Source organism: Cyprinodon tularosa, unplaced genomic scaffold, assembly GCF_016077235.1.
Source record: "Cyprinodon tularosa strain WSP-4 unplaced genomic scaffold, ASM1607723v1 ctg236, whole genome shotgun sequence".
Taxonomy (NCBI): domain Eukaryota; kingdom Metazoa; phylum Chordata; class Actinopteri; order Cyprinodontiformes; family Cyprinodontidae; genus Cyprinodon; species Cyprinodon tularosa.
This window is the reverse complement of record NW_024038883.1, coordinates 642,794-927,500: the sequence shown is the minus strand read 5'-3', so window position 1 is coordinate 927,500 and position 284,707 is coordinate 642,794. Positions and strand designations below refer to the sequence as shown.

Below are 284,707 nucleotides of genomic sequence, written 5' to 3'. Positions count from 1 at the left end.
GGATGGATGGATATGATGGATGGATTTATATATGGTGAAAGGATAGGATATGGATGGAGGATAAAATAAATATATATAAATTTTTATGGAAATATATGGATAATATAAATTTATTTATAATATAAAATGGTTTGGTTGGGTGGTGGTGGATGGTGTGGTGGTTTGGGGGGGATGGTTAAAATGGTGTGGGGGGGGGTGGAGGATGGATGGATGGATGGATGGTGGATGAAAGGAGGGATGGATGGATGGATGTGGAGGATGGAAGGATGGATGGTGGGATGAATGGGGGATGGATGGATGGATGAATGGATGGATGGAGGGGATGAATGGTGAATGGAGGAGGTGGATGGATGGTGGTGAATGGAGGTGGATGGGGTGGATTTTGGGTGGGATGGAGAAGGTTGGAGGTGGTGGTGGAGGAATGGGTGGAAGGATGGATGGATGGATGAATGGAGGATGGATGGTGATGGATGGTGGGTGAAAGGGGGATGGATGGTGATGTGGTGGGTGGATGGATGAATGGGGTGGATGGTGGTGGATGGATGGAGATGGATGGGTGGATGAATGGATGGATGGATGGTGGTTTTAAAAGGATGGAAGGGGGATGGTGGTGGTAATGGATGGAGGATGGTTGGATGGGGGGGATGGATGGGATGGTGATGGATGGATGGGGGTGGAGGATGAATGGATGGAAGGATGGATGGAGGATGTTGGTGGATGGTTGGGTGAATGGATGGAAGGGTGGTGGTGGTGAATGGTGGAGGTTGGGGTGGATGGATGGGTGGTTGGGTGGATGGGAAGGATGGTGGATGGTGGAAGGAGGAAGGATGGAGGATGAAGGTGGAAAGGTGGATGGATGGAGGAGGTGGTGTGGATGGAGGTTTGGGTGGATTTGAATGGATGGAGGATGGATGGATGGTTTAAAGGATGGAGGTGGGTTTGGGATGATGGGTGGGGAGGAGGTGATGGATGAAGGATGGATGGTGGAGGATGGATGGTGGAGGGGTGGGGGGAGGATGGTGGTGGAAAAGGTGGTGGGGATGGATGAATGGGGATGGATGGATGGATGGAAAGGATGGTGGATGAAAGGAGGGGTGGATGGTGGTGGATGGGTGGATGTGGATGGAAGGGTGGATGGATGTGGATGGAAGGTGGTTGGGATGGAGGATGGGGAAATGGTGGAAGGATGGGTGGATGGATGAATGGATGGGGGTGGATGGGGATGGGGGGGGATGGATGATGGATGGATGGATGAATGGATGGGAAAGGATGGGTGGATGGATGGATGAATGGATGGAAGGGATGGATGGATGGATGGATGAATGGGTGGAAGGATGGATGGATGGATGGATGAATTGATGGAAGGATGGATGGATAGATGGAGAAGGTGGGAAAGGTGGATGGTGAAGGATGGAAAGGGTTTGGGTGGAGAATGGATGGTGGATGGATGGATGGATGGATGGATGGATGGATGGGGTGGAGGTGGATGGATGGATGGATAAAAAGGTGGATGGATGGATGGGAAAGGGTGGATGGATGGGATGAAAGGAGGATGGATGGATGGAGGATGGATGGATGGATGGATGGTTGGGGTGGGTGGTGGAAGGATGGATGGATGGATGGTGGATGGATGGAGGGAAGGGGTGGTGGGATGGATGGTGGTGATGGAGGAGGATGGGTGGATGGATGAATGGAGGATGGGTGGGTGGATGAAAGGATGGATGGATGGATGGATGGAGGATGGATGGGGTGGAGGATGGAGGAAGGGGATGGATGTGGATGGATGGTGGAAGGGATGGATGGATGGTGGATGGGGATGGATGATGGATGGATGGATGATGGATGGAGGAAGGATGGATGGATGGATGGGGGAGGGGTGGATGGATGATGGATGGATGGATGGATGGAAATATATGGGTGGATGGATGGGTGGTTTGGATGATGGTGGAATTAATTTATGATGGGGATGGAAATATGGAAGATGGGGTGGGGGGATTTAAATGGCGGTATAAATAATAAGATATTGGTGGTGGGGGTGGTGGGTATGGTAAAAGTGGATATGGTGGATATGGAATGGTGGAATGGATAATGGTTGGTGGATGGGTGGAAATAATGGGATGGGTGGTTTTGGGGGTATATATGGGTATAAATATGGTTTTTTTGGATGGTGGGAAATGGATGGATATGTGGAGGGGTTTTGGTGAAATGGATGAATATGGATGGATGGATAAGGGTGGTGGATGATGGATAATATGGTTTTATATTAAAAGGGGATTAATGGGGTTTGGGGGGTTTTTATGGGTGGGGGGAAGGATGGATGGTGGTGATATATATATTTTAGGTGGATGGGGATATGGATGGAAGGATATAAAATGGGGTTTGGGGAAATTTTTGTGGTTTTGGTGGATGGGTGGATAAATGGGGGGAAAAAGGTGGTGGAGGATATATATGGATGAGGGTGGTGGAAATTTTTATTGGAAGGTGGTTTGATGGTATGGATGGGGGAGGTGGTGGTGGTTTATTAAGGTGGTGGGGTATGGAAAGGAGGTGGTGATGTGGATATGGATATATGGGGTGGATTGGATGGATAAAGGATGGATTTTTTTTTTGGGGTGGTTTTTGGATTGGTATGGTGTATTAATGAATTATTGGAATTTCCAGAAAGGTTTTTTTTTTAAAAAAAATTTAAATTTTTTTTTTATTCCCATTTTAATAAATATTATTTTTTTATTATGTTTTCATTTAACCGGGGTTTATGGGTTAAAATTTCTTCCTAAGGGAAAAAGGGTTTTCTTTAAAAAAATTTTTAAAAATTTATTATAAAAATAAAAACCTAAATGGAATAAAATGAATAAAAAAAGGTTGTGAATTTAAATTTGTTGGGAAAAAAAATTAATTTATTTTTGGCCCATGGTTGAAAAAAAAAAAAGTGTTTTCTATATTAAATTTTTGGAAAATTTTATATTTTTTTTTTATTATTTGAATCTTTTTTATTTGGTTTGTGTTTGGGTTTTTTTTTAAAGTAAAAGAAAAATAAAAAAAAAAGAACTTTTTTTAACTCTTTTTGTGGTTGGGGGTTGTTTAGTTAAATGAAAATTGTGGAAACCCCCCGTGCCCGGGACCCTTTGGGGGATTAGGGGGGTTAAAGGGGGGAATGAAAGGGGAACCCCCGGGCTTTGTGTGGGAAAATTGGGAAAAAAGGAAAAGGTTTGGGGAGTTTTAGGCCCCGTTTTTTTTTTCTTTTATATGGGAGAGAAGAGGGGGGGAGGGGAGGGGCAGCTTCACCTCCTCCCTCCCTCCCTCCCTCTCTCTCTCTCCCTCTCTCTCTACTTTGCATATTCCGCGTGCCTCGCGCGGCCATATGGGAAAATGCAACTGAAGGAATTAGCCGCGCGCAGGAAGGAGCACGCGACGGAGCGCTGAGAGTTTGAGACCAAAACAAACCCCGAAAAGTTTGATTAAAAAAAAAAATAACGAGGAGCGACGAGAGGAGGACACGAGGCCGGGAGGGGGGGAGAGAGAGACGGCTGCGGAGACCCGAAGCGACCCGGGAGAAATATTAGACCCGGTCCGAGGAGCGGAGAGGAGCCATGTACTGCGCCTACACCATCCCAGGGATGACCGGCAGCTCCCTGATGTACTACTATAACGACAAGGCGGTAAGGAGGAGAGGAGCAGCAGGAGGAGAGGAAAGGAGGAGAGGAGGTTCCTCCTTTGATTTTTAGTTAAATTAACGGAAACAGAAAAAATGTTATTAATTTATCTCAGTTCCTCTGTCTAAACTTTATTCCGCCGTTCATTAAAAAAATATGTTTTAAAATATATTTAAGATATGTTTGAAATATATTTAAAGAGCATAAATGCAGAAAAATAATAGCTTTTATCTCAGCTAAAATGTCTTCTTCTGTTTTTTATTTATTAATGAGGAAATGTTTTATCTTTAGCGTCACAACATTTTATAATTATAATTACAGTCATTTATGTTTAAATAAAATAAAAACACAAATAAAATAACCTAAATAAAATACATTTTTTAATAAGTTTAAATTTGAAAGCTAAATAAGGAATAAGAGCAGCTTTTACTGCAGTTTGTTTACATATTGGTGTGTGTGTGTGGGGGGGGGGGGGGGGGGGGGGCTAATTTAAATCCTAATTTTAAGCCCAGATTTTACTGATAATACTGAATAATTTCTATTAATTTAAAACTAAACCTGTTTTAGGAAAATCTGCTTTTCTTTGGTTTGCTTTTTGTTTTTCTGCTGAGGGAATTATTTTTATTTTGTCCAACCGGCTCTCCGTAGAAACACAGGTGAGAAAATCTCCCTGCAGGTCCGAGGTGCAGGCTGACCTCTCGTGACCCCGTCTGTCTCCCAGTGACCCGCACTTGTAAAACCAGTAACAGGGGGGCCCGCTGCCTTCAGGTCCCAGCAGCAGACGCTGGGATTTCCTACAGATTCACCTGTCAGCGAAGCGGCGTGGATTCCTCCTGGATGCAAATATTTAATTCCATAAAAATATTTTGTTTGAAAATTTTACCTTGAAATTTTAATCTGAATTAAAAGAAATATTTTATTTTTGGTTCCTGATTTTTAAAAGCATTTTATTGATTTTTATTGTGATAATTCCAGATGGAAATGGATCCTTAAAGGAGGATTTTCTCTCCGTCTTTGTTTCCGGGCGTCTCGGATCGGCCGGTGCCACGGGGCCCCGGCGTGGCACCGGCGCTTTGTTCGGCTGCTGGATGGCACATTGTGCCGCCGGTTTTGATCTGGTGCCAACCTGCCCCCCGGCCTATTTGTGCCCGCTGTTTGCTGGCAGACGGACAGAACCCCACGGAACACCAGAACCGCCCCGTTTGGGCGTTCCAGAGGTTCCTGGGAGCCTCCTGGATGAGACGCGGCTCTGGTAAGCTGCGGGGCCGAGGAGGGACACCGGAGCAGAGGCGTCTGGGTTCATTTCTGCAGCGAGGAGCGGCGAGCCTCGGCATGCAGGCTGAGCCGGGAGAGAGGAGCAGAGGGTTGGAGGCAGAGGAGGAGGAGGGAAGCCGAGGCCGCGGCTCCGAGCGGCGGCTGTCGGCTCACTGACTTAAGCTGCGGCGGCTTAATGAGGCAGCAGAGAGCAGGGCTAAAAACAAAAGGCCTCATTTGGACGGACAGCCGGCTTTTCTTATGCTAACGCTGCGTCTGAATATTCAGCCGCTTTTAATGAGGAGAAGCTCGGCTGCCAAAGTCCTGCAACTTATTTACAGCGCAGGAAAAAAACACCCTGAAGAGGGAGAAACCGGCCCAATAAATCTGATAATAGGATTAATTCCTCTGTTTTTATTACAATTCTTTTAAATTCTTATTTTTTAAGGGGAAAAAAAAGGAAATATTTTGCTTTAATTTTCTTCCTTTTAATTAGATTATTTATATTTCACCCAAACGACTTTCAATAAAACACATTTTTATCAGATTCATTTAAAACTAATTTTTTTTTTATAAACCAGTAAACAGATAATTATATAAATGTTATAAAAAATATAGATAATGTGGTTGGAAATCGTCTTTCCGCGCCTTCAGGCTGCGTCCGGCTCATGTGGTTCTGATCCAGGTCGCCTGCAGACGTGTTTACGTGTTAATTTGACGCCCTGCTGTAGGGAGGCGGCGTCTGAATGGCGAGGACTCGCCGGACGGCTGAGTGCGGCGTGAGCGGAAACATCCTGGGCGCTGCGTAAACCCAGGCTCCGTTCTCTGAACGCCGTTTCTAAGCTGGATTTCTCTGCTTCTTTAATCTGATATTTCCTGACATGCTTTTATTTTGAAGGGCTGAACAGCGGCCTGTTGGCGGCGAGAACAGATTCGCTCATGAGAATCTGAGCGTCCGGGTCAGCCGGGTCTTCTGGGGCTGTGTGTGTGTGTGTGGTCGTATATGTTACGTATTTAGGATGTTTCTGGTGTGTTTACTGACCTTCTGAGGACCAACAGGCCTTATGGGGACCAAAGGCGGCTCCTGATGCAGCAGATCCTCGTTTTATTAGGAATATAGAGACAATAGTCAGGATTTAATGCAGTCACTAAAATGAATGGAAGTCTCAGTGTGGATAGAAATACAAACTGTGTGTGTGTGAGTGTGTGTGTGGTCCATCTGGTCCAGTTAAAGCCTGACGCATCATTCAGGCTTAAACTTAATCCCGCTGCATCAGATTATGTGACAGTGATGCTGCTGATGCACTCAGGGCCATCAGCTGCAGGTATCGGCCTTCTAACATGGGCTGCTGATGGAAGCAGGAAGGTTCCAGAATAAAAGCAGGACGCTGGTTCCTCTGAGGAGCTTCAGCTTCAGGGATTAAACCAGCCTGACATCACAGCTTAGATCCAGAATCATCGGACGATGGTGAAAACCGTCCTCTGGGACTCTGCTGCTGTGAAGCCATGAAGGTTTTTCCTTTCAAGGAAACTAGAAGTGTGACTGAAGAGCTAAAGGCCGGCCTGACCTTTGACCCCACATCTGCAGGCTGTGGATGGTGGCGGCTGACGGCCAGAAACTGATGATCCTGCTCTGGATTTCCACCATTGTTGTTTTGGAACGCATTTTCTAGGCCTTCAACTAACGATTATTAATGAATCGATTAATCTGTAGATTATTAACGGATCGATTAATCTGTAGATTATTAATGAACCGATTAATCTGTAGATTATTAACGAATCAATTAATCTGTAGATTATTAATGAACCGATTAATCTGACGATCATTAACCAATTGATTAATCTGTAGATTATTAACGATTCAATTAATCTAGATTATTAACAAATCGATTAATCTAGATTATTAACGAATCGATTAATCTGTAGATTATTAACGATTCAATTCATCTAGATTATTAACAAATCGATTAATCTAGATTATTAACAAATCGATTAATCTGTAGATTATTAACAAATCGATTAATCTGTAGATTATTAACGAATCAATTAATCTGTAGATTATTAATGAATCGATTAATCTGACGATCATTAACCAATTGATTAATCTGTAGATTATTAACGATTCAATTAATCTAGATTATTAACAAATCGATTAATCTAGATTATTAACGAATCGATTAATCTGTAGATTATTAACCAATTGATTAATCTGTAGATTATTAACGAATCGATTAATCTAGATTATTAACGAATCAATTAATCTGTAGATTATTAACGAATCGATTAATCTGTAGATTATTAACGAATCGATTAATCTGACGATCATTAACCAATTGATTAATCTGTAGATTATTAACGATTCAATTAATCTAGATTATTAACAAATCGATTAATCTAGATTATTAACAAATCGATTAATCTGTAGATTATTAACAAATTGATTAATCTAGATTATTAACAAATCGATTAATCTAGATTATTAACGAATCAATTTGTAGATTATTAACGAATCGATTAATCTGTAGATTATTAACGATTCAATTAATCTAGATTATTAACAAATCGATTAATCTAGATTATTAACAAATCGATTAATCTAGATTATTAACAAATCGATTAATCTGTAGATTATTTGATCAAATAGCCAAAGTTTCTTTAAAGAATAACTTTATGAAATTAATCAGGTGAAACTAAAACTTTTCGACTGAAGGAGTTCTGGATTATAGAGCAGATTTTTTTAATCTTAAATGTTTGTATATTTTTTATAATCTTGGTCTAATTCCTGGTGTCAGCTAAAGGAACGTTTTACCGTCTCTATACTGTAGTTAATTATTAACCAATTACTGAATTAGTTAACGATTATTTCAGTAATCGATTAATTGGATGAATTGTTTCAGCTCTGATATTTTCCCTCTAAAGCTCAGCCTCCATCAGAGATCTAGAAAGAAATTTCTATTTGCTTTATTGAATAAATAGAAAAAGATTTTTATTCTGTCTATTAAGGATTTATGAGACTCCGTTTTACTGTAAATGTATTTTCTCTTGTTTTAGGAACGTAAAAGAATTTACTGATATAAAAAGATGATTTATGTTTAAAATAATAAACAGTTTGTTCATTTTAGACGCAGAAGTTCTAATGATTTTATTTTAAGGGCAGAAATCTTCAATCCTTTAATAGATCATCTTATTTAAGGCCTTTTTACTTCATACTTTTTAAATCAGGTTTGCAGATTAAGGAGAATTTTCAATCACAAATATAAAATTCTTCATCTTGGAAATTAAAATCTTTTCAGATTTGATGAAAATCTATTTTCTTTTTTTAGGGTATTTCTATTTATTTTGTTGCGTTTATCGTCCTTATTTCTACCGAGTTAAACCATCGTTCTAAGGGTTCTATACCTGCTGGTCTGCTCTGTTCCACAGGTGAGTCTATGTGTCATAGCTCTAGGATGAGCAGGAAGTGGCTGAGGGCCAAAAGGCGGCGCGTCTGTGAACTTCTCTAGTTTGGAGAACAGACCTTTAGACGATTGAATCGTTGGCTGGGACTGATCTACATATCTAGATCTACCATAGAGAAAGTCATCTCTATAGAATCTAAATAATCTGCTGAATCTTTACAAACATTTTCCTGGTGAAGGCGGTGATTGGCTCGATCTGTTGCCTTGGACACGTAGATGTAGAATAGGTAGAATGTGAATCTGAAGGTCATGGAGACGAACCTGTGAGCAGTTTGAACTTTAGATCCACAGGAAGTTAAAGATCAAAGGTTGGTGAACCTCCAGGAAAATATTCTGTTTATTTTATTTCTATGTCTCCAACTCATCAGAGGACGTTTTGTTCTAGAGTTAAGCAGAACGTCCGACAGACGCGTTCAAACCCGCTGCTGGCGTCCATGTCTGACTGGTCTTAATCTGAGCTGGACTGAGACCAATAATCCTGATTAATCCAAAACCGGTAATTAAATCCTCATCATCTCAGCCTCTTACCCAAAAATAACACAATATTTTACTTATTATAATGAATAAATATCAGATGAGAGGAAGTAATCATTTTATTAAAAATATATTCTTGAAAATTACAAAGAATAAATTTATTTCATTAATAAATTTCAATATATTTAATTTTCAAAAAGGTTCATTTTGAAACTTATTCTAATAATAATTATTCGTATTCAATATTAGAGAAAAAGAGAAACAATAAATGAATTTATTTTATGGGATGTTTCTGTATTTATCATCTATTGTGGCCCTCAGGGGTCACAGCTATAGGAACGTTAAACCATCCTGGGACCCCCCCTCCTGGGGCCCCCCCACTTTAGGAACCCCTGACCTAGAGCTATGCTGCACAGACTGTAAAACGAGTCGTTTGCTGTAATTTTGACAAACTGTAAAAATATAAACCAGTCTGAATATATTTTGATAAAAAGCTGAATCTATGAGGCTAACATGATGCTAACATGATGCTAACACGATGCTAACGTTCACTGAACCAGGATCAGCTTTCGATTCGCCTCCCAGAGAGCAGGAAGGAAATAACAGCTGCATTTGAAAATCAGTGATTTTTATTTACTTATTAAATTTTTTTGATTATTGTGAAACCTTTAGAATGACCTTCATCATCATCATCTTCGTCATTAAATGTCTGATCTTCATCATCTCCTGGAAATGAAACTTTTTCATGTTTAAATGTTTGCGTCGCTTTTCGGCTTCAAAGAAAAAAACCTGCTGGCAAAAAGCAGCTTGTTTTTAATCTGGAGGAAACGACCGGAACCAGACTTTGGTCATCAGTGGAAGGATGCTAACACTAGCGCTCATTGTTATTACCATGCTAACATTAGCCCACCCGGCTATCTGCATGCTAACATTAGCTCATCTTGCTACCTCCATGCTAACATTAGTCCACTTTGCTATCTTCATGCTAACATTAGCTCATCTCGCTACCTCCATGCTAACATTAGCCCACCCGGCTATCTTCATGCTAGCATTAGCTCATCTCGCTACCTCCATGCTAAAATTAGCCCACCCAGCTATCTTCATGCTAACATTAGCTCATTTCGCTACCTCCATGCTAACGTTAGCTCATCTTGCTACCTCCATGCTAACATTAGCCCACTTTGCTATCTTCATGCTAAAATTAGCTCATCTTGCTACCTCCATGCTAACATTAGTCCACTTTGCTATCTTCATGCTAACATTAGCTCATCTCGCTACCTCCATGCTAACATTAGCCCACCCGGCTATCTTCATGCTAGCATTAGCTCATCTCGCTACCTCCATGCTAAAATTAGCCCACTTTGCTATCTTCATGCTAACATTAGCTTAGCTCGCTACCTCCATGCTAACATTAGCCCACCCAGCTATCTTCATGCTAACATTAGCTCATCTCTCTACCTCCATGCTAACATTAGCTCACCCAGCTATCTTCATGCTAACATTAGCTCATTTCGCTACCTCCATGCTAACATTAACTCATCTTGCTACCTCCATGCTAACATTAGCCCACCCAGCTATCTTCATGCTAACATTAGCTCATCTCTCTACCTCCATGCTAACATTAGCCCACCCAGCTATCTTCATGCTAACATTAGCTCATTTCGCTACCTCCATGCTAACATTAGCTCATCTCTCTACCTCCATGCTAATATTAGCCCACCCAGCTATCTTCATGCTAACATTAGCTCATTTCGCTACCTCCATGCTAACATTAACTCATCTTGCTACCTCCATGCTAACATTAGCCCACCCAGCTATCTTCATATTAACATTAGCTCACCTTGCTATCACCAATCAGGTCATCATTAGTGTTGTTGCTTGGTAACAGTGGTAAACCATGGAAACAATGGTATATATATATATATATATATATATATATATATATATATATATATAGCAAAAATATAAATGTTTAAAAACTTGATTTAAACATTTATATGTTTGCTTTTTTCAGTTCATATAAAACCTATGCAGAATATTAGTATAATGGATTTTATTCCTGTAAAGTGCAGCCATTTGTTTGTATAGAAATGAAAGGAGGTGATTTAGCCTGATGGCTGCAGTCTGGATTTGCTCCATGTTTCCAGCATAGACTCAGGTTAAATAGAGCGGCTCTCTGGTGGGATCCAGGTTTGGAACGGACGTCTCCTCCTGGTTGAAGCTTCAGCCTCTCAGAGCGCTCCGTGTTTCAGCCCAGCATTCCTCACATTTCTGGGAATTTCCATCCCAGGTCGCAGGTTTGATTCTGGGTTTGAACATCAGAACCCAGAAACAGCAGCTCTGGCTGGCAGCCATGTTGGAAATGTGTGGCCTCTGACCTGCCGTCGTCTCCCTGAAGAAAGGCTCACAGCTTTGGGTTCTGATTCTGAGAGAAAAGTCTCACAATTTATGGCAGAAATATTTCCTGAAAGCTTCAGTTTTTCACTAAATTCTGATTAAAATGCTGATAATTTTCCCAGCAGCTGGGATTATCGTCGCTGGTTTGGGTTTGGGACTCGCTGGGCTTCACTGCAGAAACACGAGCTTAAGGTTTTTGGCTGCAGATGAAAGCGGCGTGCCGCGCGTCTCTGTGTGACACGCCGGTCCGCTGCGCCATGCGGGCCCAGAACCGCTGGTTCTGATCCGGCTCCTGCTTCATTTTCATCATAGTTGGTTTAAATTTCAACATGTGGAGAAAAATTTCCCCGTTAGACTGAATTTAAAGGTTTAGATCTAGATGACTCAGAAGTCGTTACCACGACGACGGCACGCCGACTGTAAAACACTCACAGCAGTAACACATTTATAAACGTGGAATAGATGTTTATTTTTATCCATTAAAGATCAAACAGTTTCGCTTTTATATGGTTAAATGTTTTAACATTTTGCATTTCATTTCAAATTTGCAATTAAAATGTTTCTATTATAAATGTTTGCTTATTTAGAAATTTTATTTTATTACAAATATTTCCTTTTAGATTAATTAAAGAAATGATGGATTGATTCATGGAAGGTGCAGATTTATATTTAGATAAACGGAAAAGTTCAGCAGAGGGAAAAATATGGAAGTTCCACCAAAAACATCAACATTTTAACAGATTTATAAAAAAAAAAAGAGAAAAGTTTTCCCTGATGCAAAAAGGAAGAAAATACAAAGAAAACTGATAAATTTCCTTAATTAAAGGCTTAAATAGAAAGAGAATAAAAGAATGAAGACTGTGATGTTGTGAAAGCGGGAAGCACGGCTTGGAATGACGCTCTTCCAGAAACAGGAGTTTATGATCCATAGAAATAGAAATCATTTCCTAGTGTCAGTTTTATTCATAAACTTTCCATTCAGAGCGACCGAACCCAACCCAGTATGACGGTATGCAACTGGGTGACCTTTGACCCCACATCTTAGCATGAAAGTTACTCTGAATTAAAAACACTTATTGAACAGTATGTAATAATTTCATATTTAAAATACTTTAAGAAGTTTGAATTCTGAATATGAGCGGACTTTCCTTTTTAAAAATCTAAGAACTTTGAGAGGAAATCCTCCATTTCTTCTTCTCCTGTGATCAACGATGATCATCGTCTGATGTTCTGTCAAACGTTTTGTTGGCGACTGCAGTCTGTTTAGTTAAGCCCCGCCCTCTTCTGCCGCTAATGCCTGCTGATGCATATTTCACACAAACTGCAGGAGCTCTGCTGCCATCTGGTCATCTAATATTCAACATTTTTCAGACTTAATTAAATTGAATCGGTTCTTTGCACTGCTTTAAACTGAATAGTTTAACTTCCTCTCGTCTTTGCATATTATGATAGAACTTTATTGATCTCACACTGGAGAAATTCCCTCTCTGCATTTAACCCCTCCCCTTGGGGAGCAGTGGGCTGCCATTGTGCGGTTCCAGTGGGGTTAAGGGTCTTCCTCAGGGACCCAGAGTGTCAGTCTGTGGGGATCGAACCGGGTACTGGCTCCCCTCTCAGAGCACAGAGCGCTGCTCTAACCACTAGACCAGTTCTCCTCAAAGCTTAGCGCCCATCATGGAGCACAAACCCGCGACCCTGAGATTCAGAGTGTCACGTTCTACCGACTGATCTAAAGCTGGGGAAGCAGCTCACAGCAATAATTCATTTGTTAAAGTCGTAGGGAAGTCGTATTTAAATGTCATTCTGGTTTAAACATGTATATAAATGTCTTTATCAGAACAGATTGTCCCAAAAGTTAGTTAAAAAAATCCTGTCTTAAAATCTTTTTTTTCTCATCTTCTGCAGGCCAGGTAGTTCTACGTCAGCCTGAACACCTAAATTGAACCAATCATATATCAACGGTCATCTGTCAATCAAATGTTTTCGGTCATAGCATCTTGATTCATATGTCGCAGCTAATATACGCAACGGTTGAAACCAGAATCCTTTCCTTTCCCATTGAGTTGCGTCCCAGTGTTCACGGGGATGGACGTCTGTGTCTTCGGCAGGCGTAGAGCTAACAGAACTGGCAGCGTTGCGAGGCAAGGGCTCAAACATGTACGGCTGGAAGCCTTCTACACCAAACCAAGCTTCTGCCGCCCTGGCGTCCTCTTCCACAACATCTTCGTCCCCGCTTTCCTCCTCTAAATAAAAAATGGATGACGGAGGAGACTCATCCACGACCTCCGACACTAAACTCTCCTCCTCTTGCATGTTTCCGCTGTCCATAGCGTTCCTTGACAGCGTCGTTTCTAAGTCACCAATTTAGTGCTACTTGGTCCCAATGGAATTTCCCATTGGGAACCTGCTAGCACTAAGTTGCTAACTGGTTAGCAAGATGCTTCCAACAAACCGGCCACAACCAAACTTGCTTGCGAACCTTTAGTCACAACAATCCCGCCCCCTTGATAATCGACCAATCACATTCATTTTATTCACTAGTGTAAAGTCGGGCACCACTGGGAGAATTCGGAAATGCTACGGTTGGAACGGCCGCTTCCCTACGACTTTAACTAATAGGATTTAGTATAAATCACCAAACCGCTAAGCGGATCATGCATAATCAGAACCATCCATATCGGCCCATAGTTAGGGGAATCAGGATTCTGGTTCTATCAAACTGGGTCAGAATCAGACCGTCTTTGCCTCTCTTCCCGTCTAATGAAACCAAAGCGAGCGGCTGAGCAGGAAGCCTGGGCGTCCTGCAGCGCTGCATTGATGTTCTGCTGATGGATGGCTCCATATGGTCCACGTTAGAGCGGCACCTGATCGCAGAGGCGCAGCAGCGGCTGCAGAATCAAAGACAACAAAGAGAAAAGAAGAGAGCAACCAGAGGAGGATCCTGCAGAGCTCTTTGATCGGCCTCCTTTATTGTTCCGCCGCGGCCAAATAATGGCGTCCTGATTGGATCGCTGGCAGCCAGCGGGCCACCATATGTCAGCCATTAGAGGCTCCCTCCGCTTCTCCTGCGACGCCTCGTTTGGTCACAAACATTCAGGCTCCTTTCTCTGCAGTTTATTGGAAACAAGGAGTCGTTTAAAGGTTCCGAGCCGCCAAGCAAATCTGGAGTCCTGATTGGTTACCATGATGGTCAGGCTCTGGGTGAAAGGAAGCACATCCCAGTAAAACCAGTTACTCCCCACCGATTTTTGACAGAACTACTGCCTGATCAGAATGGTTTAATGTTCAGACCAGAAACTCTGTGTAGAACCTCCCAGTAAAGGATCCATTCATGAATGAATCAGTCAGCATCAGGATCTGGGACTGTGGCGCGCCATGACCTCTGACCTTTTGAAGCTGTTCGATCGCCCCCTGGTTCTCTGTCTCCTCTCCATCAGGGTTCTGCCTGTGGTCCAACAGCAGAACCATCAGATTTACAGAAGGTTCTAGGTCCTCCTGGATGTGATGATCCGGTCAGAATAAAACGGCTTATTCTGGAAAAACACCTAAGAAGCCTCCAGAGTTGATAGAAGAGCATCAGATGGTGATGATGATGGTGATGGTGATGATGATGATGACGATGATGGTGATGATGATGATGATGATGATGATGATGATGATGATGATGATGATGGTAATGATGATGGTGGTGTTGATGGTGATGATGATGATGGTGGTGATGGTGATGATGGTGAGGATGATGATTATGGTGATGATGATAACGATGATGGTGATGATGATGGTGATGGTGATGATGATGATGATGATGATGGTAATGATGATGGTAATGATGATGGTGGTGTTGATGGTGATGATGATGATGGTGGTGATGGTGATGATGGTGAGGATGATGATTATGGTGATGATGATAACGATGATGGTGATGATGATGGTGATGGTGATGATGATGATGATGATGATGGTAATGATGATGGTGATGATGATGGTGATGATGGTGATGATGATGGTGATGATGACGATGATGGTGATGATGATGGTGATGGTGATAGTGATGGTGGTGATGGTGATGATGGTGAGGATGATGATTATGGTGATGATGATAACGATGATGGTGATGATGATGGTGATGGTGATGATGGTGATGATGATGGTGATGATGACGATGATGGTGATGATGATGGTGATGGTGATAGTGATGATGGTGATGATGATGGTGATGATGACGATGATGGTGATGATGATGATGATGATGATGATGATGGTGATGATGGTGATGATGATGGTGATGATGATGATGATGAAGGTGATGATGGTGATAATGATGATGGTGAAGGTGATGATGGTGATGATGATGATGATGGTGAAGGTGATGATGGTGATGGTGATGATGAAGGTGATGATGGTGATGGTGATGATGAAGGTGATGATGGTGATGGTGAAGGTGATGATGATTATGATGATGATGATGATGATGAAGGTGATGATGGTGATGATGGTGATGATGTTGATGGTGATGATGAAGGTGATGATGGTGATGATGTTGATGGTGATGATGAAGGTGATGATGGTGATGATGGTGATGATGTTGATGGTGATGATGAAGGTGATGGTGATGATGGTGATGATGATGAAGGTGATGATGGTGATGGTGATGATGTTGAAGGTGATGGTGAAGGTGATGATGGTGATGATGATGATGATGGTGATGGTGATGATGAAGGTGGTGATGGTGAAGGTGATGATGATGGTGAAGGTGATGATGATGATGATGATGATGATGATGATGATGATGATGATGATGATGATGAAGGAAGCTGGTTTTCAGTGTTTTTATCACTGAGGAACCGTGGGCCGAATGCCCTCAGTGTCAGAAACCTGCTGTTGCCATGGTGATATTTAGCGGATCAGAGGCAGAGCTCAGTAAGGCCGGTCCAACATGTAGGGTTCTGTGATACAGAGCATCCCTAATCCCAGAGATTACTAATCTGAGATGATCTGGGAGGAGGACGTTCAGAGAAGGAGGGTCTGATTCAGGAGGGATTAGTGTAAAAGAATGCCACACTTTTCAGATTCTCCCTTCTATTGTGCTGAACTGTGAGTCATTAAAATCCATATATATTTTAATCTGACAGGAGGGTCATTTAATCTGATCAATAATCTGATTAAACTCGTTTGATCGTTAAAGTTGGGTCGTTTCCTCTGATGCTCATCAGACGGACCTTTGACCTGCAGCACAGCTCGCTCTGCGAGTCGTCCTCCGGCGGCGGCCATCTTAGCGCTCGGATCGGAGTTGAGTGATCCGACTCTTCCCGCCCGTCTGCAGCGGGCTTCAATAATTAACATGCAGCAGCAGCCATCTTAGCTTTTTTGGCATGGTTCTGGTGCCAGCTGGTGCGTTGCCTCAGCAACAGAGTCCCAGCGACCCGCGGCGGCTCTTGGCGACACGTTGTAGCGTGCCCAAACTTTGTGAGATCTGAATGTGAAGCAGCCATCTTAGAGGAGGAGGAGGAGCGATGAAGGCTGAATTTAAATATTTCTGTGGGCTGTTATCTGCAGTCGGTCGTTTCCCTGGAAGTCGTTCCTGTTTCCAGGGCGATGCACATGTGCAGGGCGTATGGCGTCCAGAGGAGCGAACGTGTCGCTGGTTATTTATTTACGCTGATTGTTTATTAATGAGGCTTTATTTTGGGTCCTTGGAAGGAGAGCCAACAGCAAACTGCTGCCGCTCTCAGAGCTGTTCTCTTGTCATGGGTTGATGGGAGTTCTCAGACGGCGCGTTCTGATTGGCTGGTGGGGTTGTAACGGACGTTTTGATTGGCCGCATGTTTGCCTTTCTTCTATCTTCCCCCTTTTTTCTTCCTCTGTTCTTTCATCCAGATGTAGGAGATGTTTGGATCTGAGCAGCAGCCTGTTGGCTGGAAGGACAGACAGGATCAGAGCTGAACTACCTGATAAAACAGGTTTGATGTTTGAACTTAGGAAAATAAACCCGACTGAAACTGATTTAACCCGACTGATTTAAAAATGGTGGAGGAGAAAAGGCCTGAGGAGGAATCAGAAGGATTTCTGTTCAAAACCACAGATGAAGATTTTTAGATCAAACAGGAATCTGTGATGTCAGCAGCTGATGGATGGATGGATGATGGATAGATGGATGGATGGATGGATGGATGGATGATGGATGGATGGATGGATGGATGGATGGATGATGGATAGATGGATGGATGGATGGATGGATGGATGATGGATGAGGATAGATGGATGATGGATGGATGGATGATGGATGGATGGATGATGGATGATGGATGGATGATGGATGGATGATGGATGATGGATGGATGGATGGATGATGGATGGATGGATGGATGGATGATGGATGGATGGATGGATGGATGGATGGATGATGGATGGATGGATGGATGGATGATGGATGGATGGATGATGGATGGATGGATGGATGGATGGATGGATGGATGGATGGATGGATGGATGATGGATGGATGGATGGATGGATGATGGATGGATGGATGGATGATGGATGGATGGATGATGGATGATGGATGGATGGATGGATGATGGATGGATGGATGGATGGATGGATGGATGGATGGATGGATGGATGGATGATGGATGGATGGATGGATGGATGGATGGATGATGGATGGATGATGGTTGATGGATGATGGTAGGTGGATGGGATATTGTTGATATGGATATGGATGGATATGGATATGGATGATGAGGGATAGATGATGTTGATGGATGGATGATGGATGGATGATGATGATATGGGATGATGATGTTGATGATATGGATGGATGATTTGATGGATGTATGATGGATGGATGGATGGTTGTGGATGATGATGATGATGGATGATGATGGAGATAGGAAATGGTTGATGGATATGGGATGTGTATGGTTGTTGGTTGGGATATAGGATGGATGGATGATGGATGGATTGATGGAGGAGGATGAGGAGGTTGGAGGAGATGTTGATGAGGGATTTGTGGATGTTGTTGTTGTTGGTTATGGATGAATGATGATGATGGTTGATTGGTTGAGGATGTGGATGGATGGAGGTTGATGTGGGTTTGGATGTGTGAGGGGTTGGATGATAGTTGGTGTGGAGATGGATGGTTGGTTGATGTTGTGGGAGAGTGGTGGTAGGGTTGGAGTTTTGATGAGGGTGGATTTGGTGTGAGGTGGTTGATGGTTGAGTGATGGATGGTGGATGAGGGTGGTTGTGTGGATGGATTTTGTTGGGGTGTGGGTTGATGTGATTTGGTTGATGGTTGGATGGATGATGATGGTTGCATTGTTGTATGTTGTTGGTGGATGGTTGGTGGTTGGTTGATCGGATGTTGGTTGATGAGGGTGTTTGGTGTGGGTTGTTGGTTGGAGGCTGGTTGAGATGGGTTGGATGTTGTTTTTGGGTTGTTGGTGGTTGGTTTTGGGTGGGATTGGTGGGTTGGGTTTGGGTAGATGGATGGATGGATGGTTGGTTGGTGTTGAGGGATGAGGTTGGGTGGGTTTGATGGTTGGTTGGATGATGTGTTGTGTGGATGGTGTTGTGTTGTGGTTTTTGTTTGGTGATGTTGGTGTGTATGGTTGTTTTGGGATGTTGGTTGGTTGGAGGTTTTGTTGTTTTAATTGTGTTGATGTGGTTGAGGTGGTGTTTGTTGATTATGGATGGTTGTTTGGATGAATGGTTGATGGATGTTGAACTTGTGGATGGGTGGTGGATTGGGTTGGATTTGATGGATTGTGATTATGATGGAGTTGAGGAGGATGAGGGATTTGGATATGATGGAGATAATGTGGGAGGATTGATGTTGTTGGAGGTATGGATGAGGGATGGAGGATGTTGGATATGGATGATGTTGTTGGAATGATGATGTTGTTGGTGTATGATGATGATGGTTGATGGTTGGTTGATATGGTATGATGGTTGATGTTGCTATGTATGATGGATGATGGTGGTTGGAGTAGAAGTTGGTGATTTGATGGAGGTTGATGGATGGAATGATGATGATGGATGGTTGGATAGATGATGTTATGATGGATGATGGATGGATGGATGGATATGGTTGGTGATGGATGGTTGAGATGTCTTTGGATGATGATGGATGGTTGGATGGAGGATGGATATGTTATGTTGGTGGATGAGGATGGATGAAGAATGGTTGGGAAGGATTGTGGATATGATGATGGCATGGAGGATGGATGGATGATGGATGGATGGATGGATGATGGATGGATGGATCTCCAGCAGCTCTGAGAACCCTTCAATGGTTCCACATCCAAACTGGGAACCAGTTTAAACCGGTTTAAACCAGCTTCCTGTGGAACACCAGCTGTGAGAAACTTTCAGCTTCTTGTTAATTAGTTCGTCATTGATTATTTATAAACAGCCTGATGTCTCCATGGCAACAAGCTGTCATCTACAGCCTGGAAGCTAGGAGACCATGGACACTCCTTCCTTCCTCTGCAGCTTCCTTCCTTCCTTCCTTTCTTCCTTTGCAACGTCCTACCTTCTTTCCTCCCTTCCTACCTTCCTTCCTTCCTTCCTCTGCAGCGTCAGTCATTCCTTCCTTCCTTCTTTCCTTCCTTCCTACCTTCCTACCTCCCTCCCTCTGCAGCGTCCTTCCTTCCTTCCTTCCTTCCTTCCTTCCTTCCTTCCTTCCTCTGCAGCGTCATTCCTTCCTTCCTTCCTTTGCAACGTCCTACCTTCCTTCCTACCTTCCTCCCTTCCTACCTACCTTCCTCCCTCCCTCCCTCTGCAGCATCATTCCTTCCTACCTTCCTTCCTACCTCCCTCCCTCCCTCTGCAGCGTCCTCCCTTCCTTCCTTCCTCCCTTCCGACATTCCTTCCTTCCGTCCTTCCTTCCTCCCTCCCTCCCTCCCTCCCTCCCTCTGCAGCGTCCTCCCTTCCTTCCTTCCTTCCTTCCTTCCTACCTTCCTTATTTTCCTCCTTCCTTCCTTCCTTCCTTCCTACCTTCCTTATTTTCCTCCTTCCTTCCTTCCTTCCTTCCTTCCTTCCTTCCTTCCTTCCTTCCTTCCTTCCTTCCTTCCTTCCTTCCTTCCTCTGCAGCGTCATTCCTTCCTTGCTTCCTTTGCAACGTCCTTCCTTCCTACCTTCCTCCCTTCCTACCTTCCTCCCTCCCTCCCTCTGCAGCGTCATTCCTTCCTACCTTCCTTCCTACCTCCCTCCCTCCCTCTGCAGCGTCCTTCCTTCCTTCCTTCCTTCCTTCCTTCCTTCCTTCCTTCCTTCCTCCCTCCCTCTGCAGCGTCCTTCCTTCCTCCCTTCCTCCCTCCCTCCCTCTGCAGCGTCCTTCCTTCCTCCCTCCCTCCCTCTGCAGCGTCCTTCCTTCCTACCTCCCTCCCTCCCTCTGCAGCGTCCGTCCTTCCTTCCTTCCTTCCTTCCTTCCTTCCTTCCTTCCGACATTCATTCCTTCCTTCCTTCCTTCCGTCCTTCCTCCCTCCCTTCCTCCCTCCCTTCCTCCCTCTGCAGTGTCCTTCCTTCCGTCCTCCCTCCCTCCCTTCCTCCCTCTGCAGTGTCCTTCCTTCCGTCCTCCCTTCCTCCCTCCCTCCCTCTGCAGCGTCCTTCCTTCCTCCCTTCCTCCCTCCCTCCCTCTGCAGCGTCCTTCCTAACTCCCTCCCTCCCTCTGCAGCGTCCTTCCTTCCTACCTCCCTCCCTCCCTCTGCAGCGTCCGTCCTTCCTTCCTTCCTTCCTTCCGACATTCATTCCTTCCTTCCTTCCTTCCTTCCGTCCTTCCTCCCTCCCTTCCTCCCTCCCTTCCTCCCTCTGCAGTGTCCTTCCTTCCGTCCTCCCTCCCTCCCTTCCTCCCTCTGCAGTGTCCTTCCTTCCGTCCTCCCTTCCTCCCTCCCTCCCTCTGCAGCGTCCGTCCTTCCTTCCTTCCTTCCTTCCTTCCGACATTCATTCCTTCCTTCCTTCCTTCCGTCCTTCCTCCCTCCCTTCCTCCCTCTGCAGTGTCCTTCCTTCCGTCCTCCCTTCCTCCCTCCCTCCCTCTGCAGCGTCCGTCCTTCCTTCCTTCCGTCCTTCCTTCCTTCCTTCCTTCCTTCCTTCCGACATTCATTCCTTCCTTCCTTCCTTCCGTCCTTCCTCCCTCCCTCCCTCCCTCCCTTCCTCCCTCTGCAGTGTCCTTCCTTCCGTCCTTCCTTCCTTCCTCCCTTCCTTCCTTCCTTCCGTCCTTCCTCCCTCCCTTCCTCCCTCTGCAGCGTCCGTCCTTCCTTCCTTCCTTCCTTCCTTCCGACATTCATTCCTTCCTTCCTTCCTTCCTTCCTTCCGTCCTTCCTCCCTCCCTTCCTCCCTCTGCAGTGTCCTTCCTTCCGTCCTCCCTTCCTCCCTCCCTCCCTCTGCAGCGTCCGTCCTTCCTTCCTTCCTTCCTTCCGACATTCATTCCTTCCTTCCTTCCTTCCGTCCTTCCTCCCTCCCTTCCTCCCTCTGCAGTGTCCTTCCTTCCGTCCTCCCTTCCTCCCTCCCTCCCTCTGCAGCGTCCGTCCTTCCGTCCTTCCGTCCTTCCTTCCTTCCTTCCGACATTCATTCCTTCCTTCCTTCCGTCCTTCCTCCCTCCCTCCCTCCCTCCCTTCCTCCCTCTGCAGTGTCCTTCCTTCCGTCCTTCCTTCCTTCCTTCCTTCCTTCCTTCCGTCCTTCCTCCCTCCCTTCCTCCCTCTGCAGCGTCCGTCCTTCCTTCCTTCCGTCCTTCCTTCCTTCCTTCCTTCCTTCCGACATTCATTCCTTCCTTCCTTCCTTCCGTCCTTCCTCCCTCCCTCCCTCCCTCCCTTCCTCCCTCTGCAGTGTCCTTCCTTCCGTCCTTCCTTCCTTCCTTCCTTCCTTCCTTCCTCCCTCCCTTCCTCCCTCCCTTCCTCCCTCTGCAGTGTCCTTCCTTCCGTCCTCCCTTCCTCCCTCCCTCCCTCTGCAGCGTCCGTCCTTCCTTCCTTCCTTCCTTCCTTCCTTCCTTCCTTCCGACATTCATTCCTTCCTTCCTTCCTTCCTTCCTTCCGTCCTTCCTCCCTCCCTTCCTCCCTCCCTTCCTCCCTCTGCAGTGTCCTTCCTTCCGTCCTCCCTTCCTCCCTCCCTCCCTCTGCAGCGTCCTTCCTGTCTCGTCTCTCTCTGCGTTGGTGGAGGCCGTCCTCTCGCTAACCATGCCTGGCAGTGTGCGTCATGTGGCAGTAATTGAATCAAAGGAAGCGGCTGAAAGAGGGGCGGTGGGGAGAAGAAGAAGAAGAAACGCGTGGTTGGAGGCTTTGCCAGAAAAAAAAACACAAATCTTGGCAGCTGAAAGAATAATGGCCGTCTAATAAAAACCAAGGTGGAGGAGACTCATAAAGAGCCGTCACCTGTGGAGAAATGTTTTTGTTCTCCGCCGTGGAAAACGTGCGTGTTCACAGAAACGCTGGCAGAGCTTCGCCGCCGCAGGTGCTGGAAACCAGTAGAAATGCTGCAACTGTCGGAATGGGATGGAGGTAGAATTCTATTGGGGGGGGACACACGGGGGGGGGGGGGGGCGGTGGGGGTTTAGTTGGGGGTTTTTTTATTATGTTTGTAAGATAAGGGGGTGTTTTTGTGGTGGTCGACGACTGGAATACGGCGTTCTCAGAACGCTGGCAGAGCATCGCAGCCCGCAGGTGCTGGAAACCATAGAAAAGCTACTGATAGTCAGTATCTTTGGCATGTGCTTGCTAGTGCCATTCGTATATTTGTTAATAATAATAATCATACCAACAAAAAGCATAGAGGGCGTAATACATGCATCGAATCGTAGCTGCTGGGAATAACTGTCTCCGGTTTACCAGCGTACTAACGCGCGGAAGAGCAACGCTCCATGACGTTTTACAAAGCAATGACAAAGTCCATGACACAGACCGAGCGCAGTTGCAATATCACAATTCGGTCATACTCTGCATCTACCAAAGCTTCATTGAGTGTCAGCTAAAACTTGTCTTTCTCAGACAATCGCTCTAACCTCTTCAGAACATTGTAACAGAATAGCAGTGCATCATACGATCTGATATCTTACCAGAAGGTAGAAATAGGCGAGACAAGATAGGTTTATGAAGGACCGCTTTTGATTGATCTGATAATATTCCGTCGTGACCTGGAGCTAAGTGACATGTGTGCGGGCGGGCCCGCGAATTAAATCTGCGTCATCCTCGTCTCTCTCGCCCCGCGATCTATCGAAGAGGTGAATATGGACACCAACGCGAGTCTCTCGAGTCTCTATAGAGAGAGCACGGCAGGGCGCTCTGCAGGCGATGGCATGTCTGTGTACCATCTCGTAGCGTGGATTTCTAGTCGTGAGAGAGACAACACACCGTGAGAGTAATCGATGGCGTTCACCGCATACAGCCGAATCGCGCTAAGGACCACGTCTAGCACGCCTATGCGGTGCTGGAACAGTGAACTTGGGTTTGTCTCTACTGGTCGTCATCCAGCCAGTCAGGACAGAGAAACCTTTAACTTTGGCCATTCAGACCTAACAGATAGCCATCCCTACTCATCAAATATGCGACACGCTTATCACCTGTCTCTATAATGAAGCAATCCCCTCCGTCTTCGCTTCTGCACAATGCACATGACCATAAAGCTTTTATGATTACAAGACGGGATGCGTTTTATACTTCTGTGGCACCTACTAAGAGCGCGATCTCACTAACTACATCTGACACATTCAATGCTGCTTCTGTGTTAGATTAACTGAGTGAACAGCAGTACTCTTGAGCAGGTGGCTTCAATAAACTGATGCGAGATGAGATCTTCATATGCAGGATAGAGTATGGTCATGCACTCGAGGGATTATCGACTGAGCGAGATAATTCTGATTGAGTGCTGATCCTCCAGCGGTCCCTAGCTATCGGCTGTGCTCTATGAGTAGGTGTCTCAGACTGATGCGCGAGTAGACTACAGAGATCACCGAGAGGGTTTTTAGTATTTGTTTGTGTTAGATGTTTTGTGGCTTATTATGTGAGTGTGAGGTTGGCAAAATTCTCATTTTATAATCTTATACGTGTTTCCTACTATTTCTTTTTTTTTTTGGGGGGGGGGGGGGTGGGGGGGATATTTGGAGATTAGGATGTCTCTTACATCCTTGGAGGAGATGATGAGATCTTTTGGAGTGGCTTGTACGTCATATAGAAGGGGGCGCGTCAGGGGGTGTGTGTAAGCGTTGATCTGTAAGGTGGAAGTGGGAATATGGGATGCGAGAATAGGGCAATTTAAAAGGTGAAGAATTTAAGAAAATTAAATCTCTAGAAAAAATAAAAATAATGTGGGGGGGGGGTACGAAGTATGAGTGAGAATATAAAAGGTTGAAAAATTAAATCTCTAAGAAAATTAAAATTAAAAAGTTTGAAAAATATAATTTGAAGAAATTAAATCTGTAAAAAAAAATTTAAATAAAAAAGTTTGAAAAATATAATTTGAAGAAATTAAATCTGTAAAAGAAATTAAAATAAAAAAGTTTGAAAAACATAATTTGAAGAAATTAAATCTCTAAAAAAATAAAAAGTGTGAAAAAAATATAGAATTTGAAGAAATTAAATCTCTAAGAAAATTAAAATCAAAAAGTAAAAAATAAATATAAGTTCCTCTCAAAACCTTTTTTGATTAGAAAGTTTTAAAAATGTTTTATATCTTTAATTTTTTGTGTCTGAAATGTTTTGTTAGTAAATCGGTGGATTTTATTTTCTATCCACATGGGTTTAAGCTGATCTGGTAGCTCTAGTTCTATTCAGACTCTTACTGCGGTGCTTCAGCTCAGACTAATTAGTGGTCAATTAAATGGTTGTGACATCACTGGCTGTCTGATGCTTTGATCTCGTGGCTCCTGGCAGGAGCAGACGCCATCTTGAATTCATTTAAAGGCGAGTGATCTTCTCTTCGTTGTTTCTGGACTTTCCTTCTCCTGTTTTGTTCCTGATCTTCTAACGTCTTTAATCCGTTTTCTCCTGGAGCGTCTTCCATCAAGCTGTTCTACTGGCCCTTTCCCAGTTTGGACCATAATGGGAAGCTTTAGTTCCCGGTTTAAGAAAATCTACATGCAGTCTAATGTGACCTTTGACCTATATCTACCAGCAGAAGGTTCGTTGTTCATTGCAGTGGTTTCCATTGGACCGGATCTCCTAATATTTAATTTATCAGGAATTGAACCAGAAGCTATGATGCAACATTTTCTATGATTAAATAAGAACAGGCGAGTTTATTTCTTTAGCACTATTCAGCACAGTAGTAAAATATATAATAATAATATAATAGTAGACTTTCCAAAATGTCTCCACTTTCCCTGGTTGGTCCCCTTCACTTCCTTTTTAAACATCTAAAATATTCTTTCTGTCATGATTTGTGGACATTAAGATCTAAAGAGAAGCGCCATCTGCTGGTCAGACCCTGTAATTCAGTCAATATGTTGGGTTGATGGAGGGGATTCTGCTGGGAGTTGCAGGGAAGGTGGCTGCCATTGTTCTGCTGTCTGACTGGGAAGCGCGATTTTAATGGCTGCTGCTGTACGTGGACGATTCAAAGGGCTTTTCATGGTTAATAATACGATTAAAGAAAAATAAAAGAATAAAAGCAAGTAAAAAAATACATGATAAAGAAATTAAATCAGTTAAACCACAAACTTAAACTAACAATCCCTCAGTTACCAGTTTACCTCCATCAGTCTAAACGGGATTTTAACTTCAAAGATCTCAGGCTTTCAGTCTGCTGGGAGTTTGTTCCAGATCCGTGGAGCATAGATGCTGCTTCTCCATGTTTGGTTCTAGTTCTGGGTGGAACTAGAAGACCTGAGTGGTCTGGGAAGTAGATCCACTGACAGCAGATCTGTTATGGATTGATGTGCTGATCTATTCAGTCATTTCTAGACTAACAGAAGGATTTTAAAGTCTGAGCTACAGGGAGCCAGAGGAAGGACTTCAGAACCAGGATGATGTGCTCTACTTTCTATAGTTCTAGTGAGGACGCAGGCAGCAGCGTCTGGATCAGCTGTCTGATCTACTTTCTATAGTTCTAGTGAGGACGCAGGCAGCAGCATCTGGATCAGCTGTCTGATCTACTTTCTATAGTTCTAGTGAGGACGCAGGCAGCAGCATCTGGATCAGCTGTCTGATCTACTTTCTATAGTTCTAGTGAGGACGCAGGCAGCAGCGTCTGGATCAGCTGTCTGATCTACTTTCTATAGTTCTAGTGAGGACGCAGGCAGCAGCGTCTGGATCAGCTGTCTGATCTACTTTCTATAGTTCTAGTGAGGACGCAGGCAGCAGCGTCTGGATCAGCTGTCTGATCTACTTTCTATAGTTCTAGTGAGGACGCAGGCAGCAGCGTCTGGATCAGCTGTCTGATCTACTTTCTATAGTTCTAGTGAGGACGCAGGCAGCAGCGTCTGGATCAGCTGTCTGATCTACTTTCTATAGTTCTAGTGAGGACGCAGGCAGCAGCGTCTGGATCAGCTGTCTGATCTACTTTCTATAGTTCTAGTGAGGACGCAGGCAGCAGCGTCTGGATCAGCTGTCTGATCTACTTTCTATAGTTCTAGTGAGGACGCAGGCAGCAGCGTCTGGATCAGCTGTCTGATCTACTTTCTATAGTTCTAGTGAGGACGCAGGCAGCAGCGTCTGGATCAGCTGTCTGATCTACTTTCTATAGTTCTAGTGAGGACGCAGGCAGCAGCGTCTGGATCAGCTGTCTGATCTACTTTCTATAGTTCTAGTGAGGACGCAGGCAGCAGCGTCTGGATCAGCTGTCTGATCTACTTTCTATAGTTCTAGTGAGGACGCAGGCAGCAGCGTCTGGATCAGCTGTCTGATCTACTTTCTATAGTTCTAGTGAGGACGCAGGCAGCAGCGTCTGGATCAGCTGTCTGATCTACTTTCTATAGTTCTAGTGAGGACGCAGGCAGCAGCGTCTGGATCAGCTGTCTGATCTACTTTCTATAGTTCTAGTGAGGACGCAGGCAGCAGCGTCTGGATCAGCTGTCTGATCTACTTTCTATAGTTCTAGTGAGGACGCAGGCAGCAGCGTCTGGATCAGCTGTCTGATCTACTTTCTATAGTTCTAGTGAGGACGCAGGCAGCAGCGTCTGGATCAGCTGTCTGATCTACTTTCTATAGTTCTAGTGAGGACGCAGGCAGCAGCATCTGGATCAGCTGTCTGATCTACTTTCTATAGTTCTAGTGAGGACGCAGGCAGCAGCGTCTGGATCAGCTGTCTGATCTACTTTCTATAGTTCTAGTGAGGACGCAGGCAGCAGCATCTGGATCAGCTGTCTGATCTACTTTCTATAGTTCTAGTGAGGACGCAGGCAGCAGCGTCTGGATCAGCTGTCTGATCTACTTTCTATAGTTCTAGTGAGGACGCAGGCAGCAGCGTCTGGATCAGCTGTCTGATCTACTTTCTATAGTTCTAGTGAGGACGCAGGCAGCAGCATCTGGATCAGCTGTCTGATCTACTTTCTATAGTTCTAGTGAGGACGCAGGCAGCAGCGTCTGGATCAGCTGTCTGATCTACTTTCTATAGTTCTAGTGAGGACGCAGGCAGCAGCGTCTGGATCAGCTGTCTGATCTACTTTCTATAGTTCTAGTGAGGACGCAGGCAGCAGCGTCTGGATCAGCTGTCTGATCTACTTTCTATAGTTCTAGTGAGGACGCAGGCAGCAGCGTCTGGATCAGCTGTCTGATCTACTTTCTATAGTTCTAGTGAGGACGCAGGCAGCAGCGTCTGGATCAGCTGTCTGATCTACTTTCTATAGTTCTAGTGAGGACGCAGGCAGCAGCATCTGGATCAGCTGTCTGATCTACTTTCTATAGTTCTAGTGAGGACGCAGGCAGCAGCGTCTGGATCAGCTGTCTGATCTACTTTCTATAGTTCTAGTGAGGACGCAGGCAGCAGCATCTGGATCAGCTGTCTGATCTACTTTCTATAGTTCTAGTGAGGACGCAGGCAGCAGCGTCTGGATCAGCTGTCTGATCTACTTTCTATAGTTCTAGTGAGGACGCAGGCAGCAGCGTCTGGATCAGCTGTCTGATCTACTTTCTATAGTTCTAGTGAGGACGCAGGCAGCAGCGTCTGGATCAGCTGTCTGATCTACTTTCTATAGTTCTAGTGAGGACGCAGGCAGCAGCGTCTGGATCAGCTGTCTGATCTACTTTCTATAGTTCTAGTGAGGACGCAGGCAGCAGCGTCTGGATCAGCTGTCTGATCTACTTTCTATAGTTCTAGTGAGGACGCAGGCAGCAGCGTCTGGATCAGCTGTCTGATCTACTTTCTATAGTTCTAGTGAGGACGCAGGCAGCAGCATCTGGATCAGCTGTCTGATCTACTTTCTATAGTTCTAGTGAGGACGCAGGCAGCAGCATCTGGATCAGCTGTCTGATCTACTTTCTATAGTTCTAGTGAGGACGCAGGCAGCAGCGTCTGGATCAGCTGTCTGATCTACTTTCTAGTTGCTGCTGAGGCGCCTCATGGGCCTCCATCCTGCGCTGTGAGCGCTGCGTCTGTTAGGGGAAGCATAGTCTCCCTCCTGGTCAACCGAACCAGGTCATGGGGTCCATCTATTGGTCCCTGCTTGCTCTGGTTCTTGAATCCAGACTCCTGCTCTCACCGTGTCACCCCCCTGTCTGAGCCCCCCCCCACAGTCACAGGTGCACACACACGCTGAGTCCACTTGTCTTCACGTGGGGGGCTCTAATCAAGCGTCAGGAAGCCGTCGCTCCGCGGGGAGCAGAGAGAGAGAGAGAGCTGAGGAATGCGTCGGTCCATGAAGCTGCTGCATGTTTTCAATTACAGACGAGTATTTCTGCAGATGTGAGTTTCTGCTCCTCGTCTGTCTGCCTTTTTCATCTTTCCGCTCTCTCCTTCTCACTCTGCTCCTTCTTTCATTCTCTAGTTAGATTTCTCTCTCCTGCAGCTTTACGCTGTGGAGCAGCTCGGCTTCTTAGAAGGTCGGAGGTTTTTATGGAGGTTAAATTCAGTTATTGATAAAAGGAAAACGTTCTGAGCAAAGATGAGGGTCTAAGGTTTGAAACAAGCCTTCAGCCTGTCCTCATCTTCATCAACATGCTGGCTGTTTGTTGAGAAATGCTTCCCTGATCCCAAAGGGAAATGCAACATCCCTGCCTTCGCTGTAGTCGCTGCCTTCGCTGTATTCGCTGCCTTCGCTGTATTCGCTGCCTTCGCTGTAGTCGCTGCCTTCGCTGCCTTCACTGCCTTCGCTGTATTCGCTGCCTTCGCTGTATTCGCTGCCTTCGCTGTATTTGCTGCCTTCACTGTATTCGCTGTATTCACTGCCTTCGCTGTAGTCGCTGCCTTCGCTGTAGTCGCTGCCTTCGCTGTAGTCGCTACCTTCGCTGTATTCGCTGCCTTCACTGTATTCGCTGCCTTCGCTGTAGTCCCTGCCTTCGCTGTATTCGCTGCCTTCGCTGTAGTCGCTGCCTTTGTTGCCTTCGCTGTATTCGCTGCCTTTGTTGCCTTCGCTGTATTTGCTGCCTTCGCCGTAGTTGCTGCCTTCGCTGTATTTGCTGCCTTCGCCGTAGTTGCTGCCTTCGCTGTATTCGCTGCCTTCGCTGTATTCGCTGCCTTCGCTGTAGTCGCTGCCTTCGCTGCCTTCACTGCCTTCGCTGTATTCGCTGCCTTCGCTGTATTCGCTGCCTTCGCTGTATTCGCTGCCTTCACTGTATTCGCTGTATTCACTGCCTTCGCTGTAGTCGCTGCCTTCGCTGTAGTCGCTGCCTTCGCTGTAGTCGCTACCTTCGCTGTATTCGCTGCCTTCACTGTATTCGCTGCCTTCGCTGTAGTCCCTGCCTTCGCTGTATTCGCTGCCTTCGCTGTAGTCGCTGCCTTTGTTGCCTTCGCTGTATTCGCTGCCTTTGTTGCCTTCGCTGTATTTGCTGCCTTCGCCGTAGTTGCTGCCTTCGCTGTATTCGCTGTAGTCGCTGCCTTTGTTGCCTTCGCTGTAGTTGCTGTATTCGCTGCCTTTGCTGTAGTCGCTGCCTTTGTTGCCTTCGCTGTAGTCGCTGTATTCGCTGCCTTCGCTGTATTTGCTGTATTTGCTGCCTTTGCTGTAGTCGCTGCCTTCGCTGTATTCGCTGCCTTTGCTGTAGTCGCTGCCTTTGTTGCCTTCGCTGTAGTCGCTGTATTCGCTGCCTTTGCTGTAGTCGCTGCCTTCGCTGTAGTCGCTGCCTTCGCTGTAGTCGCTACCTTCGCTGTATTCGCTGCCTTCACTGTATTCGCTGCCTTCGCTGTAGTCCCTGCCTTCGCTGTATTCGCTGCCTTCGCTGTAGTCGCTGCCTTTGTTGCCTTCGCTGTATTCGCTGCCTTTGTTGCCTTCGCTGTATTTGCTGCCTTCGCCGTAGTTGCTGCCTTCGCTGTATTCGCTGTAGTCGCTGCCTTTGTTGCCTTCGCTGTAGTTGCTGTATTCGCTGCCTTTGCTGTAGTCGCTGCCTTTGTTGCCTTCGCTGTAGTCGCTGTATTCGCTGCCTTCGCTGTATTTGCTGTATTTGCTGCCTTTGCTGTAGTCGCTGCCTTCGCTGTATTCGCTGCCTTTGCTGTAGTCGCTGCCTTTGTTGCCTTCGCTGTAGTCGCTGTATTCGCTGCCTTTGCTGTAGTCGCTGCCTTTCTTGCCTTCGCTGTAGTCGCTGTATTCGCTGCCTTTGCTGTAGTCGCTGCCTTCGCTGTATTTGCTGCCTTTGTTGCCTTCGCTGTATTCGCTGTAGTCGCTGCCTCACTGTATTCGCTGCCTTTGCTGTAGTCGCTGCCTTTGTTGCCTTCGCTGTAGTCGCTGTATTCGCTGCCTTTGCTGTAGTCGCTGCCTTTCTTGCCTTCGCTGTAGTCGCTGCCTTCGCTGTATTTTCTGCCTTTGTTGCCTTCGCTGTATTTGCTGCCTTCGCTGTATTCGCTGCCTTCGCTGTAGTCGCTGCCTTCGCTGTAGTCGCTGCCTTCGCTGTATTCGCTGCCTTTGCTGTATTTGCTGTATTCGCTGCCTTCGCTGTATTCGCTGCCTTCGCTGTATTCGCTGCCTTTGCTGTATTCGCTGCCTTCACTGTATTTGCTGCCTTCGCTGTAGTCGCTGCCTTTGTTGCCTTCGCTGTATTTGCTGCCTTCGCTGTATTTGCTGTATTCGCTGCCTTCGCTGCCTTCGCTGTAGTCGCTGCCTCTGAGACAGACGGATGTTTTCGCCATACAAACCTAATTTCTGCCATTATTCAGCTGTTATTACGCCGTATTTCTGCAGCAGATTTTACTGATTATTAATCTTTCAGATAATTAGTTTTCTTTCTTCTGTTTTTTTATCAGAATTGATTTTATTTGTTTTTTTCTTTAGTTTTCCTCTCTTGTCCAAACTCTGTTATCCCTGAACTTTATTACTATGCTAACCTTTAGCTCGCTGCAGCTGCTTTTTCCTTCCTCTAACCCAGTTTAAGCAGACTACCGCCACCTAAAGGCCTGGAGTGAGAATGTCTTAAATCAACTCTGATTTGGAAATTATTCTTTAAATTGTATTTTTATTGGAAACACAGTCAGTTGTTCTGCTGCAATAATAACTATTACTAAAATGTAATAAAATGTCCAATAAGTAAAGTAGATTCTTTATAAATGTTTTTTTTATATTTATGCAGATTTCCCATCCCTTTATTCAGCTCCTAGCTGTCAGATAAACCATCCATGGACGTTTTAGAGCTGCTGATGGTCCAGAAACCATGGAGCTAAAACGGTTCTACCAACCAGAATCACCTCAATAAACTCTGTTTCCAGTTAGAGAACAAAAAGTCAAATATAACAAAGTCAGTTTTCCTTGAGCGGGTCAGAACGACACGATTTATGTCCAAAATAAGAAAAATAAATCTCCATCTGCTTATCTCCAGCTCATAACATCTCATTTCTTTCTTAAAATAAGTGCATTTTTTCTTAAATTCAGGGGAAAAATGCATTGTCTTATTTTAAGTGCATTTTATCTAATTTTCTTATTTTAAGGGTAAAACTGCTCATCATCTTATTTCCCTGCTCAAATTAAGGCTAAATACACTTAAAGGTTTTTTATTGATTTTCAGAATGTTTTGCAGTGTATTTACCTGCTCCTGCAGGTGAGGTTCACATCTACTCAGTTCCAGCTCAGTTAGAAGCCTGTTTCCCAGCTGGACAGCAGTGTGCAGCAGCAGGCTCTCTTCAGAGGCAGGGAAGTTTCTGCGGTTTAAAAACGCGGATGGCCGACGCTGCGGCCAAAAGAAAACCTTCAGGTTTCTCTCAGTGTGGGAGAAAAGGTGACTTTATTTCTGAGGGTCGATTAGATGCATCAGAGAAATGATGAATTCTGTTGAAGGAAATAAAACTTTAGCTTTAGCCTCTTTGTTAGAAATAACGGCCCATTTCTCACCTTTAAATAGTTGTAATGTAATAAATGATGATGAGGAGGATTTGTGTTTTGGTTGTTTTTCTGATCAGCTGATCAGGTTTGGTTCTGAGACGCTGCAGATTAATGGAGGAACGTTGGTTCTTCTCCCGTTGAGCAGAGCCTTTCTTTAGTCTCGGCCTTTTGCTTTTTCTCTGTGTTTCTGTGTTCGCTCATATGGACTCAATCAGGCGTCGGCGCTCGGCGCTCTCTGCACATCTGGGTCGCATTACAGCGATTGCAGGTTGGTAGAATAAAGGGTTCTGCTCGGAGGTGGTGGGTGGGATTTCCTTCCGCTTCTACTCGCACACACACCTCCATGTGTTTTGAATCAGGAACATAATTAACCTTCAGAGGATTGGGAGGCCGCGGCTCAGATGTCCGCCATAAACCCCCCCCCAGCCGTCTGCGGCTCGTTTCAGCCGTTTTCCCACATTGGGTTCCGGTCCGACTCAGCGAGGGATTAAGATGGGAGGATTTCCATTTAACAGGATGGTTTCAGGTCCAGAACATCAGTGGTTGTGAGGTCATTCTAACCGGGTCTGGTTCTGACTTCATGGATCCACCAGCGCCGCCGCCTTCACCTCACAACGCCGCATTCACTTCCTCACAACGCTGCATTCACCTCACAACGCCGCATTCACTTCCTCACATCACTGAAGAACGTTTAGAAACACTTTCTACACAAGCAGGAAGATCTGTTTGACCCGGTTCTACCAGAAGGACCGGTGCTCTATCAGACCAGCATACCCGTCAGACCAGCATACCCGTTTATCCCTTTAGTTTTCTACTAAAGGAAACTTTAAACTACCTCATCGGGCGTTTATCCCTTTGGTCATGAACAAAAAAACTATTTTATTACTTCCTTGTTGGTGTTCTTTTTCAGCGTATGGAAATCTGATATTAAATATATATATATATATTTTTTTTTTTTTGTAAATGACTAAAGGGATAAATGCAAACGACTTGTTAATTTGATCCAATATGGCTCCCTGAGCAGTTTAGGTTCAACCCCTGATATAGATCTAATGATGGAGTCCATGATGTGAACCACCACTCGGTCCTGGTGTTCGCTCAGACCAGCATACCTAGAGTCAATACGCATAGATTTCAGTTCTATTCAGTTTATTTCTATAGCTCCAATTCACATCATGTCATCTCAGGTCACTTTCCAGTTCACCAGATCATCCAGTCAGATTGATTCAAAGGAAAACCAGCTGATTGCATCGACTCATTGACTCTTCAGCAATCCCTCACACTAAGCATGCTTGTAGCGACAGTGGAGAGGAAAAACTCAGCAGAACCAGGCTCAGTGTGAGCGGCCATCTGCTGAGGCCCGGTCAGCCTCATGAGCACGATGTGCATGATTAATGTTGACGGCATAGATGTAGAAATCTTGTGTAGATTTGCAGGTATTCCAGGCTCTCTGTAGTGTATAGATATTTGATTTGATCAGCTGAGGAACAGCTTTGTTGGTTTCATTGATGTTCCTTTTCTCCTCCCTCGGTTCGCTGAGTTTTCAGTTCCTAGATGATGAATCAGGTCTGGGCTGTTCTACATCTACTTCATAGATTTCTACATTATAATGGGATCAAATGGATCTTTGGTTCTTCCTTTTAAAGCAGCTTCTACTGATTATTTGGCTTTTAGCACAAAGTGCTTCTACAAACCAGGTTAGCGTGTTTGCTCTGTGGTGAATTAAGACCAGATGAAAGTGAAACCAGGCTGCTGGAAATAGGAAACATAGGAGGAGGAGGAGGAGAGGAGGAGGTGGAGTAGGGAGGGGGGGGAGGGGAGGGAGAGGGGGAGGGGAGAGGAGGCACAGGTGCAGCCCAGTGTTTGTCTGAGCAGAGCTTTCGTGACTGCTCCTTTGAGTGTTCACATTCCACCACATCTGCTTGGGAGGAGGCACCGTAAGGGAGGAGGCGCCGTGAGGGAGGAGGTGCTGTAAGGGAGGAGGTGCTGTAAGGGAGGAAGAGGAGGAGAAAAACTTCAGGGTTTCTATTTTCTGCAGTTTTCTCCTCAATAGAGACGCAGAAACGAGGAGGTTGATGCTTTATTGCTCCTCAAACATTCAATCCTAACGAGGTTTTTTAGCAGGTTACAGACAGTGATAAGGTTGGCTACTTATTTTACTTTTAATTTCATTTGAATTAGCTTAAGCAGCGTTTATATTTTCTTTATAAATAAATTAACTTGCAAATTATGAGGGCAAGGCTTTTAAAGCTTAAATCTTCTGGCAAAGATAAAGTAAAGAAGATCCTGCAATTTATGGAAGTAAAGCAGAATAAAATCCAGCAAGATCAGTAATATGTCAATTAATTATCTGCCACATTCCCATGTAAATATCTGTCTTTGGAGGATGTGTTTTTTAGCACCCCTAGTTCTCTCATTTTTATTCCAAATACAATTTATAATTTGAATCACAGGCTATTTTTATCTCTATGGTTCAGTATTTTCTCAAGTAGCAACTTTAACTGCTATACTTTCCTGTCTTAAAAGGCAGAACTCTTCTAGTCTAAAAAAACTCATTTGTTGAAATGGGGGGGCCTATTGTTGAACCCCTTAGGGGCTTTAAAAACAAAAATGTCTTTTTTTGCGCTTTATGAAACAAAGTAGCCTATATGTTGTGGATGTACAGCTACATTTCTCATGTAAGTTTGCGTAGTTTTAACACAAACATTTATTTTTCATATTGCACCAGTACAGTTAATGAGCAACCTGTACTGGTGTGCTTGTTTGTTCTGTCTAAAATGTTTATTTTGGAATAAAGAGGTTAATATAAAAAATATTTTTTGTCCGATTCATCGATTAATCGAAAAAATAATCGGCCGATTCATCGATTTTTAAAATAATCGTTAGTTGCAGCCCTACTTTAAACAGAATTTAACACTGAAATAAAATGAGGTGTTTATGCTTCCATGTTATACATTGAATTATTTTATTAAAAATAATAATAATAATTTTTTGCTAAACGGGATTTGATCCTTAAGAAACGGGAGCAATACAGTTTGTCCGAGTGGAGTTGCCATATGATGATGTCATAAGAAGGGGCGGGGTTCCGGGCAGGTCTGGTAGCTACAGCGGCTGGGATCCATGGATTCAGAGAAATCGGTTTCCTGGTTGGTTTAACCCTTTAAACCCTGATTGGTGACAGAATGGTGGAAACGTTTGTTTTTGATTGGAAGTTTCTCATCAATCCAAACATTCTTCTTCTTCTGGTGTCGTCGTTTATACGCTGGGCTTTCATGGTTTCTCACATTCTCCCAATCATATTTCATCTCCAATAAGATCTCAGAAGCCATGATTTTTCCTTCCATAGAGGGGGGGGGCTGGAACCGGCTCTATTTAGGTTTATTTTAATCAGAGATAACGAGGGTCTGATGCAGGAGGAGGCCTTCTCCTGCTGGGAGGAGGTGCAGACAGGGAGGAGGAACAGATTCTCCTCACAGTCACAGACAGCAGGTTGCATTAGTTTCTCCTGGTTTGTTTCTGTTTATGTCCGTCCAGCTCGCGGCGTCGGGTTCTGTTGTTGGTTACAGACCCGGAGCGTCAGCAGCCCCCCCATGTTCATCAGGGCTTTCATGGGTTCTGATGTCGGAGCTGTGGGATCCATGAGGAACTGGTTTGAGCAGGAATGCTGCGGCGTTTCTTTGCCCCGGGGAGGAAGTTAGTGCCCAGCTTTGATGATGTTTTCCTCCCCGGGATCCTGCAGCCCCCCCAGCTCTACGTCAGCGACCTGATCTCTACACATCGGAGCCAGAACCAGAGCCCATATTCAGGATGCTTTGCTTTAGGCTGATCCTCCTTTTTAGGTTAAAATTTAGTGAAATGTTTGTGAAACAATAGATGAAAATAAAAAGCTTCTCTGATCAGATCCCAGTGCTTCATTACAGCAGAACCAGATGTTAGATTCTGGTGGAGTAGGACTGGTTCTGCCTTTTCTCTCTGGTCCAGTAGAACTCTGCTTTGGATTGATGGATCGTAGCATCAGACTCACCTCACTGTTAATTGAGCTTCATTTTGAAGTTTGTTTGTACAGTTTTAGGTCTTTAAATGTCATCTTTAGGCGCCGCTCCCCTCCCTCCGGTCAGCTGATCGGCAGGAACAGACAGAATGTTGCTTTATATAGATAAAGTTGTGCTGGATTGGGTTTAAGGTTCTGTTCTGTTCTTCCTGCCTCCAGCTGCCGTCTCCAGCGCTGGTTTAGTTTCACAGCCAGGGTGTTGCTGCTCTCTGATGATGTTCTGTCTGCTTGTTAAGGTAGAAGTTTGCTCTGCTGGGTTTAGGGGACTTATTGGACGACATGGAGCGATCTGCTGCTTTATTAACTCTCTGAAAACAGAACTAGTGCATAGCTGTAAAGCACGAGGCTGGAAGTGTGATGATGCGGCTTGCTGAGCAGCTTTAGGCCAGAGGGGATGGTTTGTGTTGTGGAATGAGCCGCCATGTCTGTCCTTCCCCGGGAGCCTCAGCCCGGCTGTATTCAGGGGTTGGTTTGGGATAAATACGTTTTCTCTGAATCCTTTCTGCCGTTTTAGTAAAAGTCTTCAGGTGTTCATGCAGTAGAGAGTCGTGGTTCTGGCCTTAAAAACGCATAAAGAAGCAGCAGATGTAGCGGTTTTCCTCACATGGTCCTTTCTCTCTGCAAACAAAGTGGGATTGGCTCAGAGGATGACGATCTGCGGCCGACTGTGGGAATGTCTGGGGGCAGGAAGTCAGGTTGTTATTGTGTCTACCTGCATTCCTTCAGCTCTCACACACTCTGCACCTGTTCATGTCTGTCTGCAGCGCGCACACTCACAGTGCACGACGGCGCAAATCACAGCCTTCCCTCTGCTCTCTGACAACACGTTCAGTGGGAAAGTATGTCCGCACAGTTGGGACGCAGCTCTAAATCCTTTCTGCAGGACGGGCCGCGCCGCCCGGCTTGTTTCTGTGTGTGTTTGTGTTCCTCCGCGGGCTGCGGGTCAGTCAATGTGGTTTTATGATCAGAGTTTGGTTCTCCGGGGAGGGGGAGGGGGAGGAGCAGGGAGCTAAAGTTCATCCTTAATGAAATCTGCAGACCCTGCCTGCGTGCATGTGTGTGGAAACGGAGGGATTTGGACATGAACACTCCTGCAAGGTGCATTTCAGGACGGAAGCAGCTTCTCCCAGCTGGTCTCAGCAAACATCTGTGGGTTTGATGTCTGAGCAGAGTGAGAACCAGAAACTGACCCTCTGAGCAAGTTTCCATTTCTGCCAGGATGTTTCTACCAGGAACCAGGAACACATGTTTGAATCACATTTGATTATCTGGTCATAATTATACATATAAACACACATTTAGTGAAACTCCCAGTGTGCATCACTGAAGGATTCGTTCAAATGAACCAAACTGTTGGTGTGAATGAATTAAACTATCGTTAAATTAAGTAAATACTAGCCCATTTAGATGGAACCGCTACGCTCCATGACTCACACAATGGCAACCGTTGCTCAAAGCTAATGGCTAAAGCTAGCCTGGAATAACTCCAAGCTAATGGCTAAAGTTAGCCTGGAATAACTCCATGCTAATGGCTAAAGCTAGCCTGGAATAACTCCATGCTATTGGCTAAAGCTAGCCTGGAATAATTCCAAGCTAATGGCTAAAGCTAGCTTGGAATAACCCCATGCTATTGGCTGAAGCTAGCCTGGAACAACTCCATGCTATTGGCTAAAGCTAGCCTGGAATAACGTCAAGCTAATGGCTAAAGCTAGCCTGGAATAACTCCATGCTATTGGCTAAAGCTAGCCTGGAATAACTCCAAGCTAATGGCTAAAGCTAGCTTGGAATAACTCCAGGCTTATGGCTAAAGCTAGTGTGGAATAACTCCAAGCTTATGGCTAAAGCTAGTGTGGAATAACGCCATGCTATTGGCTAAAGCTAGCCTGGAATAACTCCATGTTATTCCCTAAAGCTAGCCTGGAATAACTCCATGCTATTGGCTAAAGCTAGCCTGGAATAACTCCAAGCTAATGGCTAAAGCTAGCTTGGAATAACTCCAGGCTTATGGCTAAAGCTAGTGTGGAATAACTCCAAGCTTATGGCTAAAGCTAGTGTGGAATAACTCCAAGCTTATGGCTAAAGCTAGTGTGGAATAACGCCATGCTATTGGCTAAAGCTAGCCTGGAATAACTCCATGTTATTCCCTAAAGCTAGCCTGGAATAACTCCATGCTATTGGCTAAAGCTAGCCTGGAATAACTCCAAGCTAATGGCTAAAGCTAGCTTGGAATAACTCCAGGCTTATGGCTAAAGCTAGTGTGGAATAACTCCAAGCTTATGGCTAAAGCTAGTGTGGAATAACGCCATGCTATTGGCTAAAGCTAGCCTGGAATAACTCCATGTTATTCGCTAAAGCTAGCCTGGAATAACTCCATGCTATTGGCTAAAGCTAGCCTGGAATAACTCCATGCTATTGGCTAAAGCTAGCCTGGAATAACTCCATGTTATTGGCTAAAGCTAGCCTGGAATAACTTCATGCTATTGGCTAAAGCTAGCCTGGAATAACTCCATGCTATTGGCTAAAGCTAGCCTGGAATAACTCCAAGCTAATGGCTAAAGCTAGCTTGGAATAACTCCAGGCTTATGGCTAAAGCTAGTGTGGAATAACTCCAAGCTTATGGCTAAAGCTAGTGTGGAATAACGCCATGCTATTGGCTAAAGCTAGCCTGGAATAACTCCATGTTATTCGCTAAAGCTAGCCTGGAATAACTCCATGCTATTGGCTAAAGCTAGCCTGGAATAACTCCATGCTATTGGCTAAAGCTAGCCTGGAATAACTCCATGTTATTGGCTAAAGCTAGCCTGGAATAACTCCATGCTATTGGCTAAAGCTAGCCTGGAATAACTCCATGCTATTGCCTAAAGCTAGCCTGGAATAACTCCAAGCTAATGGCTAAAGCTAGCTTGGAATAACTCCAGGCTTATGGCTAAAGCTAGTGTGGAATAACTCCAAGCTTATGGCTAAAGCTAGTGTGGAATAACGCCATGCTATTGGCTAAAGCTAGCCTGGAATAACTCCATGTTATTCGCTAAAGCTAGCCTGGAATAACTCCATGCTATTGGCTAAAGCTAGCCTGGAATAACTCCATGCTATTGGCTAAAGCTAGCCTGGAATAACTCCATGTTATTGGCTAAAGCTAGCCTGGAATAACTCCATGCTATTGGCTAAAGCTAGCCTGGAATAACTCCCTGCTAATTGCTAAAGTTAGCCTGGAATAACTCCCTGCTAATAGCTAAAGTTAGGTAGTCTGGAATAACTCCCTGCTAATTGCTAAAGTTAGCCTGGAATAACTCCAGGCTAAAAGCTAAAGTTAGCCTGCTAAACAGAGGAATGCTGCAGAGGAAAGCAGTGGTTCTGGTTCTCCTCACTGGTTCCAGTCAGTGGTGTTCAGTAGCGGGCCGGGATCCTCCTCTGATCCCCCCCCCTCTCCCAGTGAACAGATGAGGAGCTGATTGGTTGATAGTACCTGCATCATACCGAAGGTGGCGCTGTTTTAGTCGTATAGGGACATCTTTGCAGAGCTTCAGCTGCATGTTCTGCAGGCTACAGCCTATAAGCTGCAGGCTTTGATTCTGATGCTCATCCTGAACAGAAAGTTGCATGAAGTCAATTATTATGTGACCAAAAGTTTAGAAGGAATCATTTTAATGCATGATTCTAGTGATTCAGTTCACCTAAAAGAACTGTTCCCATCCATAGCAGTGGATCAGCAGTGGTCCATCCCAGTGAGGGTAGAACATGCCGACTGCATGCAGATCTGCAACAGGGAGGTCGTCTTCAGGACGGATCCCAGGAGGACGCTGCTGCTGCTCTAAGTTACTGCAAACCTTTTTCTTTTCTTCTGTTGTTGTTTAAGATGAACTAAAAAAGCAGCCATGAGGTTTTAGTTTGACCAAAATGACTCCAAAGATGTTTTCTGCTTTTAATACTTCCTCCCGGTGACAGTGGGAAGGACGTGTTGTTTCATCTCTGTCCTCCACTCTGAACACATCTGTCTTCCATTCAGGGAAAGATTTTTAAAAAAGCAGCAGATTATTTCTTTAGTGGAAAAGAGGGAGGATCAGTGGGAGCTTTCTTCATCTCAACAGGAAGTAGGAGTGAGGAGAGCTCTTTCAGCAGCTGTTTCAGGGTTTACGTCATGGAGGCCGAGCCGGCGTCCCGGCTCAGCGTTCGCACGCTATGCACCGGCACACAGAGGGCGGGGCTGCGGGGACCCCCTGCAGGAAGCGTGACCGAGCTCAGGCTGCGTTCAGCAGAGGGGAATCGTCACCTCGTCTGAGTGACAGCGAGCTGCTGGGTGGGCTTTTAGTCACGCATGCTGCTGCATGACTCCACGTCTGAGAGGAGCTGATGGTTCAGAGGGGCTCTGCTGCATCCTCTGCTCCAGCTGCTTTAAGGGACCAGAGAAGTTCAGCTAGAAAGGCTCCTGATCTCCCAATCAGGTCTTTAAAGGAACTGTGCCTGGTCTGATTGTTGGGCTGTTTGTTGTTTAACTTTGCAGAGGAATTTTAACAGAAGACAGTTGTTTTTAATCCAGCTGGCAGGTTACTGTCCCAATGAATCTGTAAATCTTGCATTGTTGCTCTCTGGAAACGATGCTTTCATCACAGACACCCACAGAGGAATCACTTCAAAATAAAAGGTTGTTTTAACAAAACCTAAAGGTTCTTTTTCTGATCTTACATTTAACTTTACAATGAAATCTACCGTTAGTCAATCTGTGGGTGATGCTCATTTACTCCTGCTTTAAGAAAGCTCCACGCTTCTTATTATGAGAACGTTTCCTTCCTCGGAGCCTAAATGATGCTTCCTTAAACTCACAGATTTCACCCTAAACTTAAAAACCTTGTTCTATGTCAGGCTTTTAGGTAGGAATATCCACACCTGGAGGTAAAATGCAGCTAACTTTGTGTCTTTGTTCCTACCCTACTGTTGTCCTGATTATGGGAACTATGTGTCCTTGACTAGAGGTGGAAATTTCATCAGGAGGACATGAGATCATTTCTAGCTACAATATTTTTCATAGGTCAATTTAAAAAACAGAAAGTTTTGACTTAAATTTACTGCTAAAGGTTAAACTTGATTATTACATTTACAACAAGTTGAACAATGACTGAAGAACAGTCTATAAAAACTGAAACACCATCTGTAAACCACCAGAGGAGAAGGCGGAGCCAGGACTGCTTGGATTTCCATCAACTCTGTCAAGAATCCAGCTGACACTGAAACCAATCTGAATCCTGATGGTCATAGAAACTAATCTGAAATCTGATGGTCATAGAAACCGGTCTGAATCCTGATGGTCATAGAAACTAATCTGAAACCTGATGGTCATAGAAACCAGTCTGAAACCTGATGGTCATAGAAACCAGTCTGAAACCTGATGGTTATAGAAACCGATCTGAAACCTGATGGTCATAGAAACCAGTCTGAAACCTGATGGTCATAGAAACCGATCTGAAACCTGATGGTCATAGAAACCGGTCTGAATCCTGATGGTCATAGAAACCAGTCTGAAACCTGATGGTTATAGAAACCGATCTGAAACCTGATGGTCATAGAAACCAGTCTGAAACCTGATGGTTATAGAAACCGATCTGAAACCTGATGGTTATAGAAACCGATCTGAAACCTGATGGTCATAGAAACCGATCTGAAACCTGATGGTTATAGAAACCGATCTGAAACCTGATGGTCATAGAAACCGGTCTGAATCCTGATGGTCATAGAAACCAGTCTGAAACCTGATGGTTATAGAAACCGATCTGAAACCTGATGGTCATAGAAACCAGTCTGAAACCTGATGGTCATAGAAACCGGTCTGAATCCTGATGGTCATAGAAACCAGTCTGAAACCTGATGGTTATAGAAACCGATCTGAAACCTGATGGTCATAGAAACCAGTCTGAAACCTGATGGTCATAGAAACCAGTCTGAAACCTGATGGTTATAGAAACCGATCTGAAACCTGATGGTCATAGAAACCAGTCTGAAACCTGATGGTCATAGAAACCGATCTGAAACCTGATGGTCATAGAAACCGGTCTGAATCCTGATGGTCATAGAAACTAGTCTAAAACCTGATGGTCATAGAAACTAATCTGAAACCTGATGGTCATAGAAACCAGTCTGAAACCTGATGGTCATAGAAACCGATCTGAAACCTGATGGTCATAGAAACTAGTCTAAAACCTGATGGTCATAGAAACTGATCTGAAACCTAATGGTCATAGAAACCAATCTGAAACCTGATGGTCATAGAAACTAATCTGAAACCTGATGGTCATAGAAACCAATCTGAAACCTGATGGTCATAGAAACTAATCTGAAACCTGATGGTCATAGAAACCGATCTGAAACCTGATGGTCATAGAAACTAATCTGAAACCTGATGGTCATAGAAACCAATCTGAAACCTGATGGTCATAGAAACTAATCTGAAACCTGATGGTCATAGAAACCAATCTGAAACCTGATGGTCATAGAAACTAATCTGAAACCTGATGGTCATAGAAACCAATCTGAAACCTGATGGTCATAGAAACTAATCTGAAACCTGATGGTCATAGAAACCAGTCTAAAACCTGATGGTCATAGAAACTGATCTGAAACCTAATGGTCATAGAAACCAATCTGAAACCTGATGGTCATAGAAACTAATCTGAAACCTGATGGTCATAGAAACCAATCTGAAACCTGATGGTCATAGAAACTAATCTGAAACCTGATGGTCATAGAAACCAATCTGAAACCTGATGGTCATAGAAACTAATCTGAAACCTGATGGTCATAGAAACCAGTCTAAAACCTGATGGTCATAGAAACTGATCTGAAACCTAATGGTCATAGAAACCAGTCTGAAACCTGATGGTCATAGAAACCAGTCTGAAACCTGATGGTCATAGAAACCGGTCTGAATCCTGATGGTCATAGAAACTAGTCTAAAACCTGATGGTCATAGAAACTAATCTGAAACCTGATGGTCATAGAAACCAGTCTGAAACCTGATGGTCATAGAAACCGATCTGAAACCTGATGGTCATAGAAACCAGTCTGAAACCTGATGGTCATAGAAACTAGTCTAAAACCTGATGGTCATAGAAACTAATCTGAAACCTGATGGTCATAGAAACTAATCTGAAACCTGATGGTCATAGAAACTAGTCTAAAACCTGATGGTCATAGAAACTAATCTGAAACCTGATGGTCATAGAAACTAGTCTAAAACCTGATGGTCATAGAAACTAATCTGAAACCTGATGGTCATAGAAACTAATCTGAAACCTGATGGTCATAGAAACCAGTCTGAAACCTGATGGTCATAGAAACCAGTCTGAAACCTGATGGTTATAGAAACCGATCTGAAACCTGATGGTCATAGAAACCAGTCTGAAACCTGATGGTCATAGAAACCGATCTGAAACCTGATGGTCATAGAAACCGGTCTGAATCCTGATGGTCATAGAAACTAGTCTAAAACCTGATGGTCATAGAAACTAATCTGAAACCTGATGGTCATAGAAACCAGTCTGAAACCTGATGGTCATAGAAACCGATCTGAAACCTGATGGTCATAGAAACCGATCTGAAACCTGATGGTCATAGAAACCAGTCTGAAACCTGATGGTCATAGAAACTAGTCTAAAACCTGATGGTCATAGAAACTAATCTGAAACCTGATGGTCATAGAAACCAATCTGAAACCTGATGGTCATAGAAACTAATCTGAAACCTGATGGTCATAGAAACTAGTCTAAAACCTGATGGTCATAGAAACTGATCTGAAACCTAATGGTCATAGAAACCAATCTGAAACCTGATGGTCATAGAAACTAATCTGAAACCTGATGGTCATAGAAACCAATCTGAAACCTGATGGTCATAGAAACTAATCTGAAACCTGATGGTCATAGAAACCGATCTGAAACCTGATGGTCATAGAAACTAATCTGAAACCTGATGGTCATAGAAACCAATCTGAAACCTGATGGTCATAGAAACTAATCTGAAACCTGATGGTCATAGAAACCAATCTGAAACCTGATGGTCATAGAAACTAATCTGAAACCTGATGGTCATAGAAACCAGTCTAAAACCTGATGGTCATAGAAACTGATCTGAAACCTAATGGTCATAGAAACCAATCTGAAACCTGATGGTCATAGAAACTAATCTGAAACCTGATGGTCATAGAAACCAATCTGAAACCTGATGGTCATAGAAACTAATCTGAAACCTGATGGTCATAGAAACCAATCTGAAACCTGATGGTCATAGAAACTAATCTGAAACCTGATGGTCATAGAAACTAATCTGAAACCTGATGGTCATAGAAACCAGTCTAAAACCTGATGGTCATAGAAACTGATCTGAAACCTAATGGTCATAGAAACCAGTCTGAAACCTGATGGTCATAGAAACCAGTCTGAAACCTGATGGTCATAGAAACCGGTCTGAATCCTGATGGTCATAGAAACTAGTCTAAAACCTGATGGTCATAGAAACCGATCTGAAACCTGATGGTCATAGAAACCAGTCTGAAACCTGATGGTCATAGAAACCGATCTGAAACCTGATGGTCATAGAAACCGATCTGAAACCTGATGGTCATAGAAACCAGTCTGAAACCTGATGGTCATAGAAACTAGTCTAAAACCTGATGGTCATAGAAACTAATCTGAAACCTGATGGTCATAGAAACTAATCTGAAACCTGATGGTCATAGAAACTAGTCTAAAACCTGATGGTCATAGAAACTAATCTGAAACCTGATGGTCATAGAAACTAGTCTAAAACCTGATGGTCATAGAAACTAATCTGAAACCTGATGGTCATAGAAACCAGTCTAAAACCTGATGGTCATAGAAACTGATCTGAAACCTAATGGTCATAGAAACCAGTCTGAAACCTGATGGTCATAGAAACTAGTCTAAAACCTGATGGTCATAGAAACTGATCTGAAACCTAATGGTCATAGAAACTAGTCTAAAACCTGATGGTCATAGAAACTAATCTGAAACCTGATGGTCATAGAAACTAGTCTAAAACCTGATGGTCATAGAAACTAATCTGAAACCTGATGGTCATAGAAACCAATCTGAAACCTGATGGTCATAGAAACTAATCTGAAACCTGATGGTCATAGAAACCAATCTGAAACCTGATGGTCATAGAAACTAATCTGAAACCTGATGGTCATAGAAACCAATCTGAAACCTGATGGTCATAGAAACTAATCTGAAACCTGATGGTCATAGAAACCAGTCTGAAACCTGATGGTCATAGAAACTGATCTGAAACCTGATGGTCATATTTTCATGTATCTCAGTACATTTACTAAATGTAAGCTGATTAGGTTTTCTGAGGTTTTCTTTTCTGGGTGGATTATGGCTCAAAGGTTGTTTTAGTTTAAGCTTTATTATTTTCTGGGGTGTAAAATGTGAAGTGTTTTCTCTGTTTCTGTTATAAAGTGAGCTGGTGTTTAAAACCTGATGGAAGGAGGTGTTGCTGAAAGCTGATGCTGGTCATATTCATGTTTTCCTGACGGGGTGTTTCTGTGTCGTAGGTCTACGCTCCGTCTGCCAGCACAGCCGACTACAACAGGGACTCGCCCGGCTATCCCTCCTCCAAACCTCCCAGCGCGGGCTTTCCCAGCTCCTTCTTCATGCCAGGTAAGAGCTGGATCCACCCACCAGGTGGGCTGATATACCTGAAGCTGGGAACTGTTCTGGAGATGAGAAATACCTTTATATTTCCCCCTTTCATGCCTCTGCCGTGTTTCAACTGAAAATAGAATTCTATTCAGTTTATTTCTATAGCTCCAATTCACATCATGTCATCTCAGGTCACTTTCCAGTTCACCAGATCATCCAGTCAGATTGATTCAAAGTTTTCTATCTAAGGAAAACCAGCTGATTGCATCGACTCATTGACTCTTCAGCAATCCCTCACACTAAGCATGCTTGTAGCGACAGTGGAGAGGAAAAACTCCCTTTGAACAGGAAGAAACCTCCAGCAGAACCAGGCTCAGTGTGAGCGGCCATCTGCTGAGGCCATCTACCATCACACACCATGAAACTGCTCTAGATTCACTCCTTTCTATTTGAACTTTAAATATTGCATTTTTCTTTTTCTGCTCGTAAATCTTTAGTTACCAGGTTCAAACTACTACAACTGGTGACCCTGAAGACAACTAGGAAGGTTAACCTTAACCTTTTTTGAAGTCAGCAAGGCAGCTGACCGGGTTAAGCTAGCGGCTATTAGCTAGTCAGCTAAACCAAAAATGGCTAATTAATCTTTGCTTATAGGAGCCTACATTTTGTCCAACCGTTCAACACTAAACTAAAGAAGTCATAGTTTAATATTTTACTGTCAACTGACCAGACTAATGGTTACTGAGTTCACATTTTGTAATACTAGTTTGAGTTTAGCTATCTATTAGCATGCTATCTAGCTACCAATTAGCCCAGTAGGAAGGTTATCTCTGACCTCTAACCTGCTGGAAGTTAGAAATAACAACAAAAGCCAATATAATTATTTATGACTGTTGTTTATTAGGCTAACAGAGTAATTAGCACTTCCACCAGCTTTAGCTTAGTTGGCTAAGTTAGCTACCTAAAATCTGTGCTAGGTAGGCTAGCACCTGCTTCTTTGCCTTGTAGTATTTAGGGGTTGAGGCAAAGCGAGTGCAGGTGACCAGAGATGCTATAGATAACTGTAAAATAAGCTAATTTCACCACTAGCTTCCCTTCTGGTTCTGATGAATGTCAGCGTTCAGGTTAATCGGGTTTATAACGTTTATTGTTGTTCTGGGTAGAAATCCAGAAATCCTAAAGTCAGAACAGAGTCAATCTGTGAACGTAGACGTTTGTCATCAACCATAAATCCTTATTTTAGCATCATTTAGGAGAATCACCTGGTAAACATGAAATTACAGCTGATTAAATCTTCAGGTGGCTTCATTTCTAGAGGAGTGGCGGCCTAGTGGTCAGGGCACAGAGGTTCTGAGCCCCACTACCACTGACTGCCTCTCTGGGTCCCTGAGCCAGACCCTTAACCCCACACTGCACCCCGGGCGCCACCCAATGGCAGCCCACTGCTCCCCCAGGGGAGGGGTTAAATGCAGAAAGAGAATTTCTCCAATGTGAGATGAATAAAGTTCAGTTATTATTATTATTAGTCAAAGTTATTGTGGTCGTTCAGCTGGATGATGTCACCTACAGGTTTTATAAACCGCCATGTCTTCCTCTCTGTGCCTCCAGCAGATGGTCACCACAGCGGAGACCCCTGGAGCAGCAGCGGCAGCACTATGAGCCAGCAGGGTTACCACAGCAGCATGCTGGGGGGCGGGAACTCAGCACACGGCCCCGCCCAAGGCTCCTCCTACTGTGGGATCCATCCTCATGACAGACTGGTGAGCTGGGGGGGTCACTACTGTGGTTCAGGAGAAAAGAACCAGGCTCTGCAGCGAGGCTAACCTTTTCCTTTCTGCAGAGCTACCCTTCACACTCATCAGCAGACCTCAGTTCCAGCCTCCCCCCCATGTCCAGCTTCCATAGAGGGGGGGGCGGCGGAGGCGGAGCCAATCACTACAGCACTGCCTCCTGTACCGCCGCGACCAACGGCACAGACAGCGTCATGGGTAAGAAATGGACGGGATCGTCCCCGGCAACCTGCCTAGCAACAGATGTGGATTTGTAGAGATATAAGCAAGTGATGGAGCTCCATCCATCACCTCTGACCGCATTAAAAGTTAAACTACTATCATTAATAATTATGGATTTTATTTAAGGCAACGTATCAGAGACTGAATATAAAGGCATAGAAAACCTACGAGACTTTAATGGTTAAAAACATCTAGGGCTGAAAACATTTGGAGAAATTCTATTCAGTGTATTTCTATAGCTCCAATTCACATCATGTCATCTCAGGTCACTTTCCAGTTCACCAGATCATCCAGTCAGATTGATTCAAAGTTTTCTATCTAAGGAAAACCAGCTGATTGCATCGACTCATTGACTCTTCAGCAATCCCTCACACTAAGCATGCTTGTAGCGACAGTGGAGAGGAAAAACTCCCTTTGAACAGGAAGAACCAGGCTCAGTGTGAGCGGCCATCTGCTGAGGCCCACTGGGGTTCAAGGAGACAGAAGCAGACATAGAAAAAGAAGCGTAGATACAAAAGGCAACTGTCAACCAGCTCCACAGGCGGCCCCGTCCAGGAAACACACAGCCAGGCAGACGAGCTCCGAGCCAGCTCCCATGTCAGAGGATGAAGAGAACACATAGAGATAGAATGAAGCAGAATGATGAAATGGGGGTCCCTATGTCCTCCAGCAGTCTAAGCCTATAGCAGCAGAACTATAGAGATAGATCAGGATAACCTGAGCCACTCTAACTATAAGCTTTATCAAAAAGGAAAGTTTTAAGCCTAGCCTTAAAAGTAGACAGGGTGTCTGCCTCACGGACTAAAACTGGTAGTTGGTTCCACAGGAGAGGAGCCTGATAACTAAAAGATCTGCCTCCCATTCTACTTTTAGAAATTCTAGGAACCACTAGTAAACCTGCAGATTGAGAGCGAAGTGCTCTGTTAGGAACATAAGGAACAATCAGATCTCTGATATCAGATGGAGCTTGGCCATTTAAGGCTTTATATGTGAGAAGGAGGATTTTAAATTCTATTCTATTTAAATTCATTTTTCACATCAGCTGAATAGTCAGAAAGGCACCAAAAGGAGGAACAGGTTGATATATGCATATTTGACAGGATTATTGCACAAGTTATTGTTATTTTAGCTTCATTTGGTTCAAACTCTGGAAGTTAATCTCTTATTGAGCAGTTTTTGCTGCCTGATTTAAATTAAACTGAAAAAAATCTAGACATAAGTAAAATTTAGCCTTAATTTAAGCAGGTAAATAAAACGATCTGCCAATAGAGTGAGTATTTTTACTCTTAAAATAAGGTAATTGGATTCTATGTACTTGAAATAAGAGAATTGTTCTTTTTATTTTTAAACGTGAATTGTTCTTTTGGCAAAGTGTTTCACTTACCTCCTCAGTTCAAGAAATAATGACTAAATTAGATTTAATTTTTTGCAGTGTGATTATTCAACATAATCCCTGCCAGATTAATGGATTATTAAAATAGTCATCAGCTGCAGCTCAGCTTCCCCACCTTCTTCCAGTGGCTGCAAACTGAGAGCGGCTGCAGAGAAAACTTTGCTTCCTGGTTGGACATCCAGAGCGAGGCTGATTTCCTCTGCTAATCAACATGTTTTCGCAGCTCCGATCGGACCAGCTGAATAATTAAACATGTAGTCGACAACATCCTTATTTACCAGAAGGCTTCCCGCCCCGCGCTCCCCTGAGTGTTTGTGTCTCTGTGTGTCACAGCTAACCGAGCGCAGAGCGGCGCCGCCAGCAGCTCCCAAACAGGAGACGCCTTAGGGAAAGCACTCGCCTCGGTGAGTAGCGCGCTCACGCTTTCTGCAGCGGCAGCTCCGTTCTGCTGCGTCCTGGAAGGAATAATCTGGGTATAATCTGGGTCTTTGCTCCATGTTCTCCGCTCAGATCTACTCTCCAGATCACACCAACAACAGCTTCTCCTCCAACCCCTCCACCCCCGTGGGATCACCGCCCTCGCTCACAGGTAAACGCTCACATTTACACCAACCAACCAGAGGGGAGTCAGAACCTGGATGGACCTGAGGACAGTCTGCCTGCATGTCCAGGTTCTCAGTCATTCAGAAACCACGAGTCAGGCTGTGCTCTCGGCCAACTGGACGTTAGAATAATGGAGCCAGGCGCCAGCTGGCTGCAATTTAAACTGGTTTTCTGGGAGAATTTCTGTCATTAAATACCTTAGAAATAAATGTTTTTAAATGATTTATAGACGCAGCATAGATGGGCTTCAAAGATGTTGGATTTATCCCAGTTTATCCGGTCCACTCCTCCAACATGTCTGACCCATGTTCAGAGTCAGAATCAAGGTTATTGCCGAATAAGTTTGCACTTACAAGGATTTTGACTTGGTGTTGATGGTGCAGACTGCTTATAAATAAATATATATATATATATATATACAGGATACAGGACCTATAGCTATATAAAATATAAAACATACTATATACTATATGCTGGTGAAGGTTCTCAGAGTCATTCCAAAAACGTTTCTCTTCCCATCCAGGGACGGAAGGTTTGGCTTCTTTTGTTAGCCTGTTATACAGAAAGCTGTCTATGTCTCTGAAAGGGGGGTCGTAAGGGGGGGTTGTTGGCTTGGCTGAAGATGGAGTAGATTCCTTCCCACCATCATCGCCACCCTCGCCCCTTACAGGCGAACAAAACGCCTCTCCTATTCCATAAGCGCTGGTCCGTTTCCTGATGTCTCTGGCCCGGTCCAGATGAAGCTGTGTTTCAGGCGGCGGCCATGAAGGATGGGTTAGAGCGGCCGCCACGAAGGACGGGTTAGAGCGGCCGCCACGAAGGACGGGTTAGAGCGGCCGCCACGAAGGACGGGTTAGAGCGGCCGCCACGAAGGACGGGTTAGAGCGGCCGCCACGAAGGATGGGTTAGAGCGGCCGCCACGAAGGACGGGTTAGAGCGGCCGCCACGAAGGATGGGTTAGAGCGGCCGCCACGAAGGACGGGTTAGAGCGGCCGCCATGAAGGATGGGTTAGAGCGGCCGCCACGAAGGACGGGTTAGAGCGGCCGCCACGAAGGACGGGTTAGAGCGGCCGCCACGAAGGATGGGTTAGAGCGGCCGCCACGAAGGACGGGTTAGAGCGGCCGCCATGAAGGATGGGTTAGAGCGGCCGCCACGAAGGACGGGTTAGAGCGGCCGCCACGAAGGACGGGTTAGAGCGGCCGCCACGAAGGATGGGTTAGAGCGGCCGCCACGAAGGATGGGTTAGAGCGGCCGCCACGAAGGATGGGTTAGAGCGGCCGCCACGAAGGACGGGTTAGAGCGGCCGCCATGAAGGACGGGTTAGAGCGGCCGCCACGAAGGACGGGTTAGAGCGGCCGCCACGAAGGATGGGTTAGAGCGGCCGCAACGAAGGACGGGTTAGAGCGGCCGCCACGAAGGACGGGTTAGAGCGGCCGCCACGAAGGACGGGTTAGAGCGGCCGCCACGAAGGACGGGTTAGAGCGGCCGCCAGGAAGGATGGGTTAGAGCGGCCGCCACGAAGGACGGGTTAGAGCGGCCGCCAGGAAGGATGGGTTAGAGCGGCCGCCACGAAGGACGGGTTAGAGCGGCCGCCACGAAGGACGGGTTAGAGCGGCCGCCACGAAGGACGGGTTAGAGCGGCCGCCACGAAGGACGGGTTAGAGCGGCCGCCACGAAGGACGGGTTAGAGCGGCCGCCACGAAGGACGGGTTAGAGCGGCCGCCACGAAGGACGGGTTAGAGCGGCCGCCACGAAGGACGGGTTAGAGCGGCCGCCACGAAGGACGGGTTAGAGCGGCCGCCACGAAGGACGGGTTAGAGCGGCCGCCACGAAGGACGGGTTAGAGCGGCCGCCACGAAGGACGGGTTAGAGCGGCCGCCACGAAGGACGGGTTAGAGCGGCCGCCACGAAGGACGGGTTAGAGCGGCCGCCACGAAGGACGGGTTAGAGCGGCCGCCACGAAGGACGGGTTAGAGGGGCCGCCACGAAGGACGGGTTAGAGCGGCCGCCACGAAGGACGGGTTAGAGCGGCCGCCAGGAAGGATGGGTTAGAGCGGCCTCCACGAAGGATGGGTTAGAGCGGCCGCCAGGAAGGATGGGTTAGAGCGGCCGCCACGAAGGACGGGTTAGAGCGGCCGCCACGAAGGACGGGTTAGAGCGGCCGCCAGGAAGGATGGGTTAGAGCGGCCGCCACGAAGGACGGGTTAGAGCGGCCGCCACGAAGGACGGGTTAGAGCGGCCTCCACGAAGGATGGGTTAGAGCGGCCGCCAGGAAGGATGGGTTAGAGCGGCCGCCACGAAGGACGGGTTAGAGCGGCCGCCACGAAGGACGGGTTAGAGCGGCCTCCACGAAGGATGGGTTAGAGCGGCCGCCACGAAGGACGGGTTAGAGCGGCCGCCACGAAGGACGGGTTAGAGCAACCGCCACGAAGGACGGGTTAGAGCGGCCGCCACGAAGGACGGGTTAGAGCGGCCTCCACGAAGGATGGGTTAGAGCGGCCGCCAGGAAGGATGGGTTAGAGCGGCCGCCACGAAGGACGGGTTAGAGCGGCCGCCAGGAAGGACGGGTTAGAGCGGCCGCCACGAAGGACGGGTTAGAGCGGCCGCCACGAAGGATGGGTTAGAGCGGCCGCCACGAAGGACGGGTTAGAGCGGCCGCCACGAAGGATGGGTTAGAGCGGCCGCCACGAAGGACGGGTTAGAGCGGCCGCCACGAAGGACGGGTTAGAGCGGCCGCCACGAAGGACGGGTTAGAGCGGCCGCCACGAAGGACGGGTTAGAGCGGCCGCCACGAAGGACGGGTTAGAGCAACCGCCACGAAGGACGGGTTAGAGCGGCCGCCACGAAGGACGGGTTAGAGCGGCCGCCATGAAGGATGGGTTAGAGCGGCCGCCACGAAGGATGGGTTAGAGCGGCCGCCACGAAGGACGGGTTAGAGCGGCCGCCACGAAGGACGGGTTAGAGCGGCCGCCACGAAGGATGGGTTAGAGCGGCCGCCACGAAGGATGGGTTAGAGCGGCCGCCACGAAGGATGGGTTAGAGCGGCCGCCACGAAGGACGGGTTAGAGCGGCCGCCATGAAGGACGGGTTAGAGCGGCCGCCACGAAGGACGGGTTAGAGCGGCCGCCACGAAGGATGGGTTAGAGCGGCCGCAACGAAGGACGGGTTAGAGCGGCCGCCACGAAGGACGGGTTAGAGCGGCCGCCACGAAGGACGGGTTAGAGCGGCCGCCACGAAGGACGGGTTAGAGCGGCCGCCACGAAGGACGGGTTAGAGCGGCCGCCACGAAGGATGGGTTAGAGCGGCCGCCACGAAGGATGGGTTAGAGCGGCCGCCACGAAGGACGGGTTAGAGCGGCCGCCACGAAGGACGGGTTAGAGCGGCCGCCACGAAGGACGGGTTAGAGCGGCCGCCACGAAGGACGGGTTAGAGCGGCCGCCACGAAGGACGGGTTAGAGCGGCCGCCACGAAGGACGGGTTAGAGCGGCCGCCACGAAGGACGGGTTAGAGCGGCCGCCACGAAGGACGGGTTAGAGCGGCCGCCACGAAGGACGGGTTAGAGCGGCCGCCACGAAGGACGGGTTAGAGCGGCCGCCACGAAGGACGGGTTAGAGGGGCCGCCACGAAGGACGGGTTAGAGCGGCCGCCACGAAGGACGGGTTAGAGCGGCCGCCAGGAAGGATGGGTTAGAGCGGCCTCCACGAAGGATGGGTTAGAGCGGCCGCCAGGAAGGATGGGTTAGAGCGGCCGCCACGAAGGACGGGTTAGAGCGGCCGCCACGAAGGACGGGTTAGAGCGGCCGCCAGGAAGGATGGGTTAGAGCGGCCGCCACGAAGGACGGGTTAGAGCGGCCGCCACGAAGGACGGGTTAGAGCGGCCTCCACGAAGGATGGGTTAGAGCGGCCGCCAGGAAGGATGGGTTAGAGCGGCCGCCACGAAGGACGGGTTAGAGCGGCCGCCACGAAGGACGGGTTAGAGCGGCCTCCACGAAGGATGGGTTAGAGCGGCCGCCAGGAAGGATGGGTTAGAGCGGCCGCCACGAAGGACGGGTTAGAGCGGCCGCCACGAAGGATGGGTTAGAGCGGCCTCCACGAAGGATGGGTTAGAGCGGCCGCCACGAAGGACGGGTTAGAGCGGCCGCCAGGAAGGATGGGTTAGAGCGGCCGCCACGAAGGATGGGTTGGAGCGGCCGCCACGAAGGATGGGTTAGAGCGGCCGCCACGAAGGACGGGTTAGAGCGGCCGCCACGAAGGACGGGTTAGAGCGGCCGCCACGAAGGACGGGTTAGAGCGGCCGCCAGGAAGGATGGGTTAGAGCGGCCGCCACGAAGGACGGGTTAGAGCGGCCGCCACGAAGGATGGGTTAGAGCGGCCGCCACGAAGGACGGGTTAGAGCGGCCGCCACGAAGGACGGGTTAGAGCGGCCGCCATGAAGGATGGGTTAGAGCGGCCGCCACGAAGGACGGGTTAGAGCGGCCGCCACGAAGGATGGGTTAGAGCGGCCGCCACGAAGGACGGGTTAGAGCGGCCGCCAGGAAGGATGGGTTAGAGCGGCCGCCACGAAGGACGGGTTAGAGCGGCCGCCACGAAGGACGGGTTAGAGCGGCCGCCACGAAGGACGGGTTAGAGCGGCCGCCACGAAGGACGGGTTAGAGCGGCCGCCACGAAGGACGGGTTAGAGCGGCCGCCACGAAGGACGGGTTAGAGCGGCCGCCACGAAGGACGGGTTAGAGCGGCCGCCACGAAGGACGGGTTAGAGCGGCCTCCACGAAGGATGGGTTAGAGCGGCCGCCAGGAAGGATGGGTTAGAGCGGCCGCCACGAAGGACGGGTTAGAGCGGCCGCCAGGAAGGACGGGTTAGAGCGGCCGCCACGAAGGACGGGTTAGAGCGGCCGCCACGAAGGATGGGTTAGAGCGGCCGCCACGAAGGACGGGTTAGAGCGGCCGCCACGAAGGATGGGTTAGAGCGGCCGCCACGAAGGACGGGTTAGAGCGGCCGCCACGAAGGACGGGTTAGAGCGGCCGCCACGAAGGACGGGTTAGAGCGGCCGCCACGAAGGACGGGTTAGAGCGGCCGCCACGAAGGACGGGTTAGAGCAACCGCCACGAAGGACGGGTTAGAGCGGCCGCCACGAAGGACGGGTTAGAGCGGCCGCCATGAAGGATGGGTTAGAGCGGCCGCCACGAAGGACGGGTTAGAGCGGCCGCCATGAAGGATGGGTTAGAGCGGCCGCCACGAAGGACGGGTTAGAGCGGCCGCCACGAAGGGGCCGCCATGAAGGATGGGTTAGAGCGGCCGCCATGAAGGATGGGTTAGAGCGGCCGCCACGAAGGACGGGTTAGAGCGGCCGCCACGAAGGACGGGTTAGAGCGGCCGCCACGAAGGACGGGTTAAAGCGGCCGCCACGAAGGACGGGTTAGAGCGGCCGCCACGAAGGACGGGTTAGAGCGGCCGCCACGAAGGATGGGTTAGAGCGGCCGCCACGAAGGACGGGTTAGAGCGGCCGCCACGAAGGACGGGTTAGAGCGGCCGCCACGAAGGACGGGTTAGAGCGGCCGCCATGAAGGATGGGTTAGAGCGGCCGCCACGAAGGACGGGTTAGAGCGGCCGCCATGAAGGATGGGTTAGAGCGGCCGCCACGAAGGACGGGTTAGAGCGGCCGCCACGAAGGACGGGTTAGAGCGTGAAATCAGCAACATGGATGGACTTTGCTTCCAGGTTTGAAGATGTTTCTCTTCCATCCAGGAAGATTTTTCAATTCAAAATGTCAGAAATAGCGTTTAGTTCCAGGTTTTATCCAGCAGCCCAACAAAGCCTGGTTTTAGTTTAGAAAACATGCAAATAGAAACGGATGAACGGGTCCCCCCCTTTGGAATGGGGGTCGTTTGGCTTCTCTGTTAGCCTGCAATGCCCCATACCTGTCTATGTCTCTGAAAGGGGGGTCGTTTGGCTTCTTAAATTGAAATGAAGATGGTTCCTGTAATTCAGAGTGGAACAAAGACGACTCTAGAACTCAGGCAGAACTTTAGAATCACACAGCATCTGAGGAGAACAGCTGGAACGTGAGAACCTTAAAACAGCGACAAAATATCGGACATACACACGCTTTGATCTGAGCTTTTTTAAAGTTGCTGCAGAATCGGTCCGTTTAGAGAACCAGAGAAAAAGCAAAACGTTAGAGATTGAACGAACAGATTCTGCAGAGTGGGAGAATAGAGATAGAATGAAGCAGAATGATGAAAAAGGGGTCCCTATGTCCTCCAGCAGTCTAAGCCTATAGCAGCAGAACTATAGAGATAGATCAGGATAACCTGAGCCACTCTAACTAGAGATCTCAGCATAGAAATGTGAATGCCTCTTAGACCTGACCCTAACCTAACCCTAGCTTAGCCAGGATATAGCTTTGAAGGTGTTTGCTGTGCGATGAGGCGTCATCAGGATCCAGTGGTCGGCACCTCCTGCCTGGAACTAGACTCACTCTCAGAATCCTTCCTCCTGTTCATTTCTTAAACTTTGACCTTTCACCTGTAAAATGTGTTAAATTATCGCCTGTTAGTTTGGGGATACTTCTGCCTGGTTGATGTTTTTAGATTGTTTTGCTCTGATAAATGGAAGTCCTTCCTGTGTCCGCTCCAGACGCCCCCCCTCCACCTTCCCTCCTCCCTCCCCTCTCCAGATGCCATAAACCAGAGCCGCCCCTTAAAGTGAAAAATTACTTTTCTAATAATAATTGTGTCAAATTTGTCTGTAATTGTCGGCGCTGCACACGCCGTTTGCTGTTCCTCCGCCTCGCCGTGTGACTGATAGCTTTAATTACGAGCACCACTTCCACAAAACGTTCACAAACCTGCCGGCTCTGCAAACACCAGCCCTCTCCCCTCTTCCTCCTCCTCGTCATCATCATCATTATAGCTGACTAGGATATTGCCTGTGAAACCATAATTGGTGTTTATCATTGTGTCAGACTTACTCCACTTTTAACAAATTAGAAATGAAGCCTATTAGAGCAAAATACATGCAAATTGATAACCGAGGCGAACGCCGCGAGGGCGTTTTACGCCGTCGGACCCGGAATAATTTAGCCGCCGTTTAATACATATATTTGTATTTGCACATGAATGTACCCAGGTGATTATACATTAATTAGCATATGTAAATGAGAGTGTAATATGAATAAAGGAGAGGAGAGAAAAACCAGGACCAAGGAGAGAAACACGAGCTAACGAGAAGGAATCAGGGATACAGGGTGGAGCTGACAGGTCCGTCAGGTCCTGGTCCGTCAGGTCCTAATCCTTCAGGTCCTGGTCCGTCAGGTCCTGGCCCGTCAGGTCCTGGTCCGTCAGGTCCTAATCCTTCAGGTCCTGGTCCGTCAGGTCCTGGTCCGTCAGGTCCTGGCCCGTCAGGTCCTGGTCCGTCAGGTCCTAATCCTTCAGGTCCTGGTCCGTCAGGTCCTGGCCCGTCAGGTCCTGGTCCGTCAGGTCCTAATCCTTCAGGTCCTGGTCCGTCAGGTCCTGGTCCGTCAGGTCCTGGCCCGTCAGGTCCTGGTCCGTCAGGTCCTAATCCTTCAGGTCCTGGTCCGTCAGGTCCTGGTCCGTCAGGTCCTGGTCCGTCAGGTCCTGGCCCGTCAGGTCCTGGTCCGTCAGGTCCTAATCCTTCAGGTCCTGGTCCGACAGGTCCTGGTCCGTCAGGTCCTGGCCCGTCAGGTCCTGGTCCGTCAGGTCCTGGTCCGTCAGGTCCTGGCCCGTCAGGTCCTGGTCCGTCAGGTCCTAATCCTTCAGGTCCTGGTCCGTCAGGTCCTGGTCCGTCAGGTCCTGGCCCGTCAGGTCCTGGTCCGTCAGGTCCTGGTCCGTCAGGTCCTGGCCCGTCAGGTCCTGGTCCGTCAGGTCCTAATCCTTCAGGTCCTGGTCCGTCAGGTCCTGGCCCGTCAGGTCCTGGTCCGTCAGGTCCTAATCCTTCAGGTCCTGGTCCGTCAGGTCCTGGCCCGTCAGGTCCTGGTCCGTCAGGTCCTAATCCTTCAGGTCCTGGTCCGTCAGGTCCTGGTCCGTCAGGTCCTGGTCCGTCAGGTCCTGGCCCGTCAGGTCCTGGTCCGTCAGGTCCTAATCCTTCAGGTCCTGGTCCGACAGGTCCTGGTCCGTCAGGTCCTGGCCCGTCAGGTCCTGGTCAGTCAGGTCCTGGTCCGTCAGGTCCTGGCCCGTCAGGTCCTGGTCCGTCAGGTCCTAATCCTTCAGGTCCTGGTCCGTCAGGTCCTGGTCCGTCAGGTCCTGGCCCGTCAGGTCCTGGTCCGTCAGGTCCTGGTCCGTCAGGTCCTGGCCCGTCAGGTCCTGGTCCGTCAGGTCCTAATCCTTCAGGTCCTGGTCCGTCAGGTCCTGGTCCGTCAGGTCCTGGTCCGTCAGGTCCTGGCCCGTCAGGTCCTGGTCCGTCAGGTCCTAATCCTTCAGGTCCTGGTCCGTCAGGTCCTGGCCCGTCAGGTCCTGGTCCGTCAGGTCCTGGTCCGTCAGGTCCTGGCCCGTCAGGTCCTGGTCCGTCAGGTCCTAATCCTTCAGGTCCTGGTCCGTCAGGTCCTAATCCTTCAGGTCCTGGTCCGTCAGGTCCTGGCCCGTCAGGTCCTGGTCCGTCAGGTCCTAATCCTTCAGGTCCTGGTCCGTCAGGTCCTGGTCCGTCAGGTCCTGGCCCGTCAGGTCCTGGTCCGTCAGGTCCTAATCCTTCAGGTCCTGGTCCGTCAGGTCCTAATCCTTCAGGTCCTGGTCCGTCAGGTCCTGGCCCGTCAGGTCCTGGTCCGTCAGGTCCTAATCCTTCAGGTCCTGGTCCGTCAGGTCCTGGTCCGTCAGGTCCTGGCCCGTCAGGTCCTGGTCCGTCAGGTCCTAATCCGTCAGGTCCTGGTCCGTCAGGTCCTAATCCTTCAGGTCCTGGTCCGTCAGGTCCTGGTCCGTCAGGTCCTGGTCCGTCAGGTCCTGGTCCGTCAGGTCCTAATCCTTCAGGTCCTGGTCCGTCAGGTCCTGGTCCGTCAGGTCCTGGCCCGTCAGGTCCTGGTCCGTCAGGTCCTAATCCTTCAGGTCCTGGTCCGTCAGGTCCTGGCCCGTCAGGTCCTGGTCCGTCAGGTCCTAATCCTTCAGGTCCTGGTCCGTCAGGTCCTAGTCAATCAGGTCCTGATCTGTCAGGTCCTGGTCCGTCAGGTCCTGGTCCGTCAGGTCCTGATCCGTCAGGTCCTAATCCTTCAGGTCCTGGTCCGTCAGGTCCTAGTCAATCAGGTCCTGATCTGTCAGGTCCTGGTCCGTCAGGTCCTGATCTGTCAGGTCCTAATCCTTCAGGTCCTGGTCCGTCAGGTCCCAGTCAATCAGGTCCTGGTCTTTAGGGTCTCATCAGGTTTCGGTACATTTCTTTAAGTTGAAGAAAGAAATGTCACCAACAGTAAAAAAAACTAAAGATAAAAAAATCTTAAATCTTTTTAAAATTCTAAAACGACCATCTTCAACTTCAGCGCCCACGCCCCCTCTAGGGGCCACGCCCCCCCTAGCACCCACGCCCCCCCTAGCACCCACGCCCCCCCTAGCACCCACGCCCCCTCTAGGGGCCACGCCCCCTCTAGGGGCCACGCCCCCTCGTTGGGAACCTCTAGGTGAGGCTGATGTTGAAACAGTTGAAATCAGCCTAGAAAACGGTTCATCTCCTCCTGCTTGTGCTTTGAGCTCTCCTTGTTCTCCACTTCCTGTCCTGATGATGTCATTTCCTGTGCTCTCCTTCCAGCTGCCAGTTCAGCCGTCTGGTCGAGGAACGGAGGACAGGGAGCATCATCGCCAAACTATGAGGCTCCTCTGCATTCGCTGGTGAGCAGAAACACGGCAGGCCTTCCTCAGCGGTTAGATGTTCCTCAGCGGTTCTTTAGATCCAGTCAGAGGAACCTTCCAGAAGGACCGTCTCCATGTCCCTTCCCTCCATCCTGAGCTCTGCTGATTGGTCGATCAGGTCTTCTGTCCAGGGAGACGTCAGCAGAGCATCAGGAGCCAAACGACAGCTTCCTGTCTGTAGCCATCATGGCCGCTCTCTGTAACCTCAGGGTCTATGTCCTCTACTTCCTGTTTCAGCAAAGTCGCATTGAGGACCGCCTGGAGCGTCTGGACGATGCCATCCACGTGCTGCGGAGCCACGCCGTAGGGCCGTCCACGGGGATGACGGGCGGTCACGGCGACATGCACGGTCTGATCGGAGCCGCACACACGCACAACGGCGCCATGGGTGGACTGGCGAGCGGCTACGGGACGGGACTGCTGTCCAACAGACACTCACTGATGGTAGGCGCTGTATGATGATGTCACTGCTGGGTCAGAAGGACCGGTTCAGCTCCGGTTCCTCTGCTGATGGCATTTTATTAAGATAGTTTCATCTGATGTTTTTAACCAACATTTTATCAAACTGGTTTCCTATAATAAAACACGACTTCAGCTCCAGAGAAGCTAAATAAACATTATTTCAGTTCTTCTTTAGTTTCAGGTAGACATGAATTAATTTATCTGGTATGAAGTGAAACGTTTTGAGGCGCTGGAGCTCAGCAGTGAATATTTTCCACATTCAGGCCATAGAACAATAAACAGCTGCAGGCTGTGAGGAGACATGGAGGCAGGCTGGACAGCGGGCATGTCGGCACGCCTCAGGGCGCCGCTCCGCTTCAGCTTAGAGGGTTTGACCTTTTAGAGAAGTGCTGAAAGATTTAAGGAACTGCAGAACAAGTCCATCATCATCATCGTGTCATTGATGGCTGCACCAGAAACCAGACTGGTTTAAACTGGATTAATCTCAGGATGTGTCAGGGCGGCAGGGAGGCAGAGGTGAGTTTCTTGATGATTTAATGAACTGTTAACAGACAGCTGAGGCAGGAATCCAAAAATCAAATGTGAAAAAAAGGCAAACAAACCAGAAACCATGGAGACATCAGAGGAAAAACAATCACGACGAGGCAGACTCAGCGAGACGGAGATGGAGGAAGATAGACGAGGAACCAGCACTGAGGAACGGCACAGAGAGAGTATTTATGGGAGACTGAAACAAAGACAGGACTAACGAGCAGATTGGGAGCAGGTGTGAACAGAGCACACAGGAAAGGAAGCTAGGGAAAAAGGAGAACACAAGAGGGCAGCAGAGGGCAACAAATAAAAACCTGAAAACTGAAAAATAACCAGAAAACACGACAAAATAAGAATGAAACCACTAAAACTAGAAAACATGGAGCAAAGGAAAACTGAAAACTCAAAAGAAAACAGAACCAGAACTGTGACAGGATGCGAAGCAGAAAGCGGATCAGAGGATGGACAGTGAGGATATGATGACATCACTGTGATCGCAATATATCGATGATGATGATAATGATTGTAACCCACCCAGGTTTTCCTCACAGCTCTCTTATCCTCGTTTCTGGAACTATGGAACTGAAAAAGACCTGGATAATAAATCCATGAATCATTTTGGTCTGAACCGAACAGAACCGTCCAGCAGAGGCTGACCCAGGGTTTCCACAGGTCTTTAAAAGTCAACCAACGAGTCATTTTTAAATTAGATTAAGTATTAATTGGTATTAAAATTAATTAAATGTGAAGATTGTGTCATTTAAAATGCTTTATTTAAAAAAAAAATGTTAATAAAAAACATTTCAGTGAGATATAATATATCGCAATATATTTGCGAGGAACTGCTTCTATCATATGGAGGATAAAAAGTGCCAAAATTAAATAAATAAATACAGCATTAAATAAATAATTAAATGGGGAATTAAATAAATAAATGTGTCATTCATTAATTAAAACCACGTTGCTAATATAAAGTGCCAAAATTAAATCAATAAATACAGCGATAAACAATTAATTAAATGTGTAATTCATTAAATAAATAAGGAATTAAATATGTAAATGTGTCATTAATTTAATAAAATACATCATCATTTTATTAAAAAAAATATATATAATTAGTTCAGTGTGCATTTAATTATTTCATGGTCCTGTGTCGCAGTGCATCGAAACCATTCAAAGAATCTGTCAAACTCACTCATCAAAGTTAGGGGGCGGTTACCTAACACCTGATTGGTCACCCTGAACATTAAGGCGAAGCAAATCGATTACAGAGACTCAATTTGCGTTAACCCCGCCCCCTAACTTTGATGACCAAGGTTTTTGCCGTGTTTTATATATATATATATATATATATATATATATATATATATACTTTCAGAGCTCTGCAGTCCTCAGTTAAGGTCAGAGGTCATGATTGAATGAGACCGGGCAGAGGTCGAAGGTCAGAACCACTGCTGACCCAGAAGAACTCTGAGGTCTGTCAGACAGCCAGGCACGGTGGTGGTAGTATGATGGTGTGGGGCTGGATGAGCGGCTGGATCAGAGCCCTGAATGCTGGTAAAGAGTGAAGGTGACCCTGACCTGATGGCGAATCGGAGCGGAGGCGTCTGACGGGGAACACCTCACTGCTGAGGAGGTCGTGTATATTTTCAGCGTAAACAGGAAGTGTGGGAGGAGGACGGATGTTTAAAAAAAGTGACGCCATTGTGTTTTTTGTTTTCCCCTTTTCCTCTTGCTGGTGTTTTGATCTGGTTTTTAACTCTTTTCCTGCCTGCTGTTTTACAGGCTTTCACTTTTCCCTCCACACGTTTACATCTGATTCCTGTTTTGATCTTCCTTCTCCATCGGCTTTTAGATTTAGACAAACTTTTATTGTCGTTTTGTACACAGCGTAAACAAAAGGAAACTTTGTTTACTAACAGCTTTCATGACATTTCCATTCCATAACGTGATCAGATGTAAAACACTGGGAGAAAAAGGCATTGATATGGGAGTTCAGAGCGTTAGATTTTCACACACACACACGGCCGTCTGCAGTTTGGCAGCGTTCGGGCCGAGACGCTTGCAGGCTGAGATCATAACTCTGGGAAAACAGGTGGTGGGCCGATGTGGGGCTGCGTTCACAACTCTGAGTGCATCACAAACACAGAAGCAGATGCATGTGTCTGAACAATCAGCGGCGTTTCAGTTCGAGGTTCCTGCTGGACCCTGAGAGCTAAGAGGATGTGGTGACCTAACATGTTTGGATCCAGGTCTGTTTTCTGCTTCACTCGAGTCTTAAAATCTTCATGAAAACCCAGAGATCCAAACTAGAAAATGTAATTAACCCCTAAGATTTAGACAGAGTTCACCAACTTCCTGTTTCTCCTGTTTCTCAATTCACTAGAACACGAGTACGGACTCGTGTTTTCACCAAGTCTGTTCTTGACTAGAACCCAGGAAAGTCTGGACTCGGGGAGAACAGGAGCAGAATAAATCTGGGTCAAATGGAACTGAAGCGTACTGATGACATCACCACATTCAAAGCTAGTCTGGAGCCGCATTTCACCTCCTGTTATTAATAGTCTCTAGATTATAATAAATTATGACTTTTTTCATTTAGTGGAGGAATAATAATGAAAGTTTTAAATAAATATAACAATCAAACCTCCATCAGAGCCAGCGGTCCTTCACACGCAGCTACGCAGAGAGAGGGCCGCCGCAGATGGGCTAACGCTAGCCTTGGCCGCCGCAGATGGGCTAACGCTAGCCTTGGCCGCCGCAGACGGGCTAACGCTAGCCTTGGCCGCCGCAGATGGGCTAACGCTAGCCTTGGCCGCCGCAGACGGGCTAACGTTAGCCTTGGCCGCTGCAGACGGGTTAACGTTAGCCCTGGATGCGGTTAGCCTCTGAGCTCCGCTGGTTGCCACGGTCCTCTCAACATCAGAACTTTTTTTAAATTCCGCACTTAATCAGTAAATGTTCTATATAGTTAAGCTTAAAGTATATTTTTCTCGCCTCAGATTATCTTAAAACTTACTTTTATTGAACAACGCCAACAGAAAAGAGAACTTTTAACTTAATCCTCTGAGCTCTGTGAGCGCTAACCTGGAAGCTGCTGCTGCCGCAGTGCATGCTAGGTAAAGAGGGAGGGGCCAGAACGACATCCGGGGACAGTACGTTTTCTCGGCAGTCGTCTATAAGGAGGTCAGGATGTTTTAGCATCATAGCATCATCTGTTATAACCCAATGAGTCGTTGCTAATTGCAGAGTAGTTCTGCCATCCATAGCAGTTAGCATGCTACGTTAGCTTTACAGCACAGTAACTTTGCTAGAATAAACGGCTGATCTTCAGAGATTCAGCTGATGTTTTTAGGAAGAGTGGATTTCAAACGATGCTAAAACAAAATGCATGTTTCTGAGGCAGCAGATTTTTCTGGGTTTTTTAATCACTAACCAAATAATAGCAAAGATGAACCCACTTCATGGCGTGCAGTAGAATGTGTTTTTTATCAAGTGGGAAGCGTGTGACCGTTGGAGGCCATGGCGGCTTTAAACCAGGTCAGAATGGCTGTTTGGGCCTAAAGTCCTGCTGCTTGCTTTACTGTTTAAAAGGAAACTCTGAGAAAGGTTAAATGAAGGCTCTCTTTCCACTAAGCTGTGTCACAGTAACAGAGATGCCTCATAATCTGCATTAACCCCCCCTTTACTAAATGCATCCTATAAGCTGATAAAAGTTGGATTTACTCCAGTGTCTGTGGTTGGACTGGTGAACGATACACAGACATGTCAGGTTGGAACTAATCCCGGATGAGTAACATCTTATGGAAGCTTCCAGAGAGGGGGGGGGGGGGGGCTCTGAACGCTCCCGCGTTACGATGGGAGCGTCTGAACGTCCAACAGTTAAAGGAAACAGTCTGGGAGGTTTTCTGTTTTCCTCATGTTTTAATTTAGATTTCCGACTAAATTAGTTTGATTCTCAGAAGGATTTAATCCAGGAATATTTCATAGGGTGTCCATCTTGGTTTGTCACATCTTTGTGAGGCGTAGGGGGGGTCTGGGGGAAATGGAAAAGGTTGAAATTTAGACTCTGAAATGCTATTTCCTGCGGAAGCAGCCGCTTTAGACGCAAAAAGCTTCTGGTTGATCACAGCTAATATAGCAAAGCTGCTTTCTGGCATCGAACTCATGAGCAGCAGAAGCATCAGCTGGACTCACTTTACTGGACGGCTGACCTAAATGAGGATCAGTGCTAGCGGTCTGAACGTAGCATTATTCATTAAAGTAAACCAATCCATTAGCTGCCATTGTTCCAGGCAAAGACAGGATAGAGTAGCTCCGCCCACCGCGCATCAGAACCACTTTATCACCGCGCAGCTGGAGCAGCAGAGATGCTGCAGCCGCTTCAGAACTAAACTGGTACAATGGCAGAAAACTGTACAAGTTAATAAAGTGTTTCAGAGGAGTGATCATAGCGCTCTGCATCAGCAGCGCTACGTCTGACTCCCTGCCAGCTCCCAGATCAGCTTCTCTCATTGGTTGATGCGGCGCGTCCAGCGGCTGCTGCTTCTAAAGCGCGTCACGCGCCTCTGATGCGCAGGTCATGAGGCGCTGCGGCAGCCGCTGTGGACGACGCAGGACCGTCTGATGCGGCTTGATGGGCGCCGACCATCGACTTTGCATGGAAACCTGCTGCTTCTGCAGCGTGCCGTCTGAACCTAGCTTAAGACTTTTATTAGTTTTATAACTAATGGTAACAGTGTTGAATTTAACTTTGTTTAATCTTAAAAAACTATTTAATTTGGTATGTGATGAGCAACAAGTTGGGGCAGCACCGAGACCAAACACAAAAAGAATAATTGTCTGGATGAAACTTAATTTTTTTTTTTTAAATACCAACAGGCCATCATGAAAATTAGCTTACATGAAACAAAACTAACGAGTTTATTTTTAAAATGTAAGAAGTAGAAGGAAAAAGTTGAAATGTTTTTTATTCAGGTGAGAAATGTTAATTCTTTAACAGATCCCCTTTTTGTTGATTAAAATGATCTGATTAATTAAAACATGTATCTGTAATATTATATATAATTTATTTTAATAGAAGTAGGTCTGGGAAGTTTATTAAGCGTATTACCGCCCCTTTAGGGGGCGGTAATACGCTTAAAGAGGGAAAGAGAGAGATGCAGCTAACTCAGAGATTCACGCCTGCAGATAGAAGTTAGCGCTTTGAACAAAGGTTACGTTAAAGTCCTGCAAAAATCTGGAAATGCTTCCGAGATCCGGAAAAATCCTGAATCCTCTAAAACATTTATAGGATTTTATTTTTCCTGCGTTTTATCGTCATTCCACTGCAACAAGTACGGAGCAACGAAATGCGCTCTGCACTTAACCCATCCCATCGGGTAGCAGTTAAGGGTCTGGCTCAGGGACCCAGAGGAGTGGCAGGCTGTGGGAGTGGGAATCGAACTCAGAACCGCTCTAACCACTAACCCCCCCATATGATTGTGGTTAATTAAATAATATTAATATTAATATACAATCAGATATTGTTTTAAAACAATCACCATTTTAGTTTTTAACCCTAAATGTTAATATTTAACTCCAGATGTTTCCAGATGTTTCTAACTTCCACCTTTATTTCCCGTCTATGTGGAATAAATCAAACTGCTGTGAATTTAAAGACCGTAGAATCTTTGTCGGCGCCGGCAGGTTCTGGTTCCACCGGCTGCTGGAAGCTTCCTCATGAACACCGTCATTTTCCATGTTGCTCCTTTTTCCTCCTCCTCCTCCTCCTTTAGCAGAAATTAAATGTTTGATGAGGAGCAGCAGTCTGTCTGTCCTCTCAGAGCGGCGCAGTGGAAAATGTTGCGGCGTTTTTCCTCCAGTGGGCGTCCCGCCTCGGTCTGCTGTGTTTTAACAGGTGCTTTCTGTCAGAGGTTCAGCACAGAGGAGCGGCTTTATGGCCGTGTTTGGATACAGGCAGGCTGCTGCTGACCGCCTTATTTATACGCTCAGCCTCTCATGTGTGTCTCTGCTCAGAGGATGCATGAAAAACTGAATTCTGCTTCATCTGCTCTGCATTTTTCACACTAAGACGTTTCAGCTTCAACTCAATTTTAAAGGAAAAGTTTGGTGATCAAGGAATAACCAATAGATCATTATTTATACCTAAAACTAAAACGTTTGCTGTGATTTAATAAATATAGTGTTAATCAGTCTGGGAGCGGCCATTTTTGCCCAAATCTAGTAGCCCCTCCCTCCTGCCATCTCTGGTGACGTCACGGTGCGGTAAGCCTAGCGCCATTCTCCCCACTTTCCAAGCTAAATCAATGGGAACTACTAGACACATCTGCAATCAACAACAATTATTGAAGATTTCCAGAGGACTTCACCCAGCCCACCAGCAAAGTCGATCGATGCAGAGAAAAACTTGTTTAAATTTAGTCTGACATCACATAAAAAACATTTATTCAATAGAAAAACATTACATAATAGTAACGATTTATTAACTGCCTTTTTCTGCCTCTGTCTTTATTTACAGAGTTATTAAGAATAAAATAAAAGACTTTTACTTTAAAACCAGCACCACTCGGGAGAATTCGGAAATGCAACCGTTGGAACAGCCGCTTTCCTACGACTTTAGCATAGATGCTTCCTTCCTCTCAAACCACCTGTCTTCTTTGTCCTAAAAATGAACATTCTGCTCCTCCAAAGAATGTCCTTTGTCCATCAGGTGTAGATGTAGCGCAGAGTCTTGTCCAGAGGAGGGCGCTCTTCTGTGCTGGGCCATGCGTCTGTGGAGAGGTTGTTTGGTTTCTCCAATATAAAGATCAGATCATTGACCTGCAGACACTCTGCTCAGATTAGGTCTTTAGGAGGAACTAGTCTCTGTTTCCTGGTCTGTTTGGTTTGAAATGTTCTGGGATTTAGAGTTTGGAGAAAATCCTCTGGAGTTTTTCAGAGCCTCCAGCATCATCTGGGATGGAGATGTTTTAGCGTTTAATCTTCTCACCGTTATTTTCTGCTGCTCATCTTTTGGATTTGCTGATTTGACAAACTGATTCTTATGGAAAGTAAGCTTGTATGCCCATTTCTCCTGGTGCACGCTCTCTCGCACGCGTTTGATAGGCGTTCCCTGGAGCGGCTACAGGGTTGGGCGTGTTCATCTTTTAAAGCATGTTTTAAAAAAAATACGCAAAAATCCTCCATTATATCTTTAATGTTTGTGGTAAAAACTGCAAGAACCAGAATATAAAATCCAATATCTTTCATCTGCAGGTTTTCTAGTTAATTTGCGTTTTTATAAACTGTTCCTCCATAGTTCATAAAATGTTTTAGTGCAGCGATCAGAGCTGCTCTCTGTTCCTTCTACATAATGATCCTGCTGGATCAGCTTTTCTGATTGGTTGACGCTCCGGCGTCCAGCGGGAAAAGTTACGTTTGCTAAAGTTCGGCGATGGCGTCTCTGAAGGCGGCGCTGGACGCGTGATGGCGTCCCTTATAGAATCTGCCTGTAGACCAGAACCATGGCGCCCAGAAGGCGGCCGGTGTGAAAGCAGCATGGTGGTGTCACAGAATAAAACGTCCCCCAGAAACGATTGCTGGTCTTGTTTCTCTGCTTTGGGTTATTTTAGGTCAGCAGCCTCCCGTTCCTTTGGTTGACCTCTGACCTTTAGATGTCCTGACTGGGCTCCTGGGTGATTCTGGTAGATCTGCTGCTGGGGGAAGGTCGGCCTACTTCGTGCTGTCAGACGTCTCCTATTTTGGGCCCTTATAGTGAAACCTGTGTATAATCGCTGGCAGCTCTTCTTTCCTAATAAACTCCTGGATGTCAGAGACGGCGTTCCCAGATGGGAAGGATGGGATTTAGGGAATTCTCAGGGTTTAGGATTGATTCCCTTTGGAACTCAGACTGGTATTAAGACCTTTTCTAGGCCGTTATTGGAGTTAAAGACGGAACAGTTAAAACTGGTTTCATGGTGGCGATAATGAAACAAAAAGGCTTTTCTTTAGGAATCCTTCGGATTCATGGATCCATTCAGATATTTTTAAATGTAGCTTTAGATCAACGATTCTCTGTTTTCTCCTCCGTCGGTTCGACTCATGGCTGAAAGAAACATCGGGAAAAGCCTGGTTGGTGTTTGAGGTTGGCGAGCGACGCTCAGCGCGACTTTCCCAGCTTGATCCGACGGATGGGAGCTGCTGAGGAAGCAGGAAGAGTTAATAACCTTCGTTTACCTCGGATCGCCTCGCCTCTGCTCTGCTGCTCTCTCCTTCTGTTTGTTCATGAAGATAATCAGAAGCGACCGTCGGCGATATGCGGCTAATATGAGCTGAAATATTCCATCTACAGAGTTGGCGGAAGGTTGGCGTTCTGAGCGGCGTCCCGCAGCAGACGTGTCCGTTACCGTTTACAGCCGCCTGATGAATCTGTCTGAGGAGGCGGGTCGTCCCCCGACTCTCCTTCGTCTTCCTCCGTTCTCCTTCCTCTCAGACACGTGCCCCTCCCACCCATCAGCAGGATCACACATGACAGCCGCCGCCGCCGCCGCTCCCCCATATTTATCATCATCAGTTCCTCCTGCAGATAAACTTCATTAGATCAGAAAAAACTGTAAAAAACAGAAAAATCTAACATTTAATAAGAGATTATTGATTGAGAGGGAATATAATCACAGATGCTGACCAGGTGTTTATCAGAATAACCTGCTAATTTCACCTTTAACAGATTAATGAGAGAAAATAGATTCAAGATTATGAAAGCTTTATTGAAACAGGAAAGAAGTCACCACTGAGATTAAATAATCTAACCCCCCCCCCACTTTAATTATTTCACAGTGAACCTTTTTCAGTCGATCCGTTTCCAGGAGCTCTGATGATTTTCCCTGAGGTGTAAAACTTGATACCAAACAGTTTAGGAGCTGATTAATTAATTATTATTGATATTCAGACTGAGATTATTCTTCAACTATAAGTTCTTTAAACTTTACCTTCTAAATGTTCAAAAATAATCTCAGAAAAAAGAAAAAGCTCAATTAAATTTCTCTTTCTGCTCATCGGAGGATTTTCACTGATTCAGGCTTCAGTTTGAAGCAGAAATGAAGCAAAGCGACTCGATTCTATTAGCAGCAGAAAAAAGGTCGATTTATGAAGAGAAAATTAGATTAATTGGGTGATGATGATGATGATGTCCAGTGGATGTAGGCTCTGTTTATGTTGGTTCTTTCACAGCAGGAGGATCTAAAAGTCAGGATTTTCTTTTTAAATCTGTTAGATCCGGTCAGGGCTGAAATATTTTGACATAAATAAAAATTGCGATTATTTTCAACCAAAATTGTGATTTTATTGCGATTTTCTTTTGCATGAGGAACAATCATGAGGATGTTCTACTCCAGGTTTTTAGTTTTTCCATAACTTTGAAAGCCTGTTTGTCCAGAACGCAGCGCTGCAGGACTTTACTGTAACGTGAAAAAGTTTTTATTCCACTATAAAGCATAGATCTATGTCCTAGCTCTGTGCCCACTTTAATCCCATTACTGCCACCTAAGGGCGAAATTTAGTGTCTAACTGTCGCTAAATGTATTGGAACTAGAAATGGAGCCTCTGAATCCGTGTACGGTTCCTTCTTTGGTTTTTTCGTTTCAAAACAAAAACGAAAAAACAAAACAAGCATGTGGATTTTTGTTTTTGCGTTTTTAAAACGAAATTAGAAAAACGGCATTTGCAAAAATGAAAAAAGGGAACGTTTTGGGATTTTTTTAACTGCAATGGTTAAACCAAAGACAAACTTTTATTTTGTTGTTAATTCAACGGACCTTATGGCAGAACCAGGAATGAAGACCTGAACTCCCAACACAGAACTTTTTTAATTACCAGTAGGTGGCGGTAATGTACGCCTTCAATTTCTTGCTAACCGCCATTACAATCCACAAGAAGAAGAACTTTTTCAGTTAGAACTACCAAAATGGAAACATTTGGCTCTGTTCGAAAACCTAGACTGGATCCTCCAAGGACGCGGTCTATGTACCTGGACTGGATCCTTGGAAGTCCTTGAAAATAAGGAGACCGGAAGAGTTCTGGCTGTAAACTCGAACAGGTCCACCCTTCGGCGGGTTTTACCGCCGTATGCTCTGTTGCTTAGCAACCATGAAAGTTGACACACAAAGCAGGAAAAGTATGAATACCGAAGTTTTCAAAAATTTTCATTTAGGTGGCAAAACAAAACTCAAACGCTGTTGTTTTTCTATTTATTCGATTTTTCATTTTTTCGATTTAGGTTTTAAAAACGGAAAAACAGAAAAACCACATGCTTGTTTTTTTTTTTCGCTTTGTTTTGAAACGAAAAAAACAAAGAACGAACCATAGACGGATTCCGAACAGATTTTTCTAAATTGCAATTACCGTATTTTCCGGACTATAAGCCACTATTTTTTTTGCCACGCTTTGAACCATGCAGCTTTTCTGTGGATTTTTCCTAACAGCCAGAGGTCAAAGTTGGAAATAAAAAAATAAGATGCTAATTTTAATTTAGCACAACAACATGCTAGCAGCAGGTTAGATATAGAACAATTTACATGTTTTGACATTTAATTGCTGCATTAAAGCTGCTGAAACAATGAAGAGACTGAGCTGAACTCCTGCAGAGCTGAAATAAAGAGCTGATGAAGCTCCATCTTTCATTAGAAGCTCTTACTGCTGCGAGCTAACAAGCTAACAGTAGCTAGCATTTTTCTTCCTCACTACTCCAGGGGCTATATGTAGAGCTCCCCCTACAGGTTGGTGGAAGACATTTCAGTAGATATCAGCAACTTATAGCCCGGTGTGGCTTTTATATATATATATATATATATGTGTTTCCTTTTTTTTTAATGTAGTGGGCGTGGCTTAAAGTGAGGCTCACTCTATAGTCCAGAAAATACGGTATGTTGCAAATGCAATGAATCGCCCAGCCCGTTTCTAGAATAGAAAATTATTTTAATGCTCAATAAGTTGGAAATATTGGGATTAACAACAGCAGCAAAATGATTTAAATTATTAAACGTTAGATGATTTGCACAAAAATGCAATTTTAAAGCATATAAAAACAATAATAAAATACTGCAGATTAAGGTTTTAACATAAAAAATGTGCAGTTATTAAAAATGTACCAAATGTTCTGCTGGTGAAGACTAAATAAAAAAAAAAAAAATTTCACGATAAGTGAGGAAAAAAGGTTTTAATAATAACAAAGTCTTCATAAGTCTTGAATTCATTTTAGATTTTTATTCGTTAATTTTCAGACGACAGATTCAAAAAGGCTTCAGGAATCTGTTAATTAAATCGCACATTAAAGCGATAAAAACTGAAGACGAGAGAAAAGGTTTAAAGATCGGATCTGTTTCCCATCGGTTTATTAATCATTTATAAATCATTTATTTATAATTTTACTTTTAGTTAGTTTGATAAACAGATGATACAGAATCAGTTTTAGTTTTTGCTTTTTAATTACAGTTTTTATTTGTTTCATTGAACAAAATATTTTTTCTGTCCGTTTTTTTGGGACCTATAATAACTTTAATATTCCTTAATTCTTTATTATCGTCACTTTTAATGATCTTAAATCTGTTTATCGTTCCTTCATTTAAAGAAACCCTCGATTAAAAAACAAGAAGAAACTTTTTCTTCCTGGAAAACAGGAAAAAATCTTATTTCTTTGACTGTGAAGAAAACCTTTTTATGAACATGACGACATTTAATTTGTTAAATAATTAGAACTGTGTGTAAATTCAGTTATTAATGAATGAGAATGATTAGAATGATTAGCGGCGTTCCTGGCGCTCCGTAAAACATCTTTTCCTGGTTGAACTTAACGGCTTGTTCATAACAGCAGAGCGCCCTGTCTGTCCGCCTGCTGCCATTTTGCATTTTGGAATCCGGGCGGCGATGAAAGGCCGAGGATGGGAGGAGGAGGAGACGAACCGGCCGCTTTAAAGCTGCGCCGACATTCAGTGATATTTGCAGGAAGCGAGACGAGAGTTTGGCATCAGCCGGCGGGATTAACCGGCAGGCTGGGATTCCTGCCTGGAATCACTTTGTTTTCTCTATGGCGCGTCTAACACCCAGGTGGGCGGAGCATCTGAAAACAGAACCAAACTGATATCAGCTCATATGAAGATTAGTCATTTATACATTTTTAACCAATTTAATTCAAATAAAAACTCAGCAGGAGACATAGAGACAATTCTATTAATTTTACTGTTTTAAATTAAGTTAAATTCCATATTGTTAAATATGTCAAAGTACATCGACTCTGTTAGAGTTATTATAACAACAACTGGATCTAGATAAACACTATGTAGAGAGTTAATTCAGATTGAGACCAAATGCACTCAGATTGGTGTTAAATTTAACTCTTAAAGTGTTAAAATTAACTGGGTAGAATTTAAATTAGATTTCTTTTATTTCTCTGTGTCTGAAATCTAATTAAAACTTCTTCTCATGAATTTCAGTAAAATCGGATTAAAATCTGGAGTTTTGATTTAATGGAAACCAGTGAAGCTGAATCGGACTCAGAGGTTTAGGAAGGAGAGTCCGAGTCCAAACAGAACCTCAGACGTTCAGAGACCTGAAGGTCCAAACCGCCTCGGATCCGTTTGTTTCACCTCAACTGCAAAATAATCCAGATTAAATCTAAAGTTCAATAAAAATGGTTTAATCCCAATCAAAGAAAAGGTGAAAAATTAGAAAAGCAGTTTAGAAGTTTTATCCACTGAAGGTAAATAAACCTCTAAACCCAACCATGTGGAAAAGTAATCACACCCTCGTTAAAACACTAAAGACTAACTGAGATCAACCAGACTGGATTACAGGATAATCCATAGTATCATTAAATCAGCTGCACAGAACCCGTCTGGCAGCAGGAAGTAAGCTGAGAAACCTGAAACAATCAGTGAGAGAAAAGCAAAGACGGTGGAGCAGAGATGGTCCAGATCTGAGCAGCAGTTCAAGGTTAGGAAGCGGCCTAGTCCAAGTCTGGACTCCTTCAACAGGCTCCTCTTGATGCTCCCTGCTGCGTCCTCGTCTCTCCGGGCTCAGATCCGTCAGCCCAGCCGCTCATATTAGAACAAAGCCCAGGGAAACCAGGGAGCGGCCATTTTGAAGCGCTTCCCAATCACATCCTGTGCCAAAACAGCGAGTCCCCGCTGGAAGCTGCTCCGAGCTTTGGGAATTAGAAATCCCACAATTAAACATATGGGCATTCAGATAATTGTCAGTTGTGCTGCGGCGTGTTTGTGTGTGGCAGACAGATGGACGGGATCCAGCAAACTACGCTCACCCAGGAAACGGCAAAACAAAAGATGGTCAGACCTCCAGAGCTGAAGGAAAAGCTCATCTCTGACGTCTGGATTTACATTCGGACTAAAAGTGACAGACGCTGACGGACGTGAGGAAGAGGAGGAGGAGGAGGAAGGAGAGTCCAGGGGAGCCGCAAACTCTCATCAGAAACTTCTTTCATTAGGAGGAGGGACGGTGCCCTCTGCTGGCTAAAGATGGAACCGCAGCAGCTCTGCAGGCAGAAAACCTAGAAACAGAATAAAAAGAATTTTCATACAGATTATTAATATTTACACAACTACAGAGAATTATACTTTTATTTCAATGAAAAACACTTTTAAAAATGGAGATTAAAAATAAAGATAACATAAAAATGATTGAATGTGAATTTATTCAGAATAAAGTGAAGCATCTGCCAATAAAGCAGATGGTTGTCCGACTTTCAGGATTATTTTCATTCGCATCGGCTTTGTTTCCTCCTGTTTAAACACCGGGATTCATTTGAAACTGAAGGCCAATTTAATCCCGTTTAATCCAGGATTTCTTCCCTTGATAAATCTAAATGAATCTGAATTGGATCCATTCGGTTCTAATTAAATACAGTCCAAAATATTAGATTTTATCCACTGTAGCCCAACTTTATTTAATTATTGTGAAGAAATATTCACAATAATTTACAGAACAATAAAGTTCTTTATGTACGATAATTCTACTATAATCTAATCCAACCAATCCCAGTTTTACTGCAAAGAGCTGCTGATCAGCTCAATCAAAGATATTTATAAATGAGATTTAATTTATTTACCATTAAACTCTCAGGTTAGATAGGATTATAATCCTGCATCTCAGTTTAATCTGGATCGTTAGTTTCTCTCTAATTTAAATTAATCCCAATATAATCCAGATTATTCCAAATTAAATCCAGCTACATTTTTTGCTCACTCTTTAATTTCATTTAGTTAAATTTAATTGGAATCAACAAATCTATAAAAAAAATGAAAACAAACTAATTGTGACCAAATGCAGCCACTTTAATCCCAGTTAGTATTACTCACCAGATTAGATTATTAATAATCACATTTGATAATTGTTAATTTAGCAAATGACTGTTAGATATTCAATTAAACGTTCAAACATTCATTTTTTCTCTAGATATAAAGTCCAATTATTAACCAAATATTTTCTCTGTATCCATTAGAAAAAAATGAATTCTTTATAAATCCAATTATCGGCGTAATTTAATCTGACTTGTTCTCAATAAACTGGTTTCAAACTGTGGTTTATATAAGATTAGGTCGCAGTTTAATTTGAATCCTGATTTAAGCCTGATCAGTTTCTAGGGAGCTGCAGGTCATCTTAAGCTCAGCTTAAATCTGATTTTAGGTTCATTAAGTTTAAAGATGAATTTTTCTGTTAATTTTCCGTAATTTAATCCCAGCAGTTAGTGGATGTGGGCTAAATGGAGGCGTCATGGATCAGTTCTGGGCTCAGAAATCTTATTTTTTCACTTGGATGCTGCCGGCAGGTTTCACCACAGCGCCCCCTGCTGACAGCTCTGATGGTTGGGTCTCCTTTGTTTTCCAGGTGGGCTCCCACAGAGAAGATGGCGGCAGTTTGCGAGGAGGTCACTCCATGGCGGGTCAGGTGTCGGTGCCTCAGCTGCCGGTTCAGTCGGCCACCTCGCCGGACCTCAGCCAGCCCGACCCCTACCGCGGTAAGATCTGTCACCCACACCCCACCCCCCACCCCCCAACATGAGATCCTCACCCAGCATCAGTCAGTGCTGACCCGTCAGAATAAAATAGGACATCGATCTGGATTCTCCACCAGGGGGCATGAAACATTCACCTCATTACTTTAAAACATCTGTTGGTTCAAATCATCAATAACCTCAACTTTTAATTTGGAAGGCTTTCATGTTTAACCATTGGTCAACTTTATTTTGAAGGTCCAACACATTCTTTTTGTTAGGTGAGAACACTTTGAAACACGCTGGTTATGAGAAGCTAAAAGTAAGACTTTGATTCTAAGCTTTATTTTGAAAGTCCGGCGTGTTTTTCCATCAGTGGTTTAAGTCTTCATGGCGCCGCTTTGCAGTAACCAGGTTGTGGGTTTGACTCCTTTACTTTCAGTTTGTGCTCTAACCTCTCTGGATGATCCTGTTTCCTCCCAAAGACCAAAAACTTTCTAAGCTACCCTGAGGTGTGCCAGTCGTCTTGATTAAAATATGATATGATAACCGCTCCAATTAGCTTCTCCCATTTAAAATCAGCATCTGGTTTAGAACGCTTGATTTAGAATATGGTATCAGGGGTCCTTGGTCTATAGCAGTGGAGTCATGAGGTCCAAACACTCTGACCTCAGTTTACTTCTTGTTAAAATGTAAAAAGTTCAGGACCCTCCAGGCTTTAATGTCTAAACAGTTCAATAAAGACCGTCTCCCTGTTTTAGGGCCAAATAGAATTTGGTCATCAGCATAAAAATGGAAATCAATCCCACGTCTTCTCAGTATGGAACCCAGAGGCAGGGGCCCTAAAACTGAGCCCTGTGGGACGCCGTAGGATAAGGAAGCACCAGGCAAAAGTGAAATATTGAGGCTTTTACTTTAAAAATCTAACTTAGGCCTCCTTTTAAAACTGATTTAGGACATAAGCCTGAGAACGAATTAGTTTTACTGTGAAAGTCCAAAATAATCCCTTTTAGACTTTTGGTTCTATACCATCAGGAGATTAGATGCAATAATCCAGCATCTAGAAAATCTAGTCTCTTATTTTGAAAACATAATGAAATTCCATTTTTTTTTCTTTCTTCAGCTTAATCTTTTCAGTGGGTTTTACTTTGAAAGTCCAGTCTAATCCTTTTCCTGTCGGGCCCTGAGCATCCACCCGCCCCCGTCGCCATGGTGAACGCCGCTTTCTATTACGCTGGGTTTGGTTTTTAGTCGTATGATGTCCGTTCAGGCATCCTGTCAGATAGACGTTTTGTTTGTTTTTAGGCTGTCGCCATGGTAACCCCAAACATAAACAAAAGGGGGATCCTGCTGGCGAGCCGCATCGATGGAGGGATAGAGAGTAAAAATGAACTGAACTCTGTGCTGGAAAGCAGTCAGAATAAATAATAAAAACCGTTTGGTGAATAAATTAGTGGAACTTTGAGCATTAAGACCTAAAGGAGAAGGTCTGGACTGAGGAAGAGGAGGAAGAGGAGGAAGAGCGTCAGCGTGCAGCAAATGATCGCAGAGCTGATTTGCTATTATATTATGATGATGTCATGTGTCGTCGTCCCTGACCTCCTTTTCTTCATCCAGCTTATTCCTCAGTAATCCTGTGGAACCTTCCGGATCTTCCTGGTTTTCCTGGTAAAGGTCAGATGATGTCTAACCGCTGGTGTCCTCTGTCCTCCTGCAGCTCTGTCTGGCGGTCTTCAGGGCCAGAGCGCGTCCTCAGTCAGCTCAGAGATCAAGTCTGAGGACGAGGGAGACGAGAACCTCCTGCAGGACAGCAAACCCCTGGACTCCAAGAAGGAGGACTTGGACAAGGAGCTCAAGGCTATAGAGAGGTCAAGATCTAGGTAACCCGTCCACCTCCCAGACGTTCGCTTCCATCAAAACCCTCAGCTGGACGTCTTCCCCACACCCCCCCAGGCTGCGTCCTGCGCGTCCCTTTGGACGCCGAGCGGGACGGTGAGCTGGGAGCGTTTGAGGAACCAGCCTCTGAACTTTGATGAAGTGATCAGTGTGATGAGAAGCAGCTGAATACTTCAGACTTCTGGCCTCCACCAGGCGCCTCCTTCTCTTTCCTAGCCCCGCCCCTTCTGGAGGACCTCTTGGAGCCAGGGCGGCGGGGCTGAGGAAGGGTGGAGGCTGCAGGTGGAGCAGCTCCTGGTTGCTCCTGCGTGTCTCTCCAGGTCTTGAGCCTGGATTCAGCTGCTTCTCACGCAGCAGAGTAGAGCCCTCCGTCAATATGGTCAACGAAGCTCCACCTCACTGCGCCCAGGGTGGGAAACCAGCAGCAGTACGATCCCAACCTGTTTCTGCAGCGGCTCGGCTTCCTCAGTCCTTCATCATGATGATGATGATGATGATGATGGAAACCTTCTTCCCACCCTGGATGCCGTCGGAACGGCTTCCCTCCTCCTCTGTTTCCCAGGAGGATAATCTGGAACATTCGGATCCTGAACCCCACAGTTTGGCCTTGTTGGTGGCGGCCATGTTTACCATGACGATGATGATGATGATGTTTTAATGGTGAAAAATGTCTCTTCTAAGCTTTTTTTCCCCCCAGAGTTTAGAAAAAGGGTGAACACTGATGATTTTGTATTTTAAGATATATTTATTTATTCATAGATTTAATTATCATTTATTTTAGCTTATTGCCAGATATACATATTTATTTTATAGTAAAATGGTTCAGAGTCAGAGGCTACAGGAGCCACCGATAATTAGCATTAGCTAAAATGCTACATTAGGCTAAGGAACAAGATTTGGTTTCCCAGAATGTTTACTCTTGCTCTGGAAAAGTATCGATACTCTGAAAAGTATTGATACTTTGCATAGTATCGCTACTTTTCCAGAGTATCAATACTTTTCCAGAGCACCGATACTTTCCAGAGTATCGATACTTTCCCAGAGTATTGCTACTTTTCCAGAGCACCGATACTTTCCAGAGTATCGATACTTTCTCAGAGTATTGCTACTTTTCCAGAGTATCGATACTTTTCCAGAGTATCGATACTTTTCAGAGTATCGCTACTTTTCCAGAGTATCGATACTTTTCAGAGTATCGCTACTTTTCCAGAGTACCGATACTTTTGCAGAGTATCAATACTTTTCCAGAGTACCGATACTTTTCCAGAGTGCCGATACATTTCCAGAGTATCGATACTTTTCCAGAGTATCGATACTTTTCAAGAGTATCGATACTTTCCTGGAGTATCGATACTTTTCAGAGTATCAATACGTTTCCAGAGTACCGATACTTTTCCAGAGTACCGATACATTTCCAGAGTATCGATGCTTTTCCAGAGTATCGATACTTTTCAAGAGTATCGATACTTTCCTGGAGTATCGATACTTTTCCAGAGTATCGATACTTTTCGAGAGTATTGAACTGAGTATCGCTTTCGATAACTGCCCTTATAAGCAGGCAGAAGGCAGCAGTTCAAAAATAACTCCATAACATCCTGGATTGCTAATCTACACCAATTTAATCCAGGCCAATCAGATTAGGACTTGTTCTCTCTTTCATTTGGCTTCATGGAAACGGCTGTTAGCGGCTGTTAGAAACTAAACGTTTTGCAGAGGAGGAAAAGATGTCGTCTTCATCACCATGTAGAATCTATGCTCAGATTCTATAATCTGGGATTAAGATCTGATGGATGGAAAGGTTGATGAATCTTTTCAGCGTCTGGCTCTCCAATGCGCTGATGTGTTAGCTCCCTGTGTGACCTCAGCGCTGCAGTGAATGCTGGGAGGTGTAGTTTGATCTCAGCGACAAACGGTCCTTTTTTATTTCCTTTAGTTTGCATAAAATGTTAACTTAACTCCTAAACCTCTGTGTGATAAACTAAACCCTCTTCCTTTGAAACGTCTTGGCTCCTCCCATCATCCTCATCTTCCTCCTGGCTTATCACCTCAGCAACAACGACGACGAGGACCTGAGCCCCGAGCAGAAGATGGAGAGGGAGCGAGAGCGGCGGATGGCCAACAACGCTCGGGAGCGGCTGCGCGTCCGCGACATCAACGAGGCGTTCAAGGAACTGGGCAGGATGGTGCAGCTGCATCTGAAGAGCGACAAGCCGCAGACCAAGTTACTGATCCTGCACCAGGCGGTCGCCGTCATCCTCAGCCTGGAGCAGCAAGTCCGAGGTCAGCCTCCAGTCAGCCTGTTCACCGTCTGGTAGTCCTGTTGAGTCATCATGATTTTACATCCATAGACTCTGGATAGATGAGTTAGAAAGGCCTGAATGTCAGCAGCAAAAACAGCATAAAACTTCAGCTAAAAATATATAAAAAAACTTTAAATTGATAAAATATTTTCTTTGATGTTTTTGTCAAACTGGACTCTGGTTGAGCTCCAGCAGGGGGCAGCAGATCTCCTCTTGATTGTTCTGCTTTCTTTCTTTGCAGAGAGGAACCTGAACCCCAAGGCAGCCTGCCTGAAGCGCCGCGAAGAGGAGAAGGTCACATCAGATGGGACCCCCCTCTCGCTGGCTGCCGCCCACCACGCCGCCGCCATGGGCGATGGACCAAACCCCATGGGACAAATGTAAACCGCAGCAAACTCTCCTCCCCCCTGAATGGTCAGAAGATTTCACTTCTGCACTAACCTGCTGCTGTCGTACGTTTGACTCAGATCAGGCCGACAACCAATCAGCTTCCAGAAACCATCCTCTGTGTTCGGGATGGAAGGAAGGTCACATGACCAAAAATAACCACGTTCCTTTAATTTAGGAGATTTAGTGTTAATTACGGCTTTCCTTTAAAATCCAATTTTACAGATTTCACCGTCTATATTAGCATTTCTATGATTCCCATACAGAAAGCAGACGGTGAAATCTGCAAAGGAAAGAAATTCATAAAATTATCTCCCAAAGTAAAAAAAAATAAATAGCTAAATAAAATCTAAAAAAGAATGAAACTAAAAGTGGAACACATAATCATTTACTCTTGAATTCTTGAAACATTTTCTTTTCTTCCAGTAATATTAGAACCAGTTTCTAAATGTGGAAATTTTAACTTTTTTAAACGAGTAATTATTAAATCCACACGTAAACCTAGAGGCCAAAAGCTGAAGATGCCGTTAATTTATTTTATTTCCAGCTAAACACATAACCCTGTTTTCCTTTGATAGAAAAACTTTGGACCAATTTGAAATGTTAAATTGAACCTGAATTAAATTTAAGATTATTTTATCAGTAAAAATGTTTTAACAAAACTAAACTGGGATGAAAAATGTATTATCTTTGTAATTAACCTTTGTATGGTTCAGAAATGTTGAAGAAAGTGTTTCTGTTTGTGATGATGATGGTGATGATGATGATGAGGATGATGAAGATGATGATAACAGCAGGACCGTGGAGCGTCGCCACAGCCGTGGAAATGTTGCTTCACTGGATTTAGAACCGTTCTACGATACGGCAAACCCTTTGCTCATTTTATTGCTGCGCCGTAACGCTGCTGTTTACGTCTTATTGCCCCGCTGACCCAGCAGTCACGAGCCGAAGGCTTAATGGCCGCTCTGACCCGGTTTCCATCTGTTCTCCAGGTCCAAGGTGCCGGAGTTCATCAGGATGATGAGTGACCAGTTCCTCTGACGGCGTTTTCCACCCAAACCCGCCAATCAATCACAGTCGCTGTCACTCCAGCCCGACCAAGTAGTTCCTGTGGAAGTCAGAACCGCCGTCGCCTCCGACTCTCCTCATCGCCATCGTCGTCCTCTTCCTCTCCTCCTTCGGTCCAGAAAACGTGGAACTCAGAGTCGCATTTTGTGGCTTTTTGGTGTCTTTTTATCTTCAGCTGAAGCGAACTGGATGTTTCTGATGGGAGACGTTGGACCGGCTGCTGCAGACTGCAGCGGACTCGCTTCTCTGGAAACGCTTCATGTTTTATCAGCATTCCCAACACAAAAGGTTCTATATGGATAAATATAGTAAATTTACATATATATTATATGTGTTTAAGAAAAGAAAAAATGTATAAAAAGTTGGATTTGACGCAGGCAGCGAGGACGGTTGGGGTTAAGGAGGTCAGAACGGAGCAAAACATATCACACGCTGCGTTTAAATGCAGCGACCGAACGCAGAGATCGAATGCCTTCAAACGCCGTCTTTGAACGCAGCGACTGAACGCAGAGTTTGAACGCAGCATTTGATCGCAGCGAGCAAACACAGCGACTGAATGCAATGTTTAAACGCAGTGATCAAAAGCAGCGGTTGAACGCAGAGCTAGTTCGCAGCTTTTAAACGCAGCGATTGAACGCGGTGTTTGATTGCAGTTTTATCACAGCAGTCGAAACCAACAATCGAACGCAGCGTTTAAACACAGAGCTAGTTCGTAGCTTTTAAAAGGAGCGAATGAAGGCTGCGATCGAACGCAGTCTTTGAACGCAGCGGTTGATTGCAGCGTTTAAACCCAGCAATCAAATGCAGCTTTTGAGCACAGCGACTAAACGCAGAGTTTGAACGCAGCGTTTGATCGCAGCGAGCAAACACAGCGACTGAATGCAATGTTTAAACGCAGTGATCAAAAGCAGCGGTTGAACGCAGAGCTAGTTCGCAGCTTTTAAACGCAGCGATTGAACGCGGTGTTTGATTGCAGTTTGATCACAGCGGTCGAAACCAACAATCGAACGCAGCGTTTAAACACAGAGCTAGTTCGTAGCTTTTAAAAGGAGCGAATGAAGGCTGCGATCGAACGCAGTCTTTGAACGCAGCGTTTGATCGCAGCGAGCAAACACAGCGACTAAACGCAGCGTTTGATCGCAGCGGTTGAACACAGTTTTATCGCAGCGATCGAAAGCAGCGGTTGAACACAGCTAGTTCGCAGCTTTTAAATGCAGCGATTAAACGCGGCCTTTGAACGCAGAGTTTGTTTGCAGCTTTAAAAAGCAGCGAATGAACGCAATGTTTGATCGCAGCGACTGAAAGCAATGTTTGATCACAGCGGTTGATCGCAGTGACTGAACGCAATGTTTTATCGCAGCGATCGAAAGCAGCGGATGATCGCAGCGACTGAACGCAATGTTTTATCGCAGTGATCGAAAGCAGCGGTTGATCGCAGCGACTGAACGCAATGTTTGATCGCAGTGACTGAACGCAATGTTTTATCACAGTGATCGAAAGCAGTGGATGATCGCAGCGACTGAACGCAATGTTTTATCGCAGCGATCGAAAGCAGCGTTTGAACGCAGAGCTAGTTTGCAGCTTTTAAATGCAGCGATCGAACGCGGCCTTTGAACGCAGTGATTGATCGCAGCTTATCACCCCACTGTGGACAAAGTGGTGCCTGAACTCTGGGATTAACGCACACTGAGGGGATTTGGAGAAACAAAACCTCCTGCTGAGGGAAGAAGCGACCAGCTGCAGCCGACGGAGCGTTTGCTTTTTATCGTTGCTTCAGCTGGAATCCACGCAGATTCAATCACCCTGAAAACTGATGTCTTTGTTGATGAAACCTGGAAATTAGCGACCAAACGGCCCGACAGGATAGTGACGGTCAGAGAGGAACTGAACCAGAACCAACTCTGACATGGAGGTGAAACCAGAACCAGAGAAGCAGCTAGGAAAGGGGGCGGAGCTTATGACGACGCATCGCTGACAGACGAGCGATTCATCGACGGTCGGAGCCGGACTGAACCACAACAGGAACCACATTCCTTGAGCCGCTACTTGAATCAAGTGCTTGAACGTCTGGTCGGCCCAGAACCGCACCGGGCCGCAGAACCACGGAGACGATGGAGAACCCTTCGCCATGGCGGCACTGCAGAGGAAGCGAGGGAACAATCATCGGGGCGAGGGGTCTGCCATCACTCCGAGGGGCAAACATTCCCGTGTCACGCTGCTGTGATCCCCCCCCCTCCCGGTTCTGATCCGAATCCGCCCACCCGCCGAAGGAAGGAGGCTTCCAGACGGGGAGTTCCAGAACAGAGTGAGAACTTCTCAGCGGCGGGCTAATATGACCTGTCGTCCCGACACGAGTTAAACCGATTGAAGGAAGGGTGAGGGTCCGCCCCCTACAGGGGCCCACCTGCTTCCTGCAGTAGAGCTGCTGCTCCTCCACATGGAGGGGGTCACAGAGCCTGGTTAGCATTGCTGAGCTGAGCCTCCTGAGGCGGATACGTCCGTCTGGATCTCAGCTTCTCGCTCCAGGAGCGGCGATCCGAGGATCGCAGCCTGAGACGGTCGAACTGGAGCCACGGCCGCCGCTTCCTGGGCCCAGTAGAACTAACCTGATGGTTCTGTGTTTCACCGTATGAGAACCGTTTGGTTCTTTCACTCTTTGGTCCGTAATACACCCAGCAGGTCGCCGTCTGACCCGGTCGTTAGGAACCAATCTGTGTTTGGAGAAGCAGAGATCCCAGTCTGGAAGCCTCCTTTCAGCCCAGTTGGACCGACCCGTCCCAGTTTGGACTGATACCAGAACCCCCCCCATCCCTCCCTCCCTCCCACAGATGCAATCTGAACATTCTCGATTCTACCGACGTGCCTTTCTTAGAGTCCATATCACAGAGGAGGACTTTGATCCGGTCTTTTCATAGGATGCAAGCTTGGAGGTTCGGTTCTATGCAGTCAGGTTTTTTACCAGACCTGGGAATTTAAAAAAAGAGAAAAAAAAGGACAAAAAAGTATTTTTTGGATAAAAAAGTATCCTGTATTTAATGTACTGTACGCTAACATGTAATTAGACGGTGTGTTCTGGGATAGACGCCCCCCCCCCTAACCCCAACCCCCCCGGTTCCCGTTCTGGTCCCTCCTCTCTGTCCAAGATGGACGACGCGTCTCTTCTTGTATTATAGCTTTTATCAATATTTGATCGGCTTGTCTGTGAGCCAATGTAGTCTTCAGTACAGTGTGTGGTTGTATGTCGTAAAACTTTGTTTTTCCTCCCCACTTTCGCCCTTTCCTTTTTTTAAACATTTTGTTTCTGATGCTTTTTGTTTCGGTTTCCATGTCTGATAGAAAAACTGTAAAAAAAAAAAATGTAAAAAAAAGTAAAACTAAAGAACAGAAATCGCCATGGAAGCAGCGGCGTTCTCCGTCGGCGGATCGACGTCGACCAATCGAATCCCTGCGACTGGAAACTGGAAAAGAATCTATTTGAATAAATCAGTCTATATAGAAATGTACAAAAGTATATAGGATATATAAGGAGGGCGCCGTTCCTGGTTTCTATTGATATTATCAGTGTTTGATTCAGCGGAGGAGTTTTTGTTTTTTTAACTGGCAGAGACGGGCGACGCCCCTCAGTGTTAGAAATGTTCGTATTGTTTGTTGTTGAAGCGACAGCAGCTACGGCTCCCTGCACAGGACAAAAACACGGGACCTCCATCCACATGCCCAAGGCCACAACTGACTTTTGTAAATTGTATGCAAGAAAAATTGCAAACTTTACCATTATTTTGAAACTGTGTATGTAAAAGTTATATTTTTACATGTAGACGGTCTTTTATTTTGTGTTTTAGAAATATGTTGTATGGTTTTGTTCCTTTTTTTTGTTAAAAGATGAAAAAGTACAATTCAGTGTGTGTTAAAAATGTGTCACATTGAAAATGTTCTGAGATCAAAAATAGAAAATCATTTGGATTTTTAATGTTTCTAATCTTTGAGGAGTCAGAGCTCCAAACATTCATCCTTCTTTATGTCTAGTTGAATCATGCGTGTAAATATTCATCGCCGGTTTCTGGGGGTAGGAGGTCAGCTGTGAGACGCCACCATCATTGAGCTCAGACTCCTCGCCAGGCGCCAACGTTGAGTTTTGGTCCCCGCGGTGTTTTTGGTTCCGGATCAAACCGTCGTCTTTGAGCTCGACGAGCTTCTCTTCAATCAGGCCTCTAGATTCTCGCCAGAAAATCGTATCTGAATATTTTTCAAATTGTCAGATCTTTCCTGAATGCGTAAAGGTTGGTAGCCAAAGAGTGTAAATCTGCTTGGCGCCCCCTGGTGGCTGCCAGTCGACCATGGATCGCTATTTTTTGGAAGAAGGCGCATAAATGTGGAATGAATGGAAAACCGTCGGCACCTAATTGGAGATGAATATATGATGGCAAAGATCGGAGCGTTGCTAAGATAAACCAGCAGCTCATCTGCGAACAATCGAATCAGCTACTTCCCCAAAAACTGATCTGATCGCGTGCACAGCACTTTTAGTCGCAGTTTTTCAGTGTTTGCTGCCCTGACTCGGAGCTCCTCTGACTCAGGGCTGCTCTGACTCGGAGCTGCTCTGACTCTTAGCTGCTTTGACTCGGAGCTGCTGTGACTCCGAGCTGCTCTGATTCGAGCTGCTTTGACTCGGAGCTCCTCTGACTCTTAGCTGCTTTGACTCTTAGCTGCTCTGACTCTTAGCTGCTCTGACTCTCAGCTGCTCTGACTCAGCTGCTTTGACTCTCAGCTGCTCTCACTCGGAGCTGCTCTGACTCGAGCTGCTTTGACTCTCAGCTGCTCTGACTCGGAGCTGCTCTGACTCGGAGCTGCTCTGACTTGGAGCTGCTCTGACTCTCAGCTGCTCTGACTCTTAGCTGCTCTGACTCGGAGCTGCTCTGACTTGGAGCTGCTCTTACTCTCAGCTGCTCTGACTCTTAGCTGCTCTGACTCAGCTGCTCTGACTCAGCTCCTCTGACTCTTAGCTGCTGTGACTCGGAGCTCCTCTGACTCTGAGCTGCTCTGACTCGGAGCTCCTCTGACTCGGAGCTCCTCTGACTCTGAGCTGCTCTGACTCTTAGCTGCTCTGACTTGGACCTACAGGTCAAAGACCAGGATTGACTCTGTGCTACATGTGCTTTTATTAATGTTCATTTTGAAATCCTTTGGTTTTGTATTTTCTTTGTAAACTCGTCTCCTAAATAATAGTATCCTCATTTTTACGCCCCCCCCCTCCTATTGGCTGTTGAATTATTTTCTTCTTGTACATAAACGCCTCATTTCTCTTTTTCAGTGACTGTGCCATGAGCTTTGTAATCTGTTACTCTGTACCAGTTTAACTGCAATAATGAGTTGAATTTGAAAATGTGTTTTTCTGTCCTTATTTCATTCAGATTATTTTAAAATGTTTTAAATACGATAAAACTGTTTCATTGATAAGTTTTAATTTATTTGATCTGGTTCCTGTGATGAACGGCAGGAAAACGAAGCTAATTTTTAGGATCATTAAACCTGAAAACATTCTTATCACTAAAATGTTTGTTAAATTCTGATCTTTATGGTTTAACTAACTATGATCATCCTCTTAGGGCCGAAACTTTTTCAACATTTACAGACTGGAAAAGATCCAAATCTTCATAAGTCATTTTTTCTTAAAATAATTTGTTCTTGGATTCAGGAGATAAAAGACATTTTGCCGATGAAACGAGACAATTTACACTTAAAATAAGAAAACACATTTGCATTGTCTTATTTCAGGTGAATATTATCCAATTATCTTATTTTAAGAGTAAAAATCCTCGTTCCATCGGCAAACTATCTCATTTACTGCTCAGATTAAGAATAAATACGCTTCATTTAAGACATTTTTACTTACTTCTAGATTGTTTTTCCAGTTCAGTTTTCCTGTTTGGATTTAATAGAGCTGCTGTATGTCACACCATTAGCCCCGCCTCCTCCGTCACTGTTAAAACCAATCAGCCAACAGGTGAAGTTCTAGGATTGGCTGAGCGTTCCACAAACTGGGACCGGTGGATTTCTGCCCACTGGGAGGATCCAGAGGAGCCGGATTATCCTTCATAGATCATGTGACTCATATTCAGATTAAAGATGGAAAAACTGTAGCTTCAGACCCATGAATGGTCCCAGAGTCAAAACATTTCTACCAAAACTATGAGCTGCAGGTGGATCAAGATAACGGACAGTATCAGCAGAGTTCAATTCTATTCAGTTTATCTCTATAGCTTCAATGTCACTTTATAGATCCAGATCAGTCAGATTGGTTCAAAGTTTTCTATCTAAGGAAAACCAGCTGATTGCATCGACTCATTGACTCTTCAGCAATCCCTCACACTAAGCATGCTTGTAGCGACAGTGGAGAGGAAAAACTCCCTTTGAACAGGAAGAAACCTCCAGCAGAACCAGGCTCAGTGTGAGCGGCCATCTGCTGAGGCAAAGCAAGAAACATGAATTAATTTGAGAGCAGAACAAACTGGTTTGGTGTAAAATCATTAAATTAAAAGTGAAACATCTTTAAATCTGCTGTAGGAAGGAAAGATTTTACCTTATATCTGCAGCGATCCACCAACCTCAACATGGAAAACCTCCAATCATTATACTATCTGATCCATCTATATGTAATATCTATGTTTGATGATGTCACCTATTTAAAGTAAACACCGGAGGCAGCCAGGATGGGATTTGAACCGAGGACCTTCTTGCTAAAAGGCTACGGAACTGTTCAGTTCAATGAAAGAATAAATAAATTTATATAATTACTGATTTAAAAGAAACTTGTGAATCAAATCTGGTTTTTCTGTCATTACTGACTTACATGACATCACCTGTTTTTAGAAGGAAAACTCAACAGATCCAAAATAAAATGACACAAGTAGAGAATTCAGCCTAAAGTAACATCCAGTGAGATCCACGGAAAGATAAAGACGCATTTAGCAGTTAGACGACTGAACAAGGCGAACAGAAATTAAATAGTCTCTACTGTCACTGCCCGATTCATTCCGGAACCACGATCCGTACGGATTCTAAAAGTACTTATTTTTATCCTTAACTCACTAAAAAAAAACATTTTTAATGACTTTTCTGAGACAATTTTGATGTTTTTTCCATTTTCTTCGTCAAATGGCTTCTCTGACATCATCATGGGTCATGATGACATAAAGGACATAGAACAGTAAATCTGATTAAAGCATGTTTATCTGCATTTTAGTTGTTTCTTTCTTTATATCATGCACTATATAGCATAATTTTAACATGAAAGGAAAACATTAAACTCATAAAAGACTAGATTTATGTTTAAATCCAAAGCTCATAAAGTTAGCTCCAGGAAGTAGCGTAGCATCCCATTTCCTGTGCAGATCAGGAACAAAACAGATAAAATAGATTCAAATGTATTTATATTCTCAGGAAATACATTATTAACCTTTAACAATAATAGTTTAGTACGCTGACTGTTTTTAGGGAGGGAAAAACATCATTTAGGACTTTTTTTACAGAAAAAAGCGACCTGGGTGGATATGTGGATGATGAGCTGATGGGACGGATCGGGTCGTGACTGGAGATGAATTTGGGGGAAATTTATGCCTAAATCTTTGTTCCCTCCAGTTTCAGAGTCGACAGCAGGAAGCGGAGCAGCGATGGATGTAAAACCAGTCCAGGGTGGCTCTGCTCCCACTGCACCAACTGGAAAACCAACCAACCAAACATCCTAATAATTCACTGAAACAGTCTGGATTTTATTGAACCCTTTACTAATAAAAATAAACACGTTTATTGATCGACGCTGTATAAAGGAATCAGTCAATAATCAGTTACACTACGTTTTCATTCACACATTGAAGGAGTCCAGTTTTGGTTCTTCTCTGATTCCATAGAGACGCCATGATGGCTGCAGTCATAACTTTACCGTTTCCCATAAAATGTAAAAATGTTCTGAAGAAAAAAAACATTTAATTAGCTTTTTTTCCTATTTAACATTAGAATATTAACGGGAATAATTAATCAATTCCTGCGACTTTGTTGCTGGTTTTAGTTAAAGGTTCAGTGGAGGATGTTGTGATGCTGAGTGGATCATCTCAATCAGTGGTCCTCCTAACTGTCAATCATTCTGGTCATATGTTAGCCCATCTGCAGCGGCCAGGGCTAACGTTAGCCCGTCTGCAGCGGCCAGGGCTAATGTTAGCCCGTCTGCAGCGGCCAGGGCTAACGTTAGCCCGTCTGCAGCGGCCAGGGCTAACGTTAGCCCGTCTGCAGCGGCCAGGGCTAACGTTAGCTCGTCTGCAGCGGCCAGGGCTAACGTTAGCCCGTCTGCAGCGGCCAGGGCTAACGTTAGCCCGTCTGCAGCGGCCAGGGCTAACGTTAGCCCGTCTGCAGCGGCCAGGGCTAATGTTAGCCCGTCTGCAGCGGCCAGGGCTAATGTTAGCCCGTCTGCAGCGGCCAGGACTAATGTTAGCCCGTCTGCAGCGGCCAGGGCTAACGTTAGCCCGTCTGCAGCGGCCAGGGCTAATGTTAGCCCGTCTGCAGCAGCCAGGGCTAACGTTAGCCCGTCTGCAGCGGCCAGGGCTAACGTTAGCCCGTCTGCAGCGGCCAGGGCTAATGTTAGCTCGTCTGCAGCGGCCAGGGCTAACGTTAGCCCGTCTGCAGCGGCCAGGGCTAACGTTAGCTCGTCTGCAGCTTCCAGGGCTAACGTTAGCCCGTCTGCAGCGGCCAGGGCTAATGTTAGCCCGTCTGCAGCGGCCAGGGCTAATGTTAGCCCGTCTGCAGCGGCCAGGGCTAATGTTAGCCCGTCTGCAGTGGCCAGGGCTAATGTTAGCTCATCTGCAGCTTCCAGGGCTAATGTTAGCCCGTCTCCAGCAGCCAGGGCTAACGTTAGCTCATCTGCAGCTTCCAGGGCTAATGTTAGCCCGTCTCCAGCAGCCAGGGCTAACGTTAGCTCATCTGCAGCTTCCAGGGCTAATGTTAGCCCGTCTGCAGCGGCCAGGGCTAATGTTAGCCCGTCTGCAGCGGCCAGGGCTAATGTTAGCTCATCTGCAGCTTCCAGGGCTAATGTTAGCCCGTCTCCAGCAGCCAGGGCTAACGTTAGCTCATCTGCAGCTTCCAGGGCTAATATTAGCCCGTCTGCAGCGGCCAGGGCTAACGTTAGCTCATCTGCAGCTTCCAGGGCTAACATTAGCTCGTCTGCAGCAGCCTTTGATTCCAGCTCGACTCCACCAGAAAAAGCTGGAGGAACAAACATAAAGAAATGTTTCTGCTGGAACGTCCCACTGGGTCTAAGTTTCTTCAGAACACCGGTACCATCGGTGGTACAAGACCCCACAGCATGGTGCTGCCACCGCCTTACCATAAAAGGTTACTCCGTCAGACATGTGGGGTCGTTCAAGCCCAGAAGTTCTTGTTCTGTTCCAGCTTGAAGGTGCGGCCTGAGGAGCAGGAAGATCTCAGCCCGCGGCCCCAGGACGCCCAGCCGGATGAGGACAGTACCACCTGATGGTTCCTGGGTTTGTTTCTGCAGCGTCTGGTTGATTTTGAACTTAACTGCCTGCACTTGTTTTCAAGGATTCTCTTGATCCAAGGATCTCCATCTAAGATCTCAAACCTGCGTCTGTCTGAAGTCTAACAGATCTGGTTCTGCTTATTAGCAACCCTCAGATCTAAAAGACCTTCAGTGGCTGAATGCTGAGGTCCGGGTCGGTCTGTAGAACTTGGACCGTGGGGATGAACTCATCCATCCGGTTGTTGATTCAAACCTGGTCACTGAGGTCCAGTGGTTCCATCTGGAGAAAGAAATGAAACATTTTAGGATGAGTTGCTGTAAACTTCAGAACCACAGGTTGAATCTGATCTGCTGGTTCTGTTCGCGCCGCCAGAAGCTCATTTCTTTCTGCTGGTTGAACCCGACCCGGTTCAGGGCAGAACCTCAAGAGCTGCGTCAGTCTCTGCCCTCACTGACCCGCCAGCATCACTAAAACATGAACTCTGGAAGCTTCTGCTCAGTTTTCACTCCCAGAGCTTGATGATGATGATGATGATGATGATGATGATGGCCGTCCATCTTCATCTCCACTGGTCCTGTTTGGACTGATTTTATCTGCATGAAGCCTTCATCCTGCTAATCATCAGTGTCTCTGAAGACGTGGACCCATCAATAACTGTCTGGGTTCAGCAGACAGAAGAACCATCAGTGTCCCGAGTTCGACCCGTCTGCCGGTTCATCAGTTCATTCCTGATGACGAAAACGCTGGAGGTCATCAGAGTCGTTAGTCCGTGAGGCAGACACCCTGTCTACTTTTAAGGCTAGGCTTAAAACTTTCCTTTTTGATAAAGCTTATAGTTAGGGTGGCTCAGGTTATCCTGATCTATCTCTATAGTTCTGCTGCTATAGGCTTAGACTGCTGGAGGACATAGGGACCCCTTTTTCATCATTCTGCTTCATTCTATCTCTATTCTCCCACTCTGCAGAATCTGTTAGTTCAATCTCTAACGTTCTGCTCTCTCTGCTTTTTCTCATAGTAGCTTCATCTGGTCTGTTCCTGTTTGGCTGTGACTCCATCCTGGAGAGAAATATCAGCTGTGCTGCTGCCATCAACACCTTTGTTTCTAGATGTTTCTAGTTGGTAGCTGGAGTTAGTTGGTAGCTGGAGTTAGCTGGTACCTGGAGTTAGATGCTAGATGGAGTTAGCTGCTAGCTGGAGTTAGTTGGTAGCTGTGGTTAGCTGGTAGCTAGAGTTAGTTGGTAGCTGGAGTTAGTTGGTAGCTGGAGTTAGTTGGTAGCTGGGGTTAGTTGGTGGCTGGAGTTAGTTGGTAGCTGGGGTTAGTTGGTGGCTGGAGTTAGTTGGTGGCTGGAGTTAGTTGGTAGCTGGAGTTAGTTGGTAGCTGGGGTTAGTTGGTGGCTGGAGTTAGTTGGTAGCTGGGGTTAGTTGGTGGCTGGAGTTAGCTGGTAGCTGGAGTTAGATGCTAGATGGAGTTAGTTGGTAGCTGGAGTTAGTTGGTAGCTGGGGTTAGTTGGTGGCTGGAGTTAGCTGCTAGCTGGAATTATTTGGTAGCTGGAGTAAGTTGGTAGCTGGAGCTAGCTGGTAGCTGGAGTTAGTTGGTGGCTGGAGTTAGTTGGTGGCTGGAATTATTTGGTAGCTGGAGTAAGTTGGTAGCTGGAGCTAGCTGGTAGCTGGAGTTAGTTGGTGGCTGGAGTTAGTTGGTGGCTGGAATTATTTGGTGGCTGGAGTTAGTTGGTAGCTGGAGCTAGCTGGTAGCTGGGGTTAGTTGGTGGCTGGAGTTAGTTGGTGGCTGGAGTTAGTTGGTGGCTGGAGTTAGTTGGTAGCTGTGGTTAGCTGGTAGCTAGAGTTAGTTGGTAGCTGGAGTTAGTTGGTAGCTGGAGTTAGTTGGTAGCTGGGGTTAGTTGGTGGCTGGAGTTAGCTGCTAGCTGGAATTATTTGGTAGCTGGAGTTAGTTGGTAGCTGGAGTTAGCTGGTAGCTGGAGTTAGTTGGTAGCTGGAGTTAGTTGGTAGCTGGAGTTAGTTGGTAGCTGGAGTTAGATGCTAGCTGGAGCTAGCTGGTAGCTGGAGTTAGTTGGTGGCTGGAGTTAGTTGGTGGCTGGAATTATTTGGTAGCTGGAGTTAGTTGGTAGCTGGAGCTAGCTGGTAGCTGGAGTTAGTTGGTGGCTGGAGTTAGTTGGTAGCTGGGGTTAGTTGGTGGCTGGAGTTAGCTGCTAGCTGGAATTATTTGGTAGCTGGAGTAAGCTGGTAGCTGGAGCTAGCTGGTAGCTGGAGTTAGTTGGTGGCTGGAGTTAGTTGGTGGCTGGAATTATTTGGTGGCTGGAGTTAGTTGGTAGCTGGAGCTAGCTGGTAGCTGGGGTTAGTTGGTGGCTGGAGTTAGTTGGTGGCTGGAGTTAGTTGGTGGCTGGAGTTAGTTGGTAGCTGGGGTTAGTTGGTGGCTGGAGTTAGCTGCTAGCTGGAGTTAGTTGGTAGCTGGAGTTAGATGCTAGATGGAGTTAGCTGCTAGCTGGAGTTAGTTGGTAGCTGGAGTTGGTTGGTAGCTGGAGTTAGTTGGTAGCTGGAGTTGGTTGGTAGCTGGAGTTGGTTGGTAGCTGGAGTTAGTTGGTAGCTGGAGTTAGCTGCTAGATGGAGTTAGCTGCTAGCTGGAGTTAGTTGGTAGCTGGAGTTAGATGCTAGATGGAGTTAGCTGCTAGCTGGAGTTAGTTGGTAGCTGGAGTTAGATGCTAGATGGAGTTAGCTGCTAGCTGGAGTTAGTTGGTAGCTGGAGTTGGTTGGTAGCTGGAGTTAGTTGGTAGCTGGAGTTGGTTGGTAGCTGGAGTTGGTTGGTAGCTGGAGTTAGTTGGTAGCTGGAGTTGGTTGGTAGCTGGAGTTAGTTGGTAGCTGGAGTTAGTTGGTAGCTGGAGTTAGATGCTAGATGGAGTTAGCTGCTAGCTGGAGTTAGTTGGTAGCTGGGGTTAGATGCTAGATGGAGTTAGTTGGTAGCTGGAGTTAGCTGGTAGCTGGAGTTAGCTGCTAGCTGGAGTTAGTTGGTAGCTGGGGTTAGTTGGTAGCTGGAGTTAGCTGCTAGCTGGAGTTAGCCACTAGCTGGAGTTAGTTGGTAGCTGGGGTTAGTTGGTAGCTGGAGTTAGCTGGTAGCTGGAGTTAGTTGGTAGCTGGAGTTAGTTGGTAGCTGGAGTTAGCTGCTAGCTGGAGTTAGTTGGTAGCTGGGGTTAGTTGGTAGCTGGAGTTAGCTGCTAGCTGGAGTTAGTTGGTAGCTGGAGTTAGCTGGTAGCTGGAGTTAGTTGGTGGCTGGAGTTAGCTGGTAGCTGGAGTTAGTTGGTAGCTGGAGTTAGTTGGTGGCTGGAATTATTTGGTAGCTGGAGTAAGTTGGTAGCTGGAGCTAGCTGGTAGCTGGGGTTAGTTGGTGGCTGGAGTTAGTTGGTGGCTGGAATTATTTGGTAGCTGGAGTAAGTTGGTAGCTGGAGCTAGCTGGTAGCTGGAGTTAGTTGGTGGCTGGAGTTAGTTGGTGGCTGGAGTTAGTTGGTGGCTGGAGTTAGTTGGTAGCTGGAGTTAGCTGGTAGCTGGGGTTAGTTGGTGGCTGGAGTTAGTTGGTAGCTGGAGTTAGTTGGTGGCTGGAGTTAGCTGGTAGCTGGAGTTAGTTGGTAGCTGGAGCTAGATGCTAGATGGAGTTAGTTGGTAGCTGGAGTTAGCTGGTAGCTGGAGTTAGCTGGTAGCTGGAGTTAGTTGGTAGCTGGAGTTAGCTGGTAGCTGGAGTTAGTTGGTAGCTGGAGTTAGCTGGTAGCTGGGGTTAGTTGGTAGCTGGAGTTAGCTGGTAGCTGGAGTTAGTTGGTGGCTGGAGTTAGTTGGTGGCTGGAGTTAGTTGGTAGCTGGGGTTAGTTGGTGGCTGGAGTTAGCTGCTAGCTGGAGTTAGTTGGTAGCTGGAGTTAGCTGCTAGCTGGAGTTAGCTGGTAGCTGGAGTTAGATGCTAGATGGAGTTAGCTGCTAGCTGGAGTTAGTTGGTAGCTGGAGTTGGTTGGTAGCTGGAGTTAGTTGGTAGCTGGAGTTAGTTGGTAGCTGGAGTTAGCTGGTAGCTGGAGTTAGCTGCTAGCTGGAGTTAGCTGGTAGCTGGAGTTAGCTGCTAGCTGGAGTTAGCTGCTAGCTGGAGTTAGCTGCTAGCTGGAGTTAGCTGCTAGCTGGAGTTAGCTGGTAGCTGGAGTTAGCTGGTAGCTGGAGTTAGCTGGTAGCTGGAGTTAGTTGGTAGCTGGAGTTGGTTGGTAGCTGGAGTTAGTTGGTAGCTGGAGTTGGTTGGTAGCTGGAGTTAGTTGGTAGCTGGAGTTAGTTGGTAGCTGGAGTTAGCTGCTAGCTGGAGTTAGTTGGTAGCTGGAGTTAGTTGGTAGCTGGAGTTAGATGCTAGATGGAGTTAGCTGGTAGCTGGAGTTAGTTGGTAGCTGGAGTTAGTTGGTGGCTGGAATTATTTGGTAGCTGGAGTAAGTTGGTAGCTGGAGCTAGCTGGTAGCTGGAGTTATTTGGTGGCTGGAGTTAGTTGGTGGCTGGAATTATTTGGTAGCTGGAGTTAGTTGGTAGCTGGAGCTAGCTGGTAGCTGGAGTTAGTTGGTAGCTGGAGTTAGTTGGTAGCTGGAGTTAGTTGGTAGCTGGAGTTAGTTGGTAGCTGGGGTTAGCTGGTAGCTGGAGTTAGCTGGTAGCTGGAGTTAGTTGGTAGCTGGAGTTAGCTGGTAGCTGGAGTTAGTTGGTGGCTGGAGTTAGCTGGTAGCTGGAGTTAGTTGGTAGCTGGAGTTAGTTGGTAGCTGGAGTTAGCTGGTAGCTGGAGTTAGTTGGTAGCTGGAGTTAGATGGTAGCTGGAGTTAGTTGGTAGCTGGAGTTAGCTGGTAGCTGGAGTTAGTTGGTAGCTGGAGTTAGTTGCTAGATGGAGTTAGCTGGTAGCTGGAGTTAGCTGGTAGCTGGAGTTAGTTGGTGGCTGGAGTTAGTTGGTAGCTGGGGTTAGTTGGTAGCTGGAGTTAGCTGCTAGCTGGAGTTAGCCACTAGCTGGAGTTAGTTGGTAGCTGGAGTTAGCTGGTAGCTGGAGTTAGTTGGTGGCTGGAGTTAGTTGGTAGCTGGGGTTAGTTGGTAGCTGGAGTTAGCTGCTAGCTGGAGTTAGTTGGTAGCTGGAGTTAGTTGGTAGCTGGAGTTAGCTGGTAGCTGGAGTTAGCTGGTGGCTGGAGTTAGCCGGTAGCTGGGGTTAGCTGGTAGCTGGAGTTAGCTGCTAGCTGGAGTTAGCCGGTAGCTGGAGTTAGCTGGTAGCTGGAGTTAGCTGGTAGCTGGAGTTAGCTGGTAGCTGGAGTTAGTTGGTAGCTGGAGTTAGCTGGTAGCTGGAGTTAGCTGGTAGCTGGAGTTAGTTGGTAGCTGGAGTTAGTTGGTAGCTGGAGTTAGCTGCTAGATGGAGTTAGCTGCTAGCTGGAGTTAGCTGGTAGCTGGAGTTAGATGCTAGATGGAGTTAGCTGCTAGCTGGAGTTAGCTGGTAGCTGGAGTTAGCTGGTAGCTGGAGTTAGCTGGTAGCTGGAGTTAGTTGGTAGCTGGAGTTGGTTGGTAGCTGGAGTTAGTTGGTAGCTCGTATTAGCTTCCTGACCTGTTCTCAAACCAGAGAATCAGAAAGCAGAACAAGTTAATTCCAGAAATTTCAGAAACAACCCTGGTGAACTTTGAATGTATTGCTGGGTGTCGTCAGCATCGCTATGGTAACCGATGTTGTTGTTTATTCAGATGTGAGTCAGGGGGAGCATGGAGATACTGAATAGGAGGCGCCCTAAGATGGAGCCTTGGGGAACGCCACAGGGGATCCCTGTGGTTCTGATGGAAAGTTACCTGCTGACTCTAAACAGTCTCTGTTCTTCAGGAGGATTTAAACCAGTCCAGTTCTGGACCAGAAGACCGACCAGGTTCAGAAATTAGAAATATTGTCCCAGAGTGAAAATAACAGGAATAAAACCAGAAAAGTTATAAAAGCCTGAAGAGAGTGAAAGCTTAACAGAACCTGTGAAACAGACCAAATGAAAGAGCGTAGAACTACAGCTGACAGATTGGCTGCAGGCATGCAGTGTGTAGCTCTGCTGTTATGTAAGTTCCTGCAGCGGAGTGAAGGTTGCTCCACCTGGACTCTCCCTCTGCAGCTCGTTTCTGCTTTTATTAGCGTCACACCCTGACCGTCCAGGTGAAACATCACAAAGTTCTCTGCTGCGTAAGCGACACGCTCACTACGCCGCGTTTCTCCTCAGGCTGTTCTAAGGTCAGCAGGGAGGGACTGACACATCTAAACCGGGAAGAAAGTGGAACCGACTGATTTATCTTCTGTGAAACAAACAATTAAAGCTTTGAGGTGTTTCTTTGTTTGATCATTTCAGACCACGAGAGAAACTTCAGAAAGTTTTCAGGAGCCTTTCTGGCAGCTGAAGGCTCTGAATGAAGCATTGCTGATGGGTGGGTGCTTCCAGCTCCTGATCACAGGAGGCGTGACAGGAACACGTTTCGGCGCCATGGCAACCAGCGGCTGTTTGAGCAACAGTCGCCCCCCCCCCCTCTGGCTCCACGCCGGGGGCCTGATGTGCAGGAGTGACGGTTTGGTCCTCTGCAGAGCCAGAGAACCTGGACTAGATGAGCGAGTAGGTCTCCATGTTGGACCTGAAGAACTGTTTGCCATTCGCTTTACTGCTTGCCACTGTAACCAAGGCAACAAGTTTTCTAAACATTGCTCAAGCAGCTCGTCCAGTCAGGATGCTGATTGGTGGTGGGTAAAGATGCTGGCTTCACCTGCCCAGGATGATGCTGGCTCCTCAGACAGCAGCTGAATGAGGATTCAGTCTGGGTCCAAACTGATGGAGATCTTCTAGCTAAAATCAGTTCCTCCATTTTTAGAATCTATTTCCACACTGGCATCAAATAATAATTGCAAATTATACTTTGCACAAGTTATTGGTGTTGCAGTGTCTAGTATGAGGAAAAGCAGAGAGAGCAGAACGTTAGAGATTGAACTAACAGATTCTGCAGAGTGGGAGAATAGAGATAGAATGAAGCAGAATGATGAAAAAGGGGTCCCTATGTCCTCCAGCAGTCTAAGCCTATAGCAGCAGAACTATAGAGATAGCTCAGGATAACCTGAGCCACTCTAACTAGAAGCTTTATCAAAAAGGAAAGTTTTAAGCCTAGCCTTAAAAGTAGACAGGGTGTCTGCCTCACGGACTAAAACTGGTAGTTGGTTCCACAGGAGAGGAGCCTGAGAACTAAAAGATCTGCCTCCCATTCTACTTTTAGAAATTCTAGGAACCACTAGTAAACCTGCAGATTGAGAGCGAAGTGCTCTGTTAGGAACATAAGGAACAATCAGATCTCTGATATCAGATGGAGCTTGGCCATTTAAGGCTTTATATGTGAGAAGGAGGATTTTAAATTCTATTCTGGATTTAACAGGAAGCCAATGAAGAGAAGCCAGGATAGGAGAGATATGATCTCTCTTTTTCATTTTCATCAGAACTCTGGCTGCAGCATTTTGGATCAGCTGAAGGCTTTTAACTACAGTTTGTGGACTTCCTGATAGTAAAGAATTACAATAGTCCAGCCTTGAAGTAACAAATGCATGGACTAGTTTCTCAGCATCACCCCTGGACAGGAGATTGCTCATTTCTGCAATATTCCTCAGATGAAAGAAGGAAATTCTAGAAACCTCTTTGATCTGGGATTTAAATGACAGGTCCTGATCAAAAATAACACCAAGATTTTTTACTTTATTATCTGAAATCAGTTTAATCCCATCCAAATGAAGTGACTGACTAATCAGTTTCTTTTTCAGAGACTCTGGTCCAAAGACTATAACTTCTGTTTTGTCTGCATTCAGAAGCAGAAAGTTAAGAGTCATCCAGGTTTTTCTGTCTTCAGACATGCCTGTAATCTATGTAATGGGTTAGCTTCATCTGGATTATAGACAGATATAGCTGGGTATCATCAGCGTAACAGTGGAAATTAATCCCATGCTGTCTAATAATTCTACCAATTGGGAGCATGTATAAAGTAAAGAGAATTGGTCCAATATCCTCAGATATGATCTTAAATGGCTAAAGCTGTATTTACTGACTGTGATGAAAATCTGCCTTTCTAAATAATCAAAGAGAGAAAAGAGAACTGGTCCTAGTGCTGATCCCTGTGGTACTCCACGGTAACCCAGAAACAAAACCTTCCAACATGGAGCTGATTTCAGCCGTTAATGTAGGGAAAGCCTCAGGCTGGGCAGAGAAATGTCTGAAGGAGATTCAGACATAAAACTTAAGCAGAATCTTTACATCAATTATTTATTATCTGAAGAATAATATTTTATTTGAAGATTTGGACAAACGAGTAACAATTAATGAATGGTAAAGACATAAAGGGACAGCCAGGGAGAAAGGCTTAGCCTGCACTGGTTGATGTAATGTCCTCTGATGTCCTTTAATTTCCTCTGATGTCCACTAATGTCCTCTGATGTCCTATAATGTCCTCTGGTGTCCATGAACCTGATCAACTGTCTCAGGCCATCATGTCTCGTCGGGTTCAGTTTAATGAATCTTCCTTCTTTCCTTCATGAGGCAGATTTCTAGTGAGATAATCCAACTTTTGACTGAACACAAATATTCCAGATTAACAGGATTATAGAGATTTTGGATGAGATTATATTTAACAGTGTGATTGTGGGAAAAATGAGGTCTTTAGAAAAGGTTGAATCCTGGAGAAAATACAGAAATAAGAGATTATTAATAATATGACATAAATAATATAACATAGAAAAGTTCTGGCAGCACCAAAAGCAAATCTGTTTTTTTTTATTTATTTTTTTATTGTTATTCCTAATTTTCTGTGAGCATAAAAACATGGCAGAGAGAGTCTCAGAAATCCTGGATAGATTTTTTTATTTTCTATTAAAGGTTTTCTTTCTCCTCTGGATCCAAACCAAACTGGAAGCTGCAGGTTTCATTCCTCCCTACCAGTAGGTGGCGCACTCTGCTGTCAGTAACCAGGACTGCTGGTTACCAACCACTAACTGACCTTTCTAGAAGCAAAGCAGAGACTGTGGTCCTTCTGTCTCCTTCTGTCTCTAAAGTCAGACCGAATTTTTGTTTCTTTGTTGTTTTATTTGTTTTAATCTGATGAACGGAAATCAGAGAAGAAGACATTTCATCTCCTTCAAACAGCTGTTTTTATTGGAGCAGAATCCTGTCCTGTCCATGTTGCCATGGTAACCAGAAGTAACTATTTATATAATGTCGACCAATAAAAATCTAAAGAAATATATATTTTTTAATTACTACTTTTTCACTAAACTAAAACCTCTCATACATTCTGTGAATCTGTGACTTTAAAAACAAGAAATTTTCAGATTAAAAAAAAAAGTTGTAGATCTCAGACTTTTAGTCCCTCCCCTCTCCTCGCTCCCTCCCTCCCTCCAGGTGTGCGTCAGTAGGTGCAGGTGAGTTGGACCCGCCCCCCCAGCCCCTCCTGTCCGCCTGGCAGTGCAGCCTGTCAGTCAGCAGCAGAGCAGCTGAGAGGCCAGAGCAGCAGCAGGTAAGTGGCTGATGTTCCACCTGGGGGGTGGTGGTGGGGGGCTGCTGGAGTGGCTTAGAAGGACAGCAGCCAATCAGAAAGCCCCCCTGCTCACCTGCAGCAGGTGAATCCACCTCAGACTCTCAGATGTTTGGTTGAATCTGATCCTGGTTTTCAGTCCAATCAGCTGATCTTTCTAATCAGCTACTGAGGGGAAAATACAATCATTAGGTTTAATCTGAGGTTTAATCTGAGGATTATTCACCTATAAAAGTGAATAACACATAAACGTTCCGGCTGGGTGGCTGATGCCTCCTGTTTGAACAGTAAATATCAGCTTTTCCAGGACTGAGGAACATCTGATGGTCTGAGGAGGAATCAGCGTTCCTGGGATCAGAGCAGGATTCCAACTTTACGGTTAGGAGGGGCTGACGGGGGCCAACAGTAGATATGATGACAGAGGAGATTTATAGCTGCTGGTGTAGAGAGCAGAACAGCCGCTTAGAAAGTTTATTTCCTCATCGATCGATCGATTGATTGGTTTTATTGATCTCACATTGGATCAGAAAGATTCTTTTTCTCATTTGCAGTCATGTTCTCTGTATTTCCTGAAGCTGTCGTTGTGATATTGAGTCTGTTTAAGCTGAAAATGTTAAGTTTTACCAAAGCAAAAATCAGAGTAAATACTTTTTCAATGTATTGTAATTAATTAGTTATTAGTCCCGTCATTTAATGAGATTCTTGTTTTTATTTTGCTGTAACCTGCAGCATGTTTCCAGTGTTTATTCATTCATGACAGCAGAGTCACATTCCTGCTTTGTTGCCCAGCTGATGAGGCGGCCTGTTTCTAGCAGGGGTGGAGCTAGGTGGGGGGCTAGGGGTGGCCATGGCCACCCTTAGCCAATCATTGGCCACCTCTACCAGTTCTTCCTCTAATACAGACAGTGGCAGCAGTAATACTGCTACAAGTGAAATGTTCTAAGTTATTTAACATTTTAATTTTTCGTATATTATCAATCACTACACAACAAAAACACTGCAGCTAATTATGCTAATCAATATACTAACATTAAAGATGATAAATACAGAATTCCTGCTCTTTTCAGAACTAGATTGCGTCTTATATGGAGTAAAGAGAAAATTATGTCACTGCAAGTCATCTATGAAATTGGATAAATAACTACTTTGATAATAAGTAAGACTATGAGGTGCACAATAAATATTATTTAGTTTATTATAATAAACTAAATAATAATTATAATTATTTCATAATTAGCTCCAACTACATGGCTTAGAACCTCATCTTTCTTTAACAGCCAGTCGAACTCGTAATCCGATTATTTTAATGAACAGAACCTAACCAGTTTGCTCATTTTAATATTTGTGCAGAATATTTGTAGATCACCCGCAACATGCAAATTTATTGCACATACAAAAAACAAATGCATGTAATGAATAAGATGTTCGCCTCAGAACTCAAACCTGAAAGAATTTTGTTGACTACACCTTTAATTTAGGATGTTTAAATATATGCATGTATTTGTTAGCAAAGACTGAAGGAAAGTATAGTTAGTCTTTATTTAGAGAATATTGATGTTGTTTTATTTTCCTTTCGGATCTCTGTAGATTGACCCCCAGGCTCTGGCACCTATCTGTTTTTGGCCCCCCCCCCTCGGTGTACATTGGTTATTGCCTGGATACAATTATTAAAATATTCTGGCTACGCCTCTGTTCTGTAGTACTACTACAGTACTACTACAGCAGAGCCGTTTTCAGTGGGAGTTGCATAACATCGGAGCTGTTGGAAAGTCCTGCCATTGTTTCCACATGTCGCTGCGTTCGCATTAAGTCTGGCTCAGAGTAAATCCGTACAAGAACAGACGTGTGGCTGACCCTGGCGCTGAAACGGCGTCCTCTGAGACGCAATGTTCTCAGCGAGCAATCAGTCACAGGGCGAGTCTGGCTGTACTCTGGACTTTGGTTCGGAGAACTGCTCAGATGTTATCTGAGTTTCACCTGGAAGGTAAAGGTGAGACCTTCAGCCGCTCCACATGGAGGCCCAGAGCCTCAGGACAAAGAGATCATCGTCTAGACGAGCTTTCCATGGCTGGCAGGATGACAGCCTGCATGTAACTGCAAGACCTTCAAGATGCGAAATGATGATTAGTTTTTATTTATTTGCTTTTAATGCTTTTTCTCTTTTGCAATTTGGCCGCAGAGAAAAGGATCTCTGGAATCTCTGCTTGGTTGAAAGATGATATCACTATTTACACTTTCTGTAAAATCTTTAAAGATGCCAGGGCGTTAACTGCTGTCAGCTGTAATTAATCTGGGAACGTTAACATCTTACCTCTATTTTAATAGAAAACTAATCTGTTAATCAGGGAAAACCAATTAAAAATCAGCAGGATCCGAATAAAAAAACAACAACAACCAGTAAAGATCAGGAGACATTTTTAATTATAATCTGTTAATTTAAACAGAATTTAAAACTAAAATAAAATGCAGGGGTTTATGAGTTTTTTTTTAAATAAAGGTATAAAAATAGAAGGTTTTTCCATTTTAAAATCTAAATTGTTTTTGAAGTAGAGAACAAGTTTGGTTTATAGAACATTTCCTGATTCACTTTTTTGATAAAACGCCTAAACTGACCGTTTTTTATTCTGTCTTATTCCCAGACCCTGGTCTGCTAATCCGTGACCTCTGCTCTAAATGATCGATTTTAGGGAAAAACTCCAACATTTAATTAATTACTCCTGTAGTTACCTCAGGTTAAAACCTTCTGAACAAACATTTTCCTCCAAATTCAGTGAAAAGTGTTTTTTAAAACAGCTTTCCCTTCAGTTATAGCTGCAGAAGCTAGCTACATTAGCATGATGCTGGCAGGGTTGAAGCGCTGTAGTGTTTTAGTTTCTTCATTATATTTTTTAACTCTACTTGTTTTTGATATTTTGGTTAAAAGATTAATGTTTTTTTAAAACAGTTAAGGAAGTTTTGAGGTTCCATTAGTTTCACGAAACAGCTAAATCTGGCAAATCATCAAAATAAAGGCCATTATTATTTAGCAGACAAAAAACAGCAAATAAAACATTCAATATAAAGATAAAGATCATTGTACTTCACATGCTACACTACGTTATAATCATATTTGCAGTTTTAAGCTTTATTTTCTTAAAGCTTCAGACAATCAAACAAAACTAAAATAAATTTGCCAGTTAGCTTAAGTTGCTTCATTGCTAGTTTTATTGCTCTTAACAGGAGGAGGCTTAAATTTATCACTATTAAATTAGCTATTAATAGAATAATCTGAAACACTACTGCTAGGGCTATAGCTAGTGCTATGGCTAGTGCTAAAGCTAGTGCTACGACTAGTGCTACAGCTAGTGCTATAGCTAGTGCTATAGCTAGTGCTATGGATAGTGCTATAGCTATTGCTACGGCTAGAGCTATAGCTAGTGCTACGGCTAGAGCTACGGCTAGTGCTATGGCTAGTGCTATCGCTATTGCTATGGCTAGTGCTACGGCTATTGCTACAGCTGGTGTTATAGCTAGTGCTATGACTATTGCTACAGCTAGTGCTACAGCTAGTTGTACCCCAGCTGCTAATGGGGTTAGAATATGAGGTAATGGTGTGAAGCTGTTTTCCTAACTTGTGAAAATGATAGTCATGAACTAACTTTTTAAACAGGAGTGTTTTATATTAAAATACATTTTAATGATTTATTTAGAATGGTTTAGTGGTCTAAAAATGGCGTGCTGAGCAGCAGAGAACCAAATGAAGTTCCTCCTCTTTATGAGCAGCTTGAGAAACTCAGCAAGGAGGGAAGGATGAAACAGATATGCTGACAGTGTTCTTAAACATGTTTAAATTTAAAAAAAGGAATCAAATAAATCTAAATCTAATTTGAGCAAATAATGAGGGTCAGGATGTCAAACTGGTTCCAGAAAGGACCGTGTGGCTGCTGGTTTTCTTTCCAACCAAGCAGTAGGACACCAGATTCCAGTCAGTGTGCTACTGGCAGTTTGACACCAGTGGGTTAGAGGAATCTTACTGGCTGCACCAGTTTTGTATATTAGGTTTTGCTTTTATAAGGGGTTATTTTGATTACAGTAGTGGCCATTCAAAGTATCCCCACTTTTCTGCTTAGCTGTACCTTGGTTCTTCCTTAGCTGGCCCTTGGCTGGTCCTTGGTTGGTCCCCTACAACTCCTTTTGAAACATCAGTATTTGTACTAAAATATTCTTTCTGTTATGATTTGTGGACATTAAGATCTAAAGAGAAGCGCCATCTCCTGGTCAGACCCTGTAATTCAGTTAATATGTTGGGTTGATGGAGGGGATTCTGCTGGGAGTTGCAGGGAAGGTGGCTGACATTGGGCTGCTGTTTGACTGGGAAGGGCCATTTTAATGGCTGCTGCTGTAAATATAAATAAATTGAAATGCTAACCTTTTTATCAGATCAGAATCTAGCAAATTTAAAAAGTATTTTGAATGGCTGCTACTGTACATTTTCCTCCATTTTTTTTTCTTTATTGGTTTCAGCAGATTTGAGTCCATTTCCTCCATTTGTCTCCTGGTCTTTGGACATGTCTCTCACTCGTCTTCTGTCCTCTTTGTAAAAAGTCATTAGATTCTCTCTCAGTCAGTCAGCAGCCACCAGCAGTGTTTTCCTGTGTCTGCATGGAGCCTAATGGGCCTCTGCATTCTCTCCCTTCTCTTCGTCCTGGAAACTAAACCAACCAGACCAACTGGAAAACACAACTGTTCAGTCTCACACCCGCCAACGAGTCGCTCCTTTTTCTCTCCTTTTCTCTTAACGTTTTAACCAGCAGAGGTTTAAAAGCGTGTTCCACTGACCTCTTATTGCAGATATCCTCACTATACGATCATTGACCTCCTGCTTTTAGACTCGGGTTGTTTAAATAAATGGCTGCTAACTCCAAGCTAAGCTAATTCCCTGCTTTTATCCTGTGTCGGGCTTTTGATGGATGCCGTGAGCAGATCTCTGGGTATCCTGCGGTTGTGTCGTGCGAATCGTCCAGCAGACATGAACAGAGACGTTATTGAGCCTTTGTTTGGACCGGCTTTATTCGTTTTGCTGCTCTTTACAAACCCACTGGCCTGTTTCCAGCCTCGGTGCCGGTTTCAACATTAACACTGGTCTCCTTCAATGAGAAACACATTTTTAAGATTTTTATTAAGCAAAATTGAACAAAGACTTTGTGGTCTGACTGGGATGTTTGAGATGTTCTGAATATTTGTGGTTTTCAGTCCTCAAACCTGCAGGAAGAAGCAACAAAACAGAACTTTTCTAACCAAAGAAGGGGTTAATTATGGATCCGGATTCAGGGTTTCTTCCTCTTTGTTTTTTTAAACCAAGACATTTCTTTTTTTCAAAACTAACTTTCTTAAAAATTAAAAAAAAATAAGATATACTATACTATAATGGATCAATGATTAAGTTTGAACCGACATGGCGTCCATTTATTACCCATGCAGAACAATTATCTCTTCATTTTAACTGAATAAGTTATTTTTTTCTTAAGGTCGTTTTGACGATCACTTTTTTTTTTTTTTAAGTTTATATTTAAATTTTTCTTTCTTCTGTATTAAGGGTTGGCTGTCTTGTTGTTGTGTGAAAAAATTAAAAAGCTCCATAAATTTACTTTGAAAAAAACAAACAAACAAAAAAACTCAGTTTTTCCAGAGTAAACAAAAAAAAAAATTTTTTTGCTATGAATTTTTTGCTTAACATCCTTTGCAGAAGGATCCCCCGGTGAGGGATCCTCGCCTTGAACAGAGCGTTTGGTTTATGCTGTTGGTTGTGGGTGTAAATCGACTCTCGGTCTGGATTATTTTAATCTCATCTGTGAGAAATGCTCCAACAGGATGATGTCAGAGTTTTTACGAGGCTTTCCTTCCCTCCCTGCTCATACCTGCCTTCAGTGTTTGTGTCTGTTCACACAAACCTCCCTGCTTTAGCCTTTGGTTATGATCTCATAGCATTTCTGCGTGGTGTGGTAACCTCTCACTACAGCGGTAATATTATCATGCTAATGAGGAGCTGCTTAAAATGTTAAATACATCAGGTTCCTCCCTGACCTTAGATAAGGCAAAGCTGCTTCTGCAGGAACTATGGGAGCATCAGACGCATCAATGAACTGATGCTTAGTTTGGGGAGAAGAAACAGAAACCTCATTTTATAGATAATGTTTCAGCTTCTAATCTATCCAGGGTTGCTGCCAGGGATTTGGGGCCCAATGAAAGACATTGATAACAGCCCCCAGTCCAAGTAGCACTAAATTGGTGACTTAGAAACGACGCTGTCAAGGAACGCTATGGACAGCGGAAACATGCAAGAGGAGGAGAGTTTAGTGTCGGAGGTCGTGGATGAGTCTCCTCCGTCATCCATTTTTTATTTAGAGGAGGAAAGCGGGGACGAAGATGTTGTGGAAGAGGACGCCAGGGCGGCAGAAGCTTGGTTTGGTGTAGAAGGCTTCCAGCCGTCCATGTTTGAGCCCTTGCCTCGCAACGCTGCCAGTTCTGTTAGCTCTACGCCTGCCGAAGACACAGACGTCCATCCCCGTGAAGATTATATTTATTATACATGTTTAAGCCAGAAGGATTTGACATTTCAATATGACTTTCCTACGACTTTAGAACTGCATAAACTGGTGGATAAAAAACTTGGATGGAATTTATTCATGCTTTGTTTCACCGTTTACTGCTGTGAAACACAAAACCTATTTATTTTACCTCTTTTTATGTTTGAAATATCTATTGGGGCACATCTTTCCTTCTCAACCAAGAGCCCTTAGAATCTTCCTAACTTTTCCCTCCTATCCGGCGCCCCTGAATCCATCCTGCAGTGATGAAGGTCCCACTGAAGCTGCAGAGATGTTCCTGCATAGAGCTGATCTGCAAACTGCTGGATAATCCTGATATCTTTTAGATTTGATGTTGGGTTAGATTTGTAGATTTCTGCTGGTCTGATGGTTAAAAACGTAAAAAGTTGTGGATTCCAGGCTTTGTGTTTAGTCCTCATTCAGGGTGGAGTCTCTCTGTCAGCCGTCAGGATGTTTTTTAAAGGAGGAAAGTATGTCTGTGTTTGCTGCTGTCGGATCAGGCTTCCAGTCTCCGTTTCATGTCTGCAGACTGGTTTCATAGCTAAGCGCTTTGCAGACCAGTAATGCAGCCTTAATATCAGCAGCTCTGCAGCACAATCTGAGTTAGTTTTGGTTTTTGTTCTCCTACAATGAGGCTTAAATTCTCGTCATTTTTTCTTTAACGACAGAAGAATAAAGTTGTTGTTTGTTTTATTTGGTGATTTAAAAAATAATAGAAATTAAAACCCTTCATAAACCTTTCAAATTGAGGATATTTATGTTTTTTCTGTATAAATCTTGATCTTTATCACCTTGTCAGAGGTACTCAGCCCATCTGTTTGCTCTGGATGTTTTTTTTTCTTTTAGACAGGAATGTCTCATTCATTAGTTAAAGTATTCAGCCTCCTCTCCCTCTGGCTTTAGAGTAATCTGTTCTTTGTCTTCCTCGTTTATCTCGGTTCCTATAATAAGTAGAACCGTCTGGTATGAGCAACACCTTAAGCAGGAATCTGATGGCCTTTTCTCATCCAGCCTAGATTAGGACTCGTCCCACAGAAAGATGGAAATAAAAGATTCTTTGTCAAACTCTCAACTCTGTGAACTAACAGTGAAAACAGACTGAATCTGTTCAAAGCTCTTCTTTTTGCTGACTAAAGTAGATTTCCCTGTTACACGATCCACCATGACTCAGCACTGTAGATACATTGATAAAGGGGGATATTGATCTTCTCCTGTTAGCTTTTTATGGACAGATAAAAACATAATGTGGATAAAGCTCTGACTTTTAACAAAGGATAGTTAAATATGTTTAGTGCAGCACTTTTATCTTTGTATGCTAATGCTATTAGCTCAGTATGCTAACGTATATTAGCTCAGTATGCTAATGCCACTGTATTCATTGATAAACTAATGATTGTATTAAGACAAAATGTCTAAATGGTGAAAAAAAAACAATCAAATGTTGGATAAATGCGACCTTATTTACTTTCTTAAAATGTTAGCTTATTTAGCTTTATTTAGTGCTATTTAGCACTGATGGGTAAATCTGTTTTGGTTATTAGCTAAAAATGCTAACGTCTGATATAAAGACATTTAGATTTTCACAGTCAATGATAAAAGTTGAGAAAATATATTCAATCAGCTGAAGTTCAGTTAAAAATGTTGGTTTATGGCTGAATGAGGGGAAATGGTTTGATTTGCTCATTAATTAAAGTTTAAAGATGCTAATAATATTAGATTTAATTAGGAGTAATAAATAATGAGAACAAAGGAGGGAATTTTAACTGAAATGGGAATTTTAAGATTAAATGATAATATGAATTAAATGTTTTAGGCAGCAGTATGATGACTGGTTGCTAATTTTTCAAAAAAAAAAAAAAATAGCCATCAACACCTTTGTTTCTAGATGTTGGAGCTTGGCCTGTTTTCCAGTGTAGTCCTGTTTCTCTGACTGTGACTAACTGGATGTGCTCTCTTCATCCTCTGACATGGGAGCTGGCTCGGAGCTCGTCTGCCTGGCTGTGTGTTTCCTGGACGGGGCCGCCTGTGGAGCTGGTTGACAGTTGCCTTTTGTATCTATGCTTCTTTTTCTATGTCTGCTTCTGTCTCCTTGAACCCCAGTGGGCCTCAGCAGATGGCCGCTCACACTGAGCCTGGTTCTGCTGGAGGTTTCTTCCTGTTCAAAGGGAGTTTTTCCTCTCCACTGTCGCTACAAGCATGCTTAGTGTGAGGGATTGCTGAAGAGTCAATGAGTCGATGCAATCAGCTGGTTTTCCTTAGATAGAAAACTTTGAATCAATCTGACTGGATGATCTGGTTGATTTGTTTCTATAAAGTGACCTGAGATGACGTGTGTAGAAATAAACTGAATAGAACTGAGTTTATTATCAGGTGTGGGATTTTTTCAGCGAAGTGTTTAAGTGCTTTAGGCTGAGTGAGGTTTAATCCGGTGTAATGCTCCTCATGCATGCTTGGATTGTTATGGAAGGGTGTGCTGTATGTTGTGAATCTTTATAAAGTTGTCAGGAGAATGGCAGGTTTGACAGGAGACGTGTCAGGAATGAGGGCGTGCTTCTCCAACCACAGAAGGCGCCATGCAAACCTGTTTTCAATGTAACATTATGTACTTTATCAAAGTCCTGATGTTTGTGTCGACCATCGTGACTCATGGACTGCTGGAGGCCTTCTCTGATAACTGCCTGAAAAAGTTCACTTTATCAGAATCCACTTTATTGCCAAGTAGGTTTGAACTTAGCAGGAATCTGACTCAGTGTCGATCTTGCAGACAGATTAGATTTATATACAGGATCTATAGCTATACAATATAACACATACAATATACTAGATACAATATATAGTATATAGTTATATTCTATATACACAGTAGGCTGTGCTTTAATGTAACGCAGGAGGCCTGGAGATGCTACGCTGGTGTAGCTTCTAGGTCCTGAACGGGGGAGGGAGAGAGGCAGTGAGGGTGTCATGGCGGACTCTGGGCCGTGTTGATGAGGCTTTAGGACATGGGACAGTCTAGGCTGCTGGACTCCTCTGATCAAAGAGGCTTCTACAGTTCTCACTAGTGGTGACAGGGCTGGATGTAGGAAATGTGGGGCCCTAGGCAAAGACAGGCAGGGGCCCCTCTGAATTGAGAAGACATAGAACAGCCCCATTCTCCAGATAGAGAAATGTTAATAGAATAGACATCCATTATCTGTTCTAGGTTGTGTCCCTCTCTTCTTGTCCCTTTTCTTCTTGTTTTCCTCTCTATGTTTTGTACTCAGCTGACTTTTCATGCTGTCTCTAAAGGAATGAAAGATTTTTTCCAAGCACTAAGCTCACTTAGCTGATTGCTCCTTCCTGTGTTTCCAAAAAGGCCAAAGTAAATAACCCAGTCCTTCTTTTCACTGTAGACAAGCCATGATCTGCTTATCTGTTCTCCATTTTTCATTTGGATGAAATAATAGCTGCATGAATCATGACAGCAGACAAGATAGAGGAGAGCAGGAGGCGGGGTTACCAATCTACTCGCTCTGGAGAGCAGAGTTCGCTGCTTTTAGATGTTGTCTCCAAAGTCTCCAGTAGCAGAAAAAAGTCTCTAGATTTGGCGCTAGGAGCTTTTTAGAAATCAAAGTGCTAGAGGGGTCTGAAAAGTGGCTAAATATAGCGACTAAAGCGCTAAGTTGGCAACACTGCTCTTTGCATGGTTTGTTTTCAAATGGTTTGCTGCTGTCTGTTTGGACCTTTCTGAACATGTGCAGCAAATGGACTGATCCAATATGGTGGACACTGAAGGGGGGGCTGAGACACACTTAATATTATCAGCGTTCTGATGGCATTTTAGCCAAAGGATTTTTATCAAAAACATAATTAATTTGCACAATAAGGAATAGTTGCATTAACCATACATGGAAGCAGAGTTTTTTGGGGCCCCCAGGAACTCGGGGCCCTAGATAACTGCCTAGTATTGAGTGGTTTGGAGAACTGAAGAAGACTCTCAGATGAAAGGAGAAACATCTTCTAGAAAACTTTGCCTCCAGTTCCCTAAACTGAACGTTTTCCAGTTTGATCCTGACCTGGATGACTGAGAATCTCTGAAATTACTTCCACCAATTATCCCTGAACGTCTCTTGCTTTTGCCTTTCTGTCTTCTCAATGTTGTTTACAGAAAACTAAATGCTTTTAAAAAGATTTCTGACTGTTTATCAATGACTGCATTTGATTAGCAGCAGGTGAGAGCTTCTTCTCTCCCTTTTTCTAATTATTATGTAAATTGAAGGCATCAGATGTTTAATGTATGTACAGTCAGAGGACAGGACATGCTGCTATGTTCTGTGAAAAGCTTCTGCTTTAGCTGCTCATTTTTATGCCACTTCCAAACCTCTGCTCACTCTAATTTTCCTTCCTAATGTTTCAGGTTTGAAGCTTTTCAATCTGCTCATTTTCAGCATGTTGTCCTTTCTGCCACTAATGGACTTCTCACAGCATAATTATTCATCTGCAGAGTTTATGAGCAGCTTCTCCTGGAATCTCTGAGTTTATTATTTCGTATTTTTCAGCTCTTGGTGCTTTTTTTTTTCCTTCAGGATTTAATGAGCGTTGTTTTGCATTATGCATTACCTCGCGGCTTCGGTTCGACATCTGGGAAAGTTGGCTTGACTCCAAGACGGTGGCCACCGAGTGCTCATTACTCGTTAGGCCTTGACGGAGGGCCCAGTGGGCGCTGGCTGGGTGGGAGTCACAGCGCTCAGAGAGTTGATGTTGAAGCAGAACATCTCAGCATTCTGCTTCGGAAACAGAAGGCAGAGGAAACAAAGTGAAGGTGTCTGAAAAAAAAAGGCATCTGCTCATCTTTCTGCTCAGCTGCTTCTCTGCAAACACCTTATTTTGGTTGTTAAGCCTGAGGAGGCTCCTCTGTTCTTATGGCAACCAAACCGTTTCCCCCGAACAAACCGTCACATTTTTAATGTCACCTTTTGTTCTCAGAGGGAAAACTGCAACTCTGACCATTTCTACCCTACGAAGGGTCAATTTCATTGGACTAATCATTGGTTTATTTTTTAGCGGAACGACCGGAATGGAGATCCCAGTATGATCTCTGCAAACGGCATAAAATCTGTTAGATCGGAGTTAAACTGTGAAGATAAAGAGGTTCAGCAGCAGACGTTTGGCTGCTCGTGTTTCTGGCCTTTAGGATCCAGAACTTGTTTAAAAGCGGCTCGGTTCCAGATGGATGGACAGTTCAGCCTCCTGCTGATGCTTTCTCTGTTACTTTGATTTTATTTAGTGACAGAAAACCAGAATCCATAGAAAACGGGTTTCTTCTGTAAATAAATCCCTAATTCTTTAAAAACGTATCCGATTCTTGAGAGAGAGTGAATCAAAATGTTTGAGTCTCTGAAGGAAAAAAGTGTTTTAGTTGAACTGAAATTCATAAATCAGTTTACCTTCAGTCAGAAGCTCCTCGTCTACATCGACCATCTCTGACATCAGGCTGAGGAACCTCTGCTACCGTGCTCACTTTCAGCTGTGAGATGTTTGCTTCCGGTTCAGCCCTTGGTGGAACATATAGTGGAACTCCGTAAAAGTTTTTAAAAAACCAAGGTTTGAAGAATAGTGGAATGGTGGAACAATAGTGGGACAATAGTGGAACAATAGTGGAACAATAGTGGTAATATGGTGGAAGAATGGTGGAACAATAGTGGAACAATGGTCGAAATATGGTTGAAGAATGGTAGAACAATGGTTAGACAATTGTGGAACAATGTTGGAACAATGGTGGAACAATGGTGGGACAGTGGTGGAACAATAGTGGAAATATGGTCGAAGAATGGTGGAACAATAGTGGAACAATATTGGAAATATGGTGGAAGAATGGTGGAAATATGGTGGAAGAATGGTAGAACAATGGTGAGACAATAGTGGAACAATGGTGGAACAATGGTGGGACAGTGGTGGAACAATAGTGGAACAATAGTGGAAATATGGTGGAAGAATGGTGGAAATATGGTGGAAGAATGGTAGAACAATGGTGAGACAATAGTGGAACAATGGTGGAACAATGTTGGAACAATGGTGGGACAGTGGTGGAACAATAGTGGAACAATAGTGGAAATATGGTGGAAGAATGGTGGAAACATGGTGGAAGAATGGTAGAACAATGGTGAGACAATAGTGGAACAATGGTGGAACAATGGTGGGACAGTGGTGGAACAATAGTGGAACAATAGTGGAAATATGGTGGAAGAATGGTAGAACAATGGTGAGACAATAGTGGAACAATGGTGGAACAATGGTGGGACAATGGTGGGACAGTGGTGGAACAATAGTGGGACAATAGTGGAAAAATAGTGGAACAATAGTGGAAATATGGTGGAAGAATGGTGGAACAATAGTGGAACAATGGTCGAAATATGGTTGAAGAATGGTAGAACAATGGCTAGACAATTGTGGAACAATGGTGGAACAATGTTGGAACAATGTTGGAACAATGGTGGGACAGTGGTGGAACAATAGTGGAACAATAGTGGAAATATGGTGGAAGAATGGTGGAAGAATGGTAGAACAATGGTGAGACAAAAGTGGAACAATGGTGGAACAATGGTGGGACAGTGGTGGAACAATAGTGGAACAATAGTGGAACAATAGTGGAAAATATGGTGGAAGAATGGTAGAACAATGGTGAGACAATAGTGGAACAATGGTGGAACAATGGTGGAACAATGGTGGGACAGTGGTGGAACAATAGTGGAAATATGGTCGAAGAATGGTGGAACAATAGTGGAACAATGGTCGAAATATGGTTGAAGAATGGTAGAACAATGGTTAGACAATTGTGGAACAATGGTGGAACAATGGTGAGACAATAGTGGAACAATGGTGGAACAATAGTGGAACAATAGTGGAAATATGGTGGAAGAATGGTGGAAATATGGTGGAAGAATGGTAGAACAATGGTGAGACAACAGTGGAACAATGGTGGAACAATGGTGGGACAGTGGTGGAACAATAGTGGAACAATAGTGGAAATATGGTGGAAGAATGGTGAAAATATGGTGGAAGAATGGTAGAACAATGGTGAGACAATAGTGGAACAATGGTGGAACAAGGGTTGGACAGTGGTGGAACAATAGTGGAACAACAGTGGAACAATGGTGGAAATATGGTGGAAGAATGGTAGAACAATGGTGAGACAATAGTGGAACAATGGTGGGACAGTGGTGGAACAATAGTGGAACAATAGTGGAAATATGGTGGAAATATGGTGGAAGAATGGTAGAACAATGGTGAGACAATAGTGGAACAATAATGGGACAGTGGTGGAACAATAGTGGAACAATGGTGGAAATATGGTGGAACAATGGTGAGACAATAGTGGAACAATGGTGGAACAATGGTGGGACAGTGGTGGAACGATAGTGGAACAATAGTGGAAATATGGTGGAAGAATGCTAGAACAATGGTGGAACAATGGTGGGACAGTGGTGGAACAATAGTGGAACAATAGTGGAAATATGGTCGAAGAATGGTGGAACAATGGTGGGACAATAGTGGGACAATGGTGGGACAATGGTGGGACAATAGTGGGACAATGGTGGGACAATGGTGGGACAATAGTGGGATAATGGTGGGACAATAGTGGAACAATAGTGGAAATATGGTGGAAGAATGGTGGAAATATGGTGGAAGAATGGTAGAACAATGGTGAGACAATAGTGGAACAATGGTGGGACAGTGGTGGAACAATAGTGGAACAATGGTGGAAATATGGTGGAACAATGGTGAGACAATAGTGGAACAATGGTGGAACAATGGTGGGACAGTGGTGGAACGATAGTGGAACAATAGTGGAAATATGGTGGAAGAATGGTAGAACAATGGTGGAACAATGGTGGGACAGTGGTGGAACAATAGTGGAACAATAGTGGAAATATGGTCGAAGAATGGTGGAACAATGGTGGGACAATAGTGGGACAATGGTGGGACAATGGTGGGACAATAGTGGGACAATGGTGGGACAATAGTGGGATAATGGTGGGACAATAGTGGAACAATAGTGGAAATATGGTCGAAGAATGGTTGAACAATAGTTGAACAATGGTGGGACAATGGTGGGACAGTGGTGGAACAATAGTGGGACAATGGTGGGACAGTAGTGGGACAATGGTGGGACAGTAGTGGGACAATAGTGGGACAGTGGTGGGACAATGGTGGGACAATGGTGGGACAGTAGTGGGACAATGGTGGGTCAATAGTGGGACAGTGGTGGAACAATAGTGGGACAGTGGTGGAACAATAGTGGGACAATGGTGGGACAATGGTGGGACAGTAGTGGGACAATAGTGGGACAATGGTGGGACAATAGTGGGACAATAGTGGGACAATGGTGGGACAGTGGTGGAACAATAGTGGGACAATGGTGGGACAGTAGTGGGACAATAGTGGGACAATGGTGGGACAATAGTGGAGTAATGGTGGGACAATGGTGGAAATATGGTGGAACAATAGTTATACTATGGTGGATTAGTAGTGAAATGATGGTGGATCAGTAGTGGAACGATGGTGGATTAGTAGTGAAAATATGGTGGATTAGTAGTGAAATGGTGGTGGATCAATATCATCTCAGATCTCATTAGCTTCACATCGTTTGGAGGCATCAGGCAGAAAACCTGAATCCCACATTGGGAATATTTTCATGGCCTCCACCTGTTTGAAGTCTTTTCTCTGTCGCTGACACGGCGGCGGCGGCGGCATTCTTTAACCATTTGTCTAACCTGGGAGGAGCTGGTCGTCAGCTCGCTGCACACCCAGCCCTACACACCCTTTGGGTGCCTGACACTAAAGGACTATTATAAGGTAGAGGAGCCCATTAATCCGTCCACTGCTTGTTATCAGACAGAACGGCGTGTGTGTGTCGGTCCTCGGCGGTTTTTGAGGACAAATGTGTGTGAAAATATTTAAATGATAACGAAGGAGAAAAATGTTTTCTCCTGTTTGACACGGTAATGACAGAGTGATGACACAGATGATGGTGTAATTGTTAGCCGCAGTAAAACTGTTTCCTCTGACAACGTTTGTTGCTTTTTCAGCACAGCGCTAAGCTCAGCCCAAACGGGTTTGCTGGCCGTGGATGTTGGTGCATTTAGGTGAAACGTGTGAACATTCTCCTTTACAGAACTGGTCCAGTCCATCATAGTGTGCAGGGTGGTAAACACCTGTTCACTGCATTGATCCTGATGCACTATGCTGTCATTAGTGACCAATCAGCTCTAACTGATTAAACTCATGAGCATGTTTGTGATGGTAGGATTGTTTAATTGATTACATCTAAAGTTCTGTCTGATTGAAGGTCTTCTTCCTTCATTATTTACATGCAATCTAAGCGTCTTCTTCAGCAATCTTCCCTCTGCATCAGATAGTTTAAGTGAACTTTTTTCAGTTTTTGACCACAGATCTCATTTTATCTGTAAAACATTGAATAAATCCCCTATAATGGTAACAGCAACCTCCCTCATGGTGGCTCCTCCCACACCTATGTCCGAAACATCAGCCAGCGAGCTGATCTGCAGGATCCACCTTCAAAGGCTTCAGAGTGTGGAGTTAAATATTTACAGTTTAAGTACTATAAATAATTAAAAATTACCTCAAGTGGATCATTTTGGACTTACTGGATATAAATAAAAAGCAAATGACTGAGAGGAGCTTCAGCAGCAACTAACCAGACCGGATGAATCGATCAGTGAGGCTGTTGCTGGCAGCAGGACTCTAGATCTAGACATCATCTAGATGTCAGAGGCTGAACAGACAGACTAAATGAAACTCTGTGTTCATTTCTATTTCTTTCTGACTCCTGCAGATCTAGTTTCTATCATCAGCAAATGATTCTGCTTTTAGGCCTTAAACTGCATTTTCCATTATGATGAAACTGCAAGGCGTCCCATGTTGTCCTGTTCACTCCCACTTCAGACTGCTGGGAGGGAACTGGTTCAAAGTGCAGCAGCATACTGGCTTACATGCCTACGCTGTGAGTCACGAACAAGGTGTGCTGACTTCTCTGCACGCTGAGCTGTCTGCTGAGTAACGGCGTTTGTTCTCATTATGATATCGCAAATCATCAGACCTCTGAGCCTCCTGTCTGTTGGATTCAAACTTGGAAATAGAACGCCGTCACACAGAAAGAAGGCTCAGACTTTCATCTGGATTCAAACGTTCTTCATTTTTCTAACAAACTTTTAGTGAAAACACAAAGTTAATTATGAAGCCAACATGGAAAAGCTGTGCTGGAAAGACAAAGTAACGCATCTTTAACAGACAGTATGTCACAACGAGCACAAAGAAATAACTGTTAGATAAAAACACGGAAGGAACGATCAAATCAGGATAATATGAAACAGAAAATGCAATAAAATCACAACAAGATAAGACAATAAAATCATGAAAGCCATCATGGTGGATGGATTGAAATCAAAGATTTGACTGAAGCCATAAAAAGGGAAATACATTAATGGAAACAGGATGACAAAAATGGACTTTTCCCCTGAGCTGCTCTGCAGACCATGGCCCAGATCAGTGGGATGTTCCCTAAACGAAAGAAACAGGAAGAATGAGTTTTACAGTGGATTTAAAGTTTACAATTGATTTTTGGTTGCAGGAAGCGAGGAACAGTTTCCAAGGTGTCTGTCTTATCTTTGCTTGATACCAGAAAGTTACTGGTAAGCCAATCACTGACCAAAGATAAAGACTGCACGAGGGCCGACGTGGTTTAAAGGATACAAACAGTTGGATATCATCTGCATAGATGTGATAAGAAATGCTAGAAAATGCTTAAATAGTAGCGGCTAATGGCTAATGTTAAACTAGAATAATAGTGAGCCTAGAACTGAGCCTTGGGGAACCCCGCTGGTCAGGGGTGCAGAATCAGAGGAAAGATAAAAGCTTGAGTTCAGCTGCACCAACACCGAGCATCCGCAGCCGGTAAATCTTCTAGACTTTCACCAAAGTCTCAGTAGAACCCTACCTTACAAAGCCAGACTTAAAAGGGTCTAAATCAGTTTTACAGAGAGTCACAATCTGAGCTGCATTTTAACAACATTTTCTGATATTTTACTGAGAATCTGCAACTTTGATTCACCAGAATACAATAAGAATACATCCATTAAAGGAAAATTCCGCTCTTATTCAGAATTAAAACTTCTGAAAGTTCTTTAAATATGAAATTATTACATACTGTTCAATAAATATTTTTTTTTTTTACTAAGTAACGCTAAATTCATTAAATCACCGCAAATGTATGAGTGTTAGGTAGAAATAATGATCCATAGTAGGGATGCACGATATAATCGGCCCCCTATCGGTATCGGCCTTGAAACTGAATATCGGACATCGGCCCCCCCCCACGATATTTAACCCGATATTTGATCAGCTTCTGAGTTTCTAAAGTCAGAAAAAAAAAAAAAAATACTACTTCTTCTTCCTCAAAAACTTCTTTTTTACAGACTTAAAAACTTCTAAAGACGAGGGAAAAAATATTGTTCCATTAAAATATCCCAATATCTTCATATGCTGATATATTGCCATTTAAAAACAGCATATCAATCTCTTTTACTAATGAAATATTGCTATATGTCATCGTTATGCTACGAAATCCCCCGAAAATTCACCAAATGTTGCCATATTTTTATATGTTGATATATTGACGCGGTATCGATCTATTTTACTAACAAAATCTCACAAGAATTTGCAAAATATCACGAGAGTTTGAAACTGAACGATGAAATTTCACGAGATTCTGAAAGTAAAATAGATCGATACCGCGTTTTTAAAAATCTATTTGATATCAGCATATGAAAATATATTTGAGTATATTATTTTTCAAAGTGTCAGAAATGGATAACAAAACTGCTATTTTCAATGACTACTTATTTTTGTCCAGCTTTAACATCGGTATCGATATCGGTTATTGGCTACATGAGTTTTAAAATATCGGCATATCGGATATCGGCCAAAATCCCAATATCGTGCATCCCTAATCCATAGGTTATTCCACGCTGATCAGACTTTAACCTTTAACAGCAGTTTTGGCAGCTCTGAGCTAACAGGAGCATGCTAACATGCTAACACAATGCCGAGACAACGCTGACTAGACTAGAATGAAGCAACATGACTAATGAGAAGACGAGATGTTTGATTATAATGCTTCAGCTGTCAGAGTCCATCCCTCTGACGGCTGAAGCTGGAGTCGACCTTCAGGTCTCGACTCTGCCTCTGGTCTGGGAAGAAGATGATAACTTTACCTAAACGTTCTCCTGAAGGTGTTTCTACAGGATCGTCGGGTGGAGTCGTACATTTTGTCTTTTGTTTATTTAAAGTAATGCAAACAATTTGGAACCTGAGAGCCCAAATTCTCCAAATGTTCTGCATCTGTGTGTTTCTATTGTATCAAAGAATGTTTTAAGACTGGAAATTACAATAGTTGAACTCTTATTCATAAGTTTTTCTGCGTGCAGAAAGTGTGACGACATAACAGTGTTTGTTCAAACTAGGAGAGTCTGCAGTGCCTCATCAGAGAAGAATGAGACACTCCTATCAAATGCCTGTTAGAGGTGTAAAAAGGGAAAGTTACTGAAATTCATTCTCAATTTTACACGTGTGTGGTCTGTAGTTATTCCTGCTGTTAAAATGAAGAGTTTAGTTTACTGTCAAAGGATAAAGTTGAGTTTTTTTAATGGCTGTGCTGTTGCGTAACATCCCTCGTGGTGCGTCCATAAAACAGAAAGTCAACAGTGAGAGCCGTGAGCTGCAGGAGGCGAAGGAGGCGTCGCCCTCATTAAATCCGCTGCTTATCAAGGAGTGTCTGATCTGGAGAGGTGCCAAGGCCGCCGCCCCGCCCAGACACACCTGGAGATGGGAATCCTCTGAATAAAACAACAATGCTGTTCGGCTGCAGAACCAGCTGCAGCTTTCTGGATTCTCAAGCTCCTTTTTTGGAAAAACTTTCATCCTTTAACTTTCGTTTACACTTTTCTATGCAGGACAGCTTTTATTTGCATTTTCATGGGATTTAAAAGTCCAAACTAAATTTACAGAATTTAGAAAAGATAACTTGATGCTAACAACCCTGCAATAAAAGCAGAGGTTTGTAAGGAGGCAGAACTTCGTTCTCCTCTTTATTCTCCGTCCGGTTGATTGTTTTTTGCACCAGTAGTTCTCAGCAGTCATTTTGCTCATGGTGGATACACATGCCAGGCCTGCAGGTGGCGCTGTCCCATTAGATAAGATACAGAACTATACATAACTCTCTTTTTTTCTCTTAATTTATATTATATTTACTTTTATTTACTAACTTATATGTACTTGCGGCGCCAGTAATTAAATTGTGAGAAGCTGGTTTTATTTTGGTCTTCTATAGTCCTCTTTTCCCAAGCTGCGGTTTGCGTTTAAAGCTCCGTGTGGGTGGAGCCTAAAACACCGCATCTGTAGGAAGCCGTTCTTCAATGGTAACATTCCGCTCTGGTCCGTCTTTTCTGTCCTTATCCTCTTAATTTTTTGTTCTAGTTTATTTCCTTTGTGCTACCTTTCATCCTTTCCATCCTTCCTTCCTTGTGTACTTACATTCTTCCTCCTTAGTGTTGTTATAAATTACATTTTTTATCTTTCCTTCTTTGATTCCTTTCTCCTTTTTGGTTTATTTCCTTCCTTCCTTCCTTTATTAATTTATTCCTTCCTTCCTTCTTTCCCTCCTTCCTCGGTTCATTCCTTCCTTCCTCGGTTCTTTCCTTCCTTCATTCCTTCCATACTTCCTTGGTTCATTCATTTGTTCCTTCCTTCCTTCCTTGGTTTGTTCCTTCCGTCCGTCCTTCCTTCCTTCCTTCTTTCCTTGGTTCACTCTTTCCTTCCTTGGTTCTTTCCTTCCTTCCTTCCTTCCTTGGTTCATTCCTTCCGTCCTTCCTTGCTTCCTACCTTCCTTAGTTTTTTTGTTTGTTCCTTCCTTCCTTCCTTGGTTTGTTCCTTCCTTCCTTCCTTCCTTCCTTGGTTCATTCCTTCCTTCCTTCCTTCCTTAGTTTTTTTGTTTGTTCCTTCCTTCCTTCATTTCTTCCTTACTTCCTTGGTTTGTTCCTTCCGTCCATCCTTCCTTCGTTGGTTCTTTCCTTGGTTCAATCCTTCCTTCCTTCCCTCCTTCCTTCCTTCCTTGTTTTGTTCCTTCCTTCCTTCCTTCCTTCCTTCCTTGGTTTGTTCCTTCCTTCCGTCCGTCCTTCCTTCGTTGGTTCTTTCCTTGGTTCAATCCTTCCTTACTTCCTTGAGTCATTCATTCGTTCGTCCTTTCCTTCCTTCATTCCTTCCTTCCTTCCTTCCTTGGTTTGTTCCTTCCGTCCGTCCTTCCTTCGTTGGTTCTTTCCTTGGTTCAATCCTTCCTTACTTCCTTGAGTCATTCATTCGTTCGTTCTTTCCTTCCTTCCTTCCTTCCTTGGTTTGTTCCTTCCGTCCGTCCTTCCTTCCTTCGTTGGTTCTTTCCTTGGTTCAATCCTTCCTTACTTACTTCCTTCCTTTCTTCGTTGGTTCTTTCCTTGGTTCAATGATTCCTTACTTCCTTGAGTCATTCATTCGTTCGTCCTTTCCTTCCTTCATTCCTTCCTTCCTTCCTTGGTTTGTTCCTTCCGTCCGTCCTTCCTTCGTTGGTTCTTTCCTTGGTTCAATCCTTCCTTACTTCCTTGAGTCATTCATTCGTTCGTTCTTTCCTTCCTTCCTTCCTTCCTTCCTTGGTTTGTTCCTTCCGTCCTTCCTTCCTTTGTTGGTTCTTTCCTTCGTTCAATCCTTCCTTACTTCCTTGAGTCATTCATTCGTTCGTCCTTTCCTTCCTTCATTCCTTCCTTCCTTCCTTGGTTTGTTCCTTCCTTCCGTCCGTCCTTCGTTCGTTGGTTCTTTCCTTGGTTCAATCCTTCCTTACTTCCTTGAGTCATTCATTCGTTCGTTCTTTCCTTCCTTCCTTCCTTCCTTCCTTGGTTTGTTCCTTCCGTCCGTCCGTCCTTCCTTCGTTGGTTCTTTCCTTGGTTCAATCCTTCCTTATTTCCTTGATTCATTCATTCGTTCGTCCTTTCCTTCCTTCATTCCTTCCTTCCTTCCTTGGTTTGTTCCTTCCTTCCGTCCGTCCTTCCTTCGTTGGTTCTTTCCTTGTTTCAATCCTTCCTTACTTCCTTGAGTCATTCATTCGTTCATTCTTTCCTTCCTTCCTTCCTTCCTTCCTTCCTTCCTTCCTTCCTTCCTTCCTTGGTTTGTTCCTTCCGTCCGTCCGTCCTTCCTTCGTTGGTTCTTTCCTTGGTTCAATCCTTCCTTACTTCCTTGAGTCATTCATTCGTTCGTCCTTTCCTTCCTTCCTGGTGGCTCAGAGCTTTGTCCCTCTGTCCTTTATACTCTGCACTTTCAAAGGGACATGGGGGCGGGTAGGTGTGGGGGGGGCGGGTTGCTGATCAATCAGTCCCCCAGCCTCTCACACACTGGCTGGATATTAACCAGCAGAGCAACATTCCCACTGCCTCAGTGGGTCTCTGCCAGCTGGAGGTTGTAGTCAGGGTCATCTCCATGTACACAGCGGCTCGGCCCACCCACCAACCCTCACATAGAAGCCTTCGTTAGTGCGGCTCAGGCAGGAAGCTAGTCGTCCCTTTCTGTTTGTGTCAACATGAACGTTTCTGGTCCTGCGGGTCCCACAGTGAGTATTTCAGAAACATTTCTCAGAAAGCCTTAAAAAGCTGTCGTTGGACATTTAAAGCCTGTAACTGATGCTGGCTTTTAGACAAGCGTCACATAGTTCTGCCTCCATTAATGCTGCTTGGATCTTATTTCTATTCTAACTCAGAAGAGCCTTTATTTAAATTCAACTTTCATTTTCTAACACGAGAATATAAAAGGATTTTTGGAAAAGGAAAAAATGCCAAAAGAGTGGATGAGAAAATGGATTTTCCCCAGCAGCTTCTTACTGACAGCTTTTCATCAGATGTTTCCGTCACAGCGTGCTGCTCGCTGGTCAACATACAGAACATGGTGGTTTGTACTGGTTATAGTGGTTATATGTTCAAACGTTTCAATGAGCCAATCATCAGAGCTCAAGCTTCAGCTCATCCTCTACACCTCTTAAATCAGGGATGTTCAGGTCTGATGCTGATATTTAAAATCAGTCTGACAACAACAACATATTCTGATATTTAGCCGAAAAACAATATTAAAATATATAACCTAAAATCTCTGATATAAGCAGAGGTGTCTAAACTATTCAGGTTTATTCCTCTATCCTGCAGTTTAAGTTAGAGGATACATTTCAGCTTTTTCCTCCAGTAAAAGTGTAAAAGTAAAATTTTCAAAACGACTTAAAGTATAAAAGTAAAAGTAATGCACAAAAAAGAAGTTTTACTGCTCTACTCTATTCAAGGAACATTTTTCTACAATTGTGGATGATAAATTCCTTAGACTTTATTTTCTTAGTTTTATAAATAATGGTAACAGCGTCACATTTAACTTACATTTACTTTTATTTATTTTGGTATGTGGTGAGCAACAAGTTGGGGCAGCACCAAGTCCAACCACAAATAAATTGTGAAAAACATGAAAAAAAAAAACAATTTTTTTTTATGGTTTTTATTTTTTTAAATACCAACAAGCCATAATGAAAATTTGCTTATATGAAACAAAATAAGTCTATTTTAAAATATAACAAGCAGAAAGTAAAAAGTTGTCTAAAAAGTAATTAGTCCAGTAAAGTATAGATAGCCAAGATGATGCCTCTGGATTTAAGTTACAGAAAAACTCTTTAAAGTTTCTAATACCCAGAGATTAATAATTAACGTTGTTCTGACATAGGGTGGCCAGATGTCCGGCTTTAGGGCGGACAGTCCGGATTTTCATTGCACTGTCCGGCGTCCGGCGCTGCACCCTGCCGGACGTGTATTTGTCCTCCTTTACCCCCAGATTCCACATACTCCGTCAGCGCTCCGCCCCGCTCACGTACGGAGTACTTGTCTGTCATGTAAATCAATGAGAGCTGTTCCACATCCTCCGCTCGTCACCGCCCACGTACGTCTTCTCCGTCCTTCACCGTCAAAATACGGAGCTGAGCTATTTTTTGCTCCCCTCCGGTCCGTCCAGATCAAGACCCGCTATTGCAATAACACCAAACAGAAAAAAGAATGTAGAGAAGACCCGGTTTGTCAAATTAAATTATAGTAAAAACAGATCGGTATCTAGAAATTAGAGCATAGTTTGTATATATTCCCAAAAACTAAGAGCAATTAATTAAATAATTGGATGCAGACTATTGGTGCTTCAACAGACCAGGAAGAAGTTGTGAGATTCTAGAGTGAATCTCACAACTTTAAAAGAAAATTCTTATTGCAGGAATGGATGAAGAGATGATGAGTTTGGAAGCAGAGAATAAACAGAGTTCATACAAACTATGTATGATCCTAGTTATCCCTGTTACAAAAATCCACAACAGAAAGAAAATATTTGGGCAGAAACTGAACATCTGCTGGATGATGATGGAGATTTTTTTAATATGTCAGATTAAATTAAGCGTTCACAGGTTTTATACAGGAATGAGGAGCTCTAATTTAATGCTCTTTTAATGCTATTAGAAATAATTTTAATGCCATCAACAAGTATCATGTACATAAGTTATTAGTTTACATGAAATAAGGAGCTGTAAGCACAGTTCCATGACTCAAGTTTATATATATATATATATATATATATATATATATATATATATATATATATATATATATATATAGATATAGATATAGATATGGATAGATAGAGAACATGGTGAAATCATCTTTACTCTCGACAGGCTGCAGCCATGTCATGAATTCCTCTTTTCCAGCTACTTTTTGCAGTTTGCATCGTCCTATTCTCTAGCTCTTTCTCGAGCTTCTTTTCCAAACAACTGCTTTATGATCAATTGCAGCAGTTCTGCGCAAATTAATCGTGTTAAAAAATTGTCACTTTTTAAACACCACAATGTATTAAATAAATACAAATGCTGGGAACCAATTCTTTTTTACATTTCTTTAATATTTTGTTCTATTCAGCTACACAAGCATCCTTTTAAACTACTAAGAATTGTGCTATAAATGTGAATTTACCCGATTCTTATGTACACCTTAGTAATTTATTGATATGCCGCACAATGTCCTCCTTTTTGGTGCTATAGAAATGGCCACCCTATTCTGACACAAGTTAAATATTGTTTCATGTCTGAATGAAATTAACCTCATCAAGTTGTTTCTAACATTTCCCTCCAAAAAGAGTTGGCTAATGGCTCCAATATCAGTATTATATTAAAAATAATAATGATTGATCGGGACAACCCTGTCTTTAATATTCGTATCTGTCCAGCCACAGTTAAAGACGCTAAACAATATTTAAATGAATCTATAAACCCCTTAATGCTACATGTAGCTATGGCTGCTAGTTAGCTGCTAGTTAGCTGCTAGTCGGCTGCTAATTGGGTGCTAATTTCTTCCTTTTTCATTAAAGTATTATTCATCAGGTTTTGCTCTACTAGTTAAACAATAATTGTCATTTTGAAAGAGTTGACACTAATATTTATGCCTAAATGATTTACAGCTAACAGATTAGCTTCAGGTTTGCTTTAACATGTCTCTGACTTATTTGTTTTTATCCTTCTGACACATTATGCCTAAAACTTTTGCTTCAGATAAATTATCCCTCTAAATCTTTCTGTAGTCGGTTTTCTCAGTAGTAGTTCTGAAAGTTTAAGCTAATCTTCGCTAAGCTACCGTTAGCCCTTTTTAAACTGAAGCAGAGACACATTTAGGATCCTTAGAGAGTTAGCTCCATGTGTTCCCATATCGTTTTATTTAAAACCATAAAACATAATCAGATCTGATTTGATAGAGCCTGATATCTCAGAAGTCGCATTTCTGTAGAACCACTGTGTTTAAATTCTATTCAGTTTATTTCTATAGCTCCAATTCCCATCATGTCATCTCAGGTCACTTTCCAGTTCACCAGATCATCCAGTCAGATTGATTCAAAGTTTTCTATCTAAGGAAAACCAGCTGATTGCATCGACTCATTGACTCTTCAGCAATCCCTCACACTAAGCATGCTTGTAGCGACAGTGGAGAGGAAAAACTCCCTTTGAACAGGAAGAAACCTCCAGCAGAACCAGGCTCAGTGTGAGCGGCCATCTGCTGAGGCCCACTGGGGTTCAAGGAGACAGAAGCAGACATAGAAAAAGAAGCATAGATACAAAAGGCAACTGTCAACCAGCTCCACAGGCAACCCCCCCCCCCCCCCTCCAGGAAACACACAGCCAGGCAGACGAGCTCCGAGCCAGCTCCCATGTCAGAGGATGAAGAGAGCACATCCAGTTAGTCACAGTCAGAGAAACAGGACTACACTGGAAAACAGGCCAAGCTCCAACATCTAGAAACAAAGGTGTTGATGGCAGCAGCACAGCTGATATTTCCAACCCAGTCTCATGGGAAAATGTACCCCCACTACGTTGGTCCACACTACAAAACGTAGTGGAGGTACATTAATGGCCATTTCTTCTGCCTATACGCTTTCTATTGTTTTACGTCCTAGTCACGTGACTTTCAAGATTCCAGCTGGGAGAAAAAATATATATATATCGCCGACATTCGCTCATTTTTTTGTGGAAAGATTAATAACTTGAGTTTGTTTTTGCATTAAAATGAGTTTTGATTACATTTTTAGTGAGAAATGTATAGTTTGTTGCCAGAATATTTACTCAGGGAATGTACATATTCACTTGCTTGTTCGTTTCTTGCAAAGATTTTTCAAGATAATGTGAAACTGTAACGTTTTGGTATAAACATGGCTGAGATTTCTCTAACTTTTAGTGGGAAAATCAATAATTTCAATCAGTTTCTGCATTTAAATGGGTTTTGATTACATTTATAGCGAGAAGTGTTGGGTTTATTTACATAATATTTACTTAGTGAACATACATAATCACCCGCTTGCTAGTTTTAGCTACGGTTTTTCGGATCTCGTGAGGATTATGTGGAATTGTAACGTTTTGGCTGCTACCCATCGCCTAGCATTTAGCTGCCGCCCCGATTCAACATTGAATTCTTTGTGATTTAACTCCATCTGACGGATCAAACCCTCGCCACTGCGTCTGAGGTTGATTTTCAGATCAATGCAATACGTCGTGGCATACGGGAGAAACTAATGTTGACAAAATGATCATGAGTGAAGATCGGATGTGTTTTATTTGGAAATCTACCGGATCCTTTGTGCATTTAACTTCCTGTTTGGTGCGATCTCATTGATGGGTTTTGACCAGATTTTGACCAAAGAGGAACTCAAAAAAAACAAAACAATTTAAATACACAACCAGCATATCTGGAATCAGTGACAGAGAGCGACTGGGACCAGAAGTTTATTAATTTCTCCCCACTGATTTCCATTCAAAATATTTTAGGTCCCACCGGGCTCTAACTGCCACCATCTCTGCTGTGAAAACAGATAGTTGATCTGAAATTCTTTTAGGAATGTGTATTTTGAACTCTGGTACATATATTCCTATTCCCACACACCCTTTTAAATTCTTAGAACCATCAGAATACATTTTAAGGTAATTATAATATGAGTTTGCTTGTTGGAATCATTAACTGCTTTAAAAAAATATTATTATTATTGTTATTACTATGCTTTTCAAAGAATTTAAAAGAATTTAAATGACAATTTATACTTAATAGGGAGGAAAAATAATCATAAATGTGAAGGATGTGGAGAGATAGAAAATGTAGAACACGTATTGATGAACTGTAAAACATCTCAACCTGAAATGGAGAAATTGAAAAGAGTTGAAAGGACAGGCCAAGAATGGAGTCTTAAAAGATTATTGGGAAATAAAGGAAATATAAAAGATATTTATAGATTAAGGAAAGCATTATTTATTTATCTTCAGAATACAAAATAAAAAAATAGAATTTAATAGCTAAAACTAGCAAGCGGGTGATTATGTATGTTCACTAAGTAAATATTATGTAAATAAACCCTACACTTCTCGCTATAAATGTAATCAAAACCCATTTAAATGCAGAAACTGATTGAAATTATTGATTTTCCCACTAAAAGTTAGAGAAATCTCAGCCATGTTTATACCAAAACGTTACAGTTTCACATTATCTTGAAAAATCTTTGCAAGAAACGAACAAGCAAGTGAATATGTACATTCCCTGAGTAAATATTCTGGCAACAAACTATACATTTCTCACTAGAAATGTAATCAAAACTTATTTTAATGCAAAAACAAACTCAAGTTATTAATCTTTCCACAAAAAAATGAGCGAATGTCGGCCATATATATATTTTTTTTTTCTCCCAGCTGGAATCTTGAAAGTCACGTGACTAGGACGTAAAACAATAGAAAGCGTATAGGCAGAAGAAATGTAACAGTACCACAAAAAAATGGCCATTAATGTACCTCCACTACGTTTTGCAGTGTGGACCAACGTAGTGGGGGTACATTTTCCCATGAGACTGGGTTGGTATTTCTCTCCAGGATGGAGTCACAGCCAAACAGGAACAGACCAGATGAAGCTACTATGAGAAAAAGCAGAGAGAGCAGAACGTTAGAGATTGAACTAACAGATTCTGCAGAGTGGGAGAATAGAGATAGAATGAAGCAGAATGATGAAAAAGGGGTCCCTATGTCCTCCAGCAGTCTAAGCCTATAGCAGCAGAACTATAGAGATAGATCAGGATAACCTGAGCCACTCTAACTAGAAGCTTTATCAAAAAGGAAAGTTTTAAGCCTAGCCTTAAAAGTAGACAGGGTGTCTGCCTCACGGACTAAAACTGGTAGTTGGTTCCACAGGAGAGGAGCCTGAGAACTAAAAGATCTGCCTCCCATTCTACACCATCTTTAGCTGTGAAACATAGTTAGCAGGAAACATTAGCAGCATAAGATTCATTTCTAACAGTTCTTCATTAATGAGGAGAGAAAATGGCGTCACGTTCACCATGTTTCTGCTTTATGATGGAAACCCAACTGGTTGGTTGGAGCTCCTGATGGTTAAACACAACTTAAATAATCCAAACTTCGATCTTTTCTTCATATTTCTATCTTTTCTTAAGCGTCTGCTATGGGTTTAAATGGAGTTAAAAACAATGAATTTGTTTTGATTGAGTTTAATCAGTCATCACAGCCTGTGTGTTGTCAGCATCGGCCCACTCAGGTTATGACTCCTTCGGCTCGTTTAGCAGCGAGAGGAATGGCGGTTGCCCACCGTCCATCTGCAGTTCCTGACGACTGTTTATTCTTTAGGGAAAAGGAGCCGTTTGAGTCCAGCAGGTTTTCTGCTGAGGATTAAAATGATGGAATGTTTTTCTCATGCAGCTGCAGGTCTAAATAAAACAGGGCTGCATCCTCCACTTTGTCTTTTAATTGCTCATTAAAACTGTTTGCAACCTTTGCCGCATCAATCCGTTTAATCTTTTTATAAGTTTTTATGCATCCTAATGTTTTTTAAATCTAACCGGGTTAAAGAAGTTTTATTGGTGTGTGTTTTGAAATGATTTGTCGCCTGGGATCCTGCTGCAGAGGAAGGAAATCAGTCACATTAATAAATAAATAAAAGAGCAAAAACCTTATTGGCAGGTTTTTAGACATGCAGGGAATCTGGTTTAATGACGAGACGATAACTTACCGCCATTAAGGAATAAAACATGCAAGCTGCACGGTAAGAAGAAGCATGATGATAATGATAATGATAAGATGATAATATGAGGTAGATGCAAAGTGCTGCAGCGCTCTGACCTCCTAAAGCAGCGGATTGATCCCTGGAAACGGTTGATTGATGGAAATACTCATCTTCATCATGATGATCGCAGCTGAAGAAAGATCCTCAGGGATAATTAAACGATCCAGATTTTAGTGTTTGTTGGATTTCATGGTCAATGGCAGGGGCGGATTTAGGAAATTTGGGGCCCTAAGCAGAGACAGGCAGTGTCTTTGTTCTAGGTTGTGTCCCTCTCTTCTTGTCCCTTTTCTTCTTGTTTTCCTCTCTATGTTTTGTACTCAGCTGACTTTTCATGCTGTCTCTAAAGGAATGAAAGATTTTTTCCAAGCACTAAGCTCACTTAGCTGATTGCTCCTTCCTGTGTTTCCAAAAAGGCCAAAGTAAATAACCCAGTCCTTCTTTTCACTGTAGACAAGCCATGATCTGCTTATCTGTTCTCCATTTTTCATTTGGATGAAATAATAGCTGCATGAATCATGACAGCAGACAAGATAGAGGAGAGCAGGAGGCGGGGTTACCAATCTACTCGCTCTGGAGAGCAGAGTTCGCTGCTTTTAGATGTTGTCTCCAAAGTCTTTTTAGAAATCAAAGTGCTAGAGGGGTCTGAAAAGTGGCTAAATATAGCGACTAAAGCGCTAAGTTGGCAACACTGCTCTTTGCATGGTTTGTTTTCAAATGGTTTGCTGCTGTCTGTTTGGACCTTTCTGAACATGTGCAGCAGATGCTCTGTATATCCTGTATATATCCCATCGTGCATCTTTCTCTTCCTTCCTCCTTCTTCTTCTACTTTGACTTTTTGAGCTGATGGAATGAGTACATTTCTCCGCTGTGAGATCAATAAAGTCAATCAATCAATTAATCGATTTAGGAGCTTTTTTTCCTGATTCATGGCTAAGATGTTAGCACCATCCTCTGAAAAAAAGGCTAGCCTTGGACTGAAGCTGAGCGGACAGCTGGCTAAAGTCTGAAAGGCCTTTAGAAACCCACAGAACCTCTGATCGGTTCCACCTTTAAGAGCCAAAGAAAAGTCTTTGCTCTTAGATAGAAAGAGTCTTGGCTCTAAGCTACATCAGCAAGCAGCAGGGATTTCACTCCAAGCTGCTACAGAAGCTTTTGGTTTGAAGAGATGAGACAGTTTTCTAAAATCCTCCTCTCTCTGTTCAGAATCCAGATTTCCAGAGAAGCCAAGAGGAATTCCCCGATTCAGTGGACAAACTACGGCAGCTGATAGAGGACAAAGTTACCATCCTAAGGTCAGCGACTGCTGAGAACCAGAAGGTAAATCAGCCGGCAGGCGCTTCTGTTCTTAAGTGCGTTTAATGGAGACAAACATGAAGCAGGAAGTACATGAATCTAGATCTGAATAGTGTGGAGGGAAAGGGCTGGGGTTTTTTTTTTTGTTTTTTTGTCTAGTTCCAGATTCAAAGCTAGGTTTAGGTCTGGACTTTGACTAGGCCGTTCCCTTCTACCACATGAACCTGCTTTCATCTGAATCCTCCCATTAAAACTCTTGATGGAGGTTTTATGGTGGTGATCCTGATGGAAAGAACCTCCACCATCATCATCATCATCAGCCTCTCCTCAGAGCGATCAATGTTGTCCCAGTTCCTGATAAGTTCAGTTCACACAGATGAAAATGAACTAGCTCCCGTTCATAGTTCACTTTTTCACAAACCTATAAATGAACTGCAGGAGGTTTCTTCCTGTTCAAAGGGAGTTTTTCCTCTCCACTGTCTCCACTGTCGGGTGATTGCTGAAGAGTCAATGAGTCGATGCAATCAGCTGGTTTTCCTTAGATTGAAAACTGGATGATCTGGTTGAACTGGATCTATAAAGTGACCTGAGATGACATGATGTGAATTGGCACTATAGAAATAAACTGAATAGAATTAAACTGAACTAGTTGAAGTTAGTTTTCTAAATGAATCCCCATCTAAATGAAGCCCCAATCCTCCACATGTTGTTGCTGATTCCTCTGCTCAGACTGTGCAGCAGCTCCATGTTCAGATGATGGATTGTTCTGGAAGCTACTCCAGCTTCAAACAGAACCAGAACTTCCTCCCTGGTCCGTCTGCTGGGTCACTGTTTGGGCTGAAACATTTTCTTCTGTCGATTTTCTGGGTTTATTTCTTATTCGGACCCCGTTGGTAGAACTTTACCGATCTGTTCTGATCTGGTTTGATCCGGTCTGAGCCGTTCATCCTCCTACAGGAATTTGTGTTCAGACAATCAGTGGGACCCGTCTGCTGGGCCTGTTCTCCCGCCGGACCGGGTCACGTGGGCCCAGACGGACTGGCTGATGATTGGCTGCCGATTGGCTGATGATTGGCTGCTGACTGGCTGATGATTGGCTGATGATTGGCTGCCGACTGGCTGATGATTGGCTGCTGACTGGCTGATGATTGGCTGATGATTGGCTGCCGACTGGCTGATGATTGGCTGATGATTGGTTGATGATTGGCTGATGATTGGCTGATGACTGGCTGATGATTGGCTGATGATTGGCTGATGATTGGTTGATGATTGGCTGCTGATTGGCTGATGGTTGGCTGATGACTGGCTGATGATTGGCTGATGATTGGCTGATGACTGGCTGATGATTGGCTGATGATTGGCTGCCGACTGGCTGATGATTGGCTGCTGATTGGCTGATGATTGGCTGATGATTGGCTGATGACTGGCTGATGATTGGCTGATGACTGGCTGATGACTGGCTGATGATTGGCTGATGACTGGCTGATGATTGGCTGATGATTGGCTGATGATTGGCTGATGATGATTGGCTGATGATTGGCTGCTGATTGGCTGCTGATTGGCTGTCGATTGGCTGATGATTGGCTGATGATTGGCTGATGATTGGCTGCTAACTGGCTGATGATTGGCTGATGATTGGCTGCTGACTGGCTGATGATTGGCTGATGATTGGCTGATGATTGGCTGCTGACTGGCTGATGATTGGCTGATGATTGGCTGATGATTGGCTGCTGATTGGCTGATGATTGGCTGCTGATGATTGGCTGATGATTGGCTGCTGACTGGCTGATGATTGGCTGCTGATTGGCTGCTGATTGGCTGATGATTGGCTTCTGACTGGCTGATGATTGGCTGATGATTGGCTGATGATTGGCTGATTGGCTGCTGACTGGTTGATGATTGGCTGATGATTGGCTGCTGACTGGCTGATGATTGGCTGCTGATTGGCTGATGATTGGCTTCTGACTGGCTGATGATTGGCTGATGATGGGCTGCTGACTGGCTGATGATTGGCTGATGATTGGCTGCCGATTGGCTGATGATTGGCTGATGATTGGCTGATGATTGGCTGATGATTGGCTGCTGACTGGCTGATGATTGGCTGCTGACTGGCTGATGATTGGCTTCTGACTGGCTGATGATTGGCTGATGATTGGCTGCTGACTGGCTGATGATTGGCTGCTGACTGGCTGATGATTGGCTTCTGACTGGCTGATGATTGGCTGATGATTGGCTGATGATTGGCTGCTGACTGGCTGATGATTGGCTGATGATTGGCTGATGATTGGCTGCTGACTGGCTGATGATTGGCTGATGATTGGCTGATGATTGGCTGATGATTGGCTTCTGACTGGCTGATGATTGGCTGATGATTGGCTGCTGACTGGCTGCCGAATTCAGTCCAAATGGATCCAGGTCCGATTCGAGCCCTGACTCGGTACCAGTTGGTTAGAAGTCTAGCTTTAATCTGCCTTCTGACTGCAGCAGAACCGGGCCACCAGCCTGGGCAGAGAAGACCGGGCCAGGGGACCATCTGAGGTCCAGTTAGCCGCTTTGTCCAGGATAGAATCCTGTCTGGGATCCGACCCTGGTCCAGCCTGAGGCCTCCAGGGTCCGTTAGAACCAGAACCTGTGCTGACCCGCCGTGGGCCCAAACCGTACGGCTGACTGGTTCTGCTCTGCTGTGGTTCTGTGTGTCAGGGCCCGGCGTGGGAGGAGAACCAGGCCAGAGAGGAGTTGCGGCGCTTCGCCGCTCTGAGTCAGCAGCTGAACTTTCACCTCCAGGAGCTGCAGAGACGGACGGAGCAGGAGCTCAGAACCACACAGCAACAGTGAGTAAAACAGAACCGCCTGCATCGGTTCTACAGACCGAGGAACCCAGAGAACCGGAAGGCAGACGGCCACCAGAAGGTGATTCTCTGGTGGCCCTCTGCTGGACAGCCGTGCCCCCGTGGGGGGACTGAACATGGGTGGGTGTGCCTCCTGGCAGCAGCTGGTTCTGCTCGGCTGCAGGAGACGACAGGATCCTACTCGCCTTCCTGCGTTCGTGTGACGGAGCTGAAATGAAAGTGAATGTTTGATGCACTGTTGGCATGAGGAAGGATTCCTGTTAGTCTGCGACCGTGGGAATCAGAAACGCCACCGGCCTCCTGCCATGGCTGCCTGCTGAGGAACCACAGAGGTTAATGTCCTCTGAAACTTCCAACTTCTCTGATCCAGAAGATGTTTTAAAGGAAAAGCGCAAAATTATTTATACCTAAAACTAATACGATACGAAATGTTAGGCTGACTGAACAGGTGAGGCCTTCTGTGTTGTGCTTTGGTGGCGCAGTGGTTAGCGCACATAACCCATGACGGAGGCCTTAGTCCGCGACGCGGCCGACCCGGGTTCAAATCCGGCCTGGGGTCCTTTGCCTCATGTCTCCCCCTCTCTCTCACCCCCCCGTTTAAGGTTGCTTTTTCTTTCTTAACATAGATGGCTTCCTTCTCGCTCCTCTCTAACCACCTGTCTTCTTTGTTCCCTCTAACGACCCCCCTTTCAGAGACATAGACAGGTATGGGGCATTCCAGGCTAACAAAGAAGCCAAACGACCCCCATTCCAAAGGGGGGGACCCGTTCATCCGTTTCTATTTGCATGTTTTCTAAACTAAAACCAGGCTTTGTTGGGCTGCTGGATAAAACCTGGAACTAAACGCTATTTCTGACATTTTGGATTGAAAAATCTGGATGGAAGAGAAACGTCTTCAAACTTCGAATCAAGCTTCAGTTTTTTACTTTATTGGAATTTTTTTGGTTCATAACCTTCTTTAAAAAGTAGATTTTAATGGTCTGTAAAGTCCTTCCCTGCCTTTCTGCTTACAGTAAACATGTTCAGGGTTTTAGAAGAGAGATTTGAAGGCAGTTTGATCCCATTCTGGATGCAGAAGCTCTGGTTTCCCCCGTCAGAGAGCAGGTTCAGGTTGTCCCGCCTCGCTGCTCTCATGCCGTCATCGTTTCAGTGCAGACGAGTTTAAACACATCCAGGTGTGGCAGCACATCACACCCACACCTTCAGCTCTGATCAGTTCCAGGAAAAACTCTTAATTTCTCCTCAATTGTTGGAGCAGATGACTGATGGATGCGAAGCGGCGCTCAGATCAGACCTTCGCTCACCTCAGCTCCCCCGGCGGTTCCGTCTGATCCTCCTGCTGAACGCCCGTTATGATCAGTTAATCTAAATAAGTCATTTTGTCTTAAAATAAGTGCATTTTTTCTTGAATTGAGGAGCTGAGACACTTTGCCAATGAAACAAGATAAGTTACATTTAAAATAAAAAACAACAATTGCAATGTCTTATTTCTAGTGCATAATATCTAATTATCTTATTTAAATGTTGAAATTTTAAGTTCATTGTCAAATCATAATTACCTGCTCAAATTAATGGGAAATACACTTAATTTAAGACATTTTTGCATATTTCTTAGATCTATTTTTTACTGTGTAAAATTAAAATTAAACTTTTAAATCACACAACTAGAAATGCAATTCAGAAAAGATTTTATAATTCAACCTTTTAAGTTTAATTATAAAGAGGATCAGGGAATTATTTAATAATCCAACAATAAACACTATATTTTCTTATTTATTTTGATTCATAAATAACTTTTCTTATTGAATTTTAGTTTTAATTTGCTTTCCTAGCCTATAATTGTCATTTCTTATGTCATCATTTAGAACCAACCAGCCCCCCCCCCGCCCCGGGTCAGTGGCCTAGTTAAAGTCCAGATCTTTCCCTGATTGAGATGCTGGTGGGACCTTCACAGTCGGAAGGAACGGGGGGGATTTACATGTTTTGTAAAGTTGAGGTTAAATTCAGAAAACAGCTCCAGGAACGCCGCTATGACATCACCACTCGCTGACAGGCTGCCGTTATGCAACCAGACTTCAGCTTGTTGCCAAGACCGACAGGCGGACTGACGGGTTGGAAACCTCCCAGCTCAGCTCCTCCTCGCTGCTGAACCGGCAGAAACCGGACTGGAAATGGGTCGTCAATCATCAGAGGCGCTCAGCAGATGAACGGTGAACGCTTTGAGTCGATCCGTTACGGTTTTCTGCCTCAGTGCCCCTGAGCAGCACACTGACACTGGGAAGTAACGGTTGGTAACTCCACCCAGTCAGAGATGAGAGGAGAAGATGGCTCTCTGCTGGAGCGCGGCCCAACCTGTGGCGGCAGCATCATGCTGGGGTTTACCATCGGTCCTGCTGTTTTGCACGGCTGTGGCAGCATCATGCTGGGGTTTACCATCGGTCCTGCTGTTTTGCACGGATGTGGCAGCATCATGCTGGGGTTTACCATCGGTCCTGCTGTTTTGCACGGCTGTGGCAGCATCATGCTGGGGTTTACCATCGGTCCTGCTGTTTTGCACGGATGTGGCAGCATCATGCTGGGGTTTACCATCGGTCCTGCTGTTTTGCACGGCTGTGGCGGCATCATGCTGGGGTTTACCATCGGTCCTGCTGTTTTGCACGGATGTGGCAGCATCATGCTTGGGTTTACCATCGGTCCTGCTGTTTTGCACGGATGTGGCGGCATCATGCTGGGGTTTACCATCGGTCCTGCTGTTTTGCACGGATGTGGCAGCATCATGCTGGGGTTTACCATCGGTCCTGCTGTTTTGCACGGATGTGGCGGCATCATGCTGGGGTTTACCATCGGTCCTGCTGTTTTGCACGGCTGTGGCGGCATCATGCTGGGGTTTACCATCGGTCCTGCTGTTTTGCACGGATGTGGCGGCATCATGCTGGGGTTTACCATCGGTCCTGCTGTTTTGCACGGATGTGGCGGCATCATGCCGGGGTTTACCATCGGTCCTGCTGTTTTGCACGGATGTGGCGGCATCATGCTGGGGTTTACCATCGGTCCTGCTGTTTTGCACGGCTGTGGCGGCATCATGCTGGGGTTTACCATCGGTCCTGCTGTTTTGCACGGATGTGGCGGCATCATGCTGGGGTTTACCATCGGTCCTGCTGTTTTGCACGGATGTGGCAGCATCATGCTTGGGTTTACCATCGGTCCTGCTGTTTTGCACGGATGTGGCAGCATCATGCTGGGGTTTACCATCGGTCCTGCTTTTTTGCACGGCTGTGGCGGCATCATGCTGGGGTTTACCATCGGTCCTGCTGTTTTGCACGGATGTGGCGGCATCATGCTGGGGTTTACCATCGGTCCTGCTGTTTTGCACGGATGTGGCAGCATCATGCTGGGGTTTACCATCGGTCCTGCTGTTTTGCACGGATGTGGCAGCATCATGCTTGGGTTTACCATCGGTCCTGCTGTTTTGCACGGATGTGGCAGCATCATGCTGGGGTTTACCATCGGTCCTGCTGTTTTGCACGGATGTGGCGGCATCATGCTGGGGTTTACCATCGGTCCTGCTGTTTTGCACGGCTGTGGCAGCATCATGCTGGGGTTTACCATCGGTCCTGCTGTTTTGCACGGCTGTGGCGGCATCATGCTGGGGTTTACCATCGGCCCTGCTGTTTTGCACGGATGTGGCGGCATCATGCTGGGGTTTAGCATCGGTCCTGCTGTTTTGCACGGATTTGGCGGCATCATGCTGGGGTTTACCATCGGTCCTGCTTTTTTGCACGGCTGTGGCGGCATCATGCTGGGGTTTACCATCGGTCCTGCTGTTTTGCACGGCTGTGGCAGCATCATGCTGGGGTTTACCATCGGTCCTGCTTTTTTGCACGGCTGTGGCGGCATCATGCTGGGGTTTACCATCGGTCCTGCTGTTTTGCACGGATGTGGCGGCATCATGCTGGGGTTTACCATCGGTCCTGCTGTTTTGCACGGATGTGGCGGCATCATGCTGGGGTTTACCATCGGTCCTGCTGTTTTGCACGGCTGTGGCGGCATCATGCTGGGGTTTACCATCGGTCCTGCTGTTTTGCACGGCTGTGGCAGCATCATGCTGGGGTTTACCATCGGTCCTGCTGTTTTGCATGGCTGTGGCGCCATCATGCTGGGGTTTACCATCGGTCCTGCTGTTTTGCACGGCTGTGGCGCCATCATGCCGGGGTTTACCATCGGTCCTGCTGTTTTGCACGGCTGTAGCGGCATCATGCTGGGGTTTACCATCGGTCCTGCTGTTTTGCACGGCTGTGGCGGCATCATGCTGGGGTTTACCATCGGTCCTGCTGTTTTGCATGGCTGTGGCGGCATCATGCTGGGGTTTACCATCGGTCCTGCTGTTTTGCACGGATGTGGCAGCATCATGCTGGGGTTTACCATCGGTCCTGCTGTTTTGCACGGATGTGGCAGCATCATGCTTGGGTTTACCATCGGTCCTGCTGTTTTGCACGGATGTGGCGGCATCATGCTGGGGTTTACCATCGGTCCTGCTGTTTTGCACGGATTTGGCGGCATCATGCTGGGGTTTACCATCAGTCCTGCTGTTTTGCACGGCTGTGGCGGCATCATGCTGGGGTTTACCATCGGTCCTGCTGTTTTGCACGGCTGTGGCGGCATCATGCTGGGGTTTACCATCGGTCCTGCTGTTTTGCACGGCTGTGGCGGCATCATGCTGGGGTTTACCATCGGTCCTGCTGTTTTGCATGGCTGTGGCAGCATCATGCTGGGGTTTACCATCGGTCCTGCTGTTTTGCACGGCTGTGGCGCCATCATGCTGGGGTTTACCATCGGTCCTGCTGTTTTGCACGGCTGTGGCGGCATCATGCTGGGGTTTACCATCGGTCCTGCTTTTTTGCACGGCTGTGGCAGCATCATGCTGGGGTTTACCATCGGTCCTGCTGTTTTGCACGGCTGTGGCGCCATCATGCTGGGGTTTACCATCGGTCCTGCTGTTTTGCACGGCTGTGGCGGCATCATGCTGGGGTTTACCATCGGTCCTGCTGTTTTGCACGGCTGTGGCGGCATCATGCTGGGGTTTACCATCGGTCCTGCTGTTTTGCACGGCTGTAGCGGCATCATGCTGGGGTTTACCATCGGTCCTGCTGTTTTGCACGGCTGTGGCGGCATCATGCTGGGGTTTACCATCGGTCCTGCTGTTTTGCATGGCTGTGGCGGCATCATGCTGGGGTTTACCATCGGTCCTGCTGTTTTGCACGGCTGTGGCGGCATCATGCTGGGGTTTACCATCGGTCCTGCTGTTTTGCACGGATGTGGCAGCATCATGCTTGGGTTTACCATCGGTCCTGCTGTTTTGCACGGCTGTGGCGGCATCATGCTGGGGTTTACCATCGGTCCTGCTGTTTTGCACGGCTGTAGCGGCATCATGCTGGGGTTTACCATCGGTCCTGCTGTTTTGCACGGATGTGGCGGCATCATGCTGGGGTTTACCATCGGTCCTGCTGTTTTGCACGGCTGTGGCAGCATCATGCTGGGGTTTACCATCGGTCCTGCTGTTTTGCACGGCTGTGGCGGCATCATGCTGGGGTTTACCATCGGCCCTGCTGTTTTGCACGGATGTGGCGGCATCATGCTGGGGTTTAGCATCGGTCCTGCTGTTTTGCACGGATTTGGCGGCATCATGCTGGGGTTTACCATCGGTCCTGCTTTTTTGCACGGCTGTGGCGGCATCATGCTGGGGTTTACCATCGGTCCTGCTGTTTTGCACGGCTGTGGCAGCATCATGCTGGGGTTTACCATCGGTCCTGCTTTTTTGCACGGCTGTGGCGGCATCATGCTGGGGTTTACCATCGGTCCTGCTGTTTTGCACGGATGTGGCGGCATCATGCTGGGGTTTACCATCGGTCCTGCTGTTTTGCACGGATGTGGCGGCATCATGCTGGGGTTTACCATCGGTCCTGCTGTTTTGCACGGCTGTGGCGGCATCATGCTGGGGTTTACCATCGGTCCTGCTGTTTTGCACGGCTGTGGCAGCATCATGCTGGGGTTTACCATCGGTCCTGCTGTTTTGCATGGCTGTGGCGCCATCATGCTGGGGTTTACCATCGGTCCTGCTGTTTTGCACGGCTGTGGCGCCATCATGCCGGGGTTTACCATCGGTCCTGCTGTTTTGCACGGCTGTAGCGGCATCATGCTGGGGTTTACCATCGGTCCTGCTGTTTTGCACGGCTGTGGCGGCATCATGCTGGGGTTTACCATCGGTCCTGCTGTTTTGCATGGCTGTGGCGGCATCATGCTGGGGTTTACCATCGGTCCTGCTGTTTTGCACGGATGTGGCAGCATCATGCTGGGGTTTACCATCGGTCCTGCTGTTTTGCACGGATGTGGCAGCATCATGCTTGGGTTTACCATCGGTCCTGCTGTTTTGCACGGATGTGGCGGCATCATGCTGGGGTTTACCATCGGTCCTGCTGTTTTGCACGGATTTGGCGGCATCATGCTGGGGTTTACCATCAGTCCTGCTGTTTTGCACGGCTGTGGCGGCATCATGCTGGGGTTTACCATCGGTCCTGCTGTTTTGCACGGCTGTGGCGGCATCATGCTGGGGTTTACCATCGGTCCTGCTGTTTTGCACGGCTGTGGCGGCATCATGCTGGGGTTTACCATCGGTCCTGCTGTTTTGCATGGCTGTGGCAGCATCATGCTGGGGTTTACCATCGGTCCTGCTGTTTTGCACGGCTGTGGCGCCATCATGCTGGGGTTTACCATCGGTCCTGCTGTTTTGCACGGCTGTGGCGGCATCATGCTGGGGTTTACCATCGGTCCTGCTTTTTTGCACGGCTGTGGCAGCATCATGCTGGGGTTTACCATCGGTCCTGCTGTTTTGCACGGCTGTGGCGCCATCATGCTGGGGTTTACCATCGGTCCTGCTGTTTTGCACGGCTGTGGCGGCATCATGCTGGGGTTTACCATCGGTCCTGCTGTTTTGCACGGCTGTGGCGGCATCATGCTGGGGTTTACCATCGGTCCTGCTGTTTTGCACGGCTGTAGCGGCATCATGCTGGGGTTTACCATCGGTCCTGCTGTTTTGCACGGCTGTGGCGGCATCATGCTGGGGTTTACCATCGGTCCTGCTGTTTTGCATGGCTGTGGCGGCATCATGCTGGGGTTTACCATCGGTCCTGCTGTTTTGCACGGCTGTGGCGGCATCATGCTGGGGTTTACCATCGGTCCTGCTGTTTTGCACGGATGTGGCAGCATCATGCTTGGGTTTACCATCGGTCCTGCTGTTTTGCACGGCTGTTGCGGCATCATGCTGGGGTTTACCATCGGTCCTGCTGTTTTGCACGGATGTGGCGGCATCATGCTGGGGTTTACCATCGGTCCTGCTGTTTTGCACGGCTGTGGCGCCATCATGCCGGGGTTTACCATCGGTCCTGCTGTTTTGCACGGCTGTGGCGGCATCATGCTGGGGTTTACCATCGGTCCTGCTGTTTTGCACGGATGTGGCGGCATCATGCTGGGGTTTACCATCGGTCCTGCTGTTTTGCACGGCTGTGGCGCCATCATGCCGGGGTTTACCATCGGTCCTGCTGTTTTGCACGGCTGTGGCGGCATCATGCTGGCGTTTACCATCGGTCCTGCTGTTTTGCACGGCTGTGGCGGCATCATGCTGGGGTTTACCATCGGTCCTGCTTTTTTGCACGGCTGTGGCGGCATCATGCTGGGGTTTAACATCGGTCCTGCTGTTTTGCATGGCTGTGGCGGCATCATGCTGGGGTTTAGCATCGGTCCTGCTGTTTTGCACGGATTTGGCGGCATCATGCTGGGGTTTACCATCGGTCCTGCTGTTTTGCACGGCTGTGGCGGCATCATGCTGGGGTTTAACATCGGTCCTGCTGTTTTGCATGGCTGTGGCGGCATCATGCTGGGGTTTACCATCGGTCCTGCTGTTTTGCACGGCTGTGGCGCCATCATGCCGGGGTTTACCATCGGTCCTGCTGTTTTGCACGGCTGTGGCGGCATCATGCTGGGGTTTACCATCGGTCCTGCTGTTTTGCATGGCTGTGGCGGCATCATGCTGGGGTTTACCATCGGTCCTGCTGTTTTGCACGGCTGTGGCGGCATCATGCTGGGGTTTACCATCGGTCCTGCTGTTTTGCACGGCTGTGGCGGCATCATGCTGGGGTTTACCATCGGTCCTGCTGTTTTGCACGGCTGTGGCGGCATCATGCTGGGGTTTACCATCGGTCCTGCTGTTTTGCACGGCTGTGGCGGCATCATGCTGGGGTTTACCATCGGTCCTGCTGTTTTGCACGGCTGTGGCGCCATCATGCTGGGGTTTACCATCGGTCCTGCTGTTTTGCACGGCTGTGGCGGCATCATGCCGGGGTTTACCATCGGTCCTGCTGTTTTGCACGGCTGTAGCGGCATCATGCTGGGGTTTACCATCGGTCCTGCTGTTTTGCACGGATGTGGCGGCATCATGCTGGGGTTTACCATCGGTCCTGCTGTTTTGCACGGATGTGGCGGCATCATGCTGGGGTTTACCATCGGTCCTGCTGTTTTGCACGGATGTGGCGGCATCATGCCGGGGTTTACCATCGGTCCTGCTGTTTTGCATGGCTGTGGCGGCATCATGCTGGGGTTTACCATCGGTCCTGCTGTTTTGCACGGATGTGGCAGCATCATGCTGGGGTTTACCATCGGTCCTGCTGTTTTGCACGGATGTGGCGGCATCATGCTGGGGTTTACCATCGGTCCTGCTGTTTTGCACGGATGTGGCGGCATCATGCCGGGGTTTACCATCGGTCCTGCTGTTTTGCACGGATGTGGCAGCATCATGCTGGGGTTTACCATCGGTCCTGCTGTTTTGCACGGATGTGGCGGCATCATGCTGGGGTTTACCATCGGTCCTGCTGTTTTGCATGGCTGTGGCGGCATCATGCTGGGGTTTACCATCGGTCCTGCTGTTTTGCACGGATGTGGCAGCATCATGCTGGGGTTTACCATCGGTCCTGCTGTTTTGCACGGATGTGGCGGCATCATGCTGGGGTTTACCATCGGTCCTGCTGTTTTGCACGGATGTGGCGGCATCATGCTGGGGTTTACCATCGGTCCTGCTGTTTTGCACGGCTGTGGCGGCATCATGCTGGGGTTTACCATCGGTCCTGCTGTTTTGCACGGCTGTGGCGGCATCATGCTGGGGTTTACCATCGGTCCTGCTGTTTTGCACGGCTGTGGCGCCATCATGCCGGGGTTTACCATCGGTCCTGCTGTTTTGCACGGCTGTGGCGGCATCATGCTGGGGTTTACCATCGGTCCTGCTGTTTTGCACGGATGTGGCGGCATCATGCTGGGGTTTACCATCGGTCCTGCTGTTTTGCACGGCTGTGGCGGCATCATGCTGGGGTTTACCATCGGTCCTGCTGTTTTGCACGGCTGTGGCGGCATCATGCTGGGGTTTACCATCGGTCCTGCTGTTTTGCACGGATGTGGCGGCATCATGCTGGGGTTTACCATCGGTCCTGCTGTTTTGCACGGCTGTGGCGGCATCATGCCGGGGTTTACCATCGGTCCTGCTGTTTTGCACGGCTGTGGCGGCATCATGCTGGGGTTTACCATCGGTCCTGCTGTTTTGCATGGCTGTGGCGGCATCATGCTGGGGTTTACCATCGGTCCTGCTGTTTTGCACGGCTGTGGCGGCATCATGCTGGGGTTTACCATCGGTCCTGCTGTTTTGCACGGCTGTGGCGGCATCATGCTGGGGTTTACCATCGGTCCTGCTGTTTTGCACGGCTGTGGCGGCATCATGCTGGGGTTTACCATCGGTCCTGCTGTTTTGCACGGCTGTGGCGGCATCATGCTGGCGTTTACCATCGGTCCTGCTGTTTTGCACGGCTGTGGCGGCATCATGCTGGGGTTTACCATCGGTCCTGCTGTTTTGCACGGCTGTGGCGGCATCATGCTGGCGTTTACCATCGGTCCTGCTGTTTTGCACGGCTGTGGCAGCATCATGCTGGGGTTTACCATCGGTCCTGCTGTTTTGCACGGCTGTGGCGGCATCATGCTGGGGTTTACCATCGGCCCTGCTGTTTTGCACGGCTGTGGCGGCATCATGCTGGGGTTTACCATCGGTCCTGCTGTTTTGCACGGCTGTGGCGGCATCATGCTGGCGTTTACCATCGGTCCTGCTGTTTTGCACGGCTGTGGCAGCATCATGCTGGGGTTTACCATCGGTCCTGCTGTTTTGCACGGCTGTGGCAGCATCATGCTGGGGTTTACCATCGGTCCTGCTGTTTTGCACGGCTGTGGCGGCATCATGCTGGGGTTTACCATCGGTCCTGCTGTTTTGCATGGCTGTGGCGGCATCATGCTGGGGTTTACCATCGGTCCTGCTGTTTTGCATGGCTGTGGCGGCATCATGCTGGGGTTTACCATCGGTCCTGCTGTTTTGCACGGCTGTGGCAGCATCATGCTGGGTCTGGTGAGGCGGGGTGCATTAGCTCCCAGCATTCAGCTGCTTCCCTCAGATGTTCTGCGGTTCTTTACGCTGCAGTCGCGTCGCCTCGGTTCATCACCTAAATCAGGAATAAGATGACTGGGAGCGGGGCGAGGACCACCCACCATGGCGTCCGGTCTGGAACCGATGGACCCAGATGTTCTGCTTTCCTCGTCTTCAGACTTTAGTCTCGGCTGAAGTCGATGATCTATAGAAGCAGAAGCAGTCCGCCTCTGAGCAGCTAGAAACGGACTAAAGAACCAGCCTGTAAGGGCCTAGCTGTTTGGAAACACCTGTAAGTGTGGAGGAATCAGGAAGCTGCCTGCTGTCCAGCATGGTGGTGGCAGCATCATGCTGTGTTTTTAAAGAGCATCTAAGGGAGCAGGGTCTGGCTTTTGATCTATCTGACCTTTAGACCAGAGGCGGCCTCCTCCTCCTTCAGGGGCGGAGCTACATGGAGGCCAGGGGTGGCCATGGCCAATCATTGGCCACCCCTACCATATTTTCTCCCTCCAATACAGACGGTGACAGCACACTGGAAAAAATCAAAATCTAGATAAGTCATTTAAACAAGTGCATTTGTTATTGGATTGAGGATTTAGACCATTTACGCTTGAAATAAGAAAACAAAACTGCATTGTCTTATTTCAAGTACATATTATCTCATTATCTTATTTTAAGAGTAAAAATACTAATTCCATTGGCAAACTATCTCATTTACCTGCTCAAATAAAGGGTAAAAACACTTAATTTAAGACACTTTTACTTATTTCGAGATCATTTTTCCAGTGCAGTAATACTCTCAAATGAATATTAAAAACATTTACAGTTTTCATACATTATCAGTTACATGACAACAGAAACACTGCAGTTAATTATGCTAATTATTATACTAACATTAAAGGTGATAAATGCAGAATTCCTGCTATTTTCAGAACTAGATTGTGTCTTTTATGGGATAAAGAGAAAATGATTTCTCTGCAAGTCATCTAGGAGGTTTAAATAAATACTTTAATAATAGCTTATTAAATTATCAATTTATGTAGATATTAGTAGTTGTAAAAATCCATTTTATGCAGAATGATTACTGATAAAGGAAGGTAAATAATGACAATAGAAACAATGTTCACCCTGAACTGAAACCTGACAGAATTTTATCCTTTATACCTTTTATCTAAAAGCAGGAATGTTTAAATATATGAATCTATTTGTTAGCAAAGGCTGAAGGATATGACAGAGAATCAGGGCCAGGCTAGAGATTTTATTTATTTATTACGGGAATAAAGTCATCAAACAACAAACCGTTTCAGATACAAAGCTTGGAGCTCCGCCCAGCAGATGACATCAGACCAGCTCCACCAATCAGCAACCAGAGTCCACTTTGACATCCTGCCCAGTTTGATGCTGCTGCTAAAAGATTTCGTGATTTATCAAACCGATGCTAAAGTAGAACTTCACATGATGCTCCACATTCCTCATTTTAGGGAAGAAAGGGCTTCTGGGAAGAGTTGTTATAAAATATAACTTTATTCTCATTAAATTATGACTTTATTCTTCTATTAAAAACAATTTTTTTTTTTTTTTGCTTGGCCCTAATACTCCGTTGCAATGGGATGTTATAGTTTTTTAGAAAATATGGACATTTTGCTTGTTAACTTCCTGTTGGAACAGCGTAGATTGACGGTGAGGATCCACTTCCGGCCACCCGTTGGTCCATCGGTTATTGCCCCTTATAGAAAAGTTCTGGCTACGCCTCTGTCCTCCTCCGCTTTATCACTTTCTAACAGATAGAAGCTGCAGATCTAGGATATGAAGATGTTTGAACCTCCTCACTGGGTGGTGAATACGTTTGATGATCTTCCTGGAGAGCCGTGATGCTGATCCTGAGTACGGTCACCTGAAGGCACCAGTAGGAACCTGTCTGGAATGATCCTCCGCTGTGGTGGAAACAGTGGAGATGATGCAGGAAGCTCCTCTCTATCTGCTGAAATCTCCCTGATGACTTTAGTCCAAATCTGTCATTTTAAACGTCGCCTGCAGACAAGCAGAACTGAAATCCTAGAGATGCATTTTTCATTAAGAATGAGGAGTAGATGGAGTGTTTATTTCTGTTTGTTCTAGCTCTACGTCACCAAACACAGACGTCAAACGTCCTTCAGGTGTCGGTTCTCCTCGTTGATCTCATTAACGGAACGCAGAGATCTTTCTGTTTTTCTATATTTTCATTTGCAATAATTTGCTCTGATGACTGTTGAGCTTCATCAATCCTCCTCTTCCTCCTCACAAGCAAAACACTTTGGCTGCAGCTCCTCTAATGTCGTCTGACGGACGTCCAGTGCCTCCTGGTGGACAGCTGGGGAACTACTCCCCCCTTAAAAAAGCTGAAGTGTGAGAATAATCAGTTTGCTCCAGTTTTAATTTAAAGAACAGACAACTTTAGATTTTAAAATGATTTATTGGTTGTAGGAATATGTGGAATAGCAGCACAGTGAGGTGGCTCTTCGTTCATCCGTTTCTATTTGCATGTTTTCTAAACTAAAACCAGGCTTTGTTGGGCTGCTGGATAAAACCTGGAACTAAACGCTATTTCTGACATTTTGAAATGAAAATTCTTCCTGGATGGAAGAGAAACGTCTTCAAACTTGGAAACAAAGTCCAGAGGATTGATTTTAATTTTGTTAGAATTAGTCCTCATTACTGTATTATTTTATTATGTTGCTGTGGTCTTCCCTGCATTTCCTGTTAGTATTTGTCAGCTCATTTAATAAATGTTGGCGGTAGCGGTGGTCCGTAGCTGCGTTGGTGTTTTAGGAGCTTCTAGGAGCTGCGGCTCTATGGACTGAATCTTTGTGTCTCTGTTGTTTGGTCAGACTGTCTGAGATCAAAGGCCGCCTGCAGCAGCTGACTGCTGAGCTGTCTGAGCTCCAGCACAGGAAGAAACGCTCAGGAGAAGAGCTGACCATCAGTTCCTGCCCTCAGAGCGCCGCCGTAAGTCCCCGCAGGAGATTTCACCTTTTCTGGAAAACCTTTGCTTTAGAAAAATGTTTTCTGTGGACGGATTTGTTTACTTCCTGACTTTTGAGTCATGTGACCCAATTTACAGAAGCAGAAAACATTCCCAGCTTTTATTTTCTAATCAAAGATGCCAGGAAGTAAAAGAATCATGATTTACTCCACATTCCAGTTCTTAAAGCCTTTATAGAGCAGGTTAATGTTTTTAATCCCCTGCAGACGCCTTACAAATGGAGTTAGATGAGTCCGTGAAAGATATTTTATCTACTGTGAATTAAGATGAAAGAAGAGGTAAAAGGCTAATTGAAAAGTTCAAAGGTTAATAAGCCTAGTTAACACTTATATTTAAGTTTATAAACTAAAAAATCTAAGCTCCAGTATGAGCATTAAAGCCTCTAAAGTTCAGTAAAAGTAAAATAAAACCAAAACAATCCACTGGACCTGGTTTCCAAGGTTTAAAGATGTTTCGCTTCCCATCCAGGAAGGTTTCTCAATTTAAATGTCTGGATCTGCTGTAAGTTTGAGGCTTTATAGACGAGGCCTTGATTTAATTACAATAATATCCAACATTACCTCTAAGCTTATGTTGGACCAAAAAAATGTTTTCATGAATTTCCTGTAAAAGCACTTTTGTTATTTTACTTAATATTTTCGATAAAGTTTGTGTTTCTTGTTCATACTTTGACATTCATTTTGGCCGTCAAAATATCCATATTTTTTAATGTTACAAACATAATAAGGTATTTCCTGGATTCCAATAACTCTATTGGCTGGAAATGTGAATTTCTTTTTTTCTATAGTATTTCACTGAGTGGCTCAGGTTGATCTATCTCTATAGTTCTGCTGCTATAGGCTTAGACTGCTGGAGGACATAGGGACCCCTTTTTCATCATTCTCTTTATTCTATCTCTATTCTCCCACTCTGTGGGGTTGATTAACTTTGGACAGTGTTGAATCTGTTTTCTACTTTCAGCTGGGAGCAGAAACTATTTATCCAAAGGAAGTTTAGATAATTTTCATCATTCTGATTCGTGGAGGAAAGCATCAAAAAGCTTCCAACCCATATTAAGAAAGAGCCCATCTGATCAACAGTTTGGGTCAGAGTGGATCATCAACCTGGAGGGGTTAAAGTCCTGATGGGACAACCTTTAAACACTGAGGCAGGGGCGGCTTTAGGAAATGTTGGGCCCTAGGCAAAGACAGGCAGGGCCCCTCTGAATGGAGAAGACATAAACAGCCCCATTCTCCAGATAGAGAAATGTTAATAGAATAGACATCCATTATCTGTTCTAGGTTGTGTCCCTCTCTTCTTGTCCCTTTTCTTCTTGTTTTCCTCTCTATGTTTTGTACTCAGCTGACTTTTCATGCTGTCTCTAAAGGAATGAAAGATTTTTTCCAAGCACTAAGCTCACTTAGCTGATTGCTCCTTCCTGTGTTTCCAAAAAGGCCAAAGTAAATAACCCAGTCCTTCTTTTCACTGTAGACAAGCCATGATCTGCTTATCTGTTCTCCATTTTTCATTTGGATGAAATAATAGCTGCATGAATCATGACAGCAGACAAGATAGAGGAGAGCAGGAGGCGGGGTTACCAATCTACTCGCTCTGGAGAGCAGAGTTCGCTGCTTTTAGATGTTGTCTCCAAAGTCTCCAGTAGCAGAAAAAAGTCTCTAGATTTGGCGCTAGGAGCTTTTTAGAAATCAAAGTGCTAGAGGGGTCTGAAAAGTGGCTAAATATAGCGACTAAAGCGCTAAGTTGGCAACACTGCTCTTTGCATGGTTTGTTTTCAAATGGTTTGCTGCTGTCTGTGTGGACCTTTCTGAACATGTGCAGCAAATGGACTGATCCAATATGGTGGACACTGAAGGGGGGGGCTGAGACACACTGAATATTATCATGATTGAAAGCGTTTCTGTTTTGTCGCAGTTTCTTGAGGACGTCGTAACCGAGCGTCTGATCCAGTCCGACCAGCTGGTGTTCCAGCAGCAGGCACTGAGCGCGCTCCGTAACCTGCTGACCAAGGACCTGCTCAGGTACCAGGAAGAGGCTCACAAACTCGCCTGCTTCACAGAGAAGCTCATCGGAGCATCGTCCAGGTAAGAGGCTCCACCTCCTGGAGGGGGTCACCATCAGCAGACCCCCCCCCATCACTCAGTGTCCGTCTCCTCCAGGTCAGACGCAGAGGAGACCTTCAGCTGTGAAGAAGGTGCAGAAAGCATGCAAGGAAAGAACGAGGCGGAGCCAGAGAAGAACATGGTAAAGTTCACCATCTAGAACTTCAATGTTAGAAGTTTCCTGTAGATAACTTCTGGTCTAAACAGGTACCGAGCGACCATTTTAACCTTTGAGTTTTTATGAACATCTGGGAGGATATTAGAGCAAAACTCAGAACGTTTGAAGAACAACAAGAGAAACGGAAACCAGATCAAAGTCTGTTGATTGTGAAAATCCTCTTAGTTTCAGTCGTGATTTTACTGCGTAGAAAAATCACTGAACTCCTACAGAGAGAGAAAAGTTTCCCTGGAAGATCTGGTTTAAACTTTTCTTCTTTATTTTTTTAAACCTTTTGTGGGAGGTGCTAACTAGCGTAGCCACATTATTTCCTGGCTCGGAGCTCGTCTGCCTGGCTGTGTGTTTCCTGGACGGGGCCGCCTGTGGAGCTGGTTGACAGTTGCCTTTTGTATCTATGCTTCTTTTTCTATGTCTGCTTCTGTCTCCTTGAACCCCAGTGGGCCTCAGCAGATGGCCGCTCACACTGAGCCTGGTTCTGCTGGAGGTTTCTTCCTGTTCAAAGGGAGTTTTTCCTCTCCACTGTCGCTACAAGCATGCTTAGTGTGAGGGATTGCTGAAGAGTCAATGAGTCGATGCAATCAGCTGGTTTTCCTTAGATAGAAAACTTTGAATCAATCTGACTGGATGATCTGGTGAACTGGAAAGTGACCTGAGATGACATGATGTGAATTGGAGCTATAGAAATAAACTGAATAGAATTTAAACAAAGTGGTTCTACAGAAATGTGACATCAAATCAGATCTGATTATTTTTTATGGTTTTAAATAAAATGATATTGATAAAGAAGTTTCCTGATTCTGGAGGCTGACTGTCAGGCGATGACGCGTTCTGCTCACGCCGAGCCCTGATGATGAACTAGTACTACGCTAGTGCGGTCCGGTTGAGTCTGGCGCGGTCCAGTTCAGTTACCGCGGTTACCGCGCTCGGATCGAGCTCAAAACGGTTTCTGATATAAATGAGGCTAAATTCAGCTGCAGGCGACCAGATTTACTTCAAATTTACTCTGAACGTTTTAGTTTATTTCATTTATAAAGCTTAACCTTAGAAATAAAACTATTTAAACTGAACATTTTACTAATGTTGTGTCTTTTAAATGTTTTCTAAACCCAATAATCAGTTTAGCTTTTTTTATTTCGTTCTCTGGATTCTTCTATAGAAACTAGTCGCTCCAGTTCTTTACTTCTCAACCTGGATTTTATAAATAATAATATATTTTATTAATGTTTAATATCCATTTAAACTATATTTACTCTGCCTTTTGGATATTAATTGATAAATATGATGTTTAATCCTTTTTATATCGGTTTAAACATACTTAAATCAACTAAATCACATTTAAAAATTTGAATTTAAAGAATAATTTTGGAAATATTTTGGCTTTCTATAAGTTTTAAATGAAATTTGACCATAAATAAACAATAAATATATTTTATTCCGTGAAGCTTTTATTTTATTTAGCACCATTTAACGAACTGCTGCTGTTTCCTTCGGCTGGTTTCATTAAACACATTCGATGGTCGCCGCTAATGGATGCTGATCATGTGACCGCGTGCAGCTCTGTAAACCAGTCCTTGTCTGCCGTCTCTGGCATCGGTCCAGCTGTTGTCAGTCTTCCTCAGAAAGTTGGAGGAAACATCTGCCTGCTCATCTGGCTCTGTCTGTCACTCCCTGAAAACATCCCATAATCAACTGACAGCGCGGCGACGGGAAATGATGGGGAAAGAAACCTGCTTTGGAGTCTGATTATAACGGGAAACCTGCCCAGGTGTCGCCACAGCGACAGGCGGGCTGCTGGCATGGACGCTCAAACTGGGACGGATTTCACCCTAAAAGGTTCATTTTTGTAGAGATGTTGGAAACGTCTGCTGATTGGGAGGAAACTCCGGGTTCCACTCCTGAAGCTCTGCAGGGTTAAAGCAGGAGCTCCAAAACGTTTCAGCCTGTGGCGCCAAAACGCAGCCAATCAGAGATCAGCGTCTGGACAAGAATCTGCGCTACGTCTACGCCTGATGGACGAAGGACATTCTCTGGAGGACAAGAATGTTCACATTTTGGACAAAGAAGACAGGTTGTTTGAGAGGAAGGAAGCCATCTTTGTTAAGAAAGAAAATTAACTCAGATTTAAAAAACCTCTAATGCAGCGATAGAGTTTCCAGTTTGATGGAGGATCATAGATCATGGATGAATTCTATTCAGTGTATTTCTATAGCTCCAATTCACATCATGTCATCTCAGGTCAATTTATAGATCCAGTTCAACCAGATCATCCAGTCAGATTGATTCAAAGTTTTCTATCTAAGGAAAACCAGCTGATTGCATCGACTCATTGACTCTTCAGCAATCCCTCACACTAAGCATGCTTATAGCGACAGTGGAGAGGAAAAACTCCCTTTGAACAGGAAGAAACCTCCAGCAGAACCAGGCTCAGTGTGAGCGGCCATCTGCTGAGGCCCACTGGGGTTAAAGGAGACAGAAGCAGACATAGAAAAGGGAGAATTAAACAATAAAATAGAACAAAAATAAAGCAAATAAAGAAACATGATAAAAGCAGAAAGTAAAACAAATCAAACTGTTGGACCAAAACCTTAAACTAATGATACTTCAGTTAACTGCAGTGGTGGATGAAGTACTCATCGGTAGAACTACAATAAAAGTATTGGTACTCATAGTCACATTTTACTCAACTACAAGTAAAAGTTACTCAAACATCTACTTAAAGTATTAAAGTAATCACTTTAGAAAATAGTAAGATGAATTTATCCACCTCATCATGTTTTATTTCACCTGAATGTCTTTGGATGAAACCATTTGCTGCTTTTAGGAGTTTTAAACATGTTAAACTTTATAAAGTCAGATTTATGCAAACACAATTTATGACATCATATATTTGCAGATTAAAAGATTTAAAACAGAAAAGAAGTCTGATGTTTTAAACTGCTAAAAGGCAGACATCTCTCCTTGTAAAGATGAATAAAATGATTAAAGAAAATAAAACTTCAATTGTTTAATCTGCATTCTTGTTTTAGCAAAGTGAGCAGAAATTGACCAAAGTGTCGCTTTGCGTGTTTGAAGCTGTTGTCCTGTTTTGCTGTCATGAAGTCACTGGATGCGCGGGTTTCCTGGGAATTAGGTCACGTCCCGTTAGAATCGGGGGTCGCAGGCTGACAGATGTCAGGTTTGTCAGCTTACAGCTTTTTTCCGACCCTTAAATAATTGATTCATTAATCCAGAGTTTCCTTTAATGGTGTAAATAAGTGGTTAGAGGCTGGGGGGGGGGGGGGGGGGGGGGGGGGGGCTCCATCATTCAGCCTCTGTCTGCATAATCTCATCATTTCAATCACTTATTAATCTAATAGGTTTAATCTGGGCTGAATTAAGAAGCGCTTAAAGTGATCCATCCTGGGCGTGAGAACAAACTGGGACCATAGCAGAGGTCACTGTGGGACTGGTTGCTATAGAAACACACGCTTCAATCAATAACTGTTGATTTTAGTTGTTTTAAAGATGTTTATGAACTAATAAAGACGGCTGCGGTTGAGCCGACTCTCCATTGGTTCTGAGGACAGTGACTCCATTCTGGTTAAATAGATTCTCCCAATAAGGAATAAGGAATAGTTGTATTAACCATACATGGAAACAGAGTTTATGGCCCCCAGGAACTTGGGGGCAACTGCCTAGTATTGCCTAATGGTAACCCCCCCAGTAGGCAATATCCATCTGGAAACCTTCCGTTGAAGTAATTTTGGGAAGGGGCGAAAATACTGGTTAGCTGATTGGCCTATGTTGGTGATAGACGGGCCAAATAAACCAATCAGATCAACGAAGCATATGGCGTACTAACAGAGCGACGACGAAGAGGAGCCAATTGATAGATCAAACTCTTGCCGAAACCAGTCGGGAGAAGAGCAAAAACATCTTTTCCTCTGAGAAAAGCCTCCAGAGCAGTGTTTTGCTCTTCTTTCAGTGAAGAAATACTCTGTAATTCCCATAAAACTTGCTCGATAGCCACGCTAACGCTAGTTTCATCGGCTGAAGCCGCCATGTTCTTTAGACTGAACTGTCGCGCTTCTCGTTGCGTCACACCTCAACCTGCCTCAAAGCCAACGCTGATTGGACGTTCGTTTGGTGAACGGCTCCAAGTTTTCTTTAATGGAGAGTCTCCAGACTGATCTGCGAGTGAAACCTTGAAAGCTCGCGAGATCAGGATGGTCTCACGAGGCTACAGATTCACAGTTAGGGAAGCATTTTATACACTAATCTGCCAAATCATGACATCATTACATTCTAGACGTTTGCAGATGAGGAGGCATCCATGGCTCCAGCCTTATCAACATATAATATACTTTGCCACGTACAAAATGAAGAATATAGCTGTATATAGTCGGACTGAGGAACTACTGGGGAAAACGCAGCAGGCAGGTATTATTAGGGTTTAATAGACTCACAGATCATCAGTAATAATATTAATCCTAACATTTGGTAGACTGGAGATAGGAAGCTGAGGCATTGCTTGTAAGAAAAAGGTTTAAATGTATTTAACCTCTTCAGACAGAGAGATAGAGCTGTGACTGAGGCAACCTCAGCACAAACATTTATACCTTAGTCATTCCGTAAAAGTTCAAAAATATCCACTGGACTTGGTTTCCAAGATTTGAAGACGTTTCTCCACCTCCAGGAAGCTTTCTCAATTCAAAATGTCTGACATTTATTCAGACCTAGTCCAGTGGATTTTTTTGAACTTTTACGGAATGACTATGACCTGGATGACTGAGAATCTTCATCAGCATCTATACCTTACAACATCCTAAAACACACGCTCCCCCCAGGGGAACCAACCCACCCCCTGCATAAAGAACTTTCTCACACTTGAACATCTGGAGGAAAAACAGCTTCAGGCCCCGTCCACACGAAGTCAAACCCTGGCCTAAACGCACACATTTTTCACCAAACCAGCCTCTCATCCATATGAAGCCGGCGTTTCGGGGGTCTGTAAACGATCTTTTTTTTATTAAGCCTTCAGAGTGGGAAGATTTTGAAACGCCGTTTTCGCGTTTCCATCTTTACGCTCTAACCGCATTTTTTTTCTTACACGCATGCATCATAGCGTCGCCTCTAAACACGCATGCGCGACACAGTATCACAGCAACAATGGCGCCGTACTGTGTTGAATGGTTGCTGCTCATGCTACTCACCCTGCTGTCGGGCTTACAACAGAATCTTCTTCTTCTGGAATATCTCCAGGAAGAACAGAGCAATATCGACCACATAGTTCAGCACCTGAATTTGACCACGAAAATGGACCCGCAGGGCAACCATGTATAAATATTAGTGCGCATGCCCAACATTTCGTCGCTTATTTTTGCTTTGGCACCACAGCGCCACTTACAGGCCTGGCATACATTTTGCAGCGTTTTCATGCATTCGTGTGGACGCTCACATTTATTTTATGTCTCCGTCTTTACGACAAACGTTCTGGAAAATATTAGCGTTTCGTGTTCGTTTTGACTTTGTGTGGGCGGGGCCGTTCCCTGTTAGGTTAATCTATCTTCCTCTGGTCAGATGGATCTGCTAATAACAGCCGTCCTTCCCTTCCTGCCATGAAGGAAACTGTGACTCATCATTCTTATCTCTTCGTTTAGAACAAAAATACCTCAAAATGTTTTACTCCACATTTCCTATTTGTAGAAAACATTTCTTTTTATCCATATTGTGAAGAAAATGTTCCAGATTTGTTGTGATTTTCTATTTTCCATTTGAACAGAACTTGAACGTTTCCCTCCATTGCAGAAACAATAGAGTTCCTTAAACCTTTTCAAACCTCCAGTTTTTGGCCTTTTCTGCGGCTCTCCTGGGCTCAGGAAGCCTGACCTCTCAGAGCAAAAACAATAACTTTAAAAGTCATCAGCTTGGAGCTAATCCCACGGCGGTTTAATACCAGAGTGATTAGCCATGATCCTAAACCTCCCAGCCAGCCTGGCTGCTCTCCCAGCCCTGCTTCAGCTCCCCGTCCCTGGGGGAGGCGGTCAGGCGAGGCCCCGGATTAAGGCCAGTCGCTGCTTTGGACCTCGGAGCCTGGAAAGTTAAACCCCTGGATGTTGGCCACTTCATTTCTCTAAGTGGCATCAGTTCCCTCGTTATGAACGTTAATCAATGCTGGATTTATTCAACAGGACGATTTTCTGCCAAAAGCCCAAAAACAGAGAAGATTTTCATCTTTCTTTGGATCAGGAAATGTTTTTTATTCATTCATAGCTTGTTGTTGTTTTTTATTAGTGTGAGAGAGCAGGAAGCTGCATGTTTATGGGGCGGGGGGGTCTGGGAATGTTTTCATGCGTGAGCAGATGTTCCCGTTTCTCAAGAGGGATTTATGTCAGGATGGAAGGGCACAACACGGCAGGATCCGCGCGGCAGTGAACGCGTCGTGTCAATCGACAGCCACGCGGCCTGAACGCCACATGGAGACAGAAACAGACCAGGGAGCGCCGAGCATCATCAGGTCACGGCGTTTATCCTCCACAGCTCAGCTGATCCGTCCAAAAATCAGCCAGAAATTTAATTTCATCTTTTAAACAAGGAGACGTTTCCTCTGCTGCTCTGGTCAGATTATAAACGCTTAAACACAAACGACTCAAATAACAAAATACTTATTTACTACAGTAGAAATGCTGCCTATCTGCACTTTACTGCAGTAATTATTATTTGACTTCTTTTTACTTTCTACTCCTTACATTTAAAAATAATCTCATTATTTTGTTTCATTTAAGCTCATTTCCATTCTGGCCTGTAGATATTAGAAAATAAATAAAAACATCAAAATAATTAGTTTCATCCAGATAATTAATTTCTCTGTGGTTGGACTCGGTGCTGCCCCAACTAGTTGCTCACCACAAACCAAAATAAGATGATGCAAAGTTCAATGTGACTCTGTTAGCATTAGTTATAAAACTAAGAAAAGAAAGTCTAAGGAAGTTTTCATCCAGGATTGGAGAAAATTGGAGAAAATGTTCCTTTACTAAAGTAGAGCAGTAAAACGTCTGGAATTAACATTACTTTTATTTTTATACTTTAAGTCGTTTTAAAAATGATACTTTTACACTTTTACTGCTGAAGTCTAACTTCTACTGAGATGTTTTTAAAATCTAAGGAACATTTTTGGACGATAACGTAGCGAGCGGCGGCTAACGCTAGCAACAGTAGCATCCAGTCGCTGCGCCGATGTATAAACGTTTAATCCAAGTTAGGATTTTATTTTGATTCTATTTGTAAGAAAACATCTGACTAAACTGTCTGTTTGTTCCACTTACAGATAATTTATGTAGCACAAATTTATTCTGCAGAGTTAATGGAGCTAAAGAAAGTTTTATTAAAGGAAAAGTCGTCAGCAGGAATAATCAATAGATCATTATTTATACCTAAAATTAATACATTCACAGTGATTTAATGAATTTAGCGTTAATCAGTAAAAGAATAAAAATAATTTTCATCGCGATCACTGAGTCTGGGAGCGGCCATCTTTGCCCAAATATAGTAGCCCCTCCCTCCTGCCATCTTCCAGCAGTGACGTCACGGTGCGGTAAGCCTAGCGCCATTCTCCCCGCTTTCCAAGCTAAATCAATGGGAACTACTAGACACATCTGCAATCAACAACAATTATTGAAGATTTCCAGAGGACTTCACCATTGAAATTCACCAGAGCTATAGTGAAACTGACAATGCCCACGTGCATGGCAGCTGGATGCTGGAATACATCGGGGAAAAGTGGAAAAAAGAGTTATTCCACCTTTCTGATTCCTGATCCTCCACGGACGGGTTGGTCGTTGGATCGCCAACTTGAAGAGGGAGGATTTGCCATCGAACTTCTGGCCAGAGAAAAAACCCGTAATATGTAGCCAACATTTGGAAGAAGAATGTTTTCAAGATGACTTGGATAATAGCGCGTTGTGACAAACACCAGATACAGCACTGGGACTTGATCAACAGCCGATACCGCAGCGTGACGTCACTAACCAGTAGGTGGCAGTAGTGTTCTTTGACAAACACCAGATACAGCACTGGGACTTGATCAACAACTGTGGGGTGATCAGTTTCACAGCTCTGATAAATACCAGAAATAAAAAATCTCTTTAACATCATGAAGTGGAATAAAGCAACATTTATGCCTTAAGTCTGATGAACACTTAAATCATCCATTTTTTTGTTTTCATTGTGAAACATTTTAGTAGTATGGAGGGAATTTGGTTCCATTATTTTTCAGATGTTTCCATTTTTTCCATCATGTTCTTTGCTTGCAACAATAATGGAAGAAAACTCACTCCGTATCCTTAATGAATCTGTAGGAGCAGAAAAAGATGTCCACTGAATGTGTGGAGGAGCTGCTGCCAGGCTTTAAGCCTTTCAGGCACGGAGGCGGTACCATCATGCTGTGGGGTTTTTGTTGTAACTGGCGTATCTCTGCATACGTAACACCAATGCTGGATGTTTGCTTTCCTAACAGCTGAGAGCTCGGTCTATATTTCCCCCCCAGATGTTCTCCAGATGCTGATAAGGGTCCATCAATCGACCACTGAGGCACCTGTGGCTCCAGCGCTAACCTTCCCAGCGCTAACCTAGCTGCTGGGAAGGTTAGCGCTGAAGCAAACTGCTAACATTAAACTGGCCTCATGTAAAAATCTATTGGTGGTTAATATTTCCCAGAACTCTTATCAGATCAGAATCCAGGTCTAATTGTCTGTTGTTGGGGGTATTTGTTGTTGTTTACCTTTTTCAGCATCGCCCGTCATCCCCAGTACGTTCCCAGTCTAATCCCAGTAAAGATGCAGCAAAGGAGAGGTCTGCAGCCGTCGGCCTCTCTCGCGGCTCCAACCTACGGCGGGCCGACAGCGTCCAAAGCCTGATCAGCAGGTTCTCCGGTCCGACGCCGTACTCGCTGTCCTCCTCCACTCTGAGCCTTTACTCTGGACCCAGACGGGTCATAAGGTCAGTTTCCATGGAAGCGCTGCACACTCCCAAGCCTAAGCTGAGTCTCTTCACGCCGAGCTCCAGCCGGCGTGTCGTGAGCGACAGCGCGCCGCCATCCAGGGAAGACGAGCAGAAGGCCGTTAAACCCTCCAAGATAACGGCGAGGATCGACTGTCCAGTAGAGGGCAGCGCCCAGAAGACGGCGAACAAAGCAGCGACTCTGGCAGAGTCTGGCAGAGATTCGATGGCCGACTCTGGCATGGGATCGGTAAGAGACGAGGGATCCAATCAGATCCGCTCCGATGATCCGCTTCCAATCAAGGAATCCAGACGCCCTTTCTGGCTGATGATGTCACGGCGGCGGGGCAGGCAGCTTCATCAAACTCTGATTTGCAAAATCTAAATGTGACTCTGACCCCGTCGAAGCGTTCCGATCATTCTGCTCCAAACCTCTGATCTGATTTTCCCGCCAACAATCATCGCCTCTGAAACCGTTTCACTTTCTCTTCCTGCTTCCATCAAACATTCTGACGTCTTTTATGGGATTAAATGTTTCAGACGGATCAAAGCTGTTAGAAAATCATCCCTGAATCACTTTGAAGGTCCCAAAGAATAAAGTCCTTCATCTGAAAATAGAAAACGGCTCAAACTGCTAACCCTGCAGGATGTGGAGGAGCTGCAGGGAGCCAGAGCTCGGCTGGATCTCTGCAGCTCCTCCTGAGAATCTCTTTGGTTCAAATCTTCATGTTTGCTTCAATTTTCTAAATCTTCTTCTGATCGATTCCTTTAAATTATCTAATATCTGATAAAACGCCTTTATTCCTCCAAACCTTCACCGTATTTCTCCGCCTCCCTCTGAATCCTCTCTTCTTCCTCCAGGAGTCAGAATTCGATTCAAACAAGCAGCCCGACAGCCCGTCAGAGGAGGAGCCCTCCACCCCCAGAGCCACCGTCCCCCCCAACCCAAAGTATGAGCTGCTGATGAACCACGAGCTGAAAACCAACGGCCTGAGCAGCAGGGAGGCCAACGGTCCAGGAGGCGGCGGCTCGGCCGGGGAGAGCAGCCCCAGGCTGTCCAGATGGGAGGCCGGCCGGCTGGGGACCAACAGCTTCCGGGGGTCCCTGGAGTCCCTGGCCTCGCGGGACTGGGACGCAGGTTCAGACAGGGTGAGCGAGGAAGACCACTGTCCCCGTGTGCTTGCTGAGCTCCGGCTCATTAAAGACCAGCAGATGCTGGGTGGTCACTGCAGCGGCTGGTGAACGGCGCCATCTGCTGGGAGAAAAACGCTCTGCTTCTCCGTTTAAAGATAGAACTTAAATCCTTTGGTTCCTGAAATAGTAAATATTTAACTTTAAAATGAACCAACAGGAGCCCGAATTATTCAGACTGAGATTTAAGAGAAAAGAGAAAATAAACTTCAGACAAACGGAATGAATTCATCTGGAAATGAAGGATTGATAAAAATGAATTTTTATTTTATTTATGATTTTATTACTAGTAGGAAATTTGATTTATTAGTAAAAGACAAGATGTTTGTGTCAGTAGCGGATTAAACCATTTAAATCACAATAAAGAACTCAAAATAAACTAATTCAAAACAGTTAGAAAATGTTTCTAAGGATACCTCAATGTTTACATTTTAGTTGAATCAATAGTTTTGCAAAAAAGTATTTTTCAAATTAGTTTTTTAGAAAAACAATTAGTTTGTTAAATAAATATCTAGCTCCAAATTAAATATTTATTTAACAAACTAAATATTTAGCTAGCACTAAGCTAGCTAAATATTTATTTTGGAGATAAATATTTAGTTTCCAAATTAAATATTTATTTAACAAACTAAATATTTAGCTAGCACTAAGCTACCAAAATATTTCTTTTGGAGCTAAATATTTATTTAAAAAAACTAAATATTTAATTTGCTAACTAAATATTTAGCTAGCACTAAGCTAGCTAAATATTTAATTTGTAAACTAAATATTGAATTTGTAAACTAAATATTTAGTTTACAAATTCAATATTTAGTTTTTTTAAATAAATATTTAGCTAGCACTAAGCTAGCTAAATGTTTATTTTGGAGCTAAATATTTAGTTTACAAATTAAATATTTAGTTTTTTTAAATAAATATTTAGCTAGCACTAAGCTAGCAAAATATTTATTTTGGAGCTAAATATTTATTTAAAAAAATTAAATATTTGCAAACTAAATATTTAGTTTTTTTAAATAAATATTTAGCTAGCACTATGCTAGCTAAATATTTATTTTGGAGCTAAATATTTAGTTTACAAATTAAATATTTAGTTTTTTTAAATAAATAATTAGCTAGCACTAAATTAGCAAAATATTTATTTTGGAGCTAAATATTTATTTAAAAAAACTAAATATTTAATTTGCAAACTAAATAGTTTACAAATTAAATATTTAGTTTTTTTAAATAAATATTTAGCTAGCACTAAGCTAGCTAAATATTTATTTTGGAGCTAAATATTTATTTAAAAAAACTTAATATTTAATTTGCAAACTAAATATTTAGTTTACAAATTAAATATTTAGTTTTTTTTTAATAAATATTTAGCTAGCACTAAGCTAACAAAATACTTATTTTGGAGCTAAATATTTATTTAAAAAAAATTAAATATTAAATTTGCAAACTAAATATTTAGTTTACAAATTAAATATTTAGTTTTTTTAAATAAATATTTAGCTAGCACTAAGCTAGCAAAAATATTTATTTTGGAGCTAAATATTTATTTAAAAAAACTAAATATTTAATTTGCAAACTAAATATTTAGCCCTAAATTAAATATTTATTTAACAAAGTAAAATTTGTATAAATGAATAAATGACTTAGTGAAAAAATTAAATTGGAAGGAAAATAAGCCCCTTATTTTAAAACACGCTAAATAACCTTAAAGATTGCTCCTAATTTTTTACAAACGGCGCCCCATAGAGTTCAGGTCTAAATGTAATAAAAATGTTTTCTATGTTTAACATTTCTATAAATAAGCTTCAGAGTTGGGGCAGCTCCTGACGGGCCTGGTACCTCCTCAGGATCCGACCCGTTTGGTACCGAAGCTTCAAGCAGGATGACCATAATGTCATTTTTCCTTTTCCAGTTAATGAACAGCGCCGCCTGCTGGAAGAAACACAGACTGAAGGTTTTTCTTTGTCCGCCGGCTGTCTCACCGTTTCCAATCAGAGCACAGCGCCTCGCTTCAATCCATCCTTTTAATTGATTAATCATGTCTGATTCAGCTGATGGAGCTCATGGCCGCCGTGCTGCTTGATCCCAGATCCACGCCAAACCTCACGGTTATTGCTCTGTTTCAGGTGGGCGCCATCGACAGCCCCCCCAGGGTGTTCAACAGTCCCTACTCCAACACCCTCTCCATGGATTTTCACCCCCCGTTCCGGGCGTCTGAGTTCAAGGTTAGCAGCTCTTCCTGTTTCCCTATAAGAATGTGGCGTTTTTGGACGGATGCTGATGGATGCTTTCCTCCGGCGGCAGGGCGGACTCTCTCCTGCCACCTCAGAGCACAACCTCTACAGCTTCAACAGTCGCAGCACCAGTCCCATCGGCATCTCCGGCTCCATGACGACCACCTCCAGGACCCGATTCTCCACCTACGACACACTGAGGAGGAGGCCTGACATGAACCCCGCCCTCACACATAAAGTACGGTTCTCTAAGCCACGCCCCTTACTTCAGTTCCTTTACTTTATCAAACCCAAAACCAGGCCTTAGAACGAGCAGCTTGAAGGTTCTGCTGCAGGTCGAAGATTCTGCTGCAGGTAGAAGGTTCTGCTGCAGCTTGAAGGTTCTGCTGCAGGTCGAAGGTTCTGCTGCAGGTAGAAGGTTCTGCTGCAGCTTGAAGGTTCTGCTGCAGGTCGAAGGTTCTGCTGCAGGTCGAAGGTTCTGCTGCAGGTCGAAGGTTCTGCTGCAGGTCGAAGGTTCTGCTGCAGGTAGAAGGTTCTGCTGCAGGTAGAAGGTTCTGCTGCAGGTAGAAGGTTCTGCTGCAGGTCGAATGTTCTGCTGCAGGTAGAAGGTTCTGCTGCAGGTCGAAGGTTCTGCTGCAGCTTGAAGGTTCTGCTGCAGGTCAAAGGTTCTGCTGCAGGTAGAGGGTTCTGGTGCAGGTAGAAGGTTCTGCTGCAGGTAGAAGGTTCTGCTGCAGGTCGAATGTTCTGCTGCAGGTAGAAGGTTCTGCTGCAGGTAGAAGGTTCTGCTGCAGGTCGAATGTTCTGCTGCAGGTAGAAGGTTCTGCTGCAGGTAGAAGGTTCTGCTGCAGGTCGAATGTTCTGCTGCAGGTAGAAGGTTCTGCTGCAGGTCGAATGTTCTGCTGCAGGTAGAAGGTTCTGCTGCAGGTCGAAGGTTCTGCTGCAGCTTGAAGGTTCTGCTGCAGGTCAAAGGTTCTGCTGCAGGTAGAGGGTTCTGGTGCAGGTAGAAGGTTCTGCTGCAGGTAGAAGGTTCTGCTGCAGCTTGAAGGTTCTGGTCTGGCCCCATTCAGGTCTGATGGTGCAGCATCTTCTAAGTGTTTGTTCTCCACCTGCAGGTGGCGCCGGTTCACTACAGCATGCGGTCCTCTACGCTGGGAGCTCCAAACAGGAAGGACTTCATAGAAGAACTGACCAAGCAGCTGGACGCCTGTCAGAAGGTAAACCCACTCCTCTGGAAACGGGCCGTTTAGGAGAATCCAAGGAGTTTAGATTCACTAACAGGAAGTTCATCCTGGATCCTGGGATCCATTAGACACAGGAAATAATCTGGAGTGGAGTTCTGTCAGACCAGCATACCCCATCAGACCAGCATACCCCATCAGACCAGCATACCCATAGTCAACATGCGTGTGCAAAACGTCAGATTTGCGTTTATCCCTTTAGTTTTGTTAGAAAAATAGACTTTAAACGACCTAATGGACGTCAATCCCTTTAGTCACATACAAAAAAAACACAATTTAATGTCAGATCGACATACGCTTAAAAAACACCAAAAGGTTAGTAAGTAAATCATTCTTTTGTATGTGACTAAAGGAATAAACTAAAGGGATAAATGGGTGTTAACTCTGGGTATGCTGGTCTGACAGGGTATGCTGGTCTGACTGGGTATGCTGGTCTGACAGGTATGCTGGTCTGACAGGTATGCTGGTCTGACACCGGACTCTGGATCCATTCAAGGTTCTGTTCTAGAACTGATCCACTGAGGGATTACCTCTATTGCAAATACCAGAGAGGCTCTGACTATGAAGGAACAATGGCGCCTTCTAGTGGACAGCAGCAGCGCTACACTGACATTATTCCTTCTAATGGAGGACATTTTAATCCAATAAACCATTAATCCAGAATTTCATGTAGAACAATTAAAATGTTTGCATCCAGTTGATTCTCAAAACTGCTATATTGGTACCATAGTTATTCCTTGCATAACGTCATTATCTCTTTATCTGGATTTATAGTTATACATAAGCATATATATATATATATATATATATATATATATATATATATTAGTGCTGTCAATCGATTAAATTTTTTAATCGCGATTAATAGCATCAATGCCTGAGTTAACTCGCGATTAATCGCATTTTAATCGCACATTTTTTTCCTGATTGAAAATCATTTAAATACTCTCGATGACATACAAAGAAATACATACAGGCTAGGTTTGTGCCAATGTTCTTTTTTAAAAATGAAAACGGGTCACAGATACTGATTTATGCCATAGAAACATATGGCAAGAAGATGGGGAGGCATGTAGCAAAAAATAACAAATATGTAGGCAAAAAAAAGGCCCTGAAAACAGGCTGATGTAAAAGACAGTCTTTACAGTTAATACAGTCTTTTGAACAAAGACAAGCATTTTACCCTACTGCTATAAAATGTAGTAGAGTTAACATTAGATGTCAATTAACCAAGATAATAATGAACAATTTTCAATCAATACATCAAAATCAATAGACCGACATCACTAGATGGAGGTAGTCTAGAAAGTTACTTTTCAGCCTCTTAACAAAAATGAGAACACACACGTACACACACACACACACACACACACACACACACACACAGACACACACACACACACACGATACCGACCTGTTGCGTACACAGACAACAAGAGTGCCGTAGCAGATTCCATTTCACCTCAGTAATCTGTTTTCTCAGCGTATTTCAGGTTGCTACTAGTTACCAGACACTCAATTTGTTTGTTGGTGGTGGGGCTTAAAGAAAAGGCACTAGCGTCATCCAGTGTATGAGCGTCTTTTTCCCTTGAGGAGCTCCGCTCTTGAAGCCTGTGAGAAATGCATAGAGTGGGGGAAAATAGCCCCGCCTTCCCGCAGGCTGCAGCGGGATGTACTTGGAAAATTGTACCATAAAACCACATAGCGTTAATCTCACGTTAAAAAAATTATCGCCGTTAAAATGGCCTCGCGTTAACGCGTTAATAACGCGATAATTTTGACAGCACTAATATATATATATATATATATATATATATATATATATATATATATATATATATATATATATATATATATATGCTTTGACCCCTGAGCAGCAGGAACCGAGGGGTTAATTATCAGAAATAAAGTTAAAATTTTGTTCTTTTCTTTTTCTGACTAATGCAGATTTTATAGATCTGTGTTTAATGCAGAATTCATAGTAGATCAGGAATGTCTCTGGGATGGAAACCTTGGATGTCTAAAATTATTCCCTTATTGGACATTTTGTGAGACATTTTTTTATAAAGTAGGGCATTAATTCATAAAAGTTCATTTGAATTCTATAAATCAAAGTTTTCTGCCCAGCAGCAGTGATGATCTGCACGGCAGCATTCTATACCCAGCTATTGTAGCATCTAGGATAGAGCTGTCAGTCTGGGAAAGAATCTGGTTGGTATTACAAATTGTAAATCTTCTCTTTTCTTTGAAACCTAAAACAGATTAAAACTAATAATAGTTTTATATTTGGTGTTGAAGACTAAGCCTAAATCTCAGAAACACTGGATCTGACTGCAGAGAATCACTCCAGGATGATTGAAGATGGCTTCAAGGTAACGTCGATGTTTTCTGTTTCCTTCAGCGGAACAACTTCCTGGAGGCGGAGAGCGTGGAGATGGAGAAAGAGAGGGAGCAGATCAGGTCAGACTGGAAGCATTTTCATCAAAGAAGTTTTTATCTTTGCTCCTAATCCTTCCTGTTAGTGGAAGTCCGTGTCGGTGGATCTAGGATGAAGTTCTTGGCTAAATGTTTCCAGGCTGCTAGACGCTCCTCTATATACGACGACCCTGCAGCCGTAGTTTGGGAATCTTTCAGGACAGTTTAAGTTATTTATTAAAGGATTAGTTTAAAAAACTAAACTTCCAGGTGTTTGAGGCGACAGTGAAGCAAAACCAATCCAATAAACAGACACTTCTAATTCCAGCGGTTCCTGAATGCAGCAGCTGCCTAAACTCATCATCATCCTCATGTCTTTTTTTTTTATTAATCTTTTTTGTTTCAGTTTCCAAACAGTATTTATTGAAATGTTTTCTATATGAAAATGTTTTTTTTTTCGTTGTTGAAGCGACTTTACGGCTTTAATTCAGCTCCATGTGAAGCAAACATCTCATTGCTCTGCAGGTTCGACATGCGCGCCCTGCTGGTGAACAACGAGGACCTGCTGAGGACCAACGCCCAGCTGAACAACGAGATGAAGAGGATCCGGGAGCAGATGATGGAGATGGAGAAGGAGAGCCAGGCCGTGAAGGAGCAGTACATCCAGATGGAGGTGAGGAGTCAGACAGCGGGGGAGCGAGGAGCAGGCGGGTTCCAGTCTGATCAACGTTTCCTCCTTTTTTTTGCAGATGGAGGTGAGACAAGCTCGAGAAATGATGGTGGAGGCCAACAATCAGGAGTACGCCTTCAACTTCCTGCAGCAGTCCCTGAAGAACAAGATCCAGGATGCTGAGGTAGGTCTCTAGGTCACACCAAAATCATTCACAGCTCTTGGCAGCTGCTCCTGGCTGCCTCCTGGCTGCTTCCTGCCTGCCTTCTGGCTGCCTCCTGGCTACTTCCTGGCTGCTTCCTGGCTGCTTCCTGGCTACTTCCTGGCTGCTTCCTGGCTACTTCCTGGCTGCTTCCTGGCTGCTTCCTGGCTGCCTCCTGGCTGCTTCCTGGCTGCCTTCTGGCTACTTCCTGGCTACTTCCTGGCTGCTTCCTGGCTACTTCCTGGCTACTTCCTGGCTGCTTCCTGGCTGCTTCCTGGCTGCCTTCTGGCTGCCTCCTGGCTGCCTCCTGGCTGCTTCCTGGCTGCTTCCTGGCTACTTCCTGGCTGCTTCCTGGCTGCTTCCTGGCTGCCTCCTGGCTGCCTCTTGGCTACTTCCGGGCTGCTTCCTGGCTGCCTCCTGGCTGCCTCCTGGCTGCCTCCTGGCTGCTTCCTGGCTGCTTCCTGGCTGCTTCCTGGCTGCTTCCTGGCTGCCTCCTGGCTACTTCCGGGCTGCTTCCTGGCTGCCTCCTGGCTGCTTCCTGGCTGCCTCCTGGCTGCCTCCTGGCTACTTCCGGGCTGCTTCCTGGCTGCCTCCTGGCTGCTTCCTGGCTGCCCCCTGGCTACTTCCTGGCTGCCTCCTGGCTGCTTCCTGGCTGCCTGCTGGCTGCTTCCTGGCTGCCTTCTGGCTGCCTCCTGGCTACTTCCTGGCTACTTCCTGGCTGCTTCCTGGCTACTTCCTGGCTGCTTCCTGGCTGCCTCCTGGCTGCCTCCTGGCTACTTCCTGGCTGCTTCCTGGCTACTTCCTGGCTACTTCCTGGCTACTTCCTGGCTGGTTCCTGGCTGGTTCCTGGCTGCTTCCTGGCTGCTTCCTGGCTGCTTCCTGGCTGCTTCCTGGCTACTTCCTGGCTGCTTCCTGGCTACTTCCTGGCTGCTTCCTGGCTGCTTCCTGGCTGCCTCCTGGCTGCCTCCTGGCTACCTCCCGGCTGCCTCCTGGCTGCCTTCTGGCTGCCTCCTGGCTACTTCCTGGCTGCCTCCTGGCTGCCCCCTGGCTACTTCCTGGCTGCCTCCTGGCTGCTTCCTGGCTGCCTTCTGGCTGCCTCCTGGCTACTTCCTGGCTACTTCCTGGCTACTTCCTGGCTACTTCCTGGCTACTTCCTGGCTGGTTCCTGGCTGCTTCCTGGCTGCTTCCTGGCTGCTTCCTGGCTGCTTCCTGGCTACTTCCTGGCTGCTTCCTGGCTACTTCCTGGCTGCTTCCTGGCTGCTTCCTGGCTACTTCCTGGCTGCTTCCTGGCTACTTCCTGGCTACTTCCTGGCTACTTCCTGGCTGCCTTCTGGCTGCCTCCTGGCTACTTCCTGGCTACTTCCTGGCTACTTCCTGGCTGCTTCCTGGCTACTTCCTGGCTGCTTCCTGGCTGCCTCCTGGCTACTTCCTGGCTGCTTCCTGGCTACTTCCTGGCTACTTCCTGGCTACTTCCTGGCTGGTTCCTGGCTGCTTCCTGGCTGCTTCCTGGCTGCTTCCTGGCTGCTTCCTGGCTACTTCCTGGCTGCTTCCTGGCTACTTCCTGGCTGCTTCCTGGCTGCTTCCTGGCTGCCTCCTGGCTGCCTCCTGGCTACCTCCCGGCTGCCTCCTGGCTGCCTTCTGGCTGCCTCCTGGCTACTTCCTGGCTGCCTCCTGGCTGCCCCCTGGCTACTTCCTGGCTGCCTCCTGGCTGCTTCCTGGCTGCCTTCTGGCTGCCTCCTGGCTACTTCCTGGCTGATTCCTGGCTGCCTCCTGGCTACTCCCTGGCTAGAGGAGAAATGGCTCCATTCGTCTTAGATCCCAGCTGGCGGTCATCTATCAGCTGGACGTTAAGCTTCCATTGAAGCGTCCGGCGGATGCGTCTGAGGATCAGAGAATGTGACGCTGCTTGTTTTCAGGAAAAGGAAGCAGAAGGTTGATGTTTTCCTCTGATGTTTCCTGCAGGAGAACATGGAGAAGCAGAACCAGCACGCCAAGGGTCTGGCTGAGAAGCTGTGGCTGGCAGAGAGGCAGATCGAGGAGATGGAGGTGGACAAAGAAACCCGAGACAAGAGGACAGCTGATCTCAACAGCACCATCCTCAGGCTGGAGGAGGAGGTACAGGAGCGTTCTCAGGGTGCAGCTCCGGGTCCTGCAGGACAGCAGCTGATCTTCTGGATGTTTTTAGCTCGGCGAGGCGCTGCAGATCTCCACCCAGAGCTCGGCAGAACTGAACCTGCAGCACAAGCTGCGTGAGGACGCCCAGAACCGAGTGGATGAGCTGGAGGAGCTGATTCTGGAGAAGGACCAGGAGATCCAGAGGCTGGAGCTAACAGTCAGCAAACTGCAGGGAGAGGTCAGTGGAGGTCATAGCAGGGGGGGGGGGCGCGGCCGTCCCGCCGGAGCTTCAGGTTCTCCGTGGGTTTCTGTCTGGGTCCAGGTCTCTGGAAAGCTGATCGATAAGGAGCGCAGCCTGGAGGACGAGATCCAGCTGAGGGAGCGACTGCAGCTGCAGGTCCGGCAGGCGGAGAGGACGGTGGACGACCTGACCCTGGAGCTGCAGGCCACCAACCACACCAAGGACGACCTGACCAAGCAGCTGAAAACCGCTCAGGTACCGGAAGACTAACAATCTTTAAACATTATTTGAGTTAATCTCCCATTTTAAGAACATTTCCTTTAAAAAGTTTGTTTTTATCCCTGAATGAAAGCCTGACTGCGTGAAGGAGCCTCCAGTTGATCAGAATGTGAACCATCAGTTTGGCTTAATGAGGCATTAATGAGGCTAATCCTGTTTAACGATCAGCTGCTTTACCCTGAAAACACCCCTTCCTGTAACTTCTAGAATAAACTGAAGCAGTTTGTTTTTAACCACTAACAGGAGAAGCTGATCGACCTGGAGAGCGAACTGGAGGAGCTGCAGGACAGCGAGCGGCGGTGGGCCGCCAAGCAGAAGAAGGCCATCGAGCAGGTAGGAGATGTTCGCCGAGGAGAAGAACCATCTGGACCAGAACCGGGCCTTTAACCTGTCCGCCTCCGCTTTCAGACCGAGCAGCTGCAGCTTAAGCTGATTCAGGAGAAAGATCTGAGCGACCAGCTGGAGATGGAGAAGACTTTCATGGAGAGACAGGTAACCCTCCCAGAGGCGTCGGCAGTGTTCGCCGTCCCCGCTGGCATGATGGAAGCTGCATTAATGTCTGGATCTGTCCGTGCAGATCAGAGACCTTCGCCTGCAGGTGGAGGACCTGGAGAGCTCCAGGGTCCAGGAGGACGTGGTCTCCCGAGCCGAGACCCGGTCCAAGGAGCTGGAGAGCGCTCTGAGAGCGGAGGAGAGGTGAGCCCGATTCCAGACAGACACGCGGAGTTTGAGACGCCCTGCAGAGCGTCATGGCTGCTTCCATGTTTCTGCAGGAACAAAGCAAATCTGAGCAACACCATCAGTAAACTGGAGAGGAAGATCAACGAGCTGAACGACCAGATGGAGGAGGAGCAGCGGATCGCCACCGAGCAGAAGGAGCTGGTAAGACGCTGCTGCAGGGTTCCTCCACTGGGGGCAGCAGAGCGCTGAACCCCTCTGGTTTCTAGATGAACCGCTTCCTGGTTCTTCCACACGCTTTTTAAATCAGTCACGCTTTAAAACGAAAAGAAATGGCAGAACTGACCCAGCTGGTTCTCCTGGTCCTGCAGATGAACCAGAGGATCCGGACCCTGAAGCGGCAGCTCAACGAGGTGGAGGAGGAGGCCACCAGGAAGGAGGCGCAGTTCCGCCACCTGCAGAGGGAGCTGACCGAGGAGAGGGAGACGACCGGCCGCCTGCAGAGGCAGCTGATGGACCAGCACCTCCAGAGCAAGTAAGGCGGAACAGCATGGCCAGTTCTAGATGGGGGCCAACGGGGGCCAGGGCCCCTGTAGATCCTGTCCTGGTCCCCGTTTCTACCGAAGACATAATACTCAAAGAAATTCTAACGATGATCTGCGCTGGAACACGGTTACTGATAGCTCCTTTGGATCTATTTCATTTTTTTCTTGAAAATATTCAGTTTTACTAATTATTTTGTTAAAACAGGTGATAGCTTCAGTGCTAATGAGGTAGGATGCTAGTTCTATTTCATCCCTACTGACCGCCAGAGGTGGTGCTTCAAGCACTGAATGATCATTCATGCGCATGCGCAGGTCGAGTATTAATGACAACAAAGTCAGCTGTGACCTGCCGGGGACCCACGTGACTCTATATAGTCACGTGGCACCCGGCAATCAATCCCTTTTGTTCTTCTCGCGCGCAGGTGTGTTGAGTACAGGAGTGTGGTCGTGTGAAGCTGCTTGCTTCTGTGTATACCACTAGTTTCCTGGCTGCTTGTTGCTGGTAGCCCCGTGACCGGGTTTGGTCGGAGCTGCGGGTAAGTCTCGCCCTCCAGGGGCTGCACAAGCTGCTTTCACCTTACCAGATCTGCGGTGACTGGTAAATTTTCGTTCTTTTCTCAGCAGTAGTTTACTGTTCGCTTTGATTTGCCACGTTAATTTTGTGGCTCTTTTGACTCACGGTAGCGTTTCTGCTCGCGCTGAGTTGTTTTCAGTTTGTTTACCTAAGCCCACCAGTAGCGTTTCTGCTCGCGTTGGGTTCTTCTATAGTTTGTTTATCTACACTCACCAGTGGCGTTTCTGCTCGCGCTGAGTTGTTTTCAGTTTGTTTGCCTAAGCCCACCAGTAGCGTTTCCGCTCGCGTTGGGTTCTTCTATAGTTTGTTTGCCTAAACTCACCAGTGGCGTCTCTGCTCGTGCTGAGTTCATCTTTAGTTAATAGTCGAGTCGCCAGTAGCGTTTCCTGCTCGTGTTGACTTGTCCTTGGTAGCGGGCTGATCACGCCTTTCAGCAGTATGATGCTGGATAGTTTATGTTGCTCGACCTGTCTGGCTCCACTTCAGCCCGATGACGGGCATGACTTGTGTCCCTCCTGCCTCGGTGTGGAACATCTCCGGGAGGCGCTGTCAGATGACGCTTGCCCCAACTGTCGCGTCATGCCCCGGTCGGTCAGACTGGATCGGTTGGCTGCACTGGAGCAGCCTACCGACTGGGCGGGCGCTTCGCCGCGTGCTCGTTTGCCGATGGAGAAAGCGGTGTGCAAACGATCTACCGTGGCTGCACCTTCGGTACCGACAAAGCGTGCTAGACGGACCGATGCAAGGAGGTTGTCCACGAGAGTGGATCATCTCACTACTGAGCTGGCCCAAATGAAAGCCCTCCTCCAGTCCTTTCAGACTGCTGGTGATCGTGGCACGGCTCTCCCTACCGAGCAGGATGAAACGTCAGTCAATGACGACGATGCTGTTTCTGTGGCGGCCTCTGGCACCCATTTCTGTGAGGACCTTCCGGAGCTGGGCTCCGGGGCCTCTGGGTCGGACTCCATTGCCTCCCAGGAGGATACGGGGGAGTCTGTGACATCCGCTATTCGAACGGCTCTTGCCCGTTTACAAATTAGTGTTCCTCAGGCCCAGCCTGCGGCTTCCAGCGCCTTCTTTAGGCGCAGTAGGTCAGAGACTGCCTTTGTGGTTCCTCCCTTGGCGGAGTATGTGCGGGAACTGCATGCTTGCTGGTCAGACACCAAGGCGTTTTCACGTCTGACGACGGATGGCAGGGTCCTGGCAGCTATGCAGGAGGCACCCAAGGTTGGCTTAGGGCAGATGCCAGCGGTGGAACCGGGCATTGCCTCTCTTATAATCCCGCCTGATGAGGCCTTGCGGCCCAATGCCCGTTGTCCGCGTCCTCAGTGCCGTATTACCGACGACCTTCTCTGCAAGGCCTATGACTCTGGGGCCCGCATGGACCGGATTGGGAACTCTCTCTCCCATCTTATGCTGGCCCTGTCTTCCTCCTTGGAATCTGTTCCGCTGGATCATGCCACGCAAGGCCTGGTTGATGCATCTCTGCAGGCCTTTGCTCTTATGACGAGGGAACTTGGACGCACACTCTCCACACTGGTTCATGCTCGCCGGCAGGTCTGGTTGGCGCAGTCACCACTAACTGAGCCTTGCAGGAGGACCCTCCGGGCCCTGCCTGTGGTCCCGGGGGAGCTTTTTGGTTCTGCGGCACTGGACGCCTTGGACCGTACGGCTCAGGCCTCTAGAACGAGGCAACAGCTGGCAGGGCTTCACAGACGTGATCGCCAGCCGGTAAGCACCTGGGCAGCTGCGGGTCCTTCACGGAGGTCCTCAGTGCCTTCTCCTTCTCCCACTGAGCCCCAGGGTCTGTTACCAGGTCAGAGATCGGTCCAGAGACCTGCTCTAGATCGGAGGAACAGAGCTCGAGACCAGGCTGGGACAAGGTCCTTTCATCCCTTTCGAGCCGCGCAGTCTGGCCGGCGTCCTCCCGGGCCTTCGAAGGGCCGGGGGACACGCAGATGATGCCTTAGGGCCGGCGGTCGGTTATTTTTCCCCGGAACAGCTCAGCTTCTGGGCTGCCCACACCCCGCCCACACCCCGGACTTGTGGGTGTTGTCCACCCTGTCCCGGGGGTACCGTCTTCAATTCCGCCGCCGGCCACCTATCCCTGGCCCGGTCAGGATGACTGTGATCCACGACCCGGTGAAGGCACAGGCACTGAACCAAGAAATCTGCACCTTGCTGGCCAAGGGTGCTATAGTGCCTGTGGACCCCCTGCTGGATCCAGGAGGCTTTTATTCCACGTATTTTCTGGTTCCGAAGAAGACCGGGGGCCTGCGTCCAGTCTTGGACCTCAGAGGCCTGAATGTGTACTTGAAGGCCATGCCCTTTCATATGCTGACCACCAAGGAAGTGTTGCAGGCGATTTCCCCGGGCGATTGGTTAACTTCCATAGATCTCAGGGATGCTTATTTTCACGTTCCGATCGCTCCGCCCCATTGGCGGTTTCTTCGTTTTGCTTTTCAAGGGAGACATTTCCAGTTCAGGGTCCTCCCGTTCGGACTTTCACTGTCCCCCAGGGTGTTCACCCGATGTGTTGCAGCGGCCCTCTCTCCTCTGCAGGCACAGGGATTGAGGATCCTCCCATATCTGGACGACTGGCTCATTTGTGCTGCGACGTGGGACCAGGCGGTTCGAGATACTCGGTTAGTGCTCCATCATGTGGGATGCTTGGGCTTGCAGGTGAACATGGAGAAAAGCAGTCTGACTCCCTCACAGGAGACTGTCTTCCTGGGCATTGCCATGGATTCCATCTCAATGACTGCTTGCCCGTCCCCCCAGCGGGTGGACAGTATATTGAGCGTGCTCCCGGAATTCAGGCGCGGCATGGCGCTGCTTCTTGTGCGGTATCTTCGACTCTTGGGCATGCTTACAGCTGCGTCCGCCGTAGTGCCCTTGGGGCTGCTGTCATTGCGGCCCCTCCAGATGTGGTTGAACAGCTTGAATCTGGATCCCACACGGAACACTCATCGTCTCCGAAGACTTCGGGTGGGGCCTTAGTGTCTTCAGTCTCTGTCCCAATGGAGGGTGAGGTTGTTTATGACCACAGGGGTCCCGCTTGGTTCCCTCCCGTGTCGTCGGGAAGTTGTGTTTACAGATGCATCCTCCACGGGCTGGGGTGCAACCTGGCGGGGTCAAATGGCACAGGGGACATGGTCCCAGCGGCAGGGCAGGGAACACATCAATGTCCTGGAGTTACAGGCTGTACTTCTGGCTCTTCAGAGCTTTCTTCCAGGCTTGCGGGGGAAGCACGTGCTTGTGAGGTCAGACAACACCACAGTGGTCTTTCACATCAACCACCAGGGGGGAACGAGGTCAAGGAAACTGTTGTGCTTGACTCGACGGCTTCTGACCTGGGCAGCTCCACGCATAGCCAGCCTCAGAGCAGCCTACATCCCAGGGCCGGAGAACGTGCCAGCAGATTTTCTATCCCGTCAGAAGCCGCTTCCAGGGGAGTGGAAGCTTCACCAAGAGGTGGTGGAGTGCATCTGGAAGGTCTTTGGCAGGGCGGACGTGGACCTCTTTGCCTCAAGGGACGCATTTCACTGTCCCCTTTGGTTCTCGTTGGACAACAGCAGTCCTCTGGGCCACGATGCTCTGGCACACGACTGGCCCCGGACCCTCCTTTATGCCTTTCCGCCATTCAGCCTACTTTTTCAGACTCTCCTCAGGGTACGTCAGGAGGGGCACAGGGTCCTGCTGGTGGCCCCCTACTGGCCAGCGAGGACTTGGTTTCCTCTACTGTGCGAGCTCAGCTCCGGCTCGCCAATGCGTCTCCCCTCCAGGAGAGATCTTCTTTCCCAGATGGGGGGTCAGATCTTGCACCCCGAACCGGACCGGCTCCAGCTCTGGATTGGGCCCCTGCAAGGCCGGGGTCCACCTTCTCAAGATACACTGGGTCCATAGGGCATACAATGGCTAATGCATGGGCGCCGTCCACGCGAGCTGTCTATGCTTACAAGTGGACGGTCTTTGCGACCTGGTGCCATGATAGAGGGCAGGACCCGGTGCAGTGTTCAGTTTCTGACATACTGACCTTCCTGCAGGCATTGCTGGATCAAGGACGGTCTCCATCTACCTTAAAGGTGTATGTGGCTGCCATTTCCTGTTGGCATGTTGGGCTGAATGGTTGTTCTGTGGGCCGAGACAAGGATGTTGTACTGTTTTTAAGAGGTGCTCGGCGTTTGCACCCACCCAACCGCCCTGTGGCACCGGCGTGGGACCTTTCTCTTGTGCTTGAGGCTCTTCGGTCCCTCCCATTTGAGCCCCTGGCGTCGGCGGACCTCAAATGGCTCTCACTGAAGACTGCGTTCCTTTTAGCTATGGTTTCTGCAAAACGTGTAGGGGAGTTACAGGCTCTCTCGATAGCCGAACCCTGCTGCCGGTGGAATCCTGATGGCTCAGGCGTTACACTGTGGGCTGACGTAGCATTTATTCCTAAGGTATCACTGCCAGCAGGCAGCACCCAGCCTCTCCATCTTGCCCGGTTTGACTCCGGAAGTCCCTCTGAACCACTGTGTCCTGTTCGTGCCCTTGAGACATACATCAATGCCACGGCATCCTTCCGGAAGACAAATAGCCTTTTTGTTTGCTACGCTGGCTCACGGAAGGGTCAGGCACTTTCTAAGCAGCGACTTGCACACTGGGTTGTGGATTTGATCTCCAAGGCTTATGCCTTGCAGGACCGGCCACTGCCGGCGGGAGTGAAATGCCACTCTACAAGGGGCATGTCGACATCGTTTGCTGCTATGACTGGGGTGCCATTGGATGTTATATGCCGTGCGGCCTCCTGGAAATCACCTAGTACCTTTACTCGGTTCTACAGGGTGAATGTGGCTGCGCCCCATCCGCTTCAGGGAATCCTCGAGCAGCATGCCTCTACATCACATTAGGTGGGTGGTGTAGTCGTTGTTCCTTGAATGTTGCTGATTCCTCGTGACCTTGTTGATATGAGTCATCCAGTGCTTGAAGCACCACCTCTGGCGGTCAGTAGGGATGAAATAGAACGAAAGTTACTACCGTAACTACGGTTCTATGAATCCCGGATGACCGCCAGAGTGCTTGGTCCCTCGGAATCTCTGCATTCGCGAGAAGATTGAGGGATTGATTGCCGGGTGCCACGTGACTATATATAGTCACGTGGGTCCCCGGCAGGTCACAGCTGACTTTGTTGTCATTAATACTCGACCTGCGCATGCGCATGAATGATCATTCAGTGCTTGAAGCACCACCTCTGGCGGTCATCCGGGATTCATAGAACCGTAGTTACGGTAGTAATTTTCGTTTTCATCTGCTAAATGTTTTTTCAAAACAAATAAAAACAAATATATTAATTTTTACTGCTGAATTTATCAGTTTTTTTTGTTTTGTTTTTTTAGTTCTCATTCTGATTTCACATGTAGAGACATAGACAGGTATGGGGCATTGCAGGCTAACAAAGAAGCCAAACGACCCCCATTCCAAAGGGGTCGACCCGTTCATCCGTTTCTATTTGCATGTTTTCTAAACTAAAACCAGGCTTTGTTGGGCTGCTGGATAAAACCTGGAACTAAACGCTATTTCTGACATTTTGGATTGAAAAATCTTCCTGGATGGAAGAGAAACGTCTTCAGACTTTTTTGAAATAACCTGGATGACTGAGAATCTTCAGCAGCGTATCTCAGCATGCTGCCATCTTTATCTCTAGGAAGCCTCTCTGTGGGATGAAGGACTTTAGATATTTAAACTCCAATCGACTGGATGTAGCCACTGGTTTCCTCCCTGTCTGACTCCATCATTATTACACTGTTAAAACAAAACGCAGTTTCTAAGATGTCTGTTTTGTGGTTTAAACATGATAAAAACAGGAAAATTAGAATATATGTTGGTTTTTTTCAGCTTCAGACTGAGAAATGTGAAATGAATGAAGCTTTCTGTGTTTCTACCAGACGTAAGGAGAACCTGAGCATCCGGCAGACCCTGGACAACCTGCGGCTGGATCTGAGTGCGGACGAAGACGAGGAGGAAGAGCTGCCAGCGAACGATCCGCCAAGCAGCGTGACTAACGTCTGATGGTTCTCAGGAGGATTGGAGTTTAGCAGGAGCTCTACAGCAGAGCCGACCTTCATCCGGTGGGAAACCATCCCGCGCGTCTGGGAATTCGTTCAACACTTTAAACTGGAATTCATTCACATGTTTGATGAAATTTGGTGCTCGGTTTGTAGCAAACAGGTTATTTTTTTATCTTCCGGTGGTTTCTGCCATGAAACGACTCCAAACGTACAGGTTAGCCCCGTAATCAGGACTCCATCTAAGAATGTCTCCCTCTGCTGGCTAAAGTTGAGAACTACACCCACCTGTGGCTCCAGCTGCTGTTTTCTTTCACCCGTTTCTGGGAGCAGGAATTTCTGTGGCCTGATAGATAAAATAAGCTTTAAACATTCAGATGACACGTTTATTTTCTGTAAAGGAACAAATGCATCTGCAGTATTTTGTCTAAGATGTTTTACAGCGTCTCCGTGGGATACCGAGGGATTTGATCGCGGCTATTTTCAACTCAATCACAAGAGAGATTATTTATACATGTATTGTTTTTAAAGATAAAGTCTTTGTGGGACGTCTTTGTTTTTATTTTGCTGCTGCGTCGATGTAACTGTCTGTCTGTCCGTCCGTCTGTAGAGGAGTTCTTCCAGAGGTGGAGATTATATGAACATTTAATCTGGGGGGGCGGTGCCAAACATTCAGATTACCAGTTTACTCCCATCTCTATTGAGCACGTTTAAAGTGAGGAAATCATTTTTAAAGCACAGAGGGGATTTTTACTGAACCGTGTTCTACTAACAGCCTTTTTTAAAACTGTGGTAAAATGACCTGTTTGTAAAAAAAAAAAAAAAAAAGAGGAAATTGTTGGTTTATTGAAATAAACCTGAAACATTTTTACCGTGTTTACAATGTTTTCTTGTTTTAAACGAGCACAACATGAGGTTAGAAATCAAATGTCACACTTTTTGTTTTACACTTTGTCTTAAAGCTAAAACTATTCTCTGTCAGAGTGGGTATTTATTTTCAGCCCTTGGTGCAAACTAACATTAAAGTCTTCAAACCGTTGACATGTGATGCGTGTCGTCATTGACTACCAAATATCACTTTTCAGACTCTTGACTTTTAAAGGTTTGTAAGCAGCTCTAAGCGATTGATTCAATTCTATTCTATTCAGTTTATTTCTATAGCTCCAATTTACATCATGTCATCTCAGGTCACTTTCCAGTTCACCAGATCATCCAGTCAGATTGATTCAAAGTTTTCTATCTAAGGAAAACCAGCTGATTGCATCGACTCATTGACTCTTCAGCAATCCCTCACACTAAGCATGCTTGTAGCGACAGTGGAGAGGAAAAACTCCCTTTGAACAGGAAGAAACCTCCAGCAGAACCAGGCTCAGTGTGAGCGGCCATCTGCTGAGGCCCACTGGGGTTCAAGGAGACAGAAGCAGACATAGAAAAAGAAACATAGATACAAAAGGCAACTGTCAACCAGCTCCACAGGCGGCCCCGTCCAGGAAACACACAGCCAGGCAGACGAGCTCCGAGCCAGCTCCCATGTCAGAGGATGAAGACAGCACATCCAGTTAGTCACAGTCAGAGAAACAGGACTACACTGGATTAATGAGCCCCGTTTGACCCATTCCATCAGAAAAGCCTCAGAAAATAAGCAGAGTCCCGACTGAATGGCGGCAGTTTCTAATCTGGAGGGAAGGCAAGGTTAAGACATTAACTCTAATACGTGAATGATGTATCTGACGTACGGGACCTGCTCTCACACTGTTCCCCCAGAAGCCTTATTGCTTTACGCCAGTATTGGGCGTCACTGGGCGTGATGTGAAATCGGCGCCCGGAGAAGGAGGGACTTCATCATCATCATCATCATCATCAGTCTAAGGCAAGTAGGGCTGTCTGGTAAGATAACTCGCTCATATATCTGTATCAGAGAACCAGGCAGTGGCGGCTGGCCAATAGAGGGCGCTGGGGCGTCGCCCCACACCCAATGATAATTCAGACATAAAAAAAAAAACATTTTTATATTTAATTTTAAATTAAAAGGTAAAATATTTAAAAATATATGTATATATACACTTTAGATGTGCAAGAAAAAATATTTAATCTTTAATGACAGTAAGGCATAATTCCATTTTTAGTCCGATTCGTGACGCATTTCCACTCTAGGGCGCAAAAATCTTTGCCCATTGACTCTCGTTAAAAGTTTATTTTTATTTTTTAAATAAAGCATTTTAATGCCATGATGATGACATTTAATACATTTTAATGGCAATTAAAGCCTTAATTTAAAAACCTCATTGAATTAATTTTAAAGATTTTTTATGACCTGTGGGAACCCTGTGATCAAATTACTAAATAAAAAGAAAGAGAATTTTAATTTCTTTTTGTATTTTCAAAATATTTTAATAAAAATAAAATGTTTAAAATATTAAAATTCTTCCATCATACTAACAGTCCTTCATTCCTACTCTCCCATAGTCCCATTCTCTCCTCAGAAATTACACCTTTAGAGAAAAGTTTCTATTTATAAAAGAGAAAAAGAATAGAATTATTTAATTGTGTGATTGATTAGTTTTCATCTCTTACATCAAAAGTGGCCTTTCCTTTGAAGTAGTGAAAAAAAAACCAGTTATCAGGGTAAAACCAACAGATTTATTATCGGTTCTGGCACCAGAAACACAATGCATCTCATTTCATTTCATTCTCATTGTGTCAAACATGCTCTACAGACATACAGCCATCGATACACACATTGATCACTTAACAAATATAAACTGCAGGCATAAAGGAAAACTCACACCAAGAGGATGCTTCCAAAAGAGCTACTGTAAAATATTTCTGTTAAAGGCTGCAAAAAAAAAACATCAGGACTTCTGCTCTTATTTGACTCCAATGAGAAATCTGTAGATTTCAGCAGCTCATAGATCAGAAAAGGAAAAGCAGAAGCAATGTTCAGGTTTAAAGCTGAGAAAAACAAAACTAAAACTAAATAAAAAAAAAACAACGGTTATCAGCTAACAGCCAACTGATCTTATAAAAGAGAATAAAGTAGAATAAAATTAGGATAGAAAGTCGAACCAACAGTTTTCAGAGATTACAGGACATAACGGTTCAGCAGGTTCATTTTTAAAACTTTCTCATCCAAGAAAACAGGTTTGCTAATTCTTCTTGGAGCAAATTCTGTCATTTGAACCTTTTTTATCACAAAATTTTTTTGACAGTAACTTATTTAAATCATTTAACGTTTGAATGGTTATTATTGGCTGCTATAGGCACATTATGCTAATAATAGCTTGAAGATAAACTATCCGCCATGACTGTAAAGATGGGAAGAAAAAGAATCAAATTAGTCTAAAACTGACAAAAATACCAAAACTGGGAGATTTGTTAACAAAGATAAAAAAACTGGAAGGAGCATCTTCTAACAGATCTTTGAGCGATTGCTGTTACTGTAGCATCCTGCTAGCAGATCAGGAAGCTAACTGCTAGCAACATTTCTATTTCAGTGAATCAATCCTCTGGAAATGTTTTATCTGCCGCTAACATTTCTACGTTTCATACGCCCATTAAACGCATTTCAGTTTGATACCAGGAAACAAACCATTTTAAACGACGCCGTATTAGGGCCGCGCTAGAGATTTATTTTTTCTATTTCAAGAATAAAGTCGTAAATTTATGAGAATAAATTCGTAACATTTCGAGAATAAAGTCATAAAATGACGAGAATAAAGTCCTAATATTAGAATAATAAAGTTGTATTTTATGATAACTCTTAGAAGAAGCACTTTCTTCCCTAAAATGAGGAATTTAACTTGAGGAGTATAATTAAAAAATGAGGAGTATAACATCATGTCAAGTTAACTTTAGCATCGGTTTGACCAATCAGGAAATCTTTTAGCAGCAGCATCAAACTGGGCAGGATGCCAAAGTGGACTCTGGTTGCTGATTGGTGGAGCTGGTCGGCCGTCATCTGGTGGGCGGAGCTCCAAGCTTTCTTTCTGAAACTTGTTGTTGAATGAGAACTTTTCTTGTAATATTACAACTTTATTCTTAAAATAAAAAATCTCTAGCCTGGTCCGAATACTACGTCATAATTTTGGACCATTTACTTAAACCATAGGATATTAATTTATTTTTTGTAAAGTATTTTGATTGATTCAGGAGACAAACTGTCCTAATAATCTGTGACCAACAAATAACTTGCAGTCGACAACTTGTGCTTGAAAAAGCTACAAAACAGCATAAAGACAAAACTAACAGCCTAATCGTTCATTTATTATTATATTACCAGTTATAGTGATTATCCACACTTATATTATATTCATATTTTTACCCAATAGAAAATATAAACAGTGTAGTTTTAATTCATTTAATCTTGCGCAAAAAAGAGCTGGCTAAGCTAGCTTGGTTTAATAATTTAGTACTATGGATAGATTAGGTTAGTGAGGCAGCTGAAAAAGACTATAAAAAATATAATATAGCTTAAAAAAATAAAAAAGATAGAAAAAAAAAGATCAAAACCATAAGCTGCAGTTCTTACATTAGCATCCTGTTACCATCCATTAAAGCTACCTTTGTAGCACTCAAGCTAGATTAGCTAAAGTAAATAAATTATATTAGGTGACCTTAAATTATTTGTAATTGTTTTATAATTATCAAAGTGAACAACTTATCAAAGTCTGGTAATTCTAATAAAATCTATGTTACTTGTGGAGTCATGTGCTAAGAAAATACTAGCTGTCTATGCTAGGTTTATCTTTAGCATGCTAGTGCCCTCTGTGGAATGCAAACATTAGTGGGCAAATGAGCAAAACAAAAATGGACATCAATTTAAAATTGGAAAGTTTCTGTTTCAAATGGAAAACAAAAGGCAGAAAACATTAAGCATCTTTCAAGCTACTGTTGTTACATTAGCATCCTGCTGCTAGTTTCTAAAGCTAACTGCTTAGCGACAATGTAACATTAGCTAATCAGTCTTTTTTATTTAATCTGCTGATTAAAATAATAAGTTATGCTAACTGAGCTTGTTTAATTCTCTAAATCGATTTGTGGGAGGTGTTCACAATAACACATTATTACAACATACTAATAAAACAAGTCAGGTTAAATGGAAACGTTTCTCAAAAGTGTGCACTCCCTGGGAGGTTTTTGTCTTGTAAAAAAGTTTGTTGGGAGCTGGAGAAATTCCACCTTGCTCCAGCAGAGTCCGCCGTGGATCCTCTGAGGGAGCCTCCTGCACAGCTGCAGCTCGTCTAGATCATCAGAGGATCCACTACTTAAGCTGTCTTCAGACCTTGCCTCAACGCCGCAGTGTTGTTCCAGTTGGTCAGCGCTTAAGCCTAGATCCTCAGAGTAATTCGATGACTTTCGAATCCAGCTTGGATTCTAACCCCTGTGTCTGTTTTCCAGGAAACCTGTGCCTCCTCTGTGAAAGCTCTGGAAGAGCTAACCTGCCGAGCCGACCCTCTGAGCCAAACCTGAAGACTCACAGAGAACCTCCAAGCAGCTCTGGACTTGAGCTGGGAAACCCAAAGCCAAGGTCTGTTCTAATTAGACGTGAGACGCTGAAGCAGCTACGGACTCTGCTGATGAACTCTTCTCTAGCACCAACAGTGACTCTCCCAAAGCTAACCTCAAGAACCCTCAAGGTACAATCAGTGAACGTCTGGAAATCAAACCTCTGTTGGCAACGGTAACTGAACTGTCTCTCACGCAGACTCCGGTGAACCAGAATCCAGGCCCCGAACCTGAACCAGTATATTCAGTGTGCTTGTGCATTAATAAAACTGTTAAACTTTCATCCTGGTGTCCGTCAGTGGTGTTCTGCATTCTTGGGTCGCTTTCAGTGAACCCATCATGACAAAGTTAGACCATAAAATATCTTACTTTGAAACAGTGACACTTTGGAGAAGGGTAGAAAAAACAAAAGAGATATCAGAAAATTAAGAGAAGTAAGGGCGACGGAAACATTAGAGAAACCGTGTTTCTATAAAACAAAGATGGAGGCGCCTGCCAAGAAGGGGACAGCAACACATTTACTTTGAATAGCTTTTGGTTGTCCTCCACATGGAACACAAATCTTCTTAATATCATTTTCTAGCCAAACAACTTTTACTAAACTCTTACGTGTTGGAGAATGTCTGATGGTGTAATGAAAGCAAACCTTAACTGTGGTGCTGCGGTTAGTAAAGATCGGTTTAGAAAAAAAAAAAAACACTTTAGGGTCCAAAGTTCCTAAATTACCATAAAACTCTGTGTGATTTATAAACCAGTTCAAAGCACAGACTTAGTTTTAGACCATGGTATTATACTGAGGGTAGCTTCTGTTTTCAGTCTGATCGATTCTGACGGGCCGATGATGTGGAGACATTTGTAGAGTCATCTACATCTGAGCCTCAGGTTCTCCAGAAGAACACGGTCATGGCATCATCATGATCTCAGAAAACTGAGTCAGTCAAGCTGCCTCTGATTCAAGCCTTTGTGATCGGGGGATGATTTTTAAATTTTATTTCAGTTTGAACTTGTTTTTTTTCTAAAAATGCAGGAATCCTTGAATAATTAACCACCTGTCCCTCCCCAGGTGTCTGCTAGAAAGCTGCAGTGGAATCTTAATATTCAGCTCCACAGGGATTCCCTGCATAGATCTAAATCACCAAGATAAAGGCCGTTTCTCACTATGTGTACTTATGCGTCCTCGTGAAACGTCATCAGCCCTAGCACTGTTCCAGTTCACTAGAACAGCAGACCGAGAAGGGACAAAATCACCGGATGTTGTTCTGGCCCCTCCCTCTTTACCCAGCATGCATCAGAGCAGACTTGTCCAGACTGACAGCTGTCCCAGCATGCACTGGGGCAGCAGCAGCTTCCAGGTTAGCGCTCATAGAGCTCAGAGTATTAAGTTAAAAGTTATCTGATGTTGAGATGAGCGCGTCAACCAGCAGAGCTCTGAGGCAAACCACAGCCAGGGCTAACGTTAGCCGGTTTGCTGCGGCTAGGGCTAACGTTAGCCCGTCTGCAGCGGCCAGGGCTAACGTGAGCCGGTCTGCAGCGGCCAGGGCCGACGTTAGCCGGTCTGCAGCGGCCAGGGCCGACGTTAGCCGGTCTGCAGCGGCCAGGGCCGACGTTAGCCGGTCTGCAGCGGCCAGGGCCGACGTTAGCCGGTCTGCAGCTGCCAGGGCCGACGTTAGCCGGTCTGCAGCGGCCAGGGCCGACGTTAGCCGGTCTGCAGCGGCCAGGGCCGACGTTAGCCGGTCTGCAGCGGCCAGGGCCGACGTTAGCCGGTCTGCAGCGGCCAGGGCCGACGTTAGCCGGTCTGCAGCGGCCAGGGCCGACGTTAGCCGGTCTGCAGCTGCCAGGGCCGACGTTAGCCGGTCTGCAGCGGCCAGGGCCGACGTTAGCCGGTCTGCAGCGGCCAGGGCCGACGTTAGCCCGTCTGCAGCGGCCAGGGCCGACGTTAGCCGGTCTGCAGCGGCCAGGGCCGACGTTAGCCGGTCTGCAGCGGCCAGGGCTGACGTTAGCCGGTCTGCAGCTGCCAGGGCCGACGTTAGCCGGTCTGCAGCGGCCAGGGCCGACGTTAGCCGGTCTGCAGCGGCCAGGGCCGACGTTAGCCGGTCTGCAGCGGCCAGGGCCGACGTTAGCCGGTCTGCAGCGGCCAGGGCCGACGTTAGCCGGTCTGCAGCGGCCAGGGCCGACGTTAGCCGGTCTGCAGCGGCCAGGGCTAACGTTAGCCGGTCTGCAGCGGCCAGGGCTGACGTTAGCCGGTCTGCAGCGGCCAGGGCTGACGTTAGCCCGTCTGCAGCGGCCAGGGCTAACGTTAGCCGGTCTCCAGCGGCCAGGGCTAACGTTAGCCGGTCTGCAGCAGCCAGGGCTAACTTTAGTCCGTCTGCAGCAGCCAGGGCTAACTTTAGTCCGTCTGCAGCAGCCAGGGCTAACTTTAGTCCGTCTGCAGCAGCCAGGGCTAACTTTAGTCCGTCTGCAGCAGCCAGGGCTAACTTTAGTCCGTCTGCAGCAGCCAGGGCTAACTTTAGTCCGTCTGCAGCAGCCAGGGCTAACTTTAGTCCGTCTGCAAAGCCGTGTGTGAAGGACCGCTGGAGGTTTGATTGTTTTATTTGGCAAAATGTTCATCTCATTTGTGTTTATCTGACTGTGTTCATTATTATTCCTCCACTAAATGAAAAAAGTCATAATTTATTATTATCTAGAGACTATTAATAACAGGAGGTGAAATGCAGCTCCAGACTAGCTTTGGATGTGATGACGTCATCAGTACGCTTCTATTCCAATTGACCCAGATTTAAAGCAAATTTATGCTTCTGATGCATAGGCTCTGCAACGTCAAATCTGTCTCTGTGCGCGACCACGTCCCCGCGCAAAGGTTCTGCAACCATCGTCGCGCACCTAAAAAAAAAAATCCTGACTATCCGTCACGGTCACAAACCGACAAGACCTCAAGCGGAAGTGCGCAGACAGAAAGCGGCTGTGATTGGTGTAGGTATGCCTTTCCGGCTGTCTGTGTGACTATCCGCCAAAGTTCTCCCGAGTTCTCGAATAGGTTCCCCATCGCGCTTTGGTCGGCAACTGCTGTGCGTCCCTAGTAATTCCAGACCGATGTTGCAGAAGCATACCAGCAAAACTGGTTCGCAACCAGAACCAAGCAACATTTTATGTGTGCGGTTGCAGAAGTATAAAAGTATCATCTGCCCTTTATTCTGCCTGCTCCCGTTCTCTGGTCAAGAACGGACTTGGAGAGAACACGAATCCGAACTCTCGTTCTGGTGAATTGAGAAACGGCCAAAGACTTTATTGGTAGAAAATGGATATTTTTAAACTGTTAGGGCAGAATTTAGAACAAATTCTAGATACCAGATCAATGATGTTCCAGTATAAGAGATTCTGAGGTAGAGATAATGTTGAAATTAGACTAATATGTCCCTCAGCAAGGAGCGCCCAACTTTTTAACTCCTTTCAGAAATACTTGTCTGATTTTAAGCTTAATTGTACAGGGTCAATTAAAAAAAAACAGTTTATTTGAAAAAAAGTCATCATTGGTTTACGCAATTCTTATAGGCTACGAGCCGTTGACTGTTTAACATTATAACCAAACAAAAAGAGCTAGCTAAACTAGACAAGCTCGACCGATGAACGACATTAATGACCTGGAAAAAATGTATAAAGAGAAATAAAAAAGAACTAAAAGAGTCATTAACCTGAATATTAAGCTGTAGTAACATTATGCTAGTGTGGTCGGAAAATTTAGTTTCTCTTATTTCGTATATTAATTTATGGTATTTACTCACTATAAAAGTTTTCACTCAGCCTGTTTCACCTGTAAGGCCAAATAATTCCCCTGGGTGAGACTGTTTTTAAACAAGACATAGCTTCCTCCCATAACAAACCAGATTATTTCTCAGGTTTATTCATAACATGTTAGTTTAACCAAAGTGTTTGTAATTAGTTTTGACTCTGACTGCTTTCCATTATCGTAACTAAGGAGGAACGAACGCTGCTGGATCAGAACAGGGCTGATTACCGTGCAATAAGGACCGAATGATGAACTGTTCTCTCTTTGCAAAGATAAAATAAAGAGCCGACTGAGTGAAAACCATCGATCTCTTCTAATTAAACTGGAGCAAATAGTTGAATACTTTTTTGCCACTACAACGAGTAAGCTAACTGCTAAGCCAATCAGCAGCAGTGTAAAAGTTAACTGACCTTTTATCATTTTGCAGAATAATTTAAGCTGCTTTGTTTTCTACAAACTGTGAGAAGAACATCAGTTCTGATAACCTACGTTTTTATTCTTATTTATGCTAAAATGTTAATAGTGAGAACTTTGTGATTAGCTTAAACCAATCAGGGCAGCCTGATTGGTCTAAGCTAAAATGCATGATATAAAATTACCCATAAATTAATGAAACAAGCTTGGATTTAACAATTAAATTGAAAGAAATGGGTCACAGAAGAGACGTCATAAACAGTTTTCTGATCAAAGGCCCCTCCATGTCTATGTCCCAACAAAGCCAATTAATACAAAACACTTTTGGCACATGTTCAGTAAACGTCTAAATCAAAGCTTCTCTGGTAGCCAGAATGCGTGGTCGATTCAGGTCCAACACATAACAAAAAAAGAAACAGAATTAAAACGCATTGGTCCCACTAATCCTCAGTGTGGTCCAGGAGAAAAGCTTTATTCACCCAGCCTGGCATTAAACTCAGTTTAGCACTAATTTGGCACGAAACTCAACATTTTCCCTGCTGTGAAGTAATTAGCAGATGAACATGTAAAAAGTTGGATTTGAAACTCAAACGGGTTTTTTAGGTTTATCAAATGATGAGAGGGAGAAACTGGGAGCGTGCTGAGTTTAATTCCCAGGCTGAAGGCTTTCAGCGAGGCACATTATGTGTCTGACAGCCATGACAGGGTCCCATTCGCAAGGCTGCATTACCTTGAATGTCCACTAGAGGGAGCTGAAGCTGTTTTCATTGTCAGAGTTGCAGACAGGAAATGGGAGAGAGATGGAAAGAGCCAAAAGAGAAGCTGGCTCGTGTTGGTTTTTAGGAGAACATGCTATCAGGACAGACAGAGAGAAAAGGAAGAGATGGACGGGGGGGGGACAGAGAAGCAGCTCCGGGTTTAACATGCACATCTCTTCTTGTCGGGCTGTCCCTCCCCGAGCTTGGCGGCTCCATTCCCATTGGCTGGATCCGCGGGCGGTTTGTCAACACACTGCTCCATCCTCTTCATCACCAGATCCAGCAGAGTTATCACCGCCTTGTCCACCTCTGCTCCGGTGGCTGCACTGGTCTCAAAGTACGGGATCCTGGGAAGAACAAATTCAGTTCTTAATTATTTATCAGCTGATTAAAATCTTACTGTTTTGTTTCACCTGCACTTCGATTTTTTTATGTATTTATTAAACATTCCTCTCTTATTGCTAGATTTTTTTACTCTTAATCTTCAGAAGGTTTGCAAGTCTTTTTTTTTATGTTTGCGAGTCTTAAAATTCGCAAAGTACGGACAGAGCAGATCATGAAAGAATACAATTCATCAGGAGGTGCGAGCAGACGTTTTGTTTTGCTTGTGAGTCTTCAATAAATCTGCACATCATATTCTAATAACACAACCTCACACATTTATAGGTGAAGGATATGAAAATGCAAATATTTATCGTGCGCAAAGTGAATTTCTAAGCCTGTAAGTCAGACCAGAGATTTTAGGTCTTTTTTAGCGCGTTAGAAAATGAGGTTCGAACTTGCACAGGAAAATGTTTGCTGCAAAGCCCAAAGGAAGCATTGGTACAATGACTGCATCCTGTGAGCATTTGAATTTATTTGATCAATAGAAGATTATTATTAGCTCAGAAAAAATGCAGCAGGAAGGCAGATACTCTTTATACAACTAAAGCACAGGAAAAAAAATAACCAAACCTGCCTAGACTTAGACAACTTTTATTGTCATTATGTATGCACAGAGTGTAGGGGCGGCTATGTGGTGAATACGTGGCGGTTACTTGGTGCCCAAGTGGTGGCTACATGGCGGCCATGTGGCAGTCGTGCGGCAGCCATGTGGTGGCTACAAGGTAGCCATGTGGCGGTTACTTGGCAGCCACATGGCGACTATGTGCCATGGCAGCCAAGTGGCGGCCATGCATCGGCTATGTGACGGCCATGGGGTTGGCTATGTGGTGAATACCTGGTGGTTACTTGGTGCCCAAGTGGTTGCCATGCAGCGGCTATGTGGCAGCTATTGGTGCCCATGTGGCGGCCATGTGGCGGCTATGAGACATCCATGTGGTGGCTATGTGGCGGACGTGTGGCAGCTTACGTGGCAGCCATGTGGGCAGCTATGTGGCTGTCATGCGGTGGCTATGTGGCGTCCATGCGGTGTCTACGCGGCAGTCATACAGTGGGTATGTGGTGGCTACGTGACGGCCATGTTTCAGCCATGCGGTGGCTATGTGGCGGTCATACAGTGGGTATGTGGTGGCTACGTGACAGCTATGTGGCAGCCATGCGGCGGCTATGTGGCGGCTTACATGGCAACCATGCGGCGACTATGTGGCGGCCATGCGGCAGCTTACGTGGCAACCAAGCGGTGGCTATGTGGCGGCCATGCGGCAGCTTACGTGGCAACCAAGCGGTGGCTATGTGGAGGCCATGCGGCAGCTTACGTGGCAACCAAGCGGTGGCTATGTGGAGGCCATGCGGTGGCTATGTGGTGGCTACATGACAGCTATTTGGTGGCTACGTGACAGCTATGTGGCGGCCATGTGGCAGCTTACGTGGCAACCAAGCGGTGGCTATGTGGAGGCCATGCGGTGGCTACGTGGTGGCTACATGACAGCTATTTGGTGGCTACGTGACAGCTATGTGGCGGCCATGTGGCAGCTTACGTGGCAACCAAGTGGTGGCTACATGGCGGCCATGTGGCAGTCGTGCGGCAGCCATGCGGTGGCTACAAGGTAGCCATGTGGCGGTTACTTGGCAGCCACATGGCGACTATGTGCCATGGCAGCCAAGTGGCGGCCATGCATCGGCTATGTGACGGCCATGGGGTTGGCTATGTGGTGAATACCTGGTGGTTACTTGGTGCCCAAGTGGTTGCCATGCAGCGGCTATGTGGCAGCTATTGGTGCCCATGTGGCGGCCATGTGGCGGCTATGAGACATCCATGTGGTGGCTATGTGGCGGACGTGTGGCAGCTTACGTGGCAGCCATGTGGGCAGCTATGTGGCTGTCATGCGGTGGCTATGTGGCGTCCATGCGGTGTCTACGCGGCAGTCATACAGTGGGTATGTGGTGGCTACGTGACGGCCATGTTTCAGCCATGCGGTGGCTATGTGGCGGTCATACAGTGGGTATGTGGTGGCTACGTGACAGCTATGTGGCAGCCATGCGGCGGCTATGTGGCGGCTTACATGGCAACCATGCGGCGACTATGTGGCGGCCATGCGGCAGCTTACGTGGCAACCAAGCGGTGGCTATGTGGCGGCCATGCGGCAGCTTACGTGGCAACCAAGCGGTGGCTATGTGGAGGCCATGCGGCAGCTTACGTGGCAACCAAGCGGTGGCTATGTGGAGGCCATGCGGTGGCTATGTGGTGGCTACATGACAGCTATTTGGTGGCTACGTGACAGCTATGTGGCGGCCATGTGGCAGCTTACGTGGCAACCAAGCGGTGGCTATGTGGAGGCCATGCGGTGGCTACGTGGTGGCTACATGACAGCTATTTGGTGGCTACGTGACAGCTATGTGGCGGCCATGTGGCAGCTTACGTGGCAACCAAGTGGTGGCTACATGGCGGCCATGTGGCAGTCGTGCGGCAGCCATGCGGTGGCTACAAGGTAGCCATGTGGCGGTTACTTGGCAGCCACATGGCGACTATGTGCCATGGCAGCCAAGTGGCGGCCATGCATCGGCTATGTGACGGCCATGGGGTTGGCTATGTGGTGAATACCTGGTGGTTACTTGGTGCCCAAGTGGTTGCCATGCAGCGGCTATGTGGCAGCTATTGGTGCCCATGTGGCGGCCATGTGGCGGCTATGAGACATCCATGTGGTGGCTATGTGGCGGACGTGTGGCAGCTTACGTGGCAGCCATGTGGGCAGCTATGTGGCTGTCATGCGGTGGCTATGTGGCGTCCATGCGGTGTCTACGCGGCAGTCATACAGTGGGTATGTGGTGGCTACGTGACGGCCATGTTTCAGCCATGCGGTGGCTATGTGGCGGTCATACAGTGGGTATGTGGTGGCTACGTGACAGCTATGTGGCAGCCATGCGGCGGCTATGTGGCGGCTTACATGGCAACCATGCGGCGACTATGTGGCGGCCATGCGGCAGCTTACGTGGCAACCAAGCGGTGGCTATGTGGCGGCCATGCGGCAGCTTACGTGGCAACCAAGCGGTGGCTATGTGGCGTCCATGCGGTGTCTACGCGGCAGTCATACAGTGGGTATGTGGTGGCTACGTGACAGCTATGTGGCAGCCATGCGGCGGCTATGTGGCGGCTTACATGGCAACCATGCGGCGACTATGTGGCGGCCATGCGGCAGCTTACGTGGCAACCAAGCGGTGGCTATGTGGCGGCCATGCGGCAGCTTACGTGGCAACCAAGCGGTGGCTATGTGGAGGCCATGCGGCAGCTTACGTGGCAACCAAGCGGTGGCTATGTGGAGGCCATGCGGTGGCTATGTGGTGGCTACATGACAGCTATTTGGTGGCTACGTGACAGCTATGTGGCGGCCATGTGGCAGCTTACGTGGCAACCAAGCGGTGGCTATGTGGAGGCCATGCGGTGGCTACGTGGTGGCTACATGACAGCTATTTGGTGGCTACGTGACAGCTATGTGGCGGCCATGTGGCAGCTTACGTGGCAACCAAGCGGTGGCTATGTGGAGGCCATGCGGTGGCTACGTGGTGGCTACATGACAGCTATTTGGTGGCTACGTGACAGCTATGTGGCGGCCATGCGGCGGCTATGTGGTGGCTACGTTGCAGCTATGTGGATGCCATGCGTCAGTAATGTGGCAGCTATGTGGCGGCCATGCGTCAGTAATGTGGCAGCTATGTGGTGTCCGATCCAGGAAGTGTTTCAATGACATATGCAGCCCAAAGTCCAGCTAAAGTGGCCACAGGTGAAGCTGGAGGTTCTGAGTAAACTTAGACAGCATGGATGAACTGAACTTACCCATATTTGTCGGCCAGCTCCTTGGCCTGCTTCTCCTGAACCTCCCTCTGATCCGCCAGGTCGGCCTTGTTCCCCACCAGGACGATATCCGGGTTCTCACAGTAGGCGTTGGCCTGAAGTTGGCCTGGAAGTCAGTCAGCAACGGCAGACAAGCAGTGAGTTAAAATGCTTTAGAAAAATCTCCATAAAAGCCAAAACCTTGACAGGAAATGGATCCTTTTAAAACCACGACACTCAGCAGACGTACTCATCCAGTTCCGGACATTTAGAAAGCTCTGCTGGCTGGTGAGGTCAAACATCAGGAGGAAACCCATGGCGTCCCTGAAGAACGCTGTGGTCAGGCTGCGAAACCTGCGATGGGAAAAACAAACGGCTTAATGCTGATGGTCTAATAAAACTCTCCCACATGCTGACAAACTGCAGCTTATTAGGAAAAGTGATCCGATTCCAACGTTTTACTGACGATCAGCTAAATCAGAACATTCAGGATCAAAATCTGGGCTTACTTCATCAACATTCATGGAAACTTTCCTCACTTATTCCTCCTACTGCAGCGTTTCTATTAGGCTGAGCTCTGGACTTTGACTAGGCCGCTGTTTTGGATAAGCTGCTGTTTGTGTCAGAGACGGGGGATCCGGAGTCACCAATTCATCTCCATCTGTTTGTGTTCTGTCCAGCCACCGAACCAGGTGAGTCCAATCTGGTTTATCCTATGTAGATTGGCCTCATCTGGTTCCCTATCTCTGGTTTGTGTCTCCTGAAGACCCAGTTTGAACCAGTTTGACGGACAGATTGGACATTAGAAGACTTTGGAACATCCATCCATCTATTTTCTGTCTCGCTTTATCCCTTCTGGGAGGGTGAGGGGTGCTGGTGCCTATCTCCAGCTGTCTACAGGTGAGAGGCGAAGTCCACCCTGGACAGAGAGGATGGGTCCACACTGGACAGGTCTCCAGTCCATCGCAGGGAAACACAGAGACAAACAACCACTCACACCTAAGGAGAATTTAGAGAAGCCAATTAACCTGACAGTCATGTTTTTGGACGGTGGGAGGAAGCTGGAGTACCCGGAGAGAACCCACAATAGTGGGAAAATGATCTAGAAGTAAGTAAAAATTCTTAAATTAAAAGTATTAACCCTTGATTTCAGTAGGTAAATGAGAGTTTGCCAATGGAATAAGATTTTTTACTCTTAAAATGAGACAACCTGCTTGTTGCTCGGGGCTGGCTGCACCATTATTTCTAAACCCTCCTATTTGTTGACAGCTCAAGGCACACCTTGATTACGCCCCTTTAACACATACACTTACCTGATTAGTCCACTGTTCAATAATAACTACAGTTTGAAAAAGGTCAGTTTCATTCAGCCAGAAACAAAGTCCATCCGAGGCGGTTTAGTTCCTCACGCTGTCGGTCTTTCCTCTGTTCTCCTGCATGGATGCTGCTGCCGCCGATCGTTAAGGAAAAGGAGAAAACCCACCAAACAAACTTCATTCTGTGCCGACGTGTCACTACGGAGATCCCAGAAGCCGGTGACGTCACAGATCAAACATTCTCTGAAAGTTCTACAATTACTGAAAACATAAAATTAAGTTAAATTAATCATTTACAAAAAATTTTATTTAAATATATTTATCTAGTCAAGCCAACAGAATAAATCCTGTTCCTGCTCCTCTCTCTCTGCAAGATTTCCCTCATCTGACCTGTAAGTCCATCCTATGTTTGTTTGTGGTGTTTTTTATGCAATTGTTGGACTTAAATTATGTACAGACTCTTATGTTGTGTTTTTTTCTTTTGTTTATTCTTGCTGTGGGACAATTTATGCTGGAGCCTTTCTTTGTGGGGATGAGTTTTGTGTTTATTTTTTGATGGCTATTTATATATTTTCCTTCTCAAATACAGGAAATGTGAAGCCTAATTTTTTTTATTTTGTTGTTGATCTATTTGAGAAAAAAAAATGTTGCTCATTATTTGTAAGGGTCTAAGCACAGAAGTTTATGGTCCTTGTGTGACTGGTTTAAAAAAATATATATTTATCCTACTTGTCAGGAGGGATATCTGACTGGCAGCCCTAAAATAGTGAAAAACACACACTTAAAAAAAACAAACCCTAATAATTAATCTTGTAAAACCGTCACAGCACTTGAAATAAGGCAATGCAATTGTGTTTTCTTATTTTAGATCTAAGTTGTCTTGTTCCATTGGCAAAATGTCTCTTTTATCTCATCAATTCAAGAACAAAAATACTTATTTTAAGAATAAATTTCTTATCTAGATTAGATTTTTTCCAGTGAATTCACAGGGAGGACGTTCCAACTCCATGCAGAAAGACCCGGGGTCGGGAATCAAACTTGGAAACTTCTTGCTGCAAGGCAGCAGTGCGACCCAGCAGCCTGACTTTGAACCAAAATGGTCCAAAATAACCCCCACATCACCACCCCTCCACTGCTGTGCTCGTATCTCACCCATCACTGCAAACATTCTGGGAGCAGATCTATTTAATCCAGAAGCTTCTACCTCCTGGGTTCTTCATCTGATCGCAGATGATCCTCTAAAAAGAGGCGGTTCACTCTGACATCAGCATGATGGTTGAAGCTCAACTACTCTGCTCGTATCCAGGATCTGGTCCTATCGGTTATCTCAGGACCCCCAGCTCACATGGGCAGAACCGGATCGGACCAGCAGTGAATCTAGAACTTCAGCAGATGTAACCCGTCCGTCCGTCTGAAGCTCCATCCAGACGTTATCAGTCTGAGGTCAGAACATAGAACAGGAACATTTAGAACCCACCTCTCCTGTCCCGCTGTGTCCCAGAGCTGAAGGTGAACCTTGAAGGTTTTCCCCGTGGCCGTCCCATTGGGGTTCGATGCAGTGTAGATCTGCAAAGACAGAAAAATTATTTTTTGCTGCTGTTTGCAACTGGATCCTCCAGAAACTCACGATAAACAAGGAAACTCAGAGCTGAAAGGAGATTAGATCTGTTACCTTTAAATGAATTAAACTATTAAATAAAAGCAGGTAGTAGAATAATCAACCAGTTGGACCACGGCCTCAGTTACCAGTTTACCTCCATCAGTCAAAGGCAGATCTAAACTAACGGGATTTTAACTCTAACTTCAAAGATCTCAGGCTTTCAGTCTGCTGGGAGTTTGTTCCAGATCTGTGGAGCATAGATGCTGCTTCTCCATGTTTGGTTCTAGTTCTGGGTGGAACTAGAAGAGCTGAGTATTCTGGGAGGTAGATCCACTGAACATTTCCCCACCAAGGATGGTAAAACATGTTCCTAATCTCTGCTTATAAATCGTGTTTTAGGTTATTTAGTCTTTTGTCTTGGTCTGTCACATAAGATCCCAAACAATGTTAAAGGTCTGCTGTAAATAAACTCCTCAAAATGGATTAAATGGGAAAAAAAGAAAAAAGTCAGGTTTGGGTCGTTGAGCCCATTAAACCAGAAAGACTCCCCGTCACAGCACCATTGGTTAAAGTTTGAAAGATTTAATGTCTATGTGGCTCCTTTAGTGTCCAACACCTGAAAATCGCTGCACCTTTTCCCAGAATGATCCGTAGACAGAAGCAAAGACATGAAAACAGGAAGTCAGCCGCCTGCAGCCGCCTGCAGCCTCCAGAGAAAGCAGTCATTCAAGGCGCCTCCAGCAGGAAACACGCCTGTTTAAAATCATCCTGTGAGTCTTCAGCCACCTCTGAAGCCTGAAAGCGTCTCGCTAAGACCGACTGTCAACCCGTCAGGACGGATCAGCTTCACGTCTGCAGGAGCTCCGCAGGCCGCCACCCGTCAGACGGTTTCATCCATCATCAGACTAAAACCAGGATTCCGTCTGCCGGACCGGATTCGTTCAGTTAGGAGAAAAAAACAGCTTTAAAGTAATCCTGAGACCGATTATTACTGAATTCAACTGAAATCAATCCAATTTTGATCTACGGTGACTGGATTTAACTGGAGTCAATTGGACTGGATTGAAAAATATAGATGAGCCTCTGGCCGTTTCTCACTATGTTTACTTGTGCGTCCTCGTGAAACGCCATCAGCCTCAGCCCTAGCACTGTTCCAGTTCACTAGAACAGCAGAGCGAGAACAGACAAAGTGCCCCGGATGTTGTTCTGGCCCCTCCCTCTTTACCCAGCATGCATCAGAGCAGACTTGTCCGTCCTCCAGACTGACAGCTGTCCCAGCATGCACTGCAGCAGCAGCAGCTTCCAGGTTAGCGCTCACAGAGCTCAGAGTATTGAGTTAAAGATTCTCTTTTCTGTTGCTGTTGTTCAATAAAAGTACGTTTTAAGATCATTTGAGGCGAGAAGATTATACTTTAAGCTTCACTATATGGAAAATTTACTGATTTAGTGCGGAATTTAACAAAAAATTACGATGTTGAGAGGACAGGGGATACCAGCTAAGCTCAGAGGCTAATGTTAGTCTATCTGCAGCAGCCAGGGCTAACGTTAGCCAATTTGCAGCGGCAAGGGCTAACGTTAGCCCATCCGCAGCAGCCAGGGCTAACGTTAGCCCGTCCGCAGCAGCCAGGGCTAACGTTAGCCCGTCCGCAGCAGCCAGGGCTAATGTTAGTCTATCTGCAGCAGCCAGGGCTAACGTTAGCCAATCTGCAGCGGCCAGGGCTAACGTTAGCCCGTCCGCAGCAGCCAGGGCTAACGTTAGTCTATCTGCAGCAGCCAGGGCTAACGTTAGCCTGTCTGCAGCAGCCAGGGCTAACGTTAGCCCGTCCGCAGCAACCAGGGCTAACGTTAGCCTGTCTGCAGCAGCCAGGGCTAACGTTAGCCTGTCTGCAGCAGCCAGGGCTAACGTTAGCCTGTCTGCAGCAGCCAGGGCTAACGTTAGCCTGTCTGCAGCAGCCAGGGCTAACGTTAGCCTGTCTGCAGCAGCCAGGGCTAACGTTAGCCAATCTGCAGCGGCCAGGGCTAACGTTAGCCCGTCCGCAGCAGCCAGGGCTAATGTTAGCCTGTCTGCAGCAGCCAGGGCTAACGTTAGCCAATCTGCAGCGGCCAGGGCTAACGTTAGCCAATCTGCAGCGGCCAGGGCTAACGTTAGCCCGTCTACAGCAGCCAGGGCTAATGTTAGTCTATCTGCAGCAGCCAGGGCTAACGTTAGCCTGTCTGCAGCAGCCAGGGCTAACGTTAGCCCGTCCGCAGCAGCCAGGGCTAATGTTAGTCTATCTGCAGCAGCCAGGGCTAATGTTAGTCTATCTGCAGCAGCCAGGGCTAACGTTAGCCTGTCTGCAGCAGCCAGGGCTAACGTTAGCCCGTCCGCAGCAGCCAGGGCTAACGTTAGCCAATCTGCAGCGGCCAGGGCTAACGTTAGCCCGTCCGCAGCAGACAGGGCTAACGTTAGCCAATCTGCAGCGGCCAGGGCTAACGTTAGCCCGTCCGCAGCAGACAGGGCTAACGTTAGCCCGTCTGCAGCAGCCCTCTCTCTGCATAGCCGTGTGTGAAGTACCGCTGCCTCTGATGGAGGTTTGATTGTTTCATTTGGTCAAATGTTCATCTGAGGTTAGAAATCTATACAGACGTACCACTCTCTTTTCCCTGAAGTCGATGCCAACTGTGGTGATGAACTTGGGGTTGAACTTGTTGTCCGTGTAGCGGTACAGGAAGGTTGTCTTCCCCACGCCGGAGTCCCCCAGGGCCAGGAGCTTTATCAGGTAGTCATAATCCCCATCAGTCATAGTGCTGACTGCAATAATCCTGCAGAGAGAGAGCGACATGCAACTTCAGGAGGACTGACATGGACTCTGAATGAGAGGTCTCCCCTACTGCAGGCGGAGTGATGTTAGCGGGATCTCTGGGTCGCCCCGATCAGAACAGGAACCTTTAATTCAACTCAATTCAGTTTAGTTCTATAATGCCAATTCCCAACAGGTCATCTCAGGGAATCAAACTGATTCAAAGTTTTCTATCTAAGGAAAACCAGCTGATTGCATCGACTCATTGACTCTTCAGCAATCCCTCACACTAAGCATGCTTGTAGCGACAGTGGAGAGGAAAAACTCCCTTTGAACAGGAAGAAACCTCCAGCAGAACCAGGCTCAGTGTGAGCGGCCATCTGCTGAGGCCCACTGGGGTTCAAGGAGACAGAAGCAGACATAGAAAAAGAAGCATAGATACAAAAGGCAACAGTCAACCAGCTCCACAGGCGGCCCCGTCCAGGAAACACACAGCCAGGCAGACGAGCTCCGAGCCAGCTCCCATGTCAGAGGATGAAGAGAGCACATCCAGTTAGTCACAGTCAGAGAAACAGGACTACACTGGAAAACAGGCCAAGCTCCAACATCTAGAAACAAAGGTGTTGATGGCAGCAGCACAGCTGATATTTCTCTCCAGGATGGAGTCACAGCCAAACAGGAACAGACCAGATGAAGCTACTATGAGAAAAAGCAGAGAGAGCAGAACGTTAGAGATTGAACTAACAGATTCTGCAGAGTGGGAGAAGCTCAGGAGCTCAGGAGTGGCTCAGGATAACCTCTAACTAGAAGCTATTATAGTTAGTATAATAAAATAATAGAAACTATTAAACTGTTAATGTATAATAGAAACGATTAATCGATTATTTAAAGCTACAGTGTGTAACTTTTAGCGACATCTAGCGGTCAGACTGCAGACTGCAGCAACATGAACCCCCCCCACCGCTTCTCCCCCCCAACAGTACGGCGAGCGTTACGGGACAAAATGTCTTCCACGACGTCCGCATCACCTACCTTCTCAAGTGATGAGGTTTGTTTTCATAGATAATTTTACAGATAGTATTTCATTAGTCTGTGTAGGGTATAGATTTCATGTAGACTTAAGATAATAAATATACCCGTTATTTTTTCAACATCGTTGTGACGTTTTGGCGATCTCGCAATCGCAAGTTTGTTGGCTCTGCGCTGCCGTAGCGCAAAGATGTCTGCCTCCATGGCTGCGAGACCCGCTCCTATGTAATTATTAATAACGAATTCTAAGGCAACGCAAATATTAAGGTTAAGAGGCTGAGCTCGTAGATGATGATAAATAACATAGTTATGTATAATATATTACATTTCTGACTGTATATCCCTGTAATTATTACACCCTGTAGCTTTAAATAATTGTTAAATAAGATTAATTCTTTTAGCCCTAAGTAGGAAAAGATGGATTCTTGTGTGTTTTTCAACGTATCTCAAACATTCAGTCTCCAGGAAGGGAGACCAGTTCAGCTTTAACAGCAGCAGAACGAAAAGCAAAGATGTACGTCTTCTGTTCTCTTGTAAAGCGGTTGGGGCTGCGATGATAGCGGGAAGGAAGCAACTCTATCGCTGCATTGACGTTTTTTTTTTAAAAGCTGACATTTTGAATTGATGGATGGGAAGCTGAACGTCTTCAAACTTGGAAACAAATTCCAGAGGAATGTTTTTTAACTTTTTGGAACGACTCTGACCTGGATGACTGAGGATCTTCACCAGTTTATTTCCGTGAACACGGAGCACGCTCGCTACTTGTGAGGTCATGGCGTCCTGTACTGCGCATGTGGGACACTTAAGCTGTATGAATGTAGTTCACTCAGGACATCGCATATATTAGGAAATGTAAACGGCAACGCAGAAGAATTGGATTTCACAAGAATTAAACATTAAGGCACGCAGTGTGAACATAGCCTCAGAGCTGCGGGAGGAAGGATCTGAGATGAGGCTCGTTTGTGGACCTATGATGCATCACTATTTTGAAAACATCTGAATATTTCGCCACTTTGAGAACTAATCCAAAATAGCAGCCATCTATATTTTCTTTACGGTTCATCCAGATGTTAGAGCTACTATAATGCTTTTAATCACTGAGTGTTTTCTACCGGTTCGATTAAAATGAATTCATCTTTTATCCATTCAGCTTGTCATGGTCAGAGCCCGTACATTTAGAAACAGGATCTTAGACTGGGATCTAATCAGCTGACTGAAATATTGGCCTTTATAACAGAACGGACAGGAGCTCTAAATATTCTCCCTGCAGTTCAGACAATGACGCCATCAGACTGCAGTAAATATAGAACGCTGACATTTAACCTGGAAAGCATTTCATCAGATCCACTTCCTCAGAAAAAAGCTTTAGGAAAAGTTGTTCAGCTGATTCGCAAAACCTGTTTAACCAAAATGATCATTTTCTAACCAGACAGTCGGGAGAGAAAGTAAATTCTCCCTCCACTGATCAGACCCCTGCTGCTTCCCGTAGATTCAGCCAGCCGCCTCTAAAAACACGGCAGAGCTGGAGAGACCTCAGCAACCACCTCAGAGAAGCAGCTTCATCCGTTAGCAGAGAAAAAGAGTTTTCTGACAACCTTCCCAGTAGGGAGATTCAGCCTAACGTCAGAGCAGGAAGCAGGGGAAAGGTCATGACCCTGAACCAGTCTGGCTGTAGAGAAGGTCAAAGGTCTCTAGAACCAAGATGGCAGCAGGACTTAAGGCTGAGGCTGTGCTGGATTGCAGAGGCGGCGTCCTCCAAGGACTCGGTCTGGCTATGGATTCAAACAGGTCCAGCATTCTCCCGCTTTCACTCCTCCATACGCTCTGTTGCCTAGCAACCATGACAATTGACATACAGAGAAGGCAAAGAATGGATGCCGAACTAATTTCATCTCTGAGGAGCTTCAGCGGCAGTACCGTCGTCTCAGATATCAGATTTATAGTCCCCCCTCTGCAGATCTATTAGAATCTGTCCTTAAATTCCAGCCAAACCCATTTACACAGAAACAGATAAAAACCTTTAGATAAACCAAACATTACCGCCACATATCTGACTCTATAACCATTAAAACAACTATGTTCATTTATTTCCCTAGAAACTATTCACATACTTGGATTATATTAAACTGCACTTCCAATATTCACCACCGGTTGGCACCATTTTTTACATTTGTCGGCCGCATAACGAGGAGTCTTGGAATCTCTGAGGTCTCTGAGGACGCTGGACCAGAGTCCAGCACGGATCTGATTTTTTAAAAGTATCCACCCGCACCGTAGAGTTCAGAACCGAGCCCTGCCTCATTACCTTCAATTATCAGCATTTAAAACCCGGCAGGAACCAGACAGACCCCACGCAGGATCACAAAGTATACACTCAGCCGTTTGGGCTGCTTCAGATGTTATCATCCCGATAAATCAGTGCCATAGATTGTACCTTATACCTCTCAGTAGGTTCAGTATGTTGTTCTCACCAAATTAATCCTAATCCAAACCCTAAAGTAATTCCTTTATTACCTACATCAGGGGTCCTCAAGGTTTTCCAGGTCAAGGACCCCAAACTGATGGCGATGGAGCAGGGACCCCCTAATTATATATATTGTATTAAACAGTGTTCTATCAAACTGGTCCTATAGTCACTCTATTACAGATGGAGTAATGTAACTAAAGTAATCCCTCCCTGGGATTATTAAAGTATTTCTGGTTCCTGGTTGATGGGACAGGTGTTATGAATGAAACGGTGCCCAGCTTGAAAGAGCTCCTGTGTGTCTCTGAATGTGAGCATTGATGACTGAAAGACATCTTCTGCCTCCATTTATCTGTTTACTGCAGTCTGTTGGATTCATAACAGGGGCCATAATGGGGCCACTGGCCTGCGTTCTCCCTCTGTAAAACTGGCCAGTTTGGGCCCCTTGGAGGTGTTGGGCTCCTGGCCCTCAGCCACAGGAAGTGGCGTGTGACGAGCTTTTATTTTGCTTTCCGACCTTCAGTCCCAGATTATTATTGTAGATTCAGAACCTTCAGGCTTTATGTGGGAAAAGGTCAGTGAGACATTTAAGGCTGACAGATGGTTGAACTTAACCTGATCAGGAAACTCCTTCTGTCTCCGTCTGTCGTTACCAATCTGCTTCTACAAAGCCGCTGATCGATGACGGTAACCCTGAGGAAGGCCGTTCTTTAACCGTTCCATTCGCCACCGCACCCAGATGCAGATGAACAAAAGCCTTTCAGAGCTTAATTTCATTACATTCAGCCACATTAAAACTGATCCAATACAGGTCAGAGCAGAACATCCAGATTCCTGCGTGTTGTTTTGCTTCCCGCCTCATGACTCTAATAGCTGCCATAGTTTCACTTTAACCTCGTTACCGTTCAGCAGCAGGAAAGCTGCTGGAAGCAGGAAAACTGGAAAACACCAGGAAAACCTGGGAGATATTTTTTACATCTGTGAAGAGGGAGATTTACCAATAAGCCATGATAGGCAGCTGCCTAGGGCCTCAAGTTCCTGGGGGCCCCATAAAACTCTGTTTACATCTATGATTAATACAACTATTCCTTATTTCTGCACATTAATTATGTTTTTGATAAAAATCTTTTGGATAAAATGCCATCAGCGTTCCAAGCTTAGTGCTTGGAAAAAATCTTTCATTCCTTTAGAGACAGCATGAAAAGTCAGCTGAGTACAAAACATGGAGAGGAAAACAAGAAGAACATTTTATTGTGTTCACAGAACATAAAATCTAGAAGTTTAAATTAGCTAGTAGCTTATTTTAAATGAGTCGTGGTTAAACCATGGGTCCTGGTTAAACTGAGTCCAGGCGTGGATCAATCGATGGCAAGCTACTAAATGGATCAGAAGCTGCCTTCTAACCTCCTCACCCCGAGGGTCTGATGGAAGGATGCAGCTTTTTCTTCTTCTTGGATTTATTGGCAACAAACATTTAGTAGCATTACCGCCACTTACTGGTATGGAGTGTGGTTCGTGATGGACTATCTACTAATAAATCTATATATTAATCCTAAAAATAAAAAAACTATATATATATTTTACACACACAGACAAAAATATAAATAACTTTGTATTCTACCCATCTATATCTTACACATATTGACCCTATCTAATCAGATTCTATGAAATAATTTTGTTTTCTTTAAAAATCAAGTAACTAATTGTATAAGTTTACTCCCCAAATTCTTCCACAAAATATCTAATAAATGAATCTTTAATACATTCAAACTCTCTCCTCATATCTTCTCTTGTTTTCATATTTATGACATTCCCTGCAGCTTCGTTCATCCCGTCCACTATACTTTATTAACACGCAGGGACGGATTTAGGAAATTTGGTGCCCTAGGCAAAGACAGGCAGGGGCCCCCTGAGAAGAAAACCCATAAAACAGACCCAATCTACAGATAGAGAAATGTTAATAGAATAGACATCCATTATTTGTTCTAGGTTGTGTCCCTCTCTTCTTGTCCCTTTTTCCTCTCTATTTATCATTGTTCTGATGGCATTTTAGCCAAAGGATTTTTATCAAAAACATAATTAATGTGCACAAATAAAGGAATAGTTGTATTAACTATACATGGAAACAGAGTTTTATGGGGCCCCCAGGAACTTGGGGCCCCAGGCAGCTGCCTAGTATTGCCTAATGGTAAATCCCCCCCTGTAAGCACGCACAGGTGGCCGTTTACTGAGACTTCCTTCATGGATTATTTGCATCCAGCAGATTATTCTCCTCATTCTGATGTTCATCTTTAAATACTCCTGAAATTGTTTCTGTATTTTGTTGTTTAATTCTGTGAACTACTGAGTCTATGGAGCTGAATTTTCCCAGGTGCACCAAACCAACGCCAAACTTTCTGCAGATTGTAAATATTCTGGTATTGTTTGTTTTTCTTTTTCACATAATATATGGTATCAGCCCCAAATATACGTATCTGCCTTAGCGTCATTTTTTTACTTTTTTTTTTTTTTTTTACACCTCCTCAATTTGAAACCTCGTCTGATAATGAAAATTAAAATGCCTTTAGAGCTTTACTGAATGTAATTTATTTTTGTTTACACTGTTTATACGCTACATGGAACCACAGGAGAAACCAGTCACACTGAAGTCACTGGTCTCCTGTTCCCAGCAGGAGCTGCTAGCTGAAGCACTGCCTGCTGGGAAAATGACGGTCAAAGACCAACAGATATTCAGCAAATAAATGGAGGCTTTGCTATTGGGTTCATAGTTCAAAAAGATCAATTCTCTGACCTTCAGCAGAGTCAGGGGAGAAAGTTCTGTCTAAGCTTAGAGGAACCGTCATCATGTCAACCTCTTTCTGCCAGTTTCCTTGGCGACCACCTGGAAAATATCCTGGTTCTAAAACCAAACACTAAAGGACTTATTGGTAAAATATATATGGCTATTAACTCTTTAAACATGGAACCTTTAACAGATGTCAAGAGGAAATGGGAGGAGGAACTGGCTACCGACTTTTCTGAAGACATACGGCCATCCATACTAAATAACATTCATGCATCCTCCATCTGCTGGAGGCAAAGAGTCATTCAGTTCAAAGTGTTCATAGTTTACTTTCGTCCAAAGTGAGACTGTCCAAAATTAAACTAGACATTGATTCCAGCTGTGATGGATATGGAGTGGAACTGGGCACCTTTCTGGCTCTGTTCTAAACTGAAAAACTTCTGGGAGCCCATTTTCACATTTCTCTCCGACTCTTTAGGTTTTAGCATTAAACCTGAGGCCACAATCGCCATATTTGGAAAATCATTGCATGAAAATTTTCATCACAAAATTAAAAATGTCATTTCTTTTGCCACACTTCTTGCTAGAAGACAATTATTGTTTAAATGGAAAGACAGACACCTGCCATCCTTTAAGTTATGGCTGGTTGATCTTATGCATCATTTGACATTAGAGAAAATCAGATTCTCTACAAGAGGCCACGCCCACAAGTTTGTCAGTGTCTGGCAACCTATTCTGAACCACATCAGGGTTATGGATCCCAGTCTCTGGAGTTATACACATGGTCATATTTTGCCTGTCCTTAATGATGCAACGGGAGGGTAGTTCGAGGCGTTAAAGGGGGAAAATTGTTCTAATGTACTTGAAATTGTATTTTTCTTGACTGAATGCTTAATAAAAATACTTTGCAGAAAGAAAAAAGTTTCTAAATCGGATGAGGACTCAGACTTTTAAATTTCCTTCTCTTCATTTGGTTTCTGATTTTTATCTGAACGAAGGGATTTTCAGCCACGGAGGATCTGGATGGGATCCATGCAGATCATCCCTCCTCCGTATTCTTCAGTTTCTGCGGTTTCCCAGTTTCTGCCTCCTCAGTGTCTGAAAGTTGTGTGGGTTGCTGTTGAGTTGGAGGTCATGTGACGGGTCAGCTGTGCGGCGGAGTGCTTCGCCTCGGGGGAGGGGGGGGGGGGGACTGGAGACACAGAACGCCCTTATCTGCTGGTCCATTAGTTCTGCTCTTCACCTCCTCCAGGATCCTCAAAGTAATTCAATGGAAATGTTGAACTTCTCACTCCAAACCAAAGGAAAACCTAAAAGCCTATTTCAGAGTATAGGTCTGCCTTTTTGACAGATTCTGTTATTTTACAGTTAATGTTGTTAAAACTGCATGTTAGAGATTTTTTATTCAACAGAGATGATGAAGATAAATCATCTGTCTGTTGCAGACATGGTGGTAAAACTGTTGCTCCATGGCGATCTGGGAATGGTGATGAGGCGCTGAGTTTTCTGCAGAGAGGAAGTTTATCATGATGAGAGGAAAATGTTTCAGACGATCTTCCCAGGAGGGAACATCCCAGCAGGGTCAGCCAGAGGTCGGAGCGGGAAGCTGACAGACGACCAAAACCCGGGAGCTTCTCTCCGACGAGGCAGCTCCATCAATTAGCAGGTCAAAGGTCATGACAGGGACAGAAACGGACGTCTGAAGAGTCAAAGCTCTCCTCTCTAGAAGCAACATGGCAGCAGGACTCGGGTTAGCAGAGCTGATTGTGAATGGCCTCGTTAACAATGAGGGCAAAACAAACTGTTCAAAAATACTTTATGAGCTGCAGAAGGAAACAGAAGTTTAGCCTTTTTGTTCTGGGATCCTCCAGGAGTTTGGACTCATTTCACTTTCCTGCATCGACTCTCTTTCAGATAAAAGATCCCCGTGTTTCATTTATAAACGCAGAGGTGGGCCCATCTCTAAAGCGCCCTCACATGGAAAATATCGGGTTAACGCATGTTTTTCAAACATGTGTCGACCTGCTAACTATCCGCTTCTAGCTCCCTTCCTACTAGCAAATAAAAGCTGGTCTAACCCCTCGCTGGCAGCTGAGTGGCCTCTGTCTCCCACGGCTGCGTGTCTGATGACATCATCACGCTGGGTTAGCATTGATGATGTCAGCGGTGGGATAGATATCAGGACAGTAAACAATGGAGAGCATCATGTAAGGAAGCCAGGGCATAGTCGGTGTGCTTTATTGTTTCTATTATCTGAATCCATCTCACCAGAGCCGCTCCATGTTTATCCAATGGAAACAGAGGCTGGTTCTGCTTGTTAGCTCAGAAGCGACTGGCGCGGCGTGTTGACGTCCGTTGCGTTCAATGGTATCACGTAATTTAGCGGGTCTGGTTCCCACAGCGTGTTGATCAGAGGCGAGGTGATTTTAATGCAGGTCGCTTGCTGAGTCTTTTCACCCGGGTAGACACGCGTCACTGGGCAGTTCCCACCAAGCCCATTGTTCTGGTTTAAACTGGTTTTTACCCAGTGGGAAAAGGGGATATGAAGTGAGCACTTGCTGTAAAACCTTCAGCTTGATTTAAAATATTTACTTAAAGTGCACAACTAATGTATAATTATATAATTAGTTTAAAATGAAATAAAAAAAGCCTTTTGTTATGAATGTCTGAGGTTAAAGGGGAAGCTCCTCCCTACAGCTACATTAATTCCTTTGCCAGTGTTTCCACCTCTACGATTTTTTGCTAAATCTAGCGACTTTTCAGACCCTCCTAGGACTTTATCTCAAAAAAGCACCTAGAACCAAATCGAGCCACTTTTTCCTGTCTAAATGGAGACTTCGGCGAAACAAAAGCACCGATCTCTGTCCACCTGCCTCTTTCTTCTTCGTTTTTTTTATTTGCTAGATGGCAACGAACTAATGGTGTATTTATGTCCCCAGTTTCTATGGAGTGTGGAACTAAAAGGCTGAAATATATAAATGTTATATCTCCACATTTCTTCCTCCCTCCTATCACATCTCTCTGCGCTGCTTTGACAGGCAGTCAAAAGAAATCCAACGATTTTAGGGATTCAGAATCTCCTGCAGCCGATAACATGAGTTATCCAAATTAGACCTTGACATCGTTAAGCGCCTTTTAGGACAGCTAATAGCGAATTTTCTTGCTAAGGCGTAAAAAACACTGGACAAAACATAAAAAAAAATAGAATATAATCCAGTCAGTGAATAGTTCCATCTGAAATGAATAAAATTAGTTGTTTTAATGGTTATAGAGTCAGATATGAGGCGGTAATGTTTGATTTATCTAAAGGTTTTTATCTGTTACTGTCTAAATGACTTTGGTTGTAATTTAAGGACAGATTCTAATATATCTGCAGGGTGGAGAATATAAATCTTATTTTTTATCTACTATTTTGCACAATTTGCTTTACTAAGTATTTTTTGTTGAATATAAAAGATTTTGCAGATATATTTTTATACATACATTGTTTAGATTTGCTTATATCTTTCTACTCCTTTTATAGATTAGACTAGACCTGAATAGAGTAGAATAGAATAGAAAATCCCTTTATTGTCCCACATTGGGGGAAATTCTGCTGTTTGAAGCAACAAAAAGACTATAGCAAAAAATGGTCACACAAATGTGGACCTTAGGAAAATGTCTAAGAATAACATAATAGTGAAGAGTTAAAAGATAAACAATAAATCCTGTAAAGTGTTTTAACAATATAAAGCTGGAGAATTAATAACCAATATGCAGCTATGGACATTTTTAAAGTAATTTGAAAATAGCAGCAACATCAGAGATGTGCAGAATGACAGCAGCAGGTTATTTAATTGACGAAGGTGGAAACTGAGCAGAATCAGCATGAATGGAAGAACTGGTTGAGGTTACTGGGAACAGTGGTGGTTCTAGAGTCTTCCAGCTGCTGGGAGGAAGGATCTGTGATAACGCTCCCTGGTGCATTTAAGGTGCAGCAGTCTGTCACTGAAGGAGCTGTCCAGTTCAGCACCAGCAGAACCAGCATGGGGGGGGGGGAGCTGGACCTCCCCACTGAGTCCAGAGGGCATCCAATCAGAGCTGGCCTTCCTGATCACCTCCGTTCTCTCAGCCTAAACCCTCAGATCGTATCACCAAACCCAAAGAGTAGCTCTTCTAAAACCTTTCTGCATTCATTAAACATCTACAGATAAACCTTTAATTCTCCTTTTTACATATTTTACCCTTTAATTTCCTCCTAAAGAGCTTGAAGTGAAGCAAACAAAAACTCAGATGCGTCAGCGAGAACCAAAATGTGTCCCAGTAATCCGTTTATCTGTCAGAGTTAAGATCATTGCTCCTGGTGAGCTGGACTAGAGATCGTTAAAGCACTCAGTGCTGACACCTGCTCTGTGGGGAAGATTTAATCACACATCCCTGGGGAAGAAGACATTCAGGGTGTGAGAAGAAAGCAGGTCGGACTGCCTCTGAATGCACCCAGGAGCCAAACCATCCTGCATCACCAGGTCAGAGGGCCCAACGGAAGCGTCTCCTTTTTAATTCAGTTTATTTTATAACACTAATTAACAAAACCTTTCATCTCAAGGCACTTCAGAGACAAGTCAGTCAGATTTGGTTCAGTTTTCTAAAGAAAACCAGCTAATTACAACCAGTTATTGCTTATCCAGGATTCTTTCCTCCTTGGTGAGGATGTGGCGACAGTGGAGAGGAAAAACTCCCTTTGAACAGGAAGAAACCTCCAGCAGAACCAGGCTCAGTGTGAGCGGCCATCTGCTGAGGCCCACTGGGGTTCAAGGAGACAGAAGCAGACAGAAAAAAACGTTTTATGATAGATAAGCTAACGGTAAGCTAGCTCCACAGGAAGCTCTGTCATGGAAAGAAACGGTTAATCAGACCAGCTGTGAGCCAGTTTTCATGTGAAAGGGATGAAAGGCAGAACGTCCAGTTAGTTCCAGTAGAAGCTGGGCCGATAGCTCTAGGAGAGAAACAGGACTTAACACTGGAAAACAGGCTCCAACATCTATATTCGAAGCAGTTAAGTTTGATCAACTAACAAACTCATGTTTTAATGCAAACTGTTCCAACTTAACAAACAAGTCAGGGGGGGGGGGAGATTACTTTTAGGCAATACTAGGGAGTTTCCTGGGGGCCCCATAAAACTCTGTTTACATGTATGGTTAATACAAAAATTCTTTATTTGTGCACATTAATTATGTTTCTGATCAAAATCCTTTGGCTAAAATGCCATCAGAACGCTGATAATATTAAGTGTGTCTCAGCCCCCCCCTTCAGTGTCCGCCATATTGGATCAGTCCATTTGCTGCACATGTTCAGAAAGGTCCAAACAGACAGCAGCAAACCATTTGAAAACAAACCATGCAAAGAGCAGTGTTGCCAACTTAGCGCTTTAGTCGCTATATTTAGCCACTTTTCAGACCCCTCTAGCACTTTGATTTCTAAAAAGCTCCTAGCGCCAAATCTAGAGACTTTTTTCTGCTACTGGAGACTTTGGAGACAACATCTAAAAGCAGCGAACTCTGCTCTCCAGAGCGAGTAGATTGGTAACCCCGCCTCCTGCTCTCCTCTATCTTGTCTGCTGTCATGATTCATGCAGCTATTATTTCATCCAAATGAAAAATGGAGAACAGATAAGCAGATCATGGTCAGTTTAAAGGGGGAAATGTGAGGTTCTATTGTGGAGGATCGTTGCTTCATTTACAAAATGAACTTGAATTACTGTATTTTCCAGACTATAGAGTGCACCTCACTTTAAGTCATGGCCAATATTTTTTTTAAACTGGAAATATATATAAGCTGCATCAGGCTGTAAGCCGGGGATATCTACTGAACTGTCTTCCACCAACCTGTAGGGGGAGCTCTACATATTGCCCCTGGAGTAGGGAGGAGGAAGAATGCTAGCTACTGTTAGCTTGTTAGCTCACAGCAGTGAGAGCTTCTACTGAAAGATGGAGCTTCATCAGCTCTTTATTTCAGCTCTGCAGGAGTTCAGCTCAGTCTCTTCATTAGTTCAGCAGCTTTAATGCAGCAATTAAATGTCAAAACGTGGAAATTCTGAACATTTGTTCTATATCTAACCTGCTGCTAGCATGTTAGCTAAATTAAAATTGGCCCCTTATTCTTTCATTTTCAACTTTTTCTCCGTCTGGCGGTTCGGACAATTCTACAAAAAAGCCGCACCTTCTTATGAGCCGCATAGTTCAAAGCGTGGGGAAAGAAGTAGGAGCTTATAGTCCAGAAAATACGGTAGCTCATTTATAGGTTTGTGAACTTAGTTTATTTGAGAAAAAGTGAACTATGAACGTGAGCTGGTTCGTTTTGATCTGTGTGAACTGAAGTTTGAGCTCATTGTTTTTAATCAGGAACTGGGAAAACATTGTGTGAGGGGACGTCAGGTGTTCGGGAGTCATGGTTGCGTCCCGCTGGCTGCCCTACTGGCCGCCCCACTGGCCGCCCTACTGGCCGCCCCACTGGCCGCCCCACTGGCCGCCCCCTGGCCGCCCCACTGGCCGCCCCACTGGCCGCCCCCTGGCCGCCCCACTGGCCGCCCCACTGGCCGCCCCACTGGCCGCCCCACTGGCCGCCCCACTGGCCGCCCTACTGGCCGCCCCACTGGCCGCCCTACTGGCCGCCCCACTGGCCGCCCCACTGGCCGCCCCACTGGCCGCCCCACTGGCCGCCCCACTGGCCGCCCCACTGGCCGCCCCACTGGCCGCCCCACTGGCCGCCCCACTGGCCGCCCCACTGGCCGCCCCACTGGCCGCCCTACTGGCCGCCCCACTGGCCGCCCCACTGGCCGCCCCACTGGCCGCCCCACTGGCCGCCCTACTGGCCGCCCCACTGGCCGCCCCACTGGCCGCCCCACTGGCCGCCCCACTGGCCGCCCCACTGGCCGCCCTACTGGCCGCCCCACTGGCCGCCCCACTGGCCGCCCCCTGGCCGCCCCACTGGCCGCCCCCTGGCCGCCCTACTGGCCGCCCCACTGGCCGCCCCACTGGCCGCCCCACTGGCCGCCCCACTGCCCGCCCCCTGGCCGCCCCACTGGCCGCCCCACTGGCCGCCCCCTGGCCGCCCCACTGGCCGCCCCACTGGCCGCCCCACTGGCCGCCCCACTGCCCGCCCCCTGGCCGCCCCACTGGCCGCCCCACTGGCCGCCCCACTGGCCGCCCCACTGGCCGCCCCACTGGCCGCCCTACTGGCCGCCCCACTGGCCGCCCTACTGGCCGCCCCACTGGCCGCCCTACTGGCCGCCCCACTGGCCGCCCCACTGGCCGCCCCACTGGCCGCCCCACTGGCCGCCCCCTGGCCGCCCTACTGGCCGCCCCACTGGCCGCCCCACTGGCCGCCCCACTGGCCGCCCCACTGCCCGCCCCCTGGCCGCCCCACTGGCCGCCCCACTGGCCGCCCCCTGGCCGCCCCACTGGCCGCCCCACTGGCCGCCCCACTGGCCGCCCCACTGCCCGCCCCCTGGCCGCCCCACTGGCCGCCCCACTGGCCGCCCCACTGGCCGCCCCACTGGCCGCCCCACTGGCCGCCCTACTGGCCGCCCCACTGGCCGCCCTACTGGCCGCCCCACTGGCCGCCCCACTGGCCGCCCCACTGGCCGCCCCACTGGCCGCCCCACTGGCCGCCCCACTGGCCGCCCCACTGGCCGCCCTACTGGCCGCCCCACTGGCCGCCCTACTGGCCGCCCCACTGGCCGCCCCACTGGCCGCCCCACTGGCCGCCCTACTGGCCGCCCCACTGGCCGCCCTACTGGCCGCCCCACTGGCCGCCCCACTGCCCGCCCCCTGGCCGCCCCACTGGCCGCCCCCTGGCCGCCCTACTGGCCGCCCCACTGGCCGCCCTACTGGCCGCCCCACTGGCCGCCCCACTGGCCGCCCCACTGCCCGCCCCCTGGCCGCCCCACTGGCCGCCCCACTGGCCGCCCCCTGGCCGCCCCACTGGCCGCCCCACTGGCCGCCCCCTGGCCGCCCCACTGGCCGCCCCACTGGCCGCCCCACTGGCCGCCCCACTGGCCGCCCCACTGGCCGCCCTACTGGCCGCCCTACTGGCCGCCCCACTGGCCGCCCTACTGGCCGCCCTACTGGCCGCCCCTGGTCAGTATAAATTGTAGTAGCCTCAGTTTAGCATTTCCTCCCATTCTGCGCAGCCAGTGATGTAACATTAAAATCACACAATAAACCAGCATCTGAGGAGGTTTTTACTGAAGTCTTTCTGATTTCTACAGGCAGATTTACCACTATAGTAGGTCCAAACCCTGAAATTATGGCTTTTAGTTTCAGTGGCCACCCCAAGATTTTTAGTGGCCCCATCTGCCCCCCCAATTAAACATTTCTGGAGGCGCCACTGCTCACGTCATCTAACATCAACATCATTGACTTATTGGTTCCCTTAGTTCATAAATATATTACTCTTTAACTCTTCAGTGCTAAGACTTACTGAGGCAATGGAATTATCTTAAGTAATGATCTTGGTGATTAAGTAAGATAATTGGAATAAGAGAACAGAATTTGGGGTGGGGGGGGGGTAGTTTCGGTCTGGGAACAGCTGACCTGAGGGGTTCATCCAACAGGAAAAGGATAATCACACATTGTTAGGAGTTTCTAGAGGAAACCTGCTGAGCTGTAAACTCTAGAGAGGCTCTCTGTACTTTGACCCTGATGTAAACAACCCAGACTCAACTACTGGCTCAGCTGTTTTATAAATCAAAAAAAGAGGAAATGCGTCCGATATCAGAGCAGGAGGAGGATGATCTATCTGCACTTTCCCATGTTTGAATTTTATCAGCTGCTTTCTAACGCTCAGCAAATAAAAGAGGACCACAGTGTTTAAAGCAGCGCTGTTTAACATTGAACAACTGGGGGCGCTAGATCTGTAACTTCCTAGATTAGTGAACCCTGATTTCTCCTGTTTGGATTTGGAGGAAACCTGATGTATTTACAATTACATGGATGTACATCATGTATTCACAATACATCATGTCGTTTTGTATAAACCCTGTTTACACAAAGCAGCAATAAAAGTCTAATCTGGACATTTTGAATTGAAAGAGCTTCCTGGATGGGAAGCAAAAAGCCTTTAAACTTGGAAACAAAGTAGATTGATTTTTTTTTTTTACATTTTGGAATGACTATGATGGATGACTGAGAATCTCCACCAGCGCATCAACTCCAACCTTTAGGCGGGTCGTCGGCCATCTTTATCTCAGCATTTTATCTTTCTCTGTGCTTCGATGGTTCTTCCAGTCTATCAACAAAAACTGAGCTGCTGAGCGACAAACCCTGGAAAATACAACGTCTCTAAAATGTGAATCACAGAAAGCAATCGGATGTTTTATGTTACACACATTAAAGTAAAAGGTAGAACAGACGGCATTACAGGAAAAACAAGCTCAGCCTGCTTCCAGGTATCAACACAATGCCAGGGCGGAAAGATCTCCAGATCTTTCCATTTCCCATCAACCTGGGAAGGGTTATCAGGTCATCTCCAAACCCACTGAAGTCCAGCATCCTGCAGAGACGGAGTCCGTCCATCCCAGCAGATCCGGGCTTAGAGGAAGGACCACAAACTCAAGACCTCTGAATCGACTCGAGTCCAATCTGTTTAGTTTAATTCCATGCATCCATCTTCTTCGGCTTATCCGGGATTCGGGTCAGTAGACCAGCTCCTCCGGGGGAATCCCAAGGCGCTCCCAGGCCAGCAAAGAAATATAGTCCCTCCAGCGTGTCCTGGGTCTCCCCCTGGGCTTCCTCCCGGTGGGACGTGCCTGGAACACCTCACCAGGGAGACGTCCAGGAGGCATCCTAACCAGATGCCGGAGCCACCTCAACTGGCTCCTCTCGACGTGGAGGAGCAGCGGCTCTACTCTGAGTCTCCCCCGAATGACTACGGAAAAAACTCATTTCTTCCGCTTGGATTCAGGATCTCGTTCTTTCTATCATGAACCAAAGCTCCAGATCATGAGTTAAAAAAAAAAAAAATCGTTGCATTTCCGAATTCTCCCGAATGGTTCCCGACTTTAAACTAGTGAATAAAGTGAATGTGATTGGTCGATTATCTAGGGGGCGGGATTGTTGTGGTGGAAGGTTTGCAAGCTGGTTTGGTTGTAGCCGGTTTGTGGGAAGCATCTTGCTAACCAGTTAGCATCTTAGTGCTAGCAGGTTCCCAATGGGAAATTCCATTGGGACCAAGTAGCTCTAAATTGGTGACTTAGAAACGACGCTGTCAAGGAACGCTATGGACAGCGGAAACATGCAAGAGGAGGAGAGTTTAGTGTCGGAGGTCATGGATGAGTCTCCTCCGTCATCCATTTTTTATTTAGAGGAGGAAAGCGGGGACGAAGATGTTGTGGAAGAGGACGCCAGGGCGGCAGAAGCTTGGTTTGGTGTAGAAGGCTTCCAGCCGTACATGTTTGAGCCCTTGCCTCGCAACGCTGCCAGTTCTGTTAGCTCTACGCCTGCCGAAGACACAGACGTCCATCCCCGTGAACACTGGGACGCAACTCAATGGGAAAGGAAAGGATTCTGGTTTCAACCGTTGCGTATATTAGCTGCGACACATGAATCAAGATGCTATGACCGAAAACATTTGATTGACAGATGACCGTTGATATATGATTGGTTCAATTTAGGTGTTCAGGCTGACGTAGAACTAACTGGCCTGCAGAAGATAACGGAAATCACAGATTTTAAGATAGGATCTTTTTTTTAGGAAGGCTGGGATTAATATAGATTTTTTTTTTTTATTTTAGATAATTTAGTGATTTTCCCAACTGGAAATAATGACTTAGAAGAAATGAGTGAGCAGAAAGTAAAAGTCTGGATCAGTTTTAGGATTTTTGGTGGAAGCAGAAGGCTGCTTTTCTGCTCTACGTCAGAACATCAGCGCCGTCATGAGACTGGAAGCAGAGAGGCTGTTATCAGGTCCTGGAAGGAGGTGTTTTCCCTCTAAGCTGATCACATTACCTCTTTTCAAACCCTTCCTCTCCATGTCTCCCCTGACACCATCGCTTCCCGAGGAGCCCGGTTCACAGCCAGCAAATCACATGGGGAGAAAACTCCTGCAGAAGCTCCTACCTCTCAGAGGTTCCTCAGCTGGTTGACCGTCAGATCCTGAGGGAGATGCAAAGCGTCCGCAGCAGCCGGCCAGTTACCCAGCATTTACACCCAGCCACTGACTCACTGGCCGGGACGGTGGAAGCACTGGGAGACGGACTGCCGTTCAGCTGGAGGCAGCGGAGCAGGAGCCACTCCTTCCTCTGAGCAGCTGACTGGCCGTCTGGCTGCAGGAAGCCCAGCATGATTGGTTTAACAGCAACCCTGCTGCCTCAGTGCCCCCCTGGGAGCCCGCAGCAGCTGGGGAAACTATTCACACCCCTGGTCTGATCAAAACAACCGTTCTATTATACATGGATCTATGTCATTAAATAAGTGATGCATAGATGTTAAAGCAGAGCAGTCTGTCATCATGAGACCCCCCCCCCCCCCCCCCCCCAGGCCTGTCACATGTTCCCTATCAGATTCAGTCTGACTTTGACTAGGCCATTCTAATACAGGAATATGCTTCATTTAAAACAGTCATTCCGTCTCTGATCACATCATAAGGAAGGTTGCTTCACTTCCCTCCAGTCAACACAAAGCTTCCCCACAGCATGATGCTGCCACCACCATGTGTCGCCGCGGCAGATGGCTTCCTGCCACAACTCCATTATGGTGTGCAGAGAACAAAACTGAAATCTTTGTGGTTGCTTTGATGAAGAACTGTGAGAGTGACGGTGAACTGTCCAGATCTATAGCAGTTAGAGCCTTGGAGGTTCTACCCAGTTTCCCACAGACTTGCCCTGATGGTCATTTATCGTTTGGTGAGTGATTGACAAACCCAAAAAGCTAAAACCCTGAAAGAACAGCTTGGTATTCCAACCTTCCCATCACAGAGGAACCCAGGGAACGTCCACAGAAAGAACCAAACATTATCCAGGGAACAAAGAAAGCTGGTTGCTTCCAGAGATTCTCCAGCATAAAGACTATAAAGAACATCGCAGCTAAACCAGTGAAATGAACAAAATGCCAACCTGTGGATGAGAAGCCCTCTTGGCAGCCGATTGGTTCTCTACTAGGTGGGAGATTTGTCTCCCTCTAATTGTTTCTGTATGAAATCAGAGGCTGAGATCCAGCGAGGCGGCACACCCCCACCTCAGGACGTGTCGGACTGCGTGTCTGAGTGAAGCACAACAGGAAGTCAGCAAGAAACGAGGCGGACGAGCTTAACTCTGTCATTATCTGCAGCAGGATCTTAAAAAATGGAAACGCTGCAAAACCTGTAGCCGTTTCAACAGAGAGAGAAATGAGGACTTTTCCTGAAGGTCGATCCAGACTGGGAGGAATCCTGATGGCTCCGTCACCTCCTGGACTGGAGCAGATTCAGGGTCAGATGCTGGATCCCTCTGTTCTCAGACCAGCAGAGTCCATACCTGATTATCCCTTTAGTCAGGCACAAAAAAACTATTTAAATACTTTTTGGTCTTTTTGAAGTGTACAGCAATCTCACTTTAAAAGGGTTCAGTCAGTTAGCATTAGCATTCAGTTCAGAACTCTGAAAAACCGTCAGCAGCAGAATCAGAAAGTTTCTTTCAGATAAAATACAAACACATAAAAGAACATCTAATGTACTGATCTTTGACTAAAGCAGAGAACGGCAGCGCAGGAAACGGACCAATCAGCAGCCGGACGACGGCTCACAGTCTGACGGCGGAAACAGACCGGCTTTTATTTTCTACTCACTGAAATAAACTAATGACAGTTTTTAAAACTCAGTTTCCCAAAGTTGAGCAGGATGTTGAAGTTCCTGCATGGCTGAAGATTTGACTCTAAACGCTTTTTTTAATGAGCCAGAATTACTTCAATGATTGATAAAATGGTTTAAGGTCGACTCTGATTTATTTATGTTCATATTTTCTAAGTTTCTTTCTGTCTGAATTTAAACTCTTCAGGTGTCTGAGTTTAAACTGCAGAAATATTTGCAGAACCTTTGCAGTGATTGTTTTTGACTTGCAAGGAAAGAGTTCAGGTTCCATGTTTACTTCATATAAATTAACTAAATTTGATTGAACTTTATGTCCTTGTTGCCAGAAATGTTGAAGCGGCTCAAATCAATGAGCGATGCAGAGATAAGGTGGAAAACATCATATGAAGCATAAGAACGTCTTTGTTCTTTATTGTGAGATCTTTAGGGGAAATTCCTCCATTAATCGCTTATGATGAATAATATTTCCTTTAATTTTCAACTTTAACTGATGGAGCGTCAGAACAAGCATGTTTGGCAGAAATGATTCATCTAATAATAACTCAGGAACTATGATGTGAAAAATACATTTTATCGTAATCCTCTAATCTGCCTCGATTAGGCTAATAATAATTTAGCTAATTTGATTTAATGAGACTTTTTGTTTTAGATTTTAATTTAGATCTAAACAGAACTACAGTATGTTAGATTAGATTTGTTTCACTTTTAACTGGATTAGTTTTGACTTTAATCAGATTAGTTTTGGGTTAGGGTTATTTTAACTGAATTAGTTGAGATTTTAACAGGATTACTTTTGATTTTAACCCAATTCGGATTAGCTGAGATTCTCACTGGATTAGTTGAGATTCTCACTGGATTAGCTGAGATTCTCACTGGATTAGTTGAGATTTTAACCGGATTAGTTTAGATTTTAACCGAATTCAGATTAGCTGAGATTCTCACTGGATTAGCTGAGATTTTAACTGGATTAGTTTAGATTTTAACCGAATTCGGATTAGTTGAGATTCTCACTGGATTAGCTGAGATTTTAACTGGATTACTTTTGATTTTAACCCAATTCGGATTAGCTGAGATTCTCACTGGATTAGCTGAGATTCTCACTGGATAAGCTGAGATTTTAACCGGATTAGTTTAGATTTTAACCGAATTCAGATTAGCTGAGATTCTAACTGGATTAGCTGAGATTTTAACTGGATTAGTTTAGATTTTAACCGAATTCAGATTAGCTGAGATTCTAACTGGATTAGCTGAGATTTTAACTGGATTAGTTTAGATTTTAACCGAATTCGGATTAGCTGAGATTCTCACTGGATTAGCTGAGATTTTAACTGGATTAGTTTAGATTTTAACCGAATTCAGATTAGCTGAGATTCTCACTGGATTAGCTGAGATTTTAACTGGATTAGTTTAGATTTTAACCGAATTCAGATTAGCTGAGATTCTCACTGGATAAGCTGAGATTTTAACCGGATTAGTTTAGATTTTAACCGAATTCAGATTAGCTGAGATTCTCACTGGATTAGCTGAGATTTTAACTGGATTAGTTTAGATTTTAACCGAATTCGGATTAGTTGAGATTCTCACTGGATTAGGCCTGAGTTCAGTGTCACTGACTTTAATCTGCTATTCCTGTTAGCGCAGAATACTTAAGCATCAATGCGCCCTGGTAACCGGAAAAAAATGTTTATATATGTTGACTCATCAAAACTGATAAACGATACGATCTAATAATTACTACATTCAGAGGTGTGCTTTGGTGGCGCAGTGGTTGGCGCACATGACCCGTGTACGGAGGCCTTAGTCCTTGATGCGGGCGATTCGGGTTCGAATCCGGCCTGCGGTCCTTTCCAGCACGCCTCTCTCTCATTCCCACTTTCCTGTCAGCCTACTGTCCTACTAGTGCTGTAAAAACTCAAAAAAAATAAAATAAATTCAAATATTTTACCACTGCAGATGTTCTGAATATTGTCTTTAAAAAAATAATAATTTTAATCCAGACGTTTTAGCTATAACTATATCAAATAATTTAGCAGATAAAGAATAAATGTGACATTTATTCACGTACCTCAGGGATCACATCACGATAGTTGTGAAAAACAATGTGCGATGCTCCCACTGGGGTCCAGCCTGCAGCTGCAGCTGCATTCGCCTCCTTCAGACCCAGGAAGAGAAACTGCTGCTACAAGAGCAGACTAAGCTAAGTCTATCCTCAGCTTTACTGCATTTTATTTATATTTTATTCTGACTTCATTGTGTAAATGGAGGCGTTTACATACCGTAGGAACTTACTCCACTGAGAAAACATTTTCAACACCAGCTGATGAACATCTAGACCAATTTAATTTTCATGTTTTATGCTTTTAGCCTGAAAGACATTTTCAGTCCTTCAATCACCTCCCATCCCTCATCTCTGATTGGGTGATCGTCAAAAGGGCAGCCGGGTCAAACCAATCATCTGAGACTGAAACATAGAAACATTACAGCCATGCAAGAGAATGACAGCAATTCCCCCAATTCCCAGTCAACCAGCGAGAAGCTGTGAGAAATTAATTGGTTGTTTGTTGGACGTGTCTCTGCGGCTTTGGACAGAGACGCACAGCTGTCACAGAGATGGAAACCAGTTTATTAAGCCAGTTCATAACCAGTCTCACAGCAGACAGCGGTTAGCACGGTTCACGGGGCTCTGATCACTAATGTGGGTGTTGACACCATGAAGGGGGGGGGGGGGCTTCCCAGAAATACGACAACCTGAGGCAGAAACGGCTTCATCTGCCTCATCAGATTCACATCAAACTTCCATCAGAATTTCACCGTCAAACAGAAAAGAAAAGGAAGTCCTTCAGGAAACGGGGGGGGGTTCAACGACCAGCAGGCTTTTAGGAATATTTCATGGGGTGTCCATCTTGGTGCATCACATCTTTAGGCTTTGCACAGCGTAGGGGGGCGGGGGGGATCCTCTCCTGAAAAAGGTTGAAATTTAGACTCTGAACCCGTTTCCTGCATTTTGAGGCGAAAGCAGCAGTTTGTCTTTATTCCAACGATACTTTAGTCCTGATTATGGGAAGGATGTGAGCTGGACTAGAGGTGGACGATTCATCAGGAAGAGATTAAATCGTTTTTAGAGAAAATGTTTTTTTTCTTAGGATAATTCAAACAATCAGAAAGTTTAGCTTGAATTTTCTACTTAAAGGGAAACTTGGTTGTTACATAAACAACTAGTTGAACATTAATGACAAACTGAAAAACAGTCTGCAATAGGGATGGAACGGTTTATGAAAACCGTCCGAACCGTTCGGTTCGACTGTCTCGGTTCGGTTCGCGTGTGTTTCGTTCGGTTCATGCGCTGCTCCTTTTTCTCATAGAGGAAGCGATTACACTCCAGAGCAGAAGGTGGCGGTACTGCGACCAAAGCCAACCACCAGTAGTAAACAACAAGAAGAAGAAGCGAAGCAGCGTAGCCGGGTGTAGCAGAAAAAAATCAGTTGTTGTGGAGAATTGTGTGGGTATGGCGAGTGGGAAAGAACAGGAGTTGGAAGACGCGCCAGCAGCACTTTATAGGTCTGCTGTATGGGACCACTTTGCATTTAGAGTGACCTACGATGACGGCGGGAAGAAAGCTGTGGATAAAAGTGCAACAGCGTGCAAGCATTGTGCAACACGTTTTGTTTATGCTAACAGCAACACGACCAACATGTCAGGCTAACCCTGAAATCCCTCATACTCCGTCAGCGCTCCGCCCCGCTGCGCTCCAGACCGGCTGCTCAAAGCAAAGCCTGCAGCCTCCGCTGTGGCTCCCGTCCGCTCCGCTCTGAGTTCCTTGGAGATGGTAGAGGGCATGCGCCAGATACGGTGGCTGAGAAGTGCAAAACATATTTACAATTAAAAAACAAAATAACATTTGAAGAAACAAAATTATATTTTATGAAACAAATGTATTTTTTTTTTTAAAAAGTTTACATTTTTAAAAACAAATTTATATTTTAGGAAACAAATTCACATTTTAAATAAGTTAGATTTTAGGTGAGAGAAAGTTTCATTTTAGAGAAAAAAAAATACATTATAGGGAAACAAATTTACATCTAAAAAAAAATGGACCGTTCAGAAACACTTGTACAAGTGCAAAGACAAAACTGCAAGCGGCAAAACACAGTTACATAGCCAAAAACAAATGAACAAAAGACGGCTACACGGAAAGGGAATGTCCCAGTGGCCGGATGTGACGTCACCATTACCCTGACTTGTAGTACAAACAGCTCAATCTGTAGTCCTCCTGCCTCACGTGAAAAGACAGCGGCGATTTTATTATTGTGGAGCAAATTTCAGCCAATTTACACCATTTTGTTCTTCGTGCGGACGGTCTCTGGAACTTTTACGGGACACAGAGACCACAATTAGGGCAAAACATTGTTCGGTTAGCGTAAACTTAAGAAAAACAGCTTCAGTGCAATTCTTTCCATCTAAAATCGCCGCTGTCTTTTCACGTGAGGCAGGAGGACTACAGATTGAGCTGTTTGTACTACAAGTCAGGGTAATGGTGACGTCACATCCGGCCACTGGGACATTCCCTTTCCGTGTAGCCGTCTTTTGTTCATTTGTTTTTGGCTATGTAACTGTGTTTTGCCGCTTGCAGTTTTGTCTTTGCACTTGTACAAGTGTTTCTGAACGGTCCATTTTTTTTTAGATGTAAATTTGTTTCCCTATAATGTATTTTTTTTTCTCTAAAATGAAACTTTCTCTCACCTAAAATCTAACTTATTTAAAATGTGAATTTGTTTCCTAAAATATAAATTTGCTTCCTAAAATGTAAATTTGTTTTTAAAAATTTAAACTTTTTTTTCAAAAATACATTTGTTTCATAAAATATAATTTTGTTTCTTCAAATGTTATTTAGTTTTTTTATTTGTTAATGTGTTTTTTAATTGTAAATGTGTTTTGCACTTCTCAGCCACCATAGCCAGATGATTAAATTCAAAGCAGCAAAACATGCGGAAATGATCCATGGTTTCCGCGGATCATTAAAAATAATTACAATTCATTAATTTTTTTTTCTCATTAATTTCATAAATTTTTATGGGATCAACATATACCCAACCGAAAACCGTGACCACGAAACCGTGAATCGAACCGAACCGTGGATTTTGTGAACCGTTCCACCCCTAGTCTACAAAAACTGCAAGATCATCTGCAAATTAAGGTGTCAGAAGTATTCAGATTTATTCCTCAAGTATAAATCCTGCTGCTTGTCTACAGTGAAAAGAAGGACTGGGTTATTTACTTTGGCCTTTTTGGAAACACAGGAAGGAGCAATCAGCTAAGTGAGCTTAGTGCTTGGAAAAAATCTTTCATTCCTTTAGAGACAGCATGAAAAGTCAGCTGAGTACAAAACATAGAGAGGAAAACAAGAAGAAAAGGGACAAGAAGAGAGGGACACAACCTAGAACAGATAATGGATGTCTATTCTATTAACATTTCTACATCTGGAGAATGGGTCTGTTCTTTGTGTTGTGTTCTCAGTTCAAAGGGGCCCCCTGCCTGTCTTTGCCTAGGGCCCCACATTTCCTACATCCTCCCCTGGTTGGAGCATTTTTTAAATTTAATTTTATCTCCAATAATCTAATGGATTTCATCAGAACCGCACTGTGCTGGTTTGGAGCGTCAGATTAATGATTCTAGTGAAACCTAGAAAAGAAAAAAAGCTTCTACATCAATCAATCTATAGTTTTCAGGAAAGTTTCTGAAAACATCAGCAGTCTGGAGGATTTCTGACTTAAATAAAATAAAACATAACTGGAGCTGTAGATCCAAAACAATCTAAGCAGAGGGAAGAAAAATTACAATTATTAAGATTAAAAACTCTCCTCAGAGTCAGAGAAGAGATCAATCCATGTTTTTGTCCAGGAAACCAGCTTAGAAATGTGTAGAATAGAACTAATCTACCGACTCGGTCTGTTTGGTACGAGCTGAGCTCAGCGAGGATGAGTCCGTCATGCGGTTTCAAGAACAGACATATCAAAATTTTTTACTCCACATACGGCTTTGGTACGCCCTAATCTTCCCTTGGAAACTTTACTCAAATGTTAAAAATTTCATGAGCAACAGCTGCTGCAGTTTTGTTGCTGGACGCGCCGCATCAACCAATGAGAGGAGCTGATCTGGGAGCTGGCAGGGAGTCAGACGCAGCACTGCTGATGCAGAGCGCTATGATCACTCCTCTGAAACAGTTTATTAACGCCTAAATTAACTTCAAATGTAGAAACCTGCCGGCAGAATATGTTGGCTTTTATTATCCTGCTGCCTGCAGTTTGTAGCACAGACCTGAAAAACGCTAACATCTACTTCCAGCCGCCACCAACAGGAGGGGAAAACCCTGGAGAGGCGAGCGGGCCTGAGGCAGCTGCTGCTGGGGATTCCCAGTGACAGCGCAGCGCCGGTATGTGGGGGTCTGAGCGGCTCCCACAGAGAAATAATCTTTGAAGGCAGGATGGTAATCTGGATGAACTGACTGCACAGACCATGTTTTCAGGAGGACTTTCTCACTTCAACATAGATTCTAACTACTTTCTACCCGCTGATCACAGCTAATATAGCAAAGCTTCTCTGATGGCGTTCGGTATGAACGTAGCATCAGACTTTCTGATTGGTTGAATAAACCTATGAAACATAATATTGCAGCTAAAATGATCTCATGTCTTCCTTATGAAATTTCCACCTCCAGTGAAGCTCACATCCTTCCCATAATCAGGACTAAATTAGAGTTGGAACAAAGACAAAAAGTTAGCTGCCTTCCACCTCAAAATGTATTTGTGTGTGAAATGTCTTCTTTTTCAGCCCTAGTACTGTTCCAGTTCACTAGAACAGCAGACAGAGAAAAAACAGCTTGAAAGTTATCCTGAGAAAGATTATTACTGAATTTAACAGAAATAAATCACATTTTTAATCTACTATGACTGGATTTCACTGTAGTAAATTAGACTGGATTGAAAAATATATATGAGTCTGGCCATTTCTCAATCTGTGTACTTGTGTGTCCTCGTGAAATGTCATCAGCCTCAGCCCGAGTCTATTCAGTGTATTTCTATAGCTCCAATTCACATCAGTTCATCTCAGGTCACTTTCCAGTTCAACCAGATCATCCAGTCAGATTGATTCAAAGTTTTCTATCTAAGGAAAACCAGCTGATTGCATCGACTCATTGACTCTTCAGCAATCCCTCACACTAAGCATGCTTGTAGCGACAGTGGAGAGGAAAAACTCCCTTTGAACAGGAAGAAACCTCCAGCAGAACCAGGCTCAGTGTGAGCGGCCATCTGCTGAGGCCCACTGGGGCTCAAGCACTGTTCCAATTCAAAAGAACAGCAGACCGAGAACAGATGTTGTTCTGGCCCCTCCCTCTTTACCCAGCATGCACTGCGGCAGCTTCCAGGTTAGCCCTAACAGAGCTCAGAGGATTCAGTTAAAAGTTCTCTTTTCTGTTGCTGTTGTTCAATAAAAGTACATTTTAAGATCATTTGAGGCGAGAAGATTATAGTTTAAACTTCACTATATGAAACATTTACTGTTTAGTGCGTAATTAAAAAAAAACATTTCCGAAGTGTAGAGAACCGTGGCAACCAGCGGAGCTCCGAGGGTAACAGCAGCCGCGGCTAACGTTAGCCGATGCAGCAGCCCTCTCTCTGCATAGCCGTGTGTGAAGGACCGCTGGGTCTTTGCTGATTTCTTTTTTTTTTATTTGGCAAAATGTTCATTTGATTTGTGTTTATCTGACTGTGTTCATTATTATAAGTAAATGAAAAAGGTCATAATTATTATCATCTAGAGACGATTAATAACAGGAGGTGAAATGCAGCTCCACACTAGCTTTGAATGTGGTGATGTCATCAGTACGCTGCTGTTCCAGTTGATCCAGATTTATTCTGCTCCCGTTCTCCCCGAGTCCAGACTTTCCTGGGTTCTAGTCAAGAACTGACTTGGCGAGAACACGAGTCCGTACTCGCGTTGTTGTGAATTAAGAAACGGCCTAAATGTTAACATTTTCCAGGGGAGGATACCCCCCAGACCCCCCTACGCCTCACAAAGCCTAAAGATGTGATACACCAAAGTGAACACCCCATGAAATATTCCTCGCTGAAAGCCAGATCCTCGCCGTTGACCTTCGCCGTGTTCCAGCAGGACAATGATCCTGAAAACAATCCAAAATGGTTTTAATGATGAAGAAGGCCGACATGAAAAAAAACTACAGAAATGATTGCAGCATAATTTACAAACTCACCCAGTAGAAATGTCAACATGAAAGGCAAATAGCTCTGGAACAAAATTACAACTTTTTCCTTTTATGCTCTTTTTTAGCTATATACACTCTTTTTATTTCGTCTGTCACATTTTTATCTTTAATGGCGTCTTGCTTTAACTCTTTGTACTCTAATTTCCCTGAAGGAGTAATCCCAAGGGATTAATAAAGCTGAGTCTAATTAAAAAAGAATGTGCCAATGAAAAAATGCAGATTTATGAAGTTGAACAATGCAGCTCCGATCATTGACTCTGAGCACAAAAATGTCTCAGAGAGAAAAAACAGGCATTATTTCAAGAGTTGAGGTCTGTTGCAGAAAGACATGTTCCAGTTAGAGCACACAACCGCTCCTTTGTTAGCCGAGGCCACGAGCACGACTGAGCAGAACGGTAAACAATGTAAAGAAAATGTTCAGCTTTCCTTCTAACAAACACAGAAAGCCAAGTCTAAAACCGAATGTATTTCTATTTAAATGGCGTGGAAAGGGAATCGGTTTTAAAAGGCTGAAAATACAACAAATTTAAGCTTGATGTCGTTTTTAATTGTAATGCATGGGAACGACCACAAGGGGGAGGGAAATACACCAACTCTATAGTTAGCATCATGCTAATACCTCCTTCATTTGAATATTACTCATGCAAGAAGCGTTCATACAAACAAATTCATTTGTAAATCGTTCATAAGAGTGATTTTAGAAAAGTTAAACTTTGTTTCCAAGTCTGAAGACGTTTCTCTTCCATCCAGGAAGTTTTTTTAATTCCAAATGTCAGAAATAGCGTTTAGTTCCAGGTTTTATCCAGCAGCCCAACAAAGCCTGGTTTTAGTTTAGAAAACATGCAAATAGAAACGGATGAACGGGTCCCCCCCTTTGGAATGGGGGTCGTTTGGCTTCTTTGTTAGCCTGCAATGCCCCATACCTGTCTATGTCTCTGAAAGGGGGGTCGTTAGAGGGAATAGTTGGCCTGGCTGAACAGGTGAGGTCTTCTGTTCGCCCTTTTTTTTTTTGGAACGACTATGACCTGGATGACTTAGACCAGGGTTGCCCAACCAGTCGATCACAGTCTACCAGTCGATTGTGGGCGGAGTTTCAGTCGATCGCGAGAAGTTTTACAATGTAGACCTATTTATGGCTATGACAAAACAGACTGGCTGAAAAACTTGTTTAAAGATGGAAAAATTGGCTTTTAGTGGCAGTGGGTGTCACGTTTTGGTTGTGGTTTGGAGGACCCAAATGCAGAGGCAGAGGCTGAGCTGAACACTTGTAGTTTTAATAATGAAAATGGTTAACGAAGGCAGTCCAAAAATCCAACTTAAAATGTAACAGACCAGAACCATCAAGGGAAAACACGTACAAGGAGCCAGGGAGAGACGAGGTGAGACGATGACAGCGATGACAGGACCAGCAACAACAGAGGAACCAACAAAGAGTGAGAGCAGAGGGAGAGCATAGATAGCTGACAGAGACAAAGGGAGGGCTAACGAGCTGACGAGGAGCAGGTGTGAGAGGAGACAACGAGGGATCCAAGGGGAAAGGAACACACACACAAGAGGGCTACAGAAAAACATGAGAACATAAATCTAGAAATTACAACAATAAACCAATAAAACTAGAAAACAAGGAGCAAAGTAAAGAACCAGACCATGACAGTGGGAAAATCTCACTGATGCGCATCGACTCAAACAAGCCGAGCAGTGACCCGGGTTAAAATCACCTTTAAACGGCTCAGCTCCGATCGGCTGCAGTGGGAACATCAGACCCAGGTAGCGCCGCTAATTTACGTGATACTATTAAACTCATCGTACGGATGTCAACGCGCCGCGCCAGTCGCTCCTGATCTAACCAGCAGAAACAGCCTCTGTTTCCATTGTTTAAACGTGGAGCAGCTCTGGCGAGACGGATTCAGATAATAGAGAGAAACAAGGAAGCTCACTGGCTACATCCTGGCTTCCTTCCATGATGATCTCCATTTTTTACTTTCCTGATTTCTGTGACCAACGGGGATCTGTTCGAACGGTCGGTTAACTAATTTCACTATATAGGAAATGAGTTGAGACTGTAAAATAAAGTATTTCCTTTAATCAGGGCAGGGAACAGGAAGGGGATGGGGGGGTGAAAGGGGTTGCCCAGGGCACCTTTCATTCCAGACACGCCACTGTTCAAAGGTAATCCACACATCTTAACATCCCTTCAAGTGTAATCAGATTGGACCCTTTTTCCTGCATTTGTGTCACGCAGACTAATTTCCATGTTTCCTGATAGAATTTGCATGAAGTCATCAGAAGAAGTGACCTTCTGCTGAGGACGGAGGGGCTCAGGAATACGTTTAGCCGAGCAGTAAGAGGAGAGGAAGAACAGGTGCCTTTTAAAAATGGATGAGCCTTCGACCTCAAGCAGAGAGAATGAAATGTGGGTCTGTGTGTGCGGACCACTGACGCTGGCATTTAACAGCGAGGGGGAAGAGCCAATAAAGAGGCAACACTGTGATCCGGTTGTTTGGGGGCAGATTTTATTTCACACGTTCCCTTTTAATTGTATTTATGTCTCTGAGAGAAAGAGATGCCTGTGTTTGACTTCTAATAAAGTTCTGTCAGCTGAATATCAGCTCAGAAGTCACGAGTCCCTAAACTGGGAGGGGGGGTGAGAGAGAGATAGATAGAGAGAGGGAGACAAACAAGAAAAACAATTACAAAAAAAATCCCTCATTTTATTACTAACTGTAGTTCTGCTGTCCACCAGTAGGTGGTGACATTTGGCCAAACGGTTCAGTGAGGCTTCGTCTCACTGATGTGGAGGCATGGCCTAGTCCTACATGAGCACTTATAGAAATACTATTTTTGCAGATATTTAATTTAATTCAATTTGTTTATATAGCGCTAATTCACAACACGTGTCATCTGATATTCCAATCAGATATGGAAGGCTGTTTCTATTGTGTCAATTAGTTCTTTCCTAATGATTTTCATACAGAAAATCCAGGCGAGAATTGTTTTTTATATTCAGAGCTGTTTTATGAAGAAGAGCACTTACAGTAAATCAGAATATACAGGTTTATTCTTTACATGGAGCCCAGGACTTTATTATTTACTCCATATGTCTCCAGAGCTATGAAAGTTTGAATTTGGGTTAGGGTTAGGCCTTTTTCGGTGTTTTTAGGAATTTTCAGCTGAAAATCCTGGGAACTTTAATGTAGCTAATATTAGATGTTGGACATAATTCCAGTAATGTTCTAATCACAATCTTTATTTTAGTTCTGATCATTTATCCCTGATCTGAGCGCTGATGTCATCGATCCTTTGATCTGGACCTAAATATGCAGCCCAGTCCTGAGGCATCTCAGCTGTTTCGGTTTAGCTACGTTGCTAGGATGACCTCTCCAAGATGGCTGCCGTATTTCATGCCCAGGAGCAGCCAATGTGGCATTTACACTTTATTAAATCTAAGCTCATTACTGCTACACTTGCTCACTGTGTGAGAAACATTTAGTTTGACATCACACCACATTTCCAATCAGGTTTAACGGTTTAGGGTTTGTTGCCCTTTAAATGATGGTTAGCTGAAATAAAAGCTCGTTTCTGGGACGTAATGTCATTGGTCAGTTCTTTATCAAACAATTTAAAGAAATAATGATTTTTTTTTATCCATATCCTATTTTAATTAAGACTTTTGGACAAAACATAATAGAAAAAAGAAAATTTTCCTAATTCTATGGAGAGAAAATAGCAGATTCAGGTTCTAGAAATCATAATAAATAGCAGAAGAATGCAGTTAGTAATCAATCTAATGAGTTCCAGCCCTCTGCAGAGTGCAGCTCAGTTAGATAACAATAAACCGTACTCTTTATTAGGTCGTAGATTAAGCTGCTGTTGGGTTATAATTGTTATTAAGATTTAACATTTATTTATTGTTTGTTTTCATGGTTTCATATGATTAAATGTGCAGCAAAGAGCAAAGATAATAAAAGTTAGCAGAGTCCCCTGCAGTGATGCAGCTTAGTGCATGCTCTGCTTACAGACCGTATTTCCCTTTTTCAGGACAACTGGTGCATATAACCCCCCCCCCCCCCCCCCCCCCCACGCTTTACAGGCAGACACAGCGACACGTTTCAGAGGAGTAATGGAGGATAAAGTAAAGGTGAAGGTGGGGAAATTCTCCGTAAACACATCAAACATGTTGATTAAAACATATTAAAGATTTAATTAAATGATCTAATTCTACAATTAATAATAACACTGAATGTTTTGTTTAATCCCTGCTTTCACTACAGTAAAGTGGTTTTTTATGTTACACATCATTTCAAGGAGAAGTCAGCAGTTAAATAAATTAAAGTTAAGATTATTGCAACGAAGTTCACCTGCTTTAAGTTATTAGAGAAATAATATTAAGGTTTTCCATCTCGACAACAAACATTTAATGAGAAAGTCGTCTCCGTACGGAAGAGGATTAGGGCCACTGGAAAAAAAAAAAAGTTAACAGATTTTTTTTTTTTTCAGTATAGTGGGGAAAAAAGTCAGAATTCAGACTTTTTTTATTTTTATTGAGACTAAAGTCAGAATTTTGAGATTAAAGTCAGAATTCTGACTTTTTTCCCATGTTAAACTGAAATAAAATTTAAAAATCAGTTAACTTTTTTTTTTCAGTGGCCCTAATCCTCTTCCGTATCTTTGGCCTCATCTGCAGGTTTAGTGATGAATTAATTTAGTGTAATTTCTATTCTTTATCTGAGTACTTTAATACCGTCCTAAAATATCCTTCATTCCATTGAACAAAAAGTATCAGATTACTGGAAAAAAAAAATGTTACTTTTGAAAATAACAAGTATTTATAACAGTTACACAGGATAACCTTCAGCCTCTAGAGATGCTGTATCTTCCAGGTTTAGTGCCCCCTGCAGGCATCGGGCAGTACTGTCTGTTAATGAGTTCTGGTTCTGGTATCAGACCAGTTTGGACCAGCAGGTCTAGAATCTTGCAGTTCCTGGTAAACCTTCAATCCTCCTCCAGAGAACCAGAAACACGTCTGACCAGCTAACAGCTGTTAGCTTAGTTAGCTCTGGTGTTTAAGGGGAGCTCAGGCTGAAGCGCCGCTTCAGCCTGAGCTCCCAGTTTATGACCAAAGTTTATGACCAAATCCTCTGAGGTCACAGAGGAGCATCGATACGCAGCAGGAGATGAAGATGGAGCTGAAAATGTGGTTATCTGAAACGAGGAAAAGTTTGGGATGAAAAAAAGTGGAGGTCTTCAACAGGGGGTCAGTGACCCCTAGGGGTCCACAGAGGTACTGCATGGAGGTCGTTAGACTTTATTATATTCCCTCCTGCAATTTTTCCCACTAATTGAAATGTCTTTAAATCCACATTAACATGAACCCAACAGACTGTAGTAAACAGATAAATGGAGGCAGAAGATGTCTTTCAGTCATCAATGCTCACATTCAGCGACACACAGGAGCTCTTTCAAGCTGGACACCGTTTCATTCACAACACCTGTCCCATCAACCAGGAATCAGAAATACTTTAATAATCACAGGGAGGGATTACTTTAGTTACATTACTCCATCTGTAATAGAGTGACTATAGGAGCAGTTTGATAGAACACTATTTGATACTATAAATAGAATCAGGGGGTCCCTGCTCCATCGCCATCAGTTTGGGGTCCTTGGCCTGGAAAACTTTGAAGATGCCTGCTTTAAAGTTATTAGTTATAGCAGCTATAGCAACGATAATTCATAAAATAATAATCTGATATGATAGCGGTAGTAGAGCAGGAGCAGCGGTTGATGTCACTGGGCGGGATTGTGGTGGAAGGTTTGTAAGCAAGTTTGGTTGTGGCCAGTTTGTTAGCATCTTGCTAACCAGTTAGCAACTTAGTGCTAGCAGGTTCCCAATGGGAAATTCCATTGGGACCAAGTAGCACTAAATTGGTGACTTAGAAACGACGCTGTCAAGGAACGCTATGGACAGCGGAAGCATGCAAGAGGAGGAGAGTTTAGTGTCGGAGGTCGTGGATGAGTCTCCTCCGTCATCCATTTTTTATTTAGAGGAGGAAAGCGGGGACGAAGATGTTGTGGAAGAGGACGCCAGGGCGGCAGAAGCTTGGTTTGGTGTAGAAGGCTTCCAGCCGTACATGTTTGAGCCCTTGCCTCGCAACGCTGCCAGTTCTGTTAGCTCTACGCCTGCCGAAGACACAGACGTCCATCCCCGTGAACACTGGGACGCAACTCAATGGGAAAGGAAAGGATTCTGGTTTCAACCGTTGCGTATATTAGCTGCGACACATGAATCAAGATGCTATGACCGAAAACATTTGATTGACAGATGACCGTTGATATATGATTGGCCGAATTTAGGTGTTCAGGCTGACGTAGAACTAACTGGCCTGCAGAAGATAACGGAAAAAACACAGATTTTAAGGCATTTTTAAATAGAAATTTTCTAAATTGATAAATACATTTATATTCATGTTTAAACCAGAATGATTTATAATTTCCCTGCGACTTTAAAGCCTTTTTTAAAGCCACAAATGTTTCATTATGTAGCATTGGACGCCTTAGCCTAAAGCTAAAATGCTAAGATGACTGCGAGGGAAAAACCAAATATGTGAAAATGATCAGATCTCTTTGCTATTAGAGGACAACTCTTCACCTCTCCTCCTCCTCCTCCTCGTTTTCCTTTCTTCAGCTTCCATCTCCTCCTGCCTCCGTCACCAGGCAACTAGTCTCTCCACCCTTCCTCCACATGGTGTCCATCTCCTCATGCTGCCATTTGTTAATATGGAACGAACACAACATCCATATTAACTCCAAGGTATCCAAGGGATACCCGTGAATATCTTTTCCATTGTCATTACTTACCTACTTAAAATTGTTCTACATGAAATTAATATTTACGTGGACTAATATCTACATTGAGTTATTATTAAAGTAGTTACTTATCTATGATTTCACTGGAGACTCAGTTTCTCTTTACCCCATATAACACACAATTTAGTTCTGAAGAGAGCATGAATTCTGTATATATCAACTTTAATGTTACTATTTTTATGTGTATAATTAACCACAGTGTTTTAGTTGCTAATAAATGAAAAATTTAAATGTTTAATAAGTTTGAACATTCCCCTTGAGAGTATTACTACTGTCGCGGTCTGTATTAGAGGGGGAAAAAATGGTGGGGGTGGCCACAGGGGTGGCCAATGATTGGCTAAGGGCCACCCCTGCCCCCCCATCTAGCTGCACCCCAGGCCAAAAGTAGATAGGCACCAAAATGTCATGGTCAATCTACAATGATCCAACGGGAAAATTAACGAGCAAAACATCCATATTTTCTAAATAAAGACAAACTATGCTTTCCCACGGCCTTTGCTAAAAAAAATAGGCGAATATATTCAAACATCTGTGCTTTCTAGATAAAAAGTATAGTGGTTCGATTTTGGGGCAAATCTTGGGCGATCTTTTCCATTGTCATTATTTACCTACTTTTATCAGTAATCATTCTGCATAAAATTGACGTTCACAAGCACTAATATCTACTTAAATTGATTATTTAATACGTTTTTATTAAAATAGTTAATCATCTATGATTTCACTGAAGGCTCCTAGATAACTTGCAGATGCACGTAATTTTCTCTTTACTCCATAAAACACAAAATCTATTTCTGCTTGAATTCTGTACTTATCTTTAATGTTACTATATTTATGCGCAATAATTAACCGCAGTGTTTTTGTTGTCAAGTAATTGTTAATATATGAAAAATTAAAATGTTTTGAATATTCCACTTGAGAGTATTCCTGCTGCCACTGTCTGTATTAGAGGGAAATAAATGGTAGGGGTGGCAACAGAGGTGGCCAAGGATTGTCTAAGGGTGGCCATGGCCACCCCCGGCCCCCCATCTAGCTCCGCCCCTGCCGGTCATATCTCTTTATTCAGACAAGGAGTAACCAATTAAAAATCAGCAGGTCCACATAAAGAAAATCATCAACCAGTAAAGTTCCAGAGACGTTTTTAATCATAATCTGTTACTTTAAACTAATTTTAACACTGAAATAAAATGCAGGTTTTTATGCATCTTTTTTTGAATTTTTAAATAAAAAAAAAAAAAATCGAAAATTTTTCCATTTTGAAGTAGAGAACAACAATCGTTCAGTTTGGTTTATAGATAATTTCCACATATTTTCTCAAACCCCTGAACTGATGGTTTGTTCTTTTCTTTCTTTTTTCTGTCTTAATGTTGGCAGTGGGCTTTAGGCTGCCCTGCAAGGATTTAAACCTGGGTTTAACCGGAGACTAAGCCATTCTCAAGCACATATCAAGGAGCTCATTTTGAGCCTGGATCCAGATTTATTGTTGATTCTGTTCATGGTGGAGAATCCTGCTTCACAGCAGCAGGTTGAGCCAAACATCCTCTAAATTTGCAGGGTCATCTTTGAGCACGCCATTTCACTTTTCTTTCACCAGTTCACCGCAGTTCTTCCAGCAGTCCACACTTTCTCTGCTCTCTTTTTCTCATGGTCTTCTCCTTCTTTCCCATCGCCCGGCTTGCCACAGGTTTGCCTGCTGTGTCTAAAAGTAGCAGCAGCAGCAACCCAGACTGACAGCTCATTGGCTCATTTGGATCACGTGCAGCCTGGAGCCGGACGCTCCCCAGGGCTTTACCGTATTAACAGGAGAAGAGGAGCAAGTTAAGTTAGACACTGTTTTCGGACAACAAGCAGTAATTTATAAATGTTTTAAATCAGGTTGGGTCTGGATCTAGTTTACTGCTGCAGTGAAGTTCAGGTCTGCTTCTAGAGGAAACCATTTTTTTATTTGCTCTTATAATGTGAGGAGGGTTAAACTGAAATAAATAAATTTACTTTTAAATAAATGTCGAACATATTTATATTGATTCAATAAATAAAAAATATAAAAATGTATTCTTCACACTAAGCATGCTTGTAGCGACAGTGGAGAGGAAAAACTCCCTTTGAACAGGAAGAAACCTCCAGCAGAACCAGGCTCAGTGTGAGCGGCCATCTGCTGAGGCCCACTGGGGTTCAAGGAGACAGAAGCAGACATAGAAAAAGAAGCATAGATACAAAAAGCAACTGTCTAACTTGGATCATTGCGGCGCCTGGCGGCAGCAATCGAATTCAGCTTTCAACAATTCTACTAAATATGTGATAGGTGATGAGATCTTAATCTAATCAACAGGTAATCATAGGTTCATATTAGGGCTGCAACAACGAATCGATAAAATCGATAAAAATCGACTTTTAAAAGCGTTGGCAACGAATTTAATCATCGATTAGTTGTGTCGCGCGATTAATGCGTCATCCGCCGCCGCCGTCATCCGGGGGAAGAAAAAAAAATATGACGGAGCGAGTCAGCGCCGCAGTTGCAGTGTTGCCAACTCAGCGACTTTTCAGACCCCTCCAGCGACTATTTTTCAAAAAAGCGACTGGCGACAAATCTGGCGACTTTTTACGGTGTCACTGGCGGCTTTTGCCTGCCGTGGGGCGCCTCCCCCATCCCAACCCCTTTCTCCCTCTCCCACAGGAATCCCTCTCAGCGCGGCAGTCAGAGTCAGAGCCGCAGGATTTTAGTGAGGAGTTTACCCTCAGCGTCCAGACTGCAAATGAAGCGCGCATGCGCCGGGATTGACGGCGCAAATTGATCACAATAATTAAAATAGCCGGCGCTTTGTAAAGTGAAAAAAGTCGTAACATGCAACTTTTGTAAAAACAAATGAACATGGCACGGAAGCACCGCTGTTATGACGCAGCACCTGAAAAGAAAACACGTTGGAGCCTTCAATGGCAGTGAAGAGAGCTGATCAGCAGGATGAGTAACCATGTTTGTTTCATTTTAAAGAGGGGAAACGTAACGTTAGTTTCTCAGGTAGCTCATCTGATGCTTTCCTTACCGTGTTAGTAGGTTACAGACAGTGATAAGGTTGGCTACTTATTTTACTTTTAATTTCATTTGAATTAGCTTAAGCAGCGTTTATATTTTCTTTATAAATAAATTAACTTGCAAATTATGAGGGCAAGACTTTTAAAGTTTAAATCTTCTGGCAAAGATAAAGAAAAGAAGATCCTGCAATTTATGGAAGTAAAGCAGAATAAAATCCAGCAATATCAGTAATATGTCAATTAATTATCTGCCACATTCCCATGTAAATATCTGTCTTTGGAGGATGTGTTTTTTAGCACCCCTAGTTCTCTCATTTTTATTCCAAATACAATTTATAATTAGAATCACAGGGCTATTTTTATCTCTATGGTTCAGGATTTTCTCAAGTAGCAACTTTAACTGCTATACTTTCCTGTCTTAAAAGGCAGAACTCTTCTAGTCTAAAAAAACTCATTTGTTGAAATGGGGGGGCCTATTGTTTGAACCCCTTAGGGGCTTTTAAAAACAAAAATGTCTTTTTTTGCGCTTTATGAAACAAAGTAGCCTATATTTTGTGGATGTACAGCTACATTTCTCATGTAAGTTTGCGTAGTTTTTACACAAACATTTATTTTTCATATTGCACCAGTACAGTTAATGAGCAACCTGTACTTGTGTGCTTGTTTGTTCTGTCTAAAATGTTTATTTTGGAATAAAGAAGTTAATATAAATTTTTTTTTTTGTCCGATTCATCGATTAATCGAAAAAATAATCGGCCGATTCATCGATTTTTAAAATAATCGTTAGTTGCAGCCCTAGTTCATAGGTAGTTTGTTTCCTTAGTTTGACCCAATAATCTTGGAGACTACATTTCCACATCCATGACCTAAAAACTTAAACCCCTTTCTGTCTGTTTCCAGTAGGTCATGTGGTTGATCACACCAGCAGCTCAAACATCGGTTTCCAGGAATCCAAACATGCAGCGGGGGACTGATGCCCAGCAGCCTTGGTTCTTTTGTTTGGGGGCTGCATTCCCAGCGCAGCTCCCCAGGGTCAGACCACAGAGCCCCTAACAGCCACTGCTGCCTGTTGCATTCAATTATTGATGAGCTGCAGTTTGTTTCCACTGCTTCCATTTATTGCACAGAGCAAATCCATCACTGCATGTGAACATTGTTTTTCTCTATTTCACTACAAACCGAACACTATTTCATGGTGACAGAGAGTTATTGTAAGCTTGACCTTTGTGGAAGAGTGGAGAATAAATCAGGTGAGTATATCTCTATAGCTTCCTCTTATCATTGCAGCTCCTGCTTTCCTCTCCCTGCTTCAGCCAAATGTTCACACACCACAAACTTCTCAGTGGATTCAGAGATCAACCCTGAACTTAAACCTGTGTTCAGGCTCTGCATAAAGGAATCAGTCAACCTTTGCCTTGCTGCATGCTGAGGAAGTCTCATCCAGGCCATAGTCCAGTGGCGGATCTAGGGGGCGACTTCTTGAGCTACAGCCTGGATCTCGCTTCTGAGCTGATCTGAGCAAAATGTGCAGTACTGGAATTCACCACAGAGTGGCAGCAGCGCAGGAAAGCAGCCTGTAGCATTCCAGTGCAGAAGAAGTCTTTCCATCTTGTCGCTGCCAGCTTTTAGGAGTCGAGCGCCTCCGCTGCAATAGGCCAGCGGCAGATATTCAATTCTATTTAGTTTATTTCTATAGCTCCAATTCACATCATGTCATCTCAGGTCACTTTCCAGTTCAACCAGATCATCCAGTCAGATTGATTCAAAGTTTTCTTTCTAAGAAAAACCAGCTGATTGCATCGACTCATTGACTCTTCAGCAATCCCTCACACTAAGCATGCTTGTAGCGACAGTGGAGAGGAAAAACTCCCTTTGAACAGGAAGAAACCTCCAGCAGAACCAGGCTCAGTGTGAGCGGAGAAACAGGACTACACTGGAAAACAGGCCAAGCTCCAACATCTAGAAACAAAGGTGTTGATGGCAGCAGCACAGCTGATATTTTTCTCCAGGATGGAGTCACAGACCAATGGATATCAGAAGGTTTTTCAAAAAGCAGACAGCTGAACCACCATAGCCAGCAGCTGCTGCTTAACACCCTGATGTTCCAGGAACCTTTGACTGATTTTGAGATGTTGTTTATCCCGGTCCTGTGTGACAGGCTGACCATTTTCTGATCCATTTCTCGTTAAAAACAACTCATATAATCATGTCACTGTTGTATTATCCGGTTTAATCGGCAGCTATTGTTAACAAGATTGTAAAATAAATAGAAGAGGTCTTTTTTATGATGTTTTAAACACCAAGAGCATCTTTCTTTTTCCAACTTCTGTCACTTAAGCCTGACAGAAATAAAAGTCAGTCAAACCCAGTTTTCCAGCTCGTAGAGTGAATTTATCATTTTCATTACTGATATAAGAGGATGGAAACTGGCTGACAGCAGGACACAAATATTAAGACTTCCTGCAAAGATGAGACTGCAGACTTTCTGGTAAATCCAGTTCTAATGTAAAATATGACAGATGACTGGATTTAGGAAATTTTTACTATATGACATGCAATCACACAACAATTTGAGAATATGGAAACAGCTGCTCTTTATTTCCTAAGATATGGGAGGAGAGGAGAGAATGGAGATTTCAGCTGCCTGAAATAATCTGTTCCTCGTCCAAAACATGGGAAGAAATTAATTCACCTGCAAATCTTTACCTGTGTTTATTCCTTTCTTCATCAAACAACAAATTCTGTAGCATTGCTAGCATATGGTAGCATTTGTTCCTTATTTCTCAGAGTTATGAAGGAGGAATCATTTATATTAGCTGCCTGAAATAAGCTGTCTGGCTAACGTTAGCGCCGCCCGCTGCAGACGGGCTAACGTTGGCCCCGGCCGCTGCAGACAGGCTTAACGTTAGCGCCGCCCGCTGCAGACGGGCTAACGTTGGCCCCGGCCGCTGCAGACAGGCTTAACGTTGGCCCCGGCCGCTGCAGACAGGCTTAACGTTAGCGCCGCCCGCTGCAGACAGGCTAACGTTAGCCCCGGCCGCTGCAGACAGGCTAACGTTGGCCCCGGCCGCTGCAGACGGGCTTAACGTTAGCGCCGCCCGCTGCAGACGGGCTAACGTTGGCCCCGGCCGCTGCAGACAGGCTAACGTTGGCCCCGGCCGCTGCAGACAGGCTTAACGTTAGCGCCGCCCGCTGCAGACGGGCTAACGTTAGCCCCGGCCGCTGCAGACGGGCTAACGTTGGCCCCGGCCGCTGCAGACGGGCTTAACGTTGGCCCCAGCCGCTGCAGACGGGCTTAACGTTGGCCCCGGCCGCTGCAGACAGCCTTAACGTTGGCCCCGGCCGCTGCAGACAGGCTAACGTTGGCCCCGGCCGCTGCAGACAGGCTAACGTTGGCCCCGGCCGCTGCAGACAGGCTTAACGTTGGCCCTGGCCGCTGCAGACGGGCTAACGTTGGCCCCGGCCGCTGCAGATGGGCTGACGTTAGCCCCGGCCGCTGCAGACAGGCTAACGTTGGCCCCGACCGCTGCAGACAGGCTTAACGTTGGCCCTGGCCGCTGCAGACGGGCTAACGTTAGCCCCGGCCGCTGCAGACGGGCTGTCGTTAGCCACCCCCAACTCATAAACAGCTTTAAAAACTGAGAGAAAGTCCAGTTGCCTCCAGTTTAGGGCCAGTTTTGCGGTTGCTATGACCCAGATGACTAACAATGTAAACAGGAATATCTGATTTATCTATTTGCTGTTTGGGTGTCACATGGAAGATGCTGGGGATAATCTGCAAACCTTCCAGATGCCTCTGAGAGCAGAATACATAAATAAACTTCTGCTTCGTCATTAAAACATCAGGAAACAGAGAGAAGCTGTCCGTCATGAAGAGACGTAATCCTGCTGTTTACGAGCAGGACTACAAGCAGCACAGACTGATTCCTTGTCCAGAACCAAAGCCGCCATTATTGATCTCAGTGCTTTCAGAGCCATCTCCAGAAGCAGAGCCGGGATTATCCGCTCTGATAAAAACCATTTCATGTGCTTAGTGTTCCCAAACTGCCTTCATTGCCACATACTCGCACTAAAAGGCTCTGTTGGAAATAAATTAAAGCCTTTTCAGGTTCAGGGCTGAAGCATAATTGCTTTGTTGCTAAAGTATTCTCAGTCCTTTTTCTCCTTCTATGTCAACCCAGCTGGAAGTTATAAAGACTGACCAGCTGAGCTGAGCAACACACATTAGTTAACCTCAATGTGTCACAACATCTTCATCCTGCATCCAAAACGCAAACAGGAGAATAAAACTGAAACTAGAGTTTCACTGCAGAGGCGGTTACTGATCTGTCTCTGGGTGCAAGCAAAGGGGTGAGTCACCGGGGGAGAGCTCTGGACAGGCCGCCGGTCCATCAAGGAGACCAATGAACCAATTAGGAGTACCCTGAGAAAACCTATGCATGCATGCAGACAACATGAGTCCATGAAGCAAGACTTTAGGCTGGGAATTGAACCCAGAACCTTCCTGCTGCAAAGAAGCAAAATCTGAGTGAAAGTTTTAGTGTGTGCAGGAAGTGCAATGAAAGGTCCTTACAGAGCAGAAAAACATGACGGCCTTTAAACATTTATGTTTGTGAAAAAATATATTTTTTAACAGATTCCAATAAATTATACTTTAGTTTATAGATGGAATGGGGGAAAAAAATGCAACAGTTTTTTATGCATCTATGCTCTAAGGTTGTGTGACTGTTGATGGGTTTCTGCATTAAATAAGATGTTAAATAAGATGTTTTTCTTTAGAAAGAAATAAAATATTAGTTTACATTCTACAGATCATCCCTGCTGTTCTAGATTTCTGGGACTTGTTGGAGTCATGGCGACCAAAATTTAAATGTTCTGCTGTAAAACGAGACGTGAATTTGTTCAGGAATCAATGTGGGTTTCTGGATCCAGCGAAGCACATTTTCTCCGCCAACTAGTTTCTCTTTGACCAAAGCTCGCCTTCCTGCCAGAGTGTCGCCTCAGAAAGCCTCTGAGGAGCGTGAAGCCCCCTCCATCCAGTGGAAGTCTTATCCGTGCTTTAATGATCTTCTGGGTGTCGAATCCTGCTGTTTGTGGTCAATACCCTGCAGGAGTCTGAGAGGAGCCGGAGTCAGACAGCAGCAGAGAGTCAGAAGGAAAGGGCACGCTGGTTAGGGAGGCCGTCCTCCAGCCAAAAGGTCACCCACAATCATCACAGCCAAACACCTAACGGGAATCCTGCGTGTCTTTCTGGATAAACCTCAAGCTGAGGCTCTGGTTTTCAAAACGTCACCATGGTAACGGCTGATAAGCCTTATGAAACAGTAAAAGGTCCGCAAGCCTGGACACGAAAACTCCCCGATTATTGCTTCAGTCAGACTGAATCAGGACAAAGATTCAGGCTCCAAAAAACAGGTGAAGTTTGATTTAACATTTTTAAAAATTGGTCATAAACTGTGGAGTGGATTTAGGAGCAGAGGGAGATCATATAAAAACCCAGATTTATATGATCTCTGTGAATCTTCTTATTGTCATTTTGTATGTTTACAAAACCAAATTTTCGTTTAGTACAGCTTCCAGCAACATTTCCATAAAGTTCAGCAGTGATCAAATGTGTGGGAGAAAAAACATGATGCAAAAACGCTTTGATCTGGAAGTTCAGAGCATCAATAAATACGGTGCAAATCTGCAGTATTTAGGTTTGGTGTTATCAGTGTGATGCAGAGTCTGGGACATGACTTAGAGGGTTTTTTTCTCAACTGTTGAGCAGTCAGAGATATATATTTCAAGAATAAAGATTAGGGATGCAGGATATTGGGATTTTGGCCGATATCCGATATGCCGATATTTTAAAACTCATGTAGCCGATAACCGATATTGATACCGATGTTAAAGCTGGACAAAAATAAGTAGTCATTGAAAATAGCAGTTTTGTTATCCATTTCTGACACTTTGAAAAATAATATACTCAAATATATTTTCATATGCTGATATCAAATAGATTTTTAAAAACGCGGTATCGATCTATTTTACTTTCAAAATCTGGTGAAATTTCATCGTTCTGTTACAAACTCTCGTGATATTTTGCAAATTCTTGTGAGATTTTGTTAGTAAAATAGATCGATACCGCGTCAATATATCAACATATAAAAATATGGCAACATTTGGTGAATTTTCGGGGGATTTCGTAGCATAACGATGACATATAGCAATATTTCATTAGTAAAAGAGATTGATATGGTGTTTTTAAATGGCAATATATCAGCATATGAAGATATTGGGATATTTTAATGGATCAATATTTTTTCCCTCGTCTTTAGAAGTTTTTAAGTCTGTAAAAAAGAAGTTTTTGAGGAAGAAGAAGTATTTGATTTTTTTAGACTTTAGAAACTCAGAAGCTGATCAAATATCGGGTTAAATATCGGTGGGGTGGCCGATGTCCGATATTCAGTTTTAAGGCCGATACCGATAGGGGGCCGATTATATCGTGCATCCCTACTACATATATATATATATATATATATATATATATATATATATATATATATTAGGGATGGGTATTGCCAAAGAAGTCACGATGTGATTCTATCACGATGCATCATGATACTTGAATTATTGCGATGCATCGCAATATTTTCACTGAACACTGTTAGAAAAAATACAGCCCTTACCAGTGGCTGCCTGGCTGGGTGTGACCTGGATTGTGTCTTCAATTGATAAATAACTGAAAGCAACTGCATTCATACATAGCTGTATTTTTGAAATGACTTTTGGAGGTGTTGCCATGGAAACAAATATTACTGTAATAATATATCAATTTCATTTTTACCTTTGTTTTTAAAACCAAAATGCTTCCAAACATCGGATTTGAAATGTGATGGAGCCGGACCAAGTTTCTCAATCACCTCCGTGTTTTGTTTTTGAATGACTCGTCTCAGTATCCCGCAGCCGAAAATGCTTGTGACACAAAGCAGCGTGCGTCAACACATCCGCAGCGACATCTACTGGACTGGAAGTTGTATTACACCTGTTTTTGGCTGATGTTCGCCAACCATTCATGCAATTTTATTTATTCATTTTTTAAAATTAATAATCGATACTTGGCGTCAAGAATCGATGCAGGTCACGAAAATTAGAATCACGATGCATCATCATGACGATTATTTTGCACACCCCTAATATATATATATATATATATATATATATATATATATTCATTTCAAGAATAGATATGTAATGTTATGACTTTATTCTCAAAATAAAAAAATCCTTTCTCGTACCTTTAAGATCAGCGTAACTGCAGGTAAATAAGTTGATCTGACAGTGGAATGAGGGTTTCTCCCTATAAAATCTGATAATTAGTTATTATGCAGTTAAAATAAAATAGTTTTGTTGTTTTTTTATGTAAATCATCTCATTCCGTTGACAAACAGTCTTACTTTCCCGCTCCAATCAAAGGAAAAATCCAATTATTTTAAGTGTTTGCTTGTATTAGATTTTTTTGCAGTCAAGTAAAAAAGAATCAGCCTTTAAATTTAGACGCACTTACATGTTCTCTGCTTCATTTTGGTTAATGAATAATAACAGCGAGTAATTCTGTGTGTGATGAAGGACACTTTGGGTTTAATTGAACTAATCATTATATCCTGATCCATAAACCCAGCAGGAAAGAAGCTTCCTTTTCTCTCTGTTGTGGTAAAGCAACACCTTCAGCAGCTCGGCGCTTGACAACCAGCCTCCCATGGCAATAAAAGACGTATCCGCTAATTACCTCAGCTCCTGTCATCTTTGTTTACAGAGTTATTTACCAATAAACAAACATCCGGAGTGTTTGACGGGTAAACAACGGACTAATTATCATCCCGGTGGAACGTATGGAGGGAACATTATGTCAGCGGAGGTGAAGAAGGAACAAGAGTGGAGCTCCAACGTCTTTGGAGAAGTTAAACACGACAGAACGATTCGTGCTAAAGACAAACAAACTAATCAGAATCAGTAAATAAAAAGCTTCCAACCCATAGATGTCTGGAAACTAAACTGGAAAAAATAATTTAATAACCTTGAAATCAGATAATCAGATGATCCGTAATTGTGTTCAAGTCCAGCAAACACATGTCGTCTGTTTTTGAGTCGTCCAGGTTCAAGCCGGACGTACGCTGTACGAATTTAGTGCCATTTTCGGTGCGATTTTCGGGGATAATTTTCGGATCAGGCCGACATCCAGCCTGATGGTGCGTGGTGTAGCTGTACTGGGGGTAACGAGGAGCGATCAGCCTCTAACGACCACCCCCCCATCAGGAATCGTTTGAAATTCAGTCGGCCATCTTAAGGTGGTCGTGATCAAATCGCTCAGTAGGAAAACAAGGATTCTTCTTCTTCTTCCTCTCAGAGTAAAACCCAGCAGCATGGCGGGGGGGCAATGAGTGAAATGGAGTTCTTTCTGTCAAACTGTCAGACCGTAGTAGCCACGTTAGCTCAGCCATGTCTTTGTCCAAATACGTCGTCTCCTTTTCTTTTTAGGGCTTTCAGCATAAATTGCCCAAATATCCAAGGCAGCTCGTTTCACGCTAGTGAGCTTCATGTTCCTCTGCTACTGGTTTGGCTTCCAGATAGACGAGTCCCAGTAGCGCCATCTCACTGCGGAGCTGAGTCCCACCTGGTTTATAGACGTAGAATGTGAACAGGTAGATCGCATAAGAGCGTCGGGTCGCACAGCGTGAGAACAAACATCGGAAGTTGTGATGTAAACCCTGCGGTTTCATCGTACAGTTTCAGCTGTAGCTGCGAGCAACGATTGAAAAAATCGTACAGTGATTGGCTCGGCTATAGATGTCCAACAACTCCTGATTGGTCCAATCTGCTCAAGCCTGCAAATAACCGTCTATTTAAGCCTGAAACAAAAACAAACAGGGCCGACTTAAGGCCTGGTTATCCTCCAAAATTACGAGAATAAAGTCCTAATATTCCAAAAATAAGGTTATATTTTATAACAACTCTTCCCAGAATCCCTTTCTTCCCTAAAATGAGGAATGTGGAGCATCATGGGAAGTTCTACTTTAGCATCGGCTTGACCAATCAGGAAATCTTTTAGCAGCAGCATCAAACTGGGCAGGATGTCAAAGTGGACTCTGGTTGCTGATTGGTGGAGCTGGTCGGCCGTCATCTGCTGGGCGGAGCTCCAAGCTTTCTTTCTGAAACGGGTTGTTGAATGAGAACTTTATTCTCGTAATGTTACAGCTTTGCTGTCTGCGCTATGTTATTCCACGCCACGACGCCAGAGGGCCAATCAGGAACTAGCTGTGGGTCTAGATACGGCCGAGGTGGTGAGGAAGTGGGGAAAAGTCTGTCCGACAACGGAGGGACATGAGGGCCAAAAAGAGCGGGGATCCAGGTGGAAAAAGGGTCCCAGCGTTCTCGCGCACCTCGCTCTGCTAGCTGCTCCATCTTCACCAGTCGTTTTCCAAAATGGCGGTCAGACAAACAAAACAAGCCGCTAAGGAACCAAACAGGAAATACGGATAGAGTAGAGCGGGCTAGATTTGACCAATCAGAGGCCTCCTGTCTGCGATCACCTACAATTGTGGAGAGGTGCAGCACAGTGTCTGCGGACAGGGGCGGGGCATATCTGCGTTTACTGCGACACACGCAGACCACCTGGTTTCTGAGTATAAATCAGCTTTTAATGACAGTCTAAACAACTAAGATCCGATTTTTTCCAATGCGATCCAGGCCGCTTGGGTCTGTGAATCCGATTCGAACCCGATCTTCTCAAATGCGACCTGCATCTGAACGGCCAGGTCGCATTCATCCGACCTGAACGCCATTAATACCCAACAAAGGTCAAGGTTTAAGGTTGGTAAAGATCGCTAGATGAGCTCCAGCGCTAATATCCATGTTTACTTCCATAAACACGGAGCACGCTGGCTAGCTGCGACGTCGATGCAGCTGTCTGAATGCAGTTCACGCAGGAGATCACACACAGGTCGCACATATTTGGAAATGTGAATGCAAAGAATCGGAACTGAGCATTAAAGGCACACTATGCAACATTTTTCAGTTAATTAATGTGAGCCACAGGATCAGAAGTCTCGTGCATCGCGACAGTCGGTCTTGCTTTACGGCGAGAACTGCTACACGCCCCCAGTGAAAGGCACGCTCGTTGCTAGTGCAGTGCCAATATTTGTGCAGTTTTCATGGCGGGACCAGCGAGAAAACAGCGAAAGCCCATGTCGGAAACATGCTAGATTTTCAAACTCGAAAACTGGAACAAAATAGTCACTTACCGCAGTAGACATGGTGATTGGTTGCGTTCGCCAGTCTGCTAAGCTCAAAACAACCGCGCCTGGCTTGACGGAGAAACCAGGAGAACAGCTGAGCATATTTACGACAGTGCACTTTTACTTTCGCCCTCTGGGGGGAGCCTCGCTGGAAAATCAACACCGGTTGCATAGTGTACCTTTAAGGCCTGCAGTGTGAACGTAGCCTTAGGCAGCTGCTTCTCTATAAACACGTCTTCCTTCCACTCTATTTCCCATCAATGTTCCTTTTTGCAACTTTTTGAGCTTTATAACAGCTCTTGATGGGATTAAAACAAAGTTCGTCTCTATTTAAGACACCAGAGAATGAGTTTGCTGTATCAGAGTCCTGCAGGTTCAGCTCTCCAACAGATTCAAATGAGGTCAGATAGCGTTCTGCTGAAGGCTAAATGATTTGAATATAAAACATGCTGAGCCATGGGGACCTACGGAAAAAGTACGAGAAAATATCTCATAATTAATAATCTAATAATAATTAGATCTTATCTCCTAATTATTAGATATTTTCTCGTATTACAAGATAAGATCATATTGAGATCTTTTCTGCTAATTAACAGATCAGTATCTCGTAATTATGAGAAAAGATTTCATAATTATGAGATACTGATCGTGTAATTATGATATAAGCTGCCTGATTTTTTTTCTTTGGTGAATGCAATACGTTTCAGCAGGAAACAGCCTCAATGAATGCTGGAAAAAGGAGCAAAACTTTGTTTCCATAAACTGACTTTTTCCTTCCACTTAACTTTCCTCACTTCCTGTTAGATTCTGGGCTTTTAAAAGCAAACTTCAGGCTTATCTTCTCCTTCTCGCCGCCCTTCAGAGCGTCTGTATTTGGACTGTTTGTGACTTTAATCATCTTAATTTCCAGAAAATCCAGAAGTTTCAGAGCTGTTGGTTTTTTAGAGCTAACAGTTAGAAGCAGTTAGAAGCATTAATGGCTGTCATGCATGTTGTGTTTATCTCCAGCTCATGCAGGCTGTGCAGCCAGTAGAAGCTCTTCCATCTAACAGTGCTTTGCATGTGCAGCAGCTGATAGTGAAGCTCTGGAGGCTGCAGACTTTTCTGCTCCAGCAGCGCGGCCCTGCGCTCCCAGGCTATGACTCATCCCGGCTGCCAGTCACCGCTGCTGGACACGACCGGACCTCCTCACCGAGCAGGAGCCTAAACACCTGCCTGCTCCCCCCGCAGCAGAAAGCCTCACCTCTCTGTGATGAAACTACTCCGATGCTGCCGTCAGGTGCGCGCTGCTGCCGGGCCGCTGGCTCTCCTCTTCCCTCTCTCCTCCCGGACGTCGCATCGCCTCCCCGGTTGTGATGGACGGGAGGCTCCGCTGCTTCGGAGGAGGAGCGCTCAGTGGCTGAGGACCTCCGTGGGAGCAGCGGCTCTGATGGATGTGGTTCCGTTGGCTTCAGGGGTGGGGGACCGACGCTCACGATGCCTTCAGGGACTACACGTAAAGTCGGATTTCCAAGCTCTCGGCGAGAGATGCGCTTCTCTGTTACCATGGTGATTTAAAGGCAGAGTGCTTTTGTCTTATTTTATAAGAGGGATCCATCCATGGCTGCTCAGTGGAGCAGTGGCTAGCACTGCTGCCTTGCATCAAGAAGGTTCTGGGTTCAATTCCCGGGGTCTTTCTGCATGAAATTAGCGTGTTCTCCCTGAGCATGTGTGGGTTCTCTCCGGGTACTCCGGCTTCCTCCCACTGTCCAAAACCATGACTGCTTAGCTTAATTGGCTTCTCTAAAATCTCCTTAGGTTTGAGTGTGAATGGTTGTTTGTCTCTGTGTTGCCCTGCGATGGACTGGAGACCTGTCCAGGGTGGACCCGCCGACTTTACACGAGTTAATTTAGTGAATGTGATTGGTCGTTTAGCTAGGCGGCGGGATTGTTGTGACAGAAGGTGCTCAAGCATGTCTGGTTGTGGCCAGTTTGTTAGCATCTTGCTAACCAGTTAGCAACTTAGTGCTAGCAGGTTCCCAATGGGAAATTCCATTGGGACCAAGTAGCACTAAATTGGTGACTTAGAAACGACGCTGTCAAGGAACGCTATGGACAGCGGAAACATGCAAGAGGAGGAGAGTTTAGTGTCGGAGGTCGTGGATGAGTCTCCTCCGTCATCCATTTTTTATTTAGAGGAGGAAAGCGGGGACGAAGATGTTGTGGAAGAGGACGCCAGGGCGGCAGAAGCTTGGTTTGGTGTAGAAGGCTTCCAGCCGTACATGTTTGAGCCCTTGCCTCGCAACGCTGCCAGTTCTGTTAGCTCTACGCCTGCCGAAGACACAGACGTCCATCCCCGTGAACACTGGGACGCAACTCAATGGGAAAGGAAAGGATTCTGGTTTCAACCGTTGCGTATATTAGCTGCGACATATGAATCAAGATGCTATGACCGAAAACATTTGATTGACAGATAACCGTTGATATATGATTGGCCGAATTTAGGTGTTCAGGCTGACGTAGAACTAACTGGCCTGCAGAAGATAACTGAAAAAAAAAAGAAACTGATTTTAAGACAGGATTTTTTTAAAGATAGAGATGTTCTAACTTTTGGGACAATATGGTCTGATAAAGATTATATTTATTATACATGTTTAAGCCAGAATGATTTGACAGTTAAATATGATTTCCCTACGACTTTAACTTTTCTTCTGGAATCTTCTTCTTCTTGTGTTTGTTTGGCAGTTGGCAAACCACTTTATTTGTGCATCACCACCAACGACTAGTACAGAATGTGGAAAGTAATGGATTCATCTTTAAATAAAATCTTGAAATAAAATGAAATTCTTTTAAACAATTTGGTCCTTTTTAAAAATCTTAGAACCATGTATATCTGTTCGCTTCCTGAATTTCTTTTCAATATATCAGTTATATCAAACGTTTCCTTAATTTTCTCAAATTCTTTTCTTGTGTAATTTCTTTATATTTGATACTTTTGACAATCTAATATAACATTTCTATTGTTTCATTTTTCTCACAATAATTCCATTTTCCTGTATTATGTTTTTACACTGTGAATTTAACTTTGTTAATAACCTTCTTCCATTTTTTGTTTCCTCCAAATGACTTTTTTGATAGTATAAAACTCTCTCTTTCTATCCCATCGTTTCTGCCCTTCGTTCTTTAATTTTTGTTCGCCTCCTTCCTGGTCCCAGCTCCTAAAGAGGCCCCACTGGTTAGGAGTAAATGCCAAACACCTGTGGAGCCACACCTGCCATTCACAGCCTGCAGCCAGAGAGCAGCTAAAAAATAAACAACCTGCACACAGTCTGAGTATGACTTACCCCCCCTTAATGGATGCCCCCTGCAGTCCATCCAGGAGAAGATGCAACAAAGATCAGAGAAGGATCTAGAACAGAGGTGGACATTTCCAGTTGCTGATGGCTGCTATCCTGCAGCTTTTAGATTTGTTCTTGTCAAACACTCCTAAATGAAATAGCTGAATCGCCTCCTCAGTATGCTGCCAGTTTCTGTACTTTCTTAATCATCTAATTACTTGATTCAGGTATGTTGCACCAAGGACACCTCTAAAGGTTGCAGGATAGTGGCCCTCAGGAACTGAAATTTATATACCGGTATATAAATATATGGTCTGTTTTTTTTTTTTTTTTTGTTATTAATAAAATGACTCAAAAACTTTAAATTGATGAACTGGTATTCACTTGTAGGTTTCAATAATTGCCTGAAATGAACAAACAAATAAATTATTGACAAAAAATGAATAAAAAGAAATTCTCGCTTTTCATGATTGAATTATTAAAAGGAACCACACATTTATTTATTTTTTTGGGGGGGGGCTTCAATTGTTTATCTTTTTTAGCCAATTCAAGTTTCATATTAAAATAAACTGAAATGTTGTAAAAATATTTTATGCACGAGTTTGGGGATGACAACTGATTTTCAAAACAACAATGGAATAAAATCTACGGAAGAGGATTAGGGCCACTGGGGGAAAAAAAAAAGTTAACTGATTTTTAACGTTTATTTCAGTTTACTATGGGAAAAAAGTCAGAATTCTGACTTTATTTTCTCAGAAGTCTGACTTTAATCTCAGAATACTGACTTTTTTCTCAGAATTCTGACTTTTTTCTCAAAATTCTGACTGAATTCTGACAATAAAAAAAGTCAGAATTCTGAGAAAGTCCCATACTAAACTGAAATCAAATTTTAAAATCAGTAAACTTTTTTTTTTTTTTTCCAGTGGCCCTAATCCTCCTCCGTAAAAAGCAGATAGATTCAAACTATATATATATATTTTTTTTTTTCTTGGAACGTTATTAAACGTAATTTGCTCGTTTTCCACTTGGGGGCGGTAAACAAGTTTTGAGGAACCAAAGAAGAAGAAAGACACGCCTGCTTAGGAACAGTAGACAACCACGGAACCAGGCCGGTGGTGCATGGCGCGTGTTTTGAAGCTGCTTGTGGAGAGATGTCCTGGGCCGTGAGTAGTGAGGAAACAGGAAGCGATTCTTGTGGGATGGAAGAGGGAAATAGTGACAATGAAGGTTGGAAGATAGCAACATCAAAAAATGAGAAAAAGCGGAAAAAACAGAGATCAGTTAAAGGGGAATCTAGTTCAGAACAATCCAGTGATGATCATTCCATACATTCCACAGCACAACAAAATGAATTCAAAGTCATATTCAAAGTCGTTAATCAGGCAGACTCTTTTACAAATTGGAATCCGGTTCACTTAACAAAAACCATCAATAAACTTGTCGGAGAAGTCAGAGGTGCCAGAATTCTGTACAGTGGAGACCTGCTAATTAACTGCAGAGACAGCGCCCAGCAAGGCAAAACAATACGGATCAACAAAATTGACGGGATAAGAGTTCAGTGCAGCTTATTGGAGAACAAAAAGATCAGCAGGGGAGTCATTGGAGGAGTTCCTCTAAAAATTTCTGAAAAAGAGATTCTGGAAAACATAAGCGGTGCAAAAGTAAAAGAAGTAAAACGGTTAAAAACAACAAGAAACGGAGAAAGATCTAACAGTTTATCGGTGTTAATTAAATTCGAAGAAGAGCAATTACCAAGCAAAGTATTCATCGGTTACATAAGCTATAATGTCAAAATCTACAATCCTCCACCATTGAGATGTTTCAAATGCCAAAAATTCGGTCACATTGCAGCAGTTTGTAAAGGGAAACAGAGGTGTGGAAGGTGTGCAGGAGAACATGAGTACGGAAAATGTGGAAAAGAAGCTAAAATAAAAAGCTTGAATTGTGGTGGAGAACATACTGCTGCTTATCGCGGCTGTGAAGCAAGCAAAAGGTCTGAGGAAATTAAAAAAATGAAATTTGAGCTCGGAATAACCTACGCTGAAGCTGCAAAAAGGATCCCATCTCAGTCAGAAAAACCCAAACCTACAGTTCAACACACGGCAAATTCCAAATCTCTAGAGAAATCTCCAAAAATTGATGAAGACTCACTAATTGTTAAAAAGACAAATTTTGTTCTTTTCATGGTAGAAGTGATTAATTGTACTGCACAGACAACAAAAAAAAACTGAAAAAATCAAAATAATAGTGAAGGCTGCAGAAAAATATCTGGACATTAAAGATTTGAACTGGGAGATGGTTGGAAGCATGATGGGAGGACCGATGGGACCATCAGAAACTGGCAGAATTACGATGACCTAGAGTAAATTAAAATTATATGGGCAAATGTGATTTAGTATTATGTTGGTTTAAGTTACACAGGTTTTTTTTTGTTTTTTTTTTGGGGGGGGGGGGGATGAATCGTTTCCTGTTTTCTTGCTTTACTCCATATCAGTTGGTGGCGGTAATGCACAATTCACAAGTCTGCCAACCGCCATACATAAAATCTCATAAGAAGAAGAAGAAGAAGAAGAAAGACACGCCTTTCCTGTCAGGAATTGGCCAATCAGGGGTCTCCATTCCGGACGGCGCTGTGCCTTGCTGTGCGCTAAGCTAATTTTCTGGCAGAAAGCTAAAAACAAACCTCATAAACCGACCGCACCTTCTGGTTTCCTGCTCCGAACATCTCCAGGAGGATCAGGGTCGGACTTTAGTCCAGAACCGAACCATGGTTGGTGTTAAAGTGATCAGCAGCGACCCGGACTTCCAGCCGGAGTTAGCGGCCGCCGGCTCCAGGCTAGCCGTGGTGAAGTTCACAATGGCCGGGTAAGGATCCCCACACACCCCCACTGGGAGCTGCTAACCGGGACCTGTCTGCCGGTTCTGGGAACCATAAAGACCCGGATGTAACAGATTGAAAGAACTAAATGATATGGCTGCTGTAGTAGATCTAATTAGATGTTCTTTGACCAATGCTGCTGTTAGCTGCTAGTAGCTAACTAGCTGTGCTGCTTACCATGACTGTGCACTATTACAGTAAGTTAGCTGCTGAAGTGCAGCGCTGCTGTTACCAAAGACCTTATTTAATATGTAATAATATGTTGATAAAAGCTGTAAAACAAACAGTCGATAGAAAAGTTCAACCAGTCTCTTTAAAACGATCAAAGATTCCCGCTTTGATTAATAACTTCTAAACTTTTCCACACTTCAAGTGAGCTAAAGCCTCTGAGACTCAGCTGGGAAATGAAACTGCCATTATAATATTACAAAATAATTAGTATTGAACCGATACCGATGCCAGTATCGGGCGGGGCCCCGATCCAGCACTAACCTGGTATCGGTATCGCGGGTTACCAACCAATAGGGCACCGATATCATTCTGAGAGGCTAAAGTTTCTTCAACTATTGTCGCCCATTCCAGGGAGGAAATAAAAAGTTCTACTGATTCACTTTATTTTAGTCTTTTTCCTGCTTCACAAAGGAAGGCAGCAGCTTGAAACCATGATGGTGATTATTTTATATCCCAGTAGTCTGCAGTTCTTCATAGACACACCAATTTCAAACAGGTGGTATCGGTACGGGCCGATACTGACCAGCCAGGTATCGGGGCCAAAAATGGAGTCGGCTCAACACTAAAAATAATGAGCGTTTAGAAATATTCCACCTTGAATTGATATTATTTAAGCACCAGTTCAGCTTATTGCTCTGCTCCATCCTGGTTAGAGATCTGATCATATTTACCAATTTCTGTCAATTTGTTTGGATTGTTCTTGTTCTTTATGGCTTTATGCTCAGAAACCAGGTCGTCTGCGTGTTTGTAGCAGTTAATATCAGATATGCCTTTCTGATTGATCAGTTCTACATCCGCTCTACACTATATTTCCTGATTGGTGCCTAATGGCAGGAACTCTGGCTGTAGCTCCGCCCACAGCGCCTGGCACACCTCAGACTCTATCCCAGACGCCGTGCAGGACGCTAGTTTGTAGCTCTGAGCGACGGTCTGTTGGTTTGCACCAGAAGCCAAAACACGCAGCCCCACGGCCGGTCTTTGGGGAACACTCACCGGGGTGAACTGTGTGTCGTCTGGCGTTGGATGAGGGGTTGTAGACGGCGAACAAGCTCATCAAACTGACACACGGACACCCATAATCCTAGCTAGTTCCTGATTGGCCCTCTGGCGTTGTGGCGTGGAAGAACAGCGCAGACCACGCTTCAATATTTAGCATAAATCAAAGACACCTGCGACACACTGCTGCCGGAGGATAACCAGCCCTTTAGAGAACCAATGCATGACGCGGCCACCACCGTGCTTCTTGTAGATATGGGTTTTCAACTTTTATGGAAATATCACAAACAAAATCAGCCCCAGTTTTGTTAGACCGTAAAACATAATTCCATCTACTTATGCTAGAATTAATCGTGTTTTTGTAAAAGTTACTGAGGCTTGGATGTTTATGAGAAAAGGGTTCAGACTGGACTGAAGATTGCTACGTCAGCCACCTGCCTGAACTCTGCTGTGGCCGCTCCTTAAACCATAAAAATATGTTAAAATCTGACATTTATAGCCTATGATCTACATCCAAACAGCTCGTTTGGGATTAGATCAGATCAGAGGTGAAGAAAGGTCTGAATTTGGCTCATTTTATGACATCAGCGTTAAGCAGAGGAGGTTTTACCCTGATTTTCTCCCTTCTTTCTGCAGCTGTCGGCCCTGCATCAGAATAGCTCCAGCTTTCAACATGTTCAGCAACAAATATCCTCAGGTGGTCTTCCTGGAGGTGGACGTTCATGTCTGCCAGGTAAATCCTTCACTCTCATTGTTTATTCTTTTATTTCTGGTTCTGTGGTGCTAGAAGCTGCCGTCTGCAGCAGTCAGTTTGAACGTGATGTGGAGTTTCTCTCATCCAAAGAGCCTCAAATATACCTACAGCACTGACATTTTGTTTAGTTTTAGGAGATTCTGGGACGTCAGGCAGACGCTGGATAAATCTGCAAGGTGGGACAGGGGGCCTAACTTTATAAAACCAGTTGGGACGCCTGTTTGGGCTAGTTTTCCTGTTGGATCAGCCAACTGTAACCATCTTCCAACTATTCAGGTTGATTAGTATTATTAGGAACCAAACAGGCCCAGAGCATGACACTGCCACCAACATGTTCTCCATCTTTACCTCATCTGGCCGTGGATCTTTTCTCTAGAAGACATTTTTCTCGTCCATGTAGATAGATGCACGTTTCTGTGATGATGAAGGTGTGTTGGAGCCAGAATGATGAAGATGTAAAACCTGCTTCACCCTGGATGGCAGCGCCGAGGTTCTAGCAGCTTTCTTCACGTTGGCGGCTTCCTGATCGTCCCTGAACCGTTTCTTTTCATCCGTTAGAGACATTTAGTCAGATTTAGGAAATTTAGGATAACTGGAAATTTCAACAGAACAGTGATTCACAATTCTATTCTATTCAGTGTATTTCTATAGCTCCAATTCACATCATGTCATCTCAGGTCACTTTCCAGTTCACCAGATCATCCAGTCAGATTGATTCAAAGTTTTCTATCTAAGGAAAACCAGCTGATTGCATCGACTCGTTGACTCTTCAGCAATCCCTCACACTAAGCATGCTTGTAGCGACAGTGGAGAGGAAAAACTCCCTTTGAACAGGAAGAAACCTCCAGCAGAACCAGGCTCAGTGTGAGCGGCCATCTGCTGAGGCCCACTGGGGTTCAAGGAGACAGAAGCAGACATAGAAAAAGAAGCATAGATACAAAAGGCAACTGTCAACCAGCTCCACAGGCGGCCCCGTCCAGGAAACACACAGCCAGGCAGACGAGCTCCGAGCCAGCTCCCATGTCAGAGGATGAAGAGAGCACATCCAGTTAGTCACAGTCAGAGAAACAGGACTACACTGGAAAACAGGCCAAGCTCCAACATGGTGCAGAAAGCTAAAGTGGTTTAGGAACTGATCGATCAGGCTAAAGTCCCCCCTGAGGCTCCACAGACTGAAGCGCAGCAACAGGAACTGATTGGTTCTTGTTTTTCTTCTCTAGGGAACCGCGGCGGCCAACAACATCTCAGCGACGCCCAGCTTCCTGTTCTTCAGGAACCGGGTTCGGGTGGATCAGTATCAGGGAGCAGACGCCGCGGGCCTGGAGGAGAAGATCAAACAGCACACAGAGAACGACCCGGGAAACAGTGAGGACTCCGACATTCCCAAGGGATACGTGAGTTCAAACACTCGCCTCCAGATTGCGCCATGGCCCAGCTGTGCTGGTTGCTGGGAGACCGAGAGAAGCTGGAATCTTAATATGAAATGTGTCACAATGTGAGACCGAAGAGGAATCATTGATTTCATGAATATTTTCTTTGAAGGAAAAGTCTGGTCAGCAATGAATAATCAATTTATTATTTAAACCTAAAACTAGCAGATGAAGGAAAGAAGTTCAAACTTAAAGTGCTCTTAACTTGTTTAATAAATTATATCATTACATTATATCTATTGATTATCGATTATGTCTTAAAAAAAGGGGGGGGGTATAAAGAAGTGAGAAATAATTGAATCAGACCTCTCCTTCCTATAAAATAAAGATAAACGATTTCCTCCGATTATAAATAAGATAAAAGTGAATTTTCTCAGTTTAATGAGGTTAATCAGAATATTTAAAAGGCTTATTGATTTCAGATTTAATGGAAGATTGATGTTGATTCGTTTTACTTTATTTACTTTGATGTTTGAGTCTAGCTTTAGCTTCAGATAAAATGTGAAAATGTAATCTGAGCCTTAAAGGAAAAGTCTGATCAGCAGGAATAATCAATAGTTTGTTATTTATACCTAAAACTAATACGTTTGCAAACATGGATGCCTCCAGTAAAGCACATTCACATGAAAATTACTCTGAATTAAAAACACTGATCATTTATTGAACAGGATGGAATCATTTCATTACTTTTATGCCACTTGTGGCCCATTTTTTCGGACGGTAGGCTGACAGGAATGAGAGACATGCGGCAAAGGACCGCAGGTTGGATTCGAACCCGGGTCGGCCACGTCGAGGACTAAGGCTAAAAATGGGTCGTTGGTGCTAACCACTGCGCCGCTGAAGCATGCTCCAATGATTATAAACTTAAAGGTACACTATGCAACCAGTGTTGATTTTCCAGCGAGGCTCCCCCCAGAGGGCGAAAGTAAAAGTGCACTGTCGTAAATATGCTCAGCTGTTCTCCTGGTTTCTCCGTCAAGCCAGGCGCGGTTGTTTTGAGCTTAGCAGACAGGCGAACACAACGAATGACTAAGCATCTGACGCGCTGCTGCTCGAGATGGAAAAATTGAATTTTTGCTGCTCGACGCACCGCCATAAGAGAAGCTGATCTGGGAGCTGGCTGGGAGAGAGACACAGCGCTGATGATCAGAGCGCTATGATCACTCCTCTTAAACAGTTTATTGACGCCTAAATTAACTTAAAATGCAGAATATGTTGGCTTTTATTATCCTGCTGCCTGCAGATCGGATTATTTAGATGAAAAACACCTACCAGCTGCCGCCGTGAACCGCGAGGAGGCGACCCGGCCAGAGGCTGCTGATGAAGGGATTCCAACTGTCGGCGCACCGCTGGTATGTGGGGGTCTGAGCGCTCCGACAGAAATAATATTGGAAGGCAGGATAATAATCTGGATGAACTGACGGCACTGATTACGTTTTCAGGTGTATTTTCTCACTTAAAAACATATTAAAACTACTTTATTCCAAATGATCACAGCAAATATAGCTGCAAGGCAGAGAAAGGATAGTGAAGCTCCGCCCACCGCGCGTCAGACACACTTTTGCACCGCGCAGCCAGAGCAGCAAAGCTGCTTCAGCCGCGCGTCAGAACTAACTGGTACAAGCAGCAAAAAGGAAGCAGCAGACGCCATTTTGCTGCTTTTGCTGCGTGAACGTAGCATAACTGCACAAAGATCGCCACTGTCTTCTTCTTCTTCTTCTTCTTGTTTTACTGGCGACTTGCAACCAAATGGAGCATTATCGCCACCTACTTGATCTTATTTATGTTTCCTTAAATCCTTAGGTTTAGTCCAGTTTGTTGAAGATAAGATGACATGATTTTAAATACTGTCTTTCTGGATTTATTGATCGCCACTGCGCTAGCAACGAGCATGCTTTTAACTGGGGGCGTGTAGCAGTTCTCGCCGTAAAGCAAGACTGACTCTCACGAGACTTCTGAGCCTGTGGGTGCGGGTCGGTGCTCCTGCAATTGCAAGTACGGTATTTCCCCCACAGACCACCAGGGCGGCCGAGAATACCTTTGTTCAACCTGAAATGACTCATTTAATCATCCAAAACGTTATGGAACACATTAATTAACTGAAAAATGTTGCATAGTGTGCCTTTAAAGGACTTTCAGACTTTTCCTTTAAACAGTCCCAGTTCAACTCATCAAAACCATATTTCATGTTTTTGGATCTTTGGTGACGTCAGATAATGAATGTTTACACATCCTAATGGTTAAGAACTTCTTCAGGTAGTGATGTTGAACCAGGAGTCAAACATAAACCCAAAGCTTGGAGACGGAATAGAACCTCATGTGATTCGATCCGTTTGTCTGTGTCGGTCAGATGGACCTCATGCCTTTCGTCAACAAAGCCGGCTGCGAGTGCCTCAACGAGAGCGACGACTGCGGCTTCGACAACTGCCTCATCAAAGACTCGTCTTACCTGGAGTCTGACTGCGACGAACAGGTGAAACGTCAGAGTGAGAGAACTTTTCTTCCGCTTGGTTCTCCCTCTTTTAACTCAGTGTTTCCTCCTCAAGCTGTTGATAACCATGGCCTTCAACCAGCCTGTCAAGCTGTTCTCCATGAAGCTCCAGTGTTCAGATTTAGGTGAGTTTTCTTCTTTCCTGCAGAAGCGAGGCCTTTAAAATCCAGGAATTCACCTTCTTCCGCATGTTTCCTCCTCAGCTCAGGCCCCAAAGGAGATGAAGATCTTCATCAACCTTCCTCGGTCGATGGGCTTCGACGACGCTGAGCGGAGTGAAGCCACCCAGACCCTGGAGCTGTCTGAGGAAGACTACAAAGACGACGGTCTGATTCCTCTACGCTACGTCAAGTTTCAAAATGTCCAGAGTGTAACGGTGAGGACCTTTAAACGTGAATAGATTACTCCGGGAAACCTGAAAGAAAGACGGAAAACAAATGTCAGCAGAAAATACAGATATTGAGAGCAGCAGGGGAAAGAATCAGAGAGAGGAAAAGTGGTCCCTATGTCTTCCAGCAGCCTTAGCCTATAGCAGCATAACTAAAAGTAGACAGAGTGACTGATAACTAAAAGATCTGCCTCCCATTCTACTTTAAAAAATTCTAGGAACCACTAGTAAACCTGCAGATTGAGAGCGAAGTGCTCTGTTAGGAACATATTCCTCATAGTAGAGAATCCTAATGGAAGGATCAGATGTTGGTTTTACACCATGAGAAGATGCTGCTGAAGATTCTCATTCATCCAGATCAGTTATTCCAAAAAAGTTCAAAACAATCCACTGGACTTTGTTTCCAAGTTTGAAGACGTTTCTCTTCCATCCAGGAAGATTTTTAATTCAAAATGTCAGAAATAGCGTTTAGTTCCAGGTTTTATCCAGCAGCCCAACAAAGCCTTTTGTTTGGTGAGAAGAAGACCTCACCTGTTCATCCAGGCCAACTATTCCCTCTAACGACCCCCTTTCAGAGACATAGACAGGTATGGGGCATTGCAGGCTAACAAAGAAGCCAAACGACCCCCATTCCAAAGGGGGGGACCCGTTCATCCGTTTCTATTTGCATGTTTTCTAAACTAAAACCAGGCTTTGTTGGGCTGCTGGATAAAACCTGGAACTAAACGCTATTTCTGACATTTTGAAAATGTTTGAGTTTATGAAAATTTATGATTTTTTTGTCTATTTTAATATGGTGTGCTGGAGGTCAAACAAAGATTTATTATGTTTCCACAATGCTGTAAACATTTGTATAATAAATAAATGCAAACGTTTCCTTTAACGAAAGCTTGCGTCACAGCCATAGAGGTCAGAGGTCAGAGCCTGCAGCAGGTTTCAGCGCGGCGCCGGGCAGGTGGCTGATGTAAACAAAGCGGTGGGCGTGTCTCAGGCCGTGGAGGCCAAAGGGGGAAAAAGGAAGATAGTTGATGAGAACAGAGGATTCAGAGAAGGATGGAGCGAATCGTTTGCTTTCATTACTAATGAGGAACGATTGTCTGCATGTTTGCTTTGGAAGGAGAAGTTATCAAATAATAAAAAGATAAATTAGGAAAGGCTTTTCCAGGGACGGCTAAATCTGCAGGACGCCACCAGCTGGGAGGGAGAGAAAAAGACAGATTGCAGAAGTTCTGGATAAATTAGAGGAGATCACCTCACCTCATGCTGCCGTGTGACATTTGTTCCAGGATCAACCTTGAATCATGAATGATTATTTTATATTTAAGCCCACGTAGTCATTTTTTATAGTGGGCTAACACACTTAGAGCTACTCTCAGAGAAGACTTTCCCATTTTTGCAGCTCCAGACAGATTTATTTTTATTTTTTGTTTTTTCGTCCGAAACGGCTCTTTGAGCAGTTAGAGTTTCCGCGTCGCTACCCGATCCGTCCTGCACAAACAGATATACAGCCAGGTTTTCATAAAAAATGTAGTTATGGTTTAAAAATTACTTATTTCTATCCTTTACTCTCTAAATAATGCTAAAACACATCTTTATAAAATGTTTTATGACTTTTCTGAGACAATTTTGATGCTTTTTCCATTTTCTCAGTTTAACAGCTTCTCTGATGTCATCATGGGACACGATCAGAGCTGTAAATCTCATTAAACCATGTTTATATCACGCACTATAAAGCATAATGTAAACATGGAAGGAAAACATAAAACTCAAAAAGACAAGATTTATGTTTAAATCCACAGCTGATAAAGTTAGCTCCTGGACGTAGCGTAGCATCCCATTTCCTCTACAGATCAGGAACAGAAGATAAAAGAGATTTTAAGGCTTTATATTCTCAGGAAATACATTATTAACCTTTAACACATTATAGTTTAGTACATTTACTATTTTCGGGGAGGAAAAAACATCATTTAGGTCTTTTTAACGGAATAAAAATCGAGGGCAACCGGGATGAATATCTGGAGGCGCAGATGAGCTGATGATGCAGGACGGATCGGGTAGCGACAAGCCCGACCTCTGCTCTATATGAGGCGGTAAAGAGAAGCGACCAAAGTTGATAGAGAAAAGAATTCAGTTAGCATAGAGCTGCAATAACTAAACAGGCCAGCTGGAGGCATATGGGCTCAGCAGAGGTGAGGAAGGGTTATGATCAGCCGTGAATGATGATGTCTGTAGAAAGACGTCTTTCTCTGCATCAAAGAAACACCCACCATCATCATCATCATCCAGCGTCTAACCGAGCCCCCCCTCCTCTTCCTCTCTTCTCTAGTTGTTTGTCAAGTCAAACCAGGGAGAGGAGGAGACGACAAAGATCAACTACCTGACGTTCATCGGCACCCCGGTTCAGGCCACTAACATGAACGACTTCAAGAGGGTAAGGAAGCGCCGCCGCCGGCCCGTCATCCGGGCGTTTGGAGCGTCTGCCTCATCAGTCACCTTTTCCCCCTGCAGGTCGTCGGGAAGAAAGGTGAGAGTCACTGAGCAGCAGAACCCAGTCCAGGGAGGATGAGGAGAAGAAGAAGAGGCCGCGGGAGGAAACCATCCGCAGCGACCGCCATCTTCCCTCCTGCTGCGGCGTTCAGACCTCATTTATATTGTAACTCTGTTGAAATCGCTGTAAATAAAATCCAACCCTTTTTCAAAGGCACCATCTTTCAGGTGGCTTGATTCAGAGCAGCAGACCTAAAGTGCTTTTAACACCTTTAATAAATAATAGAATTACATCGATTATGTCTTAAAGAAGTGAGAAATAATTTAATCATTCTTCTCCTTCCTATAAAATAAAGATTAACAACTTGTTCTGATATAAATAAGATAAAAATGATCCAATGAAAGTGAATCTTCTCAGTTTAATGAGATAAATCAGAATATTTAAAAGGTTATAGATTTCAGACTAGATGGAAGTTTGATGCTGATTCATTTCAGTTTTTATTAACTTTGATGTTTGAGTCTCAGTGAATAAAAACCTTGTTTAGCTTCAGATAAAATGTGAAAATGTCATCTGAGCCTTAAAACAAGGTTTCACTGTGTGTGTGGGGGGGGTCCTTATTCTCCGCTTTCCTTGGCTGATCTCCATCCATTCCCATCTAAACATCAATATTTTCACTAAAATATTCTTTCTGTGATGATTTATGGACATTAAGATCTAAAGAGAGGCGCCATCTGCTGGTCAGATGCTGTAATTCAGTGAAGGGATAAAGTCAGAGTAAAATAATGTGCAAGAGGGCTGGAAGTTGAAGGGGATTCTGCTGGGAGTTGCAGGGAAGTTGGCTGCCATTCAGCTGGCGTTTTACTGGGAGGAGCCATTTTAAATGGCTGCTGCTGCATGATGCCCAAGTTGCTGAGATGAGGTAAACTTTGACCTTTCTTCATGGCGTAGAGCAGAGAAACTGTTCTGAGTGGTTAATAATCGTTAAGCGTTCTCTCCTGTTGTGCTTTTACACAATGGAGGCAACAAATCGGGGATCGTTTTCTTCCTCCACCGTTTAACTGGTCCTGATCGGACTGAAAGCCCCTTCCAGGATACGGAGCAGATCCTAAAGAGATGAGCTGCAGCTGGAGGCAGAGCGTCACAATCCTCAACACTAGAGATCCAGAACATCTAGAACTGGCACAGTTCTGTGGAGATCAAGTTCTGAGGGATTTGGAAATCCGTTCTGTTCGTGGAAAGTTTAGTTGAAGGAAAAACTGCTGAAAAGACGAAGCAGCGGCTAGAAAAACTGAAGCCTTGAGAGGATTTTTAAGCAAAGTCAAACAAGAATTTAAGCTTCTTTCACAATGAAGGCGAATACGACCGATTCCGACACACTTACTCGGCAATATTCGAGTAAAAGGTTTGGGGAAAAAAAGGAGTATTTCCAAAAAAGTTAAAATCAATCCACTGAACTTTGTTCCAAAGATTGAAGACGTTTCTCTTCCCATCCAGGAAGATTTTTCAATTCAAAATGTCTTTTTTGGAATGAATATAACCTGGATGACAGAATCTTCACCTGCAGGAAACCTTAAGGAGTATTTTTACTGCACTGCTCTTCTGGCTTTAACTTTGGTAATATTGTTGTGAAGTATCACTACTTTTCCTTCAGTTAAAAATCTGGTTACTTTGCTACACAGTTACAGGAAACAGCAGCTTCTATCAGTGGAAGTTCTATAATCTGTTCTGACATATAAACAGTTCTCAGGGTCAGGTTTGGCTTTATGTTTTATGGAGAAGGGAAAACAGATCAAGCATGAATTAGTTATTTTGTTATTACATTATTTATATTGTAGTTTTTTAAACTAGCAGAACTCTTTGTTCTGTCAGAGCTGACAGTTTCCTGAATCTGTCCCCAAACTAGAAAACTAACCAGGATTCATGGAAACGTGGCTGCAGAGCTGCAGAAGTCCTGCTCCCATAAAGATCACACAGCTGCTCAGTCATTTTATGCTCATTTGGATTGAAAACATCAATATTTAGAAATAATAATAATAAAAAAAAAGGTTTTTGATTTGTTTTTGAGAACATTTCCAACATTAGAGCCTGGTGCTCTGTATCTGCAACTCTTCACATGTTCCAACTGTTATACATTCTTATAAACTAATAAATCATCATTCGGTCCTTATTGCTCGGTAATCAGCCCTGTTCTGATCTGAGCAGCGTTCGTTCCTCCTTAGTTACAATAATGGAGTCTACACTAATTACAGACACTTTGGTTAAACAGTAACATGTTATAAACCTGAGAAAGAATGTCTGCTCTACAAACCTCCTCATACAGGGGAATTATGAGGCCTTACAGGGGAAACAGGCTGAGTGAAAACTTTTATAGTGACTAAATAGAATAAATTAATATATAAAATAAGATAAACTAAATGTTCTGACTACAGGTGATAATTTTGAATGTTTTTTTTTAATGACCTCTGGCTGTGAACAGCAGAGGGCGCTGTAGTTCAGCGGTTTTTATTTTCCTTTTTTTTTTAACTTAGCACATGTTGAGAAAAAGAAAACAAATTATTAAAATATCTGAAATTATATCTTGGATTATTGGATTAGAGCTGGAATCTCTGAATTATTGGAAAACATTTAGTTCCTCCCTCCTCTTTCTGTCAAAGTCCACTGATCTCTGTTTATTCCCTGATTAGTAGAACAGGTTAAAGTGAAGCTACCAGCAGCCATATTGGTACTCCCCAGTTAGACCGGGCTCAATGTAAACAATCTGTGCTCTGCAGCATCGAACAATGATGATGTTCTCACTTTCAGGGACTGAAGACTTTTAAAATAAAGATAAATTAATCACTTTGAAACAGACTGGCTGTTTCATAGCATCAGTAGATTACTTTGACTAGGCCCATTACATTGCAAAGTCATTATGAAGTCTATAAATCATGTAATATAACATATTATACAAATTAATCACAATAACATGAATGTGCTAATGGAGCAGAATAATACAGATGAGCCAAAAGTGCTAAATTGATGATGTAATAAACATGGATTTTATTACATTGTTAGGGGAATTACATATTACATGTCTGCTAATGCATGCAATATTATATATATATATATATATATATATATATATATATATATATATATATATATATATATATATATATATATATATATATATATATATATATATATATATATATGGATTTATTGCTTAGTTCATCCACTAACTGGGAAATGACCAGTGGAACGTCTTCCTGAGGCCAGAAACCTGCTGGTTTTAGCATCCAGATGCTGCACAGGGAGGCATTCTGACTGTGCGTCTCCGTGAGAGTGGGGAGTACCAAGATGGCGGACTGTGGATTCACTTTTGTCAAGAGACTCTCCTGTTTTCTTTTAATAAAAAAAAAAAAAAGAAAGAATCATAATCTCTGTCCCTTATTTGTCTCATTTCTATGCTGAAGTTCTTTCCAGGCGGTGTAGAATCTATAGCAGGTAGTTCTACACATCAATACATCAGGAAGTTTCTGAAAGTTAAAGGTTCTTTAAAATTAGACCGAAATGTTCTGATATTAGAATATCTAATTTGTAATTGTGAGTACTTACATACTTTCAATAGAGAGTATTTCTCTTTAGTAGATGTTTGACTGAGTAACTTTTATTTGCAGTAATTTTACTGCAGTAGTACTATTGAGTACCGGTACTTCACCCCCCACTGCTGCTGCCACCTAGATCCAAACAGGAAGTGGAAGTGTAGCTGTGACCTAAGCAGAGAGGCGTCTCCTGCCTGTTTGGGCCTGTTTTCAGTCCTGGGGACTCGCTCTGTAAAGGAGGAACCAACCAGTTCCTGTTTGCTGCTCTTCTCCTCTCTGATCCTCAGACCTTCATTAAACCTCATTCCAGTCTGCAGGTTGGGCCTCGCTGATGCCTGGAGAGCTTCAGATTCCTGCAGCGGTTTTCCTTTCACAGATACTGAGATCTGGTTTCCTGTTAAGAACCGATGCAGGTTGAATGGCAGCGGTTTCTGCCGACCTTCAGCAGAACTTTGAGGAACCCAAACACCAGCGTGGAGGTCGTCCCTCTGCTGGTTTATTGTTTCCTCACACAAAGAGAAAAACCTGAGAGCCATCAGGCCTCCCCTCCCTCCATGCCGCTTGTTTACCCTCCTCTTGGTTTCTGTCCTTCTTGTTTTCTTTGTTTCGCTTCTGAATCTGAGGAGCCCAGCGATGCCAGTCAGTCCTGTAAACTGGTTCCAGCTGGAGTCCAGTCTCCATGTTTTAATGGAGCGCTGCAGGAGGGGAGTGTTGCTGTGGATCCAGGTCTGACCGGTTATTTCAAACCTCTCAGTAATGAGTTCATCTCTGCCAGGCGCAGCCCTCCAGTCTGACTCGGAGCCAAACTGGTTTGTGACACGAATGCAGCTCTGAGCTGACGGGACCTGCAGGGTTTCTGGGCCTGACAGGACCTGCAGGATCAGCGCAGGGAGGACAGTTTGATAGGAGGAGGAAGAAACCATCCTAACGCACAAACAGCGTAACCAAAACACGTCTGAAACAAAGATTCTCGATACTGTGCGGCGTCACAACATCTGATAAAGAAAAGCAAACACCCCTCAGACCGGTTAATACATTATCATCACTTCTATGAGAACAAACTGGAGACATGAGACTGAATCAGAGTCTAACTAATTTAAACTTTAAATCTCAACCTTTAAACTGCAGGACAAAAAAGTAAGAATGATGTCTGGTTGGTGCGTTTGATCCCCGTTAGATTTATGGAGGAGGTGTTAGCTGTAGAGCTGCAGCTACAGATTATTCCATTAATCCAACTGTTTTTTTCTATCAGTCAAAAAGTACTTTAGGGTAAATTTATAAAAATTTCAAAAAGAGATTTGAGGAAAATAACATTTGTTTCCTTTCATCATTTATATTATTGATTATATATTACTATACATCTACTAGAACTAAAATCAGATCAACGCATCCAAGTTTAAATTCTGCTTCTTTTCTGTGAATCTGCACTAAAATAAAGGAAAGATTAAATGTTGTAGAATATATGACTTTATTATCTTTGTATAAAACAATATTTATTCAGTTTACTTTTATTTATAGAGAACTTTACAAACAAAAGGGCAGAATGGGTTCATTTTTAAAATAGGCATAAAAACTGACCAAAAAGATTCAAACACCTAAAAAAAAAAAACTAAAACAGGAAGAAAAATCAAAGGAGATTAAAATGTTCTGACTGATCAGATCAGACTCTGATTGATCGGCTCTGATTGATTGGTTCTGACTGATTTACTCTGTGCGATCGGTTCTGACTGATCGGTCAAAGCCAATCGGTCAGAATCGATCGGTTCTGATCAATCTTGTACCGTTTGAACAAAGTGTTTTTTCAGATCCTTTATCTCCTCTTTCCTCTCTAACAATCTGAATAATGTTCTGATGAAAGAATCGCTGCTTCAGCCTCGATGTTTGAGCTGAAAAACCCAAATAAGAATCAAAGTGTTCAGATCAGACCCGCGGAGGCCGATCAGATCCAGACCCGCGGAGGCCGGTCAGATCCAGACCCGCGGAGGCCGATCAGATCCAGAACCGCGGAGGCCGATCAGATCCAGACCCGCGGAGGCCGATCAGATCCAGACCCGCGGAGGCCGATCAGATCCAGACCCGCGGAGGCCGATCAGATCCAGACCCGCGGAGGCCGATCAGATCCAGACCCGCGGAGGCCGATCAGATCCAGACCCGCGGAGGCCGGTCAGATCCAGACCCGCGGAGGCCGATCAGATCCAGAACCGCGGAGGCCGATCAGATCCAGACCCGCGGAGGCCGATCAGATCCAGACCCGCGGAGGCCGATCAGATCCAGACCCGCGGAGGCCGATCAGATCCAGACCCGCGGAGGCCGATCAGATCCAGACCCGCGGAGGCCGATCAGATCCAGAACCGCGGAGGCCGATCAGATCCAGACCCGCGGAGGCCGATCAGATCCAGAACCGCGGAGGCCGATCAGATCCAGACCCGCGGAGGCCGATCAGATCCAGACCCGCGGAGGCCGATCAGATCCAGACCCGCGGAGGCCGATCAGATCCAGACCCGCGGAGGCCGATCAGATCCAGACCCGCGGAGGCCGATCAGATCCAGACCCGCGGAGGCCGATCAGATCCAGACCCGCGGAGGCCGATCAGATCCAGAACCGCGGAGGCCGATCAGATCCAGACCCGCGGAGGCCGATCAGATCCAGACCCGCGGAGGCCGATCAGATCCAGACCCGCGGAGGCCGATCAGATCCAGACCCGCGGAGGCCGATCAGATCCAGCTGGGATCTAAAACCGATGAGATTTATGTTTGAGTAAAGCGGCGATGGACGATGATCTGGAGACTTTCACCATCTGGGCCACCGTCCGCGGCCTCTGAGCCGAGGAGGCCGACGACAGGTGATGGCGCCGGCGCTGCTTTGTCGGCTTCCAGTCGGGCTCGCTGCTCCCCGCCTCCTCGACCAGCGCGGCTTTAGGCGGCGCCCCGAGCAGCTGCAGGATGTCCGGCGATCTGTCGCTCAGGTACTGCCAGGGCTTCTTCCCCGCCATGTCCCTCAGCTTCACGTTGGCGCCGAACTTCTTCACCAGTAAGCGGATAATGTTCTTGTGGCCGTGGATGGCGGCGATGTGGAGCGGGGTCTGACCGCCCGTGGACTTGGCGTCGATGTTGAAGGTCAGGCCTTTCTGCTCCACTCCGTACCTGAAAGCAAGAGCAGAGAGCAGCTGAAGCTTCCGGTCCGGCTGAGGGAAGGACACACCCACCCAAATATCCACACCAACAGGGAACCGGTGATGGATCGGTACCATCGCCGTCGGATGTCAGGACGCCGCCGCTCCTCCCTGAATCTTTAAAGGACATTTATTGCTTTATAGATGCTGTATAGAAAGTTTATTATATTTGTTCTTTCTCTGCTTCTACCACAGATGATACATTTTGGGTCTATTCAGAACCAGAGATGGAAAATCCAATCCCAGAATGTACCGCCATGTTTTCCTCCATCCTGGTCACATTAACAGTCTCTGCTGCAGACCTGGACCTGATCTCTGTACAGATGTTTTACTTCCTGGACGGCTATGGAAACGGGTCCATCAAGGTGACAGGAGACAGCGAAGGCTGCCTGATATAACCAGGGTCACTGGAAGTCGTTTTGAAAAGGGGAGCTGTGAAAATTTGTTTTTTTTTTTGGACAAATCCAATCATGCTAGGTTGGGTTGCAGGTGCTGCGGCTGGGCCTACCTGTGCAGCTGCCATCAGAGGCGGGCAGACAGTCCCCTGACTCCGTCTGCTCTCCGTTGTCATGGTCGCGGTGCTAATGTTCTTCCTCACTGGTTGCTGTTTTCCCCAAAAATCTAAAATGTGTTTCTGTGCCGTTTTTTGTCATTAGACTATGTAAATTTACTTGTCTGCTGCCACGAGCGGGATACCTCTTCGGTAACCATTAAGCTTGCGTGACGTTGCCATGGCAATGTAACTTCAGTGAACTTGCATTGATTAGGCCTCAAAATAATTTACGGTAATTAAAGTCGTAGGGAAGCGGCTGTTCCAACCGTTTCATTTCCAAATTCTCCCGACTTTACACGAGTGAATTAAGTGAATGTGATTGGTCGATTATCAAGGGGGCGGGATTGTTGTGGCGGAAGGTTCACAAGCTTTTTGGTTGTGGTCGGTTTGTCAGAAGCATCTTGCTAACCAGTTAGCATCTTAGAGCTAGCAGGTTCCCAATGGAGGACGATGACTGACAGCTTAGGCACCTGGACAGAAATGTTTCCAAATGTTGCATTCAGGAATCGTAGGAAATTAAAGAACAACCTGGAAAAAATAATCCATGGAGCTGAATTGGGACCATAAAGTTTGTTCAAAAAATTTTTTTTTAATAAAAAAGAATTATTTGAAACTGAAAAGAAAATTGAAAACTGGAAAAAAAAGATTTTAAAATGAAAAAAAAAACTAGATATTTTTTTCTATTTGTAAGAGCTGTGGGGGCGGGGCTTAGATGACGGGAATATTTTGTCCACGCGTTAGTCATCAATACACTCCACAGGTAATTTAAGCCCCGCCCCCACAGTCGTTTAAAACAGGAAAAAAAATTAATAATTAGTTAATTATAATTATAAAAATTTTGTTTTCAGCTTTTTTTTCTTCAAATCTGTTTATTCAATCTGACTGGATGGTCTGGTTGAACTGGAAAGTGCCCTGAGATGACCTGTGTTGTGAATTAGCGGTATAGAAATAAACTGAATTTAATTTAATATTTCAGTTCAAAATATTATTTTACTTCTCAAAGAACTTTTTTCAGTAAAAAAAAAGAGTTTAGATTTCTTTTCCAAAATAATTTTTCGAAACTTTATGGCTCTTATTTAGCTCCATATATCATCATATGGGTCTAAAAGCAGCCAAACCTGTCAGAGATAAAATGTAAAAGATAAAAAATAATCCTCTGAGCTGAAAGTTTCTGTTTTCCTTCTGATTTAGAATTAAACATCATTTCCTGCAGTTCAGTCCTTTTCCTGCTTTGTGTAATGCCAAACATCGCCTGTGCATCTCAGAGCTCCAGAGAGCAGCTTACCACAGGGTGTTGAGAACTCGGTGGTCGCCATGTTTGGCGATCCAGTGCAGCACGGTGAAGCCGGAGATGAAGTCCTGCTTGTTGAGCAGCGAGGCGTCGTCTCTGAACAGCGTGTAGATGTCGGGCCAGGCGCCCGCCGCCCCCTTCACCATCCAGGCGTGCTCGTTGGCATCCAGAGGAAGCGGCGACTGTGGACCAGAAAAAAAAAACGTCAGACAGAAACACGGTTTGAGAGCTTTCCATACATCCTATAGGATTTGGCTTCTGCTTCCTGATAGGCCACCTTCCCAGCAGAGCCCGCCTCCTGCAGTCTGACATCTCTAAGATCTGTTCCTCTGACTCCAGGTCTAAACCATCTGGAAGAAGTCAGAGGGAGTCCTCTCTCACCTCCATTTTTGTTCTGTTCTTTTTGTGTGCAGTAGTAGCAGTGCCGCAGCATGATGCTGTCACCGCCGTGCGCGACCTTTGCTTCACCCAAACTAAAAAATCTCATCCTGCAAAAAACATCCATTGTGAAGAAATGACACAAATGAGACATTTCAACCCTACCTCTCCAGCATAGTGAAGGTTCCTCTTGACTTCCTTCCTCCCCTCTACCTCCATCTTGGCCACAGGGCTGGGACAGCGAGGCGGCGTAGCGCAGGACGACAGCGACGAGGATGACAGGTGGTGGGGAAGGCTCAGCGACGAGGAGATCCGCTGCAGGCGCTGCAGTCTGGCGGCCTCGATCTCTGAGCAGGTTTTCTCCAGGTGGAGATGGTCTAGGTCGGTTCCCAAGCTCTGACAATTGCGGTTCCTGAGCCGGCTGCTCATCCGCCGAGCCGCGGATGGGCGGAGCTTCACATGTGGGGAGTTGATGGAGCCGTCGCTGGACTCTGCATCGTCATACAGATCAGCTGCAGGATGGAGGAAATTTTCAATTCTTTATTTACTACAGATATAAAGAACATTTTTTTTTGTTTTTATCTTAGAATGAAAACAAATATTGACTTAAAATTTAACATTTTTTTAAATCCAAACATCTGCTGATCTGGGCTGCAGCACCAAGCCTGCAAACCTATTGTTGTCATTGAAACATCAGCGTGTTAGGAACATGCAGTGTGGCTTCAGAGTCTGACAACATTGACAACGTTAGCCAAGATGTTCCGGATCGTTTGTTGAGAAGGACCGCCTCTTTTTCTGAGGCTGGAGATCCGGAAATCACTCTGGAAGAACTTCAAGAAGAACCCGGAACCCTAAAGGTCCTCCATAGCTGAGCAGAGGTAACCTAACCGGCTCAGCAGAGAGGAAGCCTGATGTCAACCTTCTTCTCCTGAGGTGGGGGCATCTTCTCTTGGATGGAGCATCTCTGGGTCAGAACCAGGATCCGGATCACTAATCCAGATTTTTCTAATAAAAACTGATCAGGAATGAATTCAGATCAACAGAATAAAGTCCAGAAGTTTTACACAAACTTCAGCAGATGTGAACTGATCTATGATCAAAGGAAGAAGACGCCCCCTTTGCTCTGCTAAAATACAGGACAGACACCTGAAACGCACAACAAACTGAAAACTAAAGCGCCATCACTTCTAGAACATTAGCAGCAGATGGCCGCTCACACTGAGCCTGGTTCTGCTGGAGGTTTCTTCCTGTTCAAAGGGAGTTTTTCCTCTCCACTGTCGCTACAAGCATGCTTAGTGTGAGGGATTGCTGAAGAGTCAATGAGTCGATGCAATCAGCTGGTTTTCCTTAGATAGAAAACTTTGAATCAATCTGACTGGATGATCTGGTGAACTGGAAAGTGACCTGAGATGACATGATGTGAATTGGAGCTATAGAAATAAACTGAATAGAATTAAATTACCACAGGCGTCCAAACTATTCATGTTTATTCCTCCAATATAAATCCTGCTGTTTAAAAAAACTTTAGTAGAAGTTAGAGGATCAACTTCAACTTTTTCCTCCAGTAAAAGTGTAAAAGTATCATTTTTAAAACGACTTAAAGTATAAAAGTAAAAGTAATACAGGAAAAACTGTTAATGCCAGAAGCTTTACTGCTCTACTCTGTTAAAGGAACATTTTTCTACCATTCTGGATGATAAATTCCTTATACTTCATTTACTTAGTTTTATAACTAATAACTTTGCATCATCTTAAAAACCTATTTATTTTGGTATGTGGTGAGCAACTAGTTGGGGCAGCACCAAGTCCAACCACAGAGAAATTAATTGTCTGGATGAAACTAATTACTTTGATGGTTTTTATTCCTTTTTAAATACCGAGAGGCCATAAATGAACTAAAATTAAACAAAACTAACGAGTTAATTTATGTAATGTAAGGAATAGAAAGTAAAAAGTCTAAAAAATAATGACTCCAGTAAAGTACAGATAGCCAACATTTCTGCTTCAGTAAGCTAACAAAGTATTTGTACTTTATGTGACTACTCTAAACATTATCCACTAATGTACCGGGTCTTATACGCCTGCTTTGAAACCACAGTTTAAAGCTAAAATGTTGTAAAACAAACAAAAAAAAACTATTGTAACCAACAGCATTGATGCAAAATGTTTGACATGCATCCATTTGAGCGATGAATGAGGAAATAATTGAAGCCGTGATGTTTAACTGAATCCAAAATGAGCTAGAAACACTGCGTCCGACCAGGAAGCTAAAGCTGTAAAAAGTCTCAGACAAATTAACAAATGCAACATATATTGAAAGGGATTGAAATGAAGAAACGGGACACCTCTGAACAGAACCGCAGAAGCCTGAGATTTTCCTGAAATTTACGGACGTCTAAAAGTCTAAAACGATGATCCACTATTTACATCTGATATGGATCCGACTCTCCAGCCTTTTCTTCTGGAGGCTGAACACTGGATCATTTCTCACGTCTTTGCTATATTTTTTGTTTGTTTGTTTAACAGTAAAATAAATAAAAAAATCTTTTTACGTAAAACAGCCAAGAACCAAATGAATCACCTTTGAGGCAGAGCTACAGCTGGCAGAACGACCCAGAAGATCCAGAGTTCAGAATAAGAGCGGATTTTAGATCTCACCTGAGGACAGGTGGACGGGCTTCCCTCTGAGTGGGAACTGCCGGTCGTCATGGAAACGGTGGTCATGGAGATGGTCGGTGGAGTGGTACAGCTGTGACAGCTCTCCCAAAGGTGGCTGTTCATCGTAGAGATTGCCCATAGACTGATGGAGCGGTGTCCTCCCATAAATACGAGGAGCCAGACCGTCCGGCTTTGTCCCGCTGGACTCCTGCAGGACCTCCTGGGATTTCCACACCGCTGCAGGTCCATCTGCCAAAGGAAACAGACAATAAAGAGAGATATATTCTAAAGCTGATGGTTAGAGACGACCTTCACAACAGATCCAGAACCCTTCTCAACCAAGCCAGGAGATGTTCTGAAGGTCCAGACAAAGAGGTGACTCTTACCTCCTCTAGAGCTGCTGGTCCAAGATGGAGAGCAGTCGCCGAGGGACGACCTCCCGTCAGAAGGAGGGTTGGAGACGCTGGAGTACGGCGGGGTCCGGCTCAGACCGGGCCCTGGTTCTGAGGCCCGAGCTGGATGCTTGGCAGGATGGTGTTCAGACTGCGACGCTTGAAAGTGGCCCTCTACGTCTGAGGGCAGACTGCGTCTCATAGACTCCACAGGTCCTGGTTCCAGTCTGGGCCGGACCTTTGAGGGGGCCTGAGGGGCCAAGATCTCCGAGTCCTGGATGTAAATCTGAGGAACCTTCCTCCCTGAAGAGGAGGTGAGGGGAGTAGGGACCTCAGTGATGCAGGGTGAGGAAGTAGAAAGGGTCCTCCCCGCATCCCCAAGCGGGCCGCTCAGAGGCCAAGGTCCTCCTGCTGAGGCCCGTCGAGTCGGGGCCTCCTCCTCGTCTTCCTCCTCGTAATCTTCATCCTGAGAGATGGCGGTTTTGTAGCTCGGGCGGTGTCTGAAGCGGCGGGTCCGAGTCGTATGGGGCAGAGGAGGCTGATCCTCCTTTTGACCAACTGGTTTCGGGTCAGGGTCTGTCAAAGTGACCTGCTGTCCAACAGGTTCAGGATTCTGAGGGACCTGATGTCCTCTTACGGGTTCAGGATTCTGAGGGACCTGGGGTTTTCTGACGGGTTCTGGATTTTGAGGGACCTGGTGTTTTCTGACGGGTTCTGGATTCTGAGGGACCTGGTGTTTTCTGACGGGTTCTGGATTCTGAGGGACCTGCTGTCCTCTTACGGGTTCTGGAATGAGTTCCTGATTAGAGTGTTTTTGTTCTCTAAGTGGTTCTGGAATAGGTTCCTCATCAGAACTGATTTGTTCTATGAGGTGTTTTGGGTTCTGAGGGGTCTTTGGTCCCCTCAGAGGTTCAGGATTTTGTTGGATCTGCTGTTCCCTGCCAAGTTCTGGATTGGAGTTCGGATAGGAGGTTCTTTGTGCTCTGATGGGTTCAGGGACAGGAACCTGATAAGGGATCGGCTGTCCCCTCAGAAGTTCTGGATTCTGTTGGATCTGTCCTCTTCTGATGGGTGGGGTCATGGGAATGTGAGGAGACACGTCCCAGCCTCTGAAGGGTTGACCTCTCATGTCCTCATAAGGAATATTCTGTCCTCTGAAGGGTCTGGGGAACTGGCTGATGAAGTTTTCTCTAAATGGTTCTTGGATCGGATCTTGATGAGCTGTACCCGCTCCTCTGATGGGCGCTAGAACTGGACCTTGATAAACCATCCGCTGTCCTCGGACCGGTCCAGGGAAGCGGACATGGCGGTTGATGATCTGTCCTCTAAAGAGATCCTGGTGAGTGGCCCTATGTCCTCCAGGGTGTTCTTGGACATGGTCCTTATGGCCAACGTGTCCTCTGAAGGGTTCTGAGAAGGTTCCCTTAGGTGGGGGATCCCACCTTTGGACTGGGTTTGGGACATGATCCTGACGGCTGACAATGTGTCCCCTGTTGGCTTCTGGAATGGTTCCCTGATGAGGTGAGTGCGATCTCCTGGTAGGAACATGGGCCAGGTCCATCTCCTCCCCTTTGGTCAGTTCAGGTTTGTAATCCTGACGGAGGACAATACGTCCTCTGGTGGGTCCAAAGATCTGCTCCTGATAATGGACCTGCTGTGCTCTGATCGGATCTGGAACCGGGTCCTGATAATGGGTCTGCTTTCCTCTGATCGGTTCTGGAACCGGGTCCTGATAATGGGTCTGCTGTCCCCTGATCGGATCAGGAACCGGGTCCTGATAATGGGTCTGCTGTCCCCTGATCGGATCAGGAACAGGGTCCTGATAATGGATCTGCTGTCCCCTGATCGGATCGGGAACAGGGTCCTGATAATGGGTCTGCTGTCCCCTGATCGGATCGGGAACAGGGTCCTGATAATGGATCTGCTGTCCCCTGATCGGATCGGGAACAGGGTCCTGATAATGGGTCTGCTGTCCCCTGATCGGATCGGGAACAGGGTCCTGATAATGGGTCTGCTGTCCCCTGATCGGATCAGGAACAGGGTCCTGATAATGGGTCTGCTGTCCCCTGATCGGATCAGGAACCGGGTCCTGATAATGGGTCTGCTGTCCCCTGATCGGATCGGGAACAGGGTCCTGATAATGGGTCTGCTGTCCCCTGATCGGATCAGGAACAGGGTCCTGATAATGGGTCTGCTGTCCCCTGATCGGATCAGGAACCGGGTCCTGATAATGGGTCTGCTGTCCTCTGATCGGATCAGGAACAGGGTCCTGATAATGGGTCTGCTGTCCCCTGATCGGATCAGGAACCGGGTCCTGATAATGGGTCTGCTGTCCTCTGATCGGATCAGGAACAGGGTCCTGATAATGGGTCTGCTGTCCCCTGATCGGATCAGGAACAGGGTCCTGATAATGGGTCTGCTGTCCCCTGATCGGATCGGGAACAGGGTCCTGATAATGGGTCTGCTGTCCTCTGATCGGATCAGGAACCGGGTCCTGATAATGGGTCTGCTGTCCTCTGATCGGATCAGGAACAGGGTCCTGATAATGGGTCTGCTGTCCCCTGATCGGATCAGGAACCGGGTCCTGATAATGGGTCTGCTGTCCTCTGATCGGATCAGGAACAGGGTCCTGATAATGGGTCTGCTGTCCCCTGATCGGATCAGGAACCGGGTCCTGATAATGGGTCTGCTGTCCTCTGATCGGATCAGGAACAGGGTCCTGATAATGGGTCTGCTGTCCCCTGATCGGATCAGGAACAGGGTCCTGATAATGGGTCTGCTGTCCCCTGATCGGATCAGGAATCGGGTCCTGATAATGGGTCTGCTGTCCCCTGATCGGATCGGGAACAGGGTCCTGATAATGGGTCTGCTGTCCCCTGATCGGATCAGGAATCGGGTCCTGATAATGGGTCTGCTGTCCTCTGATCGGATCAGGAACAGGGTCCTGATAATGGGTCTGCTGTCCCCTGATCGGATCAGGAACAGGGTCCTGATAATGGGTCTGCTGTCCCCTGATCGGATCGGGAACAGGGTCCTGATAATGGGTCTGCTGTCCCCTGATCGGATCGGGAACAGGGTCCTGATAATGGGTCTGCTGTCCTCTGATCGGTTCTGGAACATCCTCTCTTTCTGGGATCTCCTGTCCACTGACTGGTCCAGGGTTGTAGTCCTGATGTCTCCCAGTTGGACCAGCAGCAGCAGGGACAGAGACCAGTCTGTCAGGGGCGGAGGCTGGGACCTGGTGTCCTACCTGGACGGACCCAGCTGCAGATCCAGGACTCAGATCGTCCCTCAGCTTCATGTTGGACCTGTTCTCCAGCTGGTCCTGGTCCGCGTCCATGATGCCAGCCGCCGGCAGGGTGGCTCCGGCAGGGAGGAGGTCCGCTCCTTCTGTCCAGGCTCCTTCTCCGGGGACATGTCCTCTGTACTTCTTCCTGAGGACCACATTGGACACTCCGTCGATCTTAGTCACTGTCGCCACGGAGTTGACGAACTTCTTGAAGAGTTCTCGGTTCCGGACGTGATCCGGATGTTCCCGCAGGAAGGGCCTGAAGTGGAGCAGCAGGTCCGAGTTCCTCACCGAGCCGCCGCAGCTCTGCAGGAAAACCAGGACCGAGTCCAGAGTGAAGTCTGTGGCCATACTGGGAGCTCCGCTGCCTGCGGGTCTCAAAGGTCGATCACCGGTTTCTGTCGTCTCATCTAAGCCCCGCCCACCGCAAACTCACCTGCTGCATTCCACAAGGTAACCCGGATGTCCGAGCATCACGTGGCTCCTCACATTCTGCTTTAGGAGGAAAAACACAACATTTCAGATTTTATTATAAATCTGGAAGATTTTATCCAAAATTACATCCAGAAAATTAAATTCCCGAGAAAATAGAATCAAATGTTTGTTTCTGACCTTCCTTCATCTGATCCCTGGAGGATCTGTTTAACCTTTATAGTTTAGATTTATTAAAATGAAAAATCTGATTTAAACATCAATCTATGAACCCAGATGTCAAATGTTGCTGCTTTTGCTCCTGTTAAATTGATTGTTTTTATGCTAAACATCTAAATGTAAACATTAACCCGAAAAATGGCGATTTGCAGATATTTCCTCATCAAGGCTGTAAAGTTACAGGAAAGTCTTTGCTTGAACTTGACTTTTCCATTTAAATCCATAAAAACTAAACTGATTTGTTTAAAGGTGGCAGTGAGAAAATAGGTCTTCTGCTTGTTAATAAAGTTTTTATTTTGTATTTCAAATATGAACCTATGAGTCATGCTGCTGACAGAGGCGGAGCTAGATGGGGGGCCAGGGGGGGCCATGGCCACTCTTAGCCAATCAACCCTTTTTTCTCCCTGTAATAAGACAGACAGTGGCAGCAGTAATACTCTCAAGTGAAATATTTAAAACATTTTAATTTTTCATATATTAACAAATACTTGACAACAAACCACTGTGGTTAATTTAATTATAAACATCAATTAATGCTCTTTTTAGAACCAGATTTTGTATTTTATGGGGTAAAGAGAAAATTATGTGTCTCTGAAAGGAGTCTTATTGAAATCATAGATAGATAACTATTTTAATAAAAACTTAATAATCAATTTATGAAGATATTAGTACTTGTAAATATCAATTTTATGCATAATTGTTGATAAAAGTAGGTAAGTAATGACAATGGGAAAGATGTTCGATATCCTCTATACCTTTTATCTAGAAAGCACAAATATTTTAAATACAGGTGCTGGTCATAAAATTAGAATATCATGAAAAAGTAGATTGATTTCAGTAATTCCATTTAAAAAGTGAAACTTGTATATTATATTCATACATTACATACAAACTCATATATTTCAGATGTTTATTTTGTTTAATTTTGATGATTACAAATGACAACAAATGAAAATCTCAAATTCATCATATCAGAAAATTAGAATATTACTGAAGACCAATAAAAACAAAGGATTTATAGAAATGTTGGCCAACTGAAAAGTATGAACATGAAAAGTATGAGCATGTACAGCACTCAGTATTTAGTTGGGCCTCCTTTGGCCTGTATTACTGCAGCAATGCGGCGTGGCATGGAGTCGATCAGTCTGTGGCACTGCTCAGGTGTTATGATAGCCCAGGTTGCTCTAATAGTGGCTTTTAGCTCTTCTGAATTGTTGGGTCTGGTGTATTGCATCTTCTTCTTCACAATACCCCATAGATTTTCTATGGGGTTAAGGTCAGGAGAGTTTGCTGGCCAATTAAGAACAGGGATACCATGGTCCTTCAACCAGGTACTGGTAGCTTTGGCACTGTGTGCAGGTGCCAAGTCCTGTTGGAAAATGAAATCTGCATCTCCAAAAAGTTGGTCAGCTGCAGGAAGCATGAAGTGCTCTAAAACTTCCTGGTATGTGGCTGCGTTGACCCTGGACCTCAGAAAACACAATGGACCAACACCAGCAGATGACATGGCACCCCAAACCATCACTGACTGTGGAAACTTTACACTGGACTTCAAGCAATGTGGATGAAGTGCCTCTCTTCTTTTCCTCCAGACTCTGGGACCTTGATTTCCAAAGGAAATGCAAAATTTACTTTCATCAGAGAACATGACTTTGGACCACTCACCAGCAGTCCAGTCCTGTTTCTCTTTAGCCCAGGCAAGACGCTTCTGACGCTGTCTGTGGTTCAAGAGTGGCTTGACACAAGGAATGCGACAGCAGAAACCCATGTCTTTCATACGTCTGTGTGTGGTGGTTCTTGAAGCACTCACTCCAGCTGCAGTCCACTCTTTGTGAATCTCCCCCACATTTTTGAATGGGTTTTGTTTCACAATCCTCTCCAGGGTGCGGTTATCTCTCTTGCTTGTACACTTTTTTCGACCACATCTTTTCCTTCCCTTCGCCTCTCTATTAATGTGCTTGGACACTGAGCTCTGTGAACAGCCAGCCTCTTTAGCGATGACCTTTTGTGTCTTGCCCTCCTTGTGCAAGGTGTCGATGGTCGTCTTTTGGACAACTGTCAAGTCAGCAGTCTTCCCCATGATTGTGTAGCCTATAGAACTAGACTGAAAGACCATTTAAAGGCTTTTGCAGGTGGTTTGAGTTAATTAGCTGATTAGAGTGTGGCACCAGGGGCCATCAATTTTGAACCTTTTCACAATATTCTAATTTTCTGATATGATGAATTTGAGATTTTCATTTGTTGTCATTTGTAATCATCAAAATTAAACAAAATAAACATCTGAAATATATGAGTTTGTATGTAATGTATGAATATAATATACAAGTTTCACTTTTTAAATGGAATTACTGAAATCAATCTACTTTTTCATGATATTCTAATTTTATGACCAGCACCTGTATATGCATCTATCTGTTAGCAAAGGTCTTTATTCAGGATGTTTTCCTGTTGCAATAGTGTAGATTAACCCTCAAGGTGTCCACTTTTGGCCTTTTATAAAAACTTTCTGGTTACGCCTCTGGCTGGTGGAGATTCTGGGTCATCCAGGTCAGAGTCACTCCAAAAAAAAGAAAATTAAAAACAATTTACCGAACTTGGTTTCCAAGTTTGAAAACATTTTGCTTCCCGTCCAGGAAGCGTTTTCAATTCAAATGTCAGGTCCCCCCCTTTGGAATGGGGGTCGCTCAAACGACCGTTTCTATTTGCATGTTTTCTAAACTAAAACCAGGCTTTGTTGGGCTGCTGGATAAAACCTGGAACTAAACGCTATTTCTGACATTTAGGATTGAAAAATCTTCCTGGATGGAAGAGAAACGTCTTCAAACTTGGAAACAAAGTCCAGAGGATTGATTTTAATTTTCTTTTTTTGGAACCTAAGCTTCATTATGATGTTTGGCTGAAATAGAACTAAAAGCAGAACAAAGACAAAAGAATTAAAAGCTGCTTCAGGTCACGTATGGATATCACACATAAACATTGGCTGTGATAATTAAAGTAGAATTCAGAGGAAAGTGTGTTTAATTCTAAAAAGAGAAATGAAAGCAGTAATAAGTAGGAGCAGCATGATCAGGGTCATGATGTGATTCCAGCAGGAAGCAGAACCTCTGGCAGGTTTGGTCCATGGCGGGACGGCGCCTCATCAGCGGAAAAAAACAGCCGTTAAATCAACCCTGCTGGATTCATCCTGTCTGATAACTTTATTAGGAAAGAAATCCAAAATGATGTTAATGGTTTTTATTGGAAGTGTTAGACTGCGGGCCGGCCCAAGGCAGCAGCGAACCAGGCACCAATTAGCAAAAGAGAAATTTGGAAAAATAAAATTTTAAAACTATATAATCATTAAATAAAAGTTTGAAAAAAAAACTGTACAAAAAATTGGATTTTAAAAAATATATATATAGAAAATTTGAAATAATAAAATCTGAGAAAACAGCAAAGTTACTCTGAGAGCCGATTTTTGATTAAGACGTTCTTGGATTGCATTAAAAAAAAATCTATTTATAAAACACATTTTCTTTGCAACAATAATGTTGGAGCAAAATTTATTCCATAGATCCAAAGAAAGTACAAATTTTCGTCTAAAAATGGAATAGACTGTTTGTTAAATCTGTTCATTTACAATATAGGTGAATAAATAAACAACAATAGTCGCCAACAAAGAAAATATGTGAATGATTATATATTTAGTCTTTTATTTGGCTTCATAATCCTTGTTGAATCAGTGTGAATCTTTTTTATTTCCAATTAAAAACAGAGAATCTGTGATGTAATCTAACATTTTTAACTGGTTTTCCTAAACATCCAGAAGTCCCAGTTTTTCCAGGAAGAACAGAAACAGAAGGAGCTGAAAAAGTGCTTTAATGGAACAAAAACTTCCCCTTAAATAAGGAGTCCTGCTGCTTTTCTCAAACTGATCCTCACAGCCGGACGATCGAAGGCGCTTTTCTGGGACGACCTCTCGGAGGCGAAGGTCCGTCCCTCTGCGGTTCACTGCCAACAAAATTAAATATCTTTGGGAACCATTTTGTTTTTACTTCAAACGGACCAGAGGATCATCGTATCGCCGTGTGATGGAGATCCTCCTCCTCCTCCATGAGGAGCACTGAGGGAGGAGAAAAGTTCAACAAGCTGCGTGGCGATGGCAGTGACAGCGTTCCTGCTCCGCAAGGGAACTACGCCTCCGTCCTTTACGGTCCAGTCCAGGGTCGCTGGACATGTGTGCGGGCGGTCATGGAGGGACGCCTCTATGCAGGTGTCTGGTCCTAAGGAAGGCAGACCTAATGAGGTCCCTTTAAGGACAGGTGGGGTCCTAATGAGGTCCCTTTAAGGACAGGTGGGGTCCTAATGAGGTCCCTTTAAGGACAGCTGGGTCCTAATGAGGTCCCTTTAAGGACAGCCGGGTCCTAATGAGGTCCCTTTAAGGACAGCTGGGTCCTAATGAGGTCCCTTTAAGGACAGCTGGGTCCTAATGAGGTCCCTTTAAGGACAGGTGGGGTCCTAATGAGGTCCCTTTAAGGACAGCTGGGGTCCTAATGAGGTCCCTTTAAAGACAGCTGGGTCCTAATGAGGTCCCTTTAAGGACAGCTGGGTCCTAATGAGGTCCCTTTAAGGACAGCTGGGTCCTAATGAGGTCCCTTTAAGGACAGGTGGGGTCCTAATGAGGTCCCTTTAAGGACAGCTGGGGTCCTAATGAGGTCCCTTTAAAGACAGCTGGGTCCTAATGAGGTCCCTTTAAGGACAGCTGGGGTCCTAATGAGGTCCCTTTAAGGACAGCTGGGTCCTAATGAGGTCCCTTTAAGGACAGGTGGGGTCCTAATGAGGTCCCTTTAAGGACAGCTGGGGTCCTAATGAGGTCCCTTTAAGGACAGCTGGGTCCTAATGAGGTCCCTTTAAGGACAGCTGGGTCCTAATGAGGTCCCTTTAAGGACAGCTGGGTCCTAATGAGGTCCCTTTAAGGACAGCTGGGTCCTAATGAGTTCCCTTTAAGGACAGCTGGGGTCCTAATGAGTTCCCTTTAAGGACAGCTGGGGTCCTAATGAGGTCCCTTTAAGGACAGCTGGGTCCTAATGAGGTCCCTTTAAGGACAGCTGGGGTCCTAATGAGGTCCCTTTAAGGACAGCTGGGGTCCTAATGAGGTCCCTTTAAGGACAGCTGGGGTCCTAATGAGGTCCCTTTAAGGACAGCTGGGGTCCTAATGAGGTCCCTTTAAGGACAGCTGGGGTCCTAATGAGGTCCCTTTAAGGACAGCTGGGGTCCTAATGAGGTCCCTTTAAGGACAGCTGGGGTCCTAATGAGGTCCCTTTAAGGACAGCTGGGGTCCTAATGAGGTCCCTTTAAGGACAGCTGGGGTCCTAATGAGGTCCCTTTAAGGACAGCTGGGTCCTAATGAGGTCCCTTTAAGGACAGCTGGGGTCCTAATGAGGTCCCTTTAAGGACAGCTGGGGTCCTAATGAGGTCCCTTTAAGGACAGCTGGGGTCCTAATGAGGTCCCTTTAAGGACAGCTGGGGTCCTAATGAGGTCCCTTTAAGGACAGCTGGGTCCTAATGAGGTCCCTTTAAGGACAGCTGGGGTCCTAATGAGGTCCCTTTAAGGACAGCTGGGTCCTAATGAGGTCCCTTTAAGGACAGCTGGGGTCCTAATGAGGTCCCTTTAAGGACAGCTGGGGTCCTAATGAGGTCCCTTTAAGGACAGAGGTCCCTTTAAGGACAGCTGGGGTCCTAATGAGGTCCCTTTAAGGACAGCTGGGTCCTAATGAGGTCCCTTTAAGGACAGCTGGGGTCCTAATGAGGTCCCTTTAAGGACAGCTGGGTCCTAATGAGGTCCCTTTAAGGACAGCTGGGTCCTAATGAGGTCCCTTTAAGGACACCTGGGGTCCTACTGAGGTCCCTTTAAGGACAGAGGTCCCTTTAAGGACACCTGGGGTCCTAATGAGGTCCCTTTAAGGACAGAGGTCCCTTTAAGGACAGAGGTCCCTTTAAGGACACCTGGGGTCCTAATGAGGTCCCTTTAAGGACAGCTGGGGTCCTAATGAGGTCCCTTTAAGGACAGCTGGGTCCTAATGAGGTCCCTTTAAGGACAGCTGGGGTCCTAATGAGGTCCCTTTAAGGACAGCTGGGTCCTAATGAGGTCCCTTTAAGGACAGCTGGGGTCCTAATGAGGTCCCTTTAAGGACAGCTGGGGTCCTAATGAGGTCCCTTTAAGGACAGAGGTCCCTTTAAGGACAGCTGGGGTCCTAATGAGGTCCCTTTAAGGACAGCTGGGTCCTAATGAGGTCCCTTTAAGGACAGCTGGGGTCCTAATGAGGTCCCTTTAAGGACAGCTGGGTCCTAATGAGGTCCCTTTAAGGACAGCTGGGTCCTAATGAGGTCCCTTTAAGGACACCTGGGGTCCTACTGAGGTCCCTTTAAGGACAGAGGTCCCTTTAAGGACACCTGGGGTCCTAATGAGGTCCCTTTAAGGACAGAGGTCCCTTTAAGGACAGAGGTCCCTTTAAGGACACCTGGGGTCCTAATGAGGTCCCTTTAAGGACAGCTGGGTCCTAATGAGGTCCCTTTAAGGACAGCTGGGTCCTACTGAGGTCCCTTTAAGGACAGAGGTCCCTTTAAGGACACCTGGGGTCCTAATGAGGTCCCTTTAAGGACAGAGGTCCCTTTAAGGACAGAGGTCCCTTTAAGGACACCTGGGGTCCTAATGAGGTCCCTTTAAGGACAGAGGTCCCTTTAAGGACAGAGGTCCCTTTAAGGACACCTGGGGTCCTAATGAGGTCCCTTTAAGGACAGCTGGGTCCTAATGAGGTCCCTTTAAGGACAGCTGGGTCCTACTGAGGTCCCTTTAAGGACAGCTGGGGTCCTAATGAGGTCCCTTTAAGGACAGCTGGGGTCCTAATGAGGTCCCTTTAAGGACAGCTGGGTCCTAATGAGGTCCCTTTAAGGACAGCTGGGTCCTAATGAGGTCCCTTTAAGGACAGCTGGGGTCCTAATGAGGTCCCTTTAAGGACAGCTGGGTCCTAATGAGGTCCCTTTAAGGACACCTGGGGTCCTACTGAGGTCCCTTTAAGGACAGAGGTCCCTTTAAGGACACCTGGGGTCCTAATGAGGTCCCTTTAAGGACAGAGGTCCCTTTAAGGACAGAGGTCCCTTTAAGGACACCTGGGGTCCTAATGAGGTCCCTTTAAGGACAGCTGGGGTCCTAATGAGGTCCCTTTAAGGACAGCTGGGTCCTAATGAGGTCCCTTTAAGGACAGCTGGGGTCCTAATGAGGTCCCTTTAAGGACAGCTGGGTCCTAATGAGGTCCCTTTAAGGACAGCTGGGGTCCTAATGAGGTCCCTTTAAGGACAGCTGGGGTCCTAATGAGGTCCCTTTAAGGACAGAGGTCCCTTTAAGGACAGCTGGGGTCCTAATGAGGTCCCTTTAAGGACAGCTGGGTCCTAATGAGGTCCCTTTAAGGACAGCTGGGGTCCTAATGAGGTCCCTTTAAGGACAGCTGGGTCCTAATGAGGTCCCTTTAAGGACAGCTGGGTCCTAATGAGGTCCCTTTAAGGACACCTGGGGTCCTACTGAGGTCCCTTTAAGGACAGAGGTCCCTTTAAGGACACCTGGGGTCCTAATGAGGTCCCTTTAAGGACAGAGGTCCCTTTAAGGACAGAGGTCCCTTTAAGGACACCTGGGGTCCTAATGAGGTCCCTTTAAGGACAGCTGGGTCCTAATGAGGTCCCTTTAAGGACAGCTGGGTCCTACTGAGGTCCCTTTAAGGACAGAGGTCCCTTTAAGGACACCTGGGGTCCTAATGAGGTCCCTTTAAGGACAGAGGTCCCTTTAAGGACAGAGGTCCCTTTAAGGACACCTGGGGTCCTAATGAGGTCCCTTTAAGGACAGAGGTCCCTTTAAGGACAGAGGTCCCTTTAAGGACACCTGGGGTCCTAATGAGGTCCCTTTAAGGACAGCTGGGTCCTAATGAGGTCCCTTTAAGGACAGCTGGGTCCTACTGAGGTCCCTTTAAGGACAGCTGGGGTCCTAATGAGGTCCCTTTAAGGACAGCTGGGGTCCTAATGAGGTCCCTTTAAGGACAGCTGGGTCCTAATGAGGTCCCTTTAAGGACAGCTGGGGTCCTAATGAGGTCCCTTTAAGGACAGCTGGGTCCTAATGAGGTCCCTTTAAGGACAGCTGGGGTCCTAATGAGGTCCCTTTAAGGACAGCTGGGTCCTAATGAGGTCCCTTTAAGGACAGCTGGGTCCTAATGAGGTCCCTTTAAGGACACCTGGGGTCCTACTGAGGTCCCTTTAAGGACAG

The 284,707-nt window shown here is 45.0% G+C and overlaps 5 protein-coding genes across 21 annotated transcripts in view; 3 read left to right on the top strand and 2 right to left on the bottom strand.

Annotated features, from left to right (window-relative positions):
• Nucleotides 1–83,097, top strand: part of LOC119784895 (transcription factor 4-like) — a 292,976-nt gene extending 209,879 nt beyond the window's left edge. For 3 of the 15 annotated variants that reach the window (XM_038287164.1, XM_038287162.1, XM_038287169.1), the window contains 12 exons: nucleotides 46,233–46,338; nucleotides 47,929–48,080; nucleotides 48,161–48,308; nucleotides 50,059–50,129; nucleotides 50,236–50,314; nucleotides 60,074–60,153; nucleotides 60,412–60,618; nucleotides 76,045–76,174; nucleotides 77,868–78,030; nucleotides 80,097–80,326; nucleotides 80,588–80,726; nucleotides 81,726–83,097. In XM_038287164.1, coding sequence (XP_038143092.1) covers nucleotides 46,233–46,338; nucleotides 47,929–48,080; nucleotides 48,161–48,308; nucleotides 50,059–50,129; nucleotides 50,236–50,314; nucleotides 60,074–60,153; nucleotides 60,412–60,618; nucleotides 76,045–76,174; nucleotides 77,868–78,030; nucleotides 80,097–80,326; nucleotides 80,588–80,726; nucleotides 81,726–81,774 — 1,554 coding nt within the window. In that variant the 3' untranslated portion in view covers nucleotides 81,775–83,097. Of the gene's footprint in view, nucleotides 1–3,346; nucleotides 3,660–46,232; nucleotides 46,339–47,928; nucleotides 48,081–48,160; nucleotides 48,309–50,058; nucleotides 50,130–50,235; nucleotides 50,315–60,073; nucleotides 60,154–60,411; nucleotides 60,619–76,044; nucleotides 76,175–77,867; nucleotides 78,031–80,096; nucleotides 80,327–80,587; nucleotides 80,761–81,725 lie in introns of those variants that run through there. The other 12 variants (XM_038287165.1, XM_038287163.1, XM_038287176.1 and 9 more) reach the window with 8 other exon arrangements.
• Nucleotides 83,098–97,825: 14,728 nt separating this feature from the next.
• On the top strand, nucleotides 97,826–178,601 carry LOC119784873. The gene is made up of 24 exons (XM_038287134.1): nucleotides 97,826–98,076; nucleotides 100,763–100,877; nucleotides 131,419–131,532; nucleotides 134,209–134,339; nucleotides 147,732–147,849; nucleotides 149,798–149,967; nucleotides 150,043–150,127; nucleotides 158,931–159,389; nucleotides 160,001–160,288; nucleotides 162,451–162,549; nucleotides 162,629–162,796; nucleotides 163,671–163,772; nucleotides 166,198–166,256; nucleotides 166,737–166,884; nucleotides 166,961–167,065; nucleotides 169,046–169,198; nucleotides 169,269–169,436; nucleotides 169,521–169,694; nucleotides 169,962–170,051; nucleotides 170,127–170,210; nucleotides 170,296–170,414; nucleotides 170,492–170,600; nucleotides 170,768–170,931; nucleotides 177,443–178,601. Exons 1-24 carry the CDS (start codon nucleotides 97,826–97,828, stop codon nucleotides 177,564–177,566), a joined length of 3,597 nt encoding a protein of 1,198 aa, XP_038143062.1. The 3' UTR covers nucleotides 177,567–178,601.
• An 8,618-nt stretch (nucleotides 178,602–187,219) lies between these two features.
• On the bottom strand, nucleotides 187,220–246,954 carry rab27b (RAB27B, member RAS oncogene family). Of its 3 annotated transcripts, none has more exons than XM_038287151.1 (6): nucleotides 246,720–246,954; nucleotides 197,780–197,951; nucleotides 195,027–195,115; nucleotides 192,484–192,587; nucleotides 192,237–192,360; nucleotides 187,220–188,370 (listed from the first exon to the last, which is right to left on the bottom strand). In XM_038287151.1, the coding sequence occupies exons 2-6, from the start codon at nucleotides 197,930–197,932 to the stop codon at nucleotides 188,184–188,186; spliced, it is 657 nt and encodes a 218-aa protein (XP_038143079.1). In that variant the 5' UTR covers nucleotides 197,933–197,951; nucleotides 246,720–246,954; the 3' UTR covers nucleotides 187,220–188,183. The 3 variants fall into 3 exon arrangements, with proteins under 3 accessions (XP_038143079.1, XP_038143081.1, XP_038143080.1); XM_038287153.1 differs by lacking the exon at nucleotides 246,720–246,954 and adding an exon at nucleotides 216,296–216,695; XM_038287152.1 differs by lacking the exon at nucleotides 246,720–246,954 and adding an exon at nucleotides 215,301–215,508.
• A 4,425-nt stretch (nucleotides 246,955–251,379) lies between these two features.
• On the top strand, nucleotides 251,380–260,665 carry txnl1 (thioredoxin-like 1). The gene is made up of 8 exons (XM_038287181.1): nucleotides 251,380–251,658; nucleotides 253,535–253,631; nucleotides 254,873–255,046; nucleotides 257,433–257,555; nucleotides 257,629–257,698; nucleotides 257,777–257,949; nucleotides 260,288–260,392; nucleotides 260,470–260,665. Exons 1-8 carry the CDS (start codon nucleotides 251,561–251,563, stop codon nucleotides 260,497–260,499), a joined length of 870 nt encoding a protein of 289 aa, XP_038143109.1. The 5' UTR covers nucleotides 251,380–251,560; the 3' UTR covers nucleotides 260,500–260,665.
• Nucleotides 260,666–265,482: 4,817 nt separating this feature from the next.
• LOC119784882 (nuclear receptor coactivator 6-like) lies at nucleotides 265,483–276,208 on the bottom strand. The gene is made up of 5 exons (XM_038287146.1): nucleotides 272,472–276,208; nucleotides 272,086–272,334; nucleotides 269,593–269,939; nucleotides 269,044–269,231; nucleotides 265,483–267,176 (listed from the first exon to the last, which is right to left on the bottom strand). Exons 1-5 carry the CDS (start codon nucleotides 276,115–276,117, stop codon nucleotides 266,765–266,767), a joined length of 4,842 nt encoding a protein of 1,613 aa, XP_038143074.1. The 5' UTR covers nucleotides 276,118–276,208; the 3' UTR covers nucleotides 265,483–266,764.
• Nucleotides 276,209–284,707: the final 8,499 nt, after the last annotated feature.

Excerpts from the sequence above, each read along its gene's own strand:
- LOC119784873 (XM_038287134.1), top strand. The coding sequence starts at position 97,826 with ATGGCAACCAGCGGCTGTTTGAGCAACAGTCGCCCCCCCCCCCTCTGG. Across the intron at positions 134,340-147,731 it reads CTCAGAACCACACAGCAACA|ACTGTCTGAGATCAAAGGCC; the intron begins GTGAGTAAAACA and ends TTGTTTGGTCAG. Across the intron at positions 169,437-169,520 it reads TCAGCAAACTGCAGGGAGAG|GTCTCTGGAAAGCTGATCGA; the intron begins GTCAGTGGAGGT and ends GTCTGGGTCCAG.
- rab27b (XM_038287151.1), bottom strand. The coding sequence starts at position 197,932 with ATGACTGATGGGGATTATGACTACCTGATAAAGCTCCTGGCCCTGGGG. Across the intron at positions 195,116-197,779 it reads ACTTCAGGGAAAAGAGAGTG|ATCTACACTGCATCGAACCC; the intron begins GTACGTCTGTAT and ends CTGTCTTTGCAG. Across the intron at positions 192,588-195,026 it reads GACACAGCGGGACAGGAGAG|GTTTCGCAGCCTGACCACAG; the intron begins GTGGGTTCTAAA and ends TTCCCATCGCAG.
- txnl1 (XM_038287181.1), top strand. The coding sequence starts at position 251,561 with ATGGTTGGTGTTAAAGTGATCAGCAGCGACCCGGACTTCCAGCCGGAG. Across the intron at positions 251,659-253,534 it reads GTGAAGTTCACAATGGCCGG|CTGTCGGCCCTGCATCAGAA; the intron begins GTAAGGATCCCC and ends TTCTTTCTGCAG. Across the intron at positions 257,699-257,776 it reads GCTCCAGTGTTCAGATTTAG|CTCAGGCCCCAAAGGAGATG; the intron begins GTGAGTTTTCTT and ends TTTCCTCCTCAG.
- LOC119784882 (XM_038287146.1), bottom strand. The coding sequence starts at position 276,117 with ATGGCCACAGACTTCACTCTGGACTCGGTCCTGGTTTTCCTGCAGAGC. Across the intron at positions 272,335-272,471 it reads GACCAGCAGCTCTAGAGGAG|ATGGACCTGCAGCGGTGTGG; the intron begins GTAAGAGTCACC and ends TTCCTTTGGCAG. Across the intron at positions 269,232-269,592 it reads ACCTTCACTATGCTGGAGAG|TCGCCGCTTCCTCTGGATGC; the intron begins GTAGGGTTGAAA and ends TCTGGTCCACAG.